At 55.8% G+C, this 233,927-nt stretch overlaps 21 protein-coding genes and 1 long non-coding RNA gene across 41 annotated transcripts; 9 read left to right on the top strand and 13 right to left on the bottom strand.

Annotated features, from left to right (window-relative positions):
* Positions 1 to 453: 453 nt before the first annotated feature.
* On the bottom strand, positions 454 to 11,858 carry NT5C1A (5'-nucleotidase, cytosolic IA). Its single transcript, XM_071576752.1, has 6 exons — positions 11,634 to 11,858; positions 5,832 to 5,999; positions 4,649 to 4,778; positions 4,255 to 4,377; positions 3,634 to 3,818; positions 454 to 3,398 (listed from the first exon to the last, which is right to left on the bottom strand). The coding sequence occupies exons 1-6, from the start codon at positions 11,727 to 11,729 to the stop codon at positions 3,033 to 3,035; spliced, it is 1,068 nt and encodes a 355-aa protein (XP_071432853.1). The 5' UTR covers positions 11,730 to 11,858; the 3' UTR covers positions 454 to 3,032.
* Positions 11,859 to 13,794: 1,936 nt separating this feature from the next.
* HPCAL4 (hippocalcin like 4) lies at positions 13,795 to 17,917 on the bottom strand. Its single transcript, XM_071576753.1, has 4 exons — positions 17,809 to 17,917; positions 15,797 to 15,966; positions 15,442 to 15,657; positions 13,795 to 15,182 (listed from the first exon to the last, which is right to left on the bottom strand). Exons 2-4 carry the CDS (start codon positions 15,956 to 15,958, stop codon positions 14,985 to 14,987), a joined length of 576 nt encoding a protein of 191 aa, XP_071432854.1. The 5' UTR covers positions 15,959 to 15,966; positions 17,809 to 17,917; the 3' UTR covers positions 13,795 to 14,984.
* A 2,589-nt stretch (positions 17,918 to 20,506) lies between these two features.
* On the top strand, positions 20,507 to 27,648 carry LOC139682378 (CYFIP-related Rac1 interactor A-like). 5 transcript variants are annotated; one of them, XM_071576685.1, is made up of 12 exons: positions 20,507 to 20,682; positions 22,883 to 22,967; positions 23,449 to 23,529; positions 25,252 to 25,373; positions 25,456 to 25,561; positions 25,652 to 25,788; positions 25,895 to 25,972; positions 26,092 to 26,208; positions 26,318 to 26,397; positions 26,488 to 26,614; positions 26,837 to 26,907; positions 26,994 to 27,648. In XM_071576685.1, exons 3-12 carry the CDS (start codon positions 23,460 to 23,462, stop codon positions 27,055 to 27,057), a joined length of 972 nt encoding a protein of 323 aa, XP_071432786.1. In that variant the 5' UTR covers positions 20,507 to 20,682; positions 22,883 to 22,967; positions 23,449 to 23,459; the 3' UTR covers positions 27,058 to 27,648. The 5 variants fall into 5 exon arrangements, with proteins under 5 accessions (XP_071432786.1, XP_071432787.1, XP_071432785.1 ...); XM_071576686.1 differs by lacking the exon at positions 20,507 to 20,682 and adding an exon at positions 22,663 to 22,752; XM_071576684.1 differs by lacking the exons at positions 20,507 to 20,682; positions 22,883 to 22,967 and adding an exon at positions 24,708 to 24,787 and having other exon boundaries at positions 23,444 to 23,529.
* A 4,060-nt stretch (positions 27,649 to 31,708) lies between these two features.
* Positions 31,709 to 47,482, bottom strand: TRIT1 (tRNA isopentenyltransferase 1). Its single transcript, XM_071576689.1, has 11 exons — positions 47,305 to 47,482; positions 41,157 to 41,297; positions 40,626 to 40,724; positions 40,145 to 40,293; positions 39,134 to 39,276; positions 38,764 to 38,875; positions 38,532 to 38,644; positions 37,317 to 37,394; positions 35,667 to 35,776; positions 35,229 to 35,346; positions 31,709 to 32,341 (listed from the first exon to the last, which is right to left on the bottom strand). Exons 1-11 carry the CDS (start codon positions 47,458 to 47,460, stop codon positions 32,202 to 32,204), a joined length of 1,359 nt encoding a protein of 452 aa, XP_071432790.1. The 5' UTR covers positions 47,461 to 47,482; the 3' UTR covers positions 31,709 to 32,201.
* A 2,267-nt stretch (positions 47,483 to 49,749) lies between these two features.
* On the bottom strand, positions 49,750 to 54,481 carry MYCL (MYCL proto-oncogene, bHLH transcription factor). Its single transcript, XM_071576711.1, has 2 exons — positions 53,881 to 54,481; positions 49,750 to 51,592 (listed from the first exon to the last, which is right to left on the bottom strand). Exons 1-2 carry the CDS (start codon positions 54,383 to 54,385, stop codon positions 51,021 to 51,023), a joined length of 1,077 nt encoding a protein of 358 aa, XP_071432812.1. The 5' UTR covers positions 54,386 to 54,481; the 3' UTR covers positions 49,750 to 51,020.
* Positions 54,482 to 58,684: 4,203 nt separating this feature from the next.
* Positions 58,685 to 68,187, top strand: MFSD2A (MFSD2 lysolipid transporter A, lysophospholipid). 3 transcript variants are annotated; one of them, XM_071576936.1, is made up of 14 exons: positions 58,685 to 58,764; positions 58,870 to 58,992; positions 59,609 to 59,733; positions 62,861 to 62,984; positions 63,129 to 63,207; positions 63,749 to 63,921; positions 64,021 to 64,111; positions 64,697 to 64,818; positions 65,110 to 65,193; positions 65,954 to 66,037; positions 66,339 to 66,451; positions 66,657 to 66,800; positions 67,005 to 67,181; positions 67,554 to 68,187. In XM_071576936.1, exons 1-14 carry the CDS (start codon positions 58,687 to 58,689, stop codon positions 67,609 to 67,611), a joined length of 1,575 nt encoding a protein of 524 aa, XP_071433037.1. In that variant the 5' UTR covers positions 58,685 to 58,686; the 3' UTR covers positions 67,612 to 68,187. The 3 variants fall into 3 exon arrangements, with proteins under 3 accessions (XP_071433037.1, XP_071433039.1, XP_071433038.1); XM_071576938.1 differs by lacking the exons at positions 58,685 to 58,764; positions 58,870 to 58,992; positions 59,609 to 59,733 and adding an exon at positions 61,211 to 61,755; XM_071576937.1 differs by lacking the exons at positions 58,685 to 58,764; positions 58,870 to 58,992; positions 59,609 to 59,733 and adding an exon at positions 61,757 to 61,819.
* A 3,195-nt stretch (positions 68,188 to 71,382) lies between these two features.
* CAP1 (cyclase associated actin cytoskeleton regulatory protein 1) lies at positions 71,383 to 86,325 on the top strand. 3 transcript variants are annotated; one of them, XM_071576940.1, is made up of 13 exons: positions 71,383 to 71,490; positions 78,445 to 78,557; positions 79,067 to 79,167; positions 79,617 to 79,694; positions 81,535 to 81,678; positions 81,770 to 81,855; positions 81,984 to 82,089; positions 82,186 to 82,357; positions 83,271 to 83,458; positions 83,650 to 83,773; positions 83,872 to 83,954; positions 84,462 to 84,605; positions 84,955 to 86,325. In XM_071576940.1, the coding sequence occupies exons 2-13, from the start codon at positions 78,464 to 78,466 to the stop codon at positions 85,036 to 85,038; spliced, it is 1,404 nt and encodes a 467-aa protein (XP_071433041.1). In that variant the 5' UTR covers positions 71,383 to 71,490; positions 78,445 to 78,463; the 3' UTR covers positions 85,039 to 86,325. The 3 variants fall into 3 exon arrangements, with proteins under 3 accessions (XP_071433041.1, XP_071433040.1, XP_071433042.1); XM_071576939.1 differs by lacking the exon at positions 71,383 to 71,490 and adding an exon at positions 72,955 to 73,020; XM_071576941.1 differs by lacking the exon at positions 71,383 to 71,490 and adding an exon at positions 73,020 to 73,103.
* Positions 86,326 to 86,458: 133 nt separating this feature from the next.
* Positions 86,459 to 91,068, bottom strand: PPT1 (palmitoyl-protein thioesterase 1). The gene is made up of 9 exons (XM_071576943.1): positions 90,931 to 91,068; positions 90,546 to 90,655; positions 89,663 to 89,790; positions 89,358 to 89,428; positions 88,485 to 88,587; positions 88,322 to 88,412; positions 87,762 to 87,860; positions 87,484 to 87,555; positions 86,459 to 87,176 (listed from the first exon to the last, which is right to left on the bottom strand). Exons 1-9 carry the CDS (start codon positions 91,049 to 91,051, stop codon positions 87,054 to 87,056), a joined length of 918 nt encoding a protein of 305 aa, XP_071433044.1. The 5' UTR covers positions 91,052 to 91,068; the 3' UTR covers positions 86,459 to 87,053.
* A 267-nt stretch (positions 91,069 to 91,335) lies between these two features.
* Positions 91,336 to 94,531, top strand: RPL11 (ribosomal protein L11). Its single transcript, XM_071576597.1, has 6 exons — positions 91,336 to 91,477; positions 91,740 to 91,890; positions 92,556 to 92,662; positions 93,005 to 93,136; positions 93,462 to 93,572; positions 94,457 to 94,531. The coding sequence occupies exons 1-6, from the start codon at positions 91,472 to 91,474 to the stop codon at positions 94,484 to 94,486; spliced, it is 537 nt and encodes a 178-aa protein (XP_071432698.1). The 5' UTR covers positions 91,336 to 91,471; the 3' UTR covers positions 94,487 to 94,531.
* Positions 94,532 to 95,681: 1,150 nt separating this feature from the next.
* On the top strand, positions 95,682 to 108,641 carry ELOA (elongin A). The gene is made up of 11 exons (XM_071576978.1): positions 95,682 to 95,790; positions 99,638 to 99,694; positions 100,308 to 100,426; positions 101,243 to 102,452; positions 103,525 to 103,639; positions 103,978 to 104,133; positions 104,499 to 104,596; positions 104,848 to 105,028; positions 105,495 to 105,606; positions 105,871 to 106,022; positions 106,581 to 108,641. Exons 1-11 carry the CDS (start codon positions 95,719 to 95,721, stop codon positions 106,640 to 106,642), a joined length of 2,334 nt encoding a protein of 777 aa, XP_071433079.1. The 5' UTR covers positions 95,682 to 95,718; the 3' UTR covers positions 106,643 to 108,641.
* A 1,058-nt stretch (positions 108,642 to 109,699) lies between these two features.
* PITHD1 (PITH domain containing 1) lies at positions 109,700 to 112,887 on the top strand. Its single transcript, XM_071576982.1, has 6 exons — positions 109,700 to 109,915; positions 110,325 to 110,368; positions 110,499 to 110,576; positions 111,340 to 111,444; positions 112,288 to 112,396; positions 112,663 to 112,887. The coding sequence occupies exons 1-6, from the start codon at positions 109,733 to 109,735 to the stop codon at positions 112,762 to 112,764; spliced, it is 621 nt and encodes a 206-aa protein (XP_071433083.1). The 5' UTR covers positions 109,700 to 109,732; the 3' UTR covers positions 112,765 to 112,887.
* A 126-nt stretch (positions 112,888 to 113,013) lies between these two features.
* Positions 113,014 to 122,672, top strand: LYPLA2 (lysophospholipase 2). 3 transcript variants are annotated; one of them, XM_071576979.1, is made up of 10 exons: positions 113,014 to 113,074; positions 115,771 to 115,875; positions 117,280 to 117,311; positions 117,963 to 118,028; positions 118,720 to 118,767; positions 118,946 to 119,016; positions 119,241 to 119,314; positions 119,429 to 119,530; positions 119,727 to 119,903; positions 120,570 to 122,672. In XM_071576979.1, the coding sequence occupies exons 2-10, from the start codon at positions 115,798 to 115,800 to the stop codon at positions 120,618 to 120,620; spliced, it is 699 nt and encodes a 232-aa protein (XP_071433080.1). In that variant the 5' UTR covers positions 113,014 to 113,074; positions 115,771 to 115,797; the 3' UTR covers positions 120,621 to 122,672. The 3 variants fall into 3 exon arrangements, with proteins under 3 accessions (XP_071433080.1, XP_071433082.1, XP_071433081.1); XM_071576981.1 differs by lacking the exon at positions 113,014 to 113,074 and adding an exon at positions 113,619 to 113,813; XM_071576980.1 differs by lacking the exon at positions 113,014 to 113,074 and adding an exon at positions 114,487 to 114,593.
* A 972-nt stretch (positions 122,673 to 123,644) lies between these two features.
* On the bottom strand, positions 123,645 to 126,114 carry GALE (UDP-galactose-4-epimerase). The gene is made up of 10 exons (XM_071576625.1): positions 125,896 to 126,114; positions 125,665 to 125,780; positions 125,390 to 125,503; positions 124,816 to 124,992; positions 124,596 to 124,709; positions 124,455 to 124,521; positions 124,270 to 124,355; positions 124,106 to 124,183; positions 123,860 to 123,974; positions 123,645 to 123,785 (listed from the first exon to the last, which is right to left on the bottom strand). Exons 1-10 carry the CDS (start codon positions 126,011 to 126,013, stop codon positions 123,730 to 123,732), a joined length of 1,041 nt encoding a protein of 346 aa, XP_071432726.1. The 5' UTR covers positions 126,014 to 126,114; the 3' UTR covers positions 123,645 to 123,729.
* Positions 126,115 to 126,701: 587 nt separating this feature from the next.
* HMGCL (3-hydroxy-3-methylglutaryl-CoA lyase) lies at positions 126,702 to 131,366 on the bottom strand. Of its 2 annotated transcripts, none has more exons than XM_071576896.1 (9): positions 131,277 to 131,366; positions 130,845 to 130,928; positions 130,244 to 130,351; positions 129,837 to 129,932; positions 129,171 to 129,319; positions 128,393 to 128,456; positions 127,914 to 128,102; positions 127,542 to 127,667; positions 126,702 to 127,309 (listed from the first exon to the last, which is right to left on the bottom strand). In XM_071576896.1, the coding sequence occupies exons 1-9, from the start codon at positions 131,325 to 131,327 to the stop codon at positions 127,208 to 127,210; spliced, it is 969 nt and encodes a 322-aa protein (XP_071432997.1). In that variant the 5' UTR covers positions 131,328 to 131,366; the 3' UTR covers positions 126,702 to 127,207. The 2 variants fall into 2 exon arrangements, with proteins under 2 accessions (XP_071432997.1, XP_071432996.1); XM_071576895.1 differs by lacking the exon at positions 131,277 to 131,366 and adding an exon at positions 131,056 to 131,153.
* Positions 131,367 to 131,999: 633 nt separating this feature from the next.
* Positions 132,000 to 136,810, bottom strand: FUCA1 (alpha-L-fucosidase 1). Of its 2 annotated transcripts, XM_071576870.1 has the most exons (8): positions 135,929 to 136,810; positions 135,212 to 135,346; positions 134,845 to 134,982; positions 134,119 to 134,224; positions 133,596 to 133,796; positions 133,222 to 133,412; positions 132,762 to 132,861; positions 132,000 to 132,235 (listed from the first exon to the last, which is right to left on the bottom strand). In XM_071576870.1, the coding sequence occupies exons 1-8, from the start codon at positions 136,270 to 136,272 to the stop codon at positions 132,098 to 132,100; spliced, it is 1,353 nt and encodes a 450-aa protein (XP_071432971.1). In that variant the 5' UTR covers positions 136,273 to 136,810; the 3' UTR covers positions 132,000 to 132,097. The 2 variants fall into 2 exon arrangements, with proteins under 2 accessions (XP_071432971.1, XP_071432972.1); XM_071576871.1 differs by lacking the exon at positions 132,762 to 132,861 and having other exon boundaries at positions 132,148 to 132,235.
* A 285-nt stretch (positions 136,811 to 137,095) lies between these two features.
* On the top strand, positions 137,096 to 140,893 carry PNRC2 (proline rich nuclear receptor coactivator 2). Its single transcript, XM_071576993.1, has 3 exons — positions 137,096 to 137,305; positions 138,186 to 138,388; positions 138,793 to 140,893. The coding sequence occupies exon 3, from the start codon at positions 138,811 to 138,813 to the stop codon at positions 139,249 to 139,251; it is 441 nt and encodes a 146-aa protein (XP_071433094.1). The 5' UTR covers positions 137,096 to 137,305; positions 138,186 to 138,388; positions 138,793 to 138,810; the 3' UTR covers positions 139,252 to 140,893.
* A 217-nt stretch (positions 140,894 to 141,110) lies between these two features.
* Positions 141,111 to 153,435, bottom strand: SRSF10 (serine and arginine rich splicing factor 10). 7 transcript variants are annotated; one of them, XM_071576988.1, is made up of 7 exons: positions 153,282 to 153,435; positions 150,622 to 150,728; positions 148,884 to 148,985; positions 147,635 to 147,797; positions 146,189 to 146,242; positions 145,918 to 146,019; positions 141,111 to 142,232 (listed from the first exon to the last, which is right to left on the bottom strand). In XM_071576988.1, the coding sequence occupies exons 1-7, from the start codon at positions 153,344 to 153,346 to the stop codon at positions 142,214 to 142,216; spliced, it is 612 nt and encodes a 203-aa protein (XP_071433089.1). In that variant the 5' UTR covers positions 153,347 to 153,435; the 3' UTR covers positions 141,111 to 142,213. The 7 variants fall into 7 exon arrangements, with proteins under 7 accessions (XP_071433089.1, XP_071433092.1, XP_071433090.1 ...); XM_071576991.1 differs by lacking the exon at positions 145,918 to 146,019 and having other exon boundaries at positions 146,189 to 146,239; XM_071576989.1 differs by lacking the exon at positions 145,918 to 146,019.
* A 3,934-nt stretch (positions 153,436 to 157,369) lies between these two features.
* LOC139682468 (fatty acid-binding protein, liver) lies at positions 157,370 to 159,995 on the bottom strand. The gene is made up of 4 exons (XM_071576835.1): positions 159,886 to 159,995; positions 158,762 to 158,934; positions 158,421 to 158,510; positions 157,370 to 157,480 (listed from the first exon to the last, which is right to left on the bottom strand). The coding sequence occupies exons 1-4, from the start codon at positions 159,950 to 159,952 to the stop codon at positions 157,430 to 157,432; spliced, it is 381 nt and encodes a 126-aa protein (XP_071432936.1). The 5' UTR covers positions 159,953 to 159,995; the 3' UTR covers positions 157,370 to 157,429.
* Positions 159,996 to 161,094: 1,099 nt separating this feature from the next.
* On the bottom strand, positions 161,095 to 184,155 carry MYOM3 (myomesin 3). Its single transcript, XM_071576836.1, has 36 exons — positions 184,049 to 184,155; positions 183,836 to 183,910; positions 183,026 to 183,185; positions 182,660 to 182,817; positions 181,604 to 181,699; positions 180,880 to 180,968; positions 179,278 to 179,322; positions 178,941 to 179,081; positions 178,219 to 178,380; positions 177,812 to 177,953; positions 177,522 to 177,721; positions 177,178 to 177,231; positions 176,718 to 176,845; positions 175,964 to 176,147; positions 174,779 to 174,953; positions 174,054 to 174,175; positions 173,242 to 173,429; positions 172,669 to 172,795; positions 171,979 to 172,157; positions 171,788 to 171,902; positions 171,390 to 171,546; positions 170,954 to 171,063; positions 170,420 to 170,464; positions 169,931 to 170,067; positions 168,385 to 168,529; positions 167,143 to 167,202; positions 166,361 to 166,428; positions 165,984 to 166,094; positions 165,357 to 165,444; positions 164,682 to 164,720; positions 164,124 to 164,229; positions 163,194 to 163,357; positions 162,609 to 162,645; positions 162,475 to 162,497; positions 162,330 to 162,385; positions 161,095 to 161,635 (listed from the first exon to the last, which is right to left on the bottom strand). The coding sequence occupies exons 1-36, from the start codon at positions 184,153 to 184,155 to the stop codon at positions 161,339 to 161,341; spliced, it is 4,290 nt and encodes a 1,429-aa protein (XP_071432937.1). The 3' UTR covers positions 161,095 to 161,338.
* A 5,489-nt stretch (positions 184,156 to 189,644) lies between these two features.
* Positions 189,645 to 197,052, bottom strand: IL22RA1 (interleukin 22 receptor subunit alpha 1). Its single transcript, XM_071576826.1, has 7 exons — positions 196,953 to 197,052; positions 194,473 to 194,605; positions 193,958 to 194,136; positions 193,315 to 193,499; positions 192,754 to 192,889; positions 192,433 to 192,554; positions 189,645 to 191,604 (listed from the first exon to the last, which is right to left on the bottom strand). Exons 1-7 carry the CDS (start codon positions 196,993 to 196,995, stop codon positions 190,594 to 190,596), a joined length of 1,809 nt encoding a protein of 602 aa, XP_071432927.1. The 5' UTR covers positions 196,996 to 197,052; the 3' UTR covers positions 189,645 to 190,593.
* Positions 197,053 to 198,927: 1,875 nt separating this feature from the next.
* LOC139682464 (uncharacterized) lies at positions 198,928 to 200,567 on the top strand. The gene is made up of 2 exons (XR_011699640.1): positions 198,928 to 199,294; positions 200,299 to 200,567. It is a non-coding gene; the product is annotated as an uncharacterized lncRNA (long non-coding RNA).
* Positions 200,430 to 205,151, bottom strand: IFNLR1 (interferon lambda receptor 1). Of its 2 annotated transcripts, none has more exons than XM_071576828.1 (7): positions 204,990 to 205,151; positions 204,420 to 204,543; positions 204,010 to 204,191; positions 203,527 to 203,669; positions 202,886 to 203,039; positions 202,274 to 202,398; positions 200,430 to 202,081 (listed from the first exon to the last, which is right to left on the bottom strand). In XM_071576828.1, the coding sequence occupies exons 1-7, from the start codon at positions 205,099 to 205,101 to the stop codon at positions 201,161 to 201,163; spliced, it is 1,761 nt and encodes a 586-aa protein (XP_071432929.1). In that variant the 5' UTR covers positions 205,102 to 205,151; the 3' UTR covers positions 200,430 to 201,160. The 2 variants fall into 2 exon arrangements, with proteins under 2 accessions (XP_071432929.1, XP_071432928.1); XM_071576827.1 differs by having other exon boundaries at positions 202,886 to 203,042.
* Between the last annotated feature and the right edge of the window lie 28,776 nt (positions 205,152 to 233,927).

Here is a 233,927-nt window from a genome sequence, read left to right on the forward strand (position 1 = left end):
AACCCATCTGTTCCCCTTATTGGCAGGGAGGAGCCAACACCAGAACTGCAGTGTCGCTACTCGGATAAACCCGGTACTTCAGCAGCAATAAATCTCCTCTGTTAAGCTTTTGCTGCCTCCCACCTGTTGGCTGAGAGAAGATCAAGTTGACAAAAGTCTTCTGCCAAACTGTATTTTTATCCAGGACTTCATCACGAGTCCAGGTTCCCACAAAAGCTGTTCACGAAGCACAGGGAGGTGGTTCTATCACTGCACATCTCAACTCTGGAATCCCAGAGGTCTCCAGTTCCAAAGTAGGTGCTTTAATTACATTTTCTGAATTCTCTTAAATTCCCAAAAGCTCTTTAGCTTCTTGTCACTCCCACCCCATCATCCTAAAACCTGGGAGGTCCCAAGCAGGGACCCCAGACAGCCAAAATACTCATTGTGAAGAAGGAACTGAGAGAGCCAGGCTGAGACCAACACGGTTTATTACAGAAAAACACCCCGAGGGATTTCATTAACATGGCAAAAAAAAACACTGGAGGACAATGAAGTGAAACCCACAGCAACAACACACAGCAGGAAAGTCCAGCTGTCAGCCAGCACAGCACAAGAGGCACAACTGCACTGGCCCATCCAGGTGGGAGATGTGCCCAGCCCATGGAGCCAATCCCAGGACTCATCACACCCCAGGGGGCACCACGGATGGGCACAGGGGGAAAATACACAAGCAGCAAGTCCATGTCTTCCAGTTGTAGTGATGGAGGAGAAAAAACCACAAGAAGCCACATGGATAAAAGCAAATGGGGCAGCCACTGCAGGAACAGAAAATCCCCACTCGGGAAGGACTCGGGAGGGGAGAAGGGAGGTTTGTCTCACATGGGGCCCATTTCCTGAGCCCCACACCTCCCAGAGAGCCCCTAAGCTGCCCTGGCAGCAGGAGGACCCTAAGCAGGATCACTAAAACCCTGTGCCCAGCTTGCACCCAGCTCCCTGTGCATCTCAGGGCCCGGACAGGGAGCAGGAAAGCCCGTGAGGTGCAAGGCTCTGCCCCAAAATCACAACGCATCACTTCCCCAGAGCTCCCAGCACCTCCAGACAGGGCACCCATCTCCTCCTGCCAGCCCAGCCCTGCCAACACCAGCATTGCCTCTGGATCATCCAACGCATTCCCCACGGCACCCGGTGCCATCACCCATCCCAGTGGCCGTGCTGGCACCCTGTACCCAATCCCACTGGCACCCTGCCCTGCTCCCAAGGGCTGGCTGACAATTCCATTCCTCCTGCAACATCCCCTCCTGTGTGCAAGCTGAGCTTGGCTGGGCTTCCACGATGTGATCTTCAGGAAACACCTTGGAAATGTTTACTGGGAGGCCAGGCCGTGCTCCCCCTCCCAGCTGCCAAAAAGGTCTCCAAGATCCAGCTCAGACCCCAAAATCTTGGGTTCACATTAAAAAGATGAGACTTTTCTACAAACCTGAATGTTAACAGATGTGTCACCTTAGTATCTTTCAAGATTAGTTTTCTGTTTGTTTGAATTTTAGACCTTCCTCTGAGGTGTTTGTCACCCTGATGTGACAAAGAACAGTCTGTCAAAGAGTTTGGGGGGGGAAAAGGTGCAATTTGCCTTTCACTGCTATAGCAGGATTTAGTGCAATGAGAAAAGTCTCCCAAGCCACTGAAGGCATCACCAGCTTGTTTATATATCCCTCAAAGGTGCAACAGCTCAAGCTCCAGCCTCACTGAGCTGAAACCAGAGGCAGACACACACCCTGGGAAACTTCAGCCTGTGGAGTTTGTAGAAAACTACTATCAGATAACACCAAGCATCCTTCCTGCTCAGCCATGGGATGCAGCACAAAAAGAAATAAAAGCAAAAAAAAACACAAGGAAGAAACGATTTTTAAATTTTCCTCCTCAGAGTGTCCCTTGGGACAGGCTTTGAGCAGAAATGTCAGTGTGATTTTCACACCACTTTCTCTCCAATTGATTTCTCATCCTGGTTTTTAATCAGAGATTTGGTTCTCTCACAGCATCACTAGCAGAGGTGTCTATTTTAGGAAACACCAGAGGTTTTAAGAAGCTGAGGAGAAAAAGATTATCAACTCATATGGGCTCAGCCTAGAAAGGGAGAAAAAAATCCTTTAATTAAAATCCCCAGGCTGAAATTCTCTGCAGATTTACCTAAATGGACTTCAAATGATGTCCCTAATATATCAGGGCCTGCTTTTAACTTAATTCAAGCCCTGGGCATGTGTCTGCAGCCCCTGGATGGCTCATGGATGAGCTGGGCTTTGGATGCCTCACTGAGGTTATTATTTTTAAGTGCTAAATCGTGCAAGTCTGAGACCCAAATACAAAATCCTGGGCCAACAATACATTAGCCCAAAGCTCCAAGCAGGAAACAGGATTTTTTCATTTTAATATGTAAGTGTTTGTTTCTCATTTTCCAAATTTAGGCTGTTCAGTTGGGAAAATCTTGATGAAAGGACAGACATTGAGTATTTTCTGGTTGGGGAGCAGGAGCTGGGTCTGTGAAGGAACAACATTATGGTTTAATTTCAGTTAAAAGGGACATTTTGTTTCAAAGCTGCAAGAAAGGTTTTTGGGTGTTCCCCACTTTCCAGTTCAGCCTAAACATTTGCTTTGGAAGTCAAAGTCTTTGGGAGTTACCTGGGGTGTTAAATAAATGCCAGCAGGGGAAACCTGCCTGGCACAGAGTCCACCAGGGCAGCTCCAGCCTCGAGGGGTTTTGCCTGAAGCAAGCGCAGAACGTGTGGACAGACTGGGCAAATGTCTCCTGGGTGCCTGGCACAGAGGAGTCTCCAGTGCCACGAGGAGCAGGGACACCCCCACAGCATCCCAAAGGAGAGGGGCGAAGGGCAGCGTTTCCTCAGCTCCCTCCTCCCTCCGTGCCCCCAGCACGGCTCCCAACGGGGAATAAACTCACGTTCCCCAGGACAAACACTCTGCCCTGCACAGCACGACCCACTGGCAGAGTGGCACTGGGATGAGGTCCATGCCAGGGGCCATGGGACCAGCCACTTCCTCTATTTACTGTTGGGGGTTTGCTTCTCCTGCGCCGGCCGCTTGTGCTTCTGGGCGACGCCGTAGGGCACGTGGGCAGCCACGGTGCCCATCTCCTTGGCTCCCTCCACGTGGAACATCTGGTCATCGAAGAAGATGTGCGGGCGGATCTTCCTGAGCAGCGGCCCCTTGGGAGCCCCGGCCAGGAACAAAGCCTCGTCCGTCTCCAGGCCCCAGCTGCGCAGAGTCTTTAGGGCGCGGGCGCCCGAGCTGGCCGCGCTGCGCGCAGTGACCAGGTACGTGCGGATGGGACACTCCAGCCTCAGCCCCTTGGAGTAGAACTTCTTCTGCAGCTTCCCCAGGGCCTCCAGGAAGCCCTTCAGGGGGCCCTGCCGAAGCAAGAAGAAACCATCACTTTGCAGACCTCCATGTCATCCTTCCTCGTCCCTGCGAGCCCCCAAAATGACAACAATGGCCCCAGGACAGCCATCCTGTGGACCCGCAGCTGCTGACCCTCCCCACCCCACACTCCACAGCCCATCTCTGCCTTGTGCCCAGAGGTGAGAGCATCCCTGTGGGCTGTCTCTCTCCCAGAACCTTTTCCTGGCTTCACCCCAGCACTACCTGTGCCAGAGGCTTGTTCTCATGAGCCTTTTCATGCTCAAAGAACTTGTCCAAGCCGTGAGCCTTCACGATCTGCTCCGACTCATCCGAGAAGAGCACGGCGTCCCCATCAAATGCCACCCTCAGCTGGTTCTCTGACACCTCCAGGTCTCTGCTGGGGCTGAAGATGGTGGCTGCAGCAATCCCTGCAGAGGGAAAGCGTGAGGCAAGAGGTGGCAGTTATCCAAGGATCCATCCTCGTGGTGCATCCCTTGAAGAGCAGAGCAAAACACGATGGGCCGGAAGCAAACACTGCAAGGAAATGCACCCAGGAGCGCCTGCAGCTTGGCCCCAAGACCTTTCACAGCAAAAACAAATCCCCAGATGATAAATCACCCTTTGCATACACAAACTAAGGAGGAAAAGCTCCGCCTTTGCCTTGGAAGAGCTGTGGAACTTGTGTAAAAGCTTATTTCTATGGAAACTAGAGGCTCTTTGGAGCATCAAAGATGTGGGACGAGGCAAACTCTAATTGCATGTCAATGCAGGGACATGGATATTGGAGCTCTCGCTCCTGGCACCAACCCCCTGAGGGCTCCAGGCTCCCCCCACTGCCCTGCCCCAGCTGGACCCCAGACTCACCCTCTTCAATGGCCCCACTCACTTTCTCGGCGTCGGAGGAGAGGTAGAGGTTGGTGTGATAGGCCTTGAGGTAACAGATGGGGCTGTTCCCTCCTGTCATGCAGAACCTCTCGATGAACAGATCTGAGGGCAGAGGGACCCCGGGGTGAGCCCGACTGCCCCCACACAGGCCTTGACGCTGCTCCCCGTGGCACCCCAAGAGTCAGCAGGGCTGGGCTACTTTGGCAGCCAGAGCACTTTGGCACCAGCCCACTCCCACTCCCAACACCCAGGCCCTTGGGAGAGGTGGGCTCAGCAGGCAGCCAGGAGGAGGGGACAGGAGACACCTCCTTTTCTCTCAGCAGAGCAGTGTCACCACCCCAGAGCCGCGGGCACAGCAGCACTGCCAGCTCACCATAGTGGTTGATGCTGTTGATCAAGCGAACCCCAACCTGGGCGTGGTTGTTGGTCATGAGGACGATGTCGAAGAGCTCCTCACTGTCGGGGTACAGCTCCCGCAGCTGCGCGTTCACCGCCTCCAGCGCCTGCAGCACCCAGGGGTGGGCTCAGCGAGCCCAGTGTGACCCTGAGCCCCTCACCCAGCAAAACCACCAAACCAGTGAGCCCAGCATGGCCCTGAGCCCCTCACCCAGCAAAACCACCAAACCAGCGAGCCCAGCATGGCCCTGAGCCCCTCACCCACCAAAACCACCAAACCAGTGAGCCCTGGCATGGCCCTGAGCCCCCTCACCCACCAAAACCACCAAACCAGTGAGCCCTGGCATGGCCCTGAGCCCCTCACCCACCAAAACCACCAAACCAGTGAGCCCTGGCATGGCCCTGAGCCCCCTCACCCACCAAAACACTTCCTGGCCATCAAACAGGGATGGGGTCAACCCCAGCTACACCCCAAGCCAAGCCAGCATCAACTGGGAAAAAACAGACTTATCTGGGGGGAAAAACCCACACGGCTACTCTTGATTGTCAAACTTAAAAGGTTTTGAGCTTAGGAAATGAGAATAAATTAGCTCTGAGTTATAGATAAATGATTTTTTCAAGCAATCAGAAACAGAGCAAGTCTCTCCCCAGCAAGTGGATTAGCTTATTCATTGGGGACAGGCAAGAGATTGCTCCAGTGAGCACCCAGAGCTGCACTAAATCCAGCAGAACTGGGGAAGAAATTGGAAAATATTTTTCAAGTTTGAAGTGCCTCATTTCAACATGTCAAAATTAGAAATTTGCCAACTCTGCAGCAAAGCTAAACGCAGCCAATTAAAAAGAATAACTAAATTGTAATAATAATAATTTTCAAAAGTTACCAGAATTCCCTAAAGGGAAACTTTAAATACAACCCAAAGAGATGATTTCTTCAATTCTTGGGCTCAGTTGCCAAAATCCAGCGTTGCTCAGCCCTGGGAGCAGCTCATCCCTTACCAGGAGGTTTATTTGACCTCTGTTTGCTCTGGGGGTCCATCCCTTCTGCCACACTGCTCGACTCCATCCCAGCCCCACAGGAGCGTCCCACAGCACTCCGCTCTCCCCAGAACTTTGGGGTCAGGATCATGGTGCTGAGTCACCTTAGGTGGGTGGGTGCTCACCTTGACGAAGGGGAAAGCAGCCCCAGGGAGGAAGGGCTCGTTCTCATGGTCCAGCTGGTACTTCACGTAGGCCTCCACCCCTTGCTCGCTGTAGATCTTCTGCTCCTCCTCCATGCGGAACAGCGCGCGCGACGACACGGCGATGGTGATGGCGTTCTCGGGCTTGGGCTGTGGGCAGAGGGGCAGGCTGGGCAGGCAGCCCCTGCTCCCAGCCCCGCTGCCTGGCACGGCTCTGCTCACTCCCAGCAGAAAGGCCAGGGGGTGGGTGACACCCCCACGGAGATGTGGAGGGCAAGGGGCAGCTGAACCCCTGATCTTCCAATGCTTCAACAGATGAAGCCCTGATGTCTCATCCCCACACATTTGGGATGCCTGAGATCCCACTCCCAAGTCTTCCCACTGCAAACAGACCCCAGACCTGCTGTACTGCCCTGGGAGAACCATTGACCCCACACAGAAGGGATTGCTGTGGCTTTTCCCACTCCCCAGCCAGGAAAAACCACCCTGCGGCTCAGCCAGATCCACATCCCGTGATGCTGTCCAGATGTGACAAACAACCCGTGCCAGCTCAGCTTCTAGAAACACTTGGTATAGTTACTGTGGGTGGAAACATGACAAACAGGTGGTGCAAGCAATGATTTATGAGTCATTATTATTAATGTTCGAAGGCTTGATCTAAAACCCACTGAAGTCAACAAGTGGAGCTTGGCAGAGAGAGAGGGAAAGTCAATCTCATCTTGACCCCCACCCGTCCTCTCTCTCCCCTTGGAGGGCAGGGAGGTGTTAATCCACATCACTCACTTGGAAGCACAAAAATAAGTTAATTACTGATGGCCAATGAGAAATCCTCGGTGCCAGGACAGCAAAGCCTATGGAAGGACAGTGCCACAGCCAGCCCTGTCCCCAGCAGAGCCTCAGTGAGTCCAGGGAGCAGGACAGGGCTTGGGGGCTCCCTGGGAGCTCAGGGATGCACCTCTGCAGGGAGCCTGTGAAAACCCAAGTGTCAGCACTGCAGAAACCACTCCCTGTGATCTCCAGGATCCTCTGTGGCATTCCCTGTGAGTAATCCCCTGGCAATGCTGTTTGCCCAGGGGGTGGAGGGAGCCTCTGCCAGCTGCTCTGCACACCCAGGTGCTCCAAAGTTCAAGCTCCCACCCTGCCTAGGGTTGAGTTTTACAGGAACAGCAGCCTGGCAAGCACAGAGTGCCCCATCCACACTGGGATTCACTCCCACAGGGCCAGGCTTGCCCTTGGGCTCGCTCTGCCCCCAGCCCCATGGGGACACACCCAGGAATGAGTCACTGGGAGCCTCCATCCCATTCCCAGCACCAAACCCCCTGTAGGCAGTGCCCAGGGCCAGCCCTGCAGCGTGGTCAGTCCCCTCGCCAAGGCTGCATCCGTCCCCAAACTCCCAAAATCCCCAGCAAAGCGATTACGCAGCAGGTGATCAGGACAAGACACAGATTAGCTCAGGCTGAGAACATCACTACAGCCACAGGGATCCCCTTCCTGCAGCTTTTGCAGAGAAAGGTCCCCTGTTGAAGTGGCTCCTTTAGGAAAGCAAGAGAACAACCCCCAGGACACGCAGGATCACCCAGGCCCACGCAGGAGCTGATCCACAGAACCAGCAGCACTCCAAGTGAACCAGAGCCAGGTCTCCAATTACATTCAGCTCCCCAAGGGGTGTCAACTATTAACTGGTCACGGGCCAAGTCCTGGGAGTTCAACTCATTAATTAATAACACTGCTGTCATGGGCCATTTATTAGCTGAAAATATTAATAACTACTAAAGGTCCTGGGACATCCGGCCATTAGCTGGAGTCCTCCTGCCTCTCCATCCTTCTCCCAAGTCCCTGCAGTGCTGGGTATGTAGGAAAGCTGCCAGATGTTGCTCCCTGATCCTGGTCCCTGATGGACCACAGGGCAAAGCATCCTCCAGAACCAGCCCTGAAGGAAGATCCCTGGGAGAGAAAATAGGTCAGCAGCCCATATGTGACAGCACAGAGGCAAGAGGGGTGGAGAAGGATGTTTGGGGCCATAAAGCAAGCCAGGTGCCCAGAGGGAATTTCCATCTCTATCTCCCCACACACACACCTTGCACCCGGAGGGAGCACCTTGCGCAACAGCAACAGGCTGCTCAAGGTCCCTTCCCCACCACTCAAAGGCACCAGCCTCCAGGAGGTTCATTTAAGAGGTAATAAACACAGCAATAAAAATAACCATAAGCTTGGGGCCTGACTCTGCCCCAGCGTGGGCTGCTGGAGCCCCAGGTGCCTGTGGGCAGGAAGCTTGGCCTCTGGGAATGGGACCTGCCAGATCCTGCTGGCTCCTGCCAAGGAAGATTTGCACCTTTGGAGCACCTTAGGCAGGAAAGTCTCACCCGGGTGCTAAGGCAGCTCCCAGCTCTGGCTGGGCTGGAACGGCCCTGCTGTTCTCTGGGAAATGCTGACATTTAGAAAATAAGGCAATTCTGCTCTGTGAGGAGGGATCAGCATTTTGACATTTCTTTGAAGTGGAGGTTTCATTTGGAAGCATTCCCTCCTCAGGGTTGTTTGGATGCTTCTCCATCATCCCCAACAGTACTGCAGATGGTCATTACAACATTCAAAAATGGTCTTTGAAAAGCCTCAGTGCTCCAGGAACCACAGCACCTCGAATCCTCCATCTGAGTGCTGTGAAAAACTCAACAAATGCCACTTTCACCCAAAAACTGTGATGTTTCAAGGCTAACACCCTTCTTTTGTAACAGGAAGCAAGTGCAAGGGAAAGGTCCTGCTCACAGTCCTGGCTGGGATGTGCTGAGACTCACAGCCCCATCCCAACACAGGCTCCTGCTCTGGGTGCCCCAGCCCCACTGGGTTTGGGCACTGAATCACAAACCCTGTTTTCCCCTTGGAGCAACATCCAAGGTCTGCCAAGGTCAGTTAAAGCTCATCATCCAACTCAAGCCCAGCCTCTGCTCAGCTGAATCCAATCAAATTTGCTGCCTGGGGATCCATGGGGAGCTCCTCTCCCTTCCCAGGGGAAGGTCAGATCCAGCCCCATCCTGAACACTGAGTAAGAGATTAATGATGTGTTTAAGAAAAGTATGAGCAGGGAAGGTCCCATCCTAATCCTGGGTCCATCCCTGTGGTCAGGCAAACAGAAGGGACAACCAGGAACATGTCCAAACAGCCCAGCCCCCTGAAGAAGAACATCAGCCCCTGGCACAGCTCCAGAAGGACCACAAAGTCCAAACCCCACCTCAGAAGCACCTTTCCAACAAGGCTCGAGATCCATCAAATGCAAAACCCACCACAGACCCGAACCCCCAGTTTGGGGGTAAAGATGCATTTCAGGACTGCCTGGAAACAGCCCATTTCCCTCTGCAGACCCAACAGCTGGCGGCCTTTAAATAGCTCTTCTAATCAGATGCAAATCCTAAGCAGCCCCCCAAGGATTAGAGGCAGACATTTGGAAAGCCCACAGGCTCCCAGGATGTGGAACTGTGTCCTCCCACCCACAGGAGCCACAGGTGCCCACAGTGGCACCCAATCCCAGCGGCTTCAATGCCACCACTGGAGGCCATCACTGGCAGGAGCCACAACAGGGGCCCTGTCCTGCACCCCTTGATCCTCCTGCACTGCCTGGGGCTGAATCTGCTGGACCCAACTCCATCCTGAAGTCCTGGAGGAATCCTGTCAGCTCTGGGCACTGCCCCAGATGCTGCAGAAGACCAAATTCTTGTGACCAAATTCAGCATTTGGAGGTGGATTTTGGGTGAGATTTGGTCACAAGAAGGGAAGAGGAAGGGCTTGCTCCAGGAACAAGCATCATCTCTCCACCTACAGCATCCCAAAAATCAGGCACCCTGGTGAGCTGGACGGGACCCCAAGGGTGCAGGGGACGAGCAGGGTGCTCAGAGGAAGGGAGCCAGAAGAAGGTCAGTTCCCATTAACCCCACTCAGTGTCACCAGAGAGGCTGGGGGACATTTTCAGCATTGCTGAGGAGTGACAAGTCTCATGGCTGACCTCCCCAGCTGGCAGGAGCAAGGCTGGAGCAGCCACGGGAGCCGGGCATGGGCAGAGCAGAGACCCCTGCAAAGGGAAATGTCCAGTTAACCCACTGCCCAGCCACAAGTGGGTTCCCCAAAATCACCCTGTTTCCTGCCACCTCTCAGCCCAGGGCCAGGAAGGGGCAGCCCCCACAGCTCACACCTGCTCCCCTACAGGTTCCTTAGGTCTGAGGGGACAGACAGACCTGGCACCCCAAGGGCGCAGACGGATGACACCAAACCCCATTTCCCGTGTGCCTGAGGGAGCTCTGGACACTGAGCCCCCTGTTCAGGATCAGATTAAAGTTCAGGGCGATGGCTGGGATGGTTTTGAGTTCTCTAAGAACATTATTTATACTGCAGAAAAGAGCTCTGCAGCCATCCATCACAGGGCTGGCAGCTGCCTGGCAGGGCAGGGCAGAGCAGCCCAGCTGTGTGCGAGGGCACCAGGCTGGGTATCAACCCCAGCCCCACAGAGAGGGATGGCACAGCCTGACTTCAAGATCTGAGTGCCTGGAACTCGGCTCTGCCCTGGTTTGCTGTGTGAGCAAAGCACATCCCTGCCCTGCCTCATCTTCCCTGTGGCACAGCAGAGAGGGGTGCCCTGGTCACCAGGCTGGCTGCAAGGAGGGGAAGAGGAGGAGCCTGGGCTGGCACCCCCACAGACTGAGCATGGCATGGAAGACAACAAGCTGCATCTCGCCACCAAGCCAGGCTGTCCCTCTGCTCTGGGCAGGGCACAGCTGGCAGTGGGTCCAGGACCAGGGGCTGCAGCCAGGTCCCCAGTGGTGAAAGCACAAGGGCTGCTCCAAGCTGGGGTCTGCAGAGCAAGAGCTTGGCTGTCCCCCCTCGTGGAGAGATCACATGCAGAAGGTGCCAGCTGCCACCAAGCCCCCCACCCTGCCATGGCTATTGGTGGGTGGGGTCGCAGGCTGCAGGGTCAGGGCCAGCCTGCCCTGGGCACAGCTCCCAGCCCTGCCAGGCTGCCAGCCCCAGGCTCCCACAGCTCTTCCAAAATACAGCAGCACTTCAGGCGCTCCCATGTTTAAACCCGGCAGGCTCAGCCCTGGTTAGATAACACAGACTTTCCCTCTAATCTCCAGAGCAGGCAAGCCTGGCAGGGGCAGCTGCACCCCTGTGCCACCCCACTGCTCTGGGCAGGAATTCAGCTCCCAGGCTGCCCCCCTGCTCCACCACTGCCACCCCTCCTGTCCCTGGCAGGGCCTCTCGCCTTGGCACAGGGGACAGGCAGCTCATGGGACACGGAGCCACTGCAAGGACACCTCCCCTGGAGGGACCCGGGAGCACCACAGGGACCCGCAGGAACACAGACCAGGGGGATCCAGAGAGACCCTGCACAACCAAGGGTAACCCAGGGATGCCAAGGAGGAATGGGAGCATCTAGAGATACCCAAGGACCTGGATGGAGACAGGGCATCAAAGAAAAACCAAAGATACGCAGGGGAACCCCAGAGAAGAGATGGAGCACCTGGAGAGACTAAGGGGGACTCCAGAGCTCAGGGAGGAAATGGGGCACCTGGAGAGACCCCAAAGCATGGAAAGGAGATGGGGCACCCAGACACACCCGGGGGGTTCCACAGAGGAAGCCAGAGAAGGTGAGGCACCCAGGAGGACCACAGAGAACCTGTAAAAGATGGGGCACCCGGAGGAGATGGGGCACGCGGTTTGAAGGGGGGCACCCAGAGCGGCCGCGTCCCCCGGGACAGTGAGAGCAGCGCGGCTCGGCACCTCAAAGGGGGTTCTCACCGATTTGGGTTTCTTCTTGGGGGCGAGGTTGTCGTAGAAAGCCTTGGCTTCATCCCAGGGCCGCCCCGGCGCCCCGGCCGTGCCCGGCGGCTCCATAGCGGGCGGCTCCGGGGCACCGGCGGCTCCGGCGGCTCCGAGCGCGTCCCGGGAGCTCCCGGAGCCGGGGCCGGCCCGGCGGAACGCGCTTTATAAGGCATCCCATGAAGCTCCGGGGTTTCAGTCCACCGGGACACGGATTAACCTCTTCGGAACCGAGCGCTCCTCGCCGCAGCGTCCCCTCCGCCGCCGCGCTCCCCCGGCAATGCGGGGATGCTGCGGGAATTGAGCCGGGAGCCCTCGGTCCAAAGCAGAGCGGGCCCCGGAGACAGCGAACCCCCGGGAGGGAGGGAAGGGACTGAGGACAAAGGTGCCATCAGCAGGACACGGAGCAGGAGATGATGGGGCACCCACGGCAGCCACCAGCTCCTGCTCGTCCCAAGGACACCGCGGGTCGCTGGCGTTTGGTCATCCTTGGAGAGCAGAGGGTGGCACCGATGCCAGGGCAGCGGGAAGGGCACGAGGGTGGACAATGCTGAGAGATGGAGAGGAGAGAGCAGTCACGATGGTGGCAGCATGATGGGGCACAGGTGTGCCAGAGCCCTGCTCCGTGCCAGGGGAACCTGTGCCATGCACTAGTTAATGGAATGAGCGTGGGTGTTAATTAAGGCGCTCCACTCCCAGGAATGCTGGTGGGATCAAGTCCAGACACAGGACAGCACATATAGCCCAGCATTCAGCTCAGACTAAACCCTACACCACAATCAGTAGACCCCAGAAGCCCTTCAGGGACAGGGATTGTACCCCAGAGACCAAAACCCATCAGCCAGGAAGGGGTAAGTGATGGAGGATCCCATCTGGAACAGGGCAGCACCTGGGAGAAGGTCACAGAGCCCCAGGACAGAGGCCAGCAGCAGATACTTTCACCCAAAGCCCTGTGCTGCAGCTAAAGAGAAGCACTCCCTATGGACCAGGGCCTGGGGGGATGTCATGTCCCTGCCCTGAGACCCATCAAACACCACCCAACTCACACTGAGGTTCAGCCAGGAGAGCAGAGCCAGCTGGGGGCTGGTGGCCAGGGCTGGCTCCAGGGATCCCAAACCCTTTGGGTGCTTGACTCATTTCAGCCTCAAAGCCTTCCTTTCCCCAGGGCCTTTGCAGGTCCCCCTGGGAATCACCTGAACTTCCTTTGTGGTGGCCCCAAGGGACGCAGGAGCCTGGAGAGCCCCGGGATCACTGAGGCTATTCTTGGATTCCCCTCTTCAAGCTTTTGAGTTGCTGCCCTCTCAGGCAGCAGCCCTGGCATGTCCCCAGGCTCCCACACAGCAGGACATGCCCTGTCCCCCCCTCCCCAGCAGGGCTGAGCTGCAGACACACACGCACACTCCTGGAAAGCACAGCAGCCAAACCCAAAGTGCAGAGCTCTCCCTTCAGCAGCACTCCTAAAAATACCCACACTGCTTCAATTCTGGCATCCTCCCAGCCCTGTGCTCAGGTGCTGCTGCTGCAGGACAGACCAGATGCTGGGGATTTGCAGCATCCAGGTGGGATGGGGTGAGCTGGGAGTCAGTGCTGCTGCCCAGGAACCAGCCCTGCCTGATTGATTACAGAGAAGTATTAAAATTTAGTGAGAGCTCCTTAGCAACAGTCACTGTCTGTGCAAGCTGCTGCTGGAAAAGAAAGGCCAGAGGAAACTATGCACAAGAAGATGGGGGTGAAGAAAAGAAGGACAAAGATACTGTGATAGCAGGTCCCAGTTGTTTATGGTGCTGGGACAGAGCCCAGGCCAAAGCCACCAGGTCCTCTGGCCATGCCCAGCCCTGAGTGAAGGCCTTGACTGGCAAATGAAACCCATTTCTAGCCCAGCCTGGGGATGTCTGGTCTCACCCACCCCAAAAGTAACACTCCCTTCCCCAGAGCTACCTGCACGACTCAAGGATTTCACTTCCACCCATCTTCAAGGCTCTCCAGGCTGAGCCCCACTGAGCTGTCCCCAAGGGCTTCTCCTTCTCTTGGAGCATCACAGGCTCAGATGAGACCCCCAGATGATGCTCAGGAGTGCAGAGTTGTCACCTCAGTCTCCCCATGGCTGCAGGAGCTGCCCTGCAATAAGCCATTCAGCAGGAACACCATACACAGGGGACAGTTTATTTTTCCATTAAAAAAATAGATACAACTTCACCATCTCCTAACACATATTACAGTCATCAACACCACAACGTGCAGACTAAACACTGACCTGTGACAATATTCCTGGCCTGGGACAGGAGGGATGGATGGAGGAGGCTGGGATGGGGGAGGAAGGGACAGACATCTTTCTTGTGGCCTCAGAACTTTGCCAGGAGGCTCAGCAGGTACAGACCCATCCACACCTCTCCACAGCCCCAGTCCAGGAGCCACCAGTCCCTGCAGTAACACAACGCACCAGAAGCAGCACTTGGACATGCCTCAACTCCTGACCTTACCCCAGGGCAGCCCATGGAGGAGTCAGGCAGCCCCTGCCTTCAATTTGGCACCCCAGACATCACCTCAATATCCAGGAAGGTCAGAAATGCCACAAAGCACCTGAGATGCTGCCTGGGCAGCTGTGGAGGTCACTCACTTGCTCTGCCAGCTCACACAGGTGATGGGGTGGAAGGGGCTTCTGGGATCCCACACAGGCCACATCCAAGGGTGGCCTTGCACACTTCTGTTCTCCCCTGAAGTCCCCTGACTAACCCTGGTTGTTTCCAGCAGGAAAAACAGAGGTGGAGAAGCTAAAACCAGTGCAGCACCCTGCCCAAGCCCCTCAGCACCCCGGGGCCAGCCCTGGTCCCTCTGGGCAGCCTTCCAGGGAATTGCCAGGGAAGGAGAGATCAGGACTAGGATATAGATCTTTTCAACCTCCCTGGAGACATCACAAGCCATGAGGACAGAAAAAGGGGACAGAGCTGGTTTCAGCCAGGATCAGGGATTGGGCCAGGTGGAGCAGCAGGAGGAAGCAGGGGGAAAGCAACAGGGATGTGGGAACAGTTGGCCCTGGGGAGCCAAGAAACGTGTCACTGGCTGCAGGGAGTCCAGCTCCGGGATGGGAGAGGGTTGACTGGGGGTAACCTCAAGCTGACAACACCCAGAGCAGGCTCTGCCCTTCGAGGGTGTGGAATGTGGGCTGTCCAGGATACAGGTGGAGCAGAGGTGGATGGGCAGCAGGAGGGAGGGAGTGTGGCTCATGCCTGGGGCCAAGCGGGCACGGGGGAGCTCAGCAAAAAATGGGCATTGAAACCATCACAGGGAGCAGAGATTGGCTGCAGCCAGTCCAGTACTGAGCCCAGGGCTCTATTTCTGCATGTCACACTGCAGGAGGAGGACGATGGAGGGATCGCTCTTGGCGGCCTCCTTGAACTCCTCCAGGGAGATCTGGTCATCCTTGTCCTTGTCCATCTTTGTGAAGATCTTGTCCACACGCTGCTGGGGCGTCAGCCCATCTTGGTTCATCCTCATCATGATCACAGTCCCCACCATCTTGTAAATGGCCTGGAGAAAGAAGAGAAGCAAAGTACCAGAGTGGGGCTGTTGGATGGGCACGATGTGCCAGGATAAGGCAGGGAACAGGATTTCTGCTCCTTTAGGAATGAGTTCTATGCTGCTGCACAGCTGCGACCTGGTGCACACTGGGTACCTTTCAGATAAGGCTCTGGGTAGGAAAACTCATTCTTTGGTGTGAAAAGGGACCCAAGAGCTGTGAAAAGCCTGGAAATAGCAAGCCAGCCCTGTGCATTTTGAGCACTGTTACCTCAATGATCTCCAGCATCTCTAAGCGTGTGATCTTCCCATCCCCATCCAGGTCATACATCTCAAAGGCCCAGTTGAGCTTCTGCTCAAAGGTGCCCCTGGAGGTGACAGACAGGGCACAGATGAACTCCCTGAAGTCGATGGTCCCATCCCCGTTCTTGTCGAAGGTCCGGAAAGCGTGTTGGGCAAACTTGGAGGCGTCTCCGTAGGGGAAAAACTGCAGGAAGGAGGGAAGAGATTGAAATGAGGAGGGGGAGCTCAGCACAGGAGCTGCACCCTGAGGCAGCACCCTTGTCCAGCAGGAGCTGGGTGCTCCAGCCCCACAGGCAGCACTCAGACTCCTGGCTGGAGCCCACCTTGATGTAGAGCTGCTGGAACTCCTCCAGGTTGAGGATGCCAGTGGGACAGTCCTTGAGGAAGCCCTTGTACCACTGCTTGAGCTCCTGCTCGCTGAACTCTGTGCTCCTCACCAGGTCATCCAGCATCTCTGGGGCCAGCTTGCTGCTGTGCTTGCCCATGGCTGCCCCTGGGAGGGAAAACACACGGCTCCTACACACTGGGCATGGAGAGGGATGGTCCTCCCAGGCCCTCCTCCACCCTGGCAGCTGGCTGATCCCACATCCTTCTTCTCCACACTAGGGCTGATCCACCTGGCTGATGAGTGTCCATGCAGGACAATGACTGTGGCACTGGGAACATGCTTGGCTGTGGTCCTTTCTGCTGGAGATGTGCAGGAGATGGCCCTCAGGCAGCCCCCCAGTGCAGCCAGCAGCATCACCTGTGGCCCCCCATCTCCTCAGCTTGCTTTGGGCTGCAGAAAAGCACTTGAAAAGCAACTGAAGATCCAGAATTCTTCCCATGGCCTTTACCAGGCTATGATCACAGAACCCTAGAATGGTTTGGGTTGGAAGGAACCTCAGAGATCATGTAGTTCCAATCTCACTGCTGTGGAAAGGGACACCTTACACTTGACCTTCTCTAAGGATGGGACAATGAAGAGCCTGCCATTAAAGCACATTAAATCCTGACTGGTACCACTGGACCACAGCATCCAGCTGGTCAGTGATGTCCTGCTCCTGGCTAGCCCTTGGTAAGGATGGGGTCCAGCCAGGCCCCCAGCCCTGTGCCACGGGGCTGCCAGCAGCAGCATGGAGCACTGGAAGCCCATCTCTGCGTGGGCAGGACGCGGCGCTGCTCCGAAACACGCCGTGCCCGCTCCCACGCAGCCTTGGCTGCCAGCACTGCTCAGCCTGAGCAGCAGATGGTTTGCCGAGAGCTCCTGGAGCTTCTCTCTCCATGAAGTTGAGTAGAAGTTCACGCAGAGCCCAACCAAGCACTATCTTCCTTCCGAGCATCTGATGTCCTGGCTGTGTGGGCTTGGAGGACATGGGGTTACCCTGGGATGGGCACAGGCCCCCCTTGCAGTGCTGTGGAGCTTCTCGTGCTGCCAGCCAGCCCCATTGCCAGCTAATCCCACAGGCAGTGGCTTCTTCCTGCCCCATCATCCCACCAGCATCTGTGACTGTCTGCTGTGGCAGTGCTTAGCCCAGCAGCCCTTGGCAGCCAGAGCTGAGGGAATGTCCAGACTCCCACAGGATACGACACCCCTGCAGCAGCCCCAGCTCGGCTGTGGAGCTGCACGAGCCCTCCCAGCACTGCAGTCCAGTTCTGAGCTGCTGGCACCACTTATGTCCCATGCCAGGCACTGTCCATGGTCAAACCCCCATGAGCCATTCCCGTGTCCTCCCACATCTCCCACCAGTGGCACTGGCAGAAGGATGCAGGATTCCATCCCACCTCATCCTGCAAGTAAAGCCCTCAAAGTGGACAGGACTCAAGAGCAACATCCTTTGGTTCACAGCCCTCCACTCCCTTTTTCAAGCAGTCCCCAGTCACACCAGGGCACGGGACAGCAGCCAGAAGGGCCACCACATGGTTGGCACAAACTGCTCACCCAAAGCATCAATATCATCATTGATAGGTGGGTGCTGGTCCTAAAACAGGACAGAGGGGGGTTACTACAGGTGTCCTCCCCAAGGGCTGCACCGCAGAGCACCCCTGGACTGGTATCCTAAGGAGCAGGGAAGGGGCTCAGCCCCAGGGGATGGATGGATGGATGGATGGATGGATGGATGGATGGATGGATGGATGGATGGATGGATGGATGGATGGGGCTGCGGGGGTGCTCTGCCCACCCGGAGAGGAGGCAGCTCCGGGGCACCAGCCCCGACCCCCGTGGAACCGGCTCCCGGAGCAGCGCATCTCCCGTCACCCGCCCCGACGGCAGCTCCGCACCGGACAGCGGGTCCCAGCGCGGGGAACCGGCTGCCAGCCCCGGCGGCGCGGCTGTGGCCCCGACGGCTCTTACCTGCGGTGCGGCGCGGGCAGGTGTGGGCTCGGTGGGGCCGCTGCCGGTACCGGAGGGGCCGCGGTCCAGCCGCCGGCTCAGCCCCCGCCGCTCCCGCCCCTCTTGTAGCCTCGGGCCGCCCGCCCCCCCCCCCCCCGGCGGCAACGTCCGTCCATTGGCTGAGAGCGCTGTCAATCAACAGGGAGGGGCCGGGGGTGGGGGTCGAGGTGGGAAACTGGGAGGGTACTGGGATGCTGGGAGGGGAAATGGTCCTGGTGTGCTGGGAGATGCTGGGGCCGGGGTGCAGGGGCCTGATGGCAGTGGGATGCCAGGACATGCTGGCACCCAGCACACAGCCCCGTGCTGGACACGGGGACACAAGAGTGGCTTCTTGGTTGGCAGAGCCGCAGCTGCAGCTTAGAGGGGAAGGGGACCAGAAAACCACTCTGATCTTCAGAACCAAACGTGGAATGTTTCCATGGAGATAGCTGTTTGCTTCTCTCGGTGACCTTGGCATCCTGCTGTGATCCCGGTGCCACCTGGGCCTGACCACACCTGCCCCTCTGCAGCTGGTGGCCACTGAGCCCCGATGAAGTCTCCAGCTAGCCCACAGGGCTGTGGGGTGCCATGGGGCGTTTGGCCCCTCTCCATGGCATGTGCTCTCAGGTGCACCCACCCTTGCTGCAGAGATGGCTGCACGAAGCAGCAGAAACTGTCCCAGCTGGATGAGCCCCCCTGGACCCGCTGCCAGTTCTGAGATGCTGAAGTAGAGAAAACATCAATTAGCAGCTCTGCAAACTGCCTGAGCTCAGGGGGCACAGGGGGACTGAAAAAAGAATGAGGGCTTAATTGAAGCAGCACGGCTGCCAGGGCTGAGACCAGCCCAGCTCAGCTCATGGGACAGGGGTGCCAAGGGGACATGGGATGGCTGGAAGGGGCAGAGGAGTGCCAGGTGACAGGGATGCCCCAGGGATGGCGACAGAGGTGACTGTGTGGTACTGGAGTGTCTAAAGTTTTGGGGCTGTGACACCGTGAGTTGAGGTGCTGGGGACCTGCCTGGGCACACTGGGCGCTGGGCACACTGGTGGTCCAAATCACAGGGGCTGGAGCACCTGGCTGAGCCCAGACTGGGGCACCCCAAACCGTAACAGGAGCCCAGATTCAACTGGGATGTCGGCCCTGGGACTGCAGAGTGGGCATCAGGCTGTTCAGGGGGCACACCGGCTCTGCAGCAGCTCTGGCTCCATGACAGCCCTTCTCTCTCCGCTCCCAGTGCCGAGGTGCCCGCGGGCAGAGCTGCCAGGGCCGGGAGGGGGGGGGCAGAGCTGCCAGGGCCCTGCTGGTTCGTAAAAACCACCTCATGCAGCGACTCTGTGGAATGCAAAGGGCTGCAGCTTCCCCCAGCGGCTACAAACTGCAGCAGCACGGCCGGGGGCTGTGCCCGATGGTGCCCACAGCGCTGGGCAGAGCTGCCTGCAAGGGGAGGTGGCACTCTGAGACCTCACTTAAGAGCAATAAAGAACTTTCTCTGCAGCAGTTCCCCAAATAACTTTTACTAATACAAGAATGTGACAGTTATTGCGGGTTTCGCGTTGCCAGTGGTGATGTTTAGCTGCAGGACTGTATTGAGTAAGGTCTATAAAGGACATGATTTTCTCACCCCTGTTTAGTCCAAAGAGGTGAGAGGAGACAGGGCAGCTTGCGAGCTACTCCCATAACGATGATGGACTTTTCTCCCCAGTTTTCACTCATGTCCATTCTCTTTTTATACCTTTTCTTTTTCTTAGGTAGGTTGAGTGACTATAGTCAATAATTTGCTTTGGGGTGATGGACAGATGACAAAGGCCTGAGGACTGACTCCCTGTGTTTCCAGAAGGTGTGGCAAAGGCCATGTTATCTCCATAACACTCCTTTGTTAATCTTATCAGTCAGGCTGGAAAGCCTTTGGGGTTTCTTTGTCCTCTGCCAATGGTTTCTGGGGGCTCCTCCAGGGCTGGGGTGTTACTCTTAACTCATCAAGAGCTTATCAGGGCTCTCACCCCACAGATGGACACCGTCCCTCGGGGCCAGTGCATGATGTTCACAGCCGGTGCAACCCCACAAAACCCCGTGTGTTCCAGTGACATCCTGGGCAGCAGCCACACAGCCTGGGCACAGGGCTGGTGGGCCATGGGCACTCTGGGACATCAGGATGGGCTCTGGGTGGCTTCTCCCGTGGCATAGCAGCACCACAGGCAGCACATCCACACCCACTAACCCACAACCCGCTTCCTTCCTACCTCCCAGATCACCTCTGTGAGAAAGCTCTGTGCCAGTTCATGCCATCCAAACCAATCCTGGCCCCAGTTCAGGGGAAGACCAGGGGAGACAGAGGGTGCTGCCTGGCAAAAACAGGGTTTGGTTTGTCCCCGTGGTAGTGGCACCAGGTGGGGGGCACCAGGATGGGACTGAGGCCATGCCACCCATGGGCTGGGTCAGGAGCAGAGGAACATCTGAGACTTCCCTTGCCCTCCTCGGAGCAGGCTGCGGGTGCTGGGGCTGTGCCAGACCGGCTCTGGTGGCAAGGGACACACCGGCATCTGCTCGATGTCACCGTGTCCCCCAAGCCCCCCAGCAGGAGCCGGGTCCCTCCCCCAGACAGGCCTCAGAGCTTTGCCGGTGGCACACCAAGGGTTAAACATCCCCGTCTCGCTCACACTTGAGACGTCACCGTCACCAGTGGCGTGGAGGGGGGGCCGGGGGGCTATGGTGGTCTTTGTGGTGCATTCGGCAGCTGGCGCAGGGCGGCTCACGCACTCGGCGGGCGGCTCGTCCCTGGCACCCCGCGATCCGGCGGCACCGCAGACCCCCGGGCACCGCCAGCGCCCGCCCGCGCCTCGGGCTCCCATCGCCACGGTGAGCATGGGACGGGCACGGGGGCGGGCACGGGGCTGCCACCAGGCCTGCGAGCGGGGCGAGGGGCTGGCTGTCCCCCCCGGGGACCCGAACAGCCCCTCGCGGGGACCCCTCCGTCCCTTTGCACCCAGGGCTGGGGGTGATGGGGTGGAGGGAGATGGGGTGGGTGCCCCCCACCCCGGGATGCTGCAGCCCCGCGGTGCCCCCGGCTGGGTGCGGGTGCTCGGGTGGGTGCTGCGGATCGGCTCGGGGCAGCCCTGCGGTAAATCTGCCGCTCAGCCGCAGCCGCAGCCGGGCAGGGGGGACCTCCCCGACCCTCCGGCCCCACTCGGGGGGCTCACACCACCCTCCGCCCAGGGAGGTCCCCAAACCGAGGGGGTCACGGCGCTGAGAAGCGCCAGCTCCACCCTGGGCAGGGCTGGGGGTGCCGTGGTTGATTCTGGGGTAGGATTCAGGATCAGCACCCTGATTCCCGGGATAAGGTGTCCCCCCATGGAAAATCCTTGGGCACCGCGCGCCCGACCCTGCGGCGGCTGCGGCGATGCCATGGCCATGGGCGGGGGGCAGCGGCAGGAGGGGCTGGGCGGCGGGGGCAGCAGCCGGGGGGCTCCCGGCGGGCACCCGGCGGGCAGGGGGCTGCGGGACGAGCCCAAGGGGAAAGGGCACCCAGCCCCCGGCCGGGGCTGCGGCGCTGCACCAGCCTGCAGTGCCCACAGCGATGCTGCGCCGGCGGCAAAGAGGCACAGCCCAAAAACGGCCCCCGGAGACACGGGGGGACCTGAACCGTGGGCATCGCTGCTCCTCCGGCGGGGCAGCGTTGGCAAGCTCTCCCCCAGCACTGAACCTCTGTGCCCGGCTCTGGTCTCACCAGGGTGTCCTCACGCCTGGGAACACAGAGACCTGTCCGTGCCCCTCCCTGGGCACAGGCAGAGTTCAGCAGTGACAAATCCCAGCCCCAAGTTGCCTGTCAAGGACAACAGTGGCATGGGCACGAGATGCTGATCACAGCATGTGTGCGAATGCCAGAGCAGAGCAGGTGCCAATCTCCCACTCTGCTGGCAGCCCCAGCACCCCGGGGACCTCCTTAGCACCCCAGGGACCCCCTCAGCACCCCAGGGACCTCCTCAGCACCCCAGGGACCCCCTCAGTACCCCGGGGACCCCCTCAGCACCCCGGGGACCTCCTCAGCACCCCAGGGACCCCCTCAGTACCCCGGGGACCCCCTCAGCACCCCGGGGACCTCCTCAGCACCCCAGGGACCCCCTCAGTACCCCGGGGACCCCCTCAGCACTCCTCCAAATCGCCCCAGCATCCAGCAGGACAAACCTCAGCATCACTGTGCCAGGGCAGCTCTGGGTGCCTTTATGACACCCCATGGGGTACGAGCACCCACCACATGTGGGGAAGCTGAGGCAGGGGGTGCAGTGGGGGTCTGACTCCCCAAAATCAGCTGAATTTTAGCGTCAGTCTGGGGCAGCTCCCATGTAAAGCCACCACTTACTGGGTCTGGGAGGAGCAGGAAGGCAGAGCCATCACTGTGGATGCTGCAGGGCTGCCCTGGGGGGGAGCAGGGAGCATGGACTGAGGGGCAGCAGCCCCATGCCAGGCCCGAGGCCACCCCATCCCTCTCCACTGCTGCTCCAGCTCTCCCTCTCCCCCTCTCCTGCTTCATTAATTGAATCTAAATGCTTAATTACAATCTGCTGAAGCCATGGCTGCTTCCTGGAGCCTGCTAACACACAGGACCAATCCCAGCTCCCCCACATCCCTGTAGGAACAGTGGGAGACAGGAAAATGGGGGAGCATCCTGGTGCCTGCAGGATTTGGGTTGTGGCTCATCAGCAGCATAAAGGGATTTTCATGCAACACACAGAAAAGAGCAAACCCAACCAGTGGAGCTGGGAAAGTCATTCCTGGGGATCTTGGCCTCTCCAAGGAGAGATGGGGACAGATGGCTCAGCCCTGGGGTTGTTCCCGAGCTGCTGGCAGATCCCCCAAAGGATGAAGAGGGACAGGGATACTCAGCTCGGCGCCTGGTGAGCTGCCAGTGGCAATAAAAAAATAACTGAGGTAAATAAGGCTGGTGGCAGCATAAGATGGGTGATGGGATCCAGTGTCCCTGTGCTTCCCTCCCTGGTCACCCACTGGTGGGTCCCCAGGGCAGTGGGGTGCCCTGACCCTGTCCCCATCCTGCCTGCAGGTCCCCACCAGCCCATGAAGTGACTCAGGCGGGTGGCACAGCCCCTGCTCCTGCCGTAGCCACCACTGCCACACCAGGCACTGAGGTAAAGACTCAAGATCACGGCTGTGGGGCGGGTGGGATGTAACCCCACACCAAGTCTATGGGGCACAATTCTCAAGTGGGATCTTCCCCTGTCCATGAGGGATGTCCAGCCTCACCAGCAATGGCATGACCCCATGGGGTCCACCTGAGGCAGCCCCCCAGTCCTCAGGCAAGCACAGGGTGCCAGGGTGGGGGAACTCGGGGCCCTCAGTGGTGGCTGCGTGGCCAGGGGTGCCCCAGGGAGCACAGCACTCCCAGACCCACATCCCACCACCCTTGGGAATTGGCTGAAGTGCCAGGAGAGCTGAGCCACCACATTCCAGTGGATGCTCACACCCGTCTGCCCAGCTGGGAGGGAGAGAGCTGGAGGCCACAGGGTGTGGATCCTGGCAGGGTGGGCACAGGCAGGGGCTGTGGAAGGGGCATGGTGGGGGCTCAAGGGTGCCAGTGCTGTTCCACTCTGTTCTGTTTCTCTCGCTCAGGTCTGCTGGCCATGGGCAACCTGATAAAGGTATTGGGCAAAGATTTAGAAAACTGTCCTCATTTTTTCCTGGATTTTGAAAGTAAGTCCCACGAGCAGGGCGGGCGTGGGGAGGGGGCCGGGGCCACTGCTGTGGCTGCTCCCTGGAAGATGGGGACAGGCACTGTGTCCCCAAGCAGCCCCATGTCCCCAACTCACCCTGCAAAGGATTGAGTGGGGCAGGGGAGCAGGAACCCAAACAATGCCCCATCCCTCCAAGTGTGGGGAGAGGTTTTGGCTGAGTGGTGGGATGCAGGACACATCTCAGCAGCAGGACCTGGACCAGGATGACTCCAGGCACCTGCCTGCTGCTGTAATTGATGGCACTGGTGGCCATGTGGCATGTCCACTGCCACCTTCACAGCAGGGAGAGCCTGGAGGTTGGGGAAGGAGGAGGGAAAGATGCACCTGCACTGCTGGAAAGGTCAGTGCGGTGGTTGCAGCCTGCACCAAGTGATGGGGATCAGGGACCTGCTCCTGCTTTCCACTGCCCTGGGACAGGAGAGCACAGCTCTCAGACCTCCCAGGCTGGGCATAGGGGTGTACAGGAGATAGTGGACACTGTGGCAGGATGCCAGACCGGGCATCTCTCGCTGCCCTGGTTCCCTCTCCCACGATTCCTCCCATGGCACCACTGAGACCAAGAGTAAGGAGGGTAAAAATAGTGCAACAACTCACCCCAGCCCTGGCCACAATTCCATCCCCAGCAAGGGAAAGGCTGTGCTCAACCACCTCATCCCACCCAGGGCTGGGGTCTCACAGCCACCCAACTCCCAGAGCAGGAGACCTTCCTGGCTTTTCCAGGTTCCTTTGAGGCAGCACAACCTCCAGTTGCCACCAGCCCTCTCCACAGCCCACGGACATGGGGCTCTGGGGACTCCCAGGGACCCCCATTCTGGGGCTGGCCCTGCTGCCAGAGAAGGGGACACCTGTAGCCAAGACTTGGGGAACTCACTCCCCACTGCCCGGCGGCTCCCCCTCCCTCCGCTCCTTCCTCTCCATCACCACATCTGCCCGCGCTCATCACCATCGGGGTGGGAAGAGGCTGCACTGGGGCAGGAGCAGCTGTGGGGCACCCCCAGGCTGGCCGGGAGCCCCCCAAGCCCCCGGGAGTGGCAGGGCAGGACGGGGCTCCGGCCACCTCTCTGCCCACACCCAGCGCCTCTTCCCCGAGCTCCACCTCACCATCATGCTTTTTTCCTCTTGTTTCTTCTCTTGCAGGTTTCACATGGGGAACCTTCTAAAAGTGTTGACTTATAACGAACTTGACCAAGGCCCTAATTTTTTCCTTGACTTTGAAAGTGAGATGGGATTTTTATTTTCCTTTTTTGTTTCGTACTTATCCTGAGTTCCACATCCACACCATTTTGAGTTCTCGTACCCGTCGCCCATCGCATTGCGCCCATCCCAGACGTCCTCCCCCCCTTTGCCGGCCGGGGGTCTCCCGGGGAGGGGGCAGACCCACGGCCAGGGCTGTCACTCCACACTTCTCCCCGGGGCACTCTGCAGCCTGTTGAGGCCAGTCCCGCCCCGTGAGCAGGACCGTGGGCACAGGGCAGCCAGGACCCATGCCCACCTGCCCCCCACCCCACGGCTTGACTCGAGCTCGGGCAAGGAGATGGATCAGGGGGAACATCCCGCCAGGAAGGGCTGTGGACTGGCGGGAGAGCCGTGGCCGGGGTGCTGGCACCCCACTGTGGCTCTCGCCGCCCCGGGCCCCGCTCAGAGCCCTCCGGGTTTTTCTCCCCGGGGCGCTGCCCTGCAGATGCGCAGCCGACGGAGGCTGAGACGGCGGTGTGGAACCAGGTGAACGCGGTGCTGGAGGAGGCACAGACCATCCTGGCCGAGCTGCAGTCGTACACGGGCGCCGGGCAGGAGATCCGAGAGGTGGGTGCAGCCCCAGCACCCGCTGCCCACCCACCCCACCCACCTGGGCTTGGGGCAAGCGCTGGCGCTCTCCCCTCCCCAGGCCATCCAAAACCCCGGGGACCTGCGGCTGCAGGAGCGCGCCTGGAGCGCCGTCTGCCCCCTCGTTGCTAAGCTGAAACGCTTCTATGAGTTCTCCCTGCGGCTGGGTGAGTGCCCCTCCCCTGCTCGCCCCCCTTGCATCCTGCATCCCTCCCCGCTGCAGGGGCAGGAGGGGACCAGCGGTGCTTCGTCCCCAGAGAACGCCCTGCGGAGCCTGCTGGAGGCCCTCACCAGCCCCCCGTACGCCCCGACCCAGCACCTCGAGCGGGAGCAAGCCCTGGCCAAGCAGTTTGCCGAGATCCTCCACTTCACCCTCAGCTTCGATGAGCTCAAGGTACCTCCCTGTCCTCACATTGGGACCAGGCAGAAGTTGTGAGCCAGAAGAGCCCCTTTGGAACCCCCAAGTTTTGCTGTAGCCCCAACCCAGGTTTCCCCCCCAGATGACCAACCCTGCCATCCAGAACGACTTCAGCTACTACAGACGGACCATCAGTCGGAATCGCATCAACAACCTGCAGGTGAAAGGACAGTGCTGTCCCCTCCCCAACCAGGGATGGGCTCCCCCAGGGATTCACAGGAATGAGGGTGACTCAGGGGTGATTAACCAGCCTAATGGCATCCCACCCCCCCTCCCCAGCTGGACGCAGAGAGCGAGGTGAACAATGAGATGGCCAACAGGATGTCGCTCTTCTACGCCGAGGCCACCCCCATGCTCAAAACACTCAGCAATGCCACCACCAAGTTTGTTTCAGAGGTGAGGGGGGCTGAGGGGACCCTCAGGGTTGGGGAAAGGCCCCCCACAGCCCCAGCACTACATGGAGGGCTGGAGGTGGAAATGGCAGTTGGGATGTGTTTGGTTTCAGAACAAGACCCTCCCAATCGAAGACACAACCGACTGTCTGAGCACCATGGCCTGTGTCTGCAGGGTGATGCTGGAGACCCCGTGAGTATCCCATACGGGCTGGGGGGACATCTCGGTGCTGGGATCCCTCTGCCACCTCCCCAGGCTCAGCTGGCCCCTCTCCTGGCACAGGGAGTACCGGAGCCGCTTCACCAACACTGAAACCCTCCTCTTCTGCATGAGGGTGATGGTCGGTGTCATCATCCTCTATGACCACGTCCACCCCGTGGGGGCCTTTGCCAAGACCTCCAAGATTGATGTGAGTGGCCATGGGTTGTGCTGGGGAGGTCACACCCACCCTGCTCATGCCAATGTAGCTGTGATGCTCAGGGGTCCCTCTCCCTGGATGACTCCTATGGGGGTGTCACTGAGCTGGTCCAGAGGGGAACTCATCCTCCTGAGGATGAGGATGGAGGAGGAAGTGGGACAGGGCCCTATGGCACATCTGGGATCTCACAGCCCTTCTCTCTCCCCTCACCAGATGAAAGGCTGCATCAAAGTCCTGAAAGACCAACCCTCAACAAGCACTGAGGGGCTCCTGAATGCTCTGAGGTGAGCGGGGGGCCATGGAAGGGGCTGTGGGGTGACAGCAGAACAGGTCAGGGAGGCCACAGGGTGACGGTCCCCCTTCCATGCAGGTACACCACTCGGCACCTCAACGATGACACCACGTCCAAACAGATCCGGGCCCTGCTGCAGTGAGCGCGGGGCGGCCACCGCGGCCACACGTCACGTGTCACCGACGCCCATGACCATACTGCTCATTTTGTACAGAGGGAAAAGGGACAATAAGGAATGCACAGAAATACCGACAGAAAATCCAAACGGCCTGAGGCCACCACCCCAAGCACTCCTGCCCCCCTTCCCACCCCCCAGAGTAGCACCTGCTCCTGGACACGTGGTGTGGGTGGCACCGTGGGGACACTACGCTGGGCATGTCGGGGCCAGGCAGGATGGACCCAGGCAGGGATGGGCCACTGGGGCCGGTGGCAGTGAGTGCCCAAGGCATGGGGACACCATGGGGAGGGGGCAGGTGTCGCCCCTGTCCCCATCCTGGTCCCTGAGCATTTAGTGGAGAAGGAGGAGGAGGAAGAGGAGACAGAGAAGGAGGAAGAAGATGAGGAGGAGGAGGAATAAGCATCCTTGTGGATCTGCACTGACTTTGGAGGAAACGGCTCAGTCTCACTTGGTAGATTTTTAATATGAGCAATTAAATCCACACTCACCTCTTCTTTTCTACATTATTTTTTTTGGGTGTGAAATAAAATGACATTTAATCTGTCTGAGGCCGGAGCAGGGCTGCCTCTGCTGTGTCCCATCCTGTGCTGCACCAGCTGAGGCACCCACTGTCCAGCCCATGTGAGTCCCATCCATGAGACCCCTTGACTGAACTCTCCCCAGGGAGCGTGTCCCCCCCCATGAGTCTGTGGGAACTCATCCCTGTGGGACAAATCCCACCTCCCAAGTCTGAACCCTGTTGTGACGATGCCTGACACCAGGAGCTCCTGGAGGGACAACAGCCCAGGGTGGCCCCCAGTGTGTCCCACATGGTGGGGCTGCCCCTGCTGCTGCCCCCAAGCCAGCCCTTCCAGGGCACTCTCCTTCCCCAGTGGCCCAGCAGACTGAGAGGACTGGAATGCTACTGGAGGCGATGGCTGTCTGCCATGGGGCCGGTGCCTTTGCCAGCAGATGGCCCTGTGACACCGTGACAACCCAGCCACGCTGGCCCCACTCATGCCAGCTACACCATGGGGGGACCCACCGGCCCCACACTCCCACCCGCAGCCCCCCGAGATGGGGGAGACCCCGACAGGCTCCCTGCGGTGCAGGACCCCGGGTGAGCCCTTGTCGGGGGCTGGCACACCCCCCATGGGGACACCCCAGATCTCACCTCAGCACAGCCACACTCCTGGGGCACAAGGCCAACTCCCCTGGGATTTGGTGTCCTGCCAGCCCTCTCCTTCCCGCCTCCTTTCCCGCCTGGCACACGGGCAGCTGCTGGCACTGCTGACCACCCACTGACAGGGGACAACGGGCACCCTGCAGGACCCCAGAGCCTCCTGCAAGGCGACCCTCTGGCAGTACTCCCGTGCCTCAGTTTCCCCACCTGGGCAATGGGTGAAACCACTGCCTCCAGTGTGTGCTGGAGGGCCCATGGACAGTCCCCACAGCCCCCCAAGCTCCAAACTTTCATGGAATTCCTCAGGGTGCCACAATGGGACACTAATCCCACCCACCTCCCCACAGCCCAGCTCAGCCCCCACATCCCCAAACCCCTGGGCACAGGGTAGCACAAAAATGGGACAAAGAGAGTCCCAGCCCTGCAGCATTTCCTGGGCCCAATGCCAGGATCCAGCCGCGCACTCCCGGCCTTTGCCGCCAAACCCACCGGAGTGCCGCGCTGTGGGATGGGGCACGCGCTGTTGCACAACCTCTGCCAACAGCTCCTTTTATTTTTAGGCTCTTGCAACATGGCACCGGATGGGCACAGCATCCCCAGCCCTGCCCTCTCACAGCCCTCCGAGCAGCGCCGTGCCCCAGCCGTGCCTCAGTTTCCCCATTCGTTCCCTTCACCCACCGGCCCCACAATGGCAGTGATGCCAGCGGTGCCACCCGGCACTGCTGAGCCCAAAGGGACCCCGAGGGCTCCCTCCCACTGCACCCACCACTCAGGGCTCCGTTAAATCTCACCCGGCACAGCGATCCCACCTGGGATGAGCCCAGGACACGGCTCAGGTTGGTGGCAGCAGCTGCCGCGTGTCTGCAGGAGCTGATGGCCCCAGGTGACACCGTCCCCCAGATGGTCCCCAGCCCGTCCCAGGCACCGCACAGGATCGTCCCTGCAGTGTGGGAACTGGGGTGGGAAGAGCCAGGACAGCGTCACCACCCAGGACCTCCAAGGGGAGTTAAGGGGCAGCCAGATGCTTTAAACCCACCAGTGAACACGGGCACAGACACCAGCTGGTCACCGGTGCCGGGCGAGATGGCAGCTGTGCCCCGGTGCCCCAGTGCCGGTCGGCTCCTGGCACAGAGCCCGAAATGCCCCCTGCCTCCCTCACAGTGTCTCTTCCTTGCAATGGGAGGGATGAGGCCGAACTTGTGCCATATCCCAGCCCTGACTGCCCCCAATGTGGCATCTTGCAGGGCAGAGCAAGTGGCACATCCCGCCCCAGCAAAGGGCAGCACTGCATGGATGAGCCATTTCCTGTGGGATGAGCAGACTGGAGCATTTTATAGTCAAAATATGGTAAGAAAAGAGAACCAAAAGGTGGAGGAGCAGAAGGAAGCTCAAGTCCTTGACCATCACAGACAGATTTTGGGGACCAAATGCCAGTGCCCAGGTGAGTGGACTTCTCCAAGGACAGGCAGTGCCACAGTGCCCTGTCAGCAAGGACACGGAGCTCCTCCAGCTCCAGCACTCAGCTCGATGCTCCGCCAGGCCAGGGCGCCGAGGACTTTAATTGATGGCGAGCCAAGCCACGCTGGGCCTGGACTGTTTTCTAATCCCAGTGTAATTAATGACCTTATCTTTGGCCAAAGCCATTTAGATTAAGTGGCTGGTGTGATGGGCTCGGCAGCTCCGGCTGCACAGATGGAAGAGCCGCGTTTGTCTGGGGATTAGCGGAGGGCAGATGGAGTGAAGTGCCATTCCCATCCCACACCTCCCAGCACTGACAGCAGCCTGGAACCTGAGACCACAACAACTTTCTCAGCGAGTCCTGGCTAGGACTGGAAAGAGATTCCACCATGTTCATCCCTTCTGCAGGGCCCAGAGCAGGAGAAGCAGGAGATGGTGCTGGTGCCAGAACTGGTGTGACCCTGTCTGGAGACCTTCAAACAGCAGAGGAACAACAGACAGCAGTTCTCTCCTTGGAGAGAAAACCATGGCAAGGATGCTGGCCCTGGCTATGCCTGGATAAACCGTGTCCCCAGTGACAGCCCCCACCTCTCAAAGAAGCAAATTTACCTGCTCCTCAGTGCTGGCAGGATCAGGGCATGCTTCCTCCTTCCACTCCCTGCTCCAGTCACACCACAGACAAGACCCTGCTCTCCTGGGAAGGCCTGGGAGCCACTGCCCGGCCATGGTTCAGCACAGCCCATCCTGAGCAGGCTCCTGAAGAGAACAGGCAGCCCACAGCTATTGTGGAAGAGGAATAACATGTATCTGTGAGGATAACAAAGTTCATATTAAACCGATTAAGGATATTTAATCCATTTCTAACAGTATGGACATCTGACTGCACTCAGGAGCTGGAGTAGATAATCCCACCCCTCATTCCCAGCTCTGCCCCGATCCTGGCCTGGCCTGGGGAGATGACTCAACATCTCTGTGCCGTCTGTCAGAAACCACGCTCAGCACACCAGTGTGGATGGGACTCACATCTTGTCCATCCAGGCTGGGAGAACTCAATTCCACACCACGGGCTCATGGCCATGTGCTCCAGCACTGGGCTGAGCCCACAGCCATGGGCTGAGTCAGCATGGAGGGCAAACAAGTCTGGGCTGGAGAAGAGGCTCAGCTGGCGCTGCACAGACCCAGCATTCCAAAGCTGATGCCCAGCTCTGCCCAATGCCAAATTCCCATCTTCCCCACATATTCCCTTCAGTCCAAGCTCCCAAGCCATCCCACAGCCCATAATACCACCCAAGGCAGCCACCCCCCAACCATTGCAGAAATAACTCTGTGCTGAGGAACACAAAACGGAGGTTTAGTCTAATCCCCACCAAAGCAGGAATCTCCAGAGCCTGCGCTGGCAGATCCACCCACACAGCCATTCCCCTCACAGGAGGAGCCCTGGGAGGTGACTCCTGCCACATGGCACAAGCAGCTGAGGGAAAAACTTGTGCTCTACCAACCCAAAACCCTCCCAGTAGGTGCTGTCCTGATTGCATTTGCCAGGAGAATCCCAAAGGCCCTGGAGAAGGCTGGCCTGGTTTCCCCAGGGCAGCACGCCGGGAAGTGCAGCCGCATCCTCCAGGAACAACTCTGGGACACCAACTGCCTGGAACACCAGGAATTTGCTGCTCAGCAGCTCGGATTCAAATGCAGGACTGGTTCCCACTGCCAAACCACAGTGTAAATCCCCGGGAATTCAGCCTTAACTAGGACAGACTCATCTGTTGCAAACTCGATGAGATCATTTCCAAGTTCCTGCTTAACAGGTGCCAGCTCCTTCTGCACCTGCTGTGTGCTCAGGGATCAGCCTTTCCCCACCATGCTGGGAACATCTGCTCAGCTCCCTCCAAAGCTGTGGAAAAGGGGACTGGAAGAAGGAACCACACCTGGATCTCCTGCCCTGTGCCCAGAGCAGAGAACCTGGGCCAGGTGGAATCAGAGAGCAAGGAAACTGCACCTGTTAACAGGGAGGAGAACCCACAATAATCCTGCAACTTTATTTCCATATAAAAGAACAAAAAAAATCCTCTCCACATGAAAAGCAGCAAGAGCTCGCTCGGCTCTGGAGCTGCACTCCTGGCCAAGCTGGAGGAGTCGGGTATTTCTGTCTCTGAGCTCCACATGTCCACATGCCAACAGCATCAGCTCAGCCATTCCAAGGATAACGCTGTGTCTCTGGCAGAATTCACACTTTGCATGGGAGGACACTCCCAGCAGCCTTGCCCCGGGGCCCAGCCCTTTGCAGGCAGGGCTGGGACACCATGGGAACACGGCGGGATGAGCCACATGAAGGGGATCCGATGCAGCCCACGGCCTTTGCCATCACACACCTGCCCCATGCCCAGAAAAATGACTCAGCTCGTTGGTTCAAGGCTGCCCAGGACTAAGGTGCCTCCTCGCCATGCAGGTGGATGCACAGCTGATCCTCTCTCCCAGCTGGTTTCCAGGCCTATGGCACAGGCAGGCTGCCATCCTCGTCAGAGGTCTCTGTGTCCCCACTGTCCCCCCCAGGCCCTGTGGCATGGCCAGCTGCCTCCTGCTTCCTCCTCTTCTTCAGGTGGTGCAGGTGGGATTTGGATCGTGTGTGAGCTGAGGAAGAGGCAAACAGAGAGTTTAATCCGTGGAGTTTGAAGGAAGAAACACTCGACCCTCCCATGCAGTGCAGAGCCCACTCCCTTCCCATCCTCTGGCACAACCCATTCCTGCACAAAGTGAACTCTCAAGCCCTGCCCTGGCTGTTTCTCTGGACACTTTCAGACCAAACTATCAGGGCTCAGAGGGGCACAATGCTCCCAAACCTCCTCCTGGCCACAGGGAGGACTGGGAGAGGGAATGATCCTGGTTCTGTACCTGCAGAAGACTCCAGATTGTTGTGACTCAACCTTCCCCACCAGTCTGTTCCCAGCCTCTCCCAGGAGGACAGGAGAAGGGCAGGTGTTTCCAAAGAGGTGGCACTTTGCAGGTTCAGGTGGGGTTGTGCAACTCTCTGCTCTCCATGGAGCACTGCCAGGATCATTTGTAGGGTTGGATCCCTGCACCACAACACTGGGAATATTCTGTGCATCTCCAGGGCAGCCAGGGACAGAGCCTGGAGCAGAACTACACTTGGGCATAACTCCAGGGCAATGCCCCAGCCACGAGTGCACTGCAGCAGGAGACAGGAAGAACAGAGGGGTAATCCCAGGGGTAATTCAGCCTCTATGGACCCAGCAGGGCAGCAGGAGCTGCATTTCTGTGTGAAATCACATCCTCAAGGACAGCAAAACCTCCTCTATCTGTGGTTTTATCTCAAGGAAGGGGCTTTGTCTGTCCACCTTAGCAGGGTGGTTTTGCTGTTTCCAAGAGATCAGAGCAGCAATTAAAGCACAAACTTTTCAAGCAGGGCCTTAATTAAATGAGGGTATTTGCTTGCTGAATCGAGGCCCTCAGGTGTTTTCCAGTCATCCTTTTTCTGCCAAAGGATGAAATTACATGCAAAGCTGCTGCTTTATCACAATGCTGGAGGGTCACCCTCAGCTTGAAATGAAGTCTCACCCCTTGCAATTTGTCACAAGCTACACCAAAGCTACAGTGGCTGAAGAAGGGCTGATTGCTGTTGCTGTATGGGGACTTGTGTTCTTTCAGTCCACATAAATTGTATAATTAGATAAAATTTTAAAATCTTCCAGAGCCAGCAGGGTACTGGGAGCAGTTCCCAGAACTCTCTATAACTTGACTTAAGAAAACAGACCAGATTGCAGATCCACTCAGCTCCCACCACTGTTTTCACCTTCCTGTTCCACTTTGCAGGCACAAGGAACACCCAGGTTTTGGACCATTTTTCTCCCACCATCTGGGGATTTGAGCCCAGTTCAGCTGGATGCAGAGAACAACAGCTGGTCTTGGTTGAGGGAGGTATTGTCACAATTGATTGGAATCTGGGGTGACATCCCTAAGGACAAGTGGCTGCAGTTGTGGTGTTTGGGGGGACCTTGAGGAGTTTCCACTCAGTCACAGAACTGGTTGGGCCTGGAGGGATGACAGGACCCTGACAGCTTCCAGAGTGCTCCAGTTCTGGTGCAGGCAGAGCTCCTCCAAAGCACCTCCAAGCTGAGACTGGCTAAAATAACAACTGCACTTACAAACTGATCTCATTAATTACAATGAGCTTCCTACTCCAGGCCCACTTCCATCTTTGCTTTCAGCACTTCCCCAGCTCAATAGGAATAAGTGACTTGTTCAAATCTGGAGATCAACAACTTGGGAAATTTATCTTTACATTGTGTCTGTGTGTGTTGGTTTTGGCTGGGGCAGAGTTGATTTCCTTCACAGTGGCTGGTGTGGGGCTGTGTTTGGATTTGTGCTCAACACAGGGCTGATAATTCAGGGATGTTTTGTTGATGCTGAGCAGTTCTTGAACAGCAGCAAGGCCCTTTCTGCTCCTCACACTGCCACAACAGAGAGGAGGCTGGGGGTGCACAAGGGGTTTGGAGGGGGCACAGCTGGGACAGCTGATCCCAGCTGATCCCAGTGATATCCCAGACCATAAGGTTCATGCTCAGTATATAAAACTGGGGAAGAAGGAGGAGGAAGGGACTGAAGGAGTTTGTCTTCCCAAGTCACTGCTGAATGTGATGGAGCCTTTACTGGGGATGGCTGAGCCCAACCCTGGGAGGCAGTGAATGAATTCCTTGTTTGCTTTGCTTTTTCTATTAAACTGCCTTTAACTCAACCCACAAGTTTCCTCACTTTTACCCTTCCAATTCTCTCTCCCATGCCACTGGTGGGGAGTGGGTGAGCAGATACAGCTGGGGTTAAACCACAGCCCTGCACATCCTGCATTTGGGCAACACATGGAGATTTACCAGTTTCATTTCTGCAGCCAGTTTCTCTGCTACTTCTTGTTTCTGGCTCTCAGCATGAGCCTCCCAGCACAGATAAATTCACTGACTTAATCTGATTCCAGCTGAGCTCTTTTAAAGTAAGTCTATTGAAAATAGAAAATCCCTTTCTATTACTATTACAGCTAGGAATTTTTTTTTAAAATAGAACCCCACACAAATAGGATATATTGGAGCAAAACTGAGCAATTAAAACATTAAGATACTTTCATTTACACAACAGAATTTTAGAAGAAGTAAATTTGTTCTGTGCCTTTTGGGGAAGCATCTAAAGTGTTGCAAAGGACCAGCAGCCCTGACTAAACAGAGTCAGATTCTACACACAGATCCCTGCCATGACTGTGTTTACTGGGTGCTGGGCAAGGGGGGAAGCCCGACAGATGGTTGCTGTGGCACAGCTCCTGCACCCCCTCTGGGCTTGCAAATGGCTGCTTTCATCCACAGGCTGTAAACAATCCTTGAAAGCCCAAGATCATGTGCTGAGGGTCATCTGGCCACGGAGAGACAGCCAGGGAAGCTGCTCCATCCCTCCCTCCACATAGCCACACTCGCTGTGTCCCCTCCCAGGCCCCTCCTGTCCCCCTGCTGGGCCTCACCTGCCCACTCCCTGTCCCCAATGATGAGCCTGTCACAGAGCTCACACACGCGATGGCTCCGCTTGTTCTCCTTCACATCGTGCTCCATCTTCAGGGGCTCTGCTGGAGGCTCCCGGCCCTGCAGATTAAATAATGTCTCAGAGTGGTTTTTCACATGAAAATTTGCCTGTCTCTGTTCACTTTGGTAGTCTGGGATGTGGACTCATCAAACCAAGGTTGGCAGGACACACACTGCAATTTTATCAAGTGGAACACTGACATTAGGGCAAATTTTCAGCTTGGAGAATAAACTTCTACTACTGCAAGGAAAGCCCAAGGCTGGACATGTAAGCAGCCAGCACTGCTCAAGGGAGAGACTGTGCCAAGTTATGGGGCCTGGAGATAGCCAAGAAGTTGGCTTCTGTCACTGCTCATGTGTTAACTCCAGTTACCCAGTACCTGGATGAAGCTCTCCACAATCTCCAGAGCAGGTTTCAGCACATCCTCCTCCCACCGCTGGAGATCAGACACCTCCAAGCCATACACTGGGGGCACATTGGGGCCAGGACCTACAGACACACAGAAAGGCAGGTCACCACCAGAAGCCCCCAGCATCCCACCCCCATGGGGAGAAGGGGTCTGCTTTTTCCTATCTAGCTGTTCTTTGGCATTCAGAAGCAAACAGCATCAGATTTTCCAGAGCCAGAATGACAAGGGCACCACCCCCTGCAAGCAGCAGGAACACCCTGGAACTCAGGGAAGCATCTTCACAGCTGGCTGCCTTTGGGCAAGCGTTACAGAACCTGAGCATGCCAACAGCCCACCATGAGAACAACCACCTCACCCCAGACATGGTCCACAGGAGGCTGAGGAAGATGAAAAAGCTGGATCCAGGCACAAAGCCATCACACCAAGCTTATAAGGAGATGCAGGCATGGAGCCTCAGAGCTGTAATTGATTGTGCAGGGGCTGATGCTCCCCACTCCTGGCAGCAGGACACGGCAAGAGATACTTTACTAATGCCTCGACCTGACAAGGGGCAGGCTCACAGCCACCCCTTTGGCCTCCCTGGGCCCAATGCCAGGGCATGGGGCACTTGCTGCAGCCCAGTCTGGGTGAGGTAACACAGCTGCTATGAGAGGGTGCCAGCTCCCTGGGGCAACCTGGCAGCTCTCCAGGGCTCACCTGCCCTCCAGGCCTCACCTCCCCATGGGCACATGGCTGTCCCTGCTCAGACAAAGCCACCAAAGGTGCCATGTGCCAGTCCCCAGCAGGTGCTGGTTTTATTGCTGAACCCACAAACAGACCTCTGCCAGGGCCCATCTGAAGCACACCTGCCACCAGAAAGGTGAGCCACAGCCACCCGGCACACGGCTCCGGGAAAGCTCTCGCGCCTCGTTCAAAGTCCATCTTCTTTTGACTCGAGTTTCTCCCCGCCTTTTTTTTTATTATTTATTTTATTGTTGTTTTGCCCCTACTGAGCACCTTTCAACAAGTGCCCGGCTCCCAGCTGCTGCTGCTGGCCCTGCTCCAAGGCTGGGGCTGGGACGGGGAAGTCCTGCTGGCTCCCTGCCACCACTGAGAGCACAGCCCAGGCTGAGAGCAGCCACGGGGCTGCTGCTCCTAATCTGGAGGGCAGCTGTCAAATGGGCTCTTCTCCCTGCAGAGCCAGGAGCATGTGTGGGTGTGTGGGGACCCCCCACTCTGAGCCCCTCAGGAGCTGCTAGTGGGATCATTGAAGGGATGCTGTGGCCATCATCATCATCACCTACCAGAGCCTGGCCGAGGGCTTGCTCTGTCCTGTGGACATTTTATCCATCCTGATGGCACTGCTGCTGGGAGGGGATGGGGTACAAGGTACAGTGAGGAGGAGGTGACTTCTCAGTGTCTGGGATGAGAGGCTGTGGGGAGGACACATATGGACAGTGCCAGGTGGGATCTGGTTGGGAGCAGACACCTGATGTCTGCCAGACTCCTGCCTCCTCCAAACAGACTGCCCCAAAGCACCACTCTCCCCTCCCGAGATGGAGCTGCACCAAGGAGGGATGGAGAGATGCAAGAACAGCAATGGCAAGGTGGGGTGGGGTGGGGTGGGAACAGAGGACTTACGTTTCAGGAAGCGGTTTCGGACCCACTTGTTCTGCCGCCGGGCGTACCTCTTGGTCACCTGTTTCAGGGCCTGGATCCCTTTGAAATAGAAGGATTAAAAAAGAGAAAAAAACCCAAAGGTCAAGGCAATACTGCAAACTGAGCTCAGAGCAGTGAGAAGAGGCTGTCAGCTTCAGGGGGGAATCACACAAGACAGAAGTTTGTGCTGGGTGGCACCATGAGAATTATTTCTACTGTCAGTCTGGGGGTCTTGAGCCAGCACTCAGAAAGGTCATCACAGCAAAGAGGATGAGCCCTGACAGACAGTGTAGGCGCAGTGGCAGCATGGAAGGGCTGGATAATGTGTCCCAAATATCCCTGAAGGAACAGTGGGTGGAAAGAGTCCAAACCCTCCACCGTGCAGCTTTTAGCAGGTAGGACAATCAAGGGCTGCACTGGTCTCATAATGGCTAATTGAACAATTCTCTGCTCAAATGGAACCCCAGACTCCTCATCCCACCCGCAATGGGCTCAGAGGATGATTTACCACTGTACAACCATTCAGGATGTCATACCAGGATTATCATATCCCTCCTAATCATCTCCTGAGCAGACACAACAAGCTCCTTCTGCACCAGACTTGTTTTCAAGCCTTTTATCACTTCTGTGGCTTCTTCAGTCTCCATCTCCACTTCACACTGAACCCTCCTTGAGACAGATGGGCTCTTTCTGGGCTCTCCCTGTGCTGAGGAGCAGAGCAGCTCCCCTCTAACATCAGTCCAGACACTCCAGGATCTGGAGTGTCCAGGAGCACCATGGAGCACTATCAAAGGATGCATCACTATTGACTCGTGCTGTCATCCACTGGATCCCCACATTCCTTCCCACCATAATGCTCCTGAAACTCTGAGTTCTGCTTCATTCCTTCTCTCTAGGGATCCCATCACCCAGGTAGAACAGCTCCAGATCCAAAGTCACTGCTGTGCTCTGTACATCTTGCAATGAAGCCTGGGGAAAGGGAGGGGTTGCTCTGGGTGTGCTCAGAGATGCTCTCCAAGCACTGGAAAAGGAGTTCCTGCTCCGTTGAGCTGGCAGAAGTGGGAAATGCAGAGGGAAAGGTGCAGCTCAGACCCAACAAGACCTGCCCCAGGGTTTGACCTTGGTTCACACCATCTCAGTGTCATCCGGAGCTGTGTGGGGCCGAGGGACATGGGACACACAGGGTCTTCCTCACACCTTTCTGCAGCAGCAGGGCACTGGTCTCAGGTGAGCAATTCCCTTCACTGACAAGGTACTCATGGAACTCCTTGAAGCCAATGGACTGGAAGATGCCATGCTGGTAATCCTGCCTGGAGAACACGACAAGAGGCAGGAGTCACAGCCATCTCCTGTGGAACAGTGGGAGACCTCACCCCTTCCCAGAGGAAGCTGAGGAGTGGGAGCAGAGCAGAGCTGGTTCCTCACCCACCGGTTCTCGGCCACCTTGTCCCGGTTGTAGCGGCGGTGGAAGTCGCGCAGCTCCTCCAGCAGCCCCGCGGCCACCATGTCATCCACTCGCTGCTCCAGCCGCGCGTCCAGAGCTGGCAGGGGAGAGCAGGGCACGCTCAGACTTGGGGGGCCCAGAGCTGCACAGTGTGCCAGGGCATGACCCAGCCCTGCCAACCTCCCACTCCACCCGAGGAAGGCAGAGCCCAGCAGGTGAGGGGAATGACATCTCTGTCACACCCACTGATGCCAAAGGAACTGCTGCCTTCTGCAGGGAGGAGGCTGGAGCAGAAGCAGGGAGTCAGCTCTAATCCTGCACCACCTTCCTCAGCCAGCCAGGAGCCTGCTCTCACCTGCCTGGTCTGCATGGAGCCACAAGATGCAGGAATGTGGGTATTTCAGGGGCCCACCTAAGGGCCCCCCACCTTCCTCCTCCTGCTGCTGGTGCAAGATTTCACTATGAGGGATTCCTGTCTCTTCAAACACTTGGAGGCTCCTGTAAGCAGAGACAGACAGAGCTCAGAGGCTCGGTGAGAATGAGCTTTCCCATTCCCCCAGCAGCCCTGGGGGCTCCAGCAAAGGGAACCGCAGACACTTGCTGAGATCCAACCCTCTCATGTGGGGGGAGGGCAGGTTTCATCCCTCTCCTGTGCCCGGCATTCACGCACACCCAGGTCCTGGGGCTGCAGTGCTGGCACCCAAGGAGCCCAGAGTACAGCCACCCACTCCTGCCTGGCACTGGGACAAGCCCTGCAGGGGACAGGGATCTGGCTCCAACCCTGCCCTTTCCAGCCAGGCAGGGCTGCAGGAAGGGGCCAGTGCTGCTGCTGCTGCTGTGGAGCTTTACGACCAGCTCAGCCCAGCCCAGGCAGGGAGGAGGAGGAAGCTGTGCTGGGCACCCAACCCCCTGTCCCCTGCACCGTGCGAATGGGGTGGGTGGTGTTCTGCTCCCCCCGGGCCAGGGCTCGGCTGGGATGGGCCTGCCAAAGCAGCAAGCCTGGTCTTGCTGGCCTGCTGTTCCCACAGAGCTCAGCTATGTTACTCAGCCAGCACAGCAGCTTGTCTTTAAATAGCTGCAGATAAACCCTGCTGCTGGGAGCTGCCCCGGTGTGCACAACCCAGGAGTGATGTGCTGCCCTCCACTCCACAGGCAGCTCAACCAGGGGGCTGCATGGCCAGAGGTCTGAAACCCCAGAGAGCTCCCCAGCCCCAGCACTCCAAGGTCCCAAAGCACCAACTATAGCCTGGAGCAGCACCTGGGGTGGGAGAGCTGTGTTCCCAGGCACATCTTGTCATGTTCCAGGTTTCCCTAGGGAAGAGGTGCTGGGGCCTGGCACCTCCTGCCCCTGGAATGCCAAGCTCACCTGGCCAGTTTGCGCTTGTCATGCGGGTGCAGCTTGGCCGCCATCTCCGGGTCCACCTGGCTCAGGCGGCGATGGAGCTCAACACCATCCAGCTGCTCCAGCTCCACTTTCCTGTCACTGACTGGTCCAGGGGCAGTGCTGTTCTTCTCCTGTGGGGCAGAAGGCAGCCCTGAATCAAACCACTCATCCCTGTGCAATGCCAGTGTAAGAAAGAAGATCCTCCAGATTCACGGGGTGAACAAGGGCTTTGGGTTCTCCTTGTCCCACACCAAGCCTGCCTTGAACATGGGACTCTCAGAATCACAGAATATTCTAAATTGGAAGGGACCCACAAGGATCATCAAGTCCAGCCCTTAAGTGAACAGCCCACAGAGGGATCAAACCCACAGCCTTGGCATTTTTAGCCCCATGGCCTAATGAGCTGAGCTAACCTCAGGGTCTCTCGCCCTTTCCCAGAGGGGTTCACAGCCCACCACGGTACCTTGGTGTTGATAAGGACCTTCCACAGCAGGGACTCGATGTAGTAGTTGGTTCCTCCCACAACAATTGGGATCTTGTCTCGGGCAAAGATATCTTCAATGTGGCATAGTCAGGGAGCCTAAACATAGCTGCAAGGCAGAGAGGGAGGGCTGGGGGAACAACACCTTGGGGCCCACTCTCCTGAGCCCATGGGGCTAGTGAGGCTGCAGGACAGGGTTAGAGGTGTCCCTCATCCCTCACCATCCTCTGTTACCTCCATCAGCCACCACCAAAACCCAGGGACACTCAGGGACTGCCAGGGAGGGCAATACCCAGCTCAGGACTTGCAGAGCAGCAGAGATCCTCCCTGGGCTGTCCTGAGCGTTAGCTGGGTAAGAGAAGCCCCAAACCCCTATCACCAGCAGTATCCTCTGAAAAACCAGAGTTACTTGGGATGTGGAGAGCCCAAACACTGATCCCACTGGCAGGTCTGGCCACAGAGGAGGGAAGCCCCTATCTGCTCAGCCAGGCAGGCTGCAGCATGAAAGGATATCAGAGCCGTGGCTTTGTCCCTGAAATCCACCACTGTGTAGTTGGAGACAAGGGGATCCACAAAGCTGATCATGTGGTGTCTGCACAGACGCTGCTCCTGCAGAGAAACCTTATTGGTGATGATGTCCAAGCCCTTGTACACCTGGGGAAGAGAAGAGCCCATCTTTCACCTCTATGTCCAATGAAATCTGCACCAATCACTGCTCCTTCCCCCACACATAGCCCCTGTCTGTCCCAGTCACCCCTCAAAGACCCTCGCTGGCCTCTGGAGCAGGCAGCACAGGCAGGGGCACATGCACTGTTCAGGCAGGGCAGCAGGAATCTTGCCAACTCCTGCTCCTGCCAGGGCCAAACTGCACCTCTCTGGTGTTTGTTCCTGCCCATGGGAGATGAACCGTTGAGTCCAACCACTTGTGACTGCCTTCCTGGTTTGATATAACCCTGTAATAAAGGATGGAAGGGCTGATTGAATGACCAGAGAGCAGAGGCACAGCCTGGTCAGTGTCACCAGCCCAGCACAGACCTCTGAAACGAGGGCAGCTGCTTCCAAACTGCCACCTCCTCATCTGCTGCTGTTGCAGCTAAAAGCTCAGCTGTGTCTCTCTCCAAACACCCATTTCCAGCACAGCACAGTCTCATGTGGGGACAAGCATCACTGCTTCCCATAACACACAAAGATTTCTCAGGATGCAACACAGAACTCCATGGAGCCTCCTAAACACACACAAACAGTCTGAGCTCATGCACCCCTTAGAAGCCTGATGTGCTGCCTGCTCTCCCTGAGACACCTGGATACAGAGCAAGACACGCTGGTGCAGGTCACTGACCCCAGGAAAACAAAGCACTGCCCTGGCCAAGGGGCCAGAAGACACCGGTGAGCACAACCAGCATCTCACGTGTCTTCACTCTCAGGTTTGGGATACACAACCTGGGTGAGCACTGCTGAGAGCTGCTGGCCCTCAGTGAGAACAATGAGAGCAGAGCAGGGAGAAAAGCCACCCAAACCAACCCCATGGGAACATTCTTGGTAAAGAGCCAAAACAACCTGGATCCCAGCAGAGGCACCAAATCCACGCTCCAGGCTCCATAAAGCACCAGCCACAGCCCAGCCCACAAATCCAGGTGGTGCAAGGCCTGGAGATGCCTCAGGCTGGAGTCTCATCCCCACAGCTCAGCAGAGCCCTTCCTGATGAGAGAGATTCCACACAGGAGAAGGGAGGACAGCCCTCACCCCCTATGGCATGCAAACATGGGGGTGCCTGTGCCCTGGCACTGCCCTGGGCACATCTCTCAATGGGTGCTACAAGGTTCTGCAGAGCTGCACATAACCAGGGGTCAGAGTGGGAACCTGCACCCCGAGGGTGCTGGCAGTGGGGAACAGTGGGGCACATAAAGCCTCTCAGTCCAGCCCAGCTCTGCACTGTGCCCAGGACTGAGCAGGTGGTGACAAAGGAGGTGCTTTGGAAGGATGTGTTTAGTTCTCAGCACCTTCCTGCTTAGAGAAGACTCCCAGCTTGGGGTAAACTCTGATGAGGGCAAAAGGACTGGAAATAGCTGTACTCATTTCCCCCTCCATCCCTCAGAAACCATCCCAGCCAGAGAGCCAGACTTCAAGAAATAAATTTCCCCTTAATCCCCTGAGAAGCTGACAAGCCTCCAGCTGCAGCGCAGCCTCCACCCACTGCTCCCCTGGCCACAGACAGAAGGACAGGGTGACACAGAGGTGACCCACGGGCACCAGGCACGGAGCAGCAGCCAGGGACGATCCAAGGTTAGTGGAGCAGGAAAGCCCTATCCCTGCCTGCAGCAGTCACGTGAGCTGCTGGGGTGGCTGAACTGGCACCACTCCTGTCTTGCTTAACTCTGGCACTGGCTGCTGGGAGGGCAAGGGCTGGCTCCTGCTCCCACCCTGAAAGGCTCTCCCAGGGGCAGGAAGCGAGGGGCAGAGGGAGGGCAACCAAATGCTCTTCCCTTCTGCCCTGCAGAAACCAGCTGCCCCAGGGGATGGGGAGCAGGCAGGAAAGGCCCACAGGCAGCTCTGCCAACATGCCCCGTGGCTGCGGGCAGACTATTGATCCCTGGGCTCAGCAGCTCCATTCAACACAGGGCTCCAGTCGGCACGGAAAGCCTTTGAAATCGTGAGCTTTGGCTCAGTGCCTGCTCTCCCCATTTCCAGCCCTCCAGCTCCTCCGATTCCCACTGTCTGCCCGAAAGCACAGGGAGCACAGAGCAGCCAGCCGGGAGCTCGCAGTGCCCTGCCCGGACAGAGCCAGGATATACAGTGCAGGCTGCAAGCCCCAGGTTCTCCTGGAGATTAAACGCCGAGGGCCTTCCTGAGTATGTGGCAACAAGAGGAGGAATGCGGTGTCAGTGTGTGGGCTGGGAGGAAACAAAGGCAGCCTTTTACACACACCCAGCGAAGCCCGGAGAAGGTTTCCACCAGCTGGCTGTCGGCAGGGCCTCGCACCGAGACGGCCTCCTGACACTCATTTCTATTTTCAGCGAGTGGCTCAGATAAGCCTTTGTTGCTTTCTAAGGCCCCAAACCAGATTAGCGGCAGCCGGAGCAGCGGCCTCCGAGACACGAACACACGGCAGCGCTAAAGGCGCTCAGCCCTGACGGCGCCCTCGCCGCTCCGCGCTGAGCCCCGCGCGGGGCAGCGCCTGCTCCGGGCTGGGAGGGCTCCGGGCCCCTCCTGAGGGGGGAAACTGAGGCAGGAGACACAAACAGCAGCGATCCTGGGGACACGGTGCCTCGAGGAGCCGCAGCCCGGGAAGGGCAGGCTCCCCCAGAGCCTCGCTCTGCCACCGGTTTCATCCACAACCCCAAACTCTGTCCCGCTGTCACCATCAGCACTAGTGGGGGAAAGGCACGGTCCTTGCTCTGAGCACAGTATAGAAGGTGATGTGACTGACCCCAGACACATCGAAACCACCTACAGCCAGGAAAAGCATCGAGATTCCACAGGGACCAAGGGATCTCCCCACTGGAGAGGGGCATGGAGGACCCAAACCAGGCAAAGGTGCAAGGAGAGCACAGTTCGCTCCCCACTCTGACCCCGGCCACGAGAACGATGTCAGCAAAGACTCTCAAAATGTCATGACTTGAAACACTGACAAATGTACTAGAGCAACCTCTTCAGAAGGACTGCATCACCACTTCCAAGGGTGAAATCCAGAAGGGACAGTGGGATTGAGTGGATGGGGCACTCAGCAAGCTGGCACCAGGATTGCTGCATGTTCACTGCTCTGTCGGGAATGAAGAAACAGAACTGCTTCACCCCGCTTGGCTTTCTAAGGAATTGCTACTCCTAAACAAAACTCACTGGGATGACAAACAGCAACAGAAAGGACAAAAAGAAAGATTAAGAGGCCAGCAGATTAACCAGAGCTCCTGAGCTGCAAGCAGGCAGCAGTTAAGTCTGTAATTTGACCACAGCAACTCACAGCCATGACGAAAACACCCTGGAGATACATGCAGGGGTGCCTGTGTGTGGAACAGGTGGGCCTGGGGCTCCCTGACCCCTTCCCGAGCCTGGCTCCGGCTCCAGCAGCTGCCCAAAACACTGCCAGCATTTGTCAGAGCTCCATGGAGCCCAGGGATGAATGGCCAGCGGGGGCTGAGGGCGACACGCTCGCTGGCAGCTGTCAGTCCAGAATGAGCAATGGGAGTTTTAAAACCCAGCAACTCCCCTGCAAGGACACCAGAGCCGGCTCTGTGTGGCAGAGGGGTGGCTACGCCACGGGGACACAATACTGCACGGGAACAAAGCCAGGCAGAAAGCAGCCCGGCTGGGGGGCACCAACGGGGTTAGTGGAGCATGGGGGGCAGGCACAGCCCCTCAGAACCGTGCCCTGGGGCTGCCTCTCCTCACTGCCCCTGGGGCTGGGGCTGTCCCTGCCCCTCCTCACTGACCCGGGGGTTGCCCCTGCCCCTCCTCACTGACCTGGGGTTGCCCCTGCCCCTCCTCACTACCCCTGCCCCTCCTCACTGCCCCGGGGCTGTCCCTGCCCCTCCTCACTACCCCTGCCCCTCCTCACTGCCCCGGGGCTGTCCCTGTCCCTCCTCACTGCCCTGGGGCTGCCCCTGCTCCTCCTCACTGCCCTGGGGGCTGCCCCTGCCCCTCCTCACTGCCCTGGGGCTGCCCCTGCCCCTCCTCACTGCCCTGGGGGTTGCCCCTGCCCCTCCTCACTGCCCTGGGGGCTGCCCCTGCCCCTCCTCACTGCCCTGGGGGTTGCCCCTGCCCCTCCTCACTGCCCCGGGGCTGTCCCTGTCCCTCCTCACTGCCCTGGGGGCTGCCCCTGCCCCTCCTCACTGCCCCAGGGCCGCCCCTGCCCCTCCTCGCTGCCCCGGGGCTGCCCCTGCCCCTCCTCGCTGCCCTGGGGGCTGCCCCTGCCCCTCCTCGCTGCCCCAGGGCCGCCTCTGCCCCTCCTCACTGCCCTGGGGCTGCCCCTCCTCTCATTACAGCAGAAAACAGCAGCACTGCTCGGCTCGGGCTCCACAGTCACGCTAGAATGAGATTAAAAGGAAAGGAGGACAAGAGCCACTCGAGCCCAGATGCCATTGGGCGCCTGCAGCAGAGCCCTCCCAGCGCCGCATTCCCATAGAGGGACCTGAAACAACCGGAGCACAAAATACACGCTCGGAAACATCCACCAGCGAGTGAGCACTGGGAATTCACAGCCTGCCAGGCGGCTCCAGCCACGGCTGCAGAGCTGGGCACGCAGCACGAGCCTCATGTGCGCGGCATCATTCAAGCCAACAGCCACTTCCCTGATGTTAAAGCTGGACAAAGCTGCCACAGTTTGCAGGAATGCTCTGCCCCTGCAGGATTTGGTTAATACAGCTCAGGCTTGAAACATTTTTCCCCAAGAGTTCAAGGAAAACATTCCATAAAATTACATTTTCTTTGCTTGCTCCAAATTGAGGAAAGGGAGATTTTAAGTTAAGTTCTCTAGGACACAAATAGTAACAGTATTGGCAGGCTGGGGCAGGAACCAGGAGGTGGGCACAGGACAGCAGGGGTTGGTCTCTGAGCAGCACCAAGGGTGTTGTTGGCAGAAAATACCTTTTTAGAAAGTGTAATAAATACATTAAATATTAAAATTGGTGGAAAGTTCAGGCATTACAGAAAGAGAACAGTGAAAGTGTGGATTAGGGAAACATTTTGCTAAACAATAACAAAATTGTTATTCTTGTGGTGGCCAAAATGTACATTGTGACAAAGCTCTTGTAGCTGAACACAATTAGGAGGAAAAACTGAGGTTTGGCTCCTCGGTGCTGACTGAACCCAAGTGAACAACTGATGTATTCCACACTGCTGCCTGCAATAAGAGATGAGACCACAGGGACTGTCACTGCAAGTAGCAAATATAATTTTTAATACTCTTTCCCATATCTCTTGGTGACCCTTTGCTGGTGATAGAGGATACCACCCTGGGAGTTACTCATTACTAAGTAACTCCAGCTGCTGCCTCCCCACAGTTAACCCCTTACGCCCCCGTGTAGCTTTGGCAGGGTTAAAACTAAAACCCCTTTGCTTTGGTTTCCTTTCTAAAGGGGCATTTATTTGGGATGGGGGGGTTGTGCCGCCGTGTCCAAAGCCCACAAGCTCAGAGGGCACCGTCCCCTGACAGCTGGAGGGCAAACAGTGACACCTCTGACACCAAACAAACACCTGCCCATCGGGACAGGGCACTGCAGGTGGGACAGGGGCACCGGGACAGGAACACCAGGACAGGGCACTGCAGGTGGGACAGGGGCACCGGGACAGGGACACCAGGACAGGGCACTGCAGAAGGGACAGGGCACTGCAGGTGGGACAGGGGCACCAGGACAGGGACACCGGGACAAGGGGCACCAGGGCTGGGATAGGGGCACCGGGACAGGGACCAGGAGCACACCCAGTGAGAAGGATCCATTCCCCGGGCTCTCCCCGACAGGCACCCGGATACAGGGCCCGGCATTCCCGGGGCTGAGCCTCTTCGGACCCCGACCGGACTCTGCTGCCCTTCCAGGCCGGGTCAGGACAGTCCCCGGTACACCCAGGCCACTCCCGGGACAGCCCGGGCTGCTCTCCCGGTACACCCAGGCCGCCTCCCCAGGCCCAGGCCCTGCCGCGGCCTCGCCGGGCCCGGTGCCGGCCGTACCTGCATGGAGTCGGCGCTGACGATCTCCCCGCCGAGGCGCAGCCCGAGCTGCAGCGCCAGCGCCGACTTCCCGGTGCCGGTGGCTCCCAGGATCACCACGAGCGGCCGCGGTGGCCGCGGGGCCCGGCCCAAGCACAGCGCGGCCGCCGCCGCCATGGCCCGGCCGGGCGGGCGGGACGGGGGCGGGCCGGGCCGGGGCCGCCCGCGGGGGGGACGGGCCCGGGCCCCGAGCACCGTGTGCCGCTGCCCGCCGGCGTTCCGGTGCCCGGCACGGGCCCTCCCGGTGCCCCCGGGCCGCTCCACGTGCCCCCAGTCCCAGCCCGCTCCCCCTCCCTCGTCGTGGGTCCCCAAACCCATCCCCAGGCCCCTGGCTCCTTTCCGGGGCCTCCGTTCCCCCCGAACATCCCTCCGGGCCCCTCACACCCCTGTCCACGCGCGGGGACCAGCCCCGTGGGCCATTTTTTACGAGGAGTATAACGGGGTGGGAAGGATGCTGTTGGCATGGCAGAGGGGCAGAAGGATGGGCAGCGGGGCTGTTGCCATGGCAGAGGGGCAGAAGGATGGGCAGCGGGGCTGTTGCCATGGCAGCGGGGCAGAAGGATGGGCAGCGGGGCTGTTGCCATGGCAGAGGGGCAGAGTAGGATGATGCGGGGCTGTTGCCATAGCGAGGGAGAAGAGGCTCGTCCTCCCCATCGCCACGGCAACAGGAGAGGATGGGGAGCGGGCGGCTGTCTCCGTGGCAACAGCGGGGCGGAGATGGGGAGGCGGTTGCCATGGCACCTCCTTGGTGCCGCTTTCCCCAGCAACACACATCCCTTGCCATGGCAACAGGCAGAGGGAGGCTGCGGGCGAGGAGGGGCGCGGGCAGCCGGCCCCCCTCGCAGGGAAGGGATTATCGCCGCCTCGGGGAAACTGTCCTAAAAATTTGCCAGCCCAGGCGTGAAGGCGGCACCGTGCCCACAACACCCCCGGGCTGGGGCTGGCAGGAGGCAAGATGTGGTGGGCGAGCAGAGGTGGTTTGGGGGGCACAGCGAGGAGCAGGGTGTGAGCAGGGCAATGTGAGATAAAAAATAACTAATTCGGCCCGGAAATGCAGAATTGTGATGATTACAACTGACACAAATTGCAGTGCTGAACAAGCAAGGAGGAAAGCCCTGTGTGTTTATTTTGTTCACTTCATAGCACTGTCAGTCTCCTTTCCTCATCCTGACTGTGGTGATACGAGAGGGGACACGTGCTCCAGTAACCAGGGAAGTTTCAGGTAGATTTATGCTTATGTATGCAGCTTTAAGCAGAGGAACTCAAAGGTACATGCAAAACTGGAGCTGTTCCTTATTTCATTCAAGACCAACTACATTTCCCACTGCTGACAGTCTCAGCTCAGACCACGGCTTTGCTCATCACTTCCAAGAAAGATAATTAATGTTTCAAACCTCTTATGTGCCTTCAGCATGAAAACAAAAAGCCCAGCTTACTCAAAACCTTCTCAGGAGGGTCACCTTGAGCTGAAAAAGGACTCCAGGCTGCAAGTGTGAGTGTACACACAACAAAAATAACCGTTTGGGGGGCTGGTACATCTGGGCTTTGTTTCCTGCGCATGGGCGAGGTGTCAGATTTAGGTCACTCTGCTCCCTGGTTAAGCTGCAGGTCACGAGAGCACCTTTTAATGCAGCTCTGAAAGGCTGTGACACGGTGTGATGCAACACATAGGGTGTGAAAGGTTGCTGGAACCAAAGGGGATGGGTGTTCAAGGGCTTCTGTGTGGAATCATAGCTGTTTAAGGCTGGTTCCCTGGGGGTGATCAAGTCTCCAGCAGCAGCTCTTCTCTCCTGACTCCTCAGCAGTAACAGGATCCCACATCCCTCCTGCATTTAGAGTAAGTCTTTTGCTGCCAGGACAAAGGAAACCCAAATCCCCTGAGTTTGGGGGCAGCACAGAGAACATACATATATATCATTTCATCCACTCAGCAGACCTGGGATATGGAGTTCTCTGGTGCCCCTGGAAGCAAGTGGGGATTGCATTCCCCCTCCCTGCAGGGTTACTGCCAGCCACAGCCCTGACCCTGACCTGGGGGGCAGCAATCACCCCACACTGCCTGCCCTCAGCCCCATTAGGGGGGTTTATGGTTACACCAAAGCCTCCTCCAAGCCCAGCCTGGGCTCTCTGCCCCTCCTTGTCAATAAAATCACTTAAAAGGAGGAAAAATAATCCAGGTGATTCATTTCCCTGGCCCCACCACCTTGAACACTTCTTCAGTTGCTGGGAGAAAACCAGGACAAAGAGCTCAGTCTTGGTGTAGCAGAGCCCTGGTGCAAAATATATGAATTCCAAGTCATGTCCAGGATCCCCCAAAACACAGGGGCCAGATCAGCCCCCCCAGGAGCCTCGTGAGGTGATGCACAGAAACCCAGAGCCAACTGCATGGAAAAAGCCAACACAGGCTGTTGCAAACTTATTTATTTATGAAGTGTGAGGTAATGAAGAAAGTGCTAAATCCGACCACAGTGTTAACTCTAACAGTTCTCAGCAGGTCAGTGGGGCCCAAGGGTGCTGTCCCACAGGACCACTCCTGCCAGCACCCCTGGGAGGGGACAGGGGACTCTGCCAACCCCCTAACCCACCACAGGTTGGGCAGCAGGAGGGTGCAAGCAGGGGGAAGCCTCGAAGGCAGTGCAGCCCCCCACACACACATAACCTGCCCCCTGCAAAGCCCAAAGCTTCGCTGGGGATTTTAAGTGGCTGCTGGTGAAGGGATACTCACAAGGGTGGGAAAAGTGGTCACAAGGAGACTCACAAGGAAAGGAAAGGGATAAAATCCCATTATTGCAAAAGGGTGGTTTGGAGAGCTGCAAGGGGGTAAATGGCCTCTGTGAGGACTCAGCTCAAGGGTCCAGCAGGAGCCAGCCCCTTCCTGATCTCCCTAAAGTGCAGCAGGACTGAGCCCTCCCCTGCAGCAGGAAACTCCCCTTAAAAAAAAAAGTTTTTAGATATATATATATAAAAAAGCAAACTCTTTACCAATACTTCTCAAAAAGTGGTACAAAAATACAGTATAAAAACACAGCCTCCAGTATAAGACTCGCAGTTACAGCAGCAGTTTCTAGAACAAAAAATCCAAGACAAGCTACTGTGTGAAGTGATAAGGAAGTGAGGTCCGGTCCAGCCGAGCAAGGGGATCGCCCAGGGGTGCTGCTCACCCTGGTGAGAGACACATCCTGCCCTCACCATCTCCATGGGATCCATCCAGAGACGAGCCCCGTGCTGGGCTCTGTGTCTGCCTGCTGCAGGAGCCAAGGCAGACCACACTTGCCTGGGATTTTGAGGGCAAGATGGATGTGCAGGGGCAGCTTCCAGCGATGCTGTTGGTGGCAAATGGCAGACAGGGGCACAGGGGGTGCTGGGGAGGGGGAGCAGAGTTGAGCTCTTGAATCGAAGTAGTCACTTGACAAAGCTTCAGAGCAGGGACAGGGGAAATCTTGCAAAACTTTGTGCCAAGAAACCAGCCCCAGGCAGGTGATGCCACAGGAGGGTCTCCACTGTGGCCCCATTCCCTCAGCCAGGGGCAGCACCACAGCCACCCCACAGGCAGCAACCACCATGTGCTCCAGCCCCCATAGCCAACAGTTCAACAAACAACCAAAAAACCAACAAAAATGTGCAAATTGAGAGGGATCCAGGGGGTTGTGGGGACCGAGGCTGGGAGTACCCTGGCGCTAGTGCCCCTTGAGGTGAGCAATCCGTTTGAGCAGCTGGGTCTGGCGCAGCTGCAGCTGCCGCTTCTCGGCCGCCAACCGCCTCTCGGCACTGATGAGCGACTGCAGGTACTCGGAGGACTTGCTCAGGATCACCACTTTGGGGGTCTTGGGGCAGCTGGCGAGCCCGGGCACCTGGTCCCGCAGGGCCAGGAAACGCGAGCGCAGATCGTTGCGCCGCTTGCGCTCCAGGTAATTGTGGTTTTTCCTCTTGGCCACGTCCTCGCTGTCGGAGCCGGGACTGCTGCTGAGTTTTGGCAAGCTGGGCTCAGGCAGTGTGATGGCTGGCACCGGCTCTGCAGCGCTCAGGGGCTCCTCCTCGTCCCGGTGCAGGTCGTGCCGCGGTGACTCCGGCGGGGGACAGGACTCCGGCGGCGAGCGGGCGGCGTAGTTGTGCTGCTGCTGATGGACAGAGATGTGGAAGCGTTTCATGCAGGGGTCCAGGGGGTCTGCACGCAGGGTGATGGTCACCGGCTTCCTCAGGCTGAGCGACTGCCTCTTATCCACTGTCACCACATCGATCTCTTCACCTTCTGCTCAAAACAGACATGGCAAAGAAAGAACAAATCCCCATCAGCTGGGAGCCCCCTGTCACCCCTCTTGGCCTTGCTGGGTCCCCACAGCCCTGCTGCAGCCTCCCCTCTGCTGCCCCACTAAAGTTTGCTCATGCACTGCAAAGCCAGTCTGCGACCTCAGAAGGGACTATTGATTTAAGTGCTCTTCCAAGACCTCTTCTAATCCCAGTGCCTGGAAAGGAGCAGAATTCTCTCCACATTCCTGTGCCTGGTCCCCCAAAGTTGGATGGGGTTTATTTCTGTCTCACTTCAGCACCAGCAGCAACATGTGTTCATGTTAAAGGATTATCAGGCAAGAGACACCCGAGCCCTCCTGCTTGGGAGGCACTGGAGGAACAAGATGTGGGGACAGCCTAGCTCCAAAGTTCATCCCGGTCGGGTGCTTTCATGGCCCATTGGAATTGTAAATGAGGGATGCGAGGGCAGAGCTGCCCTTTGTTCCCCTCGGCTGCAGCTTCCCACCTCGGTGACTTGTTACTTTTCACAAGTGATAAAGCCCATTCAGCGCCGGCTTCCCGGGGACAGAGGGGACAATCCCCCACTGCGCAGGGGGGGAGGGAGAGGTGAAGGGGTCCCTCTAACAGAGTCTGAACCTCGAAGGCATCCCAAGCCGAGGAATTGAAAGACCTAATTAAAGCATAACTGACCGCAAAGCACCCTGCCTGTTGTCACTGAAGCTTGTTCTGTGCCCAGTGGCAGGAAGCTGGCCCTGGGGACAGCGCGGTGACACATTTGTGGCCATTCTCACTTTAGAGACGAGCCTCCAACTTTTTTCCTAGGCTTTACGCGAAAATACAGCCACTCACAAAGGTGTCCCGACATGCTCAAAGCCCCACCAGCACTGTGGGCAGAGGCCTGGCCCTCACCCCTCCAGTGACAGCATCAGTGTTGGCTTCAGAGCGCACTCCCGCTTGTGGCCCCCAGCCCACACCCCAGCCCTCCAGGCTTTGGGGTCTCTGCCCAGCAAGTCCAAACCACTCTGCTACTGGAGCTACTGGGGTGGGGAGACCTTCGCTGTCCCGCACAGTCCGCGCTCACCAGTGTCACAACCCGCGCGGTCTCAGCCACGTGGACACACACGGGCCCCCCCCGCTCATTAATAAAAGTCGGGCCGCGGGGCCCCGCCCCCTTGAGCCGCCCATTGGCTGCTCAGCGGGGCCGGCCGGCCGTCCCGGCATCCCATTGGCCACCGCTCCTGTCCATCAGCGCGGCCCCTCTCATTGTTTGCAATCTGTTGCTTTTTGTTCGGGGCCCACGTGGCGCGCGACCGGACCCCACCGGGACCCCCGCGGGACCGGGACCACCCCGGGACCCCCGCGGGCCCCGCTCGGCCCCACGTATTTGGGTTAAGCCTCTTAACGCCCGCGACCTGCTTACCGTGCCCGGACTCCTAATGGCATTAAGTCCCTTCCCGCGCCGTGACTCACCAGCGCAGGTGGCGGCCACGGCAGATTTATTAACGGGGTCACGGCAGCGCTCCCGCGGCACCGAGTCAGCCCGGCTTCCGTGGGAGGGAGCGAGCGAGGCAGCGCACGGCCCCCGCCCGGGCTGCGGGGCGGGGGGTTGGAGAGACACGGGGGATGTTGGTAAATAAGGATTGAAAACTCGAGTGGGATGGGGGAGATGCCGTGGGTGGAGCCACACTGCCCTTGGCTGGTGGGTTTCGGAGCATCCGCTTCTCAGCCCGAGCCCCCGGGAAAAATCACCCCCACGCGGGACAGGCAGACGTGCCCCGGGGCTGGGCTGGGACACGCCACAACCGGAGCGGCTGTTCCTGCCCGTCCCACTCAGCCAGCGCCTCGGGGGCCACGCCGCTGTTCCCAAACCTGGCGCCCCAGGGGACATTCCGCCTTTTGTCCCGAGGGAAGCGCGTTCCGGGGGGGCGGAGGAGCGCGGGGGGGAAGCAGCCCAAGTTACGCGCCGGCAGCAGCGCACCCGCGGCGCTCAAAACGCACAAGTTTCCACGGCGAGCTGCAAACTTGCCCCAAACCTGCCTACGAGACTCCCGGGACGAGGGAGAGGGGCCACCAGAGCCCCACGCACCCTCCCGAGAGGGGCAAGGGTTTCCCGAGCAGAAGCCGAGCCCGCTTTGTTGGTGGGGCCGGGACCGGGGCTCGCTCGGAGCCTCAACAAAGGCGCAGCCTGGCTGGGAGGCTCCCGGCCCGCACATGTGCGGACACGCGTGTTCCCCACGCCGGGCTCCCCCAGGGCAGCCCGCACCTCGGGTGGAGCAGCTCCATCCTTACCGGAGTCGCTCTGGCCCTCGGAGCCCGAGGACTCGGGGATCTTGCTCTCGGCCAGCGGGCAAAGGAAGACTGCGGCGGGATCCACGCACTCGCTCACGGAGCTGCTGAACCCAAAATCCTGCGCGAAGGAGGGCTTGAGTGGCGTGGCTCTCTGCGTGCCCGTGGAAAGTTTCTCTGTCATCGCCTTCTCCAGTCTCTCCCGGGCTGAAAATCCGCTCCACATGCAATCCTTGAGGATGAAAGCGCTCAGGTTCCCGAAGATCTGCCCCGTCCCTATGAGATACTCCGGCTCTTCCCCGGCCAGGCAGTACCGGGAGAGCCAACTCGAGCGCTCCTCTGCCCCGGAGCAGCACCCCTTCTCTCCGGGGGCACCCAGCGGGGACAGAGGGGGCGTGGGCACCAGCTCGAACTTCTTCCAGATGTCCTCGCTGGGAGCCGTGGAGCGGTGAAAATCCTCCTGGGCATCGTGGTCGTAGAAGTAGTGCTGGTACGAGTCGAACTCCATCTCGGCATGGGGAAAGGGGGCGGCAGAGAGAAAAACGGGGGCTCAGGAGAGGGGCAGCCCTAGGGATGAGGGGGAGCCCCCGCCCCGGCGCCAGCCCCCGAGCCGGGACGGCGGGCGCATTGTTCGCCCGCTCTTATAGCCCGGCCGCCCCCGCGCCCCGCCAATCGCCGCGCTGGGATTTGCATAGAGGGCGTGGCTCCGCCCTGGGCCCGCCCCCTGGTCCCCGGTCCCGCTACCGGGGCCGGTAACGGGGCCCGCTCTGAACCCGCAGCCGCTCCGTACCCCGGGCGGGGGGCCCCTCGCGGCCTCACGGAAGGGCAGGGCTTGGGGGTCCCCCCTCTGCAAGGAGAGACACGCAGCGGTGCCACCAGCCCGGCGACATTCGGCTGAGCGTGATGGCAAAGCAAACCGGAGCACCACGGAATCATGGAGTGGTTTGGGTGGGAAGGGATTTTATTAAAGCTCGTCTTGTTCCACCCCCTGCCATGGGCAGGGACACCTTCCCAAGTTGTTCCAAGCCCCATCCAACCTGGCCTTGGAAACTCCCAGGGATGGAGCAGCCACAGCTTCTCTGGGCAGCCTGTGCCAGGGCCTGTCCACCCTCACAGAGAATTTCTTCCCAACATCCAGGCTAAGATAGCGGGATCCGAGTGAGCCCAGCAGGATGCTGCATCCCTCCACTGCCAAGGTCCTTCTAGGAAGGGCAACAAATCTTGTGAAAATACCGAAATTATCACCTCAGGCACTAGTGGCTGTGGCATCGTTGCACATGCACACACATGGCAGTACAAAGTCCACCTGGAACGAGCAGATTCCCCCCATAGCCTGTGGGAACCTTCTTCAGCCCCAGCATCGCCCTTTTGCCACCTCGTGTGGATGGGGCCAGAGGATTTGCCCTGGCCAGTGGCACTGGGAGCCAGAGGCGGCTGGGCACTGGGCACTGGGGACTGGGCACTGGGATGCAGCATCGGCTGTGCTGGGAGGAAATTGTCCCAGTCCGGTGACCAGCACAGCCCAGTGCAGCCCAGCATAGACCAGCACTGCCCAGAACAGCCCAGCCCCGCATGAATTCGCGCTGGCCAGCCCGGTCCATCACAGCTGCCCCCGGTCCCGTCTGGTCCTCCCCGGTCCCTCCCGCCCCTCCCCCGGTCCCTCCCTATACCCCCGGGTCTCCCCCACTGCCCCCGGTCCCCCCCATGTCGCCCCCTGTCCTCTCCGGCCGTCGCTACCGGCGGGCGGGGAACGCCACCTGGTGGCCCCGAGAAGCACCGTCCGTGCGGCGGCGGGGACAGGGACACGGCAGGGACACCTCAGCGGGCCCTCCCGGCCCTTCCAGAGCAGCCCCGAGCACCCCAATCCTGCCCGCGGGGCTGGGGCCGGCGCTGCGCGGCGCAGATCCCAGTGGAGCTCGGGCTGATGCTCCCTTTGTGCTCCTGCCTCAGTCTTGGCCCCCGTTCCCAGCCAGAAGCTCTGGGCACATCCCCGGGGTGTCCCTGGCCGGAATCCTCCCACCCCAGGGCTGCTCCCTGTCTTTTCCCCTCCCCAGCAGGGGTGGGTGATGCCCCCTCTTCCTCTGTAGGACACAAATCATCCTGCACTGAGGGAGAGGCTGAGCTGCCACAGAGGCTCGTCCAGTCCCAGCACCTGCGGGGCAAGTGGTCATGGTTGGGAACTCAGCTGGCACTGCCCCAAACCACCTGTTCCAACACGAACACATCCTCGGGCACAGAAGCAAAGCCTCCTGTAGCCTGTAGCTCTCAGCCACGTCTCCTTTCCCCTCCCTGCCGGCCTCTGGGACGTCTCCCGTTTTCCCAGGGTGGGGCAGGCACTTCTCCCGGCTCTGAGGGGCTCCGGGTGCTTTGAGGGTGTGGAAGCACCGCTGGAGGGGCCACGCAGCCCTTTCATCACGGGCTCTCCAGGCCCTGGGCAAACAGCACCGAGAGCCTCTCGCGGCGGCGCCGGCTGCGCAAACAGGGTGGGTGGGCGGGGGAGAGCCCTGGGGGCTGTGACACTGCAGGTGACAGCGATGGAGGGGCCACCCACGGGCCAGGATAACTCGCCGTGCCCTGCAGTCACAGGGCACTGGCACAACTCCACAGCCAGCACCGAGCATGTGTCCTTGGCACTGGCACAGTCCCAGGGGAGCTGCCATGGCCCCTCCGGCAGCTGGCACGGCTCCAACATGTGATGAAAGGCAGTTCCTGGGGGCCCTGTGCCCTTTGGATCCCACTGACAGCAGGGCTGGACTTTGAGACCCCAAAGCACTTCCCCATGGTGGGCAGCACCCCTGGGCCTGAGCAGGGACCCAGGGGCATCCTGACCTGGGCTCTGCCTCTGGCTGTTCCCATCCTGCTGCAGACACAGCCTTTGAGCCACCCTGCTGTCTCCATGGGGGTCCCAAATCCCCAGGGATAGCAGAGGCTGTGAGCCATGTGCCAGGCCATGTGCCCTGTCTCATCCCCCTCAGCCTTGTGCCACACTCCCCAGGGTCCCATGCAGGAGAGGAGTGGGCAGCACAGGGCAGCTGCCATGTGTTGGCCACGCAATGTGTCCCCTTTGTCCCCATGAAGCTGTTGGGCAGCAGCCATGGGGGCCGGCTGGGCACTTGTGAAATGCCAGCCAGAGTCCCTTTGGGGTATGGGAACACCGTGAAATTCTTCCCAGCTGTATGGGATGGGGGCCAGTGCCCACAGCCCCACGGTCACACCAGCCCCACCTCTCTGGGTGTGCAGACACCCACCCTGAGTTCAGCAGCCATTGAAGTGCAGAGAAGGGAGAGGAAAATGCACCACTGGCTCCAATCCTGCTGCCTCCTCACCCCTCCAAACCCATTTTGCCCAAATCATGCCCTTCCTGATGCCAGGAGTGCTCTGAGTCCTGGAGAAGCTCTGTGGTGTGCAGGAAGTGTTCTCCCCATGCTGGGGAGACACACTGAGGCTGGGCTGTGTCACCCCAGCAGCTCCATGACCATCTCACTGCCACTTGTGCCCGAGCCCGTCCTCCCCGTGCTGGCTGGCCCAGCCTGGCAGGGCTGTCTGGTTTCAGGTGCTCTCACTCTTGCTCAGATCCTGCTCCAGGCCTGCCGGATGTGTGACAGAAGGGGTGTGGGTGGCAGGGGATGGCATCATGCACTGCAGCAGCCCCCATGCCTATCCCCGAGGGCTCAGGCCCTGAAGAGTCCCCAGTGGTGGCCCCAGCTGAGGGATGTGGAGGCCAGAATGGTGCAGTGTCACTGTCAGAGGGGTATTTGAGCTCAGGTCATGCCTGCAAGATCATCACACCGAGCTGCTGCTGGACACAAGGGCAACCCTGTGAGTGGCCCAGCCCCAACCACCTGTGGGTCCCTGGGGACCCCAAATCGGGCAGGAGCTGCTGCACTGACATCCCCACTGGGATCAGCCCTTGGAGGTCCATTAATTGCTCTGAGGATCTCCCAGAGCATCTGCCTGGGAGGAAGGTCTCAAATCCCCCACAGGAAATTGTGCAATACCAGATTTGGGGGAGAAAATCCTCCTAATCCAGGGAAATCCTGGTCTGTCTACTTCTCCTCTTGATATGTAAGGCTAGGCTCACCTATCTGTGATCCTTCTGCACAATCTCCTTCTCAAAGTCCATCTCTTTGTTCCCCTAGAGTAAGTTTGCCCAGGAGGTGGGTTTCTGAGTACTTTTCTCAAGGACAGGAGTGCCAAAAGCATTCCCAGGAGCTGAGGAGCCCCTAGGACAGAGGGAGCAGAGTCATAGTGTCACACAGAGGGGAGTCTGGTCCCTCCAGGGCAGTGAAGTGTCCCCTCTGTTCCTTCAGAGGAGGTTTTCTCTGTGGAAAGGGAAACTGAGGCACAGAGCAGAGACCAAACACACCTCCACAGACCCCTGGTTACCTGTCTGCAGGAAGCAGAGCTTTGGGGGACCCAAATCAGAGTTTTGGGGGTGGTGCAGGACTGCCTCAGGCAGAGACACAAACCCACATGGATGTCCCGAGGTGTCTTTCACGTCCCTTCCAACTCAAACCATTCTTTGATTCTAAGAGATGGAGAGCTGGGATGGAGGGAAGGGCTGGAGTGGGGGACTGAGACGGGAGAATGGGGGAGTGGAGGGATGAGAGGATGTGAGGCAGAAGAGTCGTAGAGCAAAGCCGGGCTGGGAGGACGGCGGAAAGCGCCGGAGCAGGACGCGGAGGAAAAGGAGGAGGAGGCGGGAGCTGCTCCCTGGAGGGGGCGGGGAACGGGCCGGCCCCTCCCGGGGCGGGCGCTCTCGGTACAAGGGCGGGCGGCGGCGGCTCGCCCCCATTCATCGCGCACGGCATGGCCGGGGGCGGCGGCGCGGAGCGGGCCGGGGCCGGGGGGCTCCTGCCGCCCCCCTGCCGCCAGCACCGGCGCAGGGTGAGCCGGGGGCCGGCATGGACGGGACGGGGCGGGTGGGTTTGGGTCGGGTCGGGTCAGTTCGGGGGGCGCTCCCGGTGTCGCTAACGCCGGTCCCCGCTGCAGGAGAGCCGGGAGCGGCTGTCGGTGTGCAGCAAGTTGTGCTACGCCGTCGGAGGGGCTCCCTACCAGATCACGGGCTGCGCCCTCGGCTTCTTCCTTCAGATCTACCTCCTGGACGTGGCGCAGGTACGGACGGGACCGGGACCGGGACCGAGGCGGGGCGGGGGCGGGCTGGCACCGGGCCCGGGGGGCTCGCAGCTGCCGGAGCCGCTCTGCCCGGCGGATGGACGTACCCGGGGCTTGGCAGAGCCCCGGCCCCGCTGGAAGTGCCCGCGGGCGCGGGAATCGCTCTGGGGGCTGCGGGTTTCCCCCGGGCCAGTCCCACGCGTGTTGCTCTGTGGCCGCTCCGTGCTTGGGTTCCCCACGCGGTAAAACGGGCTCGTGGTGGCTGTTTTTGGGGGGTACAGGAGCCGTCCCGCGGCCCCCTCAGCGTGCCGGGGCCATGTGAAGTGTGGAGGGAAAGAAGCCACAGGAGAATGCCCGTGGGCTCCCTTGTGCTGGCTGCGGGGTGCATTTGGGGAACTCTGCTCTGAGATGGGATGGTGTAGAAAATGTGGTGGAGCAGCTTTCAGAGGCGCTGGGTACCTAAAATCCCCCTGAACGAGGGGGAGAGACTGAGCGACTCATCCCCTGCTCCCAAATGGTTCAGGGTTTGCAGCAGGAAGGGTTGGGAGGATTCTGGGGGGCTCAGGAAGGGCAGCTGGGGGGTTGCATGTGCTGACACAAGATCTTCCTCCTGCAGCTGGATGCTTTCTATGCCTCCATCATCCTGTTTGTGGGGAGAGCCTGGGATGCTATCACAGACCCCATGGTGGGCTTCTTCATCAGCAAATCCTCGTGGACCTGCTTTGGCCGCCTGATGCCATGGTAAGAGCACCTGGTAACACCCTGCATTCCCTGCCTGATGTGTCACAGCACTTCCAGTCAGCTTTGAGTGTCCCCTGGCATGAGAAGGGCAGGGCAGGACGTGCTGATGCTCTGGCTCACCCAGGTGAAGTGCCAAGTGCCCCAAAAAGCCCAAGGTGCCACCAAGAGCTGGGAGGCCTGAAGTTTGTGCCTGTTGCTCTGTCTGGTCCTGAGCTGGGCCTGGCTGACCTCCATGTCACTGCACCTACAAGCTCCAACTTCACCGCTTGATGCTGGACTTTGTTCTGGTGGTAGTTGCAGAGCCCTGGCCAGTGGCAGGGCTGTGATGCCAGCAGGGCAGGTGGCATCACACTCACAGGGAGGAGGGACAGGGGTGTGTGTGGCTGATGCGTGGTGGTGAGTGCCAGGTGACAGTCACGAGGAGGAAAACAGATGTCATGGGTCTGGGTGACCACACGTGGATGCTCCCACTGCCCTTGGGAGCAGGGAGCTGGGGCGGATGGAACAGGGTTTGGGGACCCTCAAATGGCTCGTGCCTGCACCCAGGGCACATTAGGACATCCAGGAGCACCCGTCCCTGTGCAGGACACAGAGCACTGCTGGGTGCTGATGCCTCAGTGTGGGCATGGTGGCACTAAAATAACCGCGGGCACCTGTGGGGTCGCTGAAATACAACGTAGCAGAGAGGGTGGGCATGGAATGGGCATTGGAGGGACACAGCCCTTTTGCCTGCAGATTACACCCCGTGCTTCCTGCTGGCCTGGAATAGCTCTGGGAGCTCGGGCAGTTGTCGGGGCCGGGCTCCACGTGCCGCCTGAAATAGTTTCTCTGCAGCCGCGCGCGGCCGGCTCTGGTGGCTGGAGATTAGCACGGGGCTGCCTGGGCGCTGTGGGACACCCAGGGGTGGCTGCCATGGCTCTGCTCGCCCTAATCTCGAGGCAGGGGGTGGGGATGGAGCAGCTGCATTCCTCCGAATGGCTCCCGCTTCGTTAAAATTAGCCAGAGCCTTTGGCTCGCGCTGGGCCCCTCTGCAGTGCCGGGGCAGACAGAGCTCGCTGCTATTGCACATGGCTCAAGGGCTGCCTGCTGAGTCCAATTGGGATGGAGTTGAGCTGATTTTAAACCTCTTAAACCCAAAGTTTGCTGGCAGTTTGGGGCTGCACAGCCCCAGGCTGGTGTTGCTGCTGTGGCTCAGTTGCCCTGTGTGCAAAGGCAGGAGCTGCAGTCACTGGGGTGGTCTCAGAGGCTGCTGCCAGACCCCCAACCCTCAACACCCGTGGGGTGACTCTGTGGAACCCCCTGTATGTGAGAGTTTATTGTCAGGTTCTGAAGGGGCTGATCTGTAGTTCCTCCTGGTCCAGCTCAAAGTTCACAGGTGGTCCAGCTCCTTAGAAGGGAGGAGAGACCTTTTCTGAGGGCCACCTTCGATTCTTTCCTTCTGGAACACTTTTTGTCCTGTTTTGTCCCTGCAGAATATGCACTGGCTGCTTCCTCCTCCCGCAGCCTCGTGGACTCTGCCCTGTGCCGGCTCTAAGCTGGAATCCCCGTTTCCACGCCCAGACCAGCCTTCCCAGGAACTAAACTTTTCCCTGACGTGTCGGTGGCCGAGGAGCCCCTGGCTTTGACCTTTCCGGGGCAGCAGCGGCTGCAGCCGCCGGGCCGGGAGGGTGTGAGTGGCACAAAGAACACACCATCGCGCGGGGCCAATGGGAGCGCGGGCCGTCACCGCAGCCGCCTCCGCTCCCAGCGCCGCGATCACCCCGGCCCGGGCCAGGGGTTACTGCCAGTCACTGCTCCGTGCCCGCAGGGCCAGCCCTGGCAGGGGCTCCACGCCCCCGGCCCGCCGTGGGGTCACCCGCCCCCGCGGAGTTGGCACATCCGACGTTGCCATCGTGACGGACTTCCCGCGGGTCTGGTGATTCAGTCGGCGCTTCCCGCGGCTCCGCGAGTGCGATAAGGCGGCAGAGGAGGGGCTGCAAGGCGCGCCCCTTCCCTTCCCCCCTTCCCCGGGGGCTGACGTGGGTGCGGAAGAATGTGCATGTGTTGGGTCCTGTGCAATTCCTCTGTCGCTCGCCATCCACGGAGAGTCAGTTCCTCGCTCTTCCTCCTCCCTCCCCGACTTTAAATTTAAACTTTGCGTCCTGTGCGTCAGCCTGGATGGAAAGATCTCGCTGTGCCCTGGCAATGCAGGGGCAGTGCTGGCTGTGCGGGGCTCTGTCCCGTGTCCAGCCCTGCTGAATTCGCTCCAGCCTCGTGGAGTTTGTGGAGTGCAGGGTGCCCAAGCAAAATCCATCTCCTGCTGTGCTCTCCTGAGTGCTGGGGGGCCCGGGGTGCCTGTGCTGCCCTCGGGGTGCTGGTGCAGGGCAGAGCTGGCCTGCAGCAGGACAAGGGTTATGAGATCCACTGGATTAAGTGGGCAGATGCCCTGGGTGGCTTCCTGCTCCCATTACTTTTGCTGGCTGGACCTGCCAAGGGCCAGCACTTGAGCAACCCCCTCTGATCCTCTGTTGTGTTTTGCATCCCATGTCCTTCTCCCACAGCTGTGGAAAGTTGGGCAGAGGTGGAAGAAGGAGCCAGCCTGCTGGTGGCTGGTGGTTTGCCCCATGGCTGCCAGCAGAACAGGGCTGACCCCAGGACCAGGGCTTGGGGGGTCTGGCAGCAAAGCCAAGCTGGTGAGAGGTTTTTGGCTGCTGAGGGACAGGGTTGAGCTGCCTGACTGTTCATCAGCTGCTTGCCAGGACAAGGGAGGTGATTGCATCCTGTTGGACACAGCAGTGCTGCCTGGGAAAGAGCTCAGGGCTGGGGTTGGAAGCCAAAGGCAGGAGCAGATCAATCACTTCCATGGAAGGAGAGAGATCTGTTTTTGCAAGTAATGCTCTTCCCTGGAAGTGTGAGTCAGCTCTTCCCACTCTGAGCTGCTGCCTTCAGCATGGTTGGATCACCCCTGGGGCAGCCCCCTCCTGCCTGGCCAAGGTTTGGAACAGGGTGGGCCACCCCAGGGCAGCTCAGGAGCCTCCCATATCAGGTGTCTGAACCCCACTGGATTGTGTGGAAGTGGGGAGAGCTGGGCTGGTGGGGTTACTCAGGCACTGTGTGCCCATGAGGCTAATACTCTGTTCTCCCAAAGGATCATCTTCTCCACCCCATTTGCTGTCATCTCCTACATCCTCATCTGGTTTGTGCCAGACATCTCCAGAGGCCAAGTGATGTGGTACCTTGTCTTCTACTGCGTCTTCCAGACCCTCGTGACGGTGAGTCGGGCTCTGCACACACCAGGATGGAGGGTACCAATCTGCCTTCCCTTTGCTGAGCTGCACAGAGGGGCAGGTCCCCCCTGCCCCAGGTCTCTGGGGTGTCACACCTTCTCTGAGCCAATTCTCCTTGTGCCATTGCAGTGCTTTCATGTGCCTTACTCAGCACTGACCATGTTCATCAGCAGAGAGCAGAGCGAGCGGGACTCGGCCACGGCCTATCGTAAGAGTTCTCCCCCTTTCCCCCTCACTGGGGGGATCCTCCTCATATCCTCTCCTGGAAGGGCTCCTTTGATTGCCTCCCATCCCAAGGATGGTGTCTGATGAATGCCATTCAGGGCTTGAATTGCAGCTGGTCCAGCTCTTCCCATTCCTCTTGCCTGGCTCCTCCAGCAGACATCCTTGTCTGCTCTGGTGTGAGCTGGGCTGAAGGGCAGAGGATCCCTGGTGTGGCTCTGCCTGGAGCAGATGATGGGGAATCTGAGCTCCTGAGATTTTCCTCCCGCTCTGTCATACAGCAGTGGGAGCTGCATGACCCAGGCTTGGTCTGGTCTCTCTCTGACTCAGTTTCCCCAGCAGACACTTTCCTTCCCTGTGTTTATCAGCTGGGGGTTTGGAGGGAGCTGTAGGAGTGCTGGGCTGGCTCATTTCTCCTGGTGAAGGGCCATGAATTGCAGCTTGGGGCCTCTGCTATGGACAAGGGTTTGCAGCCATGTCCTGGGTGCCCACGGGCTGTGCTCAGTTCTGCTGACTTCTCTCTGCAGGTATGACTGTGGAAGTGCTGGGCACTGTGCTGGGCACTGCCATCCAGGGCCAGATCGTGGGCAAAGTGGACACTCCCTGCATCGAGAGCCCCCTTTTCATTGGCAGGACCAACTCCTCAGTGGCCCTGGAGGAGCTAAACATGACCTATGACACCAGGCTGCTCACAGACACCGTAAGCTGGGGAGACCCTGCCCTGTTTCCCTGCCCTTTGGACCAGGCTGGTTCCTGGGATGAGCCCCCTCCTCACCTCTGCCCTCTCTCTTTTGCCCAGAGAAATGCCTACATGATCGCCGCGGGTGTCATCGGGGGGCTCTACATCCTCTGTGCCTTGATCCTGTGGGCAGGAGTGCGGGAGCAGAGAGGTGAGGCTCAAGAGCTGCTGCAACACCCCAGACCTGGGAAACCCTGTGGCTGCTTCCTCTCCAGGAGCCTGGCTGAGCTCCTGGCCCCTCATTTGTGGGTCAAGCCCAGAGGAGAGGGGCTGGTAGAGCTGAGCTCTGGGTCTGGGTGCCCAGGGAGGTGTTGCAGAGGGGCAGCACTGAAGGCAGGAGGGCACAGCATCTCTGGGGTGTGTTAGGCACAGTCATGAGGCCTTAGCTCTGCTCTGCACTGGCAGAGATAACCTTTATCTTGCACACTTCTGGTTGGCCAAGGTTGCCAGTGCCAGCCCGGGCATTCCGGGGGGATGTGATATTCAAAGTCCAGTAGCTTGTCCTTCCCTCCTGCTGCTTATCCCGAGGGATCAGCCAGGCCACCCTCTCCTCTGCGGGGAGTGGAGGGACCCCTGTGTGCGGGCAGGGATTGCCCTGACCCCCTGGGGTGGGAGGCTGTAGCTGGGCAGGGGCTTGTTCAGAGTGCTGAGCAGCAGGATGGGGCCATGCACCCCTTGCACCCAAGGGTGCTGTTTCAGTGGGTCTAACATTGGGCTGGTTTGCTCTGCTCCCCAGAGGCCTCTGAGCTGCAGTCGGACGAGCCTGTCTCCTTCTTCCAGGGGCTGAAGCTGGTGATGAACCACGGGGCCTACATCAAGCTCATTGCTGGCTTTCTCTTCACCTCGCTGGGCTTCATGGTGAGCTGGAGGGACTGGGCACAGGGATTGGCAGCAGCACAGCTTGGGGATGGCTGCAGGGACAGTCCTGGTGGGCTGGGGGCACGTGAGGTGGCAGCTCTGTGAGCCGGAGCTGCCCCAGGGCAGAGGGGCAGGATGTGTGCCCTCGGGTGGGTCAGTGAATGGCCACTTTCTTCCCCTGCTTGTGCCTGGGGTGCAGCTGTGGAAGGAGGGATGTGTCCCCCCGAGGTGGTGGGGTGTCCCCCCGAGGTGGTGGGGTGTCCCCCTAAGCCCTGTCTGCCTCCTCCACAGCTGCTGGAGGGAAACTTTGCCCTCTTCTGCACCTACACCCTGGGCTTCCGCAACGAGTTCCAGAACATCCTCCTGGCCATCATGGTGAGTCTGGTCCCATCCCAGAGCCCTTGGGGCTGGGGCCACAGTGGGATCCAGCAGGTCTTTCCTGGGAGCTGGCATGGGATGGGTGCTCTGAGGGGAGGGAGGCCATGGGGCTGTGATGCTCTGCCACAGGGACACTGATCAAAGATCCCCTGGGAGAAGGGGAGGGAGAAGAAGTTGCCAAATGTCCTGCAAAGGCCTGGTGGGTTGGCAGGAACAGCAAGGCCTTTGTTCCTGATTGAAGGCAGCCAGAGACAGGGGAAACCAGGAGTCATGGGGGCCTTTTGTCCAAATCTTGCTACTTATCTCCCTTCCCCCTGCTTCAAGTAAAGGATCTCAGTGTTTACTGCCGGGAAGATGGAGCAAAACAGCTTCTTGAGAGTCCTTTCCAGCTTGCCTCATCCCTGGGAGCACATCCCACCCTCTCCTCAATGGGGTGGAAAGGTTCAAGGTGCCATGTCCCCACAGAGCTTGGCTCCTGGCCATGCTGTGACAGTGGTGACAAGATCAGGTCCCTTCCCAGCACCAAGGATCAGCTTGGGTCCTCCCTCTGTTTGGGCAGGTGTGGTGTCAGGGTGCTCCACACTGGGGGAGGAGGTGGCCCCACACACACGTGTGGCTTCATGCCAGCAGCATGTGGAAATCACAGGTTCTGGGAATGTGATGCAGGGAGGCTGTGCCCAGGAGCTGTTTCTTGCTGAAAAGAGCTTTTCCCCCAGAGAAGAGCCTTGTGACACTGTGTGACCTTCTCTTCCCGTAGCTCTCAGCCACTTTGACCATTCCCTTCTGGCAGTGGTTCCTCACCCGCTTTGGGAAGAAGACGGCTGTCTACGTGGGCATCTCGGTGAGTGGGTCCCCTGGGGCATGGGGGTGGATCCCACATGGGATAAGCTGAGCTGTGTCCCCCCAAGAGGGCCCAGAGCTGGGCAGGGGCTGCTGCTAATGAGCCTGTGGTGCCTGTCCCTCTTGCTGCTGTCTGTGCTGTGGTGGCTGTGGCCCAGGTCAGCAGCTCAGGTGCTGTGGGGCACTGCTGGTTCCCTGGCCATCCCAGCCAGAGGGCTGGGATGTGTGGGAGGGAAGGGCAACAGGCAGGGGGTCTGGGTCAGGCACTGCTGATGCCAACCTGGCTTCTGTGCCCTCTGCAGTCTGCCATCCCCTTCCTCATCATGGTGGCTGTCCTGGACAGTAACCTCATCGTCACCTACATTGTGGCCGTCGCCGCCGGGATCAGCGTGGCAGCCGCTTTCCTCCTGCCCTGGTGAGTGTGCAGGTCTGCTGCTCCCAGCACGGCACCCCAGCCCTGGCAAGGTGCTGCCAGGGCCTGCTGGAGGGGTGGAAAACCTTGGGAAGCCTCTTTGCAGTGTTTTCATCCCAAGATGGGGCTCTTGAGAGAAATCCTCTCAGCAGAGAGGAGCTGCTTTGCTGTCTCAGTCCTGGTGTTCACCATCCTGCTCTCTGCACAGGTCCATGCTCCCAGATGTTGTAGATGACTTCAAGCTGCAGCACCCCAGCTCCCATGGCCATGAAGCCATCTTCTTCTCCTTCTATGTCTTCTTCACCAAGTTTACCTCTGGGGTCTCCCTGGGCATCTCCACACTCAGCCTGGAGTGAGTTCTTGCATGGGAGCTGAGAGGTGGGCAGGGATGGGGACAAGTCTTGCACTTCTGCATCCAGACATCTCTGCTTCCCAAGGCTGGGAGGGAGTTGAGGAAGTCTAAATCCAGTTATTGCTCCAAACCTCCCACTGAAGAGATGAATTCACCCCCTAGAAACCCCATCTCCTTTGCCTGAAGGCACCTTTCTGTCCACAGCTTTGCAGGATACCAGACCCGGGGGTGCTCCCAGCCCAGCGCGGTGAACTTCACCCTGAAGATGCTGGTGTCAGCTGTGCCCGTGGTGCTGATCCTGCTGGGGCTGCTCCTCTTCAAGCTGTACCCCATCGACGAGGAGAAGCGGAGGAAGAACAAGAAAGCTCTGCAGGATTTAAGGTGAGTGTCAGCTGCTCCACAGGCAGCGAGCACAGTGTGCCAGCACGTGGGGCTGTGCAGGGGAGGATCCGGCACAGACAGGTTGGGACACACTGTGACTTGTCCAGCAATCCTTCAGGACCCGTGGGTGGTGGGGTGAGGGAAGGGCTGACTTGTTTTCCCAATCCCAGCTTCCAAAGAGATGCCATGAAGTATTGGGAGCTCAGTGGGAACCTGCCCCGGCTGCTGCACAGAATTTGTCTGAGGACTGTGCAAGGCAGTGCCACCCCTCCTGAGCCATCTGGAAGCTCCTGTGCTCCAAGGCAGGTGTTGCTGGGATGCAGACCTGGCTCTGTGGCTCATTCCATGCCTCCTTCCCACCCTTTTCCCCAGGCAGGAGAGCAACAGCAGCTCCGAGTCGGACAACACAGAACTGGCCAGCATCGTGTGACCCGGGCTGGGTCTCTCTGCTCCCCATGGGCCTCTCCAAAGGACTCTGCCCCTCTGGCTGCCCAGCCCCGTGCCAGTGCAGCTGTGTGCCCTGGGAGCCCCTGGAGAAGCCGTGAGGAGCATCCCCCGCCTGGAACACGGGACCTGTGCCGCTCTCGTGCCCTCCCCGGGCTGTGCAGAGCGCTGGTAGTGTACGTTACACACCTGGAGGTACTGGTGAGCCTCCCCACAAACAAGCACTAATCCTGCCAGGCCCTGGAGAGAGAGCAGGCAAGGCCAGGTTGGGGTGGCTGTGCCTGGAACACTCGTGCCCACTGCCCCTCTGTGCCCGGCCCCGGGGGCTCTGGGCAGGGCTGATGGTTGGTGTACATTACACTGTTGGTGTGCCCGTGCCAAGGACGTGGGCTCACCTCTGCTGTCTCTACATAGGACACTAATGTGGGAAGCTGTTCTTTTTTATAGAGCCTAATTAACTTAATGGTGTAAATATGAAGCTGTTTCCTGTTTGTATATATCTGTACAGAAACCCAACTCAAGGACTTGTTAATATTAATTTACATAAAAGTGGGAGAAGTCAGCAGTGGGTGTGAAGGATTTCTTTTTTTGGCTTGGCTGGGTTTTTCACGGCTGTCAGCAAGCCCAGGGTCCCTTTCCACGCCACGGGGGGCAGGATTGACTTTCCCTGAGCCGTGGCCCAGGAATGCCATAATCCAGGCAGGAGGCTGTGCTCGGCAGCCCCTTCCCCCTGCAGCTCCCGCTCGGTGCTGCAGTGACCCAACAAAGGCTCCATTATTTGCTCCTTTTCAAGAGGGAACGGGGGTGGAGGGAGGAATGAAATCAAAGTGCTGCCAGCGGAGATCGTGAACCCAGGGCTGGAAACAGGAGAGGCAGCTGGGGAGGGAGAGGAAGGGACTGAGGGCTGGAGGTGTCACTCAACACTCTCCCAGGGCAGAGTGCTGGGACAGCACTGATCTCCGTGGGTATTTATACCATCCTCCTGCATTCCCTGCTCCACAGCACAAGTGGGGAGAGCCCTGCCTTCCCCACCCTGCCAGTGTAACTCCAGGGAAAAGTGGGCTGGAATCAGCGCAGGGAGGATGCACAGGGATGAAGCAGCCACCCAGAGGGATGGGGTGAATTCCCAGTGTGGGGACTGTGCTGGCTCTGCTGTCCCCAAGGCTGCTGCCTTTTGTTAAGCACATTTGTCACACTGAGAAGTTGGGAGGGTCAGGGCTGAGCTGAGAGTGGGGGGCTCAGGGGGAAGGAAGGCTCATCCTTTGTTCCACATTTGGGTACAAAGGACTGGAATGAAGATCAGGTTTAAAAATAGCCCAGAGGGATTAGACCTTAGCTGGGAATGCTTAACTGGGCCCCATTGCCACCATGCTCCTGGAAAGAAGGAAAAGGGCTGGTGTGAGGAGGCTGGGAGCTGGCTTTGTGCTGAGCAGGGGCATGAGGCAGTGCTGGCCATGGCCTGGGTGCTCCTGCTTTCCCAGGGATGCAGCTTGCAGGGAAGGAACAGGGGCAGGACACAGGGGGACAAAGCCAGCACTCTCTGCAGCCCCTGTGGCGTGGCAGGTGGGTGTCATGTGCACCCTCTGCAAGAGAAGGAGAGGGCAGGGCTCCAGCCAGCACAGAGTTGGGATTGCTGGGAATGTACTGCCCCTGCCCTGCTCCTGGCTGGCAGTGCCAGGAGTTATCCCAGCCCTTGCCATGGCCTGGCTGCCTCCAGGGGGTGGGGGCAGCGCTGCTGCCTCTGAGGATTTGAAAGATTGCTGCTAGCTTTTGTTTTCAAAGAGTTTCAACAGAAATAAGGGACATTTTCTTCTCTGCCTCCTTGTTTTTTTGGCTCTGTGGGGCTCAGGGGGAGTCTGTGTTCAGGTTTTTTGCAGCCAGCTCAAGAGACTAAAACCATACAGAGCTTGAAGCAGGGCCCAGACATTCCAAGCAGAACACACCTCTCCTATTTGAGGCTTTTCAGAAAATAGATGTGAGAGGAAAAAATGACCCTGGGAGTCGATAACACTTGAGCCCCAGGCACAGCTCCAGCCTCAAAGCAGAGATCTTGCCTCAGTTGTGATCACAGAAGGTTTCACTCCCAGCATGGAGAAAGCCTCTGGCATGGGAAGTGTGCCTGGCAAGAAACACAGGGGGAGATGCTGCCTGCACATACAGCTGTGCTGTGGCTCAATCCATGCAGACCTGGGGATGGAGAAAACACATCCAAGTGCTGGGAAGCACCTCCTTGCAAAGCTGGAGGGCCAGGGCTGCTGTGTCCTCTGGTGAGCTGGCACAGGGACAGTGGAACAGGCAGGGTGTCAGCTGTGGGCTCACACCTGCTGAGCTGGTGCCTCTCATGGCACATGAGCCGGGACTTTGTTCCCAGGATCAGCTGCAAGGGCTGGGAAAGGGCTCTGAGTCCCAGCTGATGGGCTCTGCCAGGCCAGCTGGGCAGGGCCACCTGTCTGTGCCAGGGGAGCCTTCCTGGGCTCAGGGGGCACTGCTGTCCTTGTAGGAAGGGAGCAGAGGGTTTCTGACCTGCTCAGGGAACCAGAGGGCTGCAGAGGGGACAAAACCAAGCAAGTATCACTTGTAGCTCCAAAGGCAGCAGGATTGCACTGACATCCTCTGGCACCAAGGGGCAGGAGTGGCCCGGCTCAGGCAGAGGCAGCAGGAGGGACTGGAGCCCCTGAGGTGAGAGCAGCCATGCTGTGTCCATTTACCCTGCAGGGGATAAGTGGAAGTGTGAAAAGTCTCTCCTGGCAGAGGGTGAGGAATAACCCCCTTCTTATCTGCAGGGAAAGGGCAAAAAGCCCCAGGTTTACCTCACAACAGGATTTGAAACATTCCAATGGCTGCTGGTGCTGGGGTTGGTTTCCCATTCCCCCCAAGCTGAATGAAGCCCAGGCTCCCAGGGAAAGGGGTGTCACCCCACCGTGCTGCTCCAGCCCCTGGGAGGCTGGACCAGGGAGGAGATGCAGATGGAGATGAGCTCTGCCTGGGAAGCTCTGGGGAAAAGCAGGAATGCTGGGGCAGGGCTGTGCTCAGGACAGGTGCTGGCCAGTGGGTCATGGGGAGCAGACACGCCCCCAGCTCCTTGGGCAGGGGCATTCCTGGGAACAGCTGCCCCCGGGGTCATCCTGTCTGTGCCACCACGCTGAGGTCACTCACTTCATCTGCAAATACAGAGTGAAGGCTGCTGACCTGCTCTGGTGGGCCTGGGTTAATGTTTTACAAAGCCACTGTTGCCAAGGTTGTGCCCAAGGGTGGGCACTGGGGAGGGTTTCCCACTATCTATTTTCCCAGCAATGAAGTTGGGCTGCAGCTTGGACAAGTGCCCTCCTGCAGCTGCAAAAAGCCAAAGGGGGCTGACTGGGGACACAAAGCTATAAAATGAAGAAAATATTCCCATGGTGCTTGGAGAAAAGGTGTATGAGACACAACTCACCTGGCAGCAGGATGGGGAAGGTGGAAGCTTGGCACTGGAGACAGGGCAGGGCTGGCACAGGTTCATGGGCACTGGGAAGCCACGCAGATCACTGACCTCACAGCCCTTCTGCAAACAGGCAGCTCCCCTGTGACCCAGCCTTACCAGGAACTCAATCTTTGCTCCTCCAGGCCATGGTCAGCTGGAGGGAGCCACCCAAAAGCAAACACCTCGACTGGGGCTGGGCTGTGAGATCCCTGTGAGCAGAGCTCTCTCTCCCCCCGTCCTCTGGTTATTTCTAGTTCCTCCCCCCATTTCTCCTTCCTCTCCCCAGTTTTGCTTCCTCCCCACAGATCCTGCCCTGCACTGCTGAGGCAGGATGTGGTTGGGGTTTCACTGCACTGGCTGCTTCAGGATGCTCTAAAATACAACTCATTCACTGCATGAAAATAGGTGGGTTTATTTTCTATTTTGCACCATGTCAGTTGATTCTGATGTGTCTGATCATGATGGAGACAGGGCAAGAGGCACATCAGGTGGTGGCAGGGTGGGAAACGAGGCAAGAAAAGCATCAACCAGTTTGAGTGAGTGCAGGGAAGGTCGAGGAGAGGCCAATGGTGGGTCCTGCTGGGCTGTGTGTGCTGTGCCAGGGCAGTGTCTGCACAGAGGGAGGGGCAGAGAGGGGGAGAGGGCTGGTGATGAGCTGTGTGTCCCCAAGGGAAGGGGACAGGGATGGGCTGTGTGTCCCCAAGGGAAGGGGACAGGGATGGGCTGTGTGTCCCCAAGGGCAGGGGGACAGGCAGGAGCTGTGTGACCCCAAGGGAAGGGGACAGGGGTGAGCTGTGTGTCCCCAGGGCAGGGGGACAGGGCTGAGCTGTGTGTCCCCAAGGGAAGGGGACAGGAGTGAGCTGTGTGACCCCAAGGGCAGGGGACAGGAGTGAGCTGTGTGACCCCAAGGGAAGGGGACAGGGGTGAGCTGTGTGACCCCAAGGGAAGGGGACAGGGATGAGCTGTGTGTCCCCAAGGGAAGGGGACAGGCAGGAGCTGTGTGACCCCAAGGGAAGGGGACAGGAGTGAGCTGTGTGACCCCAGGGCAGGGGACAGGCAGGAGCTGTGTGACCCCAAGGGAAGGGGACAGGGGTGAGCTGTGTCCCCAGGGCAGGGGACAGGGATGCCCCGTGCCAGCAGCCGCAGCGCTCCCTGCACGCCCCCTCAGCCTCACTAGGTGTCAGCAGAGCCGCGGGGGCCGGGCCGGTGGCCCGACAGCCCAGCCTGCCCATCTATGGTAGCGCAGCGCGGGCAGGAGGCGGCGCCGGGGGGCAGGAGCGGGGGGCTTGTCCTGCTGCCCGTGCTGGCCACGTGTCCCACCCTGGCCGGGGCAGTTTGTCTGCACAGACCCCCTGGCTCCGTCCGTGTCTCTGCACAGACCCCCACGAAAACCCAGCGCAAATCTCAGCCCCTTCCCTGCCCGGGCAGCGAACGCCTCTGTGGAGCAAGCGCTGCCCCGATGGTAAAACCAGACAGCGGAGCCTCCAGGGAAGAATCCCGAGCCCAATCCATGGATCTCTCCCTCCGTCCAAGTTATCTTCCCCTTGGCCACCTCAGCCTCTGGGGGGGACCTCAGAGCCCCGGAGCGCCCCGGCGGTCCCGCTTCCCCTGGTTGTGCCGATCCTCCCGGCTCCCCCGGATCTCCTGGTTCCCCGGTTCTCTCGGCTGTCCCAACTCCTCCGGTTTTCCCGGTTTTCCCGGACTCTCCCGGGGGTCTCGTTCGCCCCTCACGGCCCCTCCATGGCCCCGCCCACAAACCCGCCCCGCGCCCTCTGGGCCACGCCCACACAAACACCCGCCAATCACGGGGCGGTGGCGGCCCGAGGTCCCGCCCCCCGCGCCGCGCCGTGCGCACATCCGGCGCGCGGGGCGGGGCCGGAAGCGGCGGGCGCGGGGGGGGCCGGGCGGCAACGGCGGCGGAGGGAGCGGCGGGAGGTGAGCGGGGACCGGGCACGGGGACCGGCGTCGGGGACACAGGACACAGGGCACGGCCCGGGCACCGGCCCCGGGGACACGGGGTACGGCCTGGGCACCGGCATCGGCCCCAGCATTGGCATCGGGAACACGGGGCACAGGGCACGGCCCGGGCACCGGCACCGGGGACACGGGACACAGGGCACGGCCCGGGCACCGGCACCGGGGACACGGGGTACGGCCTGGGCACCGGCATCGGCACCAGCATTGGCATCGGGGACACGGGACACAGGGCACGGCTCGGGCACCAGCACCGGGGCCGGCAGGGGCCGGAGGACTCGGACCGGGGACACGGGACGCGGCCCGGGCACCGGCACCGGGGGCAGGTGGGGCCGGTCTGTCCGGGAGGTGCGGTATATCGGTGCGGTTGGGGCTCCGTTCCCCCGGTACCGGCTCCGTCCCCCCGGTACCGGCTCCGTCCCCCCGGTACCGGCTCCGTTCCCCCGGTACCGGCTCCGTTCCCCCGGTACCGGCTCCGTTCCCCCGGTACCGGCTCCGTTCCCCCGGTACCGGCCCCTGCCCGCAGCCCATTGCCGGTCCCGCTGCCGCATCCCGGCCGTGGTTGGGGCTGGACCGATGTGGGGCCGCTCTGGGGTTTGTGGCAGCGGAAGGAGAGAACGGTAACCGGGCGTTTCCCGCACCGAGTCCCGGGGCTGGGGTTTCCCTGTGCCGTAGGTGCTCGGGAAAACCGGGAATTCGTGGCCCCGAGGAACTGCCGCGTTCCCGTTCTCATCCAGAGGCGATCCTGGTGTGCCGGCGATATTACTGAGCTTTCTGAAAGCCCAAAGTCCCCCGTTACTGAGGGGGATGCTCAGGGCAGGCACAGCTCAGAGCGCAGGGCAGGCACAGCTCAGGGGGGTGCTCGGGGCAGGCACAGCTCAGGGGGATGCTCGGGGCAGGCACAGCTCAGGGGGATGCTCGGGGCAGGCACAGCTCAGAGCTCGGGGCAGGCACAGCTCAGGGGTTGCTCAGGGCAGGCACAGCTCAGGGGGGTGCTCAGGGCAGGGACAGCTCAGGGGGGTGCTCGGGGCAGGCACAGCTCAGAGCAGGCACAGCTCAGGGGGATGCTCAGAGCTCAGAGCAGGCACAGCTCAGGGGTTGCTCAGGGCAGGGACAGCTCAGGGGGATGCTTGGGGCAGGCACAGCTCAGGGGTTGCTCGGGGCAGGCACAGCTCAGGGGGATGCTCAGAGCTCAGGGCAGGCACAGCTCAGGGGGGTGCTCGGGGCAGGCACAGCTCAGGGGGGTGCTCAGGGCAGGCACAGCTCAGGGGTTGCTCGGGGCAGGCACAGCTCAGGGGTTGCTCGGGGCAGGCACAGCTCAGGACAGGCACAGCTCAGAGCTTGGGGCAGGCACAGCTCAGGACAGGCACAGCTCAGGACAGGCACAGCTCAGAGCTCAGGGCAGGCACAGCTCAGAGCTCAGGGCAGGCACAGCTCAGAGCTCGGGGCAGGCACAGCTCAGGGGGATGCTCGGAGCTCAGGGGGTGCTCAGGGCAGGCACAGCTCAGGGATTGCTCGGAGCTCCCACGCTCAGAATTCCCAGTTTGGAGCCTGGGGCTGTGTCCAGTCTAGCTCAGATCTGAGATGCTCCGTTACTTCCCCGGTGGATTCGTTGCCCTGACAGGGAATGGAGATGAGAGGAGTGTGGCAGCAGAGTCTGGCAAGTGCAAACCTAATCCAGATAATTGTGGTGAAAAAGGAGCCTTTGCTGTAGTGCAGAGTGAGGTGACACTTTAACTGTCTCTTAATGTGTGAATAAAACACCAAATAACATTTGTAATGGCTTCAGTAGGATTTGTTATATGGGAGAGCTGGAATAGGGGTCAGATGCATCTTTTTTTTATTTTCTTTTAAAAGCACTTTTGGTTTTCTGAATAAAGTGGATCTTAAATGGCAGGAGCAGCCAGCACGGGTTCTGGCACTGTGTCAGGAACTATTGTAGTGCTATAAACAGCCCAGATCTCTGGCCTGGCAGCTGCTGGGACCAGCAATAGCTGTCTTGTGTTCGTGGCTGGTCCTGACCACTGACTAAATTCAGGCATTGCACTCCTGTCTTGCTTCAAATAATTCCTTCCTTGATGAGCTGAACTGTTTTAAAAAAAATTCTTTGGGCTTTTGGCAGATATAAATGTTGGAAATCATCTGGTAGCTGGTCCCCTGAGATATTCCAGTGTCAGCTCAGAAATAAACTGTGGTATGTTCCTAATTTAGTTGTCCCATCCTTATTTCTTTTGCCTGTAGAAACAGGAAGTGGCTGATGCAAATCTCCCGGTGCTGACAGCACTTTGTGGGGCTTCTCACAGCTCAGCGTGAGCAGGAGCGTAGGTTGGACTTGCCAGGGCTAGAAAATGAACATTTGTGTCTTCCAGAATGTCTAAGGAAGGGCTCAGGTTTATGTGCTGTCTCAGGCAACTGAATAATTTCCTTTCTGCTGCTTTTCTGAGAGCCTGTTTGCTCCTCTGAGGAGCCTGTGGAGGGATGTGCTGACTGCTCAGTGTGCCCCAGGCAGGAAGCTGCTCTTGCAGGGCTGGCTTGGGGGTAACTGGTGCTTTTCCAAATTAAATGCCTTCCCTTTATTGCTCTGCTCAGTGTATCAAAACAGTCTGGCTGGAGATGGAGCCTGTTTGTGGCACAGCGTGTTCAGAGCCCTGTTCCCAAGCTGTGATGGAAAGAAAGGGCAGTTGATACATTACCAAATGTGCTGTGAAAAGGAACAGCCTCTCTGCCCACAGTGAAATGTGTGTTTGCTCTGAGGAATCACTTCTGCCCCATTGGCAATCAAAGTTCAACTGAATTGAGACAAGCCCTGGGTTTAAATCCTGGTCCCAGCAGGGAGAGCTTCCTCTGCACTCTGGCAGCTGGAGAACTCCAGAGTGGGGCTGGGAAGTCTTCTCAGCCCTCCAGGGCACGGGATGATGTGCAGGACAAAAGTGGCTCTTTGATGGTCTGTGTGTCTGTCTCAGCTTCCTCTTTAGGGAAAGGAAATGAGATCTGATTGTTTGCACTGAGATCTGTGTCAATTTGTCACTCATTGTCCAATTATTTTACATCCAAAGTGATCAGTGGACAGAACACTGTTTAGATGCAGCCCAAGCAGCTGCACTTTGTGATTATTTTTATTTTCCTTGCTAATTGTTAATCTCTGGATTACAAGCTCTGATTTAGTTACAACCAAGTCCTTCTGTTTCACTGATAAGGGTGTGCAGGCAGCAGAAATAGCACAGGGAGGTGAGTCCAGGAGTGACTGATGTCCAGGACTTTGGGCTGCCTGCACTTGGCTCTCATTTGGCTGCCAATTTACCGAGTGACTTATCCTGTAAGTTGCCCTAATGCTGCCAATTAAAAACAAATGAAAATGAGTCCACCATCTGCCCCATAGCACTGGGTGTGCAGAGCTGCTGTGGAGCACTGTGAGTTTATGGCTGCTGTCAGGAAAAAGGGGAGGGCACGTCAGACTGGCAGGGAGAGTGGAAGGAATGTGTGGCTCAAGGAACAGGGTGATGTTAAAGGACATTAATCCCAGTGGCTGATGTGACACGCTCCTCACAGCAGCGTGTTTTACTGCTGGGGGTAGGAAGCAGCCCTTCCATCTGGACTTTCTGGTTTGTAATCCTGATTTGAACTGCAGTTTGTGAGTGGGTAATGGGGCTGATCAGATTAGAGCCTTGCCTGGAATGTGGTGGGGCTCAGTGGTGCAGAACAGCAGCTCTGTCTGCCCAGCAGCCCCAGGATCCTTCCTGAACCCCCCTCTTCACACCCCTCTGTCTTGCTGCTCTCAAAGCAAGGCAGAGCTTCCTTAACAGGTGGCTCTTTTGGGGGAGAAAGCCCACACTGTGAGCACGCTGTGAGTGGGGGAGGCAGAGCTCTGCTCTTGGCTGTGCTCCCACGGGGAGGCTGAGCCCTGTTCTGGATGCAGCGAGAGCTGCGGATCCTGCGGTGGGATTTCTCCCTTGCACAGAATTAAAGAGGCAGAGGTGTCATTACTGTGATTGTAGGGGCGACTGCCAGCGACTTTCAGCTTCTCTGAACTCTCTCTTGTGTATCTGGAAGCCATCCAGCCACTGCTGCCCAGTTTTATGCACAGCCCTGTCCTCTGGCTCACTCTTGGGCTGAGGAGGAAGCTGCTCTCTTCCTCTGGGAAGGGGTGGCCTGTCCCCTGCCCCCCCAGCAGTGCTGCTTCTCCTGCAACCAGGGGAAAGAGTGGTGGAAAATGGCCTTGTTTGTCTTGTGACATCAGCACTGCTCGTGACTAATGCTGGATCTGCCCCACATCCTCTGGAAATTAGGTGAAAACATGCCCCTTGGAGCTGAGCAGGCTTGTGAGCAAAAGCAAAACTCTCGTGAGCACTTGAGGTTTCATTTCTGAGGGGATCTGGTGTCAGTTCATCGTTCAGCTGAGTAAACCCTGCCCTCCTCCTTGGGCATTCTAGGGAATGTTTGGGGCAGGGCCCTCTGCTCCGGGGGCTGGAGCTTTTGCAGGCTGTGGCAGTGAGAAGGAAGCTGTGGCCAGGCCATAATAGTGATTCATGCTGTAAAGTCTTTTAATGAGTGGTGATAAGATAAAAATGCAGTGGGGACCTGCTGCTCCCTCCCTGCATTCCCTGGGCATTAGTGTGTGCTGGGAGCATGACCTGTCTTGTTGCTTGGTTCGGGGGCTCTGCAAAGCAGCAATTAATGGAAAGTTTAGATGACTTTTAAGACTTCTCCAGATGAGATGCTGCAAATGCCTTGTGTAGCTGGGTCTCCTTGCTGTGCAGAGCCTGCAGAGGAGGCTGTGCAGACAGCAGAGCTGCAGAGGAGGAACAGGGGCGCGTTGTGCAGAGAGCTCTGTCGCCCCAGCTCGTGCAGCTGCTCCTCGTGCCGTGTGCCCGGGCAGCTCCTTCTGCACGCCCAGGCTCCCTGCTCCAGTCAGGCTGGACTTACAGTTTGTCCTTAGGGGACTTCAGGACTCCAGGAGATCCCTGTGGAAGCTTTGACAGGATCAAACCCTCTAGTTTTCACCTGTGAGCTCCCAGGGAAGCAGTTGTGCTTCATTTGCTGTATGAACACAGCTGGGACTTTGGCCAGGAACTGACTGCAATGAGATTCTGGGCAGACCTTTGTGTTACTGAGTGGTGTCATTACAAGGTTAGAAGGTGGAAGTTTTGTGTCATTACACATGTAAGAAGTGCTTAAAATGGAATAGAAACTCTTAAGGAGTGAGTGTGGCAATAGTAAGTGGTTGTTGTGTAATCTGTCTTTGCTAATGTGAGGGGACCTGCTGTCCATCATCAGGGTGCAGAGCTGGGTAGGAATTGCACCAGACAGCTGATAAACCCTGTGCAGTGCTTGGCACCCCAGTTCATACTGTCAGGGCATGCCAATAATTGTGTTGTGCCTGTGCAGGTTGTGGATAGCAGTCGATATGGAAAGACTGGTTGAACGGTTGGAGAAGGCTGTGGAGCGCCTGGAGTCGGTGTGCCAAGGGCCTGGCATGTGTGGGGATGGCTCTTCCAAAGGTGAGGCCCAAAGCACCTCCCCAGGGCAGTCCCTGTGCTGAAGCCCTGGCTGGGCAGTGGGGACACAGGGGACACGGGGGAACTGGTCCTGCCCAGGGGGAGGTGGGGCTGGGAGCAGCCCCTGCACAGGCACAGAGGGCTGTGGTTGCTGCCCTGTGGAGATAAGAACTTCTGTGGCTGCAGCACCTCCCTCCAGGCTGAGCCTCCTGTGCTCTGCTGGTGTGCCACGAGTGGGAGGTGCTGCCTGGGAGCTCCAGGCCTGTGTGAGAGCTCCTGGTGATCCCTGGGAGTGCTCCCAGTGCCTCCCAGTGATCCCTGTGGGAGTGCTCCCAGTGCCTCCCAGTGATCCCTGTGGGAGTGCTCCCAGTGCCTCCCAGTGATCCCTGTGGGAGTGCTCCCAGTGCCTCTCAGTGATCCCTGTGGGAGTGCTCCCAGTGCCTCCCAGTGATCCCTGTGGGAGTGCTCCCAGTGCCTCCCAGTGATCCCTGTGCCCTGGTTCTTCCCTGCAGGACTGGCTCAGTACGTGCAGGCTTTTGATGCCCTCCTGGCTGGCCCAGTAGCTGAATACATCAAGATCAGCAAAGAAGTCGGTGGGGATGTGCAGAAACATGTAAGGACTCGAGTTCTCCCTCTGCTCTGCAGAGGTGCTGTGTGTCCTTTGGGGCTGCAAGGGCCATGTTTCCTGTCAGTGTCTGCATTCCTTTAGTGCTGCATTCTAGGATCTTTATAATCCCTGAGCATTCAAAACAGATGCCCAGATAACCTCCAGCAGATTGCCACCTACACACACGCAATGAATCAAACCTCCTCCTGGAAATCTGGTGATAAGTGCCTGGCTCTCTCCAAACCTTGGTGCAGGCCTTTAGGAGGCCTGAAAACCACCCAGCTCAAGAGCTGTTACACTCTGGTGAGGTTTCTCTGAGGGAGGCTGTCTCCAAAATACATGGTTTGAGATCAGTGTAGCTGCTTCCTCACAGACCAGGAGCTGCAGGCAGTGGGATGGCTTGTTGACATGAGCCTGGGTGCAAGAGAATCCCTCATGTTTGTCTCTGTCCATAGGCTGAGATGGTTCATGCGGGTTTGATGAGCGAGAGGGCTCTTCTGGTGGTGGCATCTCAGCATCAGCAGCCAGCAGAGGTGAGTGTGGGACATCCCTGGGCAGAAACCTCTTCCCTCGGAGTCAGGGGTGTCTCTGGGTGTGGGGAAACCTGGGCTGTTACAGCTGCTCCAAAAGAGGAACTGGAGGAGGGCTGGGGGAACATGCACTCCTGAGGTGGCACTTGCTGAAGGCATGAACTGCTGTGGGTGCTCCCCCAGTACTGAGCAGAGTTCTGGAGGCTGATTCTTAATGCTGCAGAAGGGGCATTTTCCAGTTGTTACAGCAGCAATTGTTCTGTAGCTGTGGGAGCAGCTTGAGAGTGACACCTCACACCTCTGTCTCCAGTTTCACCTGGCACCAGCACTGCACAATCTCTGCTGCTGAGAACCTGCAGACAGGAACCTGCCTGAGCCAGGAGCCACACTGGGATGTGTGTGGTGTGTGCTTTTCATGGTGTGATGCTCACAGACTTTCAGGCATCAAACTCCTCCTGGAGCAGAGCAGACACTTGTCTCTATTGAATGGCCTCTGAATAATGGCTGGGCTTTTAGGTCTGATTTGTGCTGAGCAAGTAATTTAACACTTTACCCTGGGCTGCTGCTTCTCAGCAGGGTGTGTGGCTGAGAATCTGATCCTGAATGTATTGGCTTTTTCCTGCTGAGAACTGTTTTTCCTGAGCAACAGGATCCCACCTTGCTTTTTGCAGTTATTATCTGGCTCAGCCATGGCTTCTGCTGTTACCTCGTGGGACCTGGATTTCTGTGCTCCTTTCCTATTCACTGCAAAACAGATCTGCAGCTTTTCCCCCAAACTCAGCATTGGAGGGTTGTTTGTCTCTCACCAGGCTTGCTGTGATGCTCTGTGTAGCCTCCAGCCTGAGAATCTGCCTATAAATCCCACTGACACGTTATTTAGATAAAGGATTATAAACAAAGGACAACCTTAATCTAGGGTAGGTCTTTGTGCAGGTTGTCTGGCAGGAGTCTAGTTCTGGAGTAGCCAGTTTCAGATGCAAAATGTGTGAACTGTCAGTGCTTGTGGTGAAGAATTTCCCCATCCTGTCACTGGACACTGGCACTGGGCTGAAGCTTCAGGAGGTGTGGCCTGGCCAGGGGTGCTTTGGACCTCTCACTTTTCATCTAAACAGAGGAATGGACAGCAGGAGATGCTGAGGCTTTGAAAAACAACTTTTGCCCAAATTCGTCTCTCTCTGCTGCCACCAGCAGGAGATTTCTAAGTGCAAAGGAAAGAAAAGTTGCCTAAGAGGCACCTCTGGAAACGTAACTCTGCTCTGCTCTGACCCCAGAGCACCTCTCAGCACTTCAGTCAGCATTCCAAGTGAGCAGCACACAGACACAATTTTTATAATCCAGATACTAAAGGCTTGGATTGATTTGAGAAAGAACTGGAATCCTGAAGTCTGGCTTGACAAGGGTGACCTTTGAACTGCTGTGACTGATTGTGGTGCAGGCTGTAGGCACCAAACCTGCCCAGCACCCCTTGCTCTGAGGGTTTGTGAAGGAGAGGGAAAATTTAACAAACTGTCTTGGAACCAGAGGATCCAGGGAAGGCAAATGCTATTTCTGTCCTCGTTACTAACAAGCCTTGTCAGTGTTTCTTGCACTGGACATGAGTCACAGTTCTTGGCGTACTCCCATCGTAGCAATCCGACTGGGAGCAGTGACTTCAGCCCTGGAGGGCTGGGCTGTGGGTCTGAGCTGGGCTCCAGGGGAGGGCCAGGCCTGGGCAGGAGCTGGAGCAGTGACTTGTGCCAGTTGGAACCTTCTCCCATCATCTCAGCAGAGCCGCCCATGAAGATGTGCAGCCATTCCAGAGCAGTGCTGGTTAATCCTCTTGCTTGTTGTTACCCCTCTGCAGAATTCCTTCTCAGCACTTCTGAAACCCATCTCGGAGCAGATCCAGGCGGTGCAGAACTTCAGGGAGAAGAACCGTGGCAGCAAATTGTTCAATCACTTATCAGCAGTCAGTGAGAGCATCCCAGCCCTGGGCTGGGTGGCCATGGTGAGGACTCCAGTGGGAAGTGCTTTCCTTGGGCTGCTGGGAAAAGTCTGGCTCACTGGTCAGCTATTCCAATGTGTTCTTTCTGTTCTAGGCTCCAAAGCCTGGTCCTTATGTGAAGGAAATGACTGATGCTGCCATGTTTTACACCAACCGTATCCTCAAGGAGTACAAGGATGTGTAAGTTCACCTCTCTCTTAAAGGTGCCACTGAACTGGGGTACCTGGGCATGAAGGGGCTGCTCCAGTGTCTGACCACGGCCACCTGGGGCTTTAATTCCTTCCTCTTTGATCTCCTTGTGTCCTCAGAGATAAAAAGCACGTGGACTGGGTGAAAGCTTATCTGAGTATCTGGACAGAGCTGCAGGCCTACATCAAAGAGCATCACACCACGGGCCTGACCTGGAGCAAAACAGTGAGTGCTGGAGCCTCTGCAGGGCCGAGTCTGGCGCGAGTGTTGCAGCAGAAACGGAGCTTGTGCAAGTGCCTTTCCTGTTCTCTGCTCCCACAGGGTCCTGTAGCCACGGAAGGGGCTAAAGCAGCACCCCCTGCCCCTGCTGGGGCTGCACCCCCCCCTCCAGGGCCCCCACCTCCTCCTGCCCCCGTGAGCTCCAGCACAGACGACTCTGCCTCGCGCTCGGCGCTCTTCGCCCAGATCAACCGCGGAGAAGGGATCACCTCGGGTATGTGGGGTGGCACAGAGGGCAGGGCAGCACCCAGCCAGGGCACTGCTGTGCTGCAGGGACAGCACCCAGCCAGGGCACTGCTGTGCTGCAGGGATGGTACCCCAGCCAGGGCACTGCTGTGCTGCAGGGATGGTACCCCAGCCAGGGCACTGCTGTGCTGCAGGGATGGTACCCCAGCCAGGGCACTGCTGTGCTGCAGGGATGGTACCCCAGCCAGGGCACTGCTGTGCTGCAGGGATGGTACCCCAGCCAGGGCACTGCTGTGCTGCAGGGATGGTACCCCAGCCAGGGCACTGCTGTGCTGCAGGGATGGCACCCCAGCCAGGGCACTGCTGTGCTGCAGGAACAGCACCCCAGCCAGGGCACTGCTGTGCTGCAGGGATGGTACCCCAGCCAGGGCACTGCTGTGCTGCAGGGATGGCACCCCAGCCAGGGCACTGCTGTGCTGCAGGAACAGCACCCCAGCCAGGGCACTGCTGTGCTGCAGCTCCTGGCTGTGCTGCTGCCCCTCAAGGCACCTCCTTAGAAAGTACATGACAAGAAACCAGCTGGTCCCAGTGTGGGGCTGGGAGCAGAGGCAGTGCTGAGCCAGTTCCCTGGGACAAAAACTGTGGAGAGTTCTCATCATCTTCCCCTGGCAAGTGTAACAAGACATCAACCTGTAGCTGGAATGGAGACTGAGCCCTTTGGTTGCCTACATGTCTCCAGTATAAAAGGGGCGATTTTGCACCTTTTATTTGCACAAACCTCCTCCCTTTGTTGTGTTACCTGGTCAGCACATCAGGACAGATGTGAAACAGAGGTGAGGTGCTTGGCTCAGGGCTTTTTGCAGCTGCAGGATGGAAGAGCTGACACACTCTGGTTCTGTGGTACATGTGTTCTCATCAACATTGCATCACTTCTCTCGCAGGCTTGAGGCACGTTTCAGATGACATGAAAACCCACAAGAATCCAGCCCTGAAGAACCAAGGGGGCCCTGTGAGAAGTGGCCCCAAACCTTTCACTGCTCCCAAACCAGCCTGCAATGCTAATCCCTCCCCAGCCACCTCTCCCAAGGCACCTCCATTGCTAGAATTAGAGGGCAAGAAGTGGAGAGTGGTGAGTGCCTGGGGTTGGCCTGAGTGGGCTGGAGGGATGGGAGCTTTGGAGCAGGCAAGGAGGGTCTCCTGGAGACCTTCCCTGTAGGAGGCACCAGCCTGAAGTACCTGCAGTTGGCTGTTAAAGGAGCTGCACTGCCCTGCTGCTCACATGGCACTCAGAAACTGAGTGTGTTTTCCCTGCCTTTTCAGGAAAACCAGGAGAATGCCACTAACCTGGTAATCAGCGACACAGAGCTGAAGCAGGTTGCTTATGTCTTCAAGTGCACAAATAGTACACTCCAAATCAAAGGCAAGATCAACTCCATCACCCTTGGTGAGTGGGAAGCCCTGCAAACTGCTGTGCTGGTCTGTTTGCAGACCCTGAGTCTCCAAAACCTTCCTGTCATCTACTCTGCTTTTTTTTTTCCACAGATAACTGCAAGAAGCTGGGTCTGGTGTTTGATGATGTGGTGGGAATTGTAGAGATCATCAACAGCAGGGATGTCAAAGTTCAGGTGAGTGTCTGTCACCTGCTCTCTGCCAGGAGTGTGACTGCTGTGTCTGCAGCACCTGCTCCTTGGAGTAGTTTTATTTGCAGAGCAGGAATGTGCATCTGTGGAGAATATTCCTGAAGCACCATCTGTCCTACTGCTCTCACCCAGCCCTCAGGAAAGGGCTAAAATTTGCCTCACTGAAAGGGTGCAGTTTGCCTTCTGCTTCAGGGCTGTAGGTGAAAGCTGAGGCTTGGTGAGATGGGCAGCAGGAGGCCAGGCAGTAGAATATACTCCACTTCCAGTTTTGGTGTCTGATTTGGGATAGTCAGTTTGCTCCCCATTCACTGAAGTTTTGTTGCAAGATTCAAACAAGGGATTGGCTTTGGATTTTTGCTTAAGGTGGGAGTATTTGAATCCTGTGTGTCTGCAGTGGGGGGGACTGGAGAAAAACCTTTCCCTTGAAGGCAAACACAAAAGCAAAATGCTGGGGTTGCCCATCCCAAGCTGACACTGCTCTGCCCCTGCCAGGTCATGGGTAAAGTGCCAACGATTTCCATCAACAAGACCGACGGTTGCCACGTGTACCTGAGCCAGAGCTCCCTGGACTGCGAGATCGTCAGTGCCAAGTCGTCAGAGATGAACGTCCTCATCCCCACAGAGGGCGGGGACTTTGTGAGTGGCTGTTGGGACATCCTTGGGGAGCTCTGCAGGGGGTTCCAGGGGCTGCAGCATCTGTATCCTGAGCCCTGCAGGGAGTATCAGTTACAGTGAGGTGTGGAGGGACAGTTTCTAGAGCTGGGTGGTTGTGGATGATGATCAGCCAATCCAGTTGTCTGTGTATAAGATTCCTGCTGGTTTGTGAGAGCTGCTCCTTCCTCAGGATCTCCTGGGGGCAGAACCAGCAGCGATGGTGGTACAGGAAGGGACACAGTACATATCTAAGAAAAGAAATGCCTAAAGCAGTGGGAGTAGTTCCTAGTCTTAGTCTTAAACTGATTTTTGGTCTGTTTTTACCCTGCAGACTGAATTCCCTGTCCCAGAACAGTTCAAGACAGTGTGGAACGGTCAGAAGTTGGTCACCACTGTGACGGAAATCGCTGGCTAAGCTGAAAGCTCCAAGGCTCATGCCCTCCCCTGGCCCTGCTGTGGGACAAATCTGCTTTCAGATGATTCTCTTAGATTTCTTGTACCTTTCTGCTCTCAAACTGCTTCTCTTCTACCCGAGAGACACAGCTACCTGCCGTCACTGGAATTCCTCTGCCCGGGGTCTGGGGTAGGTGGCGGGTGAGTTCTTGTCCACATCTCTTAGCAGGAAGGTGTATTTTCTCTCCCCTTGTCCAATCTAACTGCACCAATTGATGAGAGTGAACTCCTCAGCCAGTCCTGGCAGTTGGCTTTCAGAGTGTTGTTCGGTTTTTTTGTATTTTGCCTTTAAGCAAACTGTTCATGTGAGAGGAATGTTGTCCCCTTTTTAACGAGTAACGGTGTCTGTTGGAGTCCACAGTACCCAGTTGCTGTGGCAGATGTCTTGAGAAGGTCCTGGAAGCTGCTGATTCCAGCTCAATGTACCAGTTGGTGGCATTACAGGATGTGGGAATGGTTTGTCGGACCAAAGGGCCATAGCATTCCACCCCAGTTCCTCTTCCATCATTCCTACTAGCTCAGTGTATTTCTGATTGTGCCATGACAGGAGGCTTTAATTACCCAGTGCCACAGGAAGGCTGCAGTGGTGTACCCCTGCTTACCTGGCAGCCTGGCTGGTACCTTGGAGCTGAGCACCTCCCATTCCATGAGCCCTCCACCTTCACAAGGGAACCTTTGCCCCAGGGCTTCCTTCCTGGAGCAGCTGAACTGGAGCAGCTGGAAGTTCAGCCTTCCAGGATGGTTCTTCTGAGCCTGTCCCCTTCCCCAGGGGAAGGGCCTCCTGCATTCCAGGTCAGTAGTGCAGTGTTGTAAATACCCGAGTTGGATCAAGTCAGGTCATCACTCTCTCCCTCATCTGCAAACACTCCCCATAAAGTGAATCCTGCCCCTTTCCCCCCGTTGCTTGGCTCTTTTTTTTGGTGGAAGCTCATGGCCTCTGTCCCAGGGCCCTGGGGCAGAGAGGTGATCACACAGTACTGTACTGGCCCACCAAGGGAGCTGCACGTGCTTTGACCTTCATTTTTCCAACGCCTCGGGTGGCATAAGCAAATCTTAAATGCATTTCCTCTGTAAAGTGTCAATGTTCCCTTCCTCTAGTACAAAACTCACAAAAAAATATGCAAATTTTTTATTTTGAAACTGTCCTGTGACTTGTACTCGTCTTCTCCTGAGGCTTGTGAAAAAACCTTTCTTATGTACTTAAGATTATACAGAAAATAGAATAAAGTTAATGCCAACTTGCTCATTACTGTGGCTCTTGTCTCGTTTGGGGGCCCACGGGAGCTCAGGTAGGACAGGATGCCCCTCTACCTTGTTTTCCTCAATTCCTTTGAATAGTTTTCCATGGGGAAGCACAGACCTTCCTCAACTCCTCTCAAATCAGTGTCAGTAATTGTCAAATCTCACCTTTTTTAGTTGTTAGATGTAAAGTTCTTTATTGATTTCAGTTGTACAAAAGTGCATCAAACAAGCCATTAGTTGAAAACGGTTCAAGCTGTTACTACCTGCTGAATCCCAAACCCTCCTTTTTCCCCAGAAACACCTAAATTTGGCCCTTTTCCCCACCTTGAAGGACAGGCTGTAATTCAATTCCCCTGCACACAGCCATGTAAGTCTTGCTGATCCCTGCACGAGTGATCTGGGTTAATTCTGCCATTGTGTGCTGCGAGGAACAGGGGATGGAGGACAAACCTCTGGCACAGCTGCTCCTTTGCCACCCCCCAGGGACCAGTTTGGCCCCAGCTCTGAGCAGACTGACCAGGCCCTGTGCAGGATGGAGTGTGTCAGAGTCAGTGCAAGGCTCAGGCCCCCCCTGTGGGAGTGGAATTACATCCAGACAAATCCTGGTCTCTTGGTGCTGTGGAGCTGCTGAGCTAAACCCCCTCTTCCCCTTCCCCACATCCCCACAGGCTTGGACACACAAAGTGCTATTGCATTAACTACAGCAGTAAACCCTCCCCAGGGCCCACAGGAGCTTCACTGGAGGAAGGGGAGGATCGTGGTGTCAAACCACTCCTCTGAGAAGTGCAGGTGATCCCCTTTCACCCCCAGGAACACCAATTTCCCAGCTTTGTCCATCTCCTGCAGCCCCAGGCGATCCTGTGGAGAGAAGTACCACGTTCCACCTCTGCTCTTCAAACCATCTCCTCAGGGAGGAGAAAAAGGAATTTAAAAGGCTTTAAACAGCAGATATTGTTAAACACACACTGAAGGGGATCCTGAGCTGGGTGGCATTCCCAGTGCCAGAACTGGCTGGAGAGGAATTCCATCCTGAACAGTTACTGCAATGGGAGGCAATGCCCCCAGGAATGGCAGATGGTGAGAGGAGCAGAGCTGGGGGGTTGGAGCTCCCAGAGGCCCCAGGGACACCAAGGAGTGCAAAGAGGAGAAGGCCCCCAGCACGTACCTCCTTGTACAGCGCGGTCTCCTGCAGCGGGATGGTCTCCTTGGCTTGGCCACTCTTGTAAAACCCAAACCACTGCAGGATAAAACAAGGGAATGGCTGCTGAAGGGCTCCCTGGAGCCAAGCAGGCTTCCAGCAGCTTCTGCAGGACACCACGTGTGCCAGGCCTGTGCTTGTGCCCAGCCTGCTCCTCACCAACCTCCAGTTCTGCCACCAAAAGCCAAAGCAGAAACGAGCCCCAAGAGAGCAGCCAGAAGCAGCTCCTGCCCTGCCTTCCTCACCTCAGAGATCGGAGGGTCCACCATGGTATCGTTGAGGAATTTCACCATCACAAACTTCTTCAGGGCCATCAGGTTTTTCTTGTAGGTCTCGTTGATGCCCTGGATTGGAAGCAAGAGAACAGATCCAGCCACAGGAAAGCCCAGAGACAGGTCAGGGAAACTGCTCCAACCTGCCCTGCCCCTGCAGGGGAAGGCCTGGACTGCCCCAGCCTCCAGGGTGGGATGTGCCCCGTGTCACCAATCCTGTGGCATTTGGTTCCTCTCCAGGCTGTGGAGAGGGGATGGGACTTTCCTGCCTTCCTGGGGAGGGAGAGGCCACTGGAAGGTGGTCTGAGCACGTGGCATGTCTACACCAACCCCTCCAGAGGAGCTCAGTGATGCAGGAGCTGCTCTGCCACAGACAAACCTCACTCATCATTCTACCAGCAAAAGGACTTTGGGATTCAGGGCAAAAAATTCCCTTGGAACTCCAGCAGAGCTGCTGCCAAGGAGAACCAACATGAATGAAGTCACTGCTAAAGCTTTTGCTGTCCTGGTCACATCATCATCCTCATCCTCACCCTCTCCTGGTTGATGTCAGCCAAAAAGATGCTGTTTTTCCTGTAGTCCTCCTCCTTCAGTGGGTCGTGCCAATACTCTGCCTGGACCAAGCTGGAGAGGAGAGAAAGCCAAGATCAGACTGGAGAGCCAGAGCTGCCCCCTGGCAGCTGAGGAGTTACTCACTGCTCCTGAACAGCTTGTGTGTAGGCTCCCAGGTCCAGGGTCTTCCGGATCCAGTCACAGAGGTGGGAGCTCTCCCCAGGACAGCGGGGGAAGCCGTACACGCCTGGGGAGGGAGAGGTGGGACAGCTCAGGGAGCCAGAATGAAATCCCTTAATCCCTCTGATGGGTGAAGAACCACCTCTTAGGCAGCAGGAGCAAGAATTACCCAGGGAATCAGGCAGCCTTTAATCCTGCAATCCCATCAGACAGCCCTCCTGCCCCAGGCACTGTGGCAAAGAGAATGGATGGGGAGTGCTGAACACTGGCCAGGTCACCTGGGCTGTTCCCAGGATGGTTCCCTACAAGTCCTCCCATTACACTACAAAGAAATGCACTCAAACCATTAACTTCTCAGGGGAGAGCATTTGAAATTCATTGCCAGCCACTCTTAACTGTGCACCTCTTAAATTCCATTTCATACCTCCCCTTCCTTGAGGCTTTGGCCTTCCAGATTCTGACTGTAAAATACCCCTGTGATCCAGGTGGTTGAGGTTCACAAGGGCTTTGATCTGTAGAAATTTTTCCTGAAATAACTAATCCCAAGTGCTCCCAAGACACGTAAGAATTGGACCCAGACAATGAGTCATCTATTTACAAAGGTCTCTTCTCTCTGCCAGTGAAGCAAGACCAAGACAGAAGATAATACAGTTGACTGACACTGATGACAGGGCCAAAGCAGATCACCCCATTCAGACAAGAGCAAAGGGACAGTTTGATTCATAAGAAAATGATCAGAGTTTAGGAAAAGGCTGAAAACAAATCATTCCTCCTGCCAAGAGGAGCCCCCCACCCTTCCTGGTGGCCAGGAGGTGTGGCAGCTGAAGAGGACACTACCTTGGTGCTGTCCCCCGATGGAGATCAGGCTGAGCATGGGAGGAGAAGGGCACCTCTGGGCCACGGCCCTCCTGGGGAAGGGGAAGGGCTGAGCTCAGCACGCCCTGCCCAGCCCTGGCCCAGGCAGAGCTCACATGCCAAGGCCACAGAGCCACAGGCGCTGCCTCTGCGTGGGCCTGGGCACTTGAGCAACGTCTGCAGAGAGAGTTAACCCTGCTGGGAGGGCAGGGCTGCAGGAGCCTGGCACTGGTGCTTGCTCAGCACCTGCCCCAGAGCAGCCCCCGGGGCTGGGCAGGGGCACTCACAGGAACTGGGCTCCCTGGGAGAAGCCCATGGCGTTGTAGCCGCCGCTCAGGCGCGGGTCGGTGGCGAGCTGGTGGCAGACCTGGCGCACCTGGGCGTTGGCATTCAGGAAGAAGCTGTTCTCCACATCCTGGGAATGGCACAGGAACACTGTCAGCTGCACCCTGCCAGTGCCTGGTGCCGTCTGAGACGCTGCACACACATCACTGACAGCTCTGGCCTTGAAAGAGGACCTGGCCTTGCACAGTGACAGAACTGAAACTCCAGTTTGACACCTCCCTGCACCACATCCTTGTTCCTCCTCTGGCCAACCTGCCCTGTGACACTTCCCCAAACTTCTTCACAATTTGGGTCCCTTCAAATCTTGTATGTATCTGCATATTTAGATATATAAAATTAAATGTATAGATATATTTAAAAAATCAAACTTTACCCATGTTCTCCAGAGCCCAGGAAACTCCAGACATTGCCCATTACCCTGAGAGGTGATTTAAAGAACTTCCACTGGGCTACATAGAACTCTCAGAACCCACAAAGGTGCAGAAGCTGATTGATTCCACCGAAGTGGATAAACAGTTGGAAATCAGGGATGGCAGAGCTTTATCCCACATCTGCCACGTGTATTACCTGCAGTGGTCAGAGTGTGCTAATCAGTGGATTTGCATATTAATCCAATTTAGAGCAGGGATTTGGCTTCCCCCAGTTCTTTTCTGCAGGTATTAGCTGGACTTTACTGGGTTCTACCTGTCAAAGCTGGTTACTGCACTGAGAAGGAACAACCAGCAGGGAAAGCCCCCACGAATCCCGCGGAATCCTGTTGGTGCCAGCAGTGCCCGCAGCGCCTCGGAGCCCTCCCTGCCCGCCGCACCGGGAGCCCCGGGGTACCTGGACCAGGCTGTTTCCGATCTTGAGCGACAGCACGTAAATGCCCGGGATGTTTTTCTGCACCAGCTTCTGCACGTAGCCCATGCTCAGCGGGTTGCAGCAGCTGTCACCTGGCGGGGAGCGCCGGGACGCACCGTCAGCTCCGCGAACTCCCCGCGGGCACCGGCGGAGCGGGGTCAGCACGGCCCGGCCCCCGAGGGCACCGGCGGAGCGGGGTCAGCACGGCCCGGCCCCCGAGGGCACCGGCGGAGCGGGGTCAGCACGGGCCGGCCCCCGCGGGGACCGCCGGGCCGCACCAGGGGCACACCGGAGCTCCGCCGGTGAGCGCCCCCGGGCCCGCTCGGCTCCCCGCCGCCCCCCGCGCCCCTCTCGCCCCCCGGCTCACCCATGCCGTGCCAGATGACCAGGGGCGCGGCGGCGGCCGCGGGGCGCGGGCACAGCCCCAGCAGCAGCAGCAGCAGCGGCGGCACCGCCGCCCTGAGCGCCGCCATCTTGACCGGCCACATGACTCGCCCTCGGCGCCGGAGGCGCGGCCTCGCTGGGCGGGACCAATCAGGGGCGGGATCAACTAGGAGAGCGACCAATCAGAGGCGGGACCTGCGCCGGGGGCGTGGCCGGGGCGAGCGCCTGGCGCTCCCTCTCGAGTCGCGGGTTCGAGTCCCGTCGCTGCTCCTCCGCCCCCCGGTAATCCCGCTCCGCAGGGCCCCTCCATGGCGCGGCCCTGGCCCTGATTTGTTATTGCCCACTATTGCCGTGTGCGGCTTGTGTTCCGTCATTAGCAATAATTAGCACCGGGGGAGCCGCCACGTCCCGGTTGCCGTGGCAACCCCCAGCGCCTCCTCCGGCCGCCAGGGGGCGCCGCCGCCACCGCGCGCTCCCACAACCCCCCGCGGCGGCGCCACGCCCATCTCTGTCCCGCCTCCGCCATGGCGGTGAGTGCGGGGCCTGGGCCCGGCCCGGCTCCATCCGCCGCCATCCGCCCGCGCCTGGGCCCGCCCGGGGGTGCAGCGGCGGGACAGCACCGGGGCAGCCCGGCGGGACAGCCCGGCGGAACAGCCGCGGCGGCGGGAGGGGCGGGAGCGGCCGCGGGGAAGCGGCTGCGGGAGCGAACGGCGCTGGGCCCGCCGGGCTGTCTGTCCCCCCCGGGCTGTCCCCCGAGCACCCCCCCCAACCCCCGGTGTGGTTTCTCCGCAGCAAGACCAGGGTGAGAAGGAGAACCCGATGCGGGAGCTGCGGATCCGCAAACTCTGCCTCAACATCTGCGTCGGGGAGAGCGGGGACCGGCTGACCCGCGCGGCGAAGGTGCTGGAGCAGCTCACGGGCCAGACCCCCGTGTTCTCCAAGGGTGAGCGCGGGGTGGGCTCCTGCCTGGCCCCCGGATTCCCTCTGCCTGTTCCCGGGGTGTCCTCCTTCCTGTTCCCCGCCTGTTCTCCTGCCTGGCCCCCGGATTCCCTCTGCCTGTTCCCCGCCTGTTCTCCCGCCTGTTCTCCTGCCTGGCCCCCGGATTCCCTCTGCCTGTTCCCCGCCTGTTCTCCTGCCTGGCCCCCGGATTCCCTCTGCCTGTTCCCGGGGTGTCCTCCTTCCTGTTCCCCGCCTGTTCTCCTGCCTGGCCCCCGGATTCCTTCTGCCTGTTCCCCGCCTGTTCTCCTGCCTGGCCCCCGGATTCCTTCTGCCTGTTCCCGGGGTGTCCTCCTTCCTGTTCCCTGCTGTTCTCCCGCCTGTTCCCGGCTGTTTTCCGGGCCGTTGTGCTTGTTCCCCTCCCGGGGGCAGCGCCCAGCAAGGGGCTCCTTGGCAGAGCTGCTCAGACGTGGGTGCTGCTGCAGAACGGAGGGCCTGGAACCGTCGGGGCCTGACGGGGGTTCTGTCAGTCAGTTCTGCCTCCAGGCTGTGCTGCTGCTCTGCCAACATCCCCCGGGACAGGCTGCCCCGGCTCTCTTTAATTCCCTTCCACCTGCCCCGAGTCCCCGGGGGATCCCCGGGCTGGCCCTGAGCGGTTGTCGCTGCCCACAGCGCGGTACACGGTGAGGTCCTTCGGCATCCGGAGGAACGAGAAGATCGCGGTTCACTGCACGGTGCGCGGGGCCAAGGCTGAGGAGATCCTGGAGAAGGGGCTGAAGGTGAGGGTTTGGGCTGCCCCTTTGCTTTCTGAAGGAGCAGAACTTCTCCATTCGGACTGGGGAGGTGTGTGCTCCAAAGTGTTGTACCTCAGGCAGGTACAGGGCAGTGATGGGCACAGTCTGGTAATGGGGACTGAAATGTTCGCTGTTTCCTCCTTATTTATGAGCTCGATTTTGGGGGGATTTGTCTTTGCTGCTGGGATGTATGAGCAGGCTGGGGGAGGAAGACCTTAGGGATGAGGATTTAGCAGCAGGTGGGGGGTCTGGTAGCACTTGGCAGAACACACAGGACTTGTTACTCCCAGGCAGGAGCAAAACAGTGACCAAAGCCCAACGTTTCAGGTGCGGGAATACGAGTTGAGAAAAAATAACTTCTCAGACACGGGGAACTTTGGCTTTGGAATCCAGGAACACATCGATCTGGGCATCAAATACGACCCCAGTATTGGCATCTACGGCCTGGACTTCTACGTGGTGAGTATCCCCTGCTCCCTGAGCTGCTGGGAGAGCTCTGGAGGGACGACTGGCTCCTCTGGACTTGCTGCCAAGTGCTGGAACATAAACCTGGTTCTCATCTGAGATTCCCAGGGCTGCCACAAAATCCCTGATTTCTGAGGAGTCTCACAAGGCCTCTGGAGAAGCAAATGCTGTTGCTCTGACTGCAGCTCTCTGGGACAACACTGCAACAGCTGGGCTGGGTTTGGGGAGGGGAAAAGCAGCAGCACTGCTGTGCAAATTCCAGACTGTAGTTTCAGAGCAGCAGTGAGTGAGTGACAGGGTGCTGGGGCTCCTCCTGCAGGTGCTGGGCAGACCAGGCTTCAGCATCGCCGACAAGAAGCGCAGGACCGGCAACATCGGGGCCAAGCACCGCATCGGGAAGGAGGAGGCCATGCGGTGGTTCCAGCAGAAGGTACCGCCCCTCTGTGTCTGCAGCCCCGGCACTGCCGGCCAGGGAGCAGCAAAAGGCTTCGGGAAGGGCTGCAGGAAGTCACTGGGCAGGGGGAGATCTTGATCAGTGGCTTTGGCCTGAGCCAGAGCAGTAGAAGCTGGATTTGAGCACAGGTGCTGCTCCTGCTTTTTTATTTTGTGTGTGTGCTGAACTGAGAGAGCAGCTCTTGCAGGAGAGCTGGAGGGAAGTGCCAGCTCTTGTGTAACAGGCCCCCACAGTTTTTGGAGGTGTTAACATGTAACTGGATCACCAGTGATGGGGCAGGGTTAGGATTTGGTGACCTGACACAGCTCCTGGCTCAGCTGCCAGACTTGGAGGATGGAGGGATCCAAATGTAACAAGTCCTTGGGTGCACTTAATGACAGAGTGAGTAATTAATGGAAGCTTCTGAAAGCTGGGCTGGAAATCTCAGAGGTGGGGAGTGCTGACAGTGTTTCAGAGGTGGAAAGGATGGGTGGTCTGTCTGGGGGCTCTTTCCTGTGCCTGGACCTGCACAGATCATACCTTGTGCAGGGAGGGCTCCATCCTGCTCTTGCTGAATCCCCTTTCCCTCCTCCTGCCTGGTGTTACTGTGGCACAATTACCTTCAGAGCCCAAATTTTGGGACTGTGAAAGGGACAGGAGTGGTTGTGGTCAGGGTAGGGCTGCTGGGCAGAGCTTGGTGCTTATCTGAGCACAGCCCATTCCAGCACAGCAGGAAGGTACAGAGTTGGCCTCAGGAAAACTGGTGACCCATGTCAGTGTTGGCTGGTGGCTTGGAATGACTCTGGTGACTGTTTTCTGCACAGCAACACTTTACCTGATGGTGGTTTCTCACTTAGTTCTTTCTTTTTCTTTCCTCATAGTATGATGGCATCATCCTTCCTGGTAAATGAGCAGTTCCTGTTACCAACAAAGTAAATAAAATTTTCTAACTTTAACTTGTGTTGTGGATTTCTGGGGGGCTCCTCCAGACCTGGGAAGTTGCTGGGAGCAAGGTGGCAATCACAGGGTGTGTTTTGCCTGACTCAGGGACATGGGAGGGAGGATGAATCACGTCCCAGCAGCTCCTAGAGGGGTTCCCCCCACACAGAGCAGGGTGTCCATTCCCCCTCAGCCCCTCAGGGGTGACCTGTGGCACCAGCTGCCCCTTGGGGTGACCAGCAAGCAGGTGAAAGTTATGTTTGGATTATTTGATATCTAACCAGACAATCCTTCCCCTTTACCTGCTGGTGCCTCCCAACCCTGGGTTCAGAGTCTGAGTCACAGCAAACTCCAAGCCAGCCTGGAAAAGTGGACACTGCAGCTCCAGGCACTGTCTTGCTGCCAGCAATTCCCTCGGCCCCATTTTAGAAAGCAAAGAGTCTTTCCCCATGACATTATTCCCATTATTCAGCAGTTCCTGCACCCCACACAAAGTGTGTGCAGATCCTGCCAGGTGAGCCCTGGCTCTCCAGGACTCCCCAAGGGCTGAGGCTGCTCTTACCCTGCTCTGGACTGGTTAGTCCAGGGTGGAGGCTCTGCCAGCACCAGGATTTCAGGCCGGGGCACAGACACCTCACCTTCCACCATGCAACATCCTGCCCTCTTTGCCCCAGTGACTGTCACTGCTGCATTTGCAGCAGGTTTTGGGGTGTGAGATCCATGGGGGACAGGAAGGGGCTGGGCTCAGGCCCATTCTCAGACCTGCAAAGGGCTGGGCTCAGGTGGGACTGTTGGGGTGTCTGTGCAGGGCCAGGAGCAGGACTGGGTGGTCCTTCAGCTCAGGGCATGCTGTGATTCAGTGCCACAGGCTGGGCAGGATTCCCTGGCTGTCCGGGGAGGGCGTGGAGTGTCCCATTCCCACCCCCGGGCACGTCCCAGTGCCACCTGTCGCAGTGTCCCTGCCTGGGCACAGGGGTTGGACTGTCCCCAGGCCGCTCCAGCGCTCAGCTCCGCCTGCCCGCACTCAACATGGCGCTGCTGCCGCCTCTGCCAGGCCCCAACATGGCTGCTCTGCCCGCACCCGGCATGGCTGAGGCCGCTTCCGCTTCCTGCCCGCAGCCAATATGGCGGCGGAGGCGGGACAGCGCCGTCTGTCCGGTGGCCGCTGAAGCCGCTTCCGGCGGCCGCCCCGCCAGCAGCAAACATGGCGGAGTCGGTGCTGGAGGTGGTGGGCCGGCTGCAGGCGCGGCTGGCGGGCAGCGCCGAGCCCAAGAAGGTGACGGGGCTGGCCGGGCTCGCTGGGGGCGCGGCGGGGGGCATGGGGGTACGAGGGGCACGGGGGGCGGCGCGGGGCCTGCCCATCGCCGGGGCTGCCCCTGCGCGGAGCGCCGTGCCCGGCAGGGGCCGCGGGGCGAGGCGGGCGGGCGGCCCGGGGCCTGTCCCCGGTGCGAACCCCGGTGTGTCAGCAGCGCGGCCGGGCGCGGGGCAGCGGTGCCCGCCGGGGTGCCCCGGGGCAGGGCCGGGCAGGGCCCGCGGGGGTACCCGGGGCTCGGGTGGGGCACACGCGGGGTCCCTGTGGGGGTCCCGCCGGCGGGCCCGGGCCTGGCTGGGCAGGCGGCACCGGAGAGCTCGCCGGAAGAGCCTGGCCCTGGTGACGTGTTGGCAGCGGAGGGGCCGCGGGGCCCGAGGAGCCCGTGGGGCAGGAGGGGCCGAGGGGCTCATCTGGGGGGCAGGAGGGGCCGGGGGGCTCATCTGGAGGGTAGGAGGGGCTGGGGGGCTCAGCCGAGGGGCAGGAGGGACAGGACCCCAGGAGCCCCCGAACCGCTCTCGGAGTGGGTCGGGGCGCGTTGCTGGCTGTGCCTGCGGGGTGGCTGCTCCTGCCCCTCTCCCTGCCCCTCTCCCTGCCCCTTTCCCTGCCCCTTTCCCTGCCCCTCTCCCTGCCCCTCTCCCTGCCCCTCTCCCTGCCCCTCTCCCTGCCCGCCTCAGCTGCTGGGCTGTCACAGCAGCTCCCCTGCCCCGCGCCAGCCTCCCAAGCCAAGCTGGGAATCAGGGCAGAACTCTGCTCTCCCCTGCTCCAGGATGGCCTGTTTGAAACGAGGGGCATCTCTTGTGGCTGTTCACAGAGTTTGGTTCGTGTTTGTGCAGTCTGGGTGGCAGAGCAGGCAGGGAGGGCTGTGCAGGTCTCTGTGCGTGCCTGGCTTTGTCTGAGCGAGGCAAACACCTGCAGAGCTCTGTCCAAGATCTCCCACTGCCCTCAACAAGAGTGGATGGTCAAGTGCTGACCCTTTGAAATGGGAGCCCCTGTGCCAGCTCCAGCCTGGCTGGGGGGATGTGATGGGATCTGGTTACTCCTCTCCGTGCCAGCCAGGCCCAGAGCAGGGTTTAACTGGGGGAGCCCCACGTGGAGCTGAGGGGCTGCTGAGGAGCCATTCCCAGGGGTGTGGGAGCACTGGCAAAACTTCAGATACTGCCCAGAGAATGAGTGCTCCTGTTTCCTGAGCCCCGGGGCAAGCAGTGCCTGTGTGTGCTCTGTGTGTGTTCCTGTGTGTGCTCTGGGGCACTGCAAGGCTTGGGGCAGTGTTTGCACAGCCTGACTCCTTGTCCACTGACCTCGTGGTGTGAAGTCGTTTCTTGCTCTGTTGATCCTGTGCAGTTTTGCCCGGGCAGGCAGAGGAGGCAGAGCAGGGTAGTGACTTCAAACCTTTCCCCTTCCCAGCAGAAAGGTCCTGTGACCTGTACTCTTTATTTCTGGTGCCTTTCCAACTATATCCTTGAAAGCATTAATGTTTTTAAGCTTGAATTTAGTTTTATTGTCTTGATGGATCCTGTGAGGACCTTTCTGTGCCAAAAGGTTTACCATGAGCAGGACAAATGCACAACATCCCTGGGTGCTGCCCACACCTCACACCATTTCCAGCCTTCACTTTTCCTGCCTTGGCCTTTGAAAATATTTTATCAGGAATGTGAAAGAACAATATTTGCCCAGTGTGGTGTTCACCTCGTTGCTTTGCTGAAGGTGTTGGGCATTATTATTGGTTTGAGGTGAAAATTGGCACAGAACGGTGTGAGGGAAATTTTGGACTGTGCTGTAATGGTTTGGAAAGATTTTTTTTTTCCAGCAGAGAAGGTACAAACTCTGCTGCAGGACTGAGGGAAGAAAGAGCAGATGGAAAACATGAATAAGAGCATCTTAAGAGAGGGGAAGCAGCCAGGCTGTGCTGCAGTAATTTGATGTTAATCTGTGTTTTTGGTGTCGTAATGGTCTGGATGAGTTTTAGAATAAGAAAACAATCCAGTCATGTTCAACAAACCCTGATTGGAGCTGGAACAACTAAGGGAAGTTTTTATGGATTGTGCCTTGGGGGTGATGGAAGCTCTGCCCTGCACTGGGGGGTTTGGGAAGAGCTTTGTTGTGTGTGTTTCCTCTGGTGTCTCACCAGATACAGGCCTGGTGTCCTCTGTCCTCTGCCTGGTTGCCTTTTCTCCCAGGACTCGTAGGATCCTGGTTATTTCTGAGATGAGCTGCCAGGTTTAGAATCACAGAGTCATTAGGGTTGGAAAAGACCTCCAGGATCATCGAGTCCAACCTTTGACCAAAGCCTGTCTTTGCTGTCTCTGGTTTGATGGCTTCAGTTGCCAGTGCCCTTGTTGAGCAGCTGTGCTGGCAAGGTAACAGCACTCACTTGGTGTCAGCCTTTCAGGCTTCTAAAACCAGCAAACCGAAACCTTCTGTCACAGTTATGAACTCCTAAATATAAGGGAGTGGTTTCTAGTGAACAGGAACTGCTCTGGTTTTGCTCAGGCCAGGTGAACCCTTCTCTCGGTGTCGAGGAGGGTTTTCTCTCTTGAAAGCAACAACACTCTTAAAACAGGTTCAAAGAACTCCCTTCCTTCCGAAAGGAAACTTGTGAAGCTCTCTGGTCCTTGCCTGGTGGCCGTGGGGGTGGCAGCAGTGGCCCAGGCTGACAGTGCTGATCTGAGCACGAGCACAGGTCTGGCTCAGGGGCAGCCCTTTGTATGGCATATAACATAGGAGTGCTGAGCACAGCCTGGGCTGTATGGGGGCTACAATAATGGGAGTGCTGAGCAGGCTGGACTGTGGCTACAGCTGAGCTGTGGGAAACAGTGTGAGGGGCAACAGTGCTGGCAGATGTGTCCTGCCATGTGCTGAGCCAAGAGACGTGGCTGGAGGGATGGCCCACACCACCTGCCTGGCAGAGGGGCCAGTCCCTCCCAGTCACCCAGAATCACTGGGGTTGGAAAAGGACTCCCAGCCCATCGAGGCCAACCTGTGGCTGATCCCCACCTTGTCACCCAGACCAGAGCACTCAGTGCCACTTCCAGGCGTTCCTTGGATACTTCCAGCACTTTCCAATGTCTGACAACCCTTGCAGAGAAGAAATTCTTCCTGATGCCCAACCTGAACCTCCCCTGCTGCAGCTTGAGGCCGTTTCCTCTTGTCAGGCTCCTGCAGCTCGTTGGAGTCCCTGTCCCGTGGGGTGGCTGTGGGTGCTGACAGGGCCATGCTTGGGGTGTGTGGAGGAAAACACTCCCCTGGTGTTTGGTGAAGGGAAGAGAAATGAGTGAGATGAGAGGCTGTGGATGAGATCAGGTGCCTTTTTAGCACCTGAGAGGAGACAGACTGTCAGCAGCACTGGCCCATTGGAGGGCCAGCACAGGAGACAGGAGTTCCCCTCTTAGATCTTTAAAAGCATGTAGAAATCTTCCTTCCCCGTTTTTTGTGTGTGTTGCCACCCCTCTTGCCAAGGGATGTGATTCCAGCACTGCCTGGAGAGCCCCAAGCTTCCCAGTCCTTCCCTCCCCTTGCTGTGTGTCTGTTCTGGTGCTTTCAGACAGATTTAAGTCACAGCCCTGAGTGAGGAAAACATTAATATCTGAGTGTGTTTTAGGACTCTCAGATGGGTTCTGTTAGGCAGAGATGATAATTTCTTTACAGTTGGCCCTTGTGTTCAGCTTCTCAGGAGCTCTTTAGGAGGCAGACAGCAGCTGGCAGCCACGTGGATCTTCCCAACAGGCTCCCAGGCAGTGCCCAGTTTTCCTCCCCCTAATCACGGTCTGTGGTTCTGTGTGACAACTCTGAACACTTTTTCTCTTGTCTGCAGCTGCTGAAAAGTCTGAAGAGGCTCTCAGAGCTGCCCATCACGGTTGACATTCTTGTGGTAAGAGCTGTGAAATCTCTCACTCTTTCATCGTGTCTGTCGAGCCGCAGGATGAGTGTTTTCCACGCAGTGCTGCTTTCCCTGGAGCAGGGGGTGTTCCTTGGCCACCTGCTCCAGCCTGGTGTCAGGGGCCTGGTTGTGATGAGGTCCTGGAAGTGCCAGGCACGGGGAAGGAGCGTGTCAGAGCAGGTGGGGAGCCATGGAGGACAGCTTGGCATCCCCACTTCCTCCAGAAGCTCAACACTTGACTGGGATATGAGAGTCGGAGCATTTCCCAATGATAAATCAGCATGAAATTAAGAAGTGCTTATCCTTAAAATAATTAATGGCTTCTGTCATCTAATTAATCCTCTGTCATGGCACATACTAACTTGCATTATTAGTACAAACAGTTAGACTAAGGCAGACTTCAGTCTTTGATTTACATGTAATAAATGACAGTGTCAGCAGGGGACATAATAAATGTGCTGTCTGTGCTGTTAGATGGAGGAGTTCTACTCCTTCCTCACAGCAGCAGGTGGTGTGTTGGCTTCAGTGACTCTGTAGGAAGTGTAGCAGGGGTGATAATGCCTGTTTTGCTGAGAGGGACTCACGTCTTGGCTCTCTCCTGAAGGAGACGGGCGTGGGGAAGACGGTGAACAGCCTCCGGAAGCACGAGCTCGTGGGAGACTTCGCCAAGGACCTGGTGGCCAGGTGGAAGAAGCTGGTGCCGGTGGCCCAAGAGGCAGAGCGGTGAGAGAACCTCCTGGATGGGCTCTGGGGTGTTTGTGCAGGGGAGATTGCAAACCTCCCTGGCCAAGGAAACAAAGTGAAGGCTCTGGAAAAACCCGTGACAGGGATGTCTAACTTTGCCTGGGGGTTTTGCCTTTCTGTGGCACAAACGTCCTGCCTTTGCTGGCTGTGGAGTGCTGGTGCCCAGGGCTGCAGTTTGGTGTGGAAGTGGGGGCCAATTTTCAAGAATTTGATGAAGAGTTTAACAGGGGATGCCAGCAAAGTGCCTCAAATAAAGCAAGAGGTGCAATCTGTACCTTCCCATTTCGTGGTGCTAAAGACAGGAAGTTCTAGGCCCAAGTGAAGGGAGTGGCTTTGCTTTCAAAGAAGGCTGTAATGGGCCAAAATCCGTGGAAAATGGGAGTCACTGACAGCAGGCAGGTTGCAGTAACAAAGCTGTGTTGAACCCAGCAACAAGATCAAATAGATTTGGGTGATAATGACCCAGTCATTAATGGAAATTTAAATGACTCTGTGCTTAACTGGGGACACGGGGAACTTGGGGCCCTTCCCACACAGCCAGGGAGAATATTCTGTACACATCTGTCTCTAGTCCTATTAAAAGTGCTTAGTCAAGTCTTGCACTAGAAATGCAGTTTTTAAATCCCTGAATGTTGCTGTGCCTGAGAAAATTAGTGGCATTCTTACCACAAAAGTACCAAATACAGCCTCAGTCTTCTGTAAGAGGTGTTGCAGTTCACGTGGTCTGTAGGGATGGCTCTTTGCATTCACAGTGGGAAGTTCTAATGTAACTGTTTTGTTTCCTTCTCCCCTCAGAAATAACGTGGACTCCGAAGACCGTGACTACGAGAGGAGCAGCTCCAGCAAAAGGCACCAGGAATCCTCCCCCAGGGAGGACGAGGAGCCTGACCAGGATTATTCAGAACCCTTCCAGCCATCATGCAGCCAATCCTACAGCCCAGATCATAGGGAAAAGAAGTCCAAAAGGTATCCCAGGCCTGAGAGAGCCCATGAGACTTACGGCTACAGCAGCCACCAGGGGAAGGGTTGGGGCAGATCCTCCCCGGTGCTCTCTTCAGATCAGGAGTACTCGGACTGTGGCCAGGCCGTGTCACCTGAGCCGAGTGACAGCCCTCAGGATGTGGACACAGACCCTTATGCTTCTGAGGAGCAGGAGGAGCCCACAGTCTTTCATCAGAAAGCCAGCAAAGGCCACGGGCACCAGGAGAAGCCGCGGGCGGGCCGGAACTCCGGCGACTGCTGCGCCAAAGGGAACGCGAGTCGGAGCAAAGAGCACAAATCTCACAAGAAGCAGAGGCTTGATGGCAGAGGGGATGAGAGGACCTCTGCCTTCAGCCCAGACAGATTGCACAAGAGCTCCTGTAAAGAGCAGCTCCGAGAGTCCCCCGGGGCAGTGGCCAGCAAGGAGAAGCACAGGACGTCAGACGGCGCCAAGAAAGAGAAGAACCGAGAAAGCAGCACCTCCAAAAAGGAGAAGTCACACACGTTGCCACCCTTGGAAGAGTCTTTGGACAACCATGTCAAGAAGCAGAAGCATCGGGACTCTGAGAAAAGCAAACTGGAGAAGCCCAAGCTGAGCCTGGAGAGCTCCAACACAGAGAGGGAGAAGCGGAAAGCTGAGCCTGACTCAGCAAACAGGGTCAAGGAAAAGGGGGGCTCTGGGAGCCTGAAATCCTCGGAGGGGAAGCGCAAAATCTCCGACGTGGACAAAAAATCTGTGGGTTTTTCCTCGAATTCTGGGGAGGGGGAAGCAGAGGATGAGTTTGAACAGCCCACAATGTCCTTTGAGTCGTATCTCAGCTACGACCAGCCCCAGAAAAAGAAAAAGAAAGTGGTCAAACCCTCAGCTGGGGCAGCTGGGGAGAAGGAGCGAGGGCACAGCAAACAGAACGGATCCAAAGCCAGCACCAACAGCTCCAGCTCGAGTCAGAAGAGTCCAAGCCACAAGAAAACAAGTGAGAAAAAAGCAGAGAAGAAACCTCCAGAGCCTCCTAAACCAAAGAGGGTAAGGTTTGGTAGGATGTGACAGTGAGCAGAGATGTTGGGATCAGCTGCTCTCTGTCCTCTGCCACCTGGGGCTTGTTGGTTTTCCCCTTGGAAGGAAAAGTGAGTGGAGAGGGAGGGGAAGAAAGGAATGCAATGAGGGGTTTTTATGTTTACTGTTTTATGTTTGTTCAAAAATGGGGAGAGTTAAAGAGAAAACCTTCAGCTAAGTACTCATGTGGAAGAGTATTGGAGGTGATGCACTTGTTAAAGAGGCAGAGAATCTGTAGAGGTGAGTCAGCTTAGAAAGCAGCCCAGCTTTCAGTGCATCTCCTGCTAACAGGCTCCCCAGGTCTCCCCTCTCGAGTATTTACCCTCCAAAATGGGTCTTTTTTTGTCTATATTGGTACTACAGTTTTGTTAATGAAATCTGTTGGTGTTCAGAAATGGGAGAACTGATGTTGTAGTGCTGCTCATTCCAGAAGACAAACCTTCTTTTGTGAAAGCTTGGGAAGTGAGCAATATTTCTGTTCCTGTTCATTGTCACATGGGGTGCCAGGGTTTGGTGTATAAATAGGGACTAACATGTAAAACCTTTACTGTTTGGTCTTTTTCCTGACCTTTGAAGCACTTGGCTCTTCAAAAAGTGGCTTTTATAATGTTAACAGTATTTTAAATTCTGCTTTGCCATTCATCCTGAGAAGTGCCTCATATCAAAGTTTTCAGTTTCCCTCAGTTTGTGACATGCACTTCTGTACCAGTGCAGGGGTTTTGCAGGAGGAGAAGAAGAGGCAGAACAGGTTAATGAGTGTTTGAGATCAAGGATATGTTTCTGCTTGTCCTGGGTAGGTTAAAGATGTGGATGGCTCTTACTGGAGGAAGCAGAGTGATTCAGATCCCACATTTTGGCTTCTTCATATTGACAGCCCAGACGGAGCCACCCCCTGAGGCTGTTTCCTGGTGGGAGCTGATCAGCATTGAGTGGTTTATTCAAAATACACCAAAAAGTGCAGTTCAGTGCTGTTTGTACACTGGTGGGATGTCACATTCTCCTGTGTTCCTGTCTCACCTGCATGTGTGCCCTCTCCTTGCAGATAATCTTAGATGTGGTACCAACATTACCAGACATCCCCCTGCCCCCGATCCAGGCCAATTATCGTCCTCTTCCCTCCATCGAGTCCATTCCCTGCTCCCAGACAAAAAGGAAAGGTATGTTGGCCAGGAAAACAGGTCTGGAATGAGCCAGTTGGTGGGAGAGAGCAGGAGTGAATGCTGGCTGGGTCCAAGTCTTTGTGTTGGGTCTGCCCAAGGCCCAGGTTTCACAAAAAAGCAGCTGCTTCCCCATGTGCTCCAGCAGAAATTAGGAAAGTCCTTTGCTGACCTTTCTTTGGGGTTTGGGCTCTGGACTTTCACTTCCTGAGCAAGGTTGGAGAGGACTTGGCCCTTCAGGTTGCTTCTGGATCAGTGCAGTGTGTGTCTCCATGGTGTTCATCTGGGTGGGCTCCTGACTGCCCTGTTCCCCTCTGACTCCCGTCTCTCCCTCACAGCCGTGTCCTCTCCAGCTGAGGAGAGCGAAGCAGGTTTCACAGGCCGACGGTTAAACTCCAAAATGCAGGTGTACTCGGGCTCCAAAACTGCCTACCTCCCCAAGATGATGTCCCTGTACCAGCAGTGCATCAGGGTCCTCAGCAACAACATCGACTGTGAGTACCTCTGCTCCTGTCCCCAGCTCCTGCTGCTGTGCAGTGACACTGAAATCTGTGTTTGTGCAAACCCCAGCAGCCCCTGGCCTGGGGCGTGGGAGCAGCTGCCCCCTGGCACGGGGGAGCACAAATATGGGACAGCTCTCCCTGAAAGCTCAGGAGCTGCAGGGGTCAGCACTGGGAATTGTGGCAAACAACCTGCACAGGCACTTCTTAACCTGGAGACAGTGGTGCTTTGGGACCCCTTCCCCTCACACTGTGTGTTGTGCAGTGCTGCAGGTTTTCCCACTTCTTTTTAAGGTGTCAAGTCCTTGGCAAGGAAGGAGCAGGATAAATAATACTCTGTGCATTTCCCCTCTCCTTAGCAATCTATGAAGTGGGTGGTGTCCCTTTCTCGGTGCTGGAGCCAGTGTTGGAGAGATGCACCCCGGAGCAGCTGTACCGCATCGAGGAGTGTAACCACGTGAGTGCCTGGGCCTGGGAGGGGATGTGCCATGGAACAGTCACCTTCTGTCCTCGTCTGCAGTAGCAGGATTGTAGAGAGCAAAGCTTTCTATGACAAGAGGTGGCTTTTGGTAGTCCTGAGGTCCTGGCTCTGCCCTCTGCCCGCCTCTTGCTGCAATTCCCCCTGCGGAATTCCAGTGCCAGTGGTGCCGAGGGCGAGGGGAGCGCCGGTGTCCGGAGGGGTCCCAGCTCTGTGTGGGTTTGCTGCAGGTGCTCATTGAGGACACGGATCAGCTGTGGCACAATCACTGCCTGCGGGACTTCAAGAACGAGAAGCCGGAGGAGTTCGAGTCGTGGCGGGAGATGTACCTGCGGCTGCACGACGCGCGCGAGCAGCGCCTGCTCATGCTGGCCCGCAACATCGGCTCTGCCCACGCCAACAAGCCCAAGGGTAGGCCCAGGGAGGTGCTCTGCAATGCCTGCCTGCCTTAATGCTGCTCCAGCTGGGGGGTGCACAGCTCTGTGCTCTTTACGTGGTGGCCTTTGCTTTATGGTTTAGCAGCCTCGCTCTCCTCCGCAGCGGTGTCGGTGCAGAGCAGTATCTTAGCATTTTACAGCAGGAATGTGTAGGGTTGAAGAAGCAGCTCCTTTTCCAGAGTGGCTTCCCCCATGCTGGGACTGAAGAAAGCTAGAGTGAGGAGAGGCATTCCTGCCCTTTTGGTGGACATAATGAGAACTCCTGAGCTGATCGGTCTGATTTCTCACAGCTCATGCTGTGACTGCAAGAGGTTCCTTGGGGAGGAAACTGTCACCAGAACCTTGGAGTGGATGGACTGGGGAGAGGTGGATGAACTTGGAACACAAGCACTGAGCAGCCTCCTTTATTGTAAGTGATGTTTCCCTCTGGCCTCTTGCAGGGAGAGTGGCCAAAATGGCATTTGTGAACTCTGCAGCAAAGCCCCCTCGAGATGTACGAAGGAGACAAGAGAAGTTTGGAACTGGAGGGCCTCTTCTGCCAGAGAAGACCAAGTGAGTGTTTCTCTCAGTAGTGCTTGTTGCTCAGGGCCTCCTGCCAGCTTCCCCTGCAGCTCTGCATCCCAGCAGGAGAGGACACCAAGTGTCTGGGAGCTCTTTTTGCAGTGGAACCTGTAACTCTGCTGGCCTGTTCCTTGCTGGGAGGCACAGAGGTGGCTCCATGAGCCGTGCTGCTCTTGGCAAACATGGCTTGTGTCTGTAGAGTTGCATCAAACCCTGGAGACTCTTTGCTGACCTGCCTGTCCCTGTGTGTTTCAGAATCAAGCCAGTCCTGTACACGTCCAGCAAAAGCCACGCCCGGGTGAGTGAGGAGCAGTCCTACGATGGGCCCAGCACCAGCACTGCCCACTCTGCCCCATCTTCAGGTAGCACCTTCTCCTCCTACGACCCCAGGAAACCCCCAGTGAAGAGTAAGTACAACCTGCAGAGCATCCCTGTGGTCTCTTAGAGCTCCTCCTTCACAAACAGCTGCTTCTGCTGCAGGAGAATTCCAGGCTATGCAGGAGGATTGGTGTTGGCATCTCCTCTCCCCAAGGAGAGTCTGTTCAAACTTCTTTCACAAGGAGAAGCAAAGGGAAACATCCAGTTGGCTTTCCTGCTCAGAGCTGACTGTATCAGCCTGTCCCAATGGTACCAGTGAGGCAGAACAGAACTAGAACCCCTGCCTTTGCCCTCCTGCTGTCCTGTGTCTGTCCAGCTGTTTGGAAGTATGAAAACGTAGTGCAGTTCTCTTGGGAGGGAAACAGGGAGGGTTTAACCAGAGGTCTGTGTTCTTGCAGTGCAGAAAGGAGGGGGCTCTCCTCAATCTGTGACCTGAAAAATATGAGGGGCCATGATGAGAGAGCACACACTTGCCTCTGCTTTGCCAGGGCTGCAGCTTTGAATTGCTCTTACTCTGTCCCTGCTGCTTTCATGTGTGGAGCTTTTTGTTTGATTTGCCTTTTTTTTCCTTTGTTTCTCTGTTGCAGAAATTGCACCAATGATGGCAAAGACTATCAAAGCTTTCAAGAACAGGTTTTCTCGGAGATAAGTTTGCAGAGCTGATCTGGGACTTTCTCTCATGGGGAGGAGTGGCACTGGAGGGGAGAAGGTGCCCAGACAGCCCTGACCCTCGAACTCTTGGGAGGCTGCAGCTGCTGGGAGAAGCTTCGATCTGCACAAGATGATGGCACAGTATTTTATCTTTTATTCTGGTCCCTTTCTCAGTGTCAAGCCCCCTCTTTGCCCCCTGCCCTCAACATCCTGTTTCTGGCTTTGGCATCCCTCAAAAGAAGGGTGTACAGAATCTCCTGGCACAGGAAAATGTGAAGTCTTGGCACCTGCTGAGAGCGGAAGATCCAGAGACTTATTTACTATTTAACCTCTTAATAAATTATGAAATGGTTTTAATTAATATTTTGCCCCTCTGCCCAGCTGTATTATTTATGTTGCTCCCAGCAGTCTCTCCCCTCCCAGTCCAGTCCAAGGGTCAGCTCTGTGACTTGAGCTGGAATCCGTCTGCCTGAGGGCAAACTGGGTGTCCCAGGAGCCTTTCTTTGTGAGCCTGTACCTGCTGGGCCCAGAGTCTCCCCTTTGACCCTGGGACAGGCAGGACTGGTGGCCCATCCCTTGTCCCTCCTTCAGCAAGTGTGTCCAGTCCCAAGGCTTTGCCCCCTGCTCGTGTGTGTTAATAAACCTGAGCTCTTGACCCTCTCCCTGCTGTTGCTGTAGATCCTGTGCAGGTGCTTTCGTGGTCGTGCAGGGATGCCAAGAGCCCTTGGGGACGTGTCCTCTGCTGCTGTTGTTGTCCTCTGCTGGCTACTGGGAATAAAAGTGCAAGGGACTGGGGAGGAATTTTACTGTGCACCAAGTGAGATTTTAACTTTCTATGGGGAGAGAAATAGGGGACTTTGCTATTGAAAAGAGTTTTTAAATATCAATGAAGGCATCATTTGCCTCTTTTAGGGGAAAGGAGAAATACTTTTATCTTGTTTTCCATCTGGAACTGGGAAGGATTTATATCCAGTTGGGAAGCTGGTGCTTGAATCCTGTCTTTTTCCTGTATGTTTTGCTCTGTCCCCTCTCTGGAAAAGTCCAAGGATTGTGGTCTTTGAACCTGAAACCACTTGAATGAGGTTGGAGTGACAGACCGTGGTTGTTTTAACGTGTGTCCTTCATAGCAGGAGTTCAAAAGGCTCAGCTGTACTCAGTGGCTGAGGAGCTGGAGCCCAGGAAGGGAAAGGTGTATGAGGTGACCCAGCAGAGGCAGAGGCTGGTGGGAGTGTGAGGCAGTGCCCTGGAGCTGCTGGGAGGTCAGGGCTGAGGGCTGTGGTGGCAGGTGGGCTCGCTGACACACCAGGCTCTGGCTGTGACATGTGGAGCCTTGCAGGGAAGGTTCTCCTTGTGTGCTGTGTCTGTCTGAGTGAATTCCCCGGGGGTGGTGCAAGCAGAGGATGGGGCTGGTGAGACCCAGTCCCGTGGTGGCCTCTGTGAGGGCTCAGAGGCCCAACTGGGGCAGAGAGGGGAGGGATTCTCCTGTTCCAAGCCATATTTGCTGCCCCAGGACTTTGCTGCCTGGGGGGAAAAGATGCTGGTAGTGGCTGCTGTTGTTGTTGGCAGCTCCTGGGAAGCTCTGCTGGCTTTCCCTGGCTGCCAAAGCCCAGCCCAGTGGAGCTGTCTGTGTGCACTGACTGGGGGAAACCTTGCTGGGAAGGGTCCTCCCTGGAGGGCTCTGAAAAAATCCCTGTTTGCTTCTGCTTTCTGTTGTTTGTTTCTTTCCTTTCCCCCTGCCCTCCCTTTTAAAAGATTTCTTTCTTTAAAACTGGTCTGTCTCCTGTTTATTTGGTCTTTTCTTAGTTTGAAGTTCTTGGAAACGTTCTCAGACTCTCCTGTGCTGTAAGTTTGTTACAGTCCCAGATGCTTTAATGTTACCCTGCAGCATTTCAGTGTGTGTTGTGCTGTAAGACAATGGCTCCTTTACCCCTGCGTTTTTGCTGTATTTAATTTTGCTGTATTTTTAATTAGATAACAATATATTCTCTTCTGCTGACCATTGTGCTACCGTTTATTTCTCCTCTGTACTTGGGGTAGGGGCAAAGGGGAGGGAACCAGAGTTTGGCATCGTGTTCAGGCACGATGGAGCTTCGAACAAAGGATCTGGGTGGTGCCCAAGAACAATTAAACTGCCGGTTAATTAGTGCCACAGCTCAGTACTCGGGTGGGGGTGTTGCTGTTTTGGGGTGATGCTCCCCTCTCAGAACAGCCCCTGTGCTCCAGGCATTGCCAGCCGTGTCCGTGTTTCAGCTCTGTGGGATTGCAGAGGTGACACTGTGTCAGGTGACGCCCTGCTCTGTGCACCCCCGGGGGCAGTGCCAGCCCCTCGCCCTGCCCTTCCCTTTGCCGGGCACAGCCGGGGGCAGGGCAGGGCCGTGCCCCGGGGGACACACCGAGCGGTCTGGGGTCAGGGTGTGGTTCCCAGCCTGGGGTGTGACGCTGGTGCGGCTGTTCCGTGCCCCGTCATGGGAAGGGCCGGGCAGAGCTGCCTCTTCCCGCATCCCGGGGGGTGAATTCCCGGGAGAAGGGGCAGTGACTTGGACTCGCGTTTGTACTTTGGTCCCGAACTGTGTAAATACGATTTTCTATGTTCCTTTTTTTGTGGTAACAGAGATGAATATTTTAACTAGATAAGTTATATGAAAAGAGGAGACTCATGTCTCAATAAAAGCCGAACACTGGACCGTGGCTCTGTTCTTTCCTGGCTCAGCGCTGAATTGGCAAACACCCCTGGTAGCGAAACCCTTGTCGCGACCACCGGGGCGACACGTGCGGGGCGGGCGATGGGCGTGTCCTGGGGATTGTGGGCGGGGCGATGGTGCGTCCTGAGTTTCTGGGCGTGTCCTGCGGTTTGTGGGCGGAGCGATGAGCGTGTTGTGCTATTTGTGGGCGGGGCGATGGGCGTGTCCAGTGGTTTGTGGGCGTGTTCAGTGATTTGTGGGCGTGTCCTGCGGGTTGTGGGCGGGGCTATGCGCGTGTTTGGAGTTTGTGGGCGGGGAGATGGGCGTGGTTTGCTGTTTGTGGGCGTGTCCCGCTGCCCAGGGGGCGTGTCCTGCGCTGCGCAGGCGCAGTGTGGCGCGGCCGGGCCATGGCGCACGGGCACGGGCGCTGCCGCTGCTGCGGGGCGGACGCGGAGCCGGCGGAGCGCGGCGCGGCCTGGGGGCTCTACCTGCGCATCGACCGGCAGCGCCTGCAGTGCCTCAACGAGCGCCGAGAGGGCTCCGGCGCACTCGTGTTCCGCGCGTGGGAGCAGCGCGGGGACCGCGCGCAGGTGGGCCGGGGGCGCTCCGGGCTGTGCGGGGAGCGGGGCCCGGGGCCGGTTCGGCCTGGGCAGGCACGGCTGGGGCGCTGTGGGCGGTCCTGTGCTCTGCGGGACAGGAAGGACAAGGAGCTGCTGGGGAGGGTCCAGCGGAGCCCACAGGGATGGTTTGGGGTCTGGAGACATTCCCAACCCACCTGGACATGTCCCTGTGCCACCTGCCCCAGGTGTCCCTGCCTGGGCAGGGCTTGGACTGGGTGGTGTCCAGAGGCCCCTTCCACCCCCAGTCGTTCTGTGCCCCTGTGATGGAGGTGCTGTGGGGTCCTCTGAGCCCTGCTGGGGTGACCCCCAACCTGTCCCCCCCAGCCCCAGCCATGACCTGCTCCTCTCTGTCTCTGTCTTTCAATGTCTCTCCCCCCAGTTTGTGGAAAGCGATGACGATGAGGAGTTGCTGTTTAACATCCCGTAAGTGCCGCCCCTGTGGCACCGCTGGCAGGGCCTGGTGCTCCCCTGGGCGTGAGGCACAGCCTGTGCCCCTCCAGCAGGGGCTGGGCTGGACAGGTCGGGGTGCAGTGCCCTCTGTGTGTGTGGGCAGGTTCACGGGCAGCGTGAAGTTGAAAGGAGTGCTCGTGATGGGCGAGGACGACGGGACACACCCGGCGGAGATGAGGCTGTGAGTAGAACCTGCTGTCACCCTACGGGGGCTCAGCTGGGACCCTGGCACCTCTGGGGGCTGTGCTGTGGGACCTGGGCACTCCAGGGACCCAGCAGGGCAAACACTGCAGCTTGTGTGGGGTGAGCAGCTTGCGTGGGCTGGAACCAGCCTGCCATGGGCCCAGTGGGATGGAGCAGAGGGGCCAGAGGGACACTCTGAGCACTGGGAAGGAGGGACTGAGGAGAAGGGGCAGTGCCCTGTGTGGCCAGGTGAGGTGTGGAGGGCACCTGCTGAGCCATGGCCTGTGCCAGCTCTTGAAGGAGAGAGCCCCTTCTTTATACTGCTGCTTTCTTACTGTAATGGAGGAGCATCAGGTACTCTGCAGTTCCTGCTTGTGAGGGGGAAGATCCACCTTTATCAGCCCACCTTGTCCTGTGTGTCCCACTCCCAGCACCTGCTCCTTGTGCTCAGGAGGACAAAGGAGCAGCACAGCCCAAGTGCTGGTGCTGAATTTAGCTGGAATTACCTGCTGTGTGGTGCCCAGCTTGTCCTGTTTCCTCCAATATCTGGGCTCCCTCATACACCCAAGAGACACCTGCAGCTCCCCAGCTTTGTTCCCTGCTCTTCCTTGTTATTTCTCCAGACGCTTTGTGGTGGTGAGAGCACAAAGTAAACTCAGTTTCTCGTTGAGAAGAATGTGGGCAGTGCTAATGGATGAGGAGGAAACCAATTAGCTGCCCTGCTATTAACAGCTTCCTGGGTTTGCTTCCTGTCTCCCCAGGTTCAGGAACATTCCCCACATGTCCTTTGATGACACAGCCAGGGAAGCAGAGCAGACCTTCAGCCTGAACCGGGACCCCTTGGGCGAGCTGGAGTATCCCACCAAGTACGGGGCAGGCCTGGGGTGGGGCTGCTGCTGCTGCCAGGGGGGCAGAGCCAGCCTGGGCATCTGTGCCAGTGTGGGGCAGAGCCAGCCTGGGCATCTGTGCCAGTGTGGGGCAGAGCCAGTGTGGGGCAGTGCCAGTGTGGGGCAGAGCCAGTGTGGGGCAGAGCCAGCCCAGGGCAGTGCCAGTGTGGGGCAGAGCCAGTGTGGGGCAGAGCCAGCCCAGGGCAGTGCCAGTGTGGGGCAGAGCCAATGTGGGGCAGAGCCAGCCCAGGGCAGTGCCTGCCCTGCCCAGCTTGTCCTGCCCTTGCCAGGTGGGAGCTCTGCTCTGACACCTCCTGCCCAGGGCCTGGGGGGCCTGTCCCGGTGCCCCAGGACTCCTGGGGGTGCAGAGTGTTGCTGGTGTCCTGTCCCTGTCCCTGTGCCAGCCCATTGCTGGCCCCCAGGGCTGAGGGAGCAGCTGCTGCCTGTCTGATGCCAGGGCTGGCTGTGCTGGGGTGGGCAGTGGGGCAGGGCCCGGGGTGGGCAGTGGGGCAGGGCCCGGGGTGGGGCAGGGCCCGCAGTGGGGCAGGGCCCGGGGTGGGCAGTGGGGCAGGGCCCGCAGTGGGGCAGGGCCCGGGGTGGGCAGTGGGGCAGGGCCCGGGGCCCGCAGTGGGGCAGGGCCCGGGGTGGGGCAGGGCCCGGGGTGGGCAGTGGGGCAGGGCCCGGGGTGGGCAGTGGGGCAGGGCCCGGGGTGGGGCAGGGCCCGGGGTGGGGCAGGGCCCGGGGTGGGGCAGGGCCCGCAGTGGGGCAGGGCCCGCAGTGGGGCCGGAGCCGCAGCGCCCCCTCCGGGCTGTTTCCCTGCAGGATCTCCCGTTTCTCCAACCTGCACCACCTCTCCATGCACTTCCCCAAGAACTTCGGGGCAGAGACCACCAAGATCCTTTACATTGGCCTGAAGGGGGAGTGGACGGAGGTGAGGCCGGGCCGGGCCGGGCCGGGGGGAGCCGCGCGCTGTGCCCGGGGGTGGGAGCGGAGGGGCCCGGGGGTGGCAGCGGAGGGGCCCGGGGGTGGCAGCGGAGGGGCCGGGGGTGGCAGCGGAGGGGCCCGGGGTGGCAGCGGAGGGGCCGGGGGTGGCAGCGGCTCCGGGGTGTGACCGCGGAGGGGCCCGGGGGTGGCAGCGGGGGGGCCCGGGGTGGCAGCGGAGGGGCCCGGGGTGTGACACCCGGCCGGTCCCCGCAGGCCCATCGCCACGAGGTCACCCTGTGCAGCTACGAGGCGTCCGCCAACCCCGCGGACCACCGGCTGGAGCAGATCAGCCCGCGGACACACTTCATCTCCTGAGGCGCCGCCGGACCGGGCGCTCCCGGGGCAGCGGGGCCGGCCCCGCGCTCTGCCCCGAGCCCGGGCCGGGGGCGGCGGGGCCGGTTCCGGCCGTGGCGGGCAATAAACACGCTGCGGTGCAGAGCTGTGCCTGTGCCTGTCCCTGTCCCTGACCGCGGGGCCCGCCCGGTGCTGCCGTGCCCGGTGCCGCCATGGCCGGTGCGCCCTCTCCCGGCGCCGCGTGGCGTCACGTCCGTCGCGCCGCCGGAAGTTCCGGCGGTGGCGGGTCACGGGGGAGCCGCGAGGAGCGCGCGCGCCGGGCCGCGGAGAGGTGCGGGGGGGCGGGGGCTGTACCACCGGCGGGGGGGGGGGGGGGACCGGGAGGGGGATGTACCACCGGGAGGGGGGAACCGGGGCGGGGGCTGTACCACCGGGAGGGGGGGGGAACCGGGAGGGGGATGTACCACCGGCGGGGGGGGGGGGAACCGGGAGGGGGATGTACCACCGGGGCGGGGGCTGTACCACCGGGACGGGGCGTGGGGGAGAACCGGGAGGGGGGAGAGAACCGGGAGGGGGATGTACCACCGGCGGGGAGGGGGGGGGGAGAACCGGGAGGGAGGAGGAACCACCGGCGGGGAGGGAGGGGGGAGAACCGGGAGGGAGGAGGAACCACCGGGAGGGGGGAACCGGGGCGGGGGCTGAACCACCGGCGGGGGGGGGGGGGAACCGGGAGGGGGGGGAGAACCGGGAGGGAGGAGGAACCACCGGGGGGGGGGGGGAACCAGGAGTTGGGGGGGAACCGGGGCTGGGGATGTACCACTTGGGGCGGGGGGAACCGGGAGGGGGATGTACCACTGGGGGCAGGGGGGTGGAACCGGAGCGCCCTCACGGGGGACCGGGGGAATCGCGGGCCGAGGAGGGGCCGCGGTTCCGGCTCCGGGAGCGGGCCCGTCGCTTCCCGCCGCTTCCGGGCGCTCCCGGGCCGGGTTTGTCCCGGCCCCGCGGGGTGTCGGGCCCTGAGAGCGCTGGGGCGCCGCAATTAACGCTCATTACCGACCTGCCCCCTCCCGGTGAGCGTTCCCCCTCCGTGGGGTCGGTGACGGGCCGCAGCTCCCCCAGCCCCGGCCGGGCCCCGATCCGCGTCCTGCCCGGGCTGTTCCACACACGGGGCTGTCTGGGGGGCTTTGTCCTGTCCCTGCCCTGCCGGCCTTGTGTTCCCTTGGTCGTGGGGTTGGGTTGGGTTGTGCGTCCTCCAGCTGCGGGCAGGGGGGCCCCGGCTGGCCCCAGGCTGGCCCCGGCTGGCCCCAGGCTGGCCCCGGCTGGCCCCAGGCTGGCCCCAGGGCGTCCGGGGCAGTGCTGCCCCCAGCCCGGCCTGTGGCTTTGCCTGCCGGACCTGCCGGGGTTGATGCTGTGCCCGTGGCTCGCAGGGCAGGGCTGTCCGGGCTGTCCGGGCTGTGCCCGTGGCTCGCAGGGCAGGGCTGGCCGGGCTGTCCGGGCTGTGCCCGTGGCTCGCAGGGCAGGGCTGGCCGGGCTGTCCGGGCTGTGCCCGTGGCTCGCAGGGCAGGGCTGGCCGGGCTGTGCCCGTGGCTCGCAGGGCAGGGCTGTCCGGGCTGTGCCCGTGGCTCGCAGGGCAGGGCTGGCCGGGCTGTGCCCGTGGCTCGCAGGGCAGGGCTGGCCGGGCTGTCCCGCCCGCTGTTGTGCCCCGGTCCGCCCCGCACGTGGCCGTGTGTGTGTCAGATCCGGCGCTGCCGCCCCGGTGTTTCTGTGCCATCAGCTGTGCCGGCAGTCGGGGAGCCAGTCGGGCAGGTCTGGCCCGGGCTGGCACTGCAGGACGAGGCTGTTTCTCTCGGGTGAGGCTGTGTCTGCTGGGACTCTGGGGGGCTTTGGGGGCTCCAAGCCCCCCGGACGGGGGGCACTCACCGGGGGCTGCAGCTGCCTCAGAGGGGCAGCGCCAACTCTGATCCCTGTGAGCAGGGACAGCACCCAGGGAATGGCTGGGCCTGTGCCAGGGCAGGTCAGGTTGGATCTCGGGTAAAGGTTCTTTCCCCAGAGGGTGGTGGGCACTGCCCAGGCTCCCCAGGGCAGTGGGCACAGCCCCAAGGCTGCCAGAGCTCCAGGAGGGTTTGGGTGATGCTCTGGGGCACAGGGTGGGTTGTTGGGGTGTCTGTGCAGGGCCATGGGTTGGACTGGGTGATCCCTGTGGGTCCCTTCCAGCTCAGGAGAGTCCATGACTCTGATGTTGCTCCGGGAGGCTGATCCCGCTCCCGGGGGATGATGGCAGTGCTGTAAATGAGCTCTGATCTAATTAGTCCTGGTGGGTCAGCAGGGTCAGGGAGGTCACGTGAGGAGCTGGAGTGGGAATAAACGCCGCGGGCTGTTGTGACTGGAGGTGCTGTGGGGGCCCTGCTGGGCCCGGGCACAGGGAGGGGACAGGCAGCCCTTGGTGCTGGCAGGACACTGTGGCTGTGGGGACAGCAGGGGTGGCCCTGGCTGCTGTCCTGGGGAGGGACAGGGATGTCATCCATGACTGGGGCTCAGGCCAGCTCCCAGTGCTTGGCTTACCCCTAAAACACTCCATAAAACAGGGCTGGACCTCTATTAGTGCAGTAAAGCCTGTGGTGGTGCTGTTGGCATTTCCTGCTTCCCCCTTGGAGCAGATGTGAATCAGGCACCGCTGGGGGCCGGGCAGGGAGAGGGGGAGGACAGAGGGCTGGAGGAGTGAGGGAGTGCTTGGGCTGTGCCCTCTGCCCACGCTGGTGCAGTCACAGCAGTAACTTTGGCTCTGAGGTGTAATTTCTGAGCTAATTTTAACACTTCCAGCACCCCACGCATGTGACATGGGAAGTGTTTGGTGCTTCCTGGCTCTCCAGCCCTGCCAGGCCAGGCATGGAGTGGGGTGTCCCGAGGGCTCAAACATCAAAGCCTTCACCTACTCTTTAATTTTCCCCCCAGCAGCTGCTCCCTCTGGAGCAAATAGGGGAAGAGGAGGTAGTTTCCCTGGCTCACCTCTGCCCCTGTGTCCCACAGGTGCCAGTGTCGAGTCCCTCCCAGTGTATGTGTGGTAACAACATGTCTGTCCCCCTCCTCGCCGACGCCGTGACCGTCTCAGGGGCAGAGCGGGAGACCGCAGCGGTAAGGGGTGGGAAACGGGGGGTGGGAGATGGGGGGCTGGGAGATGGGGGCTGGGAGATGGGGGGCTGGGAGATGGGGGGCTGATCCCCCCTGGGGCTGGGAAACGGGGGGTGGGAGATGGGGGGCTGGGAGATGGGGGCTGGGAGATGGGGGGCTGGGAGATGGGGGGCTGATCCCCCCTGGGGCTGGGAAACGGGGGGTGGGAGATGGGGGGCTGGGAGATGGGGGGCTGGGAGATGGGGGACTGGGAGATGGGGGGCTGATCCCCCCTGGGGCTGGGAAACGGGGGGGTGGGAGATGGGGGACTGGGAGACGGGGGGTGGGAGATGGGGGGTGGGAGACGGGGGCTGGGAGACGGGGGGCTGGGAGACGGGGGGCTGGGAGACGGGGGGCTGGGAGATGGGGGGCTGGGAGATGGGGGGCTGGGAGACGGGGGGCTGGGAGACAGGGGGCTGGGAGATGGGGGGCTGATCCCCCCTGGGGCTGGGAAATGGGGGGTGGGAGACGGGGGGCTGGGAGACAGGAGCTGATCCCCCCTGGGGCTGGGAAACAGGGGCCTGGGAGATGGGGGGCTGATCCCCCCTGGGGCTGGGAGACAGGGGGTGCTCCCCGCTGGGGCTGGGAGGCAGGGGCTGATCCCTTCTGGGAACTGGAAACAGGGGCTGCTCCCAGGAGGTTCAGAGAAGCCTCAGGCTGGGCCTGTGGCCCATCAGCTCAGCAGGGGGAGGCAGGAGCAATGAGGGCTCACCTTGCTGGGGAAAAGGACCTGTCCTTGGGCTGGGCTGTTGCAGTGTGGAAGCACAGACACAGCCTGGCAACTCGGCCTTGGAGGCCAGTGGGAGTTGGAGCTGATTTGGCTGTTTAAACTGTTAAAAGGAGCCCCTCTCAGTCCTTCCCTGGGTGCACAGGCTGCCCTCCCACTGCTCCCCAGGGCTTGGGGGTTGCTGTAGCCTCAGATGAAAAGCCCATGGGGGTAGTTTGTGAGTGTTTGGTGATACATGGAAGGGATTCCTGGCTGGGAGGGTGGGCAGGCCCTGGCACAGGTTGCCCAGAGCAGCTGTGGCTGCCCCAGCCCTGGGAGTGTCCCAGGCAAGGTTGGACAGGGCTTGGAGCACCCTGGGCTGGTGGAAGGTGACACAGGATGGGAGAGACATGAGCTTGAAGTGCCTTCCCACCCAAACCGTTCTGTGGGTCAGGCTGTGCTGTGCTCTGTGTGGTGCCATATCCCAGACCCGCCCATCCCTCACGCTCCAGGCAGCACAGAGGTGGCCTGAGCGTCACTGAGAGTCTCTTCTAGTCAGTGACTCACTGTCCATTTGCCACGTCCCTGCCAGCCCAGCCCTGCCCCTCTCCCAGTGCTCCAACTCTCACACCAGCTGATCCTCTTCCTTTTCTGTTTGACAGGTCATTTTCTTGCATGGCCTTGGAGACACAGGGTGAGCATCCCTGGAGCAGGTTTGGGCAGGGATGTGTTGTCTGCAGGTGTCTGGGTTTTGCCCTTGGCTGCTGCTCTCCCGGGGCCAGCTCCAGGATCTGTGTGGGGCTGTGGGCCGGGGTGTGTGGCTGCTCCTGCTCCGGAATGGCAGGAATGGCAGGGAATCACAGGGAATTGAGGCCAGCAGCTGTCTGCACTTGAATATTTATGATGCCAGCAGCCTGGCAGCCCCCACCCCCCGCGGTGAGCGGTGCTGCCTTTCAGGATTGCTGATAAGCACTGCGGCTTTTCCAGTCATGGGAGGGCTGGAGTGGGGCTGTGCCTGGCCCAGGGCATCTCTGCTGTGCAAGGCCACCTTGGAGGGCAGCCTGGGCTATGGAGGGGACAGAGGGCTTCTCCCTGCACAGAAGGTTATCTCCTTGTCCCCCCTGCCTGCAGCTCCAGGGCTTTGTGTGCTGCCCTGGCCCTGATGCAGAGGGGCAGCAGTGCCAGGGGGCAATCAGCGCCAGGGCTTCATGGGATGAGGGGTGCAGGCTGTTGGGGTGGGCAGGACCTGATAAAATAACACCAGGGGAGGGGCAGGGGGGCAGAAGCCTTGGGGACAGTGGCTGTGCCCAGCCCTGAGCTGGCTGTGCCCTCTGCTCTCCCCCAGGCACAGCTGGGCCGACGCGCTCTCCTCCATCCGCCTGCCCTACGTGAAGTACATCTGCCCTCACGCGTAAGTGCTGCCCCTGCCAGGGGGCCCTGGGGGGCCCAGGGGGGCCTGGGCGGCTCTGAGGCTGCCAGGGCTGTTGGTTGGGGGAGGCAGGTGGTGGCCTGAGCCCTGCCCTGCCCATGGGGCTGCACAGCCAGGCTGGCTGTGCTGCCAGTGCCCGTTCCTGCTGCGGGCACAGCGGTTCCCCACAGAGCTGACCAGCACACCAGCTGCTGCTCCAAGTCTCTGTCCTTCCCCCTCCTGTCCTCTGCTCATCCCTGCTGGCTGCAGTGACAGCCAAAGGCACTGGAGCTCCTTCTCCATCCCCTGGTCAGGCAGAAGAAGAAGGACAAGCTCCCACTGTGTTCCCAGTGCCAGCAGCCCGTGCAGGGGGCGCTCACTGGGCTGTGAGCTCTGGTGTCCCTTCCCAGTGTCCCATCCTGGCCCTGGGAGCAGGCAGCAGGAGAGGGATGCAGGTGCTCTGCCCCCCAGGTGGGCTGCTTGGCAGTGCCCTGCAGCCACCAGCTGAGCTGGGATCTGCTTAGGGCTGGCAGGGGATCCCCAGGGTCACCCTGCAGCCCCTGGGCCGGGTCTGGTGGCCCTGATCTGCCCCTGTCCCTTGGGAGTCGTGTCCTGCAGCTGTGGGCAGGAGGGACAGTCCCCCCTCGCCCCTTGGCTCAACTTGAGCTAAACCACCTGCACTGTTTGTCCGCAGGCCCCGGATCCCGGTGACCCTCAACATGAAGATGGTCATGCCCTCCTGGTCAGTGCTCTGGGGACAGGGCTGGGTGGGACCCTTCTGGGGGGTGAGAGGGATGGGGGAACTGCAGAGCCAAATCCAGGGCCCTGTGGGAGTCTGGAAGGGCAGAGCAGCCCCAGCTCCTGCCTGCCCACACCCTGGGTGCTGGGAGAGGTTGGGCTGACCCTGCTGCTTCTCCCAGGTTTGACCTGATGGGCTTGACTCCAGATGCACCCGAGGATGAAGCTGGGATCAAGAAAGCTGCAGAAAACAGTAAGAAGCTTGTGGGAGGGGGCAGTGGTGAGCTCTTGAATGCCTCTCCCTTGATGGGACTGAAGAGGGTATTTTCCTTCCACCTCCTTCCTTTCTGCCCTCCTGTGATCCCAGTCCACCCTCTCCCTGGCACTTCTGCCTCTCCCTGATGTGCCAAATGTCCTTGTGCACCACGAGGTGTCAGGTGCTGCTTTCCACTCTCCCCTTTCTCCATCTCCTTCCAGTTAAAGCAATTATTGAGCATGAGATGAAGAATGGGATCCCTCCCAACCGCATCATCCTGGGGGGCTTCTCACAGGTGAGCTGCTGGACCCCAATTTGCCCTCCACAGACCCCTCTCAGGGGGAGCCTGTGTGGTGAGGTGGGTGGCCCGGGATGCCCCCAGCACTCACTGCATCCTCCTCTGCTGCAGGGCGGTGCCCTGTCGCTGTACACGGCTCTCACCTGCCAGCACCAGCTGGCTGGCATCGTGGCACTCAGCTGCTGGCTGCCCCTGCACAAGGCCTTCCCACAGGTACCCAGCACTGCTGTGCCCACAGGGAGGGTGGGGCGGCGGGATTGTCCCATCTGGAACTCTCCAGAGTGTTTTCCAGCAGCTCTCCACTCACCTGTTGAGTTGAGCTGCCGGGGGATGTGTTGGGTGCAGCTCCTGCCCCAGTGCCTGCTGGACCCCTCACCTGGGCACACCTGAGCATTCCCCTCTCGTGCAGGCGGCGAACAACGGGGTGAACAAGGACATTGCCATCCTGCAGTGCCACGGGGAGATGGACCCCATGATCCCCGTCCGCTTCGGGGCCCTCACGGCCGAGAAGCTCAAATCTGTCGTCACCCCCACCAAGGTGCAGTTCAAAACCTACCCTGGAGTCATGCACAGTTCCTGTCCTCAGGTCAGTGCCACGGGGGCAGGGAGGGGATGGCACTCCTCGGGAATGTCTTTGCTGTGGTGGCCAGTGGCAGGACTCAGGGAAGGGCTGGAGCTGTGCAGGGGCAGGGAGGGGATGGCACTCCTCGGGAATGTCTTTGCTGTGGTGGCCAGTGGCAGGGCTCAGGGAAGGGCTGGAGCTGTGCAGGGTCAGGATGGGTCTCAGGAAAAGGTTCTTCCCCCAGAGGGTGGTGGGCACTGACCAGGCTCCCCAAGGCAGTGGGCACGGCCCCAAGGCTGCCAGAGCTCCAGGAGGGTTTGGATGATCCTCTTGAGCACAGGGTGGGATTGCTGGGGTGTCTGTGCAGGGAGAGGGTGGGATCGTTGGGGTGTCTGTGCAGGGGAAGGGCTTGGACTGGGTTATCCTGTGGGTCCCTTCCAGCTCAGGTCATTCTGTGACTCTGTGCCCATCAGTGGCTGGAGTCACCTTTGGGATCTGTGGGACCATTCCCAGCACGGTGGGTCAGGCAGGGCAGTGAATACACAGGGTGTTTGTTCCTGACCCACTCCAGGGAGGGCACAGCCCCTGTACCCCATGCCCAGGGCAGGGCCTGGGCCCGGGGAGGCTGCAGGGCCCCCGTGCCCCATGGCCGGGTACAGCCTGTGGTGACGGGCCCTGTGCTGCCCACAGGAGATGATGGCGGTGAAGGAGTTCATCGAGAAGCTGCTGCCCCGGGTCTGAGCTGGGCTCTGGCGCAGGGGAGGAGGGTGCCAGGGCCCCACTGCCCGTGCCCCGTGCCCCACCGCTGTGAAGGAAGCCATGGCCCCACCGCCCCTGCCCGGCCCTGCCCCTGCCCCGCCGCCCCCGCTGCCCCCGGAGCCCACCCCGGGCTGTGCAGGGCGAGTCGGGCAGTGGCCTCTGCTCTGCTGCTCTGGCTCCGAGCGGGTGCCCTGCGGGGCTGGCACAGGGCAGGGGACGTTCTCCTGTCAGGTGTGGGGTTTTGTACCAGTATTAGGGTGGGCCGTGCCTGGGTGTGGTGGGGGGAGCGGGTGGGCACAGGGCAGGGCTGGGGCACCCCTGTGGCTCGGCCCGGGCTCTGCCCTTGGGGGCAGCTCTGGGGTTTGCAGTGAGAGCTCAGGAGCTCAGGGCTGCCCTGGGGGTGCCCCGGGGATGCCCCCGGCCCTGGGCTGGCCCTGCCAAAGGCTGCCCGGGTGGGTGGGCAGGACCAGCGCAGCCCCCCACGCCCCGCATGGCCCCGCCTGCCGCACACGCACACTGCCCCCGGCCTGGGCACTCTGCCCTCCTGCCATCATCTCCTCCTCTGCCTACTCTGGTTGCTTTCACAATCTCCTCCTTGGCCCTGTGGGGCCCAGAGGGATCTCCCCCTGACCCCAGTCCAGCTCTGCACCCCCAGAGCCCCAAAACCTCGTTTACAATCATGGAGCCCAACGCCAGCCCATCCTTAATATCTCTCTTGCTGCTACTTGTCCTTTCCTTTGGACTTGGGCTGGCACAGGGAGGGAGAGGGGAGGTCCCTGGTCCCCAGGTTTGGCTCCTGGCGCAGCTGGAAGAAGCAGCTCTGCTCCCAAGCCATCATCTCACCAGCATCTGAGGCCTGGGTGCCGCTGTGCCCCACTCTGTGGGCAGTGCGGGGGTCTCACTGCTCCCTGGGGGTCTCTGCTCTGTGGGGCAGTGGAATCGTGTCCCTCTGTGTACAATCACCAGGGGCCCCGGGGTCCTTTGCCCCCCGTGGGTTTCCCTCTCCCGAGTGCTGGCATCGTGCTGGGTGTGGGGCCGGGCCTGTCCCCAGCAGCTCCCTGGGCACAGGGCCCTGAATGTCTCCTCAGGGGGGCTCCTGCCCCCCTGTCCTCCCCTCCCCTCCCACAGGGCAGTGGCTGTTGAGCAGTGCTGCCCTTGCCTGCCCCCTGGGCTGAGCCCACAGCCCCACGGCCTGGGGCTGATCATGTCTTTGAACCCCCCACACCACCCCTGCCCCCAGGGCTGTCCCCACCGCCCCTCGCCCTGAGGAGCCTCTGCCCAGTGCCCCCAGGCCCAGCACGGGCTGGGGCCAGGGCTGGGAGCTCCCTGGGGCGAGGGGCTGCCCCGGGGCTGGGGGGGCTCGGCCCAGCAGCTCTGCTCATCTGTGCCCCCCAGCCCAGGGTGCCCCCCAGCCCGGGATGCCCAAAGCAATAACCCGCTCTCTGGAGAGTTGGATCTGTGGGACCCACCCTTGGCTGGGTTCTTGGCTTGGGGGTTGGTTGGGGTTTTAATTTTTTCTCTGCTTTGGGAAGTCTTAAACCAGCGAAGCTGATGCTGGTGCTGGGGGAGCCCAGCTCTGCCCCTGCCCCTGCCCTGGGGCTCAGCCCTGCTGGGGCTCCCACGTTCTGTTTTAACGCTGCTGTCCCTCCCCCTGTGCTGGGCCAGGGTGGGGGCACGGGGGGCCCCCTGGGGTGGGAGTGCAGCCCCCTGGGGTGGGAGTGGAGCCCCCTGTGCATTCCTGAGGGCTGGGGAGGGACAGACAGACCTGTTTGACTGTGAACTGAACCGTGTGTGGTGGGGGGCCTGGGACCACCCCTGGGGCCTCGCCTGGCCCCTCTGCAGAGCACTCCTGCTCACTCCCTGCCCGTCCCTGGGAGGGAGAATGGCTTCTCTCCATTCCTCAATACAGCTTTGGGTTTCTTTCTTGTTTTTTTTTCTTCTCTCGTCTTCCTTGTACATGTTTGGGGTTTCTGTGTGTGTGTGCGTGTGTTCCACAGAGAACCAAGGTGAAATAAATCCTGAACCTGCCCTGGAGCCAAACTGAGTCATTCGTGGCTGGGCAGGACCCCCAACTGCCCATCTGGGAGGGAGGGTGGAGGGTGGCTGAGAACGAGGCCCCAGGGGGTGACATTTTTGGAGGCAGCAGCTCTGGCTGAGGGGAAGCAGAACAAAGCTGTCACTTAGAAAGTAGGAAAGTTTATTTAAAAACAAATCAAAAGCTCGATTCATAATTTAGTAGTATAAGTTATTCATCCAGCCAACAGCAAAGGGGAGCAACTGCGTCAGCCCTGCCTGACAGAGCCCCTGGAGCTGCCAGGAATAAATAGGAGCAGTCTGAGAGGCTCCTGGACAGCCTTTGGCACCAGGATCTGGGAAGTGGCTGCCACAGGGAATGTGGAAGCAAAACCACGCACCCATGGGGTGATAGACCAGGCCAGCCCTGGCAGGGGCTTCTCTGGCTCAGCAGGAGCAGGTGCGATGAGATTTGGTCCCCAAAACCGTGCTGGGGGACTGGGAGAGGGGAGTGTGAGAAGCCCTTGGCACCCACCAGGGCCTTTGCCCTGGAGAGGTGGGCTGAGGAAATGAGCCATGGTGGCCTTGGAATGTGAGTGCTCCCTGTGGGAGTGGGGCTGCTGTGGGGCTCAGCACCTTCTCCGTGCCCAGGGCAGGGGCTGTGGGTGCCCAGGAGCCAGGTGGGGCAGCAGGAACAGCGGCTTCCTCTGCAGTGGGGGCTCAGCAGGACTCACATGTCCAAGTGCTGGATGCAGCCACTGCCCAGGGCATAGGGAGAGCCTGGGAGCAGCTCCCCTGGTGGCTGCAGGGCCCAGCCAAGCACGAGCCGTGGGCATTCCCATGGGGAGTTTCACAGGAGCTAAACCAGGCCCTGGCTCTTTTGTTCATTGTGGTTCTGCTCTCTGAGATGCAAAGGACCTGGGGGGATGAGGAGGGGAGAGGCTGAGGCTGCCCCGTGCCAGGGGCAGGAGGGGGAGCTGGAGCTGCTCCCAGGACGATGCCAGCCCTGCTGGGGCCGGGGTGGGCAGGAAGGGCTGGTCTGGAGCAGCCCCTGAGCTTGGCCAGCCCCGGGCCTGGCTCAGTTCTTGCTGAAGCCCGTGGGATTCTGCAGCTGCCACCGCCACAGGTCCTCACCTGGAACGGGGAGAAGGGAGTGAGGGTGGGCCCGGCCTGGCAGTGCCCGGGGTGCCAGGGAGGGCTGTCCTTACACATCTTGTCCAGGCCAAAGGCAGCTTTCCAGCCCAGCTCCTGCTCGGCCAGCGCCGGGTCTGCGTAGCAGGAGGCCACGTCCCCCTCCCGCCGGGCCGTGATCCGGTACTTGATCTGCAGGGCAAGCAGCTCTGTGGGTCTGGGGGCTCCCACGGGGGCAGAGGGAGCAGTGCCAGGGGCTGCTGTGGCAGTGAGGGCTGGTGGAGGGGCCGGGGGCGTTTGTGGCCATGCAGGTCCGACCTTACCTCCCTCCCTGAGGCTTTCTCCATGGCCTGGACCATCTGCAGGACGGAGTAGCCGGTGCCTGTGCCCAGATTGTAGATCTGGGAGGAGGATAAGAGACATGGATCAGCTTTAGCTCCCTCAGCAGCCCCCCAGGGCTGGCAGCACCCCCTGTGCCCCGGGGTACCTTGCAGCCACAGTTCTCCTTGAGCTTCTTCAGAGCAGCGATGTGGCCCTTGGCCAGGTCCACGACATGGATGTAATCCCTGACTCCTGCAGGGAGGAGAGGGAGAGGGCAGAGCCTGTGCTGGGGGTGCAGCCGGGCTGGGGGCACAGGGAGGGGCAGCTCTGCCCCACCCAGCCATGGCGTACCCGTTCCATCGTCCGTCTTGTAGTCGTTCCCAAACACACTGAGGAATTCCCGGCGTCCCACGGCCACCTGGCAGCGGCACAGGGAGCCCTGTCAGCCTGTGCCCCCCGTGGGGGTCCCCAGAGGCTGTGGTGGGGCAGTACCTGTGCCACGTAGGGCATGAGGTTGTTTGGGATGCCCTGAGGGTCTTCTCCAATCATCCCCGACTCGTGGGCACCGATGGGGTTGAAGTAGCGCAGGAGAACAGCGTTCCAGTCCTGGGGAAGTGCAGATACTGCTGAGGGGTGCCTGGGGGTGCCAGCCCACCCACCCCTCGCTGCCCTGGGTACAGCCCTCAGCTCCCACCCACGGGCAGCTCCTCACCGGCTCTGCCCTGCACAGATCCTGGATCATCTCCTCAATGAAGAACTTGGATTTGCCGTAGGGGTTGGTGCAGCTGCCCACCGGGTGCTTCTCATCCAGGGGCAGGTACTTGGGGTCCCCATAGACGGTGGCAGAGCTGCTGAACACGATGTTCCTCACGCCGTGGGCCTTCATGGTCTGGGCAGAGGAACAGGCAGAGAGCTCAGTGTGCTGGGGCCAGCCCTGCCCAGGCACTGCCACGTCCCGGGGCAGCACCAGGGGGAGCAGGGCAGGGAGAACAGGGAACAGAACAGGAGCAGCACAGGTAGCAGAAGAGGGAGCAGCACAGCCACGCCAGCACAGCACCCCACACCCTTGTGCATCCTGTTGACCCAGCCCAGATCCTGGTCTCGCCCATATCCCTCTGCCTTCACCAAAGCACCAGGGCAGAGAGTCCTGACGGCATCAGTCTGGGAGGTTTCCACAGGGGTGTCGGCTCCGCCCCTTTCCACCCATTCCCCGGTTTTCCTGCAGCTCTGAAATCCCCCTTTATCGTGGCCCCAGCCCCTGCAGCCCCCCAGCAGCCCCCGCTCACCTCCAGCAGCCGGATGGTCCCGGTGAGGTTCACTCTGTAATACTCCAGAGGCTTCTGCACGGACTCGCCCACCGCCTTCAGCCCCGCCAGATGCAGCACGGCCGAGAATCGGTGCTGCGGGGGGAGCAGCGGGGCATGGGAGGGACCGGCCGGATCGCCCCCGGGAGCCCCGTTCGGCCCCGGACCGGGGGTGTCCCGGCGCTCCCATCCCGGGCTCTCCCGGCGCTCCCTCCCCAGTGCTCCCTCCCTGCCTCGCAGTCCCCCCCGGCTCCCACCTGCCCGAAGAGCTCCCGCAGCGCCGCCCCGTCGGTGATGTCGAGCTCCTGGAAGGGCACGGGCCGGCCCGCGATCTGCTCCACGCGCCGGAGGCTCTCGGGGAGCGCGTCGGGCCCTGCGGGCGGCAGGAGGGGGGGATGAGGGGCCGGGCCGGGGGTCCCGCACAGTGCGGGATGGGGGGCGGGATGGGGGTCCCGCACGGCCCGGGCTGGCGCCGGGCCCGCTCGCACCTCGCGCGGCGTTGTGCAGGTTGTCGATGACGAGCGGGCTGTACCCCGCCTGCAGCAGCTCCAGCACGCAGTGGCTGCCGATGTACCCCGCGCCGCCCGTCACCAGCACCCGCTCCATGGCCGGACCCTCCGCGGCCGCGCACGTCAGCAGCGCCCGCGCTTCCTGCAGCGCCGGGGACGCCGCCTGGGCACATCCCCGGGGCGGGAACAGCCCCCGGTTACGCCCCCGGGGCGGGAACAGCCCCCAGTCACACCCTCAGGGCGGGCCCGGAACGCCTCCGGGGCACTTGCCCCGGTCTGATCCCTCCCGGGCCCCCGCCGGGGAGCCCCTTTAAGGCGTTGCCCCTTTAAGGCGTTGCCCCTTTAAGGCGTTGCCCCTTTAAGGCGTTGCCCCTTTAAGGCATTGCCCCTTTAAGGCGTTGCCCCTTTAAGGCGTTGCCCCTTTAAGGCCTCCCCGCAGCGCCCCCTGGCGGCCGCAGCGCAGCTCCGTTTCTCGCCCGATTTCCCCCAATTTCGGCGCCGGTTTTTGGTAACGTTTATTTGGCGGCCACAGTTCACTGAAGGGGCTGCGGGGACGGTGCCTACGCAGAGAAAGGCGCAGCCACAAACCAGCCCCACCCACAGCAGGGACGAGGCTCCTGCCGCCAGACTCACAAACTGTAAAAGAAATTATTTTAAATACAAATGATTTTAAGTAGAAGACCCGGGGGATTTTCCCAGGATCTGTGACGTGAGGAGGACGTTTCACACTCTGCCATGGGACATTCCACGCAGAAGAGGCACTTGAAACCAAAGCAGCAACAACAGCCCTTTACCTCGATCAATTTATTAGAAACTTGATTTGTTTAGAATATTAAATAATGTATTATCCCAGCGTTTAAAAGGTATCTTACAACAGATACAGACCTTTACCACCAGCCCCAGGAGATGCTCCAGGGCTGCCCCAGGACACCCGGAGCCCCAGGGGAGGATTTGACTCCATTCGTGGTGAGGGGAGAGGGGAAGGGCCGAGCCTGACCTGGGAAATGCTCTCACTGACCAGCTGTGGCCCATCCTCTGCTGGTGGTCAGTGGCCCAAGGCAGGACTTGGTGGACACGGCTCTGACCAGAGCTCTGGAGCAGCCGCTGCTCTCTCAGCCCACCCACATCCTCCTTCCATAAGGCAGACGGTGATGGCCCCAAGGGCAGGTAGAAAATTCCTCTTTCTCTCATTTCTTCCTAAATTCTGGTGGGTTATGAGTTTGCTCCCAGGAGCCGGGGCAGGAGGAGGGGAGGGGCCGGGGGCACCCCAGCAGTGCCAGCCTGGCCCCCGTCAGAGCCGGCAGGACGCCTGGGACACCTTGGAGCTGGTGCGGCGGTTCAGGGCGCTGCAGATGAAGGTGCCCGTGTCCATCAGCTTCTGCAGGTCCACCCCCTGCACAGCAAACACAGCACAGGGCTCGGCACCAGCCCCGCCAGGGACAGCCCAGCACCAACTGGGAGCACTGGGAGAGGCCCTGGGGGTGAGAGAGCCTTGGAGGGAACTCCAGTGCAGCTCCAGAGCTGCTGCTCCCCCACAGCAAGGGCAGATCCCAGAGATCTGTGAGATCCAGCCCCGTTCTGAGCCCTGCCAAGGCCTGAGCAGCCCCAGGCAGGGGTGCCCTCACCGTGTGGATGCCCAGCCCGTTCAGCATGTACACCAGGTCCTCCGTGGCCACGTTGCCCGAGGCTCCCTGGGCATAGGGGCACCCGCCCAGGCCGGCGACGGACGCGTCCACCACGCTGACCCCCATCTGCAGACACAGCGTCACTGCCCGGCCAGGACGGGCTCCAGAGCCCCAGCCACGGGCAGGCAAAGAGCCCAGGGCAAGCTGCTGTATCTGTGTGCCTGCCCCAGCCCTGCAGTGTCCAAGGCCAGGCTGGACAGGGCTTGGAGCAGCCTGGGACAGTGGGAGGTGTCCCTGCCCATGGCACGGGGTGAGGTGCATTTAAGGTCCCTCCCCAGCTACCCCACGGGTCTGTGAGGCAAAGGACCCCACCTGCAGTGCCACCAGGATGTTGGCCAGGGCCTGCCCGTAGGTGTCGTGGCAGTGAACGGCCAGAGCCCCCACGGGCACCTCCTGCATCACCGCGCTCAGCATGTCCCTCATGCTCCCGGCCGTGCCCACGCCGATCGTGTCCCCCAGAGAGATCTCGTAGCAGCCCATCGAGTACATCTTCTTGGAGACCTGTCCAGGGGGCAGGATGGGCCCTGAAGTGCCCCAGCCCCTGCCCTGCTGCACACAGGGCTCTGTGTGTGATGCCCTGGGCACAGCAGATCTTTGGGACTTCAAACCTCCAGGTGCCCAAACCTCCCTGAACTCCCCTGGCCCTTTCAGCCTCAGCTTCAGCCTCCCCTCCCTGTGGGGCTGGAACCCTTCCCAGCCTTCCCTCAGGCTTTTTTGACACACCCTCCAATGCCCAATTCATAGCTCTAAAAATGTCTCAGAAATTCTGCTTGTATTTCTGTTAAACTCACCTCTGCAACTTTAGCTGCAGAAATCTTCCCTTCATAGGGACATCCCAGGACACAGGACACGTACCTGTGGTTACAAAACCCACACACTTTGAGCTGGGCAATGGCCCTGACCTTCTCCTGCCACATCCCCCAGGACTTGTGCACCTTCCATGTCTAGATGATGGAAGAATCAACCTCATGTTCTGAAAGTTCAGTGGCAAAGCTTTCAGAATTAACTACTCAACAATTAATTCTTCCATGGACATGAAAAACCTGCCAAGACAAAGGCACCCAGCACTCCTGGGATTGTGATCCAGGCACTTCCATGTGGAAGAAAGAACAAGAAACTTGTTATTCTGGACCATTCTGAAGACAGAATTCCTCATCCCTGACAGGAATGTTGGCTGCAGGAATTCCTTATTTATCCCTGACAGGAATATTGGCTGCAGGAATTCCTTATTTATCCCTGACAGGAATGTTGGCTTCAGGAATTCCTTATTTATCCCTGACAGGAATGTTGGCTGCAGGGATTCCTTACCCCCTGACAGGAATGTTGGCTGCAGGGATTCCTTACCCCCTGACAGGAATGTTGGCTGCAGGGATTCCTTACCCCCTGACAGGAATGTTGGCTGCAGGGATTCCTTACCCCCTGACAGGAATGTTGGCTGCAGGAATTCCTTATTTATCCCTGACAGGAATGTTGGCTGCAGGGATTCCTTATTTATCCCTGACAGGAATGTTGGCTGCAGGAATTCCTTATTTATCCCTGACAGGAATGTTGGCTGCAGGGATTCCTTACCCCCTGACAGGAATGTTGGCTGTCCTTGCTGCTGCCATCACCTCCTGGAACCTCTCCAGACTCTCCTCTATGGAACAGTTGATGTTCTTCCTCGTGAACAGCTCGGATGCTGCTCCAAAGATCGACACCTCTTTGGCCCCTGCTGCCACCTGGAACCACAGAACCTTTAGGGCTGGGGAAGACCTGCAAGAGCAGCAAGTCCAACCCCTAACCCAGCACTGCCAGTTATTAAATCAAAGCCAGGTGGTTTTTCTTGCATGAGAAATGACAAGCTCAGCCATGACTCAATTCAAGGGACTTCATGGCTCAAACCAGCCCCATAAAACACTTTCCTTTACAGGAACTTTTCTGTTCCTAAATAAAACTGTCTTGATTGTTTAGACATTAAGGCTGGACCTGATGATCCTGGAGGTCTTCTCCAACCTCAATGACTCTGTGATCTTCCATGATCTTTGACTACAGTTCTCCCATTTTATAGCAGATTTTCCCCCCAATAACCCAGTTCTTCCCTCAGCTCACTCTACAATCCACGTTGGGCTCCAGAAATGTGCAGTGGGAGGTGCAGCAGCAAAGCTGCAGCTGCTGGTGCAGTCAGGGGAGCTGTGGGGCACCAGAGGGGCCTGGGGGCAGCACAGGGGGTGGTGGGGAGGTGGGGCCAGCCCTTACCGCTGCCTGGAATCCCTTCAGGTTGGGGGTCAGCACGGGGTAGCTGATCCCTGGCACCTTCCTGATGCCCTGCATGACCTCGGTGTGATCAGCCATCTGCAGAGCAAGCCAGGACAGGTCTGTGCCAGTGACAACACCCACTTCTGCAGGCTACAAAACAGCTGTCAAAGTGTCTTTTTGTAGAGGGAACAGAAATATTTAGGGCAAAGAGAAACGGGCCCCTGCAAGCAAACAACAGTGAGGGCCAGAGGGCGTCACCCCCGGCCCACGTGCACACCCAGCCCTGGGGAGCTGCCCCTTGCCCTGTGCAGGGGCCAGGGGGGAGCTGGGGGGCTCTGCAGCTCCTCTGCTGTCCCTGCCCAGGAACCAGGGCCTGGGGGCACTGTCAGACCTGACCCAGCACCGACCTGGGGGACCCACTTGGGGGACACGAAGCTGGTGGCCTCGATGACCTGCAGCCCCGTCTCGGACAGCAGGTTGATCAGGTTGATCTTCACTGCTGTGGGCACCACATTCTGAGCAGAAGCAAAAACCCACCTCGGGTCATTGTTCCCACAACAAACTTTCCCCTGCAGAAGCACCGAGGCAGCCCAGGGTGGGCAGAGCAGCACAGGGGGTCTGTGGGGGCACGGGGGGTCTGTGGGGGCATGGGGTGGTCTGTGGGGGCATGGGGTGGTCTGTGGGGGCACGGGGGGGTCTGTGGGGGGCACACCGGGGGTCTGTGGGCACAGGGGGGGTCTGTGGGGGCACAGGGGGGGTCTGTGGGCACAGGGGGGTCTGTGGGGGCACAGGGGGGGTCTGTGGGGGCCCAGGGGGATCTGTGGGCACAGGGGGGTCTGTGGGGGCACAGAGGGGTCTGTGGGGGCACAGAGGGGTCTGTGGGGGCACAGGGGGATCTGTGGGGTCACAGGGGGGTCTGTGGGCACAGGGGGGTCTGTGGGGTCACAGGGGGGTCTGTGGGCACAGGGGGGTCTGTGGGCACCGCAGCCCCGCAGGGGCCGCCCGTACCTTCTCGTTCTGGAGCCCATCACGGGGTCCCACCTCCACCACCTTCACCCGCTTCGGGTACGCTGCGGCCGCGGCGGAGCTCGCCTGGGGCGGGGAAAGGGGCTGTCAGCGCCGGGCCCAGACCCCGGACCCCGATCCCCTCCGGTCCCGCTCCCCCCGATCCCTCTGCCCCCCAGTCCCCGCTGTCCCCCCGTTCCCCCCCGTCCCTCACGGGCCGCAGCGATCCGGCCCAGCGCGGGAGCAGCCGCCGCGCCGCCGCCATGTCCGCGCGCATCACGTGACTGCCCCGCCCCCGGCACGTGACGCGGAGGGGCGGGGGCTGCGGCCACGTGACCGCGCGGGGCACGCGGGGCCGGAGCTGACACCGGGACCGGGATCGGGATCGGGACCGGACAGCGGGGCCGCCCCAGCCCCGGCCACTCCCGGCTGTACCTGTGCCCAGCCGCCGTCCCTCGGCGCGGCCGCCCCGTCGCAGCGCGGCATGTCCGGTGCGGCCCCGGCACTGCCCGGCCCCGCGGCCGCCGCGCACGCACTTATAGCGGGGATGTCGCGCTGGCCCCGGCGCTGAACAAACAGGCGCTGTTTGCTTTGGACGGGCGGAGCGGCGGCGGGGCCCGTGCCCGGTGTGTGTGTGTGTCACGGCGGGGTTTGTTTGCCCACCCGGTAACAGCCCCCACGGCACCGGCTCAGTTCGTGTCCCGGCCCGGGCTCCGCCTGCGCTCAGCTCCAGGTGTTCGGGCAGCTTTGGCCTGTGCTGGCTCAGAACAACAACGAAACCCTGCTGGCATCGCTGCGGGTCCTTCCCACCCACCTGTGCCACAGAACATGCTCTGGGCAGCAGTTCCATCCCTCAGGCTGGTGTTCAACCCTCTCTGGAGAAGGGCAACATCCACAGGAAATCTGCCCTCACCCAAACAGCAGAGGTTCAGTGCACAACAGTGGCTTCTCCCAAACTCACCCAGAACAAAACCTCTCCTCCCTGCAGCTGTCTCCACTGAATAGAAATAGAAGTTTGTGGGTGGATTTGTATCAGATGTGGTTTTCTGCAGATGATTTATTTTGGATCTCTTCTATAAAGCTTCCACTGTATTTATTTGTGATGAAACTGTTCCAATCAACACCAAATACAAAGCAGAAGGGATCAGAAACATTCCCTTAAGTGAAAACTGATTTATTCAACATTAAATGTAAAGTCCTCTTGGATTCAGGCAGAAAGAAAAGCCCTGGCAGATGCTGTGCCCATCCCACAGCTGTCACTTCACACCCTCGAGCTTCAGGGCCCAGCCAGACTGAGGGAGAGGAGATGGGGGCAGGCAGGGCAGGGTGATGAGCAGCCCCTTCCCGGGGGATTCCTGCCACTTGAGAGTCCCTGCATAGCCCAGCATGGTCACCTGCAGAGGACATGGGGACAGTCAGCTGGAGCTCACACAGGCCTGCACAGCCCCAAGCATCTCCCACCCACCGTGCACGTGGCACCAGAGGGGACACAGGATGTTCTGAGGCCAAACATTTGATGCAGTTTGTTGTTTGTTTGTTCAGAGCAAAGGCCACTCGAGCGTTTGCGTCACGGTGACATTGGCACGAGCAGGGCAGTGCCCCTGAGCTGGACCTCAGGTGCAGGACAGCCACCCCTGCCCTGGGTGAGGCTGGAGGTTTGTTTATTTGCCCTCCCTGCACCAGCAGGACCAAAAGACTCTGGTGAGAAGAGTCTCTGCCTGTTCCATGGCAGCCACGAGCCTGTCCTGGCAACTCCTGCCCAAGGTCCCATGTGAGGTGACCCCCGGGATGGTGCAGGGAGGCCACAGCACACAACCTGCCCATTCTCCCCGTTCCCAAATGAAGCCAGATTGGCTCTCCCCAGCCCACAAACACCCCAGCTGGGCTGCCAGAGTGTGATCTTTTTCCCCAGTGCCTTACTCGTGTGGCTGGGGATGGAACGGGCGAGTGGAGCTCCAGAAGGCTGTCCCGAGGCCAGAGCAGGAAGATGGCATAGACAGCTGGTGCCCTGGAGGTGTACCTGTGGGGAGGCAGCTCAGCAAGGAGGAGCCCCACAACAGCAGCAGACACAGCTCGACCTCTCCAGCTGGCACGAGAACACCAGCTCACCTCTGTCACCACACAGGGGGCTCCCACTCTCCCCTCATTCCAAAACTTGTCACTTTGGACACACCACGAGCCCGTCAGCTCTGGCTGATGAAACCCAAACAAAGTCCATGTGTGCAAATGTCACTGTCAGCCTGTCTTGGCCTCAGGCTGTGCTCAGCAGGGAGGACACACGGCCTCATCCCCATCACTGCCCTGCACTTCCACACAACACACTTGGGCACACTTAACTTTACCGGTGGTGGAAACTCCTGGCCAGCAGCAGAGTGCTTACCAGACTGAGTCTGTGCTGTTCTCCACCTGCACTCTCCACGGCTGTGATTCATAAATTGCCTCTCCATTGGTGTCCAGCCACCTCCCAAGTGCCAGGAGTCTCTCTTGGAAGATGGGGGCAATCACCCCTTCTTTGGTAGGTCCCACATTGATAAGGTAGTTGCCTCCCAAACTGACAGTCTGCACCAGCTCCTGTGACACAGACCAAGATAACAAACTGCATTATCTTCACCTCTGAGAACACACAAACCTGAGGAGGGTTTTATCCTCATCAATGCTCTTTAAACTCCAGCCTGAGCCTATGGAACACTCGGCACCTCTTTGGCAAGCCGGGGCTGAGGGAAGCCCCCAGCACCGCCCCACAGCGCCGCTCACCTGGATGATCCCGGCTGCATCCATGACCTCGGCGACGCTCATGTTGCTGCGGTAGCCCCAGGACAGCCTGTCCATGGAGGAGCACATCTCCCACTTGTGTGTGGGCAGCGTGCCCGGCCGGTACCTGTCGGCGCAGTTGTAGAACCCGCCGTGCCGGCAGGAGCAGCCGGAGCCCCAGCGGTCGTTCACCACCACCCTGTCCTGGGGACGGGCACGGATCGGGCACGGGCTGGCCCACGGCACTCGCCCCTCGGCCAGCAAAGTGAGGAGCCAACCCCAGAAACCAACACTCCCTGGGCAATGGGAACAGAACCCCCGAGAAGGCTGAGCCCCTCCCTGGGACAGCCCCTCTCCAGCTCCTCACAGGAGCACCGTGGAGGCTCCTTGGTTTTGTGGAAGAGTAAAACACATTTGGCACCTGTCACAGCAGGTGTTTGGGCTGAGCCCACTCACACCTCACTGCTGCCAGACCTCCCACACACACCCCATGCCAGTGGGCACGAGGGACAGCAGACACTGGTACCTTGACGGGACTGTCATTATAGAGCCAGGCAAGGAAAGAGGTAGAATTCCAGTAGGAATCTGGAGCTTCCCAGTCTCCATCCGACCAAATCAAATCTGGTTTGTATCTAAGGAAGATGAACATTACTTCAAAATGGCTTATTTCCTCCTACCACAGTTCCTGACACCCTTCCCCTTCCCCCTGCCCGACATCCCCAGAAGGTTTTGCTTCACACAAAGCCTGAACTGACGTTCTTGCAGTAGCAAAAACCGACGTGTGATCCACAGATCAAGAGAGGATGCAGTTCTTCCTATAAACAGAATCTGGCATCTCAAAGCAATTATGAGGCACATTCTTTGGCTGGGACAGTGGCCTTTCTGAGCAACATGTGCCCAAGCCTTTCTGTCAGCAAGGGGAAGCCAGGCAAGGATGTAAATTCACAGTGCAATCCCTCTTCTGCTCTACCAACACCAAGCAGGTGGCTCCACCTCCAGCCACCCTGCACAAGGGCAGGATTAAAGGGAACTGCTTTTCCATGCAATACCTGTCCCTACCTTATTGTACAGATTAAACTGTTCACAGGGCAAATGGGAACCACTTTTCAAATTCCCACAAATCACCACTGAGTAGCAAAGAGATTTGCCTTGGCAAAAATGAACATTCTCTTCTCTGCACCCACTTTGCAGCTCTCTCTGCAGTCCTGGAACCAGGAAATGCTCGTGATTCTGAACTGGTTGCAGCTCTTACTTCAACACAAGATCATACAGCTCTGGCATCATCTTCTTTAAAACGAAGTCCTGGGTCTTGAAGCCACATTTTTTGTCAGTGAGATAGAGTGGGTTAAACCACTCCATGAGGGAGTAGTACAGCCCATAGTGCAGGTTGCTGGAGGACAGAAACAGGGAAGAGTCAGGCTCCAGTGGGGCTCAAGAGCCACTGGAGATCAGATCATTATTTCTCAGATTTCACTATTTGCAAGCACTTTGATTTTCACATTAAGCTCACCATTTTCTGCTGTTTGCCAGCACAGCCAGGAGGATTCACTGCAAAATTATGCAAAAAAACCCAGAAAAACTGATTCAGCTGCAAGAAGAGCAGTTTGGCAGTGCCATACCTCTCCCTGAGGGCTTCTCCCAGCTCTCCCACGAGATCCCTGTGGGGTCCTGTGTCCACAGAATTCCAGTTCCAGGACCTGGCTGACCCCCAGTTGGTGAAGCCTTCGTGGTGCTTCGTGGTCAGGACCACGTACCTGAGGGGAAAAGGTACCTCATCAGGATGGCAAAGGAACAGCTGAGACACTGCCCAGCCACCTGCAAACCCAGTCAGTGTAACAGCCAGCACAGCTGGGTTTGCACTGCATAAACACACTGTGAGGAGCCCTCTGACCACCCCTCAAAGTTAGAAGAAACTGCAGGAATAACAGGGGCTTAAAGTGGATCTTAATGCTGGAAAATGAACAATCAAGACTCAGGAAACAGCAAGACCAGTGACCTCCTGAGCACTCTGGGCACTGATCCCTCAGGGATCTGCAGCACCACCCACGGACCCCCAATCCCTCTGGGATGCTCAGACTTGCCCCTTCCATCCCCTCAGGGACCTCTGCAGCCTGCTGGGGACCCCAGGCACAGCCCCCCAGCCCCTCAGGGACCCCTGAAACCTGCAGGGGACCCCAGGCACAGCCCCCCAGCCCCTCGGGGACCTCCATCCATCCCCTCAGGGACCCCTGAAACCTGCAGGGGACCCCAGGCACAGCCCCCCAGCCCCTCGGGGACCCCCATCCATCCCCTCAGGCACCCCAGGCACAGCTCCCGGCCGTCGCCCCGCTGCCGACCTGGCCCCGGCGCTGCGGAAGAGCCGTGCCCACTGCCGGGGCTGGAAGTCTCGGGCCGTGAATCGCGGGGCGAAGTCGGCGTAGGTGGTGCCGGGCGGGAAGCGGCTCCGCACGAAGCGCTCGTAGCGGGCATCGCGCTGGCCCCGCCAGTGCCACCAGAACCACTCGGAGCCCCAGGCCGGGACGGCGAACACCCCCCAGTGCACGAACACGCCGACCTTGGCGCGGTCGAACCAGGCGGGCAGCGGCCGCGCGTCCAGGCTGGCCCAGTCGGGGCGGTAGGGCGGCCCCGCCAGGCACGGCCCGAGCGCGGCCACGGAGAACAGCAGCGCGGCGGCCGCCATGGGCCGGCAGTGACGTCACTCCGCACAGTGACGTCATTCAGCTCAATGACGTCGCTTCATCCCGTGACGTCACTCCGCCCAATGACGTCACTCAGCTCAGTGACGTCGCTTCATCCCGTGACGTCACTCCACCCAATGACGTCACTTCGTCCCATGACGTCGCACCGCCCCCGCGGGACGGGGGATGTTCCCGCGGGGATCGCTCGGTCCCACCCCGGTCCCGCACGGACACCCCAACAATCCCACCCTGCCTGTGTCCCGTTGTCCAAACCCTCCTGCAGCTCTGGCAGCCTCGGGGCCATGCCCACTGCCCTGGGCAGCCTGGGCAGTGCCCACCACCCTCTGGGGGAAGAACCTTCTCCTGAGGTCCTGCCTAACCCATGCTCAGAGTGTCTGCCCCAGGCTGTACCGGAGCCTGTGCGGCTGTACCGGGGCCTGTGAAGCTGTACCGGGCCCTGTGCGGCTGTACCGGGCCCTGTGCGGCTGTACCGGGCCCTGTGCGGCTGTTCCGGGGCCTGTGAAGCTGTACCGGGGCCTGTGCGGCTGTACCGGGGTCTGTGCGGCTGTACCGGGCCCTGTGGAGATGTACCGGTGTCTGTGCGGCTGTACCGGGGCCTGTGCGGCTGTACCGGGGCCTGTGGAGCGAGGCCGGGCCGGGCCGGGCCGGACAAGGCCCGCCCTCCCTGAGGGGATTCAAATGGCGGCCGCGGCCGCTCTGCCCCGACTCCGCCCGGCAATAGGCGGGGCTTGGCTCCCATTGGCGGAGCCCGCGAGCGCCGCGCGCCCATTGGCTGAGAGCGCGGGCCGGGGGCGGCGCTGAGGGTGTTGAGCAGCGCGGGGCGCGGCCGCCATTTTGTGAGGGAGCGAGAGGGCGGAACGGGCGGACAGACGGGCGGACAGACGGGCGGACAGACAGACGGAGCGGTGAGGGCAGGCGGACCGGGTCGGGGCGGCGGAGAAGCAGCGCGGGGGCGGTTCCGGAGGGCCCGTGTGCGTGTCTGTGCCCGTGGGCGAACGCAGCGGACTGAAGTCGGTAAGGGCCGGGCGCGGCCGCCGCCATGTTGCGCTCGCTGAGGGCACGGGTGGGCCCGGCGGGGCCGCAGGGACGGGACGGGACAGAGTTCGGAGGGGGAAAAGGGCTGGGCGGGGGAGCAGCAGCAGTTGGGCCGGGGCCGCGCTGTGCCCTGACTTGAGTCCAAAAAGGGTGAAAGCTGGAAATGGAGATGGGCGGCTCCTCGGGAGCTGAGGGAGGGATAGGCTGGTGGGGTCTGTGATGGGTTTGGAGAGTTACAGGAAGGAGGTGAAGAGATTGGAGCAACTGAAGATTAAAGTCTTAGAGATCCCAGGAAAGGACGAGCCATGGGCTAAACAGGAAGTTAGTGTAAGAGTTAACAAGGCGTTACTTGGCTAGCGAAGGTGAATAAACAGCTGACAGATGCGAAATGGGGCTCTGGGGAGTGCGGTGGCGTCATAGGAAGTGTCGGAACACGGAGGCAGTTCCTGAGCTGGCCCCAGTTAGGTGGGTGCGTTCTCCAGGGGCAGTTCACAGGGAGGGTTTCTTTGTGCTCAGGTGATCCACGGAGCTCCAGTTCCCCTAAAGATAATACCAAAGTATTTTCCATTGCGTTTTACTTCTTTCGTTAAAAAAAAAGGATCTTCATTGCCTATTGAAGACATGCCTATATAAAGAACATAATAAAAAGGGTGTTACTGATGAAATGCAAAGTTTGGTGCTGAAATTTTTGCAAGTGGAGCAAGACAAATGCTGTCCTGGCTTTTTGGGTGGGGGTTCGTTTGAGCATATTGTCATTTTTAACAAGAGACTCAGCTGACTGTGAATTTGCTCCACCACCCCCCAGATCAGAGCAGTCGTTTCCTTCATGTGCATTCCAATTTCCTTCTCCTTTGTGCAGTGGGACGTCTCCCTGGGAGCCCCTGCCGAGAATCCGATGTTGGGCTCGGCCCCCTGGCTGCAGACAGCACATCAGCCCATGAAAACGCCTATTCCCAGCCAGAGGAAGGAGTCCAGCACCAGGCAGCACCTGTTCTTCCAGGCTTGGAAACAAGAAAGGGGGCAAGAGTTGGAGAGTGTGGAATCTGAGCAGACAACCGAGAGGTGAATGGGGTGGGAGGGGGCAGTTCCTGCAGGGGGTCAGCAGGAGGTGCAAGTACCGAGTGCTGTCTGGCTGTTGGCTCTGCCAGTTCAGAGACCATCTGGTCTGAGGTGGTTTATCAGAGGAATCCTGGCACTGAGCAGGAAGCCTGGCAGGAGTGGGTTTGTTGGTGCAAACTTTGCCCAGTGTTGGGGTGGCAGGAGCTTGGTTTGATGTGTCCAGCTCTCAGCAGTAACACCTTCCATTGCTGAAGTGGCACCCAGTAGAAGAAGGAAGAGCCACTGCTCAGAACTGATCCGAGTCTTGGTTAGACTGATTTTGCCCAGACTCCAAACATTATCTGAAATGTGATCTGTTTGAAAAGAGAGTAACGACAGCCCCTCCTGCCTTTTCTCCGTTTTTACAGGTGACATTAAAGCTGAAGATGGGTGGGGGAGAAAGGTACAACATTGCAGTTCCCCCGCCTAGAAATGCCCCCAAGAACCATCAGCAGCTCCAGAGCCGGCCGAGGAGCAAAGGGCAGGGCCCGCAGGTGAAGCCCCACCTGCAGAAGGACAGAGGGCCCGGCCGCAGCCCCCGCCCTGGCGCGTGGCAGGCCCTGCCCAAGGGGGCCAAGGGCAGCGGCCCCTTCCCCAGGAGCCCCCCGGGCTGGAGCCCCCCCGGCTGGAGCCCCGCCCTGCCCCAGCACCGCGGGCTGTTCCCCCCCCAGGGCAGCCCCAACTACGCTGGGGCCAAGTTCAGCGAGCCCCCGTCCCCCAGCGTGCTGCCCAAGCCCCCCAGCCACTGGGTACCTGTGTCTCTGAAACCTTCTGACAGGGAAGTCATGACGTGTCAGCTGAAAACCTTACTGAAAGTCCAGGCGTGAGATGCAGCTTCTCCCGTTGTTCAGAAGGGATGGAATTTCCAGGGTTTCAGATCTGATCATTGTTGTTCCCAACTCCAGGTGCAGCCCAGGGGTTCCTGCTGCAGTCTGGGCAGAGGGGGCAGGTTTGCACTGCCCTCAGATTTTACCTCAGAACTTCAGTGCTGTTCATGTCACTGTGAAGTGTTTCTCTCTAAAACCAATCAAATCAGGCACCATTTATTGTAAGAGTGAATGGAACTGTCCCAGAATCGGAATTGTGGCCTCCTTGGATCCTCAGCAAAGCAGCTCCTGCCTCACTTAGTGCAGCACCAGCTGGATAAACCCACCCTGAGCTCTGGTCAGGTGTTGCTGCTGCTCAGCCTGGTGTGCCACGTTGTGCCAAACCAACCCTGGGGTTGGCTGAGCAGGAACCTCCCCTGGCCCGGAGAGCACAGACCGTTCTTGCTGTGCCCTGAGCTTTGGTGGCTCTGCAGGGGGACGAGCACTGCACGCCTGGAGTGCTCTGGAACGTTCTGGAAATGGTGGAAGAACCTGAGGCAGCTCCAGGATGTCTGTGCAGCTCCAGCAGCGCTCCCAGGAACCCCCCAGGCAGTGCCAGGTGACTGCCAAAAGCCCCCCAGCCCACCCACTGCACTGAGTTGTGAAATACGTTTTTGTATCAGTGTTTGTGAAGATACAAACGTGAGGCAGTTCCTTAGACTGGTCTTAAACTGGTTCCCCTCAAGTAAGAGTAGTTTGGGGCAGGTGTTCAGTGTTCTCCCAGGGAAGACAGAGCCATGTAAATAGATGTAAAACATTGTAGCATATGTAAATTTTTGCTGGGCTTTCCTGCACAGGAGTATTTTTAGTACAAAACTGCTGAATGTAAGATGACCATGTTGAGTACTGGCCTGGTATAAAAAGTTATTTTGTTAAAAAAAAAAAAGACATTTGTGGCTGTGCCCTTGCACTTCACATGCACGTTGTACTTGGTTGTGAGCTCATTTTTTCAAGTAAAATCAGTGCACAAGAGTCTTATTTACATTTTTTAATAAAATAAAAATAACTTAAAAAAAGCTGTTGGAGCTGATGAAGTTTCAGCTCCTCGTGCAGGAGAGGTGTGTGTGCAGTGCTGAAGAAACACTGATGTGTCCCACTGCAAATCAAGTGTTTGATGGGAAGTGCAGCTGGCCGGGTGTGGCAGAGCAGGGACTGTCCCCGCCGTGGCCCCGAGGGCGGTCCCTGCTCTGCGAGCCACCCTCCCGTGCAGTGTTTGCTCAGATCCTGCAGCAGCAGCTCCTGTGCTGCCACCCGGCTGGTCCTGCAGCAGGAGCAGCTGAACTGAGAACAGGATCATCCAGGGATCATTGAAAATACAGGAATTACTAAAAAAGTGCTTTAATTTGAAAGGGACTGTTGCAGACTGTGAAACGCTCTGAGGTCTCTCTGTACATTCCAAGCACAGTGGCAGCTGAATGTTTACAAATTATTGCTCCAAATTGGATGGAATTGGCAGTCTCTAAAATCGTTGTGACCTGGACCTTCACCAGAGTTGTATCCCAGCTAATTATCTGTTCTGCATTTCAAACTGTCAGTCACTGATGGTGTTTGTACTAATTGGAAACAAAAAATTTAAATAAACTTTTTTTTTTACCCCCTAAAAGCATCTGTCTGTTTTCAGAGGGGAATGGGAAAGGGCTGTGACATCATTGGGGCAGGTCCCTCCGAGGAGGTTTAACTGCAGCCTCCTGGATGCCCTTCCAGAGGTTTGGGAACACAGGGCTGGAAAAACAACACTAATTAAAATTCCTCACAGAACCAGCACCTGGCACTGCTGGGGCTCCATCTCCCACACTAATTAATCGAGTCAGAAGGTGCTCTCAAGTTATAGTCAAAACTTGTACATTTTATTCCCAGTTCACAGGGTTATTTTTGCACAGATGGAACACAAAACTCAAGAAGAAAGGATGTGGATGAATAAAACATCAGCATCTTTGATCAAACACACTACAGGGTACAGAGTCTCCCCTTCCTACAAGTCTCATCAGCAAGAGCATCTTTAGACAAATATAGCAATGGACTACAGACTTTTAAGCAAGTTACAAGATAAATGGAGAAAACCAGCAATTCTTAATGGGTGATTATGTCCTAAAATGTGTCAGTTGATGCCTCTGCACTTCGATGTGCTGTGCCCGTCCCTGCCAGGACACTGCCCTGCCCTGGGGCAGGGAATGGCTCCGGCCAGCAGGGAGCCCAAAGAACATCGGAACGGACAATTCCACTCAACAGGCTGTACATGAAACATTTGAAAAGACAGAAGGGATAACATCGAGCTTTCAGAGACCAGTCTATCAGAGTCCCTAATTAAACACCCAGCTACTTAACCACTAAATTGGAGATTTTTATTATCAGTTGGGTGCATGGACTGTAGGTGAAAAAGAAGTTCCAACAGAGCCTTCTCTGAGTGCAGCCACCCATCCATTGCAGAGTTTGGAGCACAGCCATTATTTCAGCAGATGTTTTGTTTGTTTTTCACACACTACAATTCTACAAATTTCGCAGGAATGACAGATCTAGTTTAGCACAGGAAAATGCGATTCCCACCGTTCTTGAGACTCCAAAAGAAAGATGCCTAGACATGATCTTTTGTAGCCTGCAATGTCCTTGCATTCCAGCTGTGCATAACCTGCAGGAAGCTTGCACAGGACAGGCTCCTGTTAATAGGGCAGGGCTGGGGCACCTGCATCAGGGAAGGGAGATGGTATCTAGATGGGCTGTGGCTGGACTTGCACGAATGCATAAACATTCCCTGCCCCTTTGGCCACATCCTGCTAACTCGTCCCCAACTGACAGGCCCACAGAACAGCTTCTTCACAATTTTTCCATGGGAGCAAGAACTAGGACAACATCTTTATTCATGCACTCTTGAAACATCGTGGGTTTGTGTTCGGCTTTTCTGGCTTGTTCATATACACAAGTCAAGTCAAAGTTTAGTCCTACCTCTGGGAGAGAAAGAAAGAACCATCAGAACTGGCAGACACTACATTATACTTGCAATGAACTGGATTTTCAAAACAAAAAAGATATTAAACTGTGCTATACATCAATGTTGAGGCACACAATCATAAGGACATGCTGACACAATAGTTAAGGAATAGTTCGTTACTCTGCAGTCTCCACTCACTCAGCCTGCACTGGGAGCTGTTCTCCTCCCTGTGCCCCAGCCCTGAGCCCAGCCCTGAGCCCAGCCCTGAGCCCAGCCCTGAGCCCAGCCCTGACCCCAGCCCTGATCCCAGCCCTGACCCCAGCCCTGATCCCAGCCCTGACCCCAGCCCTGACCCCAGCCCTGACCCCAGCCCTGACCCCAGCTCTGATCCCAGCCCTGACCCCAGCCCTGACCCCAGCTCTGATCCCAGCCCTGATCCCAGCTCTGATCCCAGCTCTGACCCCAGCCCTGACCCTAGTTCTGACCCCAGCTAAGCCCAGCTCTGACCCCAGCCCTGACCCTAGTTCTGACCCCAGCTCTGACTCCAGCTCTGACCCCAGCCCTGACCCTAGTTCTGACCCCAGCTCTGATCCCAGCTCTGATCCCAGCCCTGAGCCCAGCCCTGAGCCCAGCCCTGATCCCAGCCCTGATCCCAGCCCTGAGCCCAGCTCTGAGCCCAGCCCTGATCCCAGCTCTGAGCCCAGCCCTGATCCCAGCTCTGAGCCCAGCCCTGATCCCAGCTCTGAGCCCAGCTCTGAGCCCAGCTCTGAGCCCAGCTCTGACCCCAGCTCTGATCCCAGCCCTGACCCCAGCCCTGACCCCAGCCCTGATCTCAGCCCTGAGCCCAGCCCTGACCCCAAATCTGATCTCAGCCCTGACCCCAAATCTGATCTCAGCCCTGACCCCAGCCCTGACCCCAGATCTGATCCCAGCCCTGACCCCAGTTCTGACCCCAGCTCTGATCCCAGCTCTGATCCCAGCCCTGATCCCAGCAGGACTGACGTGCAGGGCCCTGACAAACCAACCCTGCTCTCCCCATGGCTGTCAGGAAGGCCCCTTTAGGAAGGATTTAGTCATGAAGACCAGATATACAAAGCTGAAAAGGGTGGGGGCTTCTGCTGTGACAAGCAGAAAGCTGTGAGGTATTCACAGCTCAACTCAAAGTGTGAGTTTATCAAGGCAAAATTGGAGTGTCAGAACCTCCCCCAGTGCCAGGAGGCACCTCCATCTCTGAATGGCCCCAGCAAAGCTTTGTCAGCTCCCTCAGCATCACTGCTGGCACCAGGTTTGATATGGCAATTACAAACTGATCAGGTGATACTAAAATCTGACTCTATGCACCTTCACTGCTGCTCTGATGGAGTTCATAACCAGGCTAATAAGATCTGAATTATAACCACAGGGCAAGTTCATCCAGCAATAATGAAAGTTAATGGTAAATAAAATTCAATATATTAGACTAAAACTTATGCTCAGCATTCTCATTTTGCCTTGTACCCCTTAAAAATGTGAAATGACATTTACTCAGTCATTAAATGATTGATAAATTCCTGCCTTTACTGAAATACCATAGTAAGGATTTTACTCCATGAGGGGTGCAGAGCTCTGTCCTAACCATGCTCTGGAGCCAAATTCTAAAGCTACAATAATTCCAGTGGGTCAGTATTTCCTTCATTTTTTTATTACAGCATGTTTGCTAAATTTACAGCAAGCAGAAAATAAGCTGGGTCTGTAGTTACTTTGATCAAAACATTGATGTTTTAAAGGTAGTACACAATATTGGTTAAAAAGAACATATAAAAATACCTTTTTAGAAGCCTCTATAAGAAAGGAAATACAAAGTTTAACCCCACAACTTTCCTCTGCTAGAGCTGCACTCTACTGCTACAGTTTTAAATAGACTTTTTGCTGTTTTTGAACTATACATCCAGGAAAGTCTACAAAATGAAAGGAACGTGCATATAAATGATTGCATAGCAGAACATGAACATTGGCTGCAAACAGGAAAGAGAAGGTGAGAAACTGCCCAGTGTACACAGACATGGTCACCCCTAATGCTCCTTCTCCACAGCCCCTGCACCTGCCACAGGCCCTGCTGGAGCCCGGGCCCCAAACCTGGCACATTCTCTAAAAAGGGACTTCTGGCCATCAGTGTCTGTGTGTGCTGCCACACCAGCCAGTGAGGACACTGAGTGTTGGCTGCTGGCTTTGGAAAGTAAATAGAGAACACAAGGCCAAAGCCATTTCCATAACAAAGGATGGAACACTGCTGAGCTCACACGCTGGGTTTGCTATTCTAAATATATTGTATTGGTGACAAACTACATAGCCAGAGATGCAGCTCTTGTTCATATCCAACTCCAAACGCTTGTTCTGAAGTGAAACAACACCTGGTAACCAAACCACTATCAATGTGAGGAAGGAGTGGTTCAGATTTGCCTGGCCAACTCCTTCTGCTGTGTCCAAGCAATCCTGCCTACCCAGGCAGAGAAAAGGCTACTGTTTGATACCTATGGACACACCAACTAACCACAGGAGTCATTGGCATGAAGGTTTAGCTCTTATATACTGTACACACACAACAAAACTATCTACTTGTATCTAACAGCAGGAAAACTAAGCAATTTTATGGTTAACTGCTCACTAAAATTTAGAATAGATACAAAAACTGCATAAAATGTACACACAACCTATTACTGAGTTGCTCTGCCATTTGCTGAAATCTGAATGTAATGTTGCATTTCTAGCTGGGTTTTCTCCCCTCACACCTTCACAGCAGCCAGGCAGAGGCAGCGACGCCTCTGTCCCGACAAGTCACGACACTGCACAGTCTCCCAGACCAACTCTCTCCCCGTGTTGTACACGCAGTGTCAGTACCATCTCTCCAGGGCTAAACCCTCCAAACTCTCTCTGCAAAGAGCTCCAGTCACTGCCCCAGTGGTGCTGGTGGGCAGGGGAGCCCCAAACCCTGCCCTGGGCCATGAACAAACTGCAGGGGAGCCCCAAACCCTGCCCTGGGCCATGAACAAACTGCCAGGCTGACCCGGCAGCCAGTGCTGCACTACAGCTGTCCAGTTCTCTGTTTCTCACAAAGTTTAGTGTTAAAAGAACCAGTTAAACAGCTGGTTTAACTGCTCAGCACAAACTGGGACCAATTTCTCTGTGGGTGTGACATTTGTAAAAGGACAATGTTGCAAGTTACTATCAACCAAGTCATCACCAATATCTAAGCATTAAAAATGCAAGTCTTTACAAAAATATACATAGAGACACCACAACCCAATCAGTAGCTGCCCATGACATGTTACCAAGTGGACATTCTCTCTCCCTCTCTCTCTCTCTGTGGCTTCTCAACACTGTTTGAATTTTAACCATTGTTGGCTACAGGGAAAACTGACAAAGAAAATATTTTTAGCACTGCTGCAACATCATATTCCTGATAATTTAAGTAAACTGAACTGTGTGTAAATGAATCTTACATGCCTAAACCAACATGGATACACTGTTAGTGGCCACTGGACTTGGGACTAGTCCAAGACCTCGATCTGGATTTTGACCTAGATCTAGAATGTGATCTTGACTGGGATTTGGATCTAGCTGGTTCTTTTTTCCTCGACTCCTTCTCATATCTTGAGCTGGACTTATAGTGTGTTTTAGAATCTGTCTTAGAAGTGCCTCTAGATTTGGTGTGAGATGCAGACCTAGACCGTGATTTAGCCTTCATTTCTTTCTTGGGCTGTGACTTGGATCGTGATCTTGAATTGGACTTAGATCTTGAAAAAGATCGATTGCGGTGTTTGAACCTATCAGAATAAAGGGGAGAGAGGAGATTTGAATGTAAAAACACTATTCTCACACATCTAGAACATTAAAAATTGTTTACCGTTTTTGCAGGAGAAACTTTTTTTTTTAACCTACAGTTCAAGGAACACAGTGATCTAGTTTGGAATTGAAAGGTGCAAAAGTGTTTACCTATCGTTGTCCGAGTGGCTTCTGCTGCGGCGAGGCCTTCCCGCGGGTCTGCTGCTGGAGGGCACAGCAGAGGAGGGAAACAAACACCCACTTAAATACACAGACACTCAGGAAACCAAATTCCAAGCTCTGCTTTTCTAAATTACTCTCCAGTGAAGCACAGAATGGCTTCGTTCCCTGTTTCTGCTCTGATGCAGCATGCAAGGCACACAAACCCCCAACCTCCCCACAGTTCTAACAGTTAAATGGTCACTGAGGTGTGTTCCCCCAGCAGGCTGACCCCACACACACCCCACTCCCTTCCTGGGGCTGTAGGATCTCACACACCCCCCTCACTCCCCTCCCAGGGCTGTAGGATCTCTCACACACCCCACACTCACTTCCTGGGGCTGTAGGATCACACACACCCCCCTCACTCCCTTCCTGGGGCTGTAGGATCTCACACACCCCGTCACACTCCCCTCCCAGGACTGTAGGATCACACACACCCCACACTCCCTTCCTGGGGCTGTAGGATCTCACACAGACCCCTCACACTCCCCTCCCAGGGCTGTAGGATCACACACACCCCACTCCCTTCCTGGGGCTGTAGGATCTCATACACCCCCCTCACTCCCCTCCCAGGACTGTAGGATCTCACACAGACCCCACACTCCCCTCCCAGGGCTGTAGGATCACACACACCCCACACTCCCCTCCCAGGACTGTAGGATCACACACCCCTCACTCCCTTCCTGGGGCTGTAGGATCTCACACAGACCCCTCACTCCCCTCCCAGGGCTGTAGGATCACACACACCCCACACTCCCCTCCCAGGACTGTAGGATCACTCACACACCCCACACTCACTTCCTGGGGCTGTAGGATCTCACACACCCCCTCACACTCCCCTCCCAGGGCTGTAGGATCACACACACACCCCTCACACTCCCCTCCCAGGGCTGTAGGATCACACACACCCCACACTCCCCTCCCAGGACTGTAGGATCACTCACACACACCCCACTCCCTTCCTGGGGCTGTAGGATCTCACACACCCCTCTCACTCCCCTCCCAGGACTGTAGGATCTCACACAGACCCCTCACTCCCCTCCCAGGGCTGTAGGATCACACACACCCCCCTCACTCCCTTCCTGGGGCTGTAGGATCTCACACCCCCCACACTCACTTCCTGGGGCTGTAGGATCTCACACAGACCCCTCACACTCCCCTCCCAGGGCTGTAGGATCTCACATACCCCCTCACACTCCCCTCCCAGGACTGTAGGATCACACACACCCCACACTCCCCTCCCAGGACTGTAGGATCACTCACACACCCCACACTCACTTCCTGGGGCTGTAGGATCTCACACACCCCCTCACACTCCCCTCCCAGGGCTGTAGGATCACACACACACCCCTCACTCCCCTCCCAGGACTGTAGGATCACACACCCCACACTCACTTCCTGGGGCTGTAGGATCTCCTGTAGCTGTAGTCGAAGGAGCGGCTCCGGGAGCGCCTCCTCTCGTAGCTGCGGCTCCGGGACCGCCGGTATCTGTCGTAGTCGTCGTAGCGAGAGGAGCTGTACAGGTTTCTCCCTTCCTTGGCTTTCATTTGATTTGGTGCTGTGAAAAAAACAGTATTGAAGTTAAAAAACATGCCCTGCGTTGGTCACTTAGTGACTAACCCATGTCTGGTGTTTAGCAGAGGCTCACTCATGGTTCTCATCCATGATTCCAGCAGGGATGTTTGTGAAAGGACAGAGAGGCCTCTTGGTGCTGCTTTAACCACTGCACAGAAATTGATGCAGCCTCGTGGGTATCATAAACCCAGGAAAAAAACAAGCAACCCCCCTCAAAAACAGTAAGTGATGCTCCATAAAACCAGAATACAGAGCTGGCAGAGGAGATTTCAGGCCAGCTGCAAACTGGTATGGCAGGTCAAACCCATGACTGAGACAGTCTAACATTCCTGAATTTACCCAACAGTGAAAGCTAACAGGGAATTAATCAAGGCACAAACACACACAGGGCACTCAGCACATGTGGCGGTGCCTGGCACTGAGGGAAGGCACAAACACACACAGGGCAGCACAGGCAGCAGTGCCTGGCACTGAGGGAAGGCACAAACACACACAGGGCAGCACATGGAGCAGTGCCTGGTGCTGAGGGAAGGCACAAACACACACAGGGCAGCACATGGAGCAGTGCCTGGCACTGAGGGAAGGCACAAACACACACAGGGCAGCACAGGCAGCAGTGCCTGGCACTGAGGGAAGGCACAAACACACACAGGGCAGCACATGGAGCAGTGCCTGGTGCTGAGGGAAGGCACAAACACACACAGGGCAGCACAGGCAGCAGTGCCTGGCACTGAGGGAAGGCACAAACACACACAGGGCAGCACATGGAGCAGTGCCTGGTGCTGAGGGAAGGCACAAACACACACAGGGCAGCACATGGAGCAGTGCCTGGCACTGAGGGAAGGCACAAACACACACAGGGCAGCACAGGCAGCAGTGCCTGGTGCTGAGGGAAGGCACAAACACACACAGGGCAGCACATGGAGCAGTGCCTGGCACTGAGGGAAGGCACAAACACACACAGGGCAGCACAGGCAGCAGTGCCTGGCACTGACTGAAGGCACAGCCCCCCCAGCAGCACAGGCAGCAGTGCCTGGCACTGACCAAAGGCACAGCCCCGGGCACTCACTCTTGCGGTCGCCCTGCGCGAACTGGATCTCGATCTGCCGCCCGCAGATCCACTTCCGGTCCAGGTTGTGCAGAGCGTCCTCTGCGTCTCGCACATCTTCGAATGTGGGCGGGTTAAGGGGCTTGGCAATTGGAGCAGTTACACAGTTGGTACTTAAAATAAACATCAGTTATTTTCCAGCTTTACAGGCAGCTTTTCTAAGTTCTTTTGTCGTGCTACACTACACACTAGTGAATTATTTTTTAATTAACCACCAGCTGAGAACTCCTGTAATAAAATTTAAATCTGGTAACATGACCATGAATTCACCCATCACCAAGCAGTTTCTATGTGATACTCTAACTTTTCTCTTCTCCCACTTGCACTTATGCAGAGAAAATAAAGGTATCCTTTTCAAAATACACTCATTAATGGTCATTTAGTTCTCTCCACTGCACTGAGCTTATTAAAGTTAAACCCTAGTTCTAAAATTGTGTTGGACATACCCACAGTAAATACCAACTACTGCTGTTAGAGCTGGGATAAAGCTTTCCCAAGAGCCTCTGGGTTTCAGCAGTGCCAGGCTGTGTGCACAGACCCTGCCCAGCGTGGGTCAGGGCGGGCACTGCCAGCAGGGCCCCCAGGCAGGGCCTGGCACTCCCCTCAGAGCTGGACTCACCCCCTGCTCAGCCACAGGGCCCACAGGGCGAGTCCCTTCTCCCTCCTGAGCCAGCTCAGCTCTCAGCAGCGCCAGCTCTGCACAGACAAACTGCCCTCCATACACCCAGAACAGACCACAGGTACAGCAGCACTCCCAAGAGAAATATTACAGGTTTTGTCAATGGACTAAACCAGAATAATTCACCAAATTACTGCTTACGTGACAGGCAGAAGAGAAACTGTTACTCTGTAGGATACATCAGGTATGACTCCTTTAATCTTGGCCACCATTCAACTTCATCTTGACCTTTAACTCTTTAAGTGCTTGTCAGAAGGACTTGTCATGAGATGCTTGGCCAAAAATGACAGATGGCTTTATCTTTAACTTTGAAAAACAACCTTTTCCCCCTTTTGCAGATAAAGCGAAGCTTTGTCTCCCATTATGGCTTGTCCTTCTTCCAGCTTTTCTTTACTTTTCTTTTCCCAAACTCTCCCTTCTCTTCAAGCCTGATCCTTAAGAGGTCTTTGGCTTGTCTACTTGCCTTAATTGTTGAACTCTACTCTAAAGGTTCTTTCATGCTTTCTCTTTGGGGTCGCCATTACTGTACAGCTTTACATTCTGAGGCAACAACAGAGGACAGCAAATTAGGGGACAATAGTAAAGAACTTCACCTCATTTTTATACAATCTGATTTCCATCAAGTGATTCCAGTTTCCATTTGTTAAATTAACAATATATTATATTGGAACACCAGCCACAATTTGCTAAGCACAACTTTACTTACACACACCAGTGATAATTAAAACGTGCCAGACAATTCTGAGTCAGTGACAAATTTGCATTTAAATCACACAGCATTAATTTCAGTGGCATAAGCAAGATTTATATTACTGGACTTGATTAAGTCTTGCAAAAAAGGCAAAGAACAATCGAGAGAAGTTAATCTTCAAAAACAACAAAACACCACGACATAAGTAAGACACTTATTAGATACAACACAAAAATAAACTGCTTTTTCACGTAGATTGGTTACCTCTGACACAAACTTGAGTTTCAAACTCCAACACCCCTCACTACTGAGCCATCTGGAGAAAGGATATTGAACGTAAGCAAAGCCCCTGGGCCGGCGGGTGTAGAAGTCGAGCGGGACATAAACGTCGACGATGGGCCCGTAGCGGCCGAACTCCCGGCGCAGATCCTCGGACCTGCAACGGCACGGGCGGCGCGGGGCTGTCACTGCCGGGGGCAGAACCGCCACCGCGGCACAAACGGGCCCCGGGGCAGCGCCCGGGACAGCGCCCGGGACAGCAGCGCCGCAGGAAGGCATCGGGGGGAAAGGCATTCGGGCAGTTCGCTGCTGGGAGAACACGGGCATTCCCTGGAACAAACGGGGAGTGAGGAGGCTCCAGATCCACCCCGGCAGCTGCGAACCGGCTCCAGATCCACCCCGGCAGCTGCGAACCGGCCCCAGATCCACCCCGGCAGCTGCGAACCGGCTCCAGATCCACCCCGGCAGCTGCGAACCGGCTCCAGATCCACCCCGGCAGCTGCGAACCGGCTCCAGATCCACCCCGGCAGCTGCGAACCGGCTCCAGATCCACCCCGGCAGCTGCGAACCGGCTCCAGATCCACCCCGGCAGCTGCGAACCGGCTCCAGATCCACCCCGGCAGCTGCGAACCGGCTCCAGATCCACCCCGGCAGCTGCGAACCGGCTCCAGATCCACCCCGGCAGCTGCGAACCGGCCCCCGGCGTAACTCAGAACAAAACACGCACAGCTGAGGAGTGATGCAGGGAAGGCAGGGCAGGAGGTACCAGCAAAGGTTGGCAGAAAGCAAAAAGAACCCAAAAGGACTGTTGAGAATTATTATTATTATTCTTCAAGTGCCTCATGTAATTCAAGGGTCATTTTGCAACACACAAACATCAATTATAAGCTCCAAATAAACACTCCAGGAATAACCCGGGCACCCAAGCTCATCTACACTGAATAATCAATACTTCCAACCACATCAAACAGAACAGACCTGGAGGGAGCAACACTCGTGCCCTCGGGACAGTTTTTCCAAAGGGTTGGCTTTGGAGAGCTGAGACAAAACCGCCCAACGGCGCCTACCCCTGGAACAACCACTCACCACAGAGGGCTCTAAACCACATCAGCTCCTTTACGTGCGTTTTGGGGACATTGAGGCCAAAAACCTGCACGAGAAAGGCTCAGACAATACCATATTTAGGTGGGATAAAGAGTTATTACTATTTTTTAGTATTTTTACATTTCTCTTTCTCATCGGTTGGGAAACAATCCCCACACAGTCCGTGCCGGCAGAGACCACAATGGAAACACCTCCAGGCAGGATCCAATCCCAGCCTCCCGGGGAAGCCTCAGTGGGATCCACATCATTGTAAAGAGTTTGGGAGCAATCACCCTCCTCAGCTGCTCCTACGGTAAAATAAACTACTGGGAAGAGCAAAGGAAATTCATGCAACAAAACCAGTTTAATTCGAAGCTATTCAGCTCTGACCACACGGTCCCCAACACACTCCACTCCTCCCTGCACACGCTGCTGTTGGTTGCTCAACAACTTCGATACGAGTTGGCCAGGCAGGGTTGGAAAACTTGGATTTTATAGATTTAGAGCTCGCAGGGACTTCCATACAAATTCTAACAAAGTTACCAACACCGGAGTGCTCCGACACGACCATTCCACACCAAAACGCTCCACAAACGTCCCACAGCCGGTGCCAAACACCAAAACTGCAAAGGAGGCGTGGGGAAAACCAGCGGCTTCCTAAAAACATCAAACAAGACCCTGCACGACACACGGCGCGACTGTTTCAAACCCCTGGGGGAAGTTCTGTCGCTCATTTCCAGCTGTAAAGGGACTCAGGAAACTGGAGGTTAAATTCTCCATCTCCTGTCACTTGCTTTGGGATAATTTGGAGCACGTTGCACGGATGATGACAGAGGATTTCCAGCCAAACCCCCTCCACTTTCCGTGCTATTCCTGCGCACTGTACTTGGGGTAGATTAACAAAGAAATTTTCTAAATCTTCAAGTACAATCCACGCAGCGACATCCCCGAGCCGGCAGCACCTCCCGCCCCACCGGGGGAGCCTCGCCAGAATTTTGGGGACTGAGGCGCTGCCCTCTCCCATCCAACAGCTCCTGAGCATCCCGGAGCGCCCCGAGGCGGCGGCGGGACTCGCACTGTGTCGCGGCCCAGCTTTGTTCTGTCTGGAGACGGAGCTTTGTGGAGGGGCGGGGAACGGGCAGCACCGCGAGGGGAGAGAGCGCAGGGGGGAGAGGGGAGAGCTGAGCAGGGGGAAACCGAGCAGGGAGAGCGCAGGGGAGAGGGGAGAGCGGGCAGAGAGGAGCGGGGAGCGCAGAACGGAGCGGGCAGAGCCGAACGGGCACAGCAGAAATGAGCGGGCAGAGCTGAGGAGGCCGCACAAAAAGGAGCGGGCAGAGCTGAGGAGGCCGCACAAAAAGGAGCGGGCAGAGCTGAGGAGGCCGCACAAAAAGGAGCGGGCAGAGCTGAGGAGGCCGCACAAAAAGGAGCGGGCAGAGCTGAGGAGGCCGCACAAAAAGGAGCGGGCAGAGCTGAGGAGGCCGCACAAAAAGGAGCGGGCAGAGCTGAGGAGGCCGCGCAGGCCGGAGCGGGCCGGGATCGCCCCCCCCCCCCCCACGCGGGACCCCGTCGCGCGCGGCCTAGCGAGCCCGCCAACGCCCGAGCGAGCCCCCGGGCCACCGCCGCTCACCGGGTGTCGTCGGCCACGTTGCGCACGAAGAGCGAGGTGTTGGGGGGCCGCAGGTATCGGGACATGTCGGCGGGGACGGGGCGGGAGCGGCCCGGGCCGAGCGGAGAGGGCCGGAGTGCTGCGCCCGCCAGCGCCGCCTCTCGCGAGACTTCCCGCGCCGCTTCCGCCGAGAGCCCCACGCGGCGCCAACACGCGACCGGGGCCCGCGCCGCGCATGCGCAGAGCTCGGCCCGGCCCGCCGCGCGCGCCCGCCTTTCCCGCCGAAACGCCGGGCAAGATGGCGGCGGGGCCGCACCGCCCCCCCCCAGGGGACCAGCAGTCCCCTCAGGGTGCGCTAACCCCCTCAGGGCACCATCACCACCCTCAGGGCGCCATCACACCCCTCAGGGGTCCAGCACTCCCCTCAGGGTGCCATAACCTCCTCAGGGTGCCATCACCACCCTCAGGGCGCCATCACCACCCTCAGGGCGCCATCACCACCCTCAGGGCGCCATCACACCCCTCAGGGGTCCAGCAGTCCCCTCAGGGTGCCATAACCCCCTCAGGGCGCCATAACCCCCTCAGGGCGCCATCACCACCCTCAGGGCACCATCACCACCCTCAGGGTTCCATCACACCCCTCAGGGGTCCAGCACTCCCCTCAGGGTGCCATCACACCCCTCAGGGGTCCAGCACTCGCCTCAGGGGTCCATCACACCCCTCAGGGCGCCATAACCCCCTCAGGGATCCATCTCTTCCCTCAGGCCGCCATCACCCCTTTCAGGGTGCCATAACCCCCTCAGGCCGCCATAATCCCCTCAGGGTGCCATAACCCCCCTTAGGGATCCATAACCTCCCTCAGGGATCCATAACTCCCCTCAGGGATCCATAACCCCCCTCAGGGATCCATAACTCCCCTCAGGGATCCATAACCCCCCTCAGGGATCCATAACTCCCCTCAGGGATCCATAACTCCCCTCAGGGATCCATAACCCCCCTCAGGGATCCATAACTCCCCTCAGGGATCCATAACTCCCCTCAGGGATCCATAACCCCCTCAGGGATCCATAACCCCCTCAGGTCCCCTCAGGGACTGAAAGACTTGGAGCTGTTGCAGCCCTGCTGTCTGTCACTAGTGGATTTTGGCTTTTTAATATTCATGAATGAAAACTGGGTGGACATTGCTGTTCATGCCCTGGCAGTCTCACACTCAGAACTGCCTGGCTTTTAGTTTTTGAGTGACGGATGAAGTTCAATCACTAACACAGGAGGTGTGTGTCAGATATATTCACCACTCTTACAAAAACAAGGTAATTTATGGTGTTTGTACTCTCAGTGGTCTGTTCAGGGCTCTGCAAAAGGAGATGTTGGTCTCTGACAATGTTTCTTTGCATTTAATGTTTACAGTTAACATTCTCTATGCAAGCAGCAGGTTCAGTTTGTGACCTTGTGCAACACAGACTCAGATCTGCTTACAAAAATCATCAACAGAACAAGCAAATCAAGCCAAGAGAGTACAAGTAGAGACTGGATTTATGGTGGGGATGGGCAGCACACAAAAATGATTCTGTGGACATTCTGGGAAACAATGGGATCACCAAAGAGTGGACTGTGGTGAAGGACTGAAATGCACCCTGCCAGGGTTTCCCTTTGGAGCTTCTCACCCTGGGAATCACAGCTCTGCACAAGATGCAGAGAAGATTAGAAATACTCTCCTGGAGCCCTTTGCAGACAGAAATCCCTTGGGTTTGTGCAGTGGATCCAGTGCTGGGATCCCACCCTGGCAGGTTCATCCTCCAGAGCACTGGATTGCTCTGGGCTGTGGACACAGTTTGCAGAGTGAGGAAAATCCTGCTGGTTTGGCTGTTCCCTGAGGAACTGGGAATGTATCCCTGAGGAACTGGGAATGTCCCTTTGTCATGGGCTGCCCTGTGGCCACAGGGGTGAGGACACTGGGGTGAGGGCACTGGGGTGAGGACACTGGGGTGAGGGCACTGGGGTGAGGCCACAGGGGTGAGGACACTGGGGTGAGGACATTGGGGTGAGGGCACTGGGGTGAGGACATTGGGGTGAGGGCACTGGGGTGAGGCCACAGGGGTGAGGACACTGGGGTGAGGACATTGGGGTGAGGACACTGGGGTGAGGGAACTGGGGTGAGGACACTGGGGTGAGGACACTGGGGTGAGGGCACTGGGGTGAGGGCACTGGGGTGAGGACATTGGGGTGAGGACATTGGGGTGAGGACACGGGAGTGAGGGCACTGGGGTGAGGGCACTGGGGTGAGGGCACTGGGGTGAGGACACTGGGGTGAGGACACGGGGGTGAGGACACTGGGGTGAGGGCACTGGGGTGAGGGCACTGGGGTGAGGGCACTGGGGTGAGGACATTGGGGTGAGGACACGGGGGTGAGGGCACTGGGGTGAGGGCACTGGGGTGAGGGCATTGGGGTGAGGGCACGGGCACCAGTGCTGCAAACACAGAATCCACACAGTTGGGAACAAAGGCAGTGGAAATGCCCTTTTAAGAATTTTTAGTGCTTTCAATTAAAATGTTTTAGCATCAGTTTCAGTTCTAAAGAGGATCAGTGTGTTCTAAGGGTTGGTGTCTACAGTTTATAATTTCAATCACTTTTGTGTTCCAGTTGCCATCGATGGAGGTCAAACAAGGAAGGTGTGAGTTTGCCAGGCAGATTTTGTCACGTGTGCTGGGAATATCCAGGTAGGTACTGAACCAAAATAACACCTTCATGGGGTTTTTTCAAAGCAAACACATATATACACCTTTTGCTTTAAAATCATTCCTGTTTTATATCAGCAAAGCAAATCACTCTTGTTCTATAACAGGCTTTAAATGAGTAATGAATGATCTCTGCACTGGTTCAGAAACAAACCTGAAGTGCCTCGTGTTTTCTGTCCCACAGTTTACAGACACAGCCTTTGTTCAGTGCTCTGTGAATGTACTGATGGAAACCCACGCTGTGTGTTTGGTTTCAAGGTGCAGTTTGAGCAGTTCCCCAGCAACCCCAAACAATGGAGGGCTTTTTGCAGCTCTTCAAAGCACCTTCCTCCTCCTCCTCCTCCTCCTCCTCCTCCTCCTCCTCCTCCTCCTCCCCGAGTTCCACCAGCCTGGATTTCTGTGCTGCTGATCTGAGTTCTGTGTAACCCACATGGCTTTTAATTCTGGCTGCAGAACTCTGCTTAGCATTAGACCTGCCTGGGAAGCAAAGTGAGCACAATAATCCTTCATGCCAGTAAAGCTCCCCCTGAGAAGGGCCTTGTCCCAGAACAAGAACACCCTGCCCAAGTTGCTGGTACCACGTTGTGTTACCAACTCAAACAGCCTCCCCTCACAGACTGCTCTCCCAGCGTGGGAACGTGGGAACTGGCACTCTGAGCTGGAATGAAATGGCTCCAGAGGAGCTGAGCTGGCACACTGGCTGATCCAGCAGTGGGAGCTGATGGGCAGGGAACAGGGAAAGGGCTCCAGGTCCTGGCATTTTACACTCAGTAGAGACACAGTCTGGGTTACTTGAGCTGCACAGACTTGGACCATGACAAGATCCTGGGAGTTCTTTGCAAACTGGGAGAATGATGAATTCCCTTTGCTCTTTTAGTGCCTCATTTTTGTTAACTCTGCTCATATGCAGGTCAGTTTAACAACACCCACTCCAGTATTATTTTGTAATTGTTAATGACTGTCAAATACTTCACAGCTTTTAAAATGTCACTGTCTCTGTTCCTCTGACACGTGGTGCTCATCAGCTCAGCAATGTCTGGTTGTTCTCTGCTGGCCAGGGTATAGAGAAAGGGGTTTAACAGAAGACTAAAGTGGACACAGGAACTAAAGCTGGATGTGTTCACTGAGTATGTAAGAAATGAAGGAGCATTTACACAGCTTCTGTCTGTTCCCAAGGATTGTGGTGACTAACTGGAACATCATGTTCAGGTTTGGTTGTCTGGGGGCAAACAAAAGGGATCTGTGAGGACTCAGGGAGAGCAGTCCTGCAATAATGGGAAGGGGTGCACACGTGAAGGGAGAGCAGAAATCATAATCATTTCCTGTACTGTTAACCCAAGACAACTGTTTGTTCAGATAACAAAGATCACACCTTGTGGAAAGTGCACTTTATTTTAGGTATGTAAAGATATCACAAAGGAGAGGATCTGGCTTTAAACTTTCTTGCTTCTTCTGACAAGTGTTACTCCACCAGATGTTATAGTCTAGAGAAGACAAAGATACATCATTTGTTTTCCATTTAGACTTTAGGAACTCTGTTTATAGCTCAGTGACAGGAGTTTCTGTAATCCATGTATAAATCCATCTTGGTCCACAGAAAATACATTCACAGTACCTGCCTATAAATGTATGTAAAACATTCACACCAGGGAAAAATTTCTACAGAGCCAGCCCTGAAGGCTGAAAATCTGAATATAAATTCCTTCATAGACTCCATTCTGTGGCTGCCTTGCTTCTTAAGGTTAGAAAAGCAGTTTTCTACTCAAATGTCATTATGCTCTTTTGAACCTTATACTCCCTCTGGTCTTCAGGAATTGTGTGTCCAGACCACGGAACTTGTCTGGAATTCCTTGTGCTCCTTTGGAGCCACCTTTCCCCAGGGGGCAGTTTGTAGGAGCCCAGTGAGCTGCACTAGAGCAAAGCTCTTGGTCAGTACTGAATAATTTAGGACTCAAGAGCTCTGAAGAACTGAGGGCACCGTGAGTGTCCAGGTTTGGCTCAGCCCTCCCTGTCCTTCCAGAGGTGCTGCTGTGGCTGCAGCTGAGGGTGCACACACTGCTGTGGGAATCCAGGGATTTACAAGGACTCTTCCTGCAGCTCAGCAGAGAAACCCCTGCACACTTCAGTGCCTGGAATTGCCCCCAGGGTAGTCATTAATAAAAGGATTTGTTGAGCAGGATGTGTTAAGTACATAAGCAACATCTAAAGGAGAGTCATCTGTTGGTTTCAGTAAGGAAACTGAATAATAAAGAACACAAACAGTGTTTTGCACTGACTGGTTGGTCTGATATAAAATTCTGTATCTGCAGATTTAGGCACTGAAGGGACTCTGCAAGTAATGTAATTTTGGGGTTTGTTTTGAGCCTCCACTAACAGCTCCTCACCACTTTCCCCTTCAGCATTTTTCTTATTTCCAACACTTACCTCCACCATTTCATTCCCTTTAATTTCTTGCTCATGAGAGAATTTATCTGACTTGCACACGAGCTTCCCATTGACCAAGTTCACAGTACACTGTTGGAACACAGAGATTGGGATCCAGTTAGGACAGGGCTGGGAAACAGAAAATAAATGATGCTGCTGTTTTGTCATCACATGTGCTGATTTTAACTGGGCACCACAGCATTTCAGGGGGAGGTTTAGAAGGAGCATTTGTTTGTTGAACTGATACAAATGTTTGCTGATGGCAACAGTACAGGCAGGTTTCCCTCACACAGAGAGGGAAGGGGTGAATAAAGAGCTGCCCCATCCCTGGGGTGGGTTACCTTGAGCTTCCTGCCATCCATCGTGGTGATATCGGCCTCTTTGCCGATGGTAAACGAGTTAGTCACAGATTGCTTGGGGGTTTTGGATGTCACAACAAAGTCATTTCCTTTCTGCTGTATCTCCACAATGGGCTTGATGTCTTTGGCCACTTTGATAATGTCATCTGGCAACCCTGTGAAAACACAGTCCCTCCCCAGTTACTGACAAGCTGGGCCATGTTGGTCACCCCCAGGTCACTCAGCAGCCTCACACAGGACAGTCACACAGTCCCTCCCCAGTTACTGACGAGCTGGGCCATGTTGGTCACCCCCAGGTCACTCAGCAGCCTCACACAGGACAGTCACACAGTCCCTCCCCAGTTACTGACGAGCTGGGCCATGTTGGTCACCCCCAGGTCACTCAGCAGCCTCACACAGGACAGTCACACAGTTCCTGACCAGTTACTGATGAGCTGGGCCATGTTGGTCACCCCCAGGTCACTCAGCAGCCTCACACAGGACAGTCACACAGTCCCTCCCCAGTTACTGACGAGCTGGGCCATGTTGGTCACCCCCAGGTCACTCAGCAGCCTCACACAGGACAGTCACACAGTCCCTCCCCAGTTACTGACGAGCTGTCCCATGTTGGTCACCCCCAGGTCACTCAGCAGCCTCACACAGGACAGTCACACAGTCCCTCCCCAGTTACTGACGAGCTGGGCCATGTTGGTCACCCCCAGGTCACTCAGCAGCCTCACACAGGACAGTCACACAGTCCCTCCCCAGTTGCCACGTGTGGCCATCGCTGGGGCTGCAGCAAGGCCTGAGCACCAGCAGCACTTTGGGAAGCTGAATCAGCAACACCTTCTAGTTAAATGTGGTCATCAAGTCCTGTGTTAATCAGCACAGGTCCATTTCTGGCACAGCTCTTCTTTCTTGAGGAACTCTCCAACACCCAAATAGGAATTTGGGGGTTGTCTGTAGCCCTTCTACTTCAGGTTTTGTGACTTTTATCTTCATGTCCAAATGAGATATAACAGACTTTACCAGGCAAGGGGGAGTTTGTCACAGAAAGCCAAGGAACCCCCAAAGCTGTGGTGTGTGCAGGGTGGGTGCAGAGGGTTCCAGGGACAGCAGACACTCACCAAGGGCTTTGAGGAAGGGCTCCAGGTTCTCCTGGGCATAGACCTGCCAGGTCCCAGCGAAGGCCATGGTGTGACACACAGTGAGGGCTCTCCCTGAGCCTTGGGATGCCATTTATGGACAGCCCCAATTGTCAGATGGCTAATTATTAACTGGGAAATAAGAATTATTAATCATTTATTTGTTCTTAGTGATCATAACCTCTAGTTCATGCTGCTCTGTGGAAAGCCTTACCTTGATGCTGGGGATGTTGTGTTTGTTGTGGGTCACTGACCTCAGTTCTCATTATCCTTAATTGATGGGAAGTGTTGCAGAGCTTCACTTGCTTTGTTTTGGTCACAGCTTCCATGTTTTATACCTTTTGCTGTGTTTTGGACAGAATTCTCCAAACAGAATGCCATAATTTACAACAGATTGGGGTAATTACTGTCATACAGCAGGAACTTCCTAATTATCACAATATTCTCTACCATGGGCACTTGAACCTTAAATGGTGAGTAGTGAAGTAATAAATCCACAGCTATTTCTTCCACAATGTGGGTCTGCAATTGCTGAGGGCAGGGAAAATCCTGCTGGAGTGGGACATCAGTTATGGCTTTATCCAGCAGATGTCAGTGATGTGCATTTAAATCTGAATTAAATTCCGTTTATTATTGCTGGTTGTTAATAGTCACTGTGCACAGAGAAGATAAAAGGTAAAATAAACAGGGAACATGGCTCAGAGAGTGAGAGCAAGAACTAAGGAGGATGTGTTATTTCTCTTCTCACCAGTTGCCCCTGAACTCCTCACTCATTCCAGCCCTGGAGGGCTATTCCTTGCTGACTGTTGATTTTGGAAGGCACTCATTAATTCTGTGTTCAATTACATTGCTTAACTCCAGCAGAGCCTGTAGCCCAGGGGTGGGTGACCTTTCTATTTGTACCTGCCAGTAATTCTTCTGTTTAAATAGAGAACCAACACCAAACTTCTTCTTAGACATTCCTAACTCCTCTTTTAGTATGTAAGTCTAAAGGAAATTCAGACACAAAGAGCCAGGTTTGTAGTTACATTTACAGCAGCAAGGATCAGTCCTGACAGGGAATAAGGCCATTTTCCTGTGTGCAGTTTCCCAGACACACAGACTGATCTCATCATGGACACACTCACTCCACAGCAGTGCTGAGATGCCCCCCAGGGTTGAGTTTAATAACACACACAGGCATTTGGCAGCTCCAGGACAATCCATAGCACATGGTGATTTAATGCAAGAAAACCCCACAGACAGCCTGGGTCCCCTGGGGAACCCTCCTGCATCTCACACACAGATTCCAACTACCAAAATAAAAACACTCAAGTATTACTAAAATAAACATAGAGACACAACCCTGAATTTTAGTGCCGAGACACTGAAAGGAATCCAGAGGAGTTAAATTCCTTTTTGATTCAAGGGGACATAATTGACATAATTAACTAATTCATTTAGGCTTTTTCATGGCAATCCCAGCTGGGACTTCCTGCTCCGTTCCTATTGGTATCTCTCCATGTTTATAGACACTGATAGTGACCTGCCCAGTTTCAGCCCCATATTTATTCTTGACATAGATGCTGTATTTTCCTGTGTCCTCATTGCAGACCTTCTCTATGGTGATTGTGACCACTGACCCCTTCACATCCATCTTGTATCGCTCCTTGAACTCAATAACCTTCTCGTTTTTGAACCACGTGATTTCTGGGTAAGGGTCTCCAGAAACACAGCAGGTTAAACACAGGGTCTGTTGTAAAACAAGAGAACAGAAACAGATCACAGAGTTAGAAATGTGCAAGGAAATTCAGTTCATAGAATCCCAAACATTTAGGTTGGAAAGATCTTTAAGATGGAGTTCAACCCTTGCCCCAGCATTGCCAAGGCCACCACTAAACCATGTCCCCAAATGCCACACCCACACATCTTTTAAATAACAAAAAGAAATAGAGAAAAATTAAAATCAGTTCTCACATTTTCAGTAGGTGACATTCCAAGATTCCTTCTCCTGATATCTTCTAGTGGAATCAGGATTAACCTGCCTGAATTCTCTGGGCCTGACTCATATTTGTGCTACTGTCTTTTTATAGCTTCTTTTGCTGTAAAGTGGCACTTGAATAGGTGTGATGAATTTACAGTTATTTTACAGGACTTTTATTCTGCCTGCTCAGGGGGGACTGTGCCTCAGAAGTGTGAGCAGGGACCTGTATGATGGGAAGGCACATAAAGGCCTTAAAAGTCTAATCCTATGAAATGGGAAGACACCAGGAGGGATCTGGCTGTGCAAATGCCCTGGGAGGGTCCCCCTTCCCACCCCTGGCAACTGCAGGAGCTCAGAAAAGCTGCTGGGAAGGCCCAGGAGGGGAAAACGAGCAGTTTCCCTCCCCTTCAGTGACCCTTCTGTGTCTGTGCAAGCGCCAATTAGCAAAGTTACTCAATATTACCTTATCCTCCATGATGGTGGCAACATCTGGCAGACCTTGAACAACTCTGGCACGACCTGGGAATGAACAAATACAACCTTTCAGTTTGTCTTATCAGCAAATCACTTGGCTTTGTTTAATGGAGGAAGGGAATTAATTTACTTACGCTTTTCTGCTATTGCTGCTTCCCTGCCAGTGAGAGAAAGGGATTGTGGTTTTATTTAGTAGCCATTATAGTCCCAGTTTAGAGTGGGACACTCAAATAGATTTAGCTGTGAAAATATTTAGGCAGAAACTTACTTGAGCCTTCTGTGCTCAGCCAGGGCATCTTCAAAGGCTGCAAGAACGAAAAGGTTTAAGGGAAGTTGCTGTTTGTTTTGTTTGACTCAGTAAATGTAACATAACGGCTCAGTGTTGGGATTACACAGATAAATGTCATTATCATCTAGACGGTGTCTGTGCCTGCCTTAGGGAAACACAGCTCTGTTTGGACACTGCTGAAATAAGAGACACCTTTCCATAGAGAAAACTCCAGCAGTCTGGGCAAGTCTTTGCAAACCTGGCAGTTCTCTTTTCCAAGCTGCCTCCTGTAAGCCCTGCTGGCACCAGACACAGCCCAGGAGCAGCTGCCCCCCTGCTCCTCCTCTCCCCAGCAGTGCCTGCCCTGTGGTAAAGGCTCCCCAGAGGCTCCAGTCCTGCCCCCTGCCCTTCCCCTGGAGCTTCCCTGTGGGCACTGCCCTGTCCGTGCCCCGGTTCCACCGCGGGCTGTGCTGGCACTGCGGCCCCAGCCCCGCTGAGGGAGGGAGGAATCCCTGCCCGGGCTGGAGCACTCCTGGAAAGAAGCTCGGGTGTTTCCCGTGCCTGGGATGGTCCGGCCCGGCTCACCTTGCCCAGCCAGATCCGTGGACAGTCTGTGGGAGCTGTTCCCATCGAACAGCTCCAGGGTGTACCTTCCCTTGTCGGCGTCCGTGGGGCTCAGGATGTGCAGCCAGAGCCGGTCCATGGTGCTGCCCGCCCTCAGCCTGTCACGGCTCTCCAGCTGCTTCTCCCTGAGCAAACAGGGGTGGCACTTGAGCAGCGTTTAGCAGAGCTGCAGGAATCACAGCGTTACCTTCTGTTCCACCTGTGCTGCTTGGAATGTGGGAGTCAGGGGTCATTTCCTGGGGAGTTTTGCACTGGTGGAGATCCCATGGGGCATCCAGCTGTGCTTTAGGCAGTTTGCCAAAGCTTTACAGATCGAAACAGACCTCCAAGTTCTTACTTGGGAGATTAAATAGCATTTACATGTTGAATATTCGTAAGCATTTGGCCCTTAAAATTATTAAAAATTGGCCTCCTTATATACATGTGTAGGTGGGGTCTAATAAACACAATTTCTCTATTGATGAAGACATTATGAGGCTAAATTAGCCACTGTTTGGGAATAATTTTAGAGTGTTTGGGAATATTTGTTATTCAGAGTGGGGAAATAAAGTAGTTTAGGAAAAAAGTAGTAGAAATAAAGCTGGAGAAAACCTGTGTGTAACCAAGGAGGCTGTAACTGAGCAGTGTTGTGAGAGCACCATTGTTATTCTGGTAAGGATGAGCACTTATAAATATTTCTGCAGTGCTAAGATAAAAATAACAAGACTGCCCATTCTGGAATTCCAAGACATGTCTCAGGATGAAAGTGAATTGTGGTTTTCAGCCCTTGCTCAGACAAACCTATTCTTAAATTGCCTTAAAAATCTTCGGGCTCAGGCCCAAATGTTTCATTTTGGATAAACAGTTACAAGCAAGTGTTCCAAAGCTTTGCAAGTATCTTTGGGGACTCACTTGTGATACCAGGTAGTCTTCATGTAGTCTGTGTAGTACTTCACATCCGTGTAGATTTTGATGCCTTCCTCAGTAGGCTGAATTTTCAGAGGTGTAGCAGAAAGAGCTGAAATTGAGGAGGCCTTTCAAGAACACCCAATTTCACAAGTTGCACCAACAAAATCCCAAGCAGCCCATGAACATTTCACTGTGGACAGCCTGGCTGGCTGAGGGCAGGATGGAGCTCTGCCTCCTGCAGAGCCTGGAGCTCTCAGGAGCTGTAGAACAATGGCAGTGGCTGGTGCAGGGGGCTGGGCCTGGGCTGCACATCTCCCAGCTGGGCCAGATTCACAGGCAGGGCTGGCACAGGGAGCAGGTGCCAGCGTCCCACACTCACAGGGTAGTTTGGAAGTACAGAGGGCTTTAAGTCCCTGGGTTTCCTTCCTGACCACCCTCCTCACACTAAAGGAGCAGAGAGGGGGTGTTGTACTCGAGCCACACCCAGGGGCAGCTCCAGAGCATTTATTTGCTCTGCCTGGGACATCCCACCTTCCCCTCCTGTTGTTACTGCTGACATACCACTGATCCTGCACAGCTCCTTCAGCAGCTCTTCAAAGGCTGAAAGGCAAAGGTTTAAATGTCTGTAACTACAACAGTTGTCAAATCACATCTGATCTACTGACTTTATTCACTGTGTTTAGGATGCTTTATATCCACTTGTTATTTGTTGTCTTTTTCTGTTGTAGAGCTCACTGAGAATGGACTTTTTGCCTCTGATTCATTTATTTTTAGATGCTGGGCATTTCTTACTAAATTTAAATGTTTCTACCTTCCTTAACATTCAACATGTGCAACCAAGTGCCTCCCAGAGAGGAGATTTATGTGTCAGGTTTAAGGGATGGATTCCAGATGTCGGGGTAGGATTCAATCTCAGGAGGCAGAATCTCCTGATTGATGCTGAGTTTGAGTGACTGAAACATTCCTGAGCTTTTAACTGTGGTGCTTGACAGAATTTATAGTGCAGTCCAAGCCTGAGAAATGACTGCAGATGTAAATGACATTATAATGTAGATGAAGAAATCATTTAAATCCTACCAGTGAATTTTTAATGCAGGTTTTAATCTCTATAAAAGCATGCAAGTACTGTGGTAATTAACAGTGTCACAGAAAGTGAGGAAATTTGGGGTTAAATCCCAAATCAGTCCTAGGCAGGGCTGTGAGTGTGTGCTATTGTGGGATCCAAGGTTCTCCTACCTCCTTTGGTGAGATCCAGCTGGGTTTGGTCCTCTCCTCGCTCATCTGAAACAACTGCTCTGTACTGCCCCTCATCTGCCTTGCTCACCTGCCAAATACACCCCTCATGTCTATGAAGAGAAACCCCCCAGGCAAACAACACCCCTCCCAAAGAAATCCCCATACCCTTCACAGGGGGCAGGATTTGGAGAAGGGGGAGCAGCTTCTCTGGCCTTCTCTGTGAGTTAAACCATAACATTGCATGCAGCTCATTCTGTAACGAGCTCAGCGAGTCTCATTTATGGCACTAAAGTTCATCTCCAGAACAGGCAGCCAGTGCTGATCAGAAAAGGCCTCGGGTTCTTTTTAGCCTCTCAGGATGTGTTAAACTTTTAACAGCCACTCATGTTAAAAACAATGTATTTGTTGCTGGAATCACAGACTGGTTTGGGTTGGGAGGGACTTTAGGGATCCTTTAGTTCCACCCCCCTGCCATGGGCAGGACCCCTTCCAGTAGAATTCACAGTTAGAATCTGACTATAACATTAAATGTTTCTTCTCTACCCAAACCTTATGGGATAAGTTCACCCGTATTTTTTTGCATTTCCCATGATCCCCAAAGCCTCCAAGAGGTTTTATGGTTTCCACCTTTGCAATGCGCAGAGTTCCTGTCCCGGTCTGTGGGTCAAACACACCACCCGCTCGTGCTTTCTGACTGAAGAACCACTGGAACTTGGTGTCCTTCCTCAGGTTTGTTGCCTGTTTGGAGTCAGCATTGAGCAGTCAGGATCCCAGAGGCATTTGCATTCTGAATTCCTGGATGTCCTTCTAATCAGGCACATCACTTGCATTAGAGAATCGCTCCAGAACCTTAGAAAGTCCCTTCTCTATTAAAATGCCTGCCCCAAATACTCTGGCTCCTTTCCCTGCTGGTGGGCAGCCAGGCATGTGAATGAACCCCTCATATCCCAGGATGGAACGCTACAGGAATTCAGCTCGGGCAGGGGCAGCCCCGCCGTGAGTACCTTGCAGGTGAGCAGCACCTCGCAGCTCTCTGTGACCGTCCATCGCAGGCTCTCTATGAAATGCGGACCTGGGAAACAAAACAAACGGCTCCGAGAACGCAGCGCCTCAGCTCGCTGCTGTTCCTGCGGAAATGGCTCCATCTGGTGCTGAGCTCCTGCTCGGCATGGGACGGGAAGCGGCAAACGGGGGCATAGACACACTTTGGTCCTGTAGGAAGGGTCTGGGAAGGGCTGGACCTGCAGTCTAGGTCGGTGTCACAGCCCTTATGAAGTGAATATTATTATCCCCACGGGAAGAGAATAATCTTTGCAATTCAGTCGTTTTTCTCTGAATTTGCTTTATAAACGTCCTAATTCATGATTATGAAACTGGGGATAAAATGTAAGTGAAATGCACACATCTTTATAAACTTATCTAGAGAATCCTGTTTTCCCCAGGGAAAGTAAGTGGATCTTAATTACATTATTCATATTATTCATTATTACATACAGAGTGGACTGTTTTCAGAATTCAGAAATGTTACTGCACTGATCCAGCAGATCTATACTAAGAATTCTGTGTAGTTTAGCTAAAATTGCTTAAATAAATTATTTTTATTTTTAAGGGCAGGGCAAAGTATCTGAAAATGAGGAGTGTTATCCTGGTGTGTTAATCAGCTTAAACAATGTGATTAAAAAGATGATAAGGATATTCAGAGCCCCCATTGCAATGGCTTTGCTCGGGTTTCACCCTCCTTTTGCCATCACTCTGGCACAAGTGATGACCCTCTGGGTCACCTTACCCTGTTTTCTCTTCCATTCCCTCCGTTTGGCATCGGCCTCCTCTGCAACTTTGGCAAAACCTGTGGGACAGCAATGCACAAAGTCAACCAAAACCTGTGGGACAGCAATGCACAAAGTCAACCAAAACCTGTGGGACAGCAATGCACAAAGTCAACCAGCCCCCAAATCAGCAATTCCTGCTCCCAGGAGGAGTTACCAGAGCTGGGACCTTTGTTTTTACCCTTGAGCATCAGCCACCTGCTCTGCCACTGGGCTGGGTGCTGAGAACCTCACACTGAGCTCCTCACACTTGACCAAATGAAATGGGTGTTTTCACCTTACAGAAAGGTTAAGCCCCCTGAAATGATAATGTTTAAAAAGTAAGAAACACAGAAGGCAGAGAGCACAGAGTTTGTCTAGTTCTGGACAACTGCAGCTTCTCTGCCTTGTTTGCTGCCAGTGAAGACAAATGGGCACTTTAGAGCACAACTCATCAGATTTATTTTATATCCTGAATGTAGCATGTGCTGAACCTCTCTGGGAAACTGAATGTTTCTCTCCAGGGAGTTAAGTGGACTTGACATTTTATAGACATTTTCCACTCAAAAACTTTGGAAGCTTTAGAATGTCACTTGAAAGCAAAATGCAAGAACTGAAACTAGAGACAGGCAGTCAATGGGGAAGGATTTGAATGAGAATCTTGTTACTTTCTATTTTTAATTAATTTTAAGAGGCTCTCTGTACTGCACCCCCAAGGCCCTGCACGTTTCCTGTGGTGTTGCTGCCTGGCCTTGCCCTGGAGTGCAGTTGGCACTGGTTTCTTTACTGCATTCAGTGCAATGCAATTAACCAGCTGTTAAATACACTGCGTTTTCAACCTGATCCTGTCCCAAGATAAATGAGTACATGTAGTAAATGACACATCACACAGTTTGCTGCCAAGGCACAGTTTGCCACAGCAAGATAATATGCAAAGCATTTGTAAGAAATAACTAAGCATTTCATGGCACATTTAGCTTTAGCAGACTGTTCTTATCATCAAGGACCTATTTATAAGGCCAAAAGCTTCAATTTTTGATAAAGAGAAATTCAGCTCATTTTGTAAATGATTCCTGGACTTTGAATGTGGACTAAAACAAGTATTTGCTCTCCCCATTCCCAGTGTGCCATTGGAACTGCTGGAAATACTCTGGGGCCTCAAGTGCCTGACAAAGTTTCCACTGGGCATGGCAGTCTATATTTGACCCCGAATTCCCACTTACTTTCATCCACAAGGACTAGGGTGAATTGGTTCTTGGCTTTCCCATCCTGCAGCTGGGCTGTGTACACCCCTTTATCATCTGCACAGAAATCCTGGATTATCAGCTCTACAAGGCCTTTTTCCTTGACAAAGTTTATTTTATGAGTCTGTGCAAAACAAAGGAAATAAGATAAACTGAGGAGTTTTTCTGCAGTCAAACTGCTCCAGGGTGAGATCCTGGCAGAGCATCTTCTACCCCACCTGTCAGTCAGGCTGTGTCTGCATCCTCCCAAACATCCCTCACCTTACAGGTGATGAGGGCACTGCACTCTGCTGTTCCATCCCGTGGGATTCAGCTCTGACTTACAAAGGAATGGTAGAATTGCTTCCAGCAGAGCTTTCCTCTGGGACAGATTTGTTAAACCACCTGACACACCACATTCCTCCCTGCTGGATATCACAGACCCTTCAGCTCACCAGAATCTCCCTGATTTTTGGTATCACAGAAGTGTTGTGCTTAATTCCAGTCTGTGACACGTAATGGCTTATCTGGGCCTGATGAGCAACATTCCCACCCTGCTGCAGGTTCTACTGAACCTCCTCCACAGACACCCCGAAACTGCCAGGTGCTTAAACATAAACATCATCATTCTGCCTCACTGCCTTGTTTGCTCCAAGCAAATATTATCCTTACAAAGAGCCTGACAAACACTTCGAATTGTGTACAACCCTGTCAGCCCTCAGTGGGGAAGAGACAGTTCTTAGAGCAGGCAAAGCCTTCGATAAACTCGCTCATGTTGTTTGAACCCCCAGCAGGGCACTGACAGCTCTGAACTGCTTTGGGCTGCCCCTTTGTTCTCTGGGCTCTGTGATCTTGGCATTGCCCTCTGCACTGACCTGACAGCCCATGATTTATACTGTGCTTCATTCTCAACTGTTGCCCCTCTGGTCCTGTCATTCCAAATACTTTTTAAATGGTATAATATTAACTTGATGTGGGAAGACAAGGAGGAGGCCTGAGCATTTTTTCGGGTGTCTCAGGAGGTCCAATCCCACTGTAACACACCAGGCAGGGCTATTTCCAGTGCCTCACTCTGAGAAATAAATCACATTCCTCTGCTTCTAGAATTCATAATTGTCTGTGTTTAGTTCAAATGGATATGGTGGAAAGCTTCAGCTTGGCTTGGGAGAGCAGAGTAAAAATATCCCATCTCATTGCAAGAGCTGGAGTTCCTTTAGCATCTCCTGAAATGGGTTGAGTGTGGCCATCCCAGGCAAAGCTCTGCATCCTGCACAGGTGCATTTGTAACATCACAGGAATTACGTGTGACTGAGGTTTATTGTCAGAAAATTCCTTTCTCAAAGGAAGGGGCAGGTTGTCAGAGGAACAGTGCCCTGTGTGGAGGTGTGTGAGTGCTGCAGCCTCGCAGCCTCCTGTTCCTGCACGGCTCTGGAACCCTCCAGAGAGACACACCGAAGGAACTGGGGGGAATTTAGGAAACGGGGAATGTACTTGCTCAGCCTCCCTGTTCAGCAGAAGTCAGAGTGAAATGCACAGTCAAACCTACGGGAGTGCTGTGCAGCTCCTTGTCGTTGAAGATGAGGTGCAGCCCCGCGGCCGGGGACAGCGGCTCCACCTGCAGCCACAGCCGCACCGCGCCCTTCTCCAGGACATCCACGTTCCAGCCCGAGATCAGCCGGATCACTGCACACAGGGGCACCGTGGGGGGGTCACGGCCCGGCCGCGGGGGCTGCCCGGCCACGGGGACTGCCCAGCCAGGCTCCCCCTCCCACCCAGGCTCCCCTTCCCAGCCAGGGCCCCCCTTCCCAGCCAGGGCTCCCCCTCCCAGCCAGGGCCCCCCTTCCCAGCCAGGGCTCCCCCTCCCAGCCAGGGCTCCCCCTCCCAGCCAGGGCTCCCCTTCCCAGCCAGGGCTCCCCTTCCCAGCCAGGGCTCCCCCTCCCACCCAGGGCTCCCCTTCCCAGCCAGGGCTCCCCCTCCCAGCCAGGCTCCCCCTCCCAGCCCGTGCCCACGGGGGGCTGTGACCGCCCCAACTTACGCGGGTTCCTGATCTCGTGGCTGCGTTTCAGTAACTTGTCCAGATCTGAAATGCACAGAATAAAAAGCCATTTAGATACATACAACTAGGCCACAACTGGTTAATTGTATCCACTTAATTTAATTTTTAATGAACTTTGTCAAGAGAAAGATTATAAGTATAAAATACTTGACAATCGTAAGGACTAGAGGAGATTGTGAAGATAATTCTTAGTTGTATCTGATGAAAACGTTGGTTGTATCAGTTCAAGGAGCATGTTGAAGTTTTAAATCACTGTGATAGTGTAGCTGTGTTTGAAATCTGAACTGTAATGGAAAAATGGCTTTCCAGGAGCACGGAATCTTTCCTTAGGGGAGTGTAAAAGAAACTGCCCTTGAGCCTTCAAGGAATGGAAAACATCTTTCTAATGATGCCACTGTCATTAAGTGACATTAGTCACTTACTATTCCTCTACAAGAAACTTTCCTCTAAACATCTAATATTAGCAAATTAGGGCACACTTGGTTTTTGTTGTTGGCAAATAGTAGTTTTTACCTTCTTTTGTTAGAGTGCAGCTGGCAGAGATATCGTCATCTACATCCGTGACCTCCACTGAATAGACACCCAGATCCTTTTCTGAGGGCTCTTTCAGTATCAGCTTAGATCTAGATATAAAAAATAGTAATAAAAATTATATTTTCCCCCAAAATTTTGCTTCCTGTAACAGAATGCAATACATTGGATACACCAGAACACGAAATATAGAATTAATTGGCATTTACAAATAACCCTGAGGAGCAAGGCAGAAACCCTGGCAACATGATGACTGGTGCTTCCCTTTGGTGTCCTGAATGGCCCATTTCATGGACACCAGAGCTGGGAATCAGGGAAAAGAGAGGGAAACATTTGGCTTCATGTTTTCCTTAGTGTTTAATGTGTTATCTATTTGACATTCCACTATTAATTTTCTCAGTGTGCTTTATGTACTCACCTATTGCCTTTCTCTACAATCTGAACTCTGTCAGCATCTGGTGGTCCTTCATAGTCCTTTGACCAGATAAATTCAGAGGATTCATTCTTTTCAGGAGCTTCAAAAGCCATATAAATGAAACCCTCTTCATCGACCCCAAGTTCAATTTCATTTGTGCCTGTGTGAGGGAAAACCCACCAAACATTCCTTACTAAACCAGATCAGGCTGAGCTCAGCCCAAACCACAAAGTGTACAGTTTGAATAAATGAGTTTGGGCAGTTTGATTAGCTAATCTTTATTTTGACTGAGGGTCTTTCTTGCTCTGAAACAAGTAGCTGATGCATCATAAAGCAGCTTTTCACCAGAATCATCATTCTATTTACAGACTCACACAACCCCATCACTTCCAGTTTCATACCAGGTTTGGTTTTAGCCACCACTGGATCGGAGGGGAGTGAAGGGGGTCCAATTCCAGCCTTGTTCAGTGCTCTTACTCGGAAAATATAACATTTCCCTGTCTGCAGGCCTGAAACCTGCAGGAAACATGGTCAGGGATTAACATGAGACTCACCGAGAAGCACCAGTGGGACAGCAAGAGCAGGTACAGACCTTCATGTGGGTGGTGGGTACAGCCTGTTTGCTTATCCGTGTCCATTCCTCGGAGCCTTCTTCACACATGTCCACGTGGTAGCCCGTGACTGGCCCTGCCCCCGAGTACAGAGGGGCCTCCCAGTGCAGCTGCAGGGCCGAGTCCCTCACCTCAGTGCACCTCACGTCGTACGGGGGGCCTGGGCACACAGGGCAGCCTGTCAGACCCTCCAAACTGCAGCTGGGGCACTCTGGGGGCGGGGCAGGGGCAGTTCTCAGGTAACAGTGAACAGAGATGCCTTCTGAGCAATTAGGGGTAGGCTCAGAAAAAAGCATAAAGCAACTGCTTTAATGTTATTGGCTGGGGTGTAACAGACAGAGCCATTAAGATTTTAGATCCAGACTGTTCATTCTCTGGAAACAGTATTGTTAAAATTACCTGGGTGCCGTGTTTGTGTAAAGCAGAAATAATGCCCTGAATTGGAACATCCCTGACAATGCTGGTGTGCTTTTTGGTACTTACACAGATTTACAGTGTTCAGAAGCCCCTGGGATTCATGGAGAGTGAGGAGATAACTAATACCCCTGGTGACAGTTTTGTGGATGATTTGTAGGGGCCATTCACTCAGGAGTTGGACTTGATCCCTGTGGGTCCCTTCCAGCTCAGAATATTCTGCCATTGACGGTGACAACGATCCACATGAGCAGTACCTGGTTCTGGCATTGTCCACTCCTCACATCTGAACAGGTCACTGGGTTCAGACACTTCCCCAACTCCAGCCATGTTCATGGCACAGGCACGGAACTCGTACAGGTGCCCCTCCTGCAGGCTGCTGACCTGTGGGGCAGAAGGGCAGGCACTGTGGGGACAGCCCTGCCTGGCCTGGGCAGGGTGGGAGGAGAGTCCAGGGTAGAACTGGAGTGTGACCAGCTCGGCCCTTGGCGCAGCAGTGCCCAAAGCAGTGCCCAAAGCAGTGCCCAGAGCAGTGCCCAGAGCAGCACCACAGTGCCCAAGGCAGTGCCCAGAGCAGCACAGCAGTGCCCAGAGCAGTGCCCAGAGCAGTGCCCAGAGCAGCACAGCAGTGCCCAGAGCAGTGCCCAGGGCAGCACAGCAGTGCCCAGAGCAGTGCCCAGAGCAGCACCACAGTGCCCAAGGCAGTGCCCAAGGCAGCACAGCAGTGCCCAGAGCAGCACCACAGTGCCCAAGGCAGTGCCCAGGGCAGCACAGCAATGCCCAGAGCAGTGCCCAGAGCAGCACCACAGTGCTGCAGCCGGAGCAGGTACCGTGCACACTCGCTGTGGGATTGGCTGTGTGTTCACTTCATGCCAGTCCAGCTCGGAGCTGTCGTGCTGGTCTAGGAAATAACCCAGGATCTTGGTCCCTCCTCTGCGCCGCGGGGCCTTCCAGCCGATGGTCATGTCGGTCCTCCCGCAGCGCAGCAGGACAAACCCGTGTGGGGCAGAGGGACACGCTGAGCAAAGAGAAACAGGGCACTGTTCACTGCAGGTCTGGGATGCAGGGACTGGGAAAAGAAGGTTAGTTGAAGGGTAGGCAGGAGTGTGCTGAGGAAATCTCAGCGTGCTCACACCAGGTGTGACTCTATTTGTGTTAAGGGCCCCCTATACCACCTCTGCAGTGTAAAGGGATTTGAAAATGACCAGGTTCTCATTTGGAAGTCACAGCAAAAGTCATGGATGTGTCTCGGGGTGTTTCTTCCATGTTGCTTTACGGCTTCTGTGACAGAGAGGGTGGAAGCAGTGGGTTGATCAAAGGGGACCATGGAGGGTTAGATCCTTGGCTGATGGGGATCCTACAAGATTTTGCAATTGCCCTGAGACATTCCCTGTGCTGATTTCAAGACAGGATAACTGAGCACTGAAAATGGTCATGTAACACCACACTGATAAGTCAGAGTGCTAATTAATGAACTCTGCCCACCCTTGGTCAGTGTAATTGACAGCAGACACTGCAGAGTACCAGGAAATTATTCCTGTGTTGCTTTGCTTCTCAAACATCCCCATTATGTGCAGTAACAGATCTGTGTGATGGATGGGGGACCCACAGTTCCCTCTGGACTGTGTCTGTCACCACTCACCGATGGCTGGCCTGACAACGATGGGCTCTGTCTCTGGGGAGCTCTCACTCAGTCCTGCCTCACCAACAGATTTCACACAAAACACGTATTCTTTTCCAGGCTGCAGCCCAGGAACAGTAAATCTGGGAGAGCAAATTAACATGGTTGTGTTTGACTGGGCGAAGTACAAGTAAACAGTGCTTAGAACAGACAGCAATACATTTTAATAAGGCCTTGTTCTTCCAAAATCATTATTTGCCATTGCAAATTAAAGTGTCACATAAAATGGCTCCCAATAAATCACACAGTGGGTATGGAATAGATGGAGAGGAATCACTCTGCTAGCTGGAATTGTCAGGGAATAAACAGGACTTTTTAGTGGACTTTATGTGACCCCCATGGCTAGGGAGGGACTCTACATCCTACATGTGAGTGACACCAACTTATTCTACTGGAAAACAAGCAAAAAAATGGAATGTGGTTCTACTGGTGCCCCGAGGTCTGTGTACCAGTACAGCCCCAGTCTGAGAGGAACTCACAGACTGTGCTGTCAGCCTGGCTTTGGGTGTGAAAGTGAGGCTTTGGGCAACGCTGGTTTCTCAAGGGGGACGTGGTGTTGGTGTGAGGATGAGCAGGTGTGTGGGCAGTGGAGGAAGGTCTTTTTTGTCTGAAATATTACTCTAGCTAGAAACAGAAGAGTCCAGGGTGAGCCCTCCCAGCTCTCAGGGGAGCAGAACTGAACTCACTCGTTGCATGTCACAGGCTTGTTATTGACAGTTTGCCACTCCTCTGTCCCAGTCTCCCTGCAGTAGATGTAATAGCCAAGGGGCTCCAGACCATCCTTTGGCTTATCCCACTGCAGAACAACAGAAGTCTTGGTGTCTCTGAAAGCTAAAACCTGAGATGGTGGAGGTGGAGGAGCTAAAAAAAAAGGAAAAAGGAAAAAGAAAGAGAAAAATAAGGAAGCTTAAAATTTATAATTTTAAAAAACCCCAAACATTCTAAGTGAGTTGGCCTGTTTGATTTATTCACCTTTTCTAGAGTACCACTTTCAAATTTTTGCCCAGTGAAGCTGTGGCTGCCCCATCCCTGGAAGTGTCCCAGGCCAGGCTGGACAGGGCTTGGAGCACCCTGGGAAGGTGTCCCTGCCCATGGCAGGGGTTGGAATGGGTGATCTCTGAGGTCCCTTCCAACCCCAACCAGTCAGTGATTCTATGCCGTGGACATTGTCCCACTCTACAGGCACTGTTTGGGGTTGGGTTTGCCATGTCTCCCTCTCCCTTACAGCCCCTTGGTTTGTGCAGTTACAGCTCTGCTACCTCCTCTGAAGCACAGGAGGTCAAGGCTGACATGCTGATTGTCCTGGGCTGCTCTCTGGAGTGGGACCTGCCTCACTGCAGTGAAAGGCATGGATGGACACTGGGGCAGCTTTACCATGGGAGAATATGAGCAGTCAGGGAGGAGAGCTCATCTGTCTGCATGCCAGAAACACAGACCTGAGCCCTCACACCTCTGCCATCGGCTCAGGGCAGGGCAGGACAAACCAGAGCAGCACTGCAGGGGCTCCTGTTGTGTCTGACCCCCCAGAACAGGCTGCTGCAGCCCCGTGGCATCCCTTCCACACCAGGCTGTGTCACCTCCCTCCCACCCTGCTGGGAGCATACTTGGATTAAACACAGCCTTCCACTGCTTCTGTTTTATTAAAGATAATTCCCCCTCACTGCTTGGTTGGATTTACACTGCACTGACCAACTGCAGAGTAATTAAACAAGGATTTAAGGCTTTAAGAGATTTCCTTGTATCAAAGCAAGCACTGTGTAACCACAGACTGTGAAGTTTAGAGGCAGGGGCGGGCAGGGGAAGCCCCGCGTTGTTTCCAGAGCAGGTCTCCTGCAGCTCATTAGTGCAGAGCAGAGCAGTGCAGTAATTACCCAGCTGTGCCCCGGCAGTGAGGGGCTGGCTGGGCAGCGAGGGCTCGCTGGTGCCGTACTTGTTCACGGAGCGCACACGGAAGATGTAGGACTTTCCTTTAACCAGATCAAAGAGTGCAAATCTTGGGGAATTAACTGGCATATCCACGTTCACCATTTGCCAGGAGTTGCTGCCCACAACCGACTGTAGGGAAAAAGGAGATGATTTACAACTCGTGTTGTAACTCAGGCCCAAAACCCCCCTGATCAAACAAAGCTGATCTTTGTAGGAAAGTAGTTAAAAAAACCTCCAAACAAATAAAGGCACAAACCAAACCATAAATGGTGTATTTCTTGTTGATACACCCAAACTTTCTCCCTTAGCAACAGAGGGCCCATTGGCAGCAGGTGAGACATGAGTATGTATGAGAGGAGATTGGTAGAAGATACTAATTAACCAGAATAATGATTAGTGGGGAATGGGGAAGTGAATGATTGTGCAGTTCTTCACAGCTTTCCCACCCCTCAGGGTCCTGGGGCCAGAAGGGCCTTCCTGTTGAAATGCTGCCATGCTGTGTGGTGTGAACATTACCTGGTGTGTGTTACTCATTAGCCCAGGGCTGGGGCAGAGCCTGGCGGGGCTGGACGGGGCCACACCAGCCCCACTCTGGGGGCTGTCAGAGCCATGGGCAGTGCCCTCCCCTGTGCCATAACCCACCGGAGGGGCAGCAGTGGGGCTGCCCTGCAATTCCCTCTCCGTGACACTGTTTCTTACCTTTTCCACATAATAATTCAGGGGCTCTCTGCCTCTGGGATCTGGTTCGTCCCAGGCCAAAGCCACATAATCTTCTCTGACCTCACTTGCATGAACATTGGTGGGTGGCAATGGAATTTTAATGTGTCCTGTGGGAAGGCAGAATAGGCTTTTTGTTTTAGTGAAAACGTGGCAGGAAAATAAAGTTCTTTTACAATGGCTTCTGGTTTCCCACTGTAAATTAAGGTTCATCAATATGCAGGAGGACACAAACCCTTTGGGGACACAGAGGCAAACCCAGATTATCACAGAAGGCTGTGCTGTTTGGGATAGTTCTGATCCTTGTAGTTCTGATACCACCCTATCATGGTGATTCACCATGTACCTTCCGAAGTGTTTCCTCCAGCCATATTATCAGAAGTCTCACTGCAGAACAATCATTCCTCTCTGGGAGAATGGCTCAGTGGAAATTGGAACTTACCTTCCAGGTCATCCTTGGATATTTCTATCGTCCTGCCTTCATCGTACGGAATAACTGTAATGTCAAACAGGGCAGTGTTACCCACTCAGAGGAGGTGTTGGGAAGAAAGACAGAACCCAGGACTGTGTCACTTCTTATGGGCATCATGATATACATTTCATGTCACACACAGTGGTATTTTGATCTTTTTCTGTTCAGAATAGTCCCAAGGAGGGTTCAGCAGAGGGACAGACTGTTCCAGAGGTGTGTGTGAGAATGGGGAGAACCTGGTCAAGCTGCCTTCAGTTGTACCCTCAGCCTCTCACTGGACTTAGGGAGCAAATGTTCATGGTTTCAGTACAAACCTGTCACTCTGCTGTCCCTGCTGGGGTCACGTGTTGTAACTGGATCACTGGCCCTGGAGGGGTGACTGATGCCCACTTTATTGAGAGCCTTTACTCGGAACTGGTAGGTCTGTCCCTCGGCAAGGCCCAGGATGGGGCACCTGCAGGTTTTCACAGGCTGGGCATTGCATGGGACCCAATCCTCTGACCCAGCAACACACCTGCAACAAAACACAGCCCGGGAGCTCCTTGGGGGTATTTCCACACAGTATCATGAGCTTTTTGAGCTCCAAGAGGATTGACTTACAGACCTTTCAATAAGATACCCCAGGACTGGACTTCCTCCATCATCACTGGGTGCTACCCAGGAGAGAATCAAACAGTCTTTGTTCACATCGTGGCATTTCACGTTGAGGGGAGATCCAGGTGCACCAGGGGTTTCTGCTGCAGCATCTGTAGGAACACCAAGTGCGAGTGGCTACTGTTTGTTCTTTTCTGTTCCAAAATTTTCATTCAATAGCTTAATTTTAACCATCTAAGGATCTCCTTACCACTAATACAAGTCAGGTTTTCTAATATCTAAATGACTTTGAAAATAAGATTTGGCCATCCTGATAATCGTGTCCATGCACGAACCTGGGAGCTGTTTTCTTGTGTGTGAGGCTGGGAATTGCTTTCTGCCAAGGTATTAGGAGAGGAGCTTTTACCTCTTACTCACCTCTCACAAACACATAAGTGGTCTGCTCTCTGTGCCCCTGCAGCGAGGGCACACGGACCGTGTAGAACCCCTCGTCCTCTTTGTGCGCACACGGCACCGTCAGAGACGCCTCCCGGGCCTGGCACTGCAGCTCCTGGCGCTCAGAACTCTGCAGCAACTCACCTGGGGGGCATGGAAGGGTAAAGGGCCCTCACCTGCACTGGCTGGGCAGGAGGGGCACATAAAAGCAGCAAACCCACAGAGCGAGATGAGGGTCTGTGAGACATTCCTGACTTTGCCATGGGCTGATCCCACTTTGCTGCTGGAAAGGCAAGGGCACTCTCACTGCACTGCTGCTGCTTTCCTGAACTTCAGAGCAGACAAAGATCACCAGGTTGGCCAAAATGGAAATCCTTGGTTGCCAGCAGAACAACACAGAGTACCCAAAAGTTTTTCCCACTGGAGAACCACAGGCTTTTCAATCACTTGGTGCTTTCTCCGTAGAGGACTAAGGCTTTTAAATTATTCCTATTATTACCTTCAAAACAATTTAGTGGTATCATCATTTACAAATGGGGAAAAGACAGAAATTAAGCAGTAACATCTGTAGCTTGAGGAGAGCTGAGAGCAGCTCAGGAATCCTGAATTTTAATTCTTTTCCATGAGCATTCAATCACAGCTACAAATTCCAGTGGTATATTCTTAGAGGTAAATGCATATGAATTCAGCTGTGTCCTACAAACCATCTCTGAACCAGGTGATGTCTCGTTGATGGTCAAGTAAATCAGAAGAGAAGAAACAGGAGAGGGTGAAAGGCTCCTTTTCTCTTGAAAATAAGGGTTTCAGTGGAAAAGCAAAATCTGCCTCCCTGGCCATAAGGGATCCTGTGGAACAAGAGTAAAAGTCACCCAGATAAAGAGGCTTCCAGAGCTTTCCTCCCTGTCATTTATTTATTCTTATATATTTGGAGCTGGCACTTTGCACCTGCAGTCAGGCTGTTGGGAAAAGCTCTGGCTCAGGTAAAAAAGAATAAATTGCTTCAGGCTATAAAAATTAATAATAAAAACATGAATTACTTACTTTTGTATATTTCTGAATCAAATCCTGACTCCTTCCCATAATATTCTATAAGACAAGAAGAAAACACGTTTAGCAAATCTCATGCCAGCGTTTATTTTCTCCTCAGAAGTATCCAGTGATGTTCAGCAAACTGTTCTTCCCTTAGACCAGCCCTTAATGTGAACCTTTGGGTGTAACCATGGGGTAAAACTTTGGTTCCTTTGGCAGCTGATGCCCTTCCCAGACAGCTGGGGATGTGTCTGCAGGGAGACTGTTCCTTGGCTGTGCCGGGCAGGCAACGCTGCTCTGGGTGCTCCTGGCACCGTTATTTGTACCTAAGGAGGTGTCTCCAGTTTGGCTGCTGCCTTTAAAGCTGCACTAGGCAAGTCAAAAGCAAACAAACAAACAAAAATATGAATAAAAGCAAAGCCCTGGGTTTAAACAGCATTCCCAGAGGTTGATGTGGGATTCTTGCACACTGCAGTGACTGGGACATCAGGATGTAACCACAAGCAATGATTTTCCTTCTGATACACTGAAGTACTTCCTGGAGCTGAGGGAAGTGTGTCCCTCAAGTCACTTGTTTCAAGAGCTGTGGATTCTTTGGAGGCATCACAGGTGGGTGTTGGCCCAGTCCCCCTGCTCTGGCCTGTTGGCATCACATCACAACGTGAAACTATTTGGAGCTGAAATCCAAGAACTGATGCACTTGAGATACTTTCCTTTCTCAAGGTGCCAGAAGTGCCCATAAAATAACTCCTGTTCTCCCGGTGAGTGAGGTTTGGCAGTAGCTGAGCTCACTGACAGGCAGGAGCTGAGGCTGAGTGTGAACAGCTGAAGAGGAAGGCAGTCTGGAGCACAGGAGGTGAAGCAGAGCCTCCTCCTGGGTCCTGGGAGACCCCAGCCATGTGTTTAGGGAGGGTGGGATCCCAGAGCCCCTGCCCTGGCATCGAGGCCATTCCAGACTGAGTGGGGCCAGGGAAGAGAGGCCATCACCCTGCCTGGGGCATGAGGAATGTTTCCAGTGCAGGCAGGATTAAGGCCTGGCTTTGGCTTGTGCAGAATGTGTGTCTGTGCCAGTTATTTTAAGAACAGCACAGATCAAAGAAGAGAATCTTGTCTTTGCTCTTGGTAGTTACTGGTTTGAGAGAGAAATGTGGAATTCTCTGCACTGTTGCACTGAGAGGTCCCTGTGAAAGCCACAGGTCTTGGTAACCCATTTCCTGGTTAAGCTGAGAAATGCAGCAGAGCCTTTGTGGGCCTGTTGTGTATTTAACTGTGTGGCTGTTTCATTGCAGCCCAGAAGAACAAGCACCTAAATTTAGTACTGTTTTAGCCCAGTGGAAGGGCAGCTGTGTCCATATGGAATCTGAAAGATGTTGGCTGAGTCCAGAAGTGGCTGAGAAAGAGAAGCTGTTCCATCAGCCATGAACACACATATCAGGGTGCCCGGGAGCACTTTGGCCAGTTGTGCTTTCTCCTCTCTAACAACTGAGAGGAATCCCCTCTCCCACTAACGGTGCTTTTCCCAGAGTGCTTGTATGTGCCTACCATATAATGAAAGTATTTTGAAGATCCTGCAGAATCTGGAAGTCTAAAACCAGAGGAACATTTTGTACTTACTCCTGACAAGCACTGTAGCAAAGGAATAGGCCTCTCCGTGCTGGTTCTTTACTTCCACTCTGTATTCGGCTGAATCTTCCATGGAGCATCTGGAAAAAACATTTCCCCTCCTTTTTAGCTTTCAATTACTATCCATATTTCACAGGACAGATTCAAAGGGATTCCCCTTTAATCCCAAAAGTTAAAAGGAGATATTTGCTTTTCATCCAGAAGCTGCTTCTTCTTTTGATTACAAGGATTTCTAATACTTTGTGATCAGTTTTTTCTCCTGACATCCAGAAGCCAAACATTTCAAGTACTGAACAAGCAAGAGCCCTGTGGCACACTTGGTATGCACGTGTGTATCACAGGGGTGACTCACAGAGCTGAACTAACGTTGCTGTGATTACACTGACCCATCCTAAATCACAACCCTGTGCCTGTTTGTGAAGTGCCTCATGTGCGTGGCCCAGCCCTGAAGGACAAAATGTTGGCGATGCCTAAAAAGAGGAGGAGAAATTAATTAAAGCTCTAATTTTTAAAAAAAAAGATTTTTTCAGTGAACTGCTGTTTTATGAAGTGCTGCTGAGATTGGCACAGGTTTAGCTCAAACACACAGCCTAAAGTCAGGCAAGGTCAGATTCCAGCAGAATTACCTTTCCTTGTTTGTCCTACACAAACTGGCAGTGTGGGCAGAGGGGCCTCTCTCAGCTGAGCCGCAGCTCAGCCCAGGGCACAGCCCTACCTGCTGATGTGCAGGGTCAGCATCCCAAAGTCGTTCCTGATCCTGTATTTCCCTGCTGGGGCCAGGCGGGGATCGATGGGGGCTCCGTTCTTGTACCTTGAACACAACACAATGTGCTGTTAGGAAATTACCTGTGCCAAACACAACAGAGGAGAGGAGCAGACACAATTCCCTCCTTTACAGGCCTCCCACTTGAACCCAGAACAGCCCTGCAGCTGGCCCAGGTCCCTCCCAAGTCCTGCCTGTCCCTGCCCTGGGGATGCTGGTGCTGCCCACGGCAGCTCAGCCTTGGCTTAACATTCCCTGCTCCACAGCTGGTGTGAGGGGGGTCACAGAGGTCTCTGCTTTGTGTTCCCTGGGGGTGTGTGGGAGGTTCCTCTTCTCTTTGCTCTTGGAATAATTCAGAGAGGTCGTTCTAGAAGGGCACACAGGGAGCTCCCTGCCTACAAAGTCATTAGTAATCCAAATGTTTGTGTGCTCAAACCTTCCAGGAGAGGAATGGTCGATCACTGTAACAAACTGATCAAAGAACACTTTGAAAATTGTTTTCTGAGGAGATCTTTCATCTATTTATGTCCCTCTGTTACTTATGGCATAGGCTGCAGTCAGGCCCAGTACCTAACACTCCTTCCCTGTGGTGGGTAGATACACAAAGTGAGTAAATGTAGGAGTCGTGGTGTGTTTTACAAACTGCAGCAGCAACAGCAGTTTCAGGCTAAAACTCTGAGGGTGTCCAGGGCAGTCAGGCTTTGAGTGCTGAAAATTGACCCTGGTTTCTGAGACTTAGGTCCTGAGTTTGCCTGCAGGACAGAGGACAGCACCAAGGGAAACAGGGAAATAAATCTGCATGAACATCAGTCCCAGAAGGAGCCCCACAGGACTGTGAGCTGCTTCCAGACCCAGTGAGTGCTCAGAGTCCTTACTGAGAACTGAGAGTGTCTCTGTGGCCTCTGAAGCTCTCCTTGCTCCTCCCAGCTGGACACAGATGTCACTGCTCTGGCTGCCCCCAGAGATGCACAGACTGTCCCCAGTGGGCCATGGCTGGGACTGACATACCAGGTGACCTGTGGGGTTGGGGACCCCAGGACAGTGCAGGCCAACGTCACGTCCATCCTCTCCCACACGGCGTGTGCCCTGAGGGGGATCCAGAACATGGGGGCTCTCCCTGAGCGCAGCTCAATGTACTCCTTCTCCACACGAGCCTTTTCCACAGCCTGTGACAAGGACACGAAATGAGGGCGATGGGAAGGGCTCTCTTATCACCCAAATTCTCTCACGAAAGGGCCACATGATAACCCTTCAGTGGCAGGGGCACAAGGCCTTGTCCTGAGTTGGATTCTGGGGTTGTCCCAGCCCCTGCTGAGGTTTGGCATCCCCTCCAGAGTGCCCCTTGGCCTGTGGGTTTCGTGCCCTGGGCCTGACCTTCCTCCGCAGGGCTCTGCGGTCCCTCCGCACGCGCAGCCGCCGGCAGGAGCCGATCACCTCCTTCTCCAGCCTCTCCATGTCATTCCCAAACAGGATGCTCCTCTGCCCCCTCTGCTCCAGCTCCAGGATGTCTGCTTCTCTTCGGAGCTTGTGCTCCCTGGGACACAGCAGGAGAAAAGCCAGCAAAGTCAGGATAATGCTTCTTACTTGGGTTTGGTCCTTGTTGTAGTTTTTTCACATCTTTTTGGTTAAACCAGAAGGGTTAAGGACAGCAACATGAGCTGCATGGAATGTGGGCATGAATGTCAGGCAATTATCCCTCCCAGGAACCAGCAGCATTCCCATGAGAGATCAGACTCCCATGGCACAGGATGGGGACCTGCTGTTTGACCACTTCTAATCCTGGGCAGGGCTGGGGGAAGGACTGGAGGGAGGAGGGATGTTGGTTGTTCAGCCATCACAGGAGGATGGACAGCAGGATCAATGCCAAGATTTTCTAGGAAAGAGGGAGAGTCCCATCTGTTGCCATTCATTTATTAATCCCACTGTATTTTCCATTTATTCCTTTGAAATTGGCTTTCTCATTGTTTGCTTTTGAGCACAACAATATTCCTCATTATCACAGGTACCAAGGCACTATCATTTCAGTTTGCTTTTTATTTGAGGTCTGATGTTTTTAAAGGAAGAACCTTTCAATTGAATCTACTTTTTGCTTCCAGAGTAAGTTGGAAACTGTAAGTTAGAAACTGCAAGTTGGAAATGTAACCTACAGTGGTTCCATTTGAGTTACAATGATTCCTGACTTACTTTGGTATTTCGGAGGTCAAGGCAAGGGCAGCCGCTATCGACAGCTCTGAGAGGCTGAAAGTCTCTTCTTCCTCACTGCCAGAGGCCAAACATGTAAAAGAAACCAGACAAGACTCCATAATTTCACAAACCCAAAATTCAGCAAACCTGTGAATGTGTAGAAAGTCCTGTCTGGACCCGACTGATTTGACCTGGCCCCACCTCCAGGCTCACCTGGTTTTGAACTTTTTCTTCCTGGTTGTGGAGGTCATTTCCAAGCTCTGTTTTCTCTCCTCCTTTTGCTCCTCCTCTCTGTGGTGGAAGAAGGCTCGAGTTCCCATGTTGGGAAGTCAAAAATGAACTTTTTTGCTGGAATAGAACAAAACTTAAAGTGGTTTTCAAATATCTTCAAGTTATCATGAAATCCTTGCTTTGCTTTGACATCCAGGGGCTGTGAATGAAGGTTCCTATTTTCTGACATTCACACCGTGAGAGGGGTTGTGTTTCTGCCAACAATGGAATCAGATGAAGAAATGAAATCTTTAAGGCAGCTGCAGCTGTAACAGAACAGTCAGTAGGCAGCACTTTGAGGATGGATTTGGTTCCCCAGGACTGATCATGCTCTAAATCTGGTGGATGCTCTCCCTGTTCTCCCAGGGAGTTCCATTAGATCAGACCCCCAGTATAGCAAAGAGACAAATGAGGAGCATCATGAGAGGGAGACCAGAGGGACAGGGAAGATTAGGGACAAAATAAGATATGGAACAGCAGATAGTGAGACAGGGAGGAAAAGTTTAGGAAATAAGCAATTTCCAGTCTGGAAACTGTCTTGCAGGGTAGCTGTGATGGCAAATAGCCTGTGACCCCCAGGCTGTGATCACACCTCACCCTGCCTGGGTGTGCCAGGACTTAGGCAGGGCAGTGCTGCTGAGCCAAGCACACGGGCTGCAGTGCAGGAGTCATGGAATCCTGGAATGGTTTGGGTGGGAAGGGACCTTACAGCCCAGCTCGTTCCACTCCCTGCCATGGGCAGGGACACCTCCCACCAGCCCAGGCTGCTCAGGCAGTTCCAGAGCACTCCTGCAGCCCATTCCCAGCTGGAATTCCTGTGCCCAGGCTGCTGCCAGAACAGATCCAGCCCAGTCCCTCAAGAGGACAGTGCTCTGTGCTGCCCTTTGGCTGCATCCTGAGAGATCAGTTGTTCCCTCTCAGCTCTTACACCGAGCTTGGTCAGTCCCAGGGAGAGCAGTGCCCTTCAGAGCGCTGGCCTGACAGGACTTGCTCAGTGAACAGCAGGATTTCCCCAGGAGTGGCCAGAGGAGGTTCCCAGAGATGCTGCCCGGGCAGGTGACACACAGGGGACAGCGGCACTGTTGGCTCCCGCCCATCCCTGCTGAGCTGCCGCAGCCCCTGCCTGGCAACTGGGCACCAAACTGCAGGGAATGCCACAGGTCTGCCCCTCCTCGTCTCCCTCTCCCTGCAGTAAATTCAAACCCACACAGCACAAGCCTCAAACTGCACATTTCCAAGTTCTAAAAGCTCGGGTTACTTTATGAAAGCAGCTTTGCAAATGTAATTGTTGCCAAATAAAATTTGCTCAAACATACTTGTAAATCTTTCCCCAGCTCAGGTTCCATGACTGAAATTTTCCCTTGGCAGTTTCTCCATCTGGGTTTTCACTTTACTGCTTTCTAATCCCAGCACAGTAAAAAATACAGACCCCTCAGCTTTCACTGGGACAATTTTTTCATAGCGTATTTTTATTTGTACAATTTCCTCTTGATGTAAATAAATTTATAAAGAGTTCATGGAAAAGCACAGTTGGCTGGAAAAGGACAATTGTTCTGGCAAATGCAAAATATCCCAACATGAAAATAAGTGATTAACATGATAATATTTCCTTAGTAGATGTTAACTTGGGAAGAAACAAAGAAATGTTGGATAAGAAAGAGAAAATAAAACAGGGTTTTATGGGAAAATATCTTTGTAATTTCATGGAATATTGGTCTCTTCAAGGCTGATTCAGCTGCAGAATGACTCGTGTCATCCTGGGCACCAGCTCTTTGTTTCCATGTTCACAAATAACTACTAATCCAGATTAATTTTTCCCATGTAATGGTTTTTCATTTTTCCCTGGATGAAGGGCAGTGCTTTATAATCTGGTGTTTGAGTAAAGACACAGAGTTCTGATCCACTAAAACTGACACTTTTCAATTCAAGTTTATATTATTTTCTAAACAGAGCAGTAAAACAGAAGAACAGCAATTCCTCTTTAAAGCAGATACAATGTCAAAGCCCAGTCTATTTCTGAAGTGCAAGTCAAATAAAGCTGTCATGCAAAACAACTGATGCTGCTCTGAAGGTCTTATAAAATCTTACAACAAACAGGAGTCTCTTTACAGATAAGCCAAACTTACCCAGTGAAGACTCTCCAAGAGCTCCTGTCCTCAGGCAAGAGAAGGGACAAAGGAGGCTCTTCCCTTCTCCCTGGTGATGACACTAAGAATGACTCTGCCCAAAAGAATGTTCCCCATGTTGGAGTGCCCATCCTGGAGTCAAATTTAGCCCCTGCCTGCCCTGTGGGACAATGGGAGCCCCCGGGCTGGGCAGGCAGTGCCAACACTCACACCCCTCTCACTCAGGCAGGCATTGCCTTGGCCAGAGGATGTGAGCAGAGACAGGTGCCCCCCAAATTCAGTGCTGGATTGTCCTCTGCTTTTTCAGAACAGAAGCTCCCACAGCATCTAAACTGAATTATGAATATATTCACCTCCCCCAGGAACTGCCCTTTGGGTGACTTTGCCATTGCTGCCTAATGGAGTGAAACCCTGTGCTTTGGCATCTCTGTAGTGAATGGCAACTCCAGGCAAAGCCTGGCAGTGTAATTAGACCAGGAGCTATGGCAGCTCTTACGTTTTGGGTGGCTGGGACTGCTTTGCTTCCCTTTCTGCAGGCAGGGAAGGTGCCTCACCAGAGTTTGGGTATCCATGGTGGTGTCTCAGAGTTTGGGCTCAAAGAACAGATTGCTGGTTCTGCATTTGAGACACTCTTGCAGTTCCAGGGTTCAGGATAAACCCTTCCCAGCAATGGGAGAGGCAGATGGTGTTTTTTGTGGCATCAGAGGACTTACAGAAATGACCTCCACCCTCCAGTCTGGCCCAGGCTGTCACCCTGCCCACATCAGCAGCACCCATTTCTAAGAACCTTGTTTGCTTCACCATCCAAAGAAGAAAACCAGAGTCAGCACTAGAACTACAGGGACCTCCAGGTTATGCAGTGGCTGTTTCAGACACTCCTAAGAAAGCAAAATAAACAGGAGCAACTGGGCAGGCAGGCCTGAGTGTGCTTTGGAGTGAGCTGAGCTGTCCAAGGGAAAGAACATTACTCTTTCATTGGTTTTGGACAGTTCCATGACCACTTGAGTGCTTTCCTGAACTTTGATTATGAGAAGTATGGGGTAGTTATTGTTTATTCTGCTTAATATTAATTATTTCATTCATCTTTGTCACATCAACCCTCTGTTATATGCTTTAGGAAGAATCTTATGCTCTCATTGGAATGCTGACCACTTTTTTCACCCATTTCCTACAAAAACATCTAATCATCATGTTTCACAGCTTTTATTATCTCAGTCTGAGAGAGAAAACCTCCTTTATAGAGATGTATTTGTAGAGAGACGTAGGAACTGAGCCCTCCTCCCTGGGGACCAGGGACAGGACCCTGGAACAGCTGGAGCTGTGCCAAGGAGGGTTAGGTTGGATCTCAGGAGAAGGGTGGTGGACACGGCCCCACGGCTGCCAGAGCTCCAGGAGGGTTTGAACAATGGGACAGGACAGGGTGAGATTGTTGGGGTGTCTGTGCAGGGACAGGAGTTGGACTGGATGGTCCCTGGGGGTCCTTTCCACCTCAGGTCATTCTGTGATTGTGTGAACTCTGCTTCGTTCTGTCTCCAGAATCTGGAGCTTTTCTGGAGTTCCTTGAGCAAGATTTTCCTCAAAGGACTTGTTAAAAAATCCTGAGTGATTTTCCAGTGTTCAGGCAGGGAGGGCACCTCCCAGTGCCAAAATAAGGAACAGGGAGGGAGAGCAGGAGCCTCAGCCTGCAGCAAGTTCATCGCTGGGCAAGGATCCCTGCCGAGCTCCCGGCCAGGCTGCTGGGCTGGGAGGGAGCAAGTGGCAGTGACAGCTCCCAGATTTAGCTGGGCAGACAAAAGCAGTGCTTTGCTATAGGGTTACAGCTGCCACCTGCCACTCTGCTCTGCCGGGGACAACTGGGACTGCAGCGCTCACCTGTCACCGCCGGGAGCTCTGCCGGCCCCTGGGGCAGGGCCCTCCCAGCCTCTGTGTCACCTGGGGCAGCCAGGGAGCTGAGGAGCAGCGTGTTAGCAGGCACAGATGGCTCACAGGAGACCTTGGAAACAGGGCTGAAATCCTGCTGGTTGTCTCAAAGTGTTCTCACACAGGAGACCGAGATAACGAGGTCCTGGAGTCCCTGTTTGGCACAAGCAGAGGGGCAGTTTGGTTGTCACCAGCAGTGGAGCTGAAGGCAGGAAGGTCAGCAGAGGCTGGTGAGGGATGGGAAACACAGTCCTTGCACAGCTCCAATAAAGTTCAGTAGCACCAACATCTCTTCACAAGCTTCTCCAAAGAGCAACAGTTTTAGAAGGAATGATCTTCCTGTTAAATTGAAGAGGTGACTCATGAGACCAAACCAATGTCCTTGAGCTTAGAAGATCAAGGCCTAAAAATCAAAATTGATTAGGCCATGGTGAGAGCAGGAGATGGGGATATTGGAGTCAGTCACCTCCCTAGGCCATGGTGAGAGCAGGAAATGGGGTTATGGAGTCAGTCACCTCCCCAGGCCATACCTCAGAGCTGCTCTCTTGCCTGTGATCCCTGAGCCTCGCAGCTGCTGCTGGGGGATGGCACAGGCAGCACGGGATGGGCTGGAGCCATTCCTGCCACACACTGCACTGAGTGCAGTCAGAGGCAATGCAGCCTGGAAGGTATTCAGGGTTACTGAAGGAGAGATCAATGTCCCAGCTCCGGGACACTTCACATCTTCAGGAATGATGTACATTCTAAAAATCTGTCCCTGGACTTTCTGCACCTCAGCTCTCATCTCTCTCCAGCACGATGATACATTTATTACACTCTGGACAGGGTCTGTGGCAGGGTGTCTGCAGATGGAATTAAAAAGGCTTTTAAAGTAGAAAATAATGGATTTTTTACTGCATCTCCCAATGCTCTCCCAAAGCCTCTGTGCCTTCCACGAGATGCTGCCCATACTGATCCTGTGCTGGGGGTTCTGTTTCACAACAGAAGCCAAGATGTTGACATGGTGGCATTTGATTATTCCCCAGCATCACTGGGAATGTTGTTGACACAAGATGTGCAGCCCACGGGCAACTCTGAATAAGGTAATTGGCATCACTGGCTTTGAATGCCTCTCCAGGGGGGGTTTAGTGGGGCAACCTGTTCCCCCAGGGGTCTCACTCTGTGGGCCCAGCACAGCCAGGCTGTTCTCTGGGTGCTGGGTTTGGGGCACAGAGCACCTGGCACAGATCAAAGGCCATTGCACACACCCTTTGGCACTGAGTGCTATGGAGTGAGGAATGGAAATGTCCCCCAGTCACTGCCCAAGCCACCCACGGGTCTAAACCTTTCCAACCCTGCGCCGTGAGGGCTCCTCAGCACAGCTGCACCCTCTGGCCCCACAGGACAGGGACAAGGGGCTTTGTCAGTTTTGGGTGCTGGAGTTCAGAGCTGGACCTTTGCCTGGAAAGTTTCTAGGGCTATTCCTTTAGTCCTGGGTTGAATCATGAAAAATCTTTACTTCACAAGGCTTTGGTTTATTTGCAAAATCCTTCCAAAGCAAGTGGAATTCAACCTTTAGCTTCAGCTTCCCTGGAGTAAGAAAACACAGGAGTGCACTTAGAGTGAGAACAGCTGGGTTTTGGTTGTGGTCAGTCTTTGGCTCTGAGCAAATACTTCCCCATACCATTCAAACCTTGCTTATTCCTATAACTGGTTTCACTTCTCCTCTAAAACTGACGTCATCAGAAGCGTTTTTTCACCACAGCAGTGGAAGTCAACAGACTGAACTCTGCTTTCCTCTGAATGAGAAACAATTTCCTCCTCTGTGCCCTGAATAAGGAGAATGCAGCTTGTTTTTGGTGACTGTCAGTGCTAAAGGCACTACAGAGCACAGCAGGATGGGGACACGTTCCACAGAACTGCTGCATCAGGAGCTGGTACCAGTTTCAGTGATCCTTTAAAGGCAAAGTCCATTCCAGGGAAGTAGCCTACTCTTTTCCAGAAATCATATATCCACCCATTTCTGTTTGCTTCTTTCACTGTCCCACAGTACATTTAATTCTTTTAGGTTTGTATACTTGAATTTCTTCAAAGGGTCGATACAACTTGGACCTGGATCTTTGGTGTTGGTAAAGAGCAAAGATAGTTTCTGTTGTGAATTTTGCTAAATTTTCAGTAAACTAAATCCATAATTTGAACCTGAATCTTAACTCAGCTTTTAAAATAATCCAATTCATAATAAATTTGAAGAACATGCAAGAAATAAAGGCCTATTGATGAAGTGCAAAGGTACAGTATTGCAGTGACCCAAGAAGTCACTATATCAGTAGAGGTACCAGTGTCCACAACGGAGGAGTCTGACAACCCTGTGCCTGTCAACAACGCAGGGTTAGCTGTGTTTATTGCACTGCTTCTGTTTCATGCTAGAAAACATCATCTGGATCTTATTGTCATTAAGTCATCCTAATAACATTCTGTGTTGCCATCCTCATCCCACTGTACTCTTAAGTCCAAATCTTTGAAGAGCATAGTGAGAGCAGTGCCGGTGTCGTGGCCCGAGGCAGTGACAGTGTGTGGGGACAGGCTCAGGTCTGTGCAGCTCAGCCCCCCGGCTGCCGGGAGCAGTCCTGTGTCTGCAGGCTCTGGGAGCTGCCCCTGATCTGCGGGGTGTGAGAACAGGCCTGGCAGCAGCCAGCGCTCCGAGCTGCCCTCCCCAGGGAGGTCCGTACCAGTCCGGAGGGAGAGGAGGAGAGGAGCTGGCAGAGGTGGCACCAGTTCATCCTCTGACACGTAGTCCGTGGCAGCTTTCACTGCAGACAGGAGCAGTGGCAGTTCTGCTGCCTGTTGTCTGTAGCACCCTCCTTGTTCCAGCAAAGACAGGGACAACTGGGGCACTCGCTCCGTGTTCTCCTGCCCATCACCCTTCAGCAGCAGCAGCTCTGTTTGCCCCGGGCCCCCCTGGCAGGGCCCTGGCTCTGTTCTGTCCCTGCTCCTCCACAGTGCCACCTTTGGCTGCTGTTCTCTGTAATTCCAGTGGCTGCAGGTCTCTCCCAGCACCTGCTTTGGGAGCTTTCCATCAACAAAACGCTCCGGAGAAACTTCCTTTAGCGCTCGCTCCGGCTGCACATTCTTGTTCTCGTGGTCAGAGCCTTGGCCACAGAGCCCGTAGGTGAGGGGCAGGGCTGTCCTGGGGGCACAGGGAGTGCCCTGAGGGGCGTACCCAGCAGGAGCCACGATGTCCCTGCAGGGTGGCTGCGGGGGCAGTGGCACTGCTGGCACCTCTGCCTGCTGCTGGTACCCAGTCTGGGGGGCACACAGAGCCCATGGTGGCTCCAGAGCTTGGTCCAGGTGTTGGCTGATCTGTGACAACTGCACTTCAGGGACAAAAAGCGAAGGTTTGGACAAACTAAGGGGCTTTATGATATGCTCCACTGTCAGTGTGAGAGGCTGGAATGATGAAATCCCTCTGAAGTCCTGTTGGAGTAGACAAATGAGCACGAGTTATTAACAAGAAACTGTAACCTTGAAGGTTTGCTTTCGATTCTTTATAATTTTCTTTGGAGAAGTGTCAGTAAGAGCCAGTGACAACCACCAGGGATCTGCTCTGCTGACAAAAGAACTCTTGTTTTTTCCTGGGAAATGACCCTTTACAGGAATAGAGACATCTCTCACTGTGTATCGACTGTGCAATCCTAAAATATGAGGAAGAAAAACTCCTGCTTTAACTTATGCAAAATCTGGCCTAATCCCTGGAGATGGAAATAAGCTCATATATTACCCCTTAAGGGCATTTCACATGAGGACCCAGTGCTTGCTGTGGAAGATGAAGGATAGGTGAGAATCCAGGGGTTCAGGGGGAACTAGTGATCTGGGATGCCTCAGGTTTAGCTGCCTCACCTGATCCCTTCTTCAAAGCAGCAGATTTGGGGGACTCCTCTTTAAAGTATCAGGAGTTTGCCCTGATTGCCTAAATAAGGCTCATTCCCCTCCTCAATTAGCAGTGCCAGTTAAGTGCATGCACAGTCCTGAGCACTTGGAGGAAGTGCCTTAAAATAAAGGATGTGGGTTTAGATTCGATATGAGGAAGAAATTCCTCCCTGTGAGGGTGGGCAGGCCCTGGCACAGCTGTGGCTGCCCCATCCCTGGGAGTGTCCAAGGCCAGGCTGGAGCACCCTGGGCTGGGGGAAGGTGTCCCTGCCCGTGGCAGGTGGCACTGGATGGACTTTGAGGTTGCTGCCAACCCAAACTGTTCTGGGATTTTTTAACCCCAAAGCTGTGCTGCAGCAGCTGAGGGGCACTCACCAGAGCCATGGGCTGGGCACTGTGATGTTTGACGTATCTGTAGATGACGTAGGTGGTGGCTGCAAACACCAGCCCGGCACAGAAGCCCAGGGCCACCAGGCAGTACAGGAGCCACGTCTTGTCTGGGCAGGGAGGAGAGAACAAGTGGAAAGAGGGTTGGATTAGGAAAACAGCACCAGAGTCGCTAAAGGAGGTTATGGGTCTCATCTATAGCACTTAATTTTTAAATAATTTAGTGACTGTTCCTCAGTGGAAATCAGTACATTTTGTGTATCCAATATCCCAGCTGCACTTTTCAATCAGCACAGTTAACAGCCTCACCTTCAAGAGTTTTAACCCAAAACACTTGAGCTTTGCTGCTTCTCTGGAGGAGATCTATATAAACTGTCCCATTATATTCAGTGTCTGGGTCCAAGTTGGAAACTTCAAATTCTTTGCTGTGCTCATTCTTTGTCCACTGTTGGAAGTAAAAGTAAAATCTGTATTTTAGAAAGATTAAGTGCTACATTTTCTTCAAATCAGATTGCAAAATTCAGCATAAATTATTATTTACTGGTAAGATGTTATAGTGTTATAGTTATATCATTTTCCTTTCTGTTGTTCCTGTATTTAATTTTGCATTTCAGTTTCCTGACACTTGAACTAAGTAAGTCATTATTTTAGTCACCAATTGTTTTACTTTTTGTTACTTACACAGTATTCTTGGAAAATCCAGAATTTAAGATGGATCTTAATCCTGTTGTCCACTGAGAGTCAAAGACTCCAAGACTTTCCCTTTCCCATCAGAAATCTCCTCCATCATGATTAAACTCTGAGCTCCTTCTCCATCTGCTCTGGCCCGTGATTTCCCAGGGCACAGGCAGTGCCTGAGCTGTGTGTTACCTGCTGGCGGGTGCGCAGGTTGACCATTGTCAGGTGGTAGTGCAGGGCCCCGAGCCTGCCGTAAATGTCCTCCAGGGCGAGGGGCCGCCCGTCCTGGCCCCGCAGCGCCGTGCGGGGCGGCCGCACCCGGAACCGCACAGACCGCACCTGGGGCACGAACTCCACCTGGGGGGCTCCTATCACAGCTGCAAAACAAGCACAGCAGGGCCAGCTGGGGACGGTGGAGCTGATGCATGATCAGATCACCTTATATCGAGACACACCCGCCCAGACTGGCTGAAATTATTGCTTCGGTTTATACACAAAAAGGCTTGAGCTTTCTGAGCATGGCAAAGTCAGGCAACTGGAGATACGGTGCTTTGGGGTTCTGCCACCATTAGCCAGTGTTTGTTTCTGGCAAGTCCTGCCCCAGGCAAGGGCACAGAGTCATGGAATGATGGAATCACAGACACCTGGCTCTTCCTTTGCCCCTCTCATCCCACCCTGGTGTCAGGTCTCAGGGAAGGCCCTGCCCGTTTGCTCATTTGCCTCCTTGCCCCATCCCCGACCTTGAGGCCTTCCCTGCCCCTGTGAAGCACAGGGCACTGCAATAGCGAGCTCCGAGGAGGTGCAGCAGGGGCTGCAGTGTGGGCAGGGCACGTACTCTCCTTCCTGGGCTCGAACCGCTCGGAGCGCACCCAGCCCGCGGAGCAGCCGCCGCCCGCCGCCCGCGCCCGCCCGTAGTACTGCTCCGTGAAGTTCTCTGTCTCCCGGGTCAGGTTGCAGAAGGGCTGTGAGATGCCCTGGCACTCAGGCTTGGCAAGCCAGGACTTTTCTCCATACCTGAGAAAAAAACCAGCTTTTAGTTTGGTAGAACAGAACCAGGGGAAGGCAATTGTTCTCACCCGTGAGGAAATACAGACTAGAGAAGGAAGTTGCTGAAGGTAAAGAGTAGATCACTAACAGAGTAAAGTTGGCAACCAAAGATGTAAAATATTTGCTTAACTGAGCATCATGTATCACTTTGAATAATCCTGTCCCTCACTGAGTTCTTCTCTGAGCAGAACTTTTCCGTAACAGTAAAACAAGCAGGAGAAACAGCAAAATCAACTTCTGTTTCTTGGCCCCTCTGTCCCCCTAAGAAAAGCACAACTCCAGAAAGAAGCAAACCTCACATACTGTTTATACTGGACATCAAATACGGTGCCAGGGGGAATATCTGCTTCTGTTTCCCAGGTCAGGATGTTCTCAAAGTTTGTGGAAGAAAATGCCACACGTTTCAGACATGACACTCTCTCTGTAGTCACAATGCCTGGAAGAGCAAAGAAACTGGGATTAAAAAACATATTCTGGCATCTCAGCCCTCAGATGAACATGGGTCTGGTGCTGTTTAGTGAGCAGGAATATCAGGGATGCCTCTTCCTGAGATTCTGCTAGAGATGGGCTGCAAAGCAGAAGCTTGAGCAGAACAAGCCTTCAAACCCTGCACACATCACCACATACACACTGTGCAGGTTATTGACTCATCCCCAAGAAGTGTAAGCCAGGAACTTACACAGAAGGGCCTCAGAAACTCATGTCAGAAAGAGAATCCTTGAATTTCTTATCAGGTTTCTTTTAAAGTCGTTAAAAGAAAACCAGTAAATAAGAAAACTGGTAAAATAAGAAAACTGGTAAAATAAGAATAATAACCTGTTTTCAAGACCAGAATCATATCTATGAATGCCTCTGCTTTCTGCCCCTACTCAGGGAAGTGACCTGCAGAGCTCAGTTTCACATCCCTGAAGAAGTGGCTGCCATTAACCTGCTGCTGGATGTTTTATTGCGTGATGTGCCTGTGCAGGGTGACACACAGGCCTGATGTCTGGACTCTGCTCTGGGTGTGCCAGGCTGAAAGCAAACAACCCACTCCTCTCCCTGCTGTGCCAGCCCTGCTCCTCTTCCCCAGGAGGATGGGCCTGGCTTTGGCCCTGGCAAACATGGCCCTGTAGAGCAGGGACCAGCCACAGCCCCTGCAGCAAACTGGCCCTGAGCAGAGTGCAGGACCCTCCTGCAGGCTCCTGTCTCCTGCCATGACATGGCCCTGAGCAGAGTGCAGGACCCTCCTGCAGGCTCCTGTCTCCTGCCATGACATGGCCCTGAGCAGAGTGCAGGACCCTCCTGCAGGCTCCTGTCTCCTGCCATGACATGACACACCTTCCCTGAGGCTGTGTGAGATTCGAAATTGCAGAGTAACCCTCAGGATTTGTAAACTCTGTACATTCAGTTTATAGACAGATCCTCAAAGCTGGATCATTTACACATCACTCAGTTTGTGGTCCTGATAAACCCCTGGGAGACGTGTGGGCTTCAGCCTGTGCTTGCTGGAAGTGGACAGTCCCCCTGTGGTGCTCAATCAGTGGGACCCCTCAGTCAGGAAAGGGCTGAGCAAGTGAAAGTAGGGAGGGAAATTCTACAGGGGAGGACGAGATGGGGGTGATTTGGACAAGATCACACTGAGCAGAGGCTGAGCCACACCTGGACCCTCACCCCAAGCTGTCCCTGTCCCCTGTCCCCGTGGGGCAGAGCTGAGTGTCAGCAGCGAGGGGGGTCGGGCACTCATCTGTCCCCAGGGATGTGAGTGGCACTGGGGCAGGAAGTGACACTGAAATGGAGTGCAGTCTGCTCCAGCTTCTGTCCTGATTTCCACACTTGCCTCTGCTCAGTCAGGGAAGGGGCTGAGCTCCCCTGCCTGAGCACCATGAAACCTGAGCCACCAATACCCTGAGCACATCAGGAGTAGGAAATCTCTGTCTTCCCACATTTATCCACACTGAAACACAGTTATGCAAAGCAGTGTAACACAAGCACAGTCAAGTGTGGGCAGGGGAAAACCAGGATATTCCACAGTGTGACAGACCTTCTGTTGTAGGAGTTTCTGAAGGCGCCTTCCCTACAGTGTAAGATCACAGACAGGAGCAGATGAAGACAAGGCTGCCTGCTAAAAACCTGGAGTTTGGAAACAGCAATTTTATCCTTCATTCCCCCAGAAGTGAGTTTGCCACATCTGGAGCAGGATAAAATTACTTTTAGAGAGCAGATTTATATTAGATATAGGGGAGAAAATCTTTACTCAGAGTGGGGGCAGGCCCTGGCACAGGTGCCCAGAGAAGCTGCGGCTGTCCCATCCCTGGGAGTGTCCAAGGCCCTGCTGGACAGAGCTTGGAGCAACTTGGGACAGTGGAAGGTGTCCCTGCCCATGGCAGGGGGTGGGACTGGATGGGCTTCAATATCCCTTCCAACCCAAACCATTCTATTTGTTTGTAACTCTTTTCAAATCAGGGCTGTTTATTCGTGTCTCTGCTTAAGACACAGGGAGACCCCTGAAATCAAGGAATATCCTTTACTCCTGTAGGATTTGGGTTGTAACACATCGGTGGCCAATGTTTTGAAGCCAAAGAATCTTTTTGTCTCCCTACTAATCCTTCAAGCACCGAGCACACCAACCTACATGGGGATTGTTAAAAGCAGAGATCGACACAGAAGGCAAGTTTCAAACAACCTCAGACAACAGCTCGCTCTGCAGGTGTTAATTCAGAAAACACGACTGAACTGCCTCCCATGCCACAGGATCAAACAAACACCCCGATCAGCACAGGAAAGGAGAAGTCAGGACTTACCGACCACTGAAAACGCAGCCAGGACGATCAGAAGCTGCTTCATGAATGCCTGAGCAGGCTGGGCTGGGAGCGCAGGCGGCTGATCCTGCGTGCAGGTGACTCACCTCTCCTGGGAGCCAGGCTGGGCGTGTGGGGCCAGGCTGGGTGTGTGTGTGTGTGAGCCCAGGCTGTGTGTGTGCTGCTCAGGGACACGCTGGGTGTGTGTGTGAGCCCAGACTGTGTGTGTGCTGCTCAGGGACACGCTGTGTGTGTGTGAGCTCAGGCTCTGTGTGTGTGTTGGGGTGTGTGTGTGTGTGTGAGCCCAGACTGGGGGTCTGTGCTGCTCAGGGACACACTGTGTGTGTGTGAGCTCAGGCTCTGTGTGTGCGTGGGTGTGTGTGTGTGTGTGAGCCCAGGCTGTGTGTGTGTGCTGCTCAGGGACACGCTGGGTGTGTGTGAGTCCAGACTGTGTGTGTGCTGCTCAGGGACACGCTGGGTGTGTGTGTGAGCCCAGACTGTGTGTGTGCTGCTCAGGGACACGCTGGGTGTGTGTGTGAGCTCAGGCTCTGTGTGTGTGTGGGTGTGTGTGTGTGTGGGTGTGTGTGTGTGTGTGGGTGTGTGTGTGTGTGAACCCAGGCTGGGTGTGTGTGTGTTGGGGTGTGTGTGTATGTGTGAGCCCAGGCTCTGTGTGTGTGTGTGAGCCCAGGCTGGGGGTGTGTGCGCTGCCCAGGGACACGCTGGGTGTGTGTGTGAGCTCAGGCTCTGTGTGTGTGTGTGGGTGTGTGTGGGTGTGTGTGTGTGTGGGTGTGTGTGTGTGTGAACCCAGGCTGGGTGTGTGTGTGTGTGTGTGTGAGCTGCTCAGGCACACACTCCAGGAGCTGCTCTGCCCACCTCACTGTGCAAAGGTGCACGACACAGCGGCTCAGAAAATACCCAGCGCCTGACAAAGAGCCAAATACCTTTTTGCTGAGAGCTTCCTGCCTGAAAGCCCTCCCTGAGGTTTCTGGGATTCCAGCCTGGCTTTTCTGCTCAGGTGGCTTTGGCTTGTTAAACTCTAGAAATGAAAACCGAGTGCTGTGCACCTGCTTGGTTAGTGCCTGCTGCAGCAATGCACCTATTTCCTCAAGAAAGACCATTGAATACATTCTTACAATGAAGGTCAGCCAGATCTCTTGGCTTTTGCACTCGTCTGTTGTTCTCCTGACCTTGGATGGGAACCAAATGCCCAGCACGTGCCCTGCTGCAGCCTGGGCAGAGCAGCACGAGCCCCTGGGCACAGGTTCCTTCACCTGAGGCAGGAAGGAGGTAGAAAGGAGGTGGCCTTTCCACAGGGCCATGGCTTTATGCAGAGCCCACTGTAGACATACAGTTTATTTTTGTGGCTGTTTACAATTTAAGGCAGAATTCCTTATGGCAGTGCTGTTCTATTGTCTAAAGCCTATTTAAGTTCCTAAATGCTAGATTTTTGTCTTATTATCACAAATGAGTCCCATGAGCAGCATTTGGGGGTGTCCTGTGCAGGGCCAGGAGTTGGACTTTGATGATCCCTGTGGGTCCCTTCCAGCTCAGGAGATTCTGTGATCACACCTGCAACCAATTTAATCAAAAAACAACCCCTGTGTCCTTCTGAGACTGGAAGCAGCTGCTTTCACTGGTCTATCTTTGTGGCCAGACATGTGGTAGAATTTGCTACCCCTTCTGCTTCCCTCTTCATCTCGTGGATTTTCTGTTCCTGAAGCTCTTTCTGTCCTCCGCTCTGCTGGGATATTAACGGAGCTCCGACCATGCCATGATGTGTTTTGTCTTTCTCACCTCACCTGGACAAATGCAGAAGCCTCATAGGTTTGTTAAACAAGACACACCTATGCACCAGTGTGGCCCTCATCTAATTAAGTCTCTTTGTTAGGGTGTTCCCTGAATAGCCTGTTAAGTATTTCCATTATTTTCCTTTGCCTACGTCACTACCTTGTGCTTCTCCTGTGTGATAGGGCAGGGATGAGGCACCTTGACTTGCCCCTGAGACCTGAGTTTTCAGAATATAACTTCAGATTTCATTCCTGCCCTTATCTCTAGGAAGGTGTCACCTTTAGAACAGCCCAGGAAGGACCTCTCTGAATCTTGAGCCACCTGAAGATTTCCAATTCTCTACTTTCAAGTCTAAAATTAAACACTTTGCTTTCAACTTCCAGGACCTCCTCAAACTTTCAACTCCCTCACAGTCTGGGAGGACTTCAGCAAACCTGGTGACTGTGTGGATGTGGCTCCTGGGGACATGGTGGACTTGGCAGTGCTGGGAGAACAGTTGGACTTGATGGTCTTAAAGGCCTTTTCCAAATGAAGTGATTCTCTGCTGCTCTGATAAGGTAAGGACTGGTGACTCTGGAAAAGGGAGTGCTGTGCCCTGGCTGGGACTGACCCTCTGCAGTGCAAAACAGGTCTCAGCCCTGGTTGGTGAAAGCCAAGGAGGAGCAGTGAGGTGCTGCCTCCAGCAGAGCTGCTCCCCTGGCCCTCAGCCCCCTGCACAGGACACAGAGCTGAGCCTGGCCCTGTTTGCAGAGCTGTGACATGGCAAAATAATTTTATACAGCTTACACAACTCCAGAGCTTCCTGTAACTCAAAGCCTGGGGTGCTTTTCTTGATTGCACAAGAAATTGGGTGGTGATTGTATTTGGATCATCTCTATCTTTCTAAATGAACTGGAGGGATTACAATGCAGGATGTACCTCAGGACACTTTGCATAGGACAGGTAAGGAAAAAAGGGAAATTTTGGCAGATAGATCCTTTCTCCCACCTCCCCTTTTCACTTTCATTGAGAACCTTAATTACCATTTATTGCTTCAAAGCAGTTCCCAACCCTTCCTATCACCCCTTTCAAATACTGTTCTCAGGATTTTATAAAGATTTCAGTTTCAATACCCTCCATCAACAGCCTTCCCTCATCTAAGACTCCCTGAATGCAGAGAATGGCTGGGGTGTGTTTCCCTCTTCCTTTCAATGCTTTGCTTTTCTGTGTGCCCTTCACACAGAGGCTCTCACTTTATCTTCGAGTATAAAAAGACTTTTCACAAGGGCATGTGGTGATAGGATAAGGGAGAATGGCTTTAAACTGACAGAGGGGAGATCTGGATGAGATATAAAGAAGGACTTTCTCCCTGTGAGGGTGGACAGGCCCTGGCACAGGTTCCCAGAGCAGCTGTGGCTGCCCCATCCCTGGGAGTGTCCAAGGCCAGGCTGGAGCAGTGGGATAGTGGGAGGTGTCCCTGCCTATGGCAGGGGGCTGGACTGGATGAGATTCATGTCCCTTCCCACCCAAACCATTCTGGGATTCTTTGTTCAGAGAGAGGGTCACAGTCCTGGTTTTTCAGGGACCACGATGACCTGGCTGGGAAGTCTCCTGGGATTCCACTCCAACTAAAGCCTTAGGAAGCCCAGGATGGAGTTCTGTTTCAAAATGCAGTGCTGGATGAACTGCAGTCACCCTTTGCAGCACGGGGAAACAAAAACACAGACACATGGAGTTATATATCAAAATATCAAAATATTATTGCTCTCAGACATTCTGCACAGCAGGAGGAGCTTCAGCTTCAATAAGAATATTCATATAAAACAAAAATAAACAAACGGTCATGCTGCATATTTATCCCTCTGTTGGAACACAGAAGGTGATCCCTGTAGGCTGAGGTGAAGAACTTTTCATCCCACAAACCCAGATGTTGCTGAATGTCTCTGTGAGACGCCCCCTGTCAAGCAGAGGGGCAGTTCTGCACTTACAGAGCAGCAAATGTGGCATTAACAGTTCCAAGTCTGCTCCAAATCGACCTGCAGGTACAACACTGTTTTCAGGACCCAGCTGATGGTCTCACAGGTCTGGGTTTAGTTTTGCCTTTCCCAGCTCTCAGGCAGCAGTTCCCTTGCTCTGAAGTCTCAGGTGAGCAGGGGGCAGTGCCTGTTTGCTGTGTGGAACCTGCACAGACACCCCTGGCTGCCTCACCCCCGCTCAGGCTGTGCCTCCCATCAGACCTGGGCACCCTGTTGGGGTTCTGGGGACATTGAGTGTGCACAGGTTACTGAGCAACAAAACACACGTGCCCTGGTAGGGCAGACAGCAGCAGAGAAAACTCCCAGGGGTAAATAAGAAAAGCACCTCTCTGACTTATTTGGCCTTGTTCAGGTATCCCTGCCTGGCTGTCTGGAGCTCTCCAGCATTTCCCAGGCACAGTGGGTGCTCTAGATCCTTCCCAAGTAATGTGCATGGCTGTAGCCTTTGAATTCAGACTTTTGATCGTGTTTTCCCTCCGTATCTGAAGGTCCAAAGGTGTCACTCAGCACCGTGGACATGGGAGGTGTCCCTTCAGTAAAACTGTCACTGCCACAGTCACTTGCAATCCCTTCATCTTCTGCCACCTGCAGTGTCCCCAAGGGGATGAGCAGCTGGATGTTGGGATCCTCACTGAGCTGGGATATCCCACCGATCTGGGCCTGCAGATCAGCCCCTGCTCTCTGGTAATACCTGGAGAAATGATGAGCCTTCTGTGGGTGGTGCTGGTGGGGTGGATGTTTGGCACAAACCCCCTTCATCAGAGGCTGAAGGGGGGTCATTTCCAGGCTGCCATCCCTGTCTGCACCACACTGGTCACTGTTTTCTGGGAATCTCACTTCACTGAGGGGTATTATTCCTAAAGAGCAGCTGTGGGGAAGGGATTCCTCCTCATCTGTTGGGGATCCAGAGGTGTCCACCTCATCCTTTCTCTCTGGAAAGAAGGAGAAACCCAAGGCCCCGAGGTCAAGCACAGATTCACTATGCACAGAGAGGCCTCCAGATGCTGAATCCAAGCTTGTTTTCCCCTGAGCTGCTTGGGAGGGTTGACAGTGGAGAAGACCCTTTGGAAACCGAGTCACTTGGTTGTATGAGATGAAGGTACCGCTGTCTTCATCCTCCTCATCCTCCGATGCTGTGGATGGTGGTGATGGTGGTGGTGGTGGGGACAGGAAAGGAGCCACCCATGGCAGGCTGTGTCTTGCTAAAGCTCTGTCTGTCTTCCTTTGTGCCAGTGGCCTCTCTGTGCAGCTCAGATCGTCACTGCAGAACTCCTTCCCACTGAGCTCCAAGGGAGAGGCTGGTCCAGCAGCTCTGAATTGATGAAAATCCTGCCAGGGAAAGGAACGAGACAGTGACTTAGTGATGCTTCTAAAATAAAAGTTTGGATGTAGGAAAGCTTGCTTAAAATGGGACTTGGGAAAGTAAAAGTGAGAAGTGCAGAACCCTCCCACTCCTCCCCAGTACACTCTGAAAACCAGCAAGACTTTGAGTCAGGAGGGGACCCAGAATTTGGGCCTTACCAAAGCCTGAGGCATCTTCCTTTGCTTGGCATCTTGTTTCAAAAAGCAGAGGATGAAGGCACCGGTGAGAAAGATGGGGAGGACAAACACAAGGATCACAGCAGGAAGTGGGAACTTCCACTCCCCTGTCGAAAAAGGAAAAATAATCTCCTGTTGGTGGTGTCTTTATAGTGATTATGGGCTCTATACTCAGCTGTTCTTTCAGGAATGTCAAAAAATGTTGGGCTCCAGATCTTTCTTTTGCGAGTGTGGAGGAAGGAGAACAGACTTGCCCAAGATCAGACCCTGGGTCAGGGGCATGGCCACAAATGAATGTTGGTACCAGCCAATGCCTTATGTGGATCAGGGAAAAAATGAGGCTTTATTCACATATTTTTCCCAAAATTTCCTCATGAGTGTAACTCAAGTGCAATATTCAGGATTTTCAGCAAACATTTCAGGGTTGGCTTTTTAAATGAAAATGTTTCTACAGAAAGTGGGAACTGTCCCTTTGACAGGAAGCCTTTTTTGTTGTTGAAAAGCTAATTTTAGTGGAACTCTTTGACTTGCCCCAGTCCCATCTGATGTCTCACCACATCCCCTTCTGGGAAGGACCAGGAACACTCCACATACCTTTGTGGTTTAGTGGCACACACACTGGCTGGGAGAACTCGCTGTGCTTTGGGGAGATGCTGTCGTAGAGAGCCCTGGCACTGAAGCAGTGGCTGCTTCTGAGAGCAGTGGTATCAATAGTCACCGAGTCCTTCCTGTAACCTTCGTATTTCTTCTGCTTAGAAACAAAACAGAGGACTGGGAAGATGGTTCTGTCATTCTCTGGGAGGTGTCTCTCCATCATTTCACCCACAGTTCCCTTTGTTATGTTGTGTGGCTGCAGGGGTTGGGAGGTGCATGAGACACACCCGGCAAGCATCTCCCCCAAGGTTATGGATCCCAGGGTGGGACTGCCAGCTGTGCCCTGCTCTGTTTTGCCAGGGAGCTCTGCTGCTGCTGCCTGAACTAGTTGTTTGAAACCTCAGATATTCACTGTAGTGTGGCCTCCCCTTCCTGATAAAAATAGGGAACTACCAATAAAATAAGGATGTGCAGACACACACACAGACAGACACACACACCCCCCCCTAATTTTTCTCTCTGCCTTTGGTATAACTCTGGTTTGGCCAGTTCCTTTTCTCCAGTCCCTCCCTGCTCAGAAATCTGAAGCTATTTTGGTTCAAGTTCCTCCTCCTCATCCACGAAGAGCCACTTTTACTGACCTTGTCTTCAGATCCAGCTTCCCAGTGGTTCAGTTCATACTTCAGAGTGAGGTTCTCCACACAGGTGGGCAAAGGGAAGGAGGCATTCACTTGGATGGAATTCTCCTTGATGTTCAGGATCAGCACGGGGGGAGCCAGTTCCACTGTGAGGGAGTGACCAGACATGAGAATGGAGCTGCTTGGGTCTTACCTTGTGTGACTGATCTGCACTCCAGCTGCTGTCCTGTGGCAGGCACAAAGGAAGGGGGAGGCAAAGGAGCACCCCTTTGACCGGACATACCCCTGCTGGGATGTGGAATGTTGGAAGCCAGGTTGTTCACCTGGAGCACTGATGAACAAACTCTGACAACACTTGCTACAAAATTGATTTTCAAATGGTCAGGGCTCCCTGTAGCTTGTGCTCCATAAAGCTCCTGCTTGCTGCTCCTGTGGTGTGTGATCTATTCACTGCTCCATCCAGGCTGGGACCTGACAGACACTCACCCTCTGAAAAGTAATCCTTGAACTGGGATTTCACCCAGGGCGACTGGAGCCGTCCGGAAACAGCTTTCACTTGAGCCTGGCCTTGAACGTAGATGTTGGAAAACATGCAAGTCAGAATGCAAGAGGTTCTGGGAATGTTTTTGCAATGAGGAACCTTTATCCATTTGTCCATGTGGTCCTCGCTGAAAGAAGAAACAACCATGCCATAATTACCATAATATTAAACATGTTGCTTTGCTGTATTTATACAGCAAGAGAAGGGGGTGCTTTGGAGGATGGTTCCCAAATCTTGCTCTGAGTTTGGAGCACTTTCTAGGTGGACAAGGTTTGGTTTTGGTGAAAGTTCACTGGGACTGATTAATAGAGTTGCACAGTGGTTTGCCCTGTGCCACACCTTCAGTCAGCCTTACCTTTTATACCTCACAGTGAACGTCACGTCGAGGGGAGACCCTTCTCCTGGGGTCCATGTCAGAATCATTTCAAAAGCCTTTGACACTAATGTAACATTCTGAGGAGGGAGAAGTTGAGCATGACCTGATCCAAAGGGAAAATTATGTGAATTACTTGAGAATGTCTTTGGTGATAGGAAATAACCACCTGGTTTTGACTAATGTGGTGCAAAATTTGAGGCAGAACAGCTCAGTTCACTGAAGACTGGAAATAGGCTATGGAAGCAGGTGTGATATAGTAATTTTTTCCTCATTTCTTACAAAACATCCTCCCGGGCAGATGCTGCCAGCAATGCTGTGAGGTGCAGCTTTGCCACATGCACTTCCCTGGCACCAGTTTTCCCAGTATGTCCATCACTGGTGCTCAACAAGGCTCCTTCTACAGACAGAGTTTAAACTGTCGTTTCTTTACCGTGGAATAATTCACTTTGTTTGAATCACTCCCTTTCAAACTGCTCAAAATCTCCCTGTACTTGTCTCTCCTCCTCCAAACAGAGGAGCACTGTGAAAGGAAAAGTAACAAAGGGGTACCTGGAGCGCGGGGCAGGAGGCACAGAGCCCCCAGGACTGCGACCCTCCAGGAGAGCCGCTCTCTCCCCCTCGTGCCGCAGCTCTCTCCGCTCTCTGCTCGCTGCCCGTGCATGGTGCTGTTGGCTCGGCCGGGGCAGCCTCTGCCCGGCACACACACACACACACACGTGCCACCGCCCTTCCTGGTGCCGGGGCCAGCCCTGCACCTTCGCCCGGAGCGTGGGGCGAAGGAGGGGCGAAGGCTGCGGTGCCACAGTGCCCTCCACAGGGCCCTGGGCTGAGCCCTGCACGCTGAGTGCACAGCGAGCACAGGGAAGTGCCGCCGAACCGGGGAGGCACCTCGTTAAAAAGGCACCTTTGGAGTTTGCCTGCCTGGCTGTGAAATATTAATGGAAATCAAACATGGTGTCACTGCCAGAGATACCTATTTATAGCCACCAACAATGGCAAATTGCAGGATGGGATATCGTGATAGTCTGGTGTTTACAAGAGATGGAGGATTTCCTCTTCAGTTGTGTTACCACCGTGTTTTTCAGGAGTCAGGGAATCCCTCCACTTTCCAGTAAAGTGCAGAGACAGGACAGGGATCTGCCCCTTCCCGCTGTGGGCATCTGAAAGGATGTGAATCCATCTGCTAAATCCTGGCTGCTTCTTGAATGCCAGTGCTGCAACTCACCACTTACCAATTGTTTGTCAGGAACCCAGAAACATCCCTGACACCAGGAGCAGCAGCCAGGGCTGTGCCAACACACGGGTGGTGTTTGGCCCCTGTGCTCCCACATCCATCACCGTTCTTGTTAAGAGACCTCGGGCAGCTTCTCTCAAAGATGACCTGTGATTTTTAGTAAGCGTTTGCAAGAGGTGAATCTTGTCATATCATCATCATCATCATCCTCATCCTCCTCATCATCATCATCATCACCATCACAGTTTCCTGTGAAACATCTGCCCTCTGTGCAATCCCCCCGGTTCGGGCGCGCCTGCGGGACTGCTCCGGGACAGCGGGGTGGCCGTGCCGGGGGTGGCCGAGCCGGGGTGGCCGTGCCGGGGGTGGCCGTGCCGGGGGTGACCGAGCCGAGGTGGCCGTGCCGGGGGTGGCCGTGCCGGGGGCGATGCCACGAGGTGTCGCTGCGAATCAAACAAAGCGACACCGTTTAAACCCCGGCCAGGCACTGAATCTGCTCAGCACCCCCGGGCAGCGCCCTGGAGGCCCCTGGTGCGCCCGTGAGAAGGGCAGGGCGCACAGCTGCCCAGCGCTGGGGCTCTGCTCTGGGGTCCTGTGGCCTGTCATGACTTTGTGGTGCAGGCAGGAAACTGCTGCTGCTGGAGAGGAGGAACATTTGTCATCCTTGGGCAGCTGTGCCCAAGTCCTCCCCTTTTCACTCATATGGAGCATAAATATCCAAATACTCTTATTGAAGAACTATCTGGATGCAATCCTGTGCAATGTACTCCAGGAGGACCCTGCTTGGCCCCTCTGTGGTCCTTCCATCCTGAATACCAGGAAAAGGCTCCTCCCCCAGAGGGTGGTGGGCACTGCCCAGGCTCCCCAGGGCAGTGGGCACGGCCCCAAGGCTGCCAGAGCTCCAAGAGGGTTTGGATGATCCTCTGGGGCACAGGGTGGGTTGTTGGGGTGTCTGTGCAGGGCCAGGGGTTGGACTGGATGTTCCTGGTGGGTCCCTCCCAACTCAGGATATTCTGTGATTCTGTGAAATGCTTTGGGATGGGCTTGTCATTCCACAGCACACTCCCCAGCCCCACCCTCCACCCTTGCAGACTGTGATACTGGTGGTACCTGGGGGACTCTCGATGTGCCACCTCTGCCCTCTCCATGTGCAACAGCTGATTCAGCCCACGAGGGCAAACCCTGCAACCTTTCCTGAGTCACACTGACGGGCATCTGCCCTTGTTGAGGAAGGGCACTGCAGGAAATGCAGTGTCACCCTTGTGAGGAAGGCACAGCTGGGGCTGTGGTTTATTTTGTGAAGACTCTGGAGGCAACAGGCAGCACCAAGTCATCCCAGCTCCTTCCTTTTGCTCTCACCCCACCCACCAGCATTCTGTCAGAACTGAGTGTGCTGCATTCTGAGAGCTGGGAGGGTGACTGAGCCTGGAGAGAAAAAACTCCACATTAAAAAATGTAACAGGGCATTTCTGGTACAAATGGCACCATAGGAAGCCACTGATCTATAAGTGATTAACATTCCCAGTGTGCTCTTACATTTCCATCACCACTGTGTTGTGTGAGGGCTGGATGAATCATGGAATCACAGAGTGGTTTGGGTGGGAAGGGACCTTAAAAATTGTCTTGTTCCACCTCCTGCCACAGGCAGGACACGTTTCACTATCCCAGGGTGCTCCAACCTGGCCTTGAACACTTCCAGGGATGGAGCAGCCACAGCTGCTCTGGGCAACCTGTGCCAGGGCCTGCCCACCCATCTAAACCCATCCTCTGCCAGCTGTGGTGGCAAAAGTGTGCAGTGTGGGCCTGTCTGCAGAGCTGGGCAAAGTGAAATCTGAGGGCAGGACATAAACTTCTCCTTCAACCTTTTTCACCATCTGTTGAAGTGACTGAGCATGGCAGTGTCTGAAGAGAAAATATTCTTTAGTCCCAAACTAAACAAAAACACATTATCTGACATCGGGACTTCACACAGTTCCCAAGTTTTCTCTGGAAGAAGAACACGCTGTTTTACAAGGAAACCCACACTTAGGGGAGGGGCAGAAAATGTTCAAGCAACTTGAAAGTTTTGGAAACTTCCTCCCCTGTACAGAGTTTCTCACAGGAAAAGGACAACTTTGGCCCTGAGTGCAGGGCTCGCTCTGCCCCAGCCACTGTTCATCTCATTGGCAGTTCCTGTGCCAGGCTCTCCCCTCCTTCTCCCTGGGTTATGTAGGTCTGTAGGACGAGCTGTGTGGCAAAGCATCCGTGTCATCCAGGAACACGGAGTGAGGAAACAGCCCCCGCCCCGCGCGGCAGGGAGGGACAGCCTGGCAGTGCCAGCGCCACAGAGCCCCAGCCTGGCACTGCCTGTGCCACAGAGCCCCAGCCTGGCAGTGCCAGCGCCACAGAGCCCCAGCCTGGCAGTGCCAGCGCCACAGAGCCCCAGCCTGGCACTGCCTGTGCCACAGAGCCCCAGCCTGGCAGTGCCAGCACCACAGAGCCCCAGCCTGGCACTGCCTGTGCCACAGAGCCCCAGCCTGGCACTGCCTGTGCCACAGAGCCCCAGCCTGGCAGTGCCAGCGCCACAGAGCCCCAGCCTGGCACTGCCTGTGCCACAGAGCCCCAGCCTGGCAGTGCCAGCGCCACAGAGCCCCAACCTGGCACTGCCTGTGCCACAGAGCCCCAGCCTGGCACTGCCTGTGCCACAGAGCCCCAGCCTGGCAGTGCCAGCGCCACAGAGCCCCAGCCTGGCACTGCCTGTGCCACAGAGCCCCAGCCTGGCAGTGCCAGCACCACAGAGCCCCAGCCTGGCACTGCCTGTGCCACAGAGCCCCAGCCTGGCAGTACCAGCACCACAGAGCCCCAGCCTGGCACTGCCTGTGCCACAGAGCCCCAGCCTGGCAGTGCCAGCACCACAGAGCCCCAGCCTGGCACTGCCTGTGCCACAGAGCCCCAGCCTGGCACTGCCTGTGCCATGGAGCCCCAGCAGCCAGGGACAGCCTGGCCTGGGGGAACTGCAACCTTCTTGTCCATCCTTGGAAAGGTTTTGTTGGAGACTTAGCTCTGACGTGGAACTGGGGGCACTTGATCTTCTGTGGCTCTTTGTGCTTAGAAACAGCCCTGACACTGCGTGGCTCAGACATACAGGTTGCTGAGTGGTGGAGGGGATGGCAATTACTTTGGGAGGTCCAGGAAAGCAAATATGGGGAAATGGTGGGGTTAGCAAAGAATGAAATGCTACAGAGAATTAAGAGGTTAAAAATCTGCAGAGCTGGGCGATGCCAGATGGTAAAACAAAATCCAGCAGCGTCCCCTTGACCCAGACAGGCATCTGGGCAACCTGTCACCAGGAGGAAGAGAAGAGAATGGGCTTGATTTGTTTTTTAAACTGAGTCTGAAAAGACAAAATGAAAAGCAAAAGCAAAAACAAGCCCATAAAGTTTTCCCCATACAAGTGCTATGAATCATTTCATCTCCTTTATTTTTTCTTCTGGGGGAGGGTTCTTAAAGGAACTGTGCACTGCAACTGGAGCTGACACAGCTCCTGACACAAGGGCCAAGACTTAAAGGGTGTACACATTTCATGGTCTGCTTCTGCAGGAGGGGAATACAGGCAGCTCTGTCCCTTCCAGGTCTAGATCCTGCTCTGGCCCAGGGAGAGCTGGCAAGGTGTGTACCTGTACACAGAGGGGACAGAGGGGACAGCCTTCCCCTCACCTCCTGCCTGTGCCAGTGACCCAGCCCATCCTTCCTGCCCTGTCCCTTGCTGCTTTAGCATTTAGCAAGTGCAAACCTACAGGGATTTTCTATTTCCTCAGCAAAGAGCAAGGCCCAAACGCTGCACTCACGGACTGAAATCTTCCCCCTGACAAGTTTCATTTCCCTCACAGCAAATGAACAAGGGGAAGATTCTCTTATGCCCACGTTTATGGGATGCTGAGAGGCCTCGATCCAATTCAGCAGCTCCAAACTGGCTTCAGTTTCCCTTCCCCATGACCTGGTTTGTGGGTGCACTCTGGTGCACAGCACAGGCTGCTGCTCTGAAATCCTGGAGGCACAACTGGCCTCTTGAGCAAAGACAGCACCTCTGTCAGCTGGAAGTTCAGCTGATTCCCAGATCCCACCTGGACTGGTACGGGAAGGGGGCAAAGTATTGCTCTTGGTTTTACTTGGCTGAGTCAGACGTGCCAGGAAGCAGAATCCTTTTCTACCAGAATCCTTTTCTACCGCTATGGAATTAAATACAGCAGTTAAATAGATCTCACTTAAAATGCGAACTACAACAAAGCAGACACAGTTTGGATCCCAGCCTGGTGACACACAGACCTTTCCCCCTGTGCCTCCTGAGCAGTGGGATGTGTGGATTAGCCAATGGGCTCCAGCTGATGGCCCGTTTCGTGCTGCTTCTCTTGCTTTCCCTGAAACCTGCCCCTTCCCCTGCTGTGCCTTTGCATTCAGGCCGGGAGCAGGCAGGGAGCTGCCCGGACATGCAGCAGCGGCGAAACTCCAGTGCAAGGGAGGAAAACACGTGCTTGCCCACAAGGGGCAGATCCAACCCCACGGGAACGTCCCGGGGGCAGCGAGCTCCAAACCCCCAGCGTGGGAACCGCCGGGACCCTGCGTGTTCTGACAGACACAGCCTTCATTCCAGCTCCCTGCACTCTCGGAGCCAAGCCCCGCTTCGGGGGTCATCCCACAGCATCCCCAGCTTAGCCCTCCTTGAGAGCATTCCTTGCACTGATATGACGTCACCCTGCCTGATGGGAGAGGTTTCACTCTTGGCTCGGGACTGTGGGATGCCCCAGTGCCGGCCCTGCCTGTGAAACCTCCCCTGCCTGGCAGGAGCCAGCAGGGACCTCTGCACAGCCCTGCGAGCAGGAGATAAACTTTATCTCGAGTGTGTTCTACCAACGGTAAAGTGAGAGCACACACTGGGAAGGAGGAGTGTGACGTGGAGCTGGAGGTGCCCAGAGGAGGGAACGCAGCTGGAGAAGGCTCTGAAACACATGAAATAGCTGAGGGAGCTGGAGGGACTCAGCCTGGAGAAAAGGAGGCTCGGGGGGACCTTCTGGCTCTGCAATCCCTGACGGGAGGGTCGGGTTCTGCTCCAGGGAACAGACAGGGGGAGTTTTCGGTTACATATTAGGGAATTCTTCAGTGAAAGGGCTGTAAAGCACTGGCACAGCTGCCCAGGGCAGTGGTGGAGTCACCATCCCTAGAAGTGTTCAGCAAACACGTGGATGTGGCACTCGAGGATGTGGTTTAGTGGAGAACAAGGTGGTGGTGCTGGATCCACAGTGAATTTCCACCCTTAATGATTCCATGACTGTAACACGGTGATGCCATGTGTGTTCTGTGCCCTTGGTGTGAGTGAGTTCCCTGCAGAGGGGGTGCAGGGAGGGGCACAGTTCCGGGCACCTTGGCCAGGGCTGGGAGATGCTTTTCCCCTGCAACCACTGGTGGCAGCAGCTTCCTGGTGGGGTGGGAAGTCTTTGAATGTTTGCAGTGTTTTGCATCGCAGTATTTGGATGCCAAAGCTATACAGTGCTGTAAAACTTAATTAGCCAGATAACTAATTAAAGACTTCTCCCTTTTATTGTTGCCAACTTGCAATTCAGAAAGGGGCCTGTGTCAAAGTAAATCCAGCCACACACCCCAGTGAAAGAAGTGATAAACCATTCACAATCCACTTAACTATTCAGGGACTGGTGTGGGGAAAATCCCATCACTGCCTGGGGGGGAAGAAAGGTCCCAGTCACAAAGAGCACCATCACAACTGGCCTGGCCTTAAGTGCCCCTCCAGAGGGGCTCTTGCTGTGGAGGGGAGGGTTCCAGCCTGGAGCTGAGTGTGCAGGACAGGATTCATAGGTGCCAGGAGAGGGTATGGCAGTGGAGAGTCCCCGTGAGGGTGACATGTCCCTGGGGACCTGTTTGAACTCCCTGGTAAAGGTCCAAGGTGTGGGTTTATGGGACTCTGGGCTGTGAGGACACAAGTGTGGGACTGGCTGGTGGCTCTGCAGTTCTCCTGCTCCCAGAGAGGGTCCCTGGCACGGAGGGGTCTCACTGGAGTGGGGGAGGTTCTCACTGGACAGGCAGCCATGGAAAATCTCCAAGGATGTCACTTTTTCATGGGTCACTGCATAGGACATTGGTAACATGTTTTTAAAACCTCATCAGGAGCATCCCGTGCCCATCCCTGTGGGCCAGCCTTGCAGGGGTGCAGGAGTGCACAGCAGTGTCCTCAGCAGTGTCCTGACCTGGCAGTGCTGGGGTCATTCTGGCCCTGGGGATCATGCAGTGAGAGGGTGGAGGGCAGGAGAGCTGAGCTGAGTTCAGGCTGCCGAGCTCTGGCCAGCAGCCAGGAGACGTGCTGTAACCAAGTGGCACCGTGCCCAGAGTCTGCAGGAGGGGTGAGCTCCCACCGAGATCCGAGATCCGGAGGGGCCCCGATTTCCACGGGCACTCTGCACGTGCTGGGTCTGGGCTCTTGTGAAATCCCAGCCCTGCTGAGGGTGGCTGAGTGTTTGAAATTCCACCGAGCTGCCCGGCCCTCCTGCCCCACAAACGGGGGGGATTGAGCAATCCCAGCGGTGTTCAGAGCCCCTGGAGCTCACGTACCCCCAGGGCAGCCTCTCAGGGGATGCTGGGCCACCAAACTGCCCCCTGCCCCATGCTGGGCCACCAAACTGCCCCCTGCCCCGTGCTGGGCCACCAAACTGTCCCCTGCCCCGTGCTGGGCCACCAAACTGCCTCCTGGGCCGCCAAACTGCCCCCTGCCCGGTGCTGGGCCACCAAACTGCCCCCTGCCCGGTGCTGGGCCATGAAACTGCCTCCTGGGCCACCAAACTGCCTTCTGGGCCACCAAACTGCCCCTGCCCAGGGCTGGGCCACCAAACTGCCCCCTGCCCAATGCTGGGTCACCAAACTGCCCCCTGCCCCGTGCTGGGGGCTGTGAGACTCGCAGTTTGGGTTGTGCTGAGATCAGTCCACTGGCACATGCACTCCAGATCAGGATCTGGCCAGAGTTATCCCAGAGACACTGCGAGGATACACTTCCCACCCCCGCACTATCAGGCCCAGCCCTCAGATGACAAGAATTTAATTGAAAGGCTCAATCTCTTGTCTGAACAGCTCCCTCCCTCCCCCACTCTGATGAGAGGAGGAAAATCTTCGGAGAGGCATCCAGGCGAGTGGGAAAGCTTTGGAAGGAGCTGTCTCTTGCCCTTTAGCCATCTAGAGAGGAAGAGCTCATCTGAATGAAATGAGGATCAATCAGAGAGAGGCATGGGAAAAGCTGGGAAAAGGAGCCTCCAGTGATGTATATTCATGGGGGGGAAAACCTCCCCCAGACATGCAGCAGCTTTGATGAAAACCCTCCCAGCTGTGCTGTGCCTTTGAAGTGACACAGCAGAAGGTATTCACGATTAGCCAAGAGATAGAAGCAGATGAGTTCTCAATCAGCTGGATCCCTACATTTAGGATAGACTTTAAAGCTTACTTTTTATAACTCCTTCCAAAATTAATGAGACTCATCTGCTCAGCACCCCATCGTTCTTCCTCCCCCACCCCAGATAACCTACAGAGCCAGAGCCACATTCCCAAGGGCAGGGCATGAGGTGGCCTTGGTGCTTCAGAGGGTAACTGGGAAAAGCCCTGAGCCATTAATAGGAAAGAAAAGGCTGATGCAAATGGTTACTCTTTTTTCTTCTTTTTTTAACCCAAAAGGAGGTTTCTGAGACACACAGATTGAGTCCAAGTGTCAGCATTTATTTCATCAGCAGTGGGATTCCTGCCCCAGCATTTATCTCTATCTGCTCCCCTAATCTGAGTCTTTAAAAGCTGAGTCTAAAACCTGTGCTGTGGCAATGTTAGAGCTGGTTTCATCTGGGGGACCCTCTGTGTGAAGAGAGGCTCCTGCAGGAGTGGGAGGGATGGATCCCAGCACTGCAGTGTCCTGGATCACACCTGGACCTGCCATCCCAGGAGCAGATAGAGTTTACCTGAGAATCCGAGGCCCAGAGAGGATTTTTCCTGCTGGAAGGTTTCTCTGCTCAGAACCACAGTGGAGAGGTCAGTTCTTTCTAAAGGCTTATGCAGAAATGCACTTTCACATGAGCTGCTTCCCTGAGCTGTGCTAAACACAGAGCCCTAAATTTCCTGCTGGGAAAAACCTCAGGGAGTATCCAGGAACCCAAGGCCAGGTCACTGCTCCCTTGTGCTGCCCCTTCTCCACGAGGACACTCAATGGGAACGGGCAGGTTCAATCAGCCAAGTCAGATGTGTTTAACACCCTTCAAGGTGCGTTGGCAGCTCCAGATGATCAAAGCCTCTCTTGTGATGCAGTGGCATTGCCAGCGTGTTTTCTTTTAACTCTATCAGATAAGTTGAAAGAAAATCAGTTTTGATGTTGTAAGAAACCAATTTGGGAACGGTCAGAGACAAAACGTTGCTCAAGAGTTCAGTTACCTGAGAGCAGGGGCATTACCAGGGCTGAGAGGGAAACTGCACACATTCCAGCTTCTTGTGGTACTAATGTGGCCTGGTTTTCACTTTCTTCAGTCATTTTACAACTTCACAGCTGATCTGGACGTGTCGAATGTCAGGGATTTGAAATGGAAGGTCTTAATCCCTGAGAATCACCCTAAAATCTCCTGCGATGAGGATAAGCCTCCACCCCAAAGGATGGGTCTTCCCAGGCTCTTGCTGCTCCTCTTTAGTGCTAATGGCAGTTGGGCACATGCACCCAGCAATGAGGAAATGTCTTCACCGGGTGCCTTTGTGCTCCTGGGAACGTGTTTGCATTAACACTACAGATTTTTCTGTGCAGGATGGTGCAGGCTGTCTGGTGTTTAACTTCCAGGCGAGGCAGGTGTGGGAACACGTAATCTTTATAACCAGGCTCCAGGACAACCAGTGCAGGCATCCCATTCACACCAGTGAAGCCCCAGTATGATCCTCTTTCCCTGCTGCCACCGGTTCATCACGGGTCCAACTCACCCTGAGAGATGCTTATCAGTGCAGGGCAGACACGGAGCTGCTTTGTGAGGACAGGCTGGGGGAGCTGGGGCTGGGCAGCCTCCAGAGGGGACACTGAGAGGGGGCAGAGCAGGACCAGGCTCTGCTCGGGGGCCCAGCAATGGCACAAAAGGAACGGGCAGGAACTGATGCCCAGGGAGTGCCACCTGGACAGGAGGAGGAACTTCTTTGCTGTGCAGTGACCCAGCTCTGAGCAGAGACCAGAGAGGGTGTGGAGTCTCCTCACTGAGGATATTCCAGACCCCTCTGGACACAACCCTGTGCCAGGTGCTCTGTCTCCCTGTTTAAGAACATTTTGTATTGTGTCCCATCATGTTTTCGAGCTTTCTTTTGGGAGTGTCTTCAGAGAGTGAATTTGAAGTGAGCCACCCAACTCCCTTTGGATTCAACTGGAGTTGGAGTGGTCTGTACAGACTCACTTAGAACTAGAGAATTCAGTTGAAATTCTTTGGGTTTACTGTAATTTAATTGACAGTGATTTCAGATGAAAAACATTTGGTTAAGACTATGTGATTCTGAACTGGAGCATCTGCCTGAAGTTCATTGCCATTTTACTGACCTGTTTTAAGTTATTACCATTCATGAACTCAAACCATTTCCCTAAATTTTTGCCACAAAGCCAAGCTGGAGGAGTTTCAGCATCCACCTGAGGTGACTCCACCTGACCTCCAGAGCTTTTCGTAGCCTTCAGCTACTCCGTGCAGGAGTGAGGAAGGAGGGAGTGGAGGAGGATATTGGCATGACCATTAGGAAATACCTCAAAACAGTCTTCCTTCAGCAGGAAACAAAAGGGACAGTTCCTCTGGCCTCTGTGGCCAAGGAGCAGAGTGGAGCAGGAGCTCAGCAGAGCCTTGCCCAGCCTGTCTGAAGGCACCCTGGAGCCATTGCTGCATCCCCCCTGCCTGGAGGTCACTGTTCCAGGCAGGGATTTCCTGAGCTGCCCCTCAGGAACAGCCCTGGCCCAGCAGTGTCAGTGCTGGCAGTGTGGCCACCACAGGGTCAGTGCTGGGAGTGTGGCCACCACAGTGTCCCAGGGCAGGGTCAGTGCTGGCAGTGTGGCCACCACAGGGTCAGTGCTGGCAGTGTGGCCACCCCAGTGTCCCAGGGCAGGGTCAGTGCTGGCAGTGTGGCCACCCCAGTGTCCCAGGGCAGGGTCAGTGCTGGCAGTGTGGCCACCACAGTGTCCCAGCCCTGTCCCAGCCCCTGCCCTGTCCCCAAGCCATGGCAGCTCATTCTGACCCACATGTATTCCCTGCAGCCACCCAGTGTGGGGCAAAGGCATGAAAAATGAGGGGAGTCAGCCTTCTCCTGGGCATTGCCAGCTGAACCCCTGAGCCACTGGCACTCCAGCCTGAGGAGGCTGTTCCTGCAGGACAGGACACAGCTGCTCACACCCCAGTCTTGCTTTTGGCATGGAATCACACGGGCCAGACCCTCTGCCCTGCCCCCTCTTCATGTGGACCCTGCTCAGGGACCCTTGTCCCCCCCCCAGCACATCCCTCTCCGAAATCTCTCTCTTGGGAAGGGCAAAGGCTTTGTCTGCTCCGTGGTGTGCTCATGCATGCTGAGATCTTCAGAAAGGCATGAGACACCTTCCCCTCACATGAGCCAACAAAAATGTCACGTCTTGAGAAAGTGAAATGAAATCTAATGTGTCATCTGTCCTGCTGAGGAGGCAAATATAATCCAGGGGGAGTTAAAGAGGCCCCAAATTGTCGGTGCCTGGGTGAAGTTTTAGCCTTTCTTCAAAGGAAATAAGTGAGGAAATCAGGTCTTGGTGCTTTAATTATTTTTTGCGGTGATTTGTACACACAAAGACAACGTTGGATCTCTGCCCTGAGCCCAAATGCAGAAATGTGGCAGTTTAAACCTGCTAATGTTTGTTCACACTCTCCAGGGTGAGTTACATGACAGGAGAGTGACTGTTAACATCCAGGTGGGCTGGTCAGGGAGATAAGAGTTATTTCAACCCCAGGAGAGTAACCGTGGCCTTTGCCAAGTGGTTCTGCTGGGAAAACTTTGAAAGACCCTTTTCAGGATTAGTTTACAGCCCAGCCCAAAGCAGAATTGTAGGGAAAGGCTGGGAACGGCAGGGGCTTGGGAATGCCTTGCCCAGACAGAGGCATTGCCACGCCAGGCAGTGGGGGATGCTCACCATGACATAAGGGCTAATGCCATTAAACACTGTATTTTATGGGTACAAGAGCTTGGACAAGGCAAAGGGCATGGAAAAGCCAAGCTCTGCATGGGCCAGGGAGAAAAGCAAAACCATTGGGTTTTCCTCCCCAGTTTGTTTTTGGGGCAAGTCACCACTGTCGGAGCAGCACATCCTCCAGTAAGAAATTTTTAAGGGAATTTTTTTGTTGTTTCAAAGAAATAAATATCAAATTCCCTTTAAATTTTTCCCCTTCTTCTTGAGGAAAAATAGAAAATCAATGTTTTTGTTGTTTCCCATACTATATATGTTAGTTTTCTTCCAGAGATGGCTGGGGTCGTTCGGGTACTGATGGGACGTTTGCTGTTGCTCAGTTTTGCACAGCCCCGTTTCTCAGGCTCGGCAGAGCTGCCCTGGGTGGGTCTGACCCCTCGGATAAACCCGTCCTTTGGCCTGGTGGAGCTCAGCGTGGGCTTCCCCCGTCCCCGCAGCCGCTGCAGAACAGGGCGAGGGATGGCAACTCACTGCCCTGAGCCCGCACACAGCACCGGCCGGAGAAGCCCATTAGCGCCTCTCATTAATCCGCAGCTCATTAGGCAGAAAGAAGGGCACTCACGGGCGCGTGGGTGTGATGGGCACAGACCGAGGTTCCTCCGGGGCTGTTTGTCGGTCCCTGCAGGACAAACAGACCCGCCCTGGGTGCTGCGGGGGTGCCCCGAGCGGGGGCTGAGCGGGGGCTCCTGCCCTGCAGGCACCACCAGGGGCCCAAACCCAGCCAGCCCTTCTCTCCTGTGGGCACGGGGAGGGACCCTCGGTGCCCCTGGGAGGGGATGGTGGGCACAGAGAGGGACCCTCAGTGCCCCTGGGAGGGGATGGTGGGCACAGAGAGGGACCCTCAGTGCCCCAGGGAGGGGATGGTGGGCACAGAGAGGGAACCTCGGTGCCCCTGGGAGGGGATGGTGGGCACAGAGAGAGACCCTCAGTGCCCCAGGGAGGGGATGGTGGGCACAGAGAGGGACCCTCGGTGCCCCTGGGAGGGGATGGTGGGCACAGAGAGGGACCCTTGGTGCCCCAGGGAGGGGATGGTGGGCACAGAGAGGGACCCTCAGTGCCCCTGGGAGGGGATGGTGGGCATAGAGAGGGACCCTCACTGCCCCTGGGAGGGGGTGGTGGGCACAGAGAGGGACCCTCAGTGCCCCTGGGCATTCTGCACCTCTCCACTGCCCTGGGCCCAGAGAGCTCCGTGCTGGGGGAGCAGATCCAGGGAAGCCACGGGCCTGCAATGGGCTGTCTGTTGTGAAAGAGGATTTTGAGCAGCCAAGCCTGTAGTTATGAAATGAAGTCTGCCTCAAATATAACAGAGGAGGATCATAGAGGCAGTTACTATAATTACTCCTAATGATACTTACACTTACCCATACGTTAGTTCCACATAAACCTTTTTTATTCCCTGTGCAAACAATGAATAATTATGAGCCTCTCTGGTTGCCTTTTTCAGGGTTACGTCACGTTCCCTGGGACAAAGACCATCTCTTTGAACAGCACCTTTGCAGGGCGTTGAGTGCCACTGTAATAAAAGCTTGTCAAAATTGCCAGTGAATCCATTAAGATCAGGAGGGACAAGTTATCTGTAGGGCAACACTGGACCTTCTCATTAACTTTTTATTGTAGTGTCATTTTCTAGGGCATTATTTCACTCTATGGAGGAATCTGTTTTAGGCTTCTTTCTTTAGCCACTGGAACTGCAAAGAGTTGTGAAGGGGCTCTGGTGGAAGGAGTTTGGCTGGTTCAGGGGGCTGGAGGGTTTTGACGTTCCCCTGCAGTTGTTTCCCCATGGATCACCTTTCTCCCACCTGTGTGTGGCACTTGCTCAGCCCTGTGTGAGGGAAATGCCTCTCTCACCCTGACCAGGTGTCAGTCATGCACTTGGGAGAACAACACGCTGTTTCCTTCCAGCAGCATTTTCCTCCAGACAAAACTGGGTTTATTGCCCAAGCAGAGTGTTCTCTACAGCTGAGGTGAGCTGGTTAAAGCAGCTGTGCTTTCCAGCCCTTTCCAGCCCACCAGGGCCCCTGGCTCGGGGGGCAGTGTTGCTGCTGACAGCAGTAATTTTTAGTGACAGACACAGAAATGTCCTCAGGGAAAATACGATAGTGATGGAAGTTTCCTGTGGGAAAAAACGTTTTTTCTTCTTTTTCAGTGCTTTCACCTTTTCTGATTTTTTTCCTTTTTTTTCCTTTAGGGATGGTTTCATGACAGGTGTTGGAAAGCTCTTGATCCCATTGATTTCCCCATGAGCTCAGGTCAGTCCACACTTTATGAGGAATAATCAGTTTCTTTGAATCAAACCTGGAAACTTGGCTGTGCTTTCCATTTGTGTTGGACCTAAATGCCAAGCCAGCTGTGGTGTGTATTTGCTGCAATCACTGGAAAGGCCACACCTCTGCATGAAACACTGTCTTTTGCATAGCGAGTGATACTGTGAGTTAAGCTGCATTGCACAATCTCGACTCTAATCTTGACAGCAATGATAGCATCAAACCTGAGTCAGAACTCTGTTTTCCCGTATCTCAGAGACAGGAGATTTTTGCACAGCAAATGGCAAAAATTTACATGTATGTAAATGTAACTAATCTCAACCCCACCACTCAGAGTCCTGGGTCAGGAAAGTCTCCCACTGGATGCAAATGGTGTTTGTGTATCCCGGGCAGAACAAGGGCAGGAGATGGCCCAGCTCTCCAGATCCCAAAATCTGAGGGCAAAGGAAGAATTGCAGTAAACAAGGGGGAGGAGACTCGAGGGGAGGAGGGAGGTTACAACAGCCAGAGATCCTGAGATTCACCTGTTGTTCTAAACCATTTGGTTGGGTCATAATCCAGAACCAAAAAATTTCATTAAAACAACATTGGGAGGCGATAACATTGTACCCACTTACAGGGCCTGTAAATTATACCCGTGTCAGAGCACGGAAATGAGTAAGGAGGGACTGCCCACAGCCCAGCCCAGCACACAGCCCAGCTGGGGCACACTGCCCTGGGCAGGCACAGGGCACTGGCACCTCACCTGGGCATGGGGACCCTCACCTGGGCAGGCACAGGGCACTGGCACCTCACCTGGGCATGGGGACCCTCACCTGGGCAGGCACAGGGCACTGGCACCTCACCTGGGCATGGGGACCCTCACCTGGGCAGGCACAGGGCACTGGCACCTCACCTGGGCATGGGGACCCTCACCTGGGCAGGCACAGGGCGCTGGCACCTCACCTGGGCATGGGGACCCTCACCTGGGCAGGCACAGGGCACTGGCACCTCACCTGGGCATGGGGACCCTCACCTGGGCAGGCACAGGGCACTGGCACCTCACCTGGGCATGGGGACCCTCACCTGGGCAGGCACAGGGCACTGGCACCTCACCTGGGCATGGGGACCCTCACCTGGGCAGGCACAGGGCGCTGGCACCTCACCTGGGCATGGGGACCCTCACCTGGGCAGGCACAGGGCACTGGCACCTCACCTGGGCATGGGGACCCTCACCTGGGCAGGCACAGGGCACTGGCACCTCACCTGGGCATGGGGACCCTCACCTGGGCAGGCACAGGGCACTGGCACCTCACCTGGGCATGGGGACCCTCACCTGGGCAGGCACAGGGCACTGGCACCTCACCTGGGCATGGGGACCCTCACCTGGGCAGGCACAGGGCAGTGTGAGCCTCACCTGGGCAGGCACGGGGCACTGTGAGCCTCACCTGGGCATTGGGACCCTCACCTGGGCAGGCACAGGGCAGTGTGAGCCTCACCTGGGCAGGCACGGGGCACTGTGAGCCTCACCTGGGCAGGCACGGGGCACTGTGAGCCTCACCTGGGCAGGCAGTGAGATGGTTTTTCTGTTTTTCAGCTCTAGCATCTGGCTCATTAAAGATAACACTTCTCACTACCAGTCTTTGCCTTCCTTAAACAGGAAAGGCCCTCTCTGCAAATCCTGCCTTGACTAAACACAGGGAAGTCGTGACATCAGCAGGGGTCTGGCTTCCCAGAGTTTGTGCTGTGTCCTTCAACATCATATCCTTAACTCTGACCTAAAAATTATTGATCTTTTTCATATTGAATATATTGAATCTTGAAAATATTGTTCTATTTTGGCTCTTGCAGCCTTAATGCCATTCTCATAATGTTTTCTTTGAAGGAATATGGTGACATGGAAAAAAAGAATTAATTGATATATTTAGTGAGTTGTCTTTGGGTATTTTGCTATGATAATGGTAACTATTACCTCTGATAATAATGTACATGTGTCTTAATGGGAAACTTAATTGCTGTTATAGTCATGGCCCAGGTCCCCTGTGCCAGAGCTGGACCAGCTCAGAACAAAATCCCTGTCCCAAAACCAGCACAGCTCTGATGGGATGTGTCATCAATGTGTTCCTGTAGGTTTCCTGCTTCTCAATTGAGCATTTAATGATAAAATTCCTGAGTTTTGTTTTGATCCGGAGAGTGACTAAGATATTTGTGCTGTAATTGCTACTTGTTTCTTTCTGTTTGATTACAGTGCACGTGGTGTGAGAAGGAGAAGGTTAATGGCACATGGAGCAATCCGTTGTTGTGGTTCTGACTGGGGAAGTTGTGCAGAGGAAGTGACAAACACTCGAGTTGCTGTCACTGGGTGAGTGTGGATTGAGCTCTGGACAGTGGAATTGTCTCCTGACGTCTCCACAACTCCCTGCCAGGACTGGGAGCTGGGAGGGGTCGGGCTGTGCCCCAGGGCACAGGGACAGGAGCAGAGGGCACGGCCTCAGGCTGGGCCAGGGCAGGGGCAGGGGGCACAGCAGCAGGAATTGCTGCCTGGAAAGGGTGGGCAGGCACTGAAGGGGCTGCCCAGGGAGGGTTGGAGTGCCCAGCCCTGGAGGTGCCCAAGGCAGGACTGGCCATGGCACTCAGAGCTCTGGGCTGGGGGACAAGGCGGGCATCGTGCACAGGGTGGGCTCCATGGGCTGGGAGGGCTTTGCCAAGGTGGGCATCGGGCACAGGGTGGGCTCCATGGGCTGGAAGGGCTTTGCCAAGGTGGGCATCTATTGGGGTCACCCTTTACTGGGATAATGTAGATCAGCTTAGTGGTGGTCAGAGGAGGCAGAGACAGCTCAGGCTGCACTGGGGTCAGAAGGCTCACCCAAGACAAAGGACTTGATTTGGAGTAACAGCTTCACTTTTATCTACTCCTGTATCCAACATGCCAGCACACCATTGGTCAGCAGTTCACCTCACACACATGGAGAGATCCTGCTGGTTACGAGGCACCCACATTCTACAGGTGCCTCTCTGGTCCTTAAGGATGGACTCATCAGTCACCTCAGAGCTTAAGGGATCCACACACATTGTCACCCCCACAGACATCGGGTACAGGGTGGGCTCCAGGGGCTGGCAGGGCTTTGCCAAGGTGGGCATTGGGCACAGAGTGGGCTCCAGGGGCTGGGAGGGCTTTGCCAGCCTCAGCAATTCCATGATTCTGTTATTCCAGACTAGACTCAAAAGCCTTGGGTGTTTTTGTGGGGATGTTTTTAGCAGCATTGCCCAGGCTGTTTCCTCCCCAGCCCACAGTCCCCTGGGATTCCTGTTTGCCTTATACCTGAACCATCCCTGCATCTCTCACAACCTCCCTCCAAATCAACGAGTGCAGTGCAGGACTGACTGAACCACTGCATGAGAGGGAGGCAAAGAGAGTTCCCCTGCAGGTGCTGTGTGAAATGTGCAGCAGAGCCCCCACGTTCTGGGGTGATGCTGCAGCCTCCTGCCCTTGCTGCTGCCCACAGGCTGCTCTGGGCTCTGATCCGAGGGGCAGGAGGGGGAAGGACCCAGCCCGTTGCTCTGGGAATGCTACAGTTACTTTAATTGTGTCAACTGAGCTCCAGGATTTTGATGAGGCCCAGAGTGTTCATTAGAAATTGATGGTTATTACAATTAATGATACACTGAAATTAATTGCTGGGAAGTAAAATTACGACCATGTTGATCCATCCATGTGGATGAGAGTGGAGATTCCTTCTGTGGCACTTTCTTCTGAGTTGGGTCACCTTTAGGACCACAGCAGTAGGAGAAAATGACATTCAAAGTACAAAATGCAAACTGATGTATTCAGGGATTAAAAACTAATCAGCTACAAACAGGGAGTGTTTAATTTGGAGGTATCAAAAGAGGAGAAGGGCCTGAGTGTGCTAAGTGATCTCAGCACATCTGTGAGCTGTGGGCACTGGGCAGGAAGAAGAGACATTTTCAGAGGAAGGACAATACTGACAGAACAATCAGTAAATTTAAAGTGAATTTAAACTGACAATGAGGCACTTCTGCCCACAGAGATAACACATGTGAAGACATCCAGCAAACTCCCTGTCAAGATGGAGTGTTTGGGAGGCAGAACCCAGGCAGAGCCACAGATCCAACTGCCCAGTCTTCAGCCACCAAAGGTGGGCATTTGAAATCAGCTCCACAGCCAAACTCTTTGGCTGCCCAGCAAACAACACTGGGCAGTCTGTGCCAGCTCAGTCCAAACACCATGTTTGGCCTGCATTTCCCTTTGTGCCTGGTGTGTTTATCTCCAGCCCTTGGTGAGCATCCCTGCCGACCCCTCAGGGCCCCAGGGCTGGATCCTCATCCCATGTCCCATTTATTTCATGGCAGTGCTGCTGCCTCCTTTGTCAGATGTCCTTACCAAAGCCAGCCAGTGGCTCCTCCAGTGCAGCATCTTTGTCTTTTACCTGGTATTTCCATGGTGGTGAAACTCCTGCAGAATGCCCCCAGCCACTTGAGCAATGCTGTGAATGGGAGGAAAATTCCTGCCTTGCCCCAGAGGCCACCAGCTCGTGCTCTCTGGAGCAGGAGGTTTCATTACTCCTGGTTTTCCCCTTGGGTTATGTGACTGCCAGTGTTATTGGCAGTCATAAAATTTTCCAGCTCCAGTTTGGGAGCAGTGGCTGTTGTTTGTCTGCAGTTCCTGTGCCCTGGACAGGCTGTTTCCCTGGGGAGCCCTTGCACTGCACTCAGAGCCTGCTTTCCCCACAGGCTCTGGCTGAGGGTGTTGTTTCCCCCCCGGCCCAGCCTTTTCCCATGGCAGGACATCCCTGTCTGGGGAGCTGCTGCTGGGGGGCAGGCGGGGCCCTGATCCACGCTGGGCTGGCACCTGGGCAGGACCCAAAGCCACGCTGAGGCAAATCAGCCTGAATGTGGCCCCTGCAAACACACATTGGTTGGCAAGGACGTGCCTGGAGGAGCAGAGTAGGCAGTGCTGGGTCTGAGGGGTGTGAGACGGGCAGAGCACCCAACCCTTCTGCCCCCAGTGCCACGAGCACAAACACAACCCCCTGGGACAATGTTTGTACTTTCATCAGGGCTCTACAGAAGCGCAGGGCCCCTGTCAGATCACTTGCAGAGATAACCCGGCACATGTAAATAGATCCATGCCCGTCTCCCCGGAGATCCCAGCTCAGATGTTGTGCTGTAAACGGCAGCATTTGGAGCTCTCATTTACATGATCAGATGGGGCAGGAGGCAGGCGGGTAACAAAGGCTGCAGCTGCCTGCCCCACAAACTGGCTCCCAGATGAACAGATTCCCTCAGCCCCCGAGGTGCTGGAGTCTTTCATCTAAAGCTCCCTGGAGATGCTCCATGCAATTAGCACCCATGCTCATTACTCCCTCTTGCTCCATTCTTACCCCAAAGCCCTCGAGATAAAAGGGAAGACTTTGAAAGCTCAGAGTTCTCTGTGGCAGTTTCCTACTCGGTGCAGTTTTCCCCACCTCTCCTCTCCCTCCTCCCTTCTCGGGAGCTCTGAGAATCTCCCAGGTTTGTTTGTGGGTTTAATTTTGCACAGGAAGTTCAAACTCGCCGTTCCCTTATTAGGAATGTCTGTGATTCTCCCTCTGTAGTTCCGTCTCCTACACATCCATCCTGCCATCCTTAAACTTCTTTGTTTTTTCCACACCTTTCCACGTCCCAGACCCAGCTGGTTATGATCTTGTTCCCCCACTGGGTGGCTGCTTATCTGTTTATTTGCAAAACTGGATGGAGACCTTTTAAGAGGAGATATTTTCATTTCATTTCCAGCTGTCCCTGCTCCAAAGAGAGGCAAAAACTTCTCAGAAGGAAGGTCTGAGGATGGTTTTTTTCTTAGTCCCAGCCAGAACCTGCAAACAGCGTGGCAGGAATTGGGAGTGATGTTGTTAACCCACGAGGACACTTCAGCTTTGAGTCTGTTATCCATAGACAGAATCCAATGGATTGATAAATCTCCCAGGGATGCTGCAATCTCTAATTAGATATCCCTGTAGAGCACTTCCAATGTGCAGCTCCCTGTGGCTGAACTGTTACTGTCCAGAGAAAAAATACTCTGGAGTAAGTCCTGGCCCTTCAGGAGGCCGAGGGAGGGTGTGAGGAGCTGGAGAGGCAATAAAGGGATGGGGATCAATTCTTTGGCCCCACAGACTCCCAGGGGCTTGCACGACCCCTGCAGATGGTGGCTGAGGAAAGCAAGGTTATTGTCAGTGGGTTTGAACTGAGTTTATACACAAGAATGGAAAATTGAGAGAGATCCTCATCCAAAAGATGTTGAAAACTACTGACGGCTCAAAATGGGTCAACACTGGGGTGGAAGAAGTCAACAAAGACTTGCTGTAACTTTCATGTCAGTCCCTTTGTGACTGTGCCCCTGTGGGCTGTTCTAGGGATGGGTCAGCTCCCAAGAATAATCCTGGAACTCGTGAATTTTAAGGAGCTCTGATTTTAATTCATGTAGTTTAGTTTCTGTGGTTTACATCAAAAGACACCAAAATGCTGGGAAAACCTCTGAGCAGCCACACCTCAGTTCTGAGCAGGGCAGTTCATTCACACCTCCCTCAGTGCTCTTCCTTTTAAGCCCTAGTAATTATTTTAATAAACAAAACAGTTTTCTTTCTAGAGCAGTCTGCTCTTTTGGCTGCAGTCACTTCAACTGTGTCTCCTTATGCTGTGAATTGTTCATTTTTTTCTTTGTCCTACTCCATTCATAGATTTTTATTGAGTTTGAGGTGGGCAAGAAAGAACAGATTTCTTGGAGTCCAGATAATTCAGCCATTTCACTGATCTCAGCTCTCCAGGTGCTACAACTGGACACCCAAATCAGGCAGGTAGCCATGGAAATAGGGAATTAGCTGGCTGGTTACCTGAGTCACATTTTTATGTGCAGATGCAGCTTCTTGGATGTGTAACTGGTCAGGTGTATTTATTTAATTTCTCTCTAAAATATTCCATCAATTCTGCTGCTTTCACTTGCTGCAAATTAAGAGTCAATATAATTAAATTGCTACAGAATCTCCAGTGAGAGCTGCTGTGAGCAAGGAGAGAATTGGGTTTATTGTCTGTGTGGTGTTGTCACCAGGGAAGAAATCGGTGTGTGCTGTGCTGGGACAGTTGACTTTGCTGCATATTTGGGATATTTCCCATTCTCAGCATAGGAAATACTTGACCAAAGTCAACAGCAGTGCAGTCAGCACGGAGGTTCCAGCGCCGGAGCCGCGGGTTGTGCTGACGGAGCGAATTCCACATGGAGCTTGGAGAAGTGATGATTAATTTCCAGCAGTTCCACAGAGGAAATTATACTCGTTAAATCAATCTAGGAGAATTTCAGCTCTTGCATAAAAGACACCCTAATTGCCTCGGTGAATTCAGAGTGAACTGCAGGACAGTGACAGGAAGTTCACACACGCCTCGGACCATTATTAGCGATTGCTCAAGAGCCTGCAATGTTTACTCACTCTGCCAACAACATGTTTGTGTTCCCTCTTTATTTTTCTTTTTTGACCTTCTTTAATTGCCACGGGAAGGGCCCAGTCCGCGGCCCTGAAGCAGAGGAGTGATGCCCCCACAATCCCCCCACAAACCCTCCCTGCTGCTGGGTCTCTCCTCAGCTCTGTCACACCTTCTGCTCTGGTCGTGACACCAAGCCCATGTCACCAAAGACCCGGGTCTGGCTCTGTGCTTGGGAGCACCAGTCATGGTTTGTTGTTGTCTCCAGCCTGCCCTGTCTGTGCCCTGTCAGTCCTGGCAGGGAGGTGGATGGGCACGAGGGTGGCAATACCTTTGGCAGCCCCTGTGCCGCTTTCTCTCCACCAGTCCTTCCTTTCCCAGGAGCAGTGAGACATTGAATTCATTAGCTGTGCAGGGTGATTTACTGACTTCACATTAACAAGAGTTAAACTCACAGGAGCCTGTGGAGCAGAAAAGCAGCTGAGGAATGAGCAGGCGAGTGTTGGTGGGTCTGTGACTCAGCAGGGCACAATTGGGCCACGGAGGGAGCGGCAGGGACGGCCAATGTCACTGCCCTTGGCATCCTCTCCAGGCACAGCAGCCACTGTCACTGCCCTTGGCATCCTCCTTGGGCACAGCAGCCACTGTCACTGCCCTTGGCATCCTCCTTGGGCACAGCTGCCACTGTCACTGCCCTTGCCATCCTCCCTGGGCACAGCGGCCACTGTCACTGCCCTCAGCATCCTCTCTGGGCACAGCTGCCACTGTCGCTGCCCTTGCCATCCTCCCTGGGCACAGCGGCCACTGTCACTGCCCTCAGCATCCTCTCTGGGCACAGCTGCCACTGTCACTGCCCTCAGCATCCTCTCTGGGCACAGCTGCCACTGTCACTGCCCTTGGCATCCTCTCTGGGCACAGCGGCCACTGTCGCTGCCCTTGGCATCCTCCTTGGGCACAGCGGCCACTGTCACTGCCCTCGGCATCCTCTCTGGGCACAGCGGCTGCCGCAGCTGCTCTGGGGGTTCATTCCGCCGGTCCCGCTTTGAGCACGGGCTGGGTGAGGATTCCATCAGCCTCTCTCTCCCATGCCTCGCTCCCGGTCTCATGAGAGGGCTGGTTGGGGGTTTGTCTGTCCAGAGCAGCAGGTTGTGTGTGGTCCCTGTCACCTCACAGGGCTTGGGTAAACACCCATGGCTTTGTTAGGTGCTGAATAGGAAAGGGAGCCCCAAATTAGCACTAATGTGAGGTCATTTAACCCTTATGGGAGGTCTTTTGAAAATTTATAATAGAGCCATGCAGGAGTCGGCCCAACCAGTCACAGAGCCCTCCAAGATTGTCAAAGGGCACTATTATCATGCTGAGATGGGGTCAAAAATGTAACTACTCAGAGACCAGCCGAGAGAAACCTTCCTCCTGCTGCGCTGATTATTCCTAAAGCAGGTGCTGCTCCCAAATCCCCAGGCAATGGCTCCAAGCTCCCTGTATTATTCCTGGGGGTTTGGAGCTGGGAGAACCAAAGGGGAGCTGGAGCTGAAATGAGTGGCAGCGATTCCATTGGCACAGGGGCTGGGCCAGGGCAGCTCTGCTGGACCAGGGCAGCTTGTCCTGCCCTGCCATTGTCCAGCCCTGGAAACCAGATCCGGGCTGGAATTCCACTGGAAAGGGCTGTTGTGGGGGGCACAGCTGGAAGGTGGGCACAGAGAGCCCCAGTGGAAGGAAGAAAAGGTCACAGAGTGATGGAAGGAGGTGTGGGAGCACATTTAAAGCTTAAATATGGTTTATATCCACTTTAAATCCAGAAGTAAGGAGAGAAACCTTGGTCACTGCTGGTGAAAAGCTGGCTGCACTTCCCTGAGTGCCAGTGAGTGCTGGCTCCCTAATCCCAGCCTTGCCAGGATAGTTCTCCAGGTGGTTGTTGAGAAATCCTTCTGTGCCAAGCAGTCGGCAGGACCGGAAGCTCCGGGTACCTCCCCATCTGGAAAGGCAATCAGACAAAATGCCAAGCCCAGGGGGCAAAACTTCAGTCTTGGTGCCAGTCTTGTTCATTGCATATCTGGGTTCTGCAGCCTGGTCGACTTTCATCATATAATTTATTTGCTTCTCAACATCCCTGCAGTTATTAAAAGCACCACGCTCAGAACTGCCACCCAAGGTTTCCCTAATTAGTACATCAACCTTTGGGGGCAATCCTGCATTGTTCATTTACAGCCTCCCCTCAGGCAGAGAGTGGCCACAACTCAGTCTGGGCTCCCACTGGCCAGGGGCCTGCCCTGGGTCTCTGGGACACAGGAGATCACAGGGAGGGAGGATCAGACACTGCAGGGATGGGCTCTGTGGCAATGTCAGCCAACTCGGGCCAGGGGGGACAGTCTCTCAGTCCCCTCCCCTCTGCCCCAGTGCCAGCTCTCTGCCAGGGCCAGTTGGTCCTTGTGTGGAACGAAGGATCCATCCCCAGCCCAGAGTGTCCCCTGGGAAGGCTCCCAGTGGCCCAGTTTGCCCCTTGTCTGTCCCTGCCTGCTGCTGGGCACCTGCAGGTGCAGGAACCCCAGTGCAGGGCCAGGAGGGAGCCTCATGTCTCATTTCTCTGACCTGTTATTCATGAATGGATGAAATACAGTTAAACTCCTACAAGGCTTTCTGCAAGCATCTGCCATCCTTCATCTGAACCCAGCCTTCAGCTTTGCCTCCCCACTGGGATCTGGAGCTGGTTGTCCTAGGTCTGACTCAGGTTAGATTTTTCTAATTTATCCTAAAATTATTTCATTCCATCGTAAAACTTAGAGCAGCAGGCACTGGTTTCAGTGGCAGTGATTAATCCTAAAGCTGCTCTAGGAGCTTACTGGGAAAGGTCTCACTGTCAAGGCTATAAATCCTCCAGGTTCAGATGAAACTGGAGCTTCCTTTTTGTGCCTTTTTAGGACTCACCTGTCCTTGGGTTTTGGCCACAAGCACCAGTTCTGGCTCCAGCAGAGACACAGTTTATGCTGCTGCAGCCTAATTTGTTTGCTCTTGTTTCAAACTGGGGTAAAAATGCATTGCTATAAGTCACATCTTTGCTAGTGGTTTGCGTGGGTGAGCAGACACTCAGGGTAGGCAAATTTCCCTGAGACTCACATAAAATGCCTCTCAGTAGAGTCCTGGCTGCAGATCCCATGAGAGCCCCGGGGGTGGCTGCTCTCCAAGGGCTCCATGTGGCACTGCCCAGACAGGCCTGCCCCTGGAATGGGCTCCAAGTGGAGAGGGGCAGGGCTCAGGCTCAGCCTTGGGCTCCTGCTTCCCATTGCAGTGCCCTGGAGACAGACCCTGGAGATGGACCCAGGGCAATCCACAGCCCCTGAGACAGCCCTAGGGCAACCCACAACCCCTGGAGAGAGACCTGGAGCCATCCACAGCCCCTGAGACAGCCCTAGGGCAATCCACAGCCCCTGGAGAGAGACCTGGAGCCATCCACAGCCCCTGAGACAGCCCTAGGGCAATCCACAGCCCCTGGAGAGAGACCTGGAGCCATCCACAGCCCCTGAGACAGCCCTAGGGCAATCCACAGCCCCTGGAGAGAGACCTGGAGCCATCCACAGCCCCAGGGCAATCCACAGCCCCTGGAGAGAGACCTGGAGCCATCCACAGCCCTAGGGTAATCCACAGCCCCTGAGACAGACCCAGAGCCATGCACAGCTTCCTCAGATGGGCAGCTCCATCTCTGCTCTGTGTGAGCAGGGACAGGACCCAGGGAATGGCTGGAGCTGTGCCAGGGCAGGGTCAGGTTGGATCTCAGGAGAAGGTCCTTCCCCCAGAGGGTGGTGGACACTGACCAGGCTGCCCAGGCCAGTGGGCACAGCCCCAAGGCTGCCAGAGCTCCAGGAGGGTTTGGACAGTGTGGGATTGTTGGGGTGTCTGTGCAGGCCCAGGAGCTGGGCTGATGGTCCTTGGGGGTCCCTTCCAGCTGAGGACATTCTGTGGTTTCCTCCCTGAGTGTCAGTGATGAGGCTGTTGCTGCTGGACCCAGCACCAGGTAAGTGGTCACTCAGGTTTGCCATTCAGGATCTCCCACCTGGCCATCAGTGCCTGGCCTTTGGGGGCCATACAACATTTGTGGGGAAAATACAACAATGTCAGCTTAGAAAGGAGGTTGATTACCAGATCCTCAAGTAAAAGAAGGTTGATTTCTTTATCTAACAGAGCCTAAGCAACAGTTGGTTTTGTAAGAGGTTTATGCTTTTTTGCAGAAGGCATTTTCTCTGAGGAAGGAAAATCCCCAGGCCCTGAGGGCCAGCAGCCCTCATGTGCCACCCAGGACATTCTTGGTGCATCTCTTTAAATGTTGCAAAACTACCTGATATTTTTCCATTTCAGGGGATAACTGGTTGTGAACTTTCTCTTAATCCCCCCAACAACAACCTGCCTCAAGAAGCAAGTTCCAGCCCTACAGAGGCTGAAAAAACTAAACTGATCTGCTGGATTTTCTGTGCAGGGAGGCTCGTGGATCTGTGCTTGACCTACATGGTTGGCAATCTAGAAACAGTCCAATAACTTCTTATCAGCTTTGGTCAGATTTGTTATCTGAGGAGGTGATGAACTGATATCATTTGAATTTAAGTTTCATTTCAGATGGTAAGATTTTTCACTGTAGATATTGGATTATGGCCTGGCCAGGAAGACTAAGCAATATGAGCAGGTGCAGTGAGTCAGAATTAAGTGGGCCTTTATTTGGTATCAACTATGATAGACAAGTGCCAGTGAGGAAGCAGAGCTTGCCCACTACCAGAGGGTGGAGTAGATGGGTATCTTGTTCTTTCTCTCCTAGACTTGAGAGCCGTGGGGAGGATGTCTGGGGGAGGTGATGCTGGTGCAGATTCAGGGCTGCCCAGGCTGCCCTGCTGTGCTCGGGTGCTGCAGCTCAGACAGGGTGGGAGCAGAGCTGGGCTCCTTCCAGCCTCGGGGCCCTGGGAGAGCTGCGAGCAGGAGCTGGGCTGTGGTGGGTGGGCTGTGGTGAGGGGGCTGTTGGCTGCAGGCTGGCAGGACAGATCTGGAGCCCCTGGGGAGGGAGCAGGACCAGCACCAGTCCTGCTCACAGATTTCCAAAGGGAAATGCCTCCCTGCCTGTGAAGAGCTGAGAACTCGAGCTCCAAGTCCCCTGGGCTCAGTCAGGAGCTGGGGCTGCGTTCCCTGAGCAGGATCAGTGATAGCTCTGAGTCACACAGGGCCCTTGGGCTTCCCACTTTTCCCACTGGGACTGAGATCCCGTTCCCACAGTTGCCGTGCTGAGCCCCTGTCCAGCCCTGCTGTCCCTCCCCTCCCTCTGCCTCTGCCTTTGCCCTTCCCTTTGAATGCTCCCAGAGCAGGAGGTGTCTCCTGACCAGCCTGGGATCCAAGCAGGGAATCCCAATTCCAGGGACAACTGCAGAGTCACATCCAGACTGCAGAGCTGACTTCTTCCTCTTCTCTAATTCATCAGGTGTGCCAGCTGTTCTCAGCTGCTGTGGGAAAGTCATCCCCTGCAAAGTGCTGAGGCAGAGAAGGGCAGGGTGGCTGTGCTGGGTGCCTGCTCTGCCACCCCAGAACGTCCCCTCACCAGGATCCCAGCACTGACTCAGAGCAGTAATGACAGGTGGAGAACAGGAGTGAGAAATAATTAAATCTGCAGGGCTTTGATGAGTCTGAGACTGACCATCCTCAGCACTGACAGGGCATGAGCCCTGGCCCTGCCAACGCAGGGAAACCACAGGCAGGTCCTTGGGAGGCACAGGACTGGCTTTGGAATTGCCTCACTTGTGGGGTGTGCGAGGGAGTTATTTTCCTTTCTGTCTCTTCATTCCTGAGTTGTAGGAATTGGGGTTTGAGGAGTTTTGCAACAACCTTAAAGGATGGAGGTTTTTATGCAGCAAAAACTTTCACATGATGGGATGATTACAGGAAGTCAGGCTGTAAGAGGCAACTAAATAAACTAATAACAGCAAGTATCAGCAGATTTGTGATGAAACCATGGAGGCCTGGCAAACCCAGACCTTATTAGTTCCAGATGTTGCTCACAGATAAGGATCTCTGGCCTGAGCTCTTCCAATTACCTACAGAAACTAAGCTGTCACGTAAAGATTCCTCTCAAAGCTCCCTGAGATTCACTAAGGCCACCAGGATGGACTGATATTCATTCATATTTCCTCTTTTTATTTTCTACTGAGGAACTTACTGAGTGAAATCCCATTTGTGCTGCACTTGGGTTCAGGTGGGAACTGTGTCTGCACAGCTGCATGGAGGGAGCAGAGTGGGATCCAACCCCACGGGGTTCAGCTGGAGCCACTGTGAGCCCACTGGGATGTGCCCTGCTGGGATGTGCCCTGCTGGGATGTGCCCTGCTGTGAGCCCACGGGGATGTGCCCTGCTGGGATGTGCCCTGCTGGGATGTGCCCTGCTGTGAGCCCACTGGGATGTGCCCTGCTCCTGATAAGGGTAATTACTCTGAGTAGCTCGGGACGGCTCTGCAGGGCCATTTCCATATCTCTGCTCGCTGAGTAATGAGCAGTGGAGTCAACTGAGGTACCAGACCAACCTCACCTCTGCTGCAGCGACACTGGCTGACATCAGATAACTTCCTGGAGGGAGGCAGCTTTGATCAGGCTGCACCAGTGGGGGAAATGGTTGGGAGCAATACCTGATGCTTTGCATCTGGTCCCTTTTTAAAACTGTTTTCATGTTTAAAACAAGTTTCTCTCCGGGAGGAATCTCAGTGCTGTGGTAACCGTGGGCCCAGCCCTGAGCCCTTCCTTGCACTGCTGCCATTGCTGGCAGCACCTCCTGCTCCTGCTGTGCCCATCACCCAGGGGGAATTCAGCTGCTTGTTTGTTTGCAGGAGGAAATGTGCCTTTGTGTGTGGAGTGGGATGGGAGGGAGCCCCTTGAGTCAGGTGTGGCTAAAGGGCTCAGCCTGTGCTCACTGTTGTGTGCTGGCGTTGGGAGACATTTCCTTGGAGCTTGTGTGAAATCCCTTCTAAACAGGACACAGTTCTACTCTGAGAAACCTTCCCCTCACTCCTTCCCTGTCCTTATTTGTAGCTGAACATCACAGGAACCCTGAGCCTGGGCAGGAAACTGGGCTGGAATGGAGAACATCCTTGCAGCATCTCCAGCCAACACCCTCCTCTGACCACTGAACTGGGATGTCCATCCCACTGCGGGGCCTTCCAGCTGGGTTTGGATGCACAGGCAGCTCCAGAGGAAGCACAGCATGAGCTCAGGTCAGAGAACACAAAAAGTGAGGCTTTTTCCCCAGGAGAAGGTGCTGGGACGGGGGTCATGTTTGTTTGTGTCACTGGAGGTCCCTGC

This window comes from Pithys albifrons, chromosome 24 (genome assembly GCF_047495875.1).
Source record: "Pithys albifrons albifrons isolate INPA30051 chromosome 24, PitAlb_v1, whole genome shotgun sequence".
Taxonomy (NCBI): domain Eukaryota; kingdom Metazoa; phylum Chordata; class Aves; order Passeriformes; family Thamnophilidae; genus Pithys; species Pithys albifrons.

What these genes read in the sequence shown, in the direction of transcription:
- PITHD1 (XM_071576982.1), top strand. Translation starts at nt 109,733, where the DNA reads ATGGCGCACGGGCACGGGCGCTGCCGCTGCTGCGGGGCGGACGCGGAG. An exon ending in GAGCTGGAGTATCCCACCAA is followed by an intron (nt 111,445 to 112,287) that starts GTACGGGGCAGG and finishes GTTTCCCTGCAG; the next exon opens with GATCTCCCGTTTCTCCAACC. An exon ending in TGAAGGGGGAGTGGACGGAG is followed by an intron (nt 112,397 to 112,662) that starts GTGAGGCCGGGC and finishes CGGTCCCCGCAG; the next exon opens with GCCCATCGCCACGAGGTCAC.
- SRSF10 (XM_071576985.1), bottom strand. Translation starts at nt 153,346, where the DNA reads ATGTCCCGATACCTGCGGCCCCCCAACACCTCGCTCTTCGTGCGCAAC. An exon ending in AACGTGGCCGACGACACCCG is followed by an intron (nt 150,729 to 153,281) that starts GTGAGCGGCGGT and finishes GTGCCGTTGCAG; the next exon opens with GTCCGAGGATCTGCGCCGGG. An exon ending in GGGCTTTGCTTACGTTCAAT is followed by an intron (nt 148,986 to 150,621) that starts ATCCTTTCTCCA and finishes ACCCGCCCACAT; the next exon opens with TCGAAGATGTGCGAGACGCA.
- MYOM3 (XM_071576836.1), bottom strand. Translation starts at nt 184,155, where the DNA reads ATGGGAACTCGAGCCTTCTTCCACCACAGAGAGGAGGAGCAAAAGGAG. An exon ending in CACTGCCGGGGCACAGCTGG is followed by an intron (nt 174,954 to 175,963) that starts GTAATTACTGCA and finishes CTTTTTTTTTAG; the next exon opens with CTCCTCCACCTCCACCATCT. An exon ending in AAGCCTGTGACATGCAACGA is followed by an intron (nt 174,176 to 174,778) that starts GTGAGTTCAGTT and finishes TTGCTCTCCCAG; the next exon opens with ATTTACTGTTCCTGGGCTGC.
- HMGCL (XM_071576895.1), bottom strand. Translation starts at nt 131,118, where the DNA reads ATGCGCGCGGACATGGCGGCGGCGCGGCGGCTGCTCCCGCGCTGGGCC. An exon ending in CCCCCAAGTGGGTCCCCCAG is followed by an intron (nt 129,933 to 130,243) that starts GTCGGTGCTGGG and finishes CTTGCTCTGCAG; the next exon opens with ATGGCTGATCACACCGAGGT. An exon ending in ACATCCTGGTGGCACTGCAG is followed by an intron (nt 127,668 to 127,913) that starts GTGGGGTCCTTT and finishes CTGTGTCTGCAG; the next exon opens with ATGGGGGTCAGCGTGGTGGA.
- LYPLA2 (XM_071576979.1), top strand. Translation starts at nt 115,798, where the DNA reads ATGTGTGGTAACAACATGTCTGTCCCCCTCCTCGCCGACGCCGTGACC. An exon ending in AAGTACATCTGCCCTCACGC is followed by an intron (nt 118,029 to 118,719) that starts GTAAGTGCTGCC and finishes GTTTGTCCGCAG; the next exon opens with GCCCCGGATCCCGGTGACCC. An exon ending in TGCACAAGGCCTTCCCACAG is followed by an intron (nt 119,531 to 119,726) that starts GTACCCAGCACT and finishes CCTCTCGTGCAG; the next exon opens with GCGGCGAACAACGGGGTGAA.
- LOC139682468 (XM_071576835.1), bottom strand. Translation starts at nt 159,952, where the DNA reads ATGGCCTTCGCTGGGACCTGGCAGGTCTATGCCCAGGAGAACCTGGAG. An exon ending in TGGATGGCAGGAAGCTCAAG is followed by an intron (nt 158,511 to 158,761) that starts GTAACCCACCCC and finishes GTGTTCCAACAG; the next exon opens with TGTACTGTGAACTTGGTCAA. An exon ending in AAGGGAATGAAATGGTGGAG is followed by an intron (nt 157,481 to 158,420) that starts GTAAGTGTTGGA and finishes TGTCTTCTCTAG; the next exon opens with ACTATAACATCTGGTGGAGT.
- LOC139682378 (XM_071576683.1), top strand. Translation starts at nt 24,349, where the DNA reads ATGGGGCTCTGGGGACTCCCAGGGACCCCCATTCTGGGGCTGGCCCTG. An exon ending in ATCGCATCAACAACCTGCAG is followed by an intron (nt 25,973 to 26,091) that starts GTGAAAGGACAG and finishes CCCCCTCCCCAG; the next exon opens with CTGGACGCAGAGAGCGAGGT. An exon ending in CCAAGACCTCCAAGATTGAT is followed by an intron (nt 26,615 to 26,836) that starts GTGAGTGGCCAT and finishes TCCCCTCACCAG; the next exon opens with ATGAAAGGCTGCATCAAAGT.
- RPL11 (XM_071576597.1), top strand. An exon ending in GACCCCCGTGTTCTCCAAGG is followed by an intron (nt 91,891 to 92,555) that starts GTGAGCGCGGGG and finishes CGCTGCCCACAG; the next exon opens with CGCGGTACACGGTGAGGTCC. An exon ending in TCCTGGAGAAGGGGCTGAAG is followed by an intron (nt 92,663 to 93,004) that starts GTGAGGGTTTGG and finishes CCAACGTTTCAG; the next exon opens with GTGCGGGAATACGAGTTGAG.
- FUCA1 (XM_071576870.1), bottom strand. Translation starts at nt 136,272, where the DNA reads ATGGCGGCCGCCGCGCTGCTGTTCTCCGTGGCCGCGCTCGGGCCGTGC. An exon ending in GGAGAAGCCCTCAGGGAGAG is followed by an intron (nt 134,983 to 135,211) that starts GTATGGCACTGC and finishes TCTGTCCTCCAG; the next exon opens with CAACCTGCACTATGGGCTGT. An exon ending in CTGTATGATCTTGTGTTGAA is followed by an intron (nt 134,225 to 134,844) that starts GTAAGAGCTGCA and finishes CATCTTCCTTAG; the next exon opens with ATACAAACCAGATTTGATTT.
- PNRC2 (XM_071576993.1), top strand. Translation starts at nt 138,811, where the DNA reads ATGGGTGGGGGAGAAAGGTACAACATTGCAGTTCCCCCGCCTAGAAAT.
- CAP1 (XM_071576940.1), top strand. Translation starts at nt 78,464, where the DNA reads ATGGAAAGACTGGTTGAACGGTTGGAGAAGGCTGTGGAGCGCCTGGAG. An exon ending in CGGAGAAGGGATCACCTCGG is followed by an intron (nt 82,358 to 83,270) that starts GTATGTGGGGTG and finishes CTTCTCTCGCAG; the next exon opens with GCTTGAGGCACGTTTCAGAT. An exon ending in GCAGGGATGTCAAAGTTCAG is followed by an intron (nt 83,955 to 84,461) that starts GTGAGTGTCTGT and finishes TGCCCCTGCCAG; the next exon opens with GTCATGGGTAAAGTGCCAAC.
- MYCL (XM_071576711.1), bottom strand. Translation starts at nt 54,385, where the DNA reads ATGGAGTTCGACTCGTACCAGCACTACTTCTACGACCACGATGCCCAG. An exon ending in CGAGGGCCAGAGCGACTCCG is followed by an intron (nt 51,593 to 53,880) that starts GTAAGGATGGAG and finishes TGTTTTGAGCAG; the next exon opens with AAGGTGAAGAGATCGATGTG.
- MFSD2A (XM_071576936.1), top strand. Translation starts at nt 58,687, where the DNA reads ATGGCCGGGGGCGGCGGCGCGGAGCGGGCCGGGGCCGGGGGGCTCCTG. An exon ending in ACATCCTCCTGGCCATCATG is followed by an intron (nt 65,194 to 65,953) that starts GTGAGTCTGGTC and finishes CTCTTCCCGTAG; the next exon opens with CTCTCAGCCACTTTGACCAT. An exon ending in GCCGCTTTCCTCCTGCCCTG is followed by an intron (nt 66,452 to 66,656) that starts GTGAGTGTGCAG and finishes CTCTCTGCACAG; the next exon opens with GTCCATGCTCCCAGATGTTG.
- IL22RA1 (XM_071576826.1), bottom strand. Translation starts at nt 196,995, where the DNA reads ATGAAGCAGCTTCTGATCGTCCTGGCTGCGTTTTCAGTGGTCG. An exon ending in TTTGATGTCCAGTATAAACA is followed by an intron (nt 194,137 to 194,472) that starts GTATGTGAGGTT and finishes TTTTTTTCTCAG; the next exon opens with GTATGGAGAAAAGTCCTGGC. An exon ending in TTGGGTTAAAACTCTTGAAG is followed by an intron (nt 192,555 to 192,753) that starts GTGAGGCTGTTA and finishes CTCCCTGCCCAG; the next exon opens with ACAAGACGTGGCTCCTGTAC.
- NT5C1A (XM_071576752.1), bottom strand. Translation starts at nt 11,729, where the DNA reads ATGGAGCCGCCGGGCACGGCCGGGGCGCCGGGGCGGCCCTGGGATGAA. An exon ending in CTGCTTTCCCCTTCGTCAAG is followed by an intron (nt 4,779 to 5,831) that starts GTGAGCACCCAC and finishes TGGGTGCTGCAG; the next exon opens with GCGCTGGAGGCGGTGAACGC. An exon ending in GAGTGGGGCCATTGAAGAGG is followed by an intron (nt 3,819 to 4,254) that starts GTGAGTCTGGGG and finishes TTCCCTCTGCAG; the next exon opens with GGATTGCTGCAGCCACCATC.
- GALE (XM_071576625.1), bottom strand. Translation starts at nt 126,013, where the DNA reads ATGGAGCGGGTGCTGGTGACGGGCGGCGCGGGGTACATCGGCAGCCAC. An exon ending in TCATGCCCTACGTGGCACAG is followed by an intron (nt 124,522 to 124,595) that starts GTACTGCCCCAC and finishes TGCCGCTGCCAG; the next exon opens with GTGGCCGTGGGACGCCGGGA. An exon ending in AGGAGAACTGTGGCTGCAAG is followed by an intron (nt 124,184 to 124,269) that starts GTACCCCGGGGC and finishes TCCTCCTCCCAG; the next exon opens with ATCTACAATCTGGGCACAGG.
- IFNLR1 (XM_071576827.1), bottom strand. Translation starts at nt 205,101, where the DNA reads ATGCACGGGCAGCGAGCAGAGAGCGGAGAGAGCTGCGGCACGAGGGGG. An exon ending in TTCACTGTGAGGTATAAAAG is followed by an intron (nt 204,192 to 204,419) that starts GTAAGGCTGACT and finishes TTCTTCTTTCAG; the next exon opens with CGAGGACCACATGGACAAAT. An exon ending in GGAAGATGCCTCAGGCTTTG is followed by an intron (nt 202,082 to 202,273) that starts GTAAGGCCCAAA and finishes TTTCCCTGGCAG; the next exon opens with GATTTTCATCAATTCAGAGC.
- ELOA (XM_071576978.1), top strand. Translation starts at nt 95,719, where the DNA reads ATGGCGGAGTCGGTGCTGGAGGTGGTGGGCCGGCTGCAGGCGCGGCTG. An exon ending in CCTCAGCAACAACATCGACT is followed by an intron (nt 104,134 to 104,498) that starts GTGAGTACCTCT and finishes CCCTCTCCTTAG; the next exon opens with CAATCTATGAAGTGGGTGGT. An exon ending in CAGGAAACCCCCAGTGAAGA is followed by an intron (nt 106,023 to 106,580) that starts GTAAGTACAACC and finishes TCTCTGTTGCAG; the next exon opens with AAATTGCACCAATGATGGCA.
- HPCAL4 (XM_071576753.1), bottom strand. Translation starts at nt 15,958, where the DNA reads ATGGGCAAGCACAGCAGCAAGCTGGCCCCAGAGATGCTGGATGACCTG. An exon ending in TCCAGCAGCTCTACATCAAG is followed by an intron (nt 15,658 to 15,796) that starts GTGGGCTCCAGC and finishes TCCTTCCTGCAG; the next exon opens with TTTTTCCCCTACGGAGACGC. An exon ending in AGATGCTGGAGATCATTGAG is followed by an intron (nt 15,183 to 15,441) that starts GTAACAGTGCTC and finishes TTCTTTCTCCAG; the next exon opens with GCCATTTACAAGATGGTGGG.
- TRIT1 (XM_071576689.1), bottom strand. Translation starts at nt 47,460, where the DNA reads ATGGCGGCGGCGGCCGCGCTGTGCTTGGGCCGGGCCCCGCGGCCACCG. An exon ending in GCTCCATGCAGACCAGGCAG is followed by an intron (nt 38,876 to 39,133) that starts GTGAGAGCAGGC and finishes CTCCCCTGCCAG; the next exon opens with CTCTGGACGCGCGGCTGGAG. An exon ending in TGCCCTGCTGCTGCAGAAAG is followed by an intron (nt 37,395 to 38,531) that starts GTGTGAGGAAGA and finishes TCTATTTCAAAG; the next exon opens with GGATCCAGGCCCTGAAACAG.
- PPT1 (XM_071576943.1), bottom strand. Translation starts at nt 91,051, where the DNA reads ATGTGGCCGGTCAAGATGGCGGCGCTCAGGGCGGCGGTGCCGCCGCTG. An exon ending in GGTCATCTGGCACGGCATGG is followed by an intron (nt 90,656 to 90,930) that starts GTGAGCCGGGGG and finishes GCTCCCCGCCAG; the next exon opens with GTGACAGCTGCTGCAACCCG. An exon ending in AGACCGCGCTGTACAAGGAG is followed by an intron (nt 87,177 to 87,483) that starts GTACGTGCTGGG and finishes TTCTCTCCACAG; the next exon opens with GATCGCCTGGGGCTGCAGGA.